This window comes from Crotalus tigris, unplaced genomic scaffold (assembly GCF_016545835.1).
Source record: "Crotalus tigris isolate CLP2741 ecotype Arizona unplaced genomic scaffold, ASM1654583v1 scf7180000024472.5447098, whole genome shotgun sequence".
In the NCBI taxonomy this organism is placed as follows: domain Eukaryota; kingdom Metazoa; phylum Chordata; class Lepidosauria; order Squamata; family Viperidae; genus Crotalus; species Crotalus tigris.
Genome location: NW_024100643.1, coordinates 52,794 through 341,151, shown reverse-complemented (window position 1 = coordinate 341,151; position 288,358 = coordinate 52,794). Strand labels below are relative to the sequence as shown.

Below are 288,358 nucleotides of genomic sequence, written 5' to 3'. Positions count from 1 at the left end.
TTGTTCTCACATAAATTTCAGTAGAGGGCTCATTTAATTTTATAATATTTTTTGTGTGTTTAGGTGTCTATGTCATTGTTTCTTTCCTGGCAATGCATAGGTGCAGTCCAATACATGTACTGTAAACCACATAAGCACCAGTACATATACATTCACAATATTTAGAGTTAGGCTATCCTATACTGTAATCAACTAAAGTTTCTCATAAAGTACTGAAAAACCAATATTGTAATTCTATAGCATGTTTACAGAAAAGTTAGTCCTCTGATTCAGTTAGACTAACTCACCTGTGTTTGCAACGTCAGTATTTTCATTGTTTGAAAATCTATTTTTCCACATTAATTTGCACATACACATACTAAGGTTTTACATCTACTTCTAATATTTGTATTTGTATGGCATACATGGTTCTGCTCGACATGTACAAACAAGTGTGAATACCACTATATGATGTTTGCATGTCTTAAGGGGGCATTTTCATTTTTAAGAATTATGAACTAGCAACTGAGCATTTCAGTACAAAATGGAAGGATCTCTACTGAAATGACTGGGAACAATTCAGCTCCAAATCATTTACTAGAGGTTTGTGTGACAGAACACGCTAGTAGCTTTTACACAGAACAAAATGATTATGGGAAGCTGAATAGGTCGGTTTGACTAAGTAGAGGTGAGGTTATTTTGGCTGAATATACAAAAAAGATTTTTTTTTCCTGCCAATTGTCCTTGCCTCTTTTTTATTTACTACTTTTTAAATATTTTAATATTTTAAGTTTATTTTATGTAAAGAATGAGTGGGGTGAGCAATGTTGCAACTAAATCTTGATCCAGAGAACCAGAAGGGTGTTTATACAACACAGCACTGTCTGGAGAAAAGCAATGCAAGCTTGGTTGTATTGGGGAGGGAACAAGCATGCCTTGCACCATGGGGGTGCAATTTCTCTTTCTGTCTCATACACACTCACACCCACATATCCACACCTCTCTTCAGCATCAATACCCTACAACAGATGGGTCCTTCAGACCTGTTCCTGAATACAGAAACTAGATTATGGTGCAAATGTAAGATTAGAAGCATTCCCCTTTCCCCATTTTAACCAATTCTTTATACATTATTTTAGATCTCTTTTCTTTTTCTCTTCATTTGTGTGCCTCCTATTTGCAAAGCTCAGTAAGAAGTTCAGGAGAGAAACTGAAGGGGTATGTCAATATTTGGCTTCCATCAAATTCCACATTCCTTTGAATAGTCAGCCTGCAACTAATGCTGCATTCTGCTTGGCAAATACAGGACTCCCTCCTTTATCATAAGCAAAATTGAAGTCATATTTTGAACACTAAAATAAAATGACTGGGCTGGGTTAGCTTTGAGTAGGGGGTTCTTTAAAGAAAGTGTAGACAACTGCAAAAATGATCCTTTCTCTTTGCTTTCTTTCACATTCACACACCAAGGGGTCTGTCTGCTTTTCTAACCCATCAGGAAAGAATTCCAAAGATAATGATCTATAATTTTTTTCCTGAAAATTCTATTGTCCTATTTTTGCTTATTTATTCCCAGCTTGGATGAACCAGGATGAAGATTTAACATTAGCAAAGCTAATTCATACCAAATAAATGCCCAAAACCAGGGGAAAGAGGAGGGGGAGGGGAGGGGGAGGGGAGAGAGAGAGCTGACAGTCAGGAAATTCTTAATTCAGTTATTTTACACAAAGCCTTAAGTTATGTAATGCCCCTAGGAATAACCAGGTTTTCTTATTCTTTCTTTGTTGCTTTCAAATATTTGGGACTCACACAATTCAATGGACAACTCTTCTGCATAAACACAATGAATGCGAACTACATTAAGGACACTGCATTGCCCTGATTTTTTGAAAAAAACAGAATATCTCCTTTTCTTCACTGAGAGCTATTTTGACAATAAAACATCTCCCACTTAACAAAAAAGCAGGCTTATAAAGTGAAAATAACTAACCCAGTAATCCTAAGCAGGTTTATTTAGAAATAAGATTCTATTATCAATCCCTCTTACTTTCAAGTAGACAAGAATACAGTATAACCACAACCACAACCTAAAAAAAAAGAAAAGTGTAATTCAGCTGCAAAATTTAAATACTGTACAATTAACCAAGATGGGGAATAGTAGAAATTGTACTGTGGTATTTTTGTTATTGTTTTCTATATGAGTCTTATTTTTTAAAATCATACACATTTTCTATACGTTCCATATTTGGTTTGTTTCATTGTTGCACTTAGTAATCAATTTGTAAAATTCAAAGTGCTGGAATTTCTTTCTAGATAAAATCTGACATTTCAATCAATTCATTTCACCCAGCCATCCCCAATAAGGTTTGTCCCCTTCTTCAGGAAAGCCTATTTTAATAATAGATCCAGACAAATATTGGTATCTGATTCCTAAATATGTTACTGTTTGACTGCACAGTTGGGAATAAGGTCAGTTGATGCATAGCTTACTTACACATAAAATCATGTAGACTTAAGGATTTAAGGTCCAGTAATTCCAGGAGGACTTACCTCCTAATTAAACTGTTTTGCACTTTTAAACAATGTTTTTGCCTGTGGTCTTTACGGATTGTGCAGCAAGATCTATTTATGGGCAACTGAGCTCTTTCTTCCCTGATGTAAGATTTTGAAACTGAAGATAGATAGATAGATAGATAGATAGATAGATAGATAGATAGATAGATAGATAGATAGATAGATAGATAGATAGATAGATAGATAGATACATGCATGCATGCATACATACACACGCACACACACATATCTTACAGTCATAAGAGGTTTTTTACTCTAGAGATGAAGATTTCAATTTGAATTTGAGTTTTGTGACACAGAGCAATCTTGGAAGACAAAGGGGTATATTACATATGAAACAATAAAGAACTATTTGCACGAGGGAAAGAGATCACTGTTTTCTCTGGCAAAGACAAAAGAATTCCTCTTTTCTACATTTCACTTTGGAGATCAAATTGTCCATCTGTGATTCATTCAAATTTACCCCTGGACCCAATTTATTCTTTCCAGCAAATATTTAAATAAACAGAATATTACGTGGGCTACTAATGTCAGGGATCTATTAACCAAAAAATAATTGTTTGAAATGATGCAAAAATTTAAGCAACTTTTTTTTTCTTCATGCAGGAGAGATAAGGACTTTGCTTCTACTTTAGTTTAAAATATTTTTCTTTATTGAAAGAGAAGAAAAAAGTCTACTGTGGAGACCTTTCTTTTTCTCAAAAGTTCTGGTATTGGGGATAAAGTAATCAGATTGGCTTTGCTTAAGTTTTAATCAGGAAGTGAATGGAATGGGGAGGGGAGTGATCCTTTGATGAGTTTAATGTGCTGCAGTTGAAAGGCCATTCCATTTCTCTTCCAAATTAAGGAAGAAAGTTGGGGGCTGGGAGGAGAGCATACTTTTAACTTTGCTAATGGGGGAGGGAGAGGAGAGGAGAGGGTCTTTCACTTGGGAAAGGGGAGGGGAGCCTTGTCCAGAGACTTTCTCATTCCCTACAACACCCCACACGCACACACACAGCTTTTCCAAATTTCACAGCATGGAACAAACCACTGCATGTTAAAAGGAAAGGAGAGACCAGATTTTCTCCAACTGCCTGTATCTTTTTTTTCTTAATTGTTATTGCAGCTCCCTACAATATAAATGTGCAACATAAACAAAAACACTATATCCCCAATTAAAGCATAAAAGTTAAATATCTATACTCAACTTTATTTTCTACTTTCTCTTACTGTCAATAATTTTTTTAACCATTTCTTTTGGCTCCCTATAATTACTGTCAAGTAAGATTTAATTTTTTATATTTTCAAAGGTGTGCAATTTTATTAAGAATTGCTGACTGGATGGGCTGTTTAAAATAAAGCCACTGGTATAAATAAAGGAATTTCATGTGATGGGAGATTTTCAGGATTCTTAAAAAAAAAAAACTCAAGCTATTTGGGAATCAAAAGTCCATTCTTTTTTTGAAAACTTTTAGGCTTCAAACTTACAGCCACTTATACATAATTAAATCCCACAATTCTGTCTGAATAATTATATATTTGATTGCACTTTTTCTATTTTAAAAACATTTTTATCTATTTCAGCCAGTCCTACTTTGGGGCAATTGACTTTAAACATCATCAACTGCTATTATCACCTGACTTGCAATTAAAGGCCACTGAACCCAAAAAGGTTATTTCCAAGTATATATACTTAAGATTGCAAGATCATTTTTTTTCTGTACAGAATATATTCTATTTTCCTTTTCCCATCCACACTGTTCCCTCCATAAACGAAACAAATCGTTGCACATAACTACTTTAAATCTTTCATCTAAAAGTCTTCAAAACCATATCCCTGGAATTTCAGGCTGGGAGGCATGGGGATGGCATTACCCCCCAGCTGCCAGGTCCAAAGTGGGTGCGTTTTGGAGAGGGCACAGGAGTCTTTGACGCACAAGGACGATGCAGGACAGAGATCCCCATCTGAACCCACGACTAATGCGGGTGTACATGGAAAAGTGCCCATCAAAGTAAATGGATTCCTTACAGAGCCGGGACTGGTGCTGAGCAAGCGTTTGCAAGGCGGGGTGCCCCCCTTTGGGGTCTTCTTCCTCGGAATCTTGGGGGCCTTGGCCTGCTCGACTCGACATCTCCTGGAACCCCTTTCCGAGTCGCTGCTCCCCTTCAGCGGTCTGTTGGCCAGACTAAGGAGGCCAGTTTTGGAAGCGGGAGAACACCCTTTGGCCTGATCGGCTCTGCGCAAGCCTTTCCCATCCACGTTGAACCCTTTGGCATAGCACCAGAGTTTCGATTGCCTGATAAGCCTATCGAAATGGGCCCCTCTGCCTAATCCTTCCTCGGAGGTCTGATGAAGCGCGGCTTCCTCAGTTTTATCCTGCTCACCGGCTCGGACACCATCGGAAATGCTCAGGAAATCGGCCTCTTCGCCCTCCTGGACACCCGACTCCGACGCCTCCCTGATGTCTTCGTTCTTTGGCTGAGGGCCGTTCGGACGGGCTGGGGAAACTGAAGAATGCCGAGTCTCAGGTCTGTCTTGCTGAAGCTCCTTGGGCGTACTGTTAGGAATCGGCTTGAAACTTTCCAAACTGGAGGCGCGCAACGTCCTGGCCCAAAAGAGCAAGTTCGGGTCGGGGCGCAGTGCTTTGGCCACACTGGGAAGGGCTTGGGAAGATGCATTTTGGGGAGGGATGCGGGGAAGGGCGGCCTGTCTGTACCGCGTGCTTTGCACTGAGTCGCCACTGCATAGGGAACTGCTTTCTGATCCGGAGGAGCTGCCGTCCTCGCTACTGCAGGAAGATTCGTCCTCCTCGTCGTCATCCTCTTCCTCCTCCTCATCTTCCGAAGAATCGCTGGAACTTGCCGGGCTTGACGCGCCGCTGGAATCCGAATCACTGGAATAGCCAGCCGACGTACCTTGCCTCTTGGAGCCGGTGATAGAGGCTGAGCGACCTTTCTTGGTCAGGCAGCCGCAAATGGAGCGCTTGGGGCGCCCGATCTCGGGCTCGCCAGGCGGTGGACTGGTTCCTTGCGCCCTGACAGCCGAGTGTAAGAATTGCAAATCCCCGGGGTAAGCGTGGAGGACGCCGGCCAGGAGGTGCGCTCTACCGTTCCGGTTGTAGCTTTTGGAAGGCGGTGCAGCTTTCTCGTAGCTCCTAGCAAATGGAGCTCCGAAGAGTGCCTCGCGCTTGGCGCAGCCGGCACCCAAACTGGCACGAAAGGTGTGGTGGTCGGGTTCGTCGTACGCCGGTAGTAACCGGGGCCGATCGAACAGGACCTCGGCTTCCCTCCTTTTGACTTTCCTCTTCCTTTTCCTCTTCCTGGGGGTTAAGGCCTTGCAGGAGGTGCAGAGGGCCTCCAGGTCGGTCTTGGAAATGAGCGAACATTTGACGGCGCGCATTGGCACCGACTGGATGGCTTTGAGAGTGCGCAGCTCCTTCAGGTCGCACCGGCGACTCTGGATCTTGAGGCTTTCCATTTTTTTGCTGACGGCGGCCCGAGGAATGTCCTTAAAAAGGTCGCTGAAGACCTGGGTCAGAGCAAACATCTTCGTGCCGTTAATCTGCAGGTAACCCAAACTGATGCCGTCGATTTCCTGATAACCAGCTTGGAAATCTCCATTGTAATCCACGGACGTGGCAACGGAAGCCGCAGCTGGGGCCATCCCGCAGGTCAGAAACATGTTTAAAATAAAAATAAAAGGTAGGCAGGGAGGCCGCCAGCGGGGAGCTAGTAGAAACGGCTCTTCTTCCAACCCCTTCCCATTTCCCATCTACCCCCCCCCCAATCAACCACTCATCGTTGAGTGAGAAATTTTCCTTTCAAATGCATCTCTTGAGGATCCAAAGCTGCCTTTTCTTCTCCCTTTCTTTCTCCACTCTCTACGGTAAACATCCCCAGAGAAGTCCACAGAAGAAAAATGCCTTCTCTCTGTTATTTTATCTCCTCCTTCTTATCCCCCTCCTCATATCTTTTCTTCTTGGAATCAAATTTGCCCGGGAGGGGCACCGAAGAAATTACCATCTCCATTTCTTAATCAGTCCAGTCTTTAAAAACAAGCAGGCAAGCCTTTGAGCAAAGAATCATCCCTGAACTGCAAAAAGCAGGGTTTTCAATCACCCCAGACACCAACCAAAATCCATGGCATGGCCACCTTTTTTCCCCTGCTTCTTTCTTTAAGAGACTTGAGTACAGTATATTATAGGAAACACCCCACTAAATAATTTTCTCCAGAGTGCAAGCTGATTGGGTACTTTAACCTGGTGATGTCACAAAACCCCCAACATTTAACACACACCCCTGTGTTAAACCCATATATATATATATATATATATATATATATATATATATATATATATATATATATATATATATATACACACACATACATACATATAAACCCGTTTCATTTAAAAGTCAATCTGACACCCTCCGAGTCGGAAAGGAGTTTCATATACTCCATACTGGTACAGAGAAAATGAATGAAAATATTTTTATATGTATCTGAACAGGTGTAATTCCATCTATACATTGGCTTGTATTCCTGAAACTTAATCTTTCTAATTTTACTTTTGAATTCACATCTGGAAGAAAACTGCAGCATTATCTATTTTTATAGAATATATTTATTTATCTTTTCATTTTTCAATGAACTGAAGCATTTTCTCTTTGCAAAATCTATAGGTATGTTTACCTAAAGCTAAAGGTCTAATTTTAAAATAAAATCCTTTTTTGGAAATGATTTTTTGCAATATGGGGTATTGATATTTTGATTAATTTTAGAATTTGCTCCAAAAATTATCTACTCAAGTATGACATGCATTCATGTTTTTCTACAAAAAAGCTCGTGATACAAGCAACAATTAGCCAAATTTTAAAAATCGATCTTCAACAATTACAGCCTTAATGTAATGTTCAAAGATCGGGGAATATTCTTAAGGATCTAGGAATTCTCTGGTAAAATGTACTGATACCCAACTCTCAGAATAATTTTGTTTTTCACCACAGTCATTGCAATTATTATAATTATTATTATTTTCCTAAGAAGATTATTACAGTTTTCGGTTTATAACTTAAGTTGCAATCTTGCATACAATATCCTACAAGTAAGCTGCCTTAAATACAATTGGATAAACTCTTGGATAAATATTCATAGGATTATGTTATATTAAAAAGATATTTAGCACAATAGAGGAGGAAGCTGAGCTATGTTTGTCCTACATGACATGAAATGAATGAAAGATCTGCAAAGACAGAGAATGTGAGTTTTGTAAATATACACACACACACACACACACACACACACACACGATTGATTTTCAGTTCTATAGCCAAAGCCCAGAACTTAGAAATGAAAAGATCAGTGTGAAAATAAATTAATTTGACTCTGAATAAGAAAAACATTGATTTCTGATACTGCTTTAAAGTGCTTTCACACTTTAAACTCTTTTAAAATAGAAGAAAATTAATTAAATATACATCTCCAGATACATATCCTAGAGGGATGGGATTTACTTTATGGGTGGCATGCCTATTTAATATTTAATAAAAAAATAGATTGGGCTTTTAAATCTCATATTTTAAGAATTTCTTTACTTAGGATCTGGAGAAAATATTATAAAAGTGATTTTAAAGTACCATTATGGGCTATACCTTGGCATGCGATAGAAGGAATAAAAAGAGGGGTTAAAATGGATATGGTGACTTATAGACAGTTACTTAAATGGGATGGACAAAACTGGCAATTAAAATCACGGGAAGAATTAGCACAAGAAAATTTTACTTATTCTTGGTTCCAATATAGGCAACTACTAGATAGATGGAAGATGGATTGTAAGGTGGGTTTTCTTAGAGAAGATGAAAATCTTATTAAGCAACTGAAGGATCAAAGACAAACCCACATTAAGAGAATTTATGGGGTTTTAGTTGAATTGGACTCAGAAACGGAACTAATTAAAGATTGTATGATTAGATGGGCGCAGAACTTTGGTGAGCCAGTTTCATTGGACACCTGGGAAATTATTTGGGTGAGAAATGTCAAATTTACTCAAGCACAGAATTTAAGGGAGAATTTTTATAAAATGTTTTATAGATGGCACCTTGATCCACAAAAAATGTCTTACATGTACCCTGACGTGCAACCTAAATGCTGGAGATGTGGTTATAAGGAGGCTTCCTATTATCATATTTGGTGGTCATGCAGAGAGATAAAAGCATTTTGGATCAAAATATGGTGGAATATCCAGAGAATTTTTAGAAGGAGGGTAAAATTTACTCCGCAATTATTTTTGTTAGGTATTGTTACAGATTGTGATACAAAGGAGGTTGTATTGATGTTAAATTTGATCACAGCCGCGAGGCTGTTAGTTGGACAATATTGGAAGAAGGAATCTTTGCCTACATTGCAGGAATGGTTTTTTAAAGTAGCTTATCTGGCGGAAATGGCAAAGATTTCGGCTTTCTTAAAGCAACAAACGCAAGAGAAGTTTTTTGCTATCTGGGACAAATGGATAAAATTTATACAATTTAGATTGGGTATACAAAAATATCATATAGCTTTTTCATAAGTTTTATTTTTATATATATTATAGATATCTTTTTTATATATATAAACATAAAGTTTTTAATTTAATTTTTATTTTTTTTTTATTTCTCAAGCCTATATTCTGCTCTGGGAAGCTCAGGGGGGGGGAAGGGAGGGTTTTTGGGAGGGGTGTGGGGTGGGGTTTTTTTTTTTTTTTTTTTTTATATATGTATTGTTTAACTTTTTTTTTCTTTGTATATGTTGTTTTTTGTTCTGTATTGTTCTTGTTTTTCTTGTAAAATTTATAAAACTTTTAATAAAAAAAAAAAAAAAAAAAAAATTAAAAAAAATAAAAAACAGATACATATCAAATTCCATCCATACATAGAAACTGCCTGATCATAGCTCACATCAGATATTTAACACACATTCACCTAGCTTTTGCCTAAGTTGATTTCTTTGTAGAATTCTTCATAACATTTTCGTTCTTGTAGTTGTCCTGTGCATCTTAAGTGATTTCTTGTGTTGGATAAGTACAAGTTATGCTCGTATAAAACAATTTGCAAAAAAAGAATTTGCCATTGTGTAAAATATATCTTTTTATCATCTAATGATTAATGATGCCTTGAAATTGGAAGTTTTCGCTCTCATAAATATTCTACAAAATCTCTTCTCAGTTCTTCATTTTTAGGGACTTTCCCATCAAATAGGTAAATGTTTGACATTGTTTATGAATATTCTTAGTTCTGATACCTATATGTCTTATAAATCAGGTTCAATATGTAGGGTGACAAGGGCCATTGATACACATTTTTGGCATATGATTGCTATTTGCCTCTATTGAGCCTACAGGTTATTGGAGTTAAGAGAAGAAGAATCATAGCACAATTCTATTTGAAGAAGAACTCTTGGTCATATTTACCTTGATGTAAGTTTTAGGTATTTCATTGAGCTTTACATCTGAATAGTCCTATATCATCCTGAACTTGCTGATTCCAAAGGAATTTATTTTAAGTAAATGTGATTAGAAGCATTAGGATGCTGGAACTGTAGGGATACTGTTTTGTTTCAGTGAAGGAGAATGCATAGGTGATAGATTTAATTCAAGCCAGTGGAATTGCACTGCAGGACTGGCTTTCTAAATATGCATTTCTCACATCAAGGATGAAGAATCCTGCACAAGAATGAACAATGTATTGTATCACAAATGGCTGGAGCAGATGGGTTGTGCCCCTGTAGGAAATTGGGATGTTCAAGCTTGCACACTAGTTGCTCTGTATTCTGGAGTGTGACAGTTCTCTGTTTCTCTTGCCCTTGTTCTAGATTGAAGTGATAGGCCACAATATAATACAGGACTCAACATGCCTTAAACACATTTTACCTGGTTTATCTGGAAGTTAACCTATGTATGTCTGGAAATTCATTGAATGAAAAAGGAGATGTAGATTTTGGTCACACTTCTGTCAATGCACCTATGTCTTCCTTTTGCAATCATTTTTATTCTTGTGTTTAATATCATCTTTTGCTGAAACATATTCTGAAGAAAATTACTTCTCCTTTGTACCATAAGAGAATAAAATAGCAGTTGATCTTAATATTCATTTTTACCTTTAAACTAATGCAAGTTAAGCCACAACCTGGCACAAAGTAATGCTGAACAATCCGATGTATTACAATGTTGGTGCACAACAAAATTCTTTTACTTTTACTCTTTCTTTCTTTCTTTCTTTCTTTTTCTTTCTTTTCTTTTCTTTTTTCATTCACACCTCAGCTTTCTGTTCAAAAGAATTCCACTGATAAAAATTTTAGCAAAACCACAGATCTTTGAAAGGTTTCTAGAACTTTCTGTTGCTATTTTTGGACATTATGAGTATCCTCCTTCCTTACTGTAACAATGCTTACACCAATATCTTCTCTCCATAGGAGGATATTTTTCTTTGGCAAATATTATTCACATGGGATTCTTTTTCTCTTTAAAAATAATTTCATGGAGATTTGGTAAGAAATTTGATTTTAGTAGTAAAAAAACTAAATCATCACAATTGCTCTGACTCAGTACAAAATGGATACAAGCATCAAACAATATTTAAAGAAAATGCAATAATAGATTTTGCACTTTGCAAAATATATTACAATCTAATTCTCTTTTGCAAACAAGATTCAAATATCTATTAAAATATAGTAACATGAAGCCTGACATAGACATCGTTGCTTCTGTCTTTTCTACCGAGTTCACTTAAAATTGTGATCCTGTTAGTGCAATTCTCTCTGTGTCGTCTCAGAAATAATACTGAAATCATTGGAGCATACTCTAGGTAAATGTGCATAAAACTGCAGCCTGAGTTTTCTTAATATGGAGGAATCCCTTTCTTGTAACTATATTTAGAAACTAACCAAATGATGGTGAATAAAAATGCAATCTTAAATATTAAAGCTTTGTATTATGTCACATAATTGAAGCAATTCCTGGTGACAACTTTGTGAATCATGCAAACAAACAAATAGAAGTTTAAAATGACAATCATAGAGTCTAGCATTTGCATGCATTTCTAATCATTTATATAAATAACCTTCCAATTGGTGTTTCCATTGTTTCTAAATACATCGAAAATACGTGGAAATCAGTGAGAAAGCTAAAAAATTTAAACAGTTTTAATTGCCTAAGAAAATTCCCTCTTTCTCTCCCCAAATAAAAATCAAATCCTAAAATTTATAACGATCCTTTCATAGAACAGATAATATACAGATTCAGCTGTGTTACACCCATTGGTTTGAATTGTTGTGGTTCTGGCTGATTAAAATAAGACTCCTCTTGCTTCCCTCCCCCCCTTTTTTTCTTTTCCACACAGAACCAATGCTGGGTGAGGGGAGGGGGGCAAATGAAGGGCCTGTCTTTTTTTCAGAAGTGAGAAGATCCCTCATGTTTTTTGTTTTCCTGGGAAGCTGGAGTTGTAAGCTGCTTTAATTTTGCAAGCTTCCTGAAGAAGGAGGTTTTGGAATGATGCCAATTTGCTTGCTGGGCACAGATCCTTGGGAAAGTCTTCTCCTCAAGGTAACTGGAAATCTTGCATCTTGTGCCTCCATCTCCCATCCACCTTGCTCTGCCTTGCGTAGTGCATCTTCCCAGGGATCGCACCCATTGTCCTTCCCAAGACTGCTTATGCCAACTTTGGGGGCTACATCCTTGATGAAGATGTCCTATAATTTATAGGTGGGAAATATGAAATGTATTTTGGTGGTTGTAAGTTGAACAGAGTTTTAAAAGGAAGCAGAACATATTTCTCTGCAATGATCACTTCCTATCAACGTCCATTTGGCCAAAAAATGTATATGGTTTTTAACAAAAATTTATGAGTATAATTCTGCTGTTCTGATATCAGATACACAATTTAACAATCAACTTTTTGTGCCTTACTTCTTGCAAAGGGTCAGAGAAAGCATGAAATTGGTAGAGCTGTGTGTTTAAGCCTAAATCATATAGAAAACAGAAGATGTTAAGAGCAAGATTGGATTATTAAACTCATATAATAAAAGTAAACTCAGCTGTGCAAAACATGTTTGAAGTTTCATAATACAAGAAAATAAATAGTTGGTAGGTATTCACAAGTCCTTTATTCTTAAAATTAATCTGTTTTTCCTTTTTCTTGAATAAACCAGGGCTTAGGCACACAAATTTATTCATCCAATTTGGCCATTAGATCAAATCATTTGGAGAAAAATCTACACATGTTCTTCCTTAATATTTTCTGTGTGAGAAGTGTCAAATTTTAACTTAACAACGTGACATGGAAGAGCCTGACAAACCCATTCTATACACATCTACTGGGCTGCTGAGGTCAGTTGCATCCTTCTGTTAAATGCATCCTTGTGCCCAGCCTTAGTTTTTCTCTGTGTATTATGTGAAGTAGCCCTTAGGAACCATAGAGATGTATTGTGTGCATTGATAGTTCAGTACCACATTTTTCAGTTTTAGTCCAGATGTGGTCCAAGTGTGTATCATTCCTTATATAACCAATACTTTAAACAATTGCTACAAAATACACTACTCCAAAGTTATTAAAAGTGTGGGAGGATTTAATTAAATTAATTACTAATATTCATCTGTCTCTGAATCCATCCTTTTCAGTTCAGATATATCAGACTACAAACCAAAAAGGAGAATTTTTGTAGCTCAGAGTTGAAATGAGGGGTCCTTGGTGCTCTCTGAGCTTGGTTATTTTCTTGGAGACATTTCATTAACCAAACTAGGTAACATCATTCATGCCTGTTAGTCTAGCTCAGAGAGCACCAGGGACCCTTCAGAATGCAAACCCTATCACCTCTGCATAGCAGTTTAAAAAATTGTACAACCTGAGCTGGATATTAGAACAAATTTTATCATCTTTTGGCATGAGTCAGTTTTTGGCATGGGAGTTAATTTTAGTTTGGGATTTCACCTTGCACAGGGATTTATAGCTCTGTATAAAACCATAATACACTGCTTTAGACCCTTATGGATGGAAACAATCCTAAACTAATCCATTAGAATAGTTACTGCAAATGATTAATTTCCCTAATAAAAGGACCAAACCATTCAACTGTGTAGATATTCCAGCTGTATAGTGTTTCATATAAAAGCAGCTGGCTTACGTATGTTTGAAACAAAGAGCAGAACTTTTGTTGTCACATTTCATTTTATCATATGCATTACAAAAATGTATGAACAGTGACCATTTATTACTTCAGTGTTAATATAATGCAAAGAATAAAAAACCTAATATGGCCAGTTTGGGAATAAAATAGTCTCAAAAAAGGTTTTTACATAAGGTGAAGGAACACAAGCTGTATGCCCTTAAAGGCAACCTTCTCCAACCTCATGCCTTCGAGATGCTTAGTTTGGGATTAAGGATTTATAATCCAAAACATCTGGAGGGTAGCAGGATGGGAAAAGTTGCCCCAAGCTGCTCCTTAACCATGGAAGTTTAAAATTAATTCAAACTGTGAAAGTCTTGCTTTGATGGGTAACTTTAAAGCCACGATATGACTTGAAAGTTAAACAGCTGAAAAAACAGTAAAGTTTATTTGGATTTTTAAGTAGTATTTTCTCAATATTTCACATATATTAATTCTGTATCTCTGTAAACTCACCATGTAATGTAAGTCAGCATTGTTATCCATGTATTATGCTTAGCCCTTAGTGTCTTGCCTGTGGCCATGTAGTCCCTTCTTTGTGAAATGAAGAAGTACTTGCATAATCTTCAACCTATACCTTTATGCTAGATTGGGGTGTCAAACTGGCGGCCCGCAGGCCAGATGCATCACGCACAGGCCATGCCTACCCGGGCTCTGCAAAGGCAAAAAACGTTGCAATATGTCATGATACGTCACGTGACACGATCGAGTTTGACACCTATGTGCTAGATCTTGAAGGGAAAAGAAGAATCAAATTAGAAAAGCAAATTCCATATATGGGAATTGAACTAAGTAGTCTTGTGAGCTATTATTTTGGGTTTTTAAAGATATGGATTCAAAATCTTGACCTGGGAATTGTCCGGATATAGTCAGATGTCTTAGTGTGACTCTCCTGATATATAAATTAGATGAATCAACAATTATCTTTTTAGGATTTGTTTGAGGAAGACAATAGATACAGGGTATAATGAATGTTTGATGTTGTAATCAACATTGTTTAGGCTTTTTGATAAGCTAAGTTTTTCGACATGGATGTTTGGGATACATCCATTTGAAGAACAAATCCATACTTGGCTGTGAAATTCAATGGTGATCTTGTGCTGGTCACCAGCACTCAATCTAACTTATCTCACAGGTTGCTGAGATGATAAAAAGGAAGGAACCAATAATGTCTGCTGCCTTGAACATTCTGGAGTAAAGGTAGGGTATTAATGTAATAAAGGCACACATTGTTTTCAGCTGTAAAATAAAGAACAGCAGCAGTAGCCAGTAAATCAAATTGTTGGAAAAGAAACACTGGAGTTAATTGGGTATTGATGTAGTCAAATGAGCATCTGCATAAAGCTACAGACAGCTACAGTAATTTGTTGTCCAGAAAGTGTGAACAAAGTGCTTCTTCCTCATGGGTGTGCCTGGGAACCTTTCTTCCAATGTGCGGTCTTGTCCAGAAAGGACTTGGGGATTGTTCTCCCCTCAGTCATACTATCTGCCTTCTCTAACAATACCTCTCAGTTATGAGGGATAATTTTTTTCTATTATCTGCTGACGTTCATACCTGGAATCATGAGATTGAAATTATGGGCTACATCTCAGAGCCCAATGAAAGTTATTCCCAAGTAAGTCTGGCTAGACAAAAGGAGGCCTTTTGTCTCTGTAGAAACAGTATTAAAATACAAAATACATGTAACTGAGGGACATGGACTTTATAAAAATCATAGATGAGTAAAATGTCTGGCCAATGTTAAAAAGACCAGGAAGTGATGCTGAGGAACTTTTCTAGGGGACTGTTTTATGGTTAAGTTTCCCCACTAAACGGAATCTTCCCTTGAAAGTCACATCCCTAACTATTTTATGGAAGAAGGTAAGTTGGATAAAGTACATAAGATAGAACATAATATTTGGGGAAGTATGTCTATTAGACTCAACCTTTAGTCTAAATAGACTGAATGTCAGTGCAGAGACAAAACCCAAGTATTTTAACAAGTTACACATTTCTGGTTAACAATCTTGCAAATATTGTAGATCAGCTGCAGTTACAGGGCCCAGCCCCATGTTCAGTTTTTTTATAGTTGTCTAAGCCAGTGTTTCTCAACCTTAGTAATTTTAAAATGGATGGACTTCACCTCCCAGCATTGAACAACATTCACTTTCCACATGTGGCTGAACTATGAACTCTAGGTATGCCTTACCATTGGCCACATTGACTGGGGCTATTGTAATGGAGAGGGCACATGCTTTATTTCTGGCCTCAGCCAAGAAGAAGAATCAGTATCATGCCATTTAGTTGCATATAAGCCTACCTGCTCCAACATGAATCTTAGCTGGGGCCTTTGTAAAGAGGGGAATTACAGCTTCTACTGGCCTTGTAAAAAAGAAATTAGAAAATATTATTTTGAAAAATGGCCTGGATTTTGAAAATCTAACATTTTTCTAACCTTACAGAGTTGGTGTGGAAATAGCAAGAAGAAATTTATTCAGTGAAATAAATAAGACTTTAGCTGGTAATAACTAATTGAATTCTAATAAAGGAGAATATTTGTGACTCGGGGTTGAAATGGGGGGGGGGGGCTTGGTGCTCTCTGAGCTTGGTTGTTTTCTTACAGACATTTCATTACCCAAACTAAGTAACATCATCAGTGTTAGTAAGAGTGGGATGGGCTCTCAGTTAATATTCTAGTGGCTGGCCCCTAGGGGTTCTTTGGTTGGGCTGGATGACACTAAACAGCCCAATCAAATAACCCTAAGACCATCAACAAGTCACTAGAATATAAACTGAGAGCAAACACCCTCCTTACTGCCAAGGATGATGTTACCTAGTTTGGATAACGGAACATCTGCACAAAAAAAACTGAATTCCCACTTTAGTAGATCTAATCTTTAATCTGAGGATCTCAAAAGCGGTTTAAAGCTATTTGATTTCCATGAGAATCAGTTAAATGTTTTATCTCTCTCTCTTTCTCTCTGTGCGTGTGTGCGTGTGTGTGTACACACACATATGTACATACACATATAAATATTAAAGATATTATGCAGCCTTATGTGTGTTAAGAACTATTTTAGTAGAGAAAAAGGACAGCAAAGGACAAACTTAAGGAAATAAGCACATTCCTTCCTTGTATTGGAAATCGAGATAAATAAAAGTACAGTAGCAACTCTCACATCTAGCAATCCAATAATATATAATGAATTTGATAGTCACATGGGCAATACTTGCTGATACTTATTTGTCTGCATGTTTTCTAGTTGTGGTAATAAAAAGTACTCAGAGGGATTGAGATTGGGTGGGTTTTTGTTTTTGTTTTTGCATAGAATGAGTATGCAAAGTTTTTATCTGTTGGACTGGGAATCCCTGATACTAATATCAAAAAAAGATAAACAGGCCATCTAAATAAATATCATTACAATCTTAATGGTAAGAAATTACAAACTAAAAAATAAATAATGGATGGAAACTAACCAAGAGAGAAGCAACCTAGAACTAAGGAGAAATTTCCTGACAGTTAGAAGAATTAATTAAACAACCTGCCTCCAGAGCTGTGAATGCTCCAACACTGGAAGTTTTTAAGAAGAGACTGGACAGCCATTTGTCTGAAATGGTATAGGGTTTCCTGCCTGAGCACGGGGTTGGACTACATGACTAGATGACCTCCAAAGTCCCTTCCAACATTATGATGATGGTGATGTTGCAGGACAATGTGATCAAGCAAAATAGCTTTGAATGCTAGCTTTAAAATGTACTGTAGGATTTGAAGAATTTCAACATGAGGGATGTTCATGTGAATATTATTCACTTTTCAAAGGCTTACCTGGAGGCAAACAACTTCACCAGGCAAACATATTTATAGTATTTTTTAATTCCCTTATGTGGAGACTTTTGTATAAATATCCAGACTGAATCTCCTTCTCTGTCAGACTGAGTGGACTGGACCAAGATAAAACTAAACTTGATTTACTTAATTAAAGTGAAATGGTGAATTAAATGTACTTTATAGCTTTCACCTTCAATGTAAAAAAGTGAAGTTTGGGGCAACTTTTGGAAAATGTTGAGGGCTTGTATAGATGTCTTTTTGTAACTGGAAGCCAAAATATCAGAATGAAATTTTGGGTCTTCTAAAAAATATCCCATCAGGAAGGGAGGGAGGGAGGGAGGGAGGGAGGGAAGAGAAAATTATCTGTTCTCAATAATTCTTAGATTTGTTGTTGTTGTGTGCTAGCCTGCTACCTGGACTACACTGCTAAGCACAGTCTTGCATTACTAAATTACTGAAACAAAACATATGCATTAAAATGGATTGAACTCTGACATTTTGTTTTCAGTGTGGGCACATTTTGTGGGGAGACGTTGTTAAGACACATAGTTAGAAAAACATTAATTGCCTGGCTGCCTACCAAAGATTTAGAAGTTCAGTGCAGGTCTAAGAAGCACTTACTTGATTTTTGTTGTTGTTGTTAAGAAAACAATAATAGTGGCTTTACAGAAGACTTTTCCTCTCTTCTTCAATAATAAAAAAGTTATAAGTTTAAATCTAGTACAAACTTGGGAGCAAGTCCATGAAATTCAATCACGATTATTTCATATAAATAGTTGATCTCAGAACCCAGATTTCAGATGTAATCCTGTGTTAATGATGGGACTTCTGAACAGGTAAGTCTTGAATAAATTTCTTAAGCTAGAACAGATCAATGATACATCCTAATGTTTAATCCTAACATGCATACTCTCTCCTATATTGTTCTTAAGTGAACCAAATGTTCATTTAGATATAATACAGCTTTCTATTGCACTGCAGATAAACTGAACAATACATCATTGGCCATATTCAGAATAGCTCAGTCTTCTAAAACACCAAATCAAGGCTACAGGATTGAAATATACCGCAGCTGATAAAATCAAAGCAACTCACTGCTTTTTTTCCTTTCAGAAAAGATTATATCTTTAGGTATATACAATTGTTTGAAATCAGTACTGAGTGAAACTTTAGAATAATGTTTGATATTTATTTATTTTGTAAGCAGTTATTTTCAGTAGCACACATTTGGCAGAGAAGATGCTAGGTCTTGAATACTGCTCCTTTTTATTTGGGAATGTGATAATTTGCTATAGAAAGAAGGTTTGCTTTCAAGAAAATATGTTTGGGATTACTTTATAAATCTTTATTGCATTTTAATCTTAGATTATTTATGCCCTTTTATACCTGAAAAAGTATTTGGAGAAGAAAGTTAGCCTCTTTTTCAACCTGAAAATTTGCACAAGAGGATATTAATATAACAAGCATAACTTGGCACTGTATGCTATACAACACAGGAAAGGGAAAACAAAGATTTCTACTTTAAACCATTTTCAACATAGCATTTTTACAGTGGGAAAGGATGGAAGGGGTAGGACCAAATTGTTTTCTCTGCCTCAACACCAATCCATTATGCACTTGAGAAATATTCTGTATGGAGTCCCTGAAGAGAATTAAAGGGAAAAACAATAAACAATTGTGCTTCTGTGATATGCCTTATGTCATAACCATATCAGTTTCCTGTTTCAGGGGAGATATGTTTATGGAGGAATCATAACTTACATTAAAAAAAAATATTGTAACCTGCTTCTAATGTCCTTTCTTACATGTTTTTCTGTTAAGTTTGTTTTTATTTTTTTCATTTCTGTGTGTGTGTCCCCCCCCATAGTTGTTTTGAAGGAATAACTTTATTGTCCATCACCAATACTGCCATGATTTTCTCCTTTCAAAATCTTTTTCCTTACAAGGAAAAATATTCATACATCAATCTTCAAGACAGAGGCAGAGGGAATTGTACCATTTTTCTGCCTTCCTATGATATTTTCCATATTATACAGTGATTTGTTTCTCAGCCTTAAAAAACCCCTGACTCTTTCCTAAGAAAAGCAACATTTATTTTTGCAAGAGAAGGTTTGCAAATTTGATGTCAGATGAGAAGGGAACAATTATGGGAGCAATCATCTAAAGCATATTATTTGAAGTGATTAAGAAGTAATTATTGTTCCCTATCTGATTAATAAGAAAATTCTAACATCATTTTACAACTTTTTCCTATCAAAATTGTATTTGCAAGAGTCATTTGGGTTCATTTCAGGGAGAGTAATTTCTGATTAGACTTGTATGAGTTTGCTCAGTTACAGCATAATCTTGTGTTTGTCTCCTCAGATATAAAATTTATTCTTCCAAATAAGTGGCAAGATTAAGACATTTGTTTCTCTATTTTAATATTTCCTATATATCTATCTAGAATTTTACAAAATTGAATAGATATCTGTTCAGTTTCTTAAAAAGTTTCCTATTTTTGTGTAGTTCTTTACACAATTTGTTATTTAAAAGTATTTTACATTAGCAATCTTAACCTAATGCCTCTAAATTCTCCAACTGAAATTCTCAGTCCAAGGACATCTAAAAGATCCCAAGTTGGGGTGATTTTCTTTTAAGAAGTCTTTTTTTTAAAAAAAAAAATCTTTAAATCAAATTTAAATATTTAAAAAAAAACCTTTTGACATTAACCTTATAACCATTTGCTGCTGATTATGCTCTGGTGGAATTGCTATCAGTTCACTAGTTATTATGCACTGCATTATAAAAGATGCAGTGAAAACAAGGGATCTTAAGTTAATTATGATTTGTCCCATTAATTTTAATAGGACTTTTCTATGCATGGCTAAACTTGGTTTTAACCTCATGAGAATGACATCCTTTTTTGTATCTTACTTCTGAACATAATACCTTCACATAAGAGAAGGTATGTTTCTAGCTAATGAATGAACGAACCATGGTACTTGTGAAGGTTGTAATTTTGCAGATCCAAAATAATAAGTTTTTATCTGAAAATATGAAAAAGCAGTAATGTTCTAAATTATAAGTGCTGTTGTCATAAAAAAAATTATTTTCACTCCTTTTCAAATCTTTTCAAAACTGAATCTGCAGCTATTTCTCCCAGTTAAATTCAGCGTTGTGATTTGCTTTCTTTTTAACCTGTTTCTGTTTATCTGCATTTTATGTCACCACTTTTTTTAATGTAATGAAATATATAAATATTTGATTTAATAGATATTTTAAAATGCTGCAGTTTGTTTTCTTAGATCTAATAAAAAATTTTTTAAAAAGAAAGCAATTGTGGTATATTTAGAAAAGAAAATTTTTACCACTTGGTATATTGTTGAATGATTTAAATTATGTATTTTTGTTAACAAAAAGTGTTTTATTTTGCAAAATAGGTCTTGGTTTGTTATATGCTATGGCAAATTTCAGTGATAACTCTGTTTGTTTTTTTTAGTGTCATTGTTTTGTAATTTTTTAAAATAAAATAAAAAATCTTATGTATTTATGTTTTATCAACAAGATATAAAATGCAAATTCTGTATTTTTGTAGTTCTTTGTAGTCCCTTATTTATTGATTATATTAAATTGATATTTTTACATCTCTGCAAATGTGTAACAATTGTAAGCAATAAACATAAATATTGATATTATAGATGTATTATTTCTAAATACTTTATAGATTTAGAGGTACAGAGGTAACACCTCTATAGATTATGAGGGAACTCTTAAGGCACAGAAACTTATACATTATTGGCAAGATATTTTGTGCATTTTCTAAAAGTTTTTAAATGATTATAAGAACTGAAGAGGTACATATGCCGCGATAGAATTTTATCTTCTTTCATTCTACTAAAGGTATGGCTTGCTTCTTTTCTTCTTACTTTCTTCCTTCTTTCATTCTTTCCCTAGTATTTCTCATGCCTTTGTTTTGATTGACAAGGCTGTTAATAGCTTGAATGGATTCTTCTATTTCTCTATTTTCTTTAAGTGCTTGGTATAGAATTTGAGGGGTGATCTGTTGCCTATTGACCTGGGATGGCTATACATTGACCTCATGACCTTTGTAGTGAACTTTGACCCACCCAGAGCACTTGAGCTGAGCTTAGTCCAGCTTCAGTTGGGCAAAGGATGAAGTTACTGGACTTAGAGGAAGCAAAGAAAGAAGCAAAGGGAGAAGAAAAGCAAGAAGTGTCTTTGCAGATGGGTAGGGCAGGGGATGGAGGGAAAATAAACTTTTAATTGATAGTCATGTATGTTTTGGACATCTAAAAAATATCCTGGATCTTCGATTTGGAAAATTTAAAAATCTCTCTCTGGAGTCTGTGACTAGCTTTCTGACAGATAGTTGAAGAATGTGGACAAACTGGGAAAGTATCAATGAAAATCTCCAGAATAGAACAAATATCCAAAAGGTAAGTCGACACAGAAAACAGACTGTGATTCAACTCACTCTAGTTTGTTCAGTTTAACATTGACTGGCAGTAACTAGGTTTCACATGGGAAAAAGAAGATGCTAGCGTATGATTATAAAACAAATATTCCAAGGATTGTGATGCCTATGAAATATTGAGGAAAGGAGGATTTTTTTACTTATTTATTCAAAATGCAGTCAAATATATTTATTAAAGATGAGATAATTCATTGGAAAGCTATAAATTGAACTATAGTGGTACAGAGGGGAAAGAATCTATGCTAAGAATGTTTTAAAGATAGGGCAGGCCACTTGGCAGCATTCTGTGGTCTCCTGTTTCTCTTTGACACTGCTAGAATTTGCTCTTGCATATTTTACTTAATCCTCTCAAATCACACACACAAACACACACAATATATATACACATATATACACATACATACATACATACATACATACCTCCCCTCTCCCCAAGGGGAGGTGGGAATTCTAGGCTTTCTCTTTCTAGTGATGTCAGTTCATTACCACTATACCCATATAGCATTTGGATTGTGTTGTTTCTCTGTGTCATTCATAGAGTATATGTGAGTATGTGGATATATGCAATTTTTGGGTCATATTTATGTAGTGCATATTGGAGGTGATCACCCTTTGAGAGCTGTATGCAATGAAGTTTCATTTAAGCTTTCCCCCACCGCCATCATTTTTAATCAGTATTGTTTTAAACCACAGAGATTGACCAGCTCTCTAGTAAAGCATCTCAATATGAATGCTGAAGGACTTTAACTCTCTGTTAGAACATTTGCTTTACCTGCAGAAAGTCCCAAGCATAATGCTAAATATCTAAAACAGAGCTCTTTTTTTCAAATTTTTGATTGAGTTTTATAGGGTTGGGGATAGAATAGGATTGGGATAAGGATTAAGGTTTAGGGTGGTTGGGATCAGGATTGGTGTTGGGAGGGAGTTGGGATCAACATTGGGGTTATCCCCCAATAATATTTTCAGTCTTTAACAAACAGACTCTTATCTGAGTACACATGTTCAGTTAACAATAGTTGATATAGTAATAAGTAACTGTAGTAAGTGTAATAAACGATAATCATAAACAGTATCAATTAGTTAATGCATATCATTCTTCTTACTAATATATATTCAAAATAACATATCACATTCATTTCTCACTAGTTCGTTTTCCTAACCATTGGTAAAAATTATCCCATGTTCTAAAGTAAACTGAATCTTCTTTCTCTTTAATCTCTAAAGTCAATCTATCCATTTCTGCACATTCTAAGATTTTCTTAATTAAAACCTCTTCAGTTGGTAAGTTTTCATTTTTCCAAAATTGAGCAAATAGTATTCTCGCTGTTGTCAGTATATGCAATATTAGATATTCATTCTCCTTCTCATAGTTAGGTTGAGACAGAGTTCTAAGTGAAATCTTGAGAAAGGCAAAAGTAAAGATTCATCAAATCTCATTAAAATCTTGATAACCACGTGGGCATCCACATATTGTTGTTTTTTTAGCAACAACAGAGAACTGGTTTGCCATTGCAGACTTCCAGAATGCATTTTCAATTTTTCATTCTAGTTTACAGCCCAAGGATCCTCACTGATCTCTCACCTACATAGTAAGCAGATCCAACACGTTTTGAGATCAGCTGGATCCTGCCACCTGCTGTGCTGTGGATAGTAAAGTGACCAACTGTCCTCCTTTAGGGAGGACAGTCCTCCTTTTGTAAGTTCTGTCTTCTCTTGAAAAGTGTCCTCCTACATGTCCTCCTTTTCAATATTTGAAGACTAATCTGCAGGGCTTTTTTTCCCCTCATAGAACGATCAGAACAGCGTTCCAGCACCTTTTTTTGATGTTTTTTTTTTCAACTTTTGCATGAGCCAATAGGAATTGCTGCTGAGCACGCCAAAACACCTGGCCAGCAAATTTTGCACGTGCAAGTTGTCTGCAGCAAAGGCGAATTGGCAGAAACTTTGCATCCCTCTCTGCTACCGAACTACACCATCTCCTAGTTAGTCCCGAAGATACCTGGAGGAGACTGGAGCAGCGACGCCACGGTAAGTTTCTCTTGATCTTCGGCCCTGCTATGACAATAATGGCTGTGGGCGCAAGAGGCAGGGGTGGCAGGGCTGCTACAGGTGGGGGTGTGAGGGGCGGTGGTGGCCAGCTGCCCCCATGCTGTGGGAGCCATGGGGCCCGCTCTACACAGGGCTGCGCAGGGTGGGTGGTGGTGTTGGCGGGGCAGCTGCAGGCGGGGTGTGTTGGCAGCGGGCTGCCTCCCGGGACTGGAGCCAGCGCAGCTGGTGCTTTGGGAGCTGCAGGGCCCGCTGTACACGGTGGGGTAGCAGTGCTGGCGGGGCAGCTGCAGGCGGGGGTACAGCGGGCAGTTGACCTTCCATGGGCCGGGCCAGCTGGTGGTCTACCCAGTGCTGGACCTGCACTGCCACCACCTCACCCTGCATGCCTACATGGCCATCCTGGAGCGCCTGGCCCACAACACCTGCCTCTGCCGCCCACCCCATGCAGTACAGCATTTAAATAATAATTAATAGGCATGTAAGCATAATTACAATATAAAATTTTATTGTTACAAATGTTTTTATTATGCATTTATCATATTATAGCGTATTCTGTATTGTTGCAATGAATAAAATGTTTCTTTTATTTACGATATTTTTTTCTTCAATTTATTTGTGTCCTTTTCATTGTAAAAAAGTTGGTCACCTTATGGATAGCTGTCTCTAATCTGGTAGAGAGCTGAATCAATGATCTAACTCGGTATACAGCAGTTTCTTAATATGACTTTGATGAATAATAACTGGCTGTTAGAGCCTTGCTGTTTACCCCTCTCCCCCCATACTTTGCTAGAGGGCCCTAATGCAAAAGGAGATCTACCAGAGTGGAATACAACTATTACCCAAGATGATCAGTATGGGAGTAAAGTTTGCTAAAGTTTGCAGATACACTTGGGCACAGATAATTTTGTTCTACCATTTTTCCTCTTGCTGCCCTTAAGTAGCTTACAACAATGCAAAAAATGCTGGCAATCTTAAGAACTAACAGCAATATCTAAAATTGCTTTGACTAGCCCAGATACAGTTTTTAAATAATGCACCATTATGAAGCAGTAGAATTGAAAGAGAGGCAGTTTAGCTCATTTGTTTTGTATGAAATACTTTAAAGATAACTTTTGAAGAGACTTTCGGGGGACATATGCATCCATGTGATCTCATGAATATAATTGCTTTAGATATGTTTTTTCTATCTTCAAATTTTCTATTTTTTCAAATTTTATTTCTTTGTGTTTCACATTCTTTGTTTCCCTCTATTGTCTTCCTGCCTACTTCAGTATTTTATCTTATTTTCAGCCATTTTGGATCTCATTCCTCAATACAGATCTGCATTGCTTCTTGCTTTTCCTGTTTTTTCACTCAAATCCTCCCAGTTGATCAAACATTAATTTGCTAATGAAGCCTTTTCACTTTCTGATTGACCTGCTTGCATCTCCATGCATTCTCTCTCACGACCTTTTAAGGTAGAAAGTACTTCCCACAAAATCCTTGACTGACCTGCTCCTTATCTGACACAGGATTATGAACTCAATTTATTTTTTGCATTTCTCAATTCATGTGTCTCTTATTCTCCCTTTTCATTCTGTCTTTAATGCACGCAAAGCATTCTCCTCCCATCCTGATTCTTTCTCCTTTTGTCTCTCATTAGTTATTGCAAATGTAGGCAGAGGCAACTTCAGTTACTTTTTGTATCATGCCTAGCACTGGATCAACACCTCACTGCTCTTGCTTATAGTTCTGGGTATCCAGCATGCCTTCTTATAAAAATTAGCAAAGAGAATAAACTTTTATTGCTTGTGGATCCAATGCTCTCTTGGGGACTAAACAACATCAGAATATGAATCCATCCCTTTCTGAAGTACAGCCTTCTTGCTTTATCCTGAATTATTGTTCCAAGCTCCAATGTATAGACATAAAGAGCTCTGGCCACGAGGAGATAGGATTTCAGGAAAGGGCAGGGGGGAGTTTTGGGGAAGATAGGGATCCTGCAGATGCTTTTTAATGGTGAAACTTATGGGTAGTAGGGCTGCATCTGGCCTGTTCCCTGCCCCTAAGAACAAGGGACTTTGCTATTTTATGATTCTTTTTACATTTTAGATGGTGTCAAATGAAGGACAATTTCTTGCTAAAGCAAAGAATAGATCTCAGGGGAAAATAAGGAAATAAGGAACAAGAATGAGAGTTATAATAGAATGGCTGCAGGAAAAGAATAAGCCCTATATGAAAATGTTTTACAAAAAAAGATTGATCTCCAAAGAAAATAAATCAAAAGAGGATGTAGGGGAAGAGGATATGGAAACAGCTTGGAACAAAGTGAAAAGAATTATGCCAAATAAGAGGGCGGAATTATCAGAGGGGGAAGAATGGAAAAAGATAATTGATGGATGACGAAGTGAAGAAGACTGTAAATGGGAAAAAAAATGCTACTAAAAATGAGAAAAGAAAAATACTGTACAATATGTATATAAAAAAAACAATAATTCCAAAGAATGTCATCAAAGACAGTGAGAAATAGTTAAGAGCACAAGAGTCAGAACTGCAAAGTGATTTGGTGAAAGTGAAAAAAAAAATACTTTGGAAGTACATGAAAGAGACTAAATGAGGACCTCCAGCAGAGTGGATGAAACTAAGAACAAAAACTAATGAAATTAAATGAGATAAAACTGACATGAGAGAATGATGGAAGGAATGTTCCAGGAGTTTATACAAGAATTTTTGTGATTTGCTGTGAAATTGAAACAAATGCTATAAATGTTAGAGTCCAGAGAAACAAATGAATTAAAAGAAAGTTATAAAGTTACAAATACTGTGACAATGTTGAAAGAAATGTAAAGTTAGAGTGTAGAAGATATGTTAAAAATGAATATGGTTTGCTTATGGAATGGCGTATGATCTGTTTCATGTGTATATAAAGACTGCACCTGTGCCTGATCATTAGAAAAATGCTGTCATTGTTCCTATATACAAAAGAAAGGACAGTAGGAGTAAAAGCGGAGGGATTAGCTTGTTAAATGTGCCTGAGAAGATGTTTGGCACAATTCTGATTGAAAGGGTGAGCATAATTTAGGAGGTAAATTAAGTTCCCTGTGAAGGTCAGGTATTTGCTTTTCATCAGATTGCTGAGATATGTATGATTGTGAGGAAGAAACTTTATTATAAATTTGATGACTTAGATAAAGTCAGTAGATTTCAATTAGAGAATTTTTTTCATGAAAGTGGAGTTGAAGGTTGGTTGTTAAATGCAGTAAGAACATTATGTAATGAAAATAACGTAGTAGGAGAATAAATGCTCAACAAATGATTCATCACTGAACAGTCAGTAAGACAGTATATAGCAGATGTATTATTTAATGTATTTATAGGTGCTGATGTTAGATGATGGTTGGGGTTTAGAATGTGTTTACAATTTTGTATACAAACAATGCACGTTGTTAATTGAGAATCTAAATGTTTTGCTGTGAATGTTAGATAGATACTGTGATGCAGTGAGAAATATATATATACATATAAATGAATCTATCAAAAATTAGAAGGAAAAAGATAATGAGAAGATTTGCAGCAAATTAGTCATTTAACAATATAGTCCTTTTCCTCGCAGAGCAGAAATTATGGGGGGATACCAAGTTGGAGAAAGGCTTAATAATAATGTTAACATGAAAATTATTTACTGAAGTATAAAAAACTGGACTAGTCAGGATTTGGGGGGGAGACTAAGAGTTCATTTTACCTTGAATATACAAAAATTTGAGGCTTTTGTGTATTTATTTCTCATTGAGGAATCTCGTATAGAAACTATTTCAATAATAGACGTGTCCATTTTTACTGTTTAGACCTGCAACATGTTTAAATTTTATCAGGGTTTCCAAATTGAAAAGATCTGTAGCCCAATTCAATGGCTCTGAGAGCCAGAGTTCAGAAAATATCTTGCATTGCCTTTTTTATTGTGTTGTTAGTTCTATAGAGATCTTAGAGTTTGTTCATTTATCCTCATATAGTAAAATATCCAGGGCATACTGATCTCATCTACAAACAAATTCTTTGAGCTAATCAGCCAGATTCTGTTTCCTGCTACTAAGTTTTGCTATACAGTTCCACTTTCAAAGCAAGACAGGAGTTAACATCTTCTGATTGTTATTATTCACTGACTGAAATAAAAAATATCAATTAATGGTAATACAGAAATTTATTTGAGGGGACCATACTGTTTAAGTATAGTGCCCAGTTTTGGGTTTTTCAGCAAATTATCTAGCAAGTCTGAACAGCAGTCTGAATAGAAATCTCCCTGATCCACCCTGCCCCCCAAGGATGGAGATCACTTTAAACAAGGATGCTTTCCAAAGGGTGGGAAATACTGATATTTTGCTAAAATAGGCACACACTGGATTGTACCTCTACTTACTTTGGCCCTGTTTTCCTTCACTTTAGGCCCATTTTGGTTTTTCTCCTTGTTCTAGAGCCCTTCAGCAAATCAGGGAGATCTTTAAAAAGGGTCATTGGAAAAAAGAGGCTGCAAGCGTGTAATCCAGTATTTTTCAACGATGACTATTTTAAGATGTGTGGACTTTAACTTCCAGAATTCTCCAGCCAATATGACTGACTGGTGAATTCTGGGAATTGAAGTTTACAATTTTGAAGTTGTTTAGGTTGAGAAACTCTAGTGTAGTCTTTTCTAGTACTCTCAAAGCTTTATATTTCAGAGGCTGACTAAATTCATGGAAGTGTCCCTAACTTATAGCTGGGAAATCCTTCAGTTTTACAATCTCTGCCTGTCTGCTACTAGCAACTCTCAACCATCTCCTTCTCAAAGAAGGAAAAGGCAGTGGGGGGGGGGGAAAGAGAATAAATATGCAGAGAAGAATTATTAAAAGAAATGCAAGCCTGCCTTTAGCTACTTTTACTCAATAAGTGCACTGAGGTTAGTACAACTAGTTTCCATATAGATAATATTAAGGTGACCAACCGTCCTCCTTTAGGGAGGACAGTCCTCCTTTTGTAAGTTCTGTCCTCTCTCGGAAGATGTCCTCCTACATGTCCTCCTTTTCGATATTTGAAGATTAATCTGTAAATCTCCGTATTCGATCAATGCCGAGCTGATCCATTGCGTGTGATGTGACGTATTTGTATTTGACATGACGATGCATCAAGGCTCAGTACAGTGCGGTGAGACATGATTATGAGACGCATGCGCTTCGCACAAGAGAATTGTTTTGAGAGAGGGTGCCGCACGCAAGTGGCTTTGTTCACTTCTTACTGAAACATGACACGGCGCACACGCATGCATTAGATTCACTTTTTTTCTTCAATTTATTTGTGTCCTCCTTTTCATTGTAAAAAAGTTGGTCACCTTAATAATATAACGATTGATAGAGGGAGAAGTGTATCTATTTGGATGGTTCCTGCTGAAGGAGCAGAAAAGGAAACGCTGAAGGAAATTAAATTTATGAAGGCTTGTAGTTCTTATTGCTGACCAGCAGGTGTCATTGTTTCCTGCCACAAATTTCCGCCTCTGGAAACAATTTTTTAAAAAAGGAAACAGGAATTGCCTAGACTGCATTTAATTTTCTTTTTCTTTTTTTCGTCCTGGAATCAAAACATTACAAAATCATGATTCAAACCATTTCTCCTCTGAATTCATCCATTGCAGCAGTGGAAGAACATGATAAAAAAAAAAAAAAAAGGAAATTACAAGTGTGCTTCTTCAAAGTCAGCCAAGCTCTTTTCCAAATCCTGCATTCTACTTTCTTTCAGCCTTCATTTTCCGTACGGTGCTCCCAAATAATACTTCTCTCTCAGTTCTTTTTGGGCTGTTCTGAGGTCTTCACCTTGTTTAGTTTTTGTTTATTTGTGATTTTTTTTGCAAAGAACAGGTATATATGTTTCAGATTTTATCAGGCTAATGAGATTTCACTTTATATGTGGGGAAAATGCTACTTTGGTAAAGTTTGGTTCAAATTGAATGGTTAATGTATCAGGCTAGAAATCAAGAGACTGTAAGTTCTAATCCTACCTCAGACTTGAAGCCAACTGCGTGATCTTGAGTCAGTCACTTTCTCTCAGCCCTAGAAAGGAGGCAATGGCAAACCATTTCTGAAAAGTCTTGCCAAGAAATCAATACGGACCTATCCACATCTCTGAGACTTGGACACTATTGAATGGAAGAAAAAAAAAACAGCTGCTTTAACTGCATGAAGATTGAATAAAGTTGGATATGTACTTGCTAGATGTTCAGAAATACAGCTTTCTTTCTTTCTTTCTTTCTTTCTTTCTTTCTTTCTTTCTTTCTTTCTTTCTTTCTTTCTTCCTTCCTTCCTTCCTCCCTCCCTCCCTCCTCCCTCCTTCTTTCTTTCTTTCTTTCTTTCTTCACCTTTATTATTTTAATAAATAACTCAAGATGACAAACAAACATAATATTCCTCCCCCCTTCTATTTTCTATGAGGTAGATTAGGTAGAGGAGGATGACTGGGTCAAAATTAACCTGCCAGCTTTCATGCCTAAAACAAGATTAGAACTCACAGCATCCTAGTTTCTAGATCAGTCCGAACTGCTCTCATACAGTTCCCATAATTCCAGTCAACACATATAAAGCTATATTAAAATTTAGTTGAAAGGGAATATTTTTGTAGTCTGTGGAGGAAAAAAAATGTTTCTCTTTAAATGTTCATTTAGCATATGAAAATTAGCCAGTTAAACTTATATTTAGCTGTGTCCATTAATGGAATTAAATAAATAGCATTTAGCAGCCATTTAGCATATCTGGAGAACAGTGGAATAGGAAAAACTGCTAAAACAAATGATTGATAGTATTCATGTTTAGAGTCAATGAAGATTTTAACCATCCTGATACATTAGCAATGTTTTTCATCTTTTTTATTGGATTAAATAATGATCAAGTTACTTCCCTCTAAATCAAAGGAATTCAACAGCATATGTATTATCCTATAAGATCCAAGGGTAGATGCCACCCACAGGGTTTTTTTTTTTATCAGTTTGGATTTTTTAAATATGTTTTTGGTCATTGATTTTTGTTTTGCCATTGTTAACATAATTACCTGGTTTGAAAAATATATTTTCACTGGTTGATTTTTTTTTGTATCTTTAATATTTTGAAAACACATTCTTGACTTTTTATCTTTCTTAGTGTAAACAGAGCAGGAACTAAAAAGTGTTAAGGATTTAAACCACCACAACTGAAACTGAAGTAACTACTCACAAAATGTAAGCTCTGAAAGTTCCTAAGAATTAAAATGGTTGCCACCCACCTTCCCTTATCTGAACCAGTCATTTTTTTAAGGAACTTTCCCCTCCTATTACAGCTGTTCAAACTGAGTAGCTACCAAACTCTGGAAACTTACCATCTCCTGGGAGACAGAAAAAATGATTAGTCAGAAATTAGTCACACATTGCTATACCACCGAAAGAAGCATGATGTGACTGTTGAATTTCAGTGAGTCATGGCTCTTCTTTTCTCCCCTTAGCTTCTTGATGGTGGGGTTATCTTGGCTGAGAATAGAAATGTATTTCAGCCCTAACACAGCATGCTTTACCGTGACTTTTTAGTTTTAGAGTTACATTACTCTTTGCTACAACATTTGTTTTTTATTTGACATGAGAGTCCTGCTCAACCATTTATAATTTCAGCCACCATGATCAAGGTAACTATCTAGGAATTATAAAAGGTGAAGTTCAATACATTTAGGGAACATCAGGTAGGCCATCCTGTAAATGGTTTGTTTACTTAGGGGTAAGGAACTTGTAGCTCTCCAGAAACTGTTGAATTAAACCTGCCAGAAGCGTTTAGTAGTTGAGAATTCAGAGTTCAGCAATATTTGGAAAGCCACTAATTTCTAAGCTCTGGTTAAAATAAATACAGGTAAATGTCAACACTGCTAATATTGAATATTCTTGTTTGACAAAATATGGAGAACTGTCTGGTATTTTTAGAGTTAATTCAGATGAGACTGAGAGAAGGAGGGAAAAGTGCACGGAAGGGAACGAAAGTGAATCTTTGCCCTCCAGGTTAATTGGAAGATGTGAATCATGACCCCAAAATAGGGGAGGGGAAATGCCTGGAATGTTATGTGCAAAGGAAGGGAAATTCAGATCTTGGCATCCTCCATGCTGTGCTGACACTCTGTCACACTAATAAAGACTTTTTAGGTTAAACAATGCCTGAAAGTTCTTTGAAGTGTTTCATTAGTCAGACACATGACAGTAAACTTACAACAGTTTGGTTTAGTGATTGTTTGAAATTACAACAGCACTAAAAAAAGTGACTTATGACCTTTTTTCACACTTACGATCATCACAGCACCCCCACATTCATGTGATCAAAATTCAGACACTTGGCAACTCACTCATATTTATGACAGTTGCAGTGTCCTGGGGTCATGCAACCTTATTGAAAGCAAAGTCAAGGGGGAAGCCAGATTCAATTAACAACCAAATTCAACTTAACAACTGCAATAATCCACTTAATAACCATGGCAAGAAAGATTGTAAAATGGCAAAACCCACTTAACAACTGTCTCACTTAGCAACCGAATTTTTGGGCTCAATTATGGCCATAAATTGAGGATTATTTGAAGATAAGTTGTCTTTGGAAGATACAGCTGAAGCTGACTCATAGTTGTCCTAGACCTCCAAACTTGATGACTGGTCATCATTGCCAATGTATTCACTACTGTATATAAAATTCAATTGACAAAATATGGACTGGGGAGGTGGAAAGTCCTGTGTGGTCTTTTGTATAAAGTACCCAAGCAGGCTATCTGTTTCGCAGAGTCATTGCAAACCAAGATCTAATTCATTGGTCAAACAAATGCCTTGGAAAAGCTGATGGGCAAGATAAAGATGCAAGAAAAGGTATCATCAACAATTACTTCCAGATAATTGATATTTGAGAAGCGTGTTGCTTCTGAAACCTGGAGTGTGTGTGGGTCTAGATTTGGCATATTCATTGTTGGGCTGCTAGCACTGTCAGTCAGAGATGCTGGGGTTTTTTAGACTTCTTTAACAAACCAAGGTTTATAAAATGAGGATAGCATTGATTGTGTGGATTTTATAGGGTAACTGTGCAACCAGTGTCATCCACAGACATCCTTAGTTATTAATTTCCTTGCCTTTTTATTGAGATCGACCCCTAGGCGCCTCGATCATGGGGTGCCTCAGGGCTCGGTCCTGTCCCCCCTCCTTTTTAACATCTACATGAAACCGCTGGGTGAGATCATTCGGCGACACAGGGTGAGGTATCATCAATACGCGGATGATACCCAATTATATATCTCCACCCCATGTCCTTTCAGTGAAGCAGTCGACGTGATGTGCCGGTGCCTGGAAGATGTGAGGGTCTGGATGGGGGTGAACAGGCTTAGACTCAACCCTGACAAGACCGAGTGGCTCTGGATCTTGCCTCCCAAAGGTCAACTGGATGGTCCATCATTAGTCCTGGGGGGGCAAATTTACCTCCCTCAGTGCAGGCACGCAACTTGGGTGTCCTCCTGGACTCACAGCTAAATTTGGAACAACATCTATCGGTTGTGGCCAGGGGGACCTTTGCCCAGGTTCGCCTGGTGCACCAGTTGCGGCCTTATTTGGACCAAGAGGCTTTACTCACAGTCACTCATGCCCTTGTCACTTCAAGACTGGATTACTGTAACACGCTCTACATGGGGCTACCCTTGAAGAGCGTTCGGAGGCTGCAGTTAGTTCAGAATGCAGCCGCGAGAGCAATTGTGGGCGCGGCAAGGTACGCCAACGTGTCACCTATCCTCCGCGAGCTGCACTGGCTTCCTGTGGGTCTCCGGACGCAATTCAAGGTGTTGGTTGTCACCTTTAAAGCCCTTCATGGCATAGGGCCAGGTTACTTACAGGACCGCATACTGCCGCACAGTTCCCAGAGACCGGTGAGGTCCCATAGATTGGGCCTCCTTCAGGTCCCGTCGGCCAGACAATGTCGGCTGGCGGGCCCTCGGGGTGGCTCCGACCTGGTGGAATCAACTTCCCCCCGAGGTTCGAACTACTCCCACCCTGCCAGCCTTTAAGAAAGCCGTTAAAACTCTCCTGTTCCAGCAAGCCTGGGGCTGATGTCCCCGGGGGGGAGGCGGGATATGATCGGACTCACGGTATGATTGTATTATTTTATTGTTTTATTGTTGATAATTGTTTTAATTTTGTACGCTGCCCTGAGTCCTTTGGGATTGGGTGGCATATAAATTAAATAAATAAATAAAATATTTAATGAAGTTTTAACTTATATACTGAGTATCTCATTTAGTATTTTGTTGCTGTTTCAGTGGCTTACGGCATATTTTAGTACATTGCACTGAATTAACTGTTGTTAGCCACCTCATCAGTTGTTCCTGATTCCAGTCCATTTATTAACATCTTCCTTGTAATGATGATCTCTGAGGAATCTCATTACTACCAATAAGAAAATGATCTGCTTAATGAGAGAGGGAGAGGGGGAGGGAGAGAAGAAAGAGAAAGAGACAGAGAGATTACTGAACTATAGAGTTTACCAGTCCATGACAACCTTGAGCTCTTTAAGTAACAATGTAGATTATTGTCTTTATGAGGGGGTCATCCTATCCCACATTTAGATGACCCCCTCATGGACTACATTTTTCCAAACTCTCTCTCTCTCTACAACATTGCACATACAGGTAGCACTGCCAGCTCAATACAAATAAGTGGAGAAGAAGTTCCAATAGAGACAACAACTGTAGCAAAGCCAAAACAACTGTTGAGGACACAGATTCTTTGGAAACTATCTGGATAAGGAGAGAATAGGAGATCACCCACATATGTTTCAGAAGGAACAAGCCATCATGCTTGTAGAGCTTTTTAAAGGTTCACTAAACTTAGTTTCTAATCACTTTAAGAAATTATTTATTTACTGTTCTAAGACTAATAGAGATCTTCAGAACCACATGTTTGAAAAGCCACTTGTTGAGTTTAACTTTCTTCATGAATAAAAAAAATAAATTAACTATAAGTTTAAGAAATTAAAGAATTTGAAATAAATTGCAAAAAGCTAAATAAGATTTTAATCTTATAAATTTATAAATAATTAAAGTTCAAGAGAACTTTGGAATACTGAGATTTTTACTATATTATTTTGGAAACAAATAAACACCATTTTATGGGAATCAAAGTGTTTTCTCTGCCTTAGGTTATTACAGAGATTGAGACTTTATGATTTCAGAAATTGGTCATACAAGGAATTAAAGATTCCAGGCAGAAAAGGAAAAGGAAAAACATTTGATTTATGGTTAATATGGAGATTTACAAAATGACAAAAATGCTATCACATTAGAAATGCTTCAGGAGATTTTCAAAGAATGAGTCCAGAGATTAGTAGCTATAATGTCAAAAATGTCAGCAATGATGGCTGACATTTGGATAGAATATGTCCAAAAGATGTAAAATCTGTTACAAAATTCTTGATCTAGAAATACTAGATAATAAAAAAGTGTGGGTTACAAGATACAGAAGGCAGTCAAAGTGGAAATACAAATAACAAGCCAGGAGAAGCTGATAATGATTTTTTTTCCTGGATAATAAAAGGAGCTTGTTAAAGTTTTGAAAATCAAAGTGGAAATACAAATGGCAAACCAAAACAATGACCTGGATAATTTATTTTTTATTGGATGTTTAAAAAGAAGTTTCTAAAACTTCAAAGAAGCTTCTGCAATAAGAAGAAAAATGGAAGAGAATCCAAATCTTACAATATTATCTGAATGAACCAGGACTTGTAGAAGAGGAAGAAATATAAAGTTGGTTTATTTGGTTAAGGATAAAATGAAACATCTTTTTTTAAAGCTCTGGTAACGCCTTGTAGACGTTTTGCTGACATCAGGACTGAAAAGTTGATTGTTTATGGATTTGCGTATAAATAAGAGATGGTTGTGGAAAGAAGAGATTTGTTTGTAACCTTATAGGAGTTGAGGAATTATTAAATTATTATATTAAACTTATTTTTACTTGTTATGATGAATATTGGAAGTCAATTCTTTATGGATTTTCTTTCTTTTTATTTTTTTTTTGCACATTTTAATTGTATTTCCTTTTACTACTATAATTACAATCTTTAATAAAAAGATTGGGTATGTCTCTGGAATTGGGTATGTCTAGTTTAATGAAGAGAAGGACGAGGGGGGACATGATATCAGTGTTCCAATATCTCAGGGGCTGCCACAAAGAAGAGGAAGTCAAGCTATTCTCCAAAGCGTCTGAGGGAAGTTAGCACAAAGAAGGAAATATTAAAAGGCAGAAAAATATATTTTTCCTCAAAAGGATTTTTAAAACCAAGAATCAACCCTGGCCTCATCTCTTTGCCCCAAGCAGTAGCCAGCCCTATACAAATGCAGATGTAAAACCATCAGAAAGTTGGAGCCAGAGAACTCAAGAAGACAAAGAGAAAATCTGCATACCCTACCCAAACTCTAGGAGTCATTAGCCCCATCACCAGGGAAGCAGGATATGATAATAGGATTAAACCACAGATATCTAGAAAAACACTCAGAAATAGCCTCAAAGTTCATGCCAGGAACAGGAAACTATTCCAAACAAAAGGCTAGAGGGGGTATAAAAACCCCTAGCCCATGTGCTCTCCCCTTCTTCTCTCTGCTCTTTCCTGCAAGAATCATCTTTCTGTCTCTTCAATAAACTGTAACCTTCTTCCCAAAGCAGTCGCCATGTTGCTTATTTATTCCCGGCTTGGATGAATCAGGATGAAGACTTTAATCCAACAATTTGGCACCCCAGATGGGACTCCAAGCTAACCTCTCCAATGGACTGAGACTGGTAAGCCCCATCTTGCCGGCAGCAGACCCCCTTGTGTCTGTAGATGGGTTTCCCAGGCCTTGCCCATGTGGAGCCAGGGTAGTAAAGGGAGTTTTGAGAGTTTGAGCTCAAGGGCTGCTTTGGAAAGAAGGTGAAAGTGAGTATTTCTAAATTTTAAGTTTAAAGCCCAGGAGAACAAAGAAAATGTGTGTATGTCTGTGTGTGAGAGTGAGTGAGAAGACCCTTTTCCCCCAATCACAGTTGGATTTTGCTCCTTCTGGTCTTTCCTAGCCGCAGAAAGGATCTGTTTAATTGGCAGAACCTGGAAAGCATGGGGGTTTGGTCAGAGCGCAGAACCTTTTGTTAAGGAAAAAGGAGAGGCTGTGTGAAAATGAAATGGAATGAGTGAATGAGAGAATAGGATTTGGCAATTAGCTGGTAAGGCCCTGTAAGCAAAGCAAAGCAAAGTTAGGAAATTAAGCCCCAGGCTAGGACCGTCCCTTACCTCTGGAAAGCAAACAGAGGTCATCCCAGACATTTGAAGTCTGCAAACAGCGGTGATGAAAAATGAAGGTAAAGCCAGTAAGTGTGTCCCATACCTTCTGCAGGGGAGCAGAAGTGTCCTTGACAGACTCATTTTTTTGGTCTGAAACCAAGGAACGCCACATATTCTGTGAGGGATCCAGAGTTCTCCGTGGGTCCCTTTTTGACCCAAAACCGTGGTGGAAGGCGGAACTCTCACAAGGAGGCTTCAGTGCGCCAGACCTGATAGAACCAAAGTGAACCCCTGCATCAGGAATAAGGGAATCATGGGGTGTTCTAGTTCGAGGGTCGAGATAGGCTCCCCAGTGTAAAGCTTGCTTGAGGCTTGGGACAGGAATCAGCTACCCATTCAGGCAGGTATGAAAAAGAGATAGGTAAAGAAACTATGTAAAAAAATAGACTTTGCTTAGGGCTTTGCTGGGAAACCAATTTGGCTAAATAAAGGTACTTTAAGGGAAAATAAGAAATAGTGATTATCTTTCTTTCTCTCTCCTGTCTATGCAACCACATGGTATGTTTAAAATGTGTGCCTTCCCTAATTTGAGTTATCTGAAATTTATAGTGGGAATGACTAGGATGTATAAAACTAAGACTTTCTGTTTTCTGTTCTCTTGTCTCTGTGTATATATGTTTGTCAAAGTCTTTGTGTGTGAGGTAAATGTGACTGTTAATTGTTTCAAATCCAAACAAAAAAAAGAATTTTAAAATTATGCTAGAAATTCTGCTTAAATTAAGCGACTGAAAGGAAATACCCTCACTCTGTTTGTCTGGCCAACAGAGTAAAGAAAAATGTGTTTGTTTGTTTATTTGTTTGTTTGTTTTCCTCTTTCTCTCTGTGTACTCTTAAGAACAGCCCAAAGTTAGCAGGAGGAGTGTTTTAAGTTCATCTGCTAGAAAGATTTCACTGTTACATTTAATAATATATAATAAAGTTGGAAGGGACCTTGGAGATCATCTAATCCAACCCCTTGCTCAGGCAGGAAACCCTATACGAATTTTATCAAATGCCTTTTCAAACTGCCTGCAAGCTACCCCTCTTCCCTCATGTACTTCTCTTTTTCTTGTCCTTTGTTCTCCATACCTTTTGTCTGCCTCTCCTGGGAGAGTCCACCCAGAAAGGGGGGGAGGGGCAGAATCTTATTCTCATGTCTTTCTGCCCTGCATAAATGATCCCTCCATAACCTTTGGAAATAAGACACACAGACCCAGATGCAGCCTCCATCCATTTGAGCCATGGAATTGGGTTTTGAATACAGCCATCCACTAAAAAGCCACCATGCAACCTGAGTGGAACATCTTCCCAAGTCCTACCATTTCCCCAGATGCCTGTGAGCTGCAGAAGAAGGAGTCCTGGAGCAACTGGTGCCTTGTGAAGCCTCAGAAGAGAAAAATTAGACTGTGGGGGGAGGGTGGAAACTCATTGTAAACTTTTTTTTGTTGCCACATTTGTATTGAAACAAGCCAGTTGAATGTATTCATGGAGAGATGGCATTTGGAAATAGTTGGCACAGCAAGTACTGAACACCTTAGACTTCTATCTGGTGGGAGGGAAAATTTATCCAGAATGTTTGTATTGCCTATTTGTAAAAGTAGCTGCACATACATGCACACACACACACACACACACACACACACACAATTTACACCATTCAGAATCACATTGAGTCTATCCCCTCCACCTACCTTTAGTAAAATTCCCCAGGCTGATTTTTGCTCTATTGCACCAAAGCTTTGTAGGAACAACTTCCAACAGATTCCAAGGGGAGGAACCAGCCCCCGCCCCCTCAGGTGATTTGCAATTCTTATGCCCTGACTAAGGAAGCAACAGGAAAGAGATCCCCAAACCTCAGCCCTGAATATCTTGCACTGGTGGACTCAGATTGGGATTCCTAGAGCTCACTATGTGCAATTTAAGAAAAAAATTAATAGCCTGGCATACTGGTTAACCTTAATTGGACATTACTAACCTGGATGCTCTGAACTTAGAGCTAAGGCAGGACACACCTTGAAAATGGGTAGCTAGTGGTTATGTACTAAGGCAAACCATGGCTGTGAAGAATTTTGGGAGCAATGCGCAAACCTGACCGGAAGCTAAAAGTGACATCCAACATTTGAAAATGATTGGCACAAAATATTGGACACCATAAATTTATTTGACACCTAACAATGTTTGCCTTGACTTTTAGAACTTTATGGGTTGAAGCTCCCCTTTTGGGAGCCACTGAAGGGATCTTTTTCTGCTATCTCCATTAATGTCTTATTTTTTTGGCTTAACAGTTTAAAAGCTTGCCTACCAAGTCTCCCTGACCAGATCAATTTTAATGTTGTGCTAATAAGTGTGACATTCCCATACTTAAGGCACAAAGCAGGGATTGAGGGAAGTTAGCACAGAGAAGGAAATATTAAAAGGGCAGAAAAATATATTTTTCCTCAAAAGGATTTTTAAAACCAAAAACCAACCCTGGCCTCATCTCTTTGTCCCAAGCAGTAGCCAGCCCTATACAAATGCAGATGTAAAAACATCAGAAAGTTGGAGCCAGAGAACTCAAGAAGACAAAGAGGGTGCATACCCCACCCAAACTCTAGGAGTCATTAGCCCCATCACCAGGGAAGCAGGATATGATAATAGGATTAAACCACAGATATCAAGGCCTAGAAAAACACTCAGAAATAGCCTCAAAGTTCATGCCAGGAACAGGAAATAAACAAAAGGCTAGAGGGGGTATAAAAACCCCTAGTTGTTCTCTCCCCCTTCTTCCCTCTGCTCTTTCCTGCAAGAATCATCTTTCTGCCTCTTCAATAAACTGTAACCTTCTTCCCAAAGCAGTCACTATGTTGCTTATTTATTGCCGGCTTGGATGAATCAGGATGAAGACTTCAATCCAACACGTCTGAAGGCAAGACAAGAAGCAACGGGTGGAAACTAATCAAAGAGAGAAGCAACCTAGAACTACGGAGAAACTTCCTGTGAGTGAGAACAATTAGCCAGTGAAACAACCTGCCTCCAGAAGTGGTGAATGCTCCAACACTGGAAGTTTTTAAGAAGAGACTGGACAGCCATTTGTCCGAAATGGTATAGGGTTTCCTGCCTGAGCAGGGGATTGGACTATATGACCTCCAAGGTCTCTTCCAACTTTATTATTATTATTATTATTATTATTATTATTATTATTATTATTATTATTATTAATGATCATCGCAGTCAGCCAGATGTTCAGATGGATTTGGCATTTTGTCTACCTATTGAGTCCTTACTAAGGACTTGGGATAGGCAGATGTGGATGTTTGATGGTATTACAGATATCGTCACAGGATGGAAGAAGTTTCTAGTAAGGCTGCCTTTTGCAATTGACTAATGATGAATTTGTCAATGCCAATGGTGTTCAAGTGGTGCTCCGGTTGTTTTGGGATTGCACCCAAGGGGCCTATTACCATTGGTACTATCCTTGCTCACTTTTGCCACAGTCTTTCTATTTTTGATGATGATGATGATGAAGAGGAAGAATTCAGAGAACCAGCTACAGATAATCCTGACAAAATGATATCCATCAGGTCACAAAGAGACAAGAGCATCAACCACAATTGCTGCACCATTCAAGATGAGCCTATTTCCCCCCCCCTCCCCCAAAGGCATTCAGATCTTCCAGAATAATAGCTGCATAATCCTGTTGCAGCAAAAAGTAAGAAAATACGTTGGCACCTGAAAGACAAATCCATTAACATTAGCTTGCATGAACTGCAGTCCACTTCCTCAGATTAAATAGATTCCAGCCCAGAAACTTTAAGACATAATAAATCTTTTAGCATTTAAAAGTTCCAAGACTGTTGTATAAAAATGTTTCCCAACAATCAACAAATCTAAACAACAAAATAGCCATCACGATTTTTAAAGACCTCTCAAACAATGGTATTTCTTTCCTTATTAATTAATAATTCCCATCTGCCAATCAAAAAGCAACATTCCCCTCTTCTTGTGCCATAGTTGCACCCTTTCCTGGAACCAGGAAGCTCTGCTCATGGTCACTGAAGCCTTAGTTACCTCCCATTTGGATTACTGCAACATGGTCTGTGTGGAGCTGCCCTTGAAGAATATCCAGAAGCTGCAGTTAGTGCAGAATGAGGCAGCATGGGTGGTTAACAGTGCACCTTGTTGTGCACATATATACCTGTGCTCCTTGCTGATTCTCACCTTTAAGCTCTTCATGACATAGGGTCAGATTATTTGCAGGATCATTTCTATCAGTCCAATTACATCCAGCAGAAAAGGCATGCTGTAATACTTGTTGGATTACAAAGAATGGCTGCAAATGTCATCATTTTGCTTGCTGTCCCTCTACACTTTGAGAACAGATTGGCCCTAACCCTGCAGGCCTTTTAGAAGATTCTAAATACATGGTTGTGTTCCTGGCCTTAGAGGAAAGACTATTAGTTGGAGCCTATGATATGCTTTTTTGCTTAGTCTAGAATGGACCTTTCTGCAGCTACTGTATATGTAGGGTTATTTTTTTTACCCGTTGTAGTTGCAAAGTGGCTTGAGTGGCTACATAAATTGAAGAAATAAATAATAATAATCTGGATTCCATGCCTTCTTCTGAGGAAGTGGCTTTCAACAGGAAACATCACGCAGGCATTGACAAAGATCTTGCTGATATGCTGTGATCCGCACTGTATTAGAAATGGTGCCTGCACTTTTTACCAAATCATCCTTTCCATCCAAATGATTTGCTCTTGAAATAGGGTTGGGAGGGGCCTTGGAGGTCTTCTAGTCCAACTCCCTGCTTCCACAAGAGACCATTCCGGACAAATGATTATTCAATCTCTTCTTAAACACCTCTAGTCATGGAGCACCCACAAATTTCTGGAGGCAAACCGTTCCACTGATTACTTGCTCTCATTATGAGGAAATTTCTCTTTATTTCTAGGTTGGATCTCTTTTTAATAATCTTTGACCTGCCCTCAGGTCCTTTAGAGAAAACAGGTCTCTATAATAGCCCCTCAAATATAGGAAGACTGCTATTATGTCACTTGTAGTCTTTCTCTTTGTTAAACTAGACATATCTAGTTTCTTCAACCATTCTTTGTATGGTTTAGCGTCCAGACTACTTATCATCTTTGTTGCTCTTCTCTGCACTCTTTCTAGGTCTCAACATCTTTTTTTATATTGTGGTGACTAAAACTGGACACAATATTCCAAGTGTGATCATACCAGTGCAGTATAAAACAATACTATTGCTTGTTGATGCATTGGCTTTTTTGGTGGCTGCAGCACACTGCTGGTTCATACCTAAGTAGTTATGACTAGGGTGCCTACATTCCTCTCCCTCTCCCTGTTAAGCCAAGTACCACTGTGCATTTGGTTTTCTTGACTAAGTATAAGATCTTATTTTTTTCACCACTGAATTACATTTGAATGAATAAGGCCCAGTGTTCAAGTCTGTCAAGATTCTTTTGCATGTTGACTCTATCTTCTGAAGTTGGCTGTTTCCCCCCAGCTTGTCATGTCCGCTGAAAATTTGATGTGTTCCCCTTCTATCCTCTCATCTAATTCATTTATGAAGGTATTGAAGAGTACTGGGCCTAGAACAAAATCTTGAAATACCTCACGGCATGTTTCCCTCCATTTAAGATGTAGTTCCATTGAGGACTAGACGTTGAGTGCAATTGGTCAGCTAATTGCAAATCCATCTGGTAATGTTATTGTCTATCCCACATTTTTCTATCATACCAAAAAGTAGGCTTTAGTCTACTTTGTCAAATGCCTTACAGAAATCTTAAGAAAATTATGTCTACAAATTTTCTCTGATCCACTAATTTAGTCCCTTTGTCAAAGAAGGCCATAACATTTGTCTGACATGATCTTTTTTTAACAAACCCTCATAGGCTTCTGAAAATAGCTTTGCTCCTTTCTAGTGCTCGCAAATCTTGCTTGATCATTGTTTGATTATTCTGCATGATTATCTTTTCCAGGATTTTGCCAAGTATTGATGTCAGATTGATTAGTCTGTAATTTCCTGGATCCATTTTTGTCCTCCCTGAAGATTGGAACCACATCATCTCTTTTCCAGTCCTCCTGGTATTGCAGAAGTTATCATGTCTGCCAGCTTTTTCAGAACCCAGGGATATAATCCATCTGGTCTGGCAATATGGATTCATCTAAAGTGGATAGGTATTCTCTTACCATTTTCTTGCCTATTTGACTTGTATTTCTATTCTGCCTTCTTCTGAGAATTGAATAGGCTTTCTTCCCAGTCTAACCTGAAAATGTTGACTGAACTTGAGATCTTTTCATGCAAAGCATATTCCGAACTATATTTTTCTCAGACCTAGCTGCAACATTATGTTAATAGGCATTTCTGTTAGTGAAATATAAAAGGTAAAAAACTCTTTGCTGATGTTCCATTAATCAGTCTTCAATAGGCAACTCATAACCACCTGATCACTTTGCCACATCCGCTCTTATTCCCCCATCCCCCATTGTGCAAAACCACACAAGTAGGCAAAATGTTCTTTCTGAGGCTTTAGGATAAATCTCTCTGAATGTTGCGTATGCACAAAAAGAGATGCAAATATAGTTTACTACCCCACCTTCAAACCATCAATCTTTTCCTGTTTCAATTTGTCAGTGAAAACTTTTTCAGGTTGAGTAGATTCTAAGAAATGAAAAGAAGCTGAAAAGCGAGGCTGGTTTTTCTTTGCCTCAGAAAAAATGCATGCCCTGATTCAGTCACTGGTTTGTACAGTTTTATCACCCCACCCTATCCCATCCCATCCATCTTTTTTTTTTTTTTTTTTTGGTAGAAGGAAAAAAGCATAACCAGAACGCTATTTCCTCTCTTGCTTTCACTCACCCACACATATACAAACTAACCACATACAAACAAATGTAGACTATTAGTCACATGTAGGTTGGATAAACATGATTCACCAAATAGAATTTTAATCACTGACTCATATTTTAATTAACGTTTGAGTTTGATGTAAAAGTAGGGTACGAGGCAATGCAGGATCTAGTGCCAGGCCAGGCAGAGATGTTTTGAACTCCCAAAATAAGGCAAATGAGGCTGCAAATGAATGGAGGGGGGGGGGGTGGAAAGGTAATAGGACCTGGAGCAAATGATTGTGAAAAAATAGCAAGAGCACCCCTTTAGTAGGTTTGCCAAAAGGTTGAGGTTTGCATTGTGATGCTTTCTCTGCCATTTTGACACACACACCATGTGAACATTGCTGATCAATCAGCTGATTCTGTATTTAGAAATCTAGTAATGATTGTGGCTAATGGTTAGTTTTGAGATGAAGATCATCAGGTAAAACTAGGGCTATAGTCAAGACTAGAAAGTTGAAAAACATTATTGAAGAAGGTAACACAAATATGTTCTGTACTGGTTTCAAACAAATTGCATGATTATATCCAGTTTTATCCTTATCTTATGTTACATGTCTTTTTATTTATTTACATACTAAATAGTTATATGTAATCTATAATCTGCCTAGTAATCTATCATTTGGTCAAAATGAAATACTTTGGTGTTTTCAACAGCAAGAACCATAATTTAATATCTTTTGAAAAAGTACCACTGTAATGTAAATGAATCAGAGTTAAAGACTTCCAAAGCAATCTTTTGCACTCATTTACTTTCCATTCTTAAGAAAATATACAAAAGGTGATAGGAAGTCCTGTCAAATTTAATGTCTTTCTGAGAAGATATAGAAAAGTTTGAATGTCACAGAAATGATCCTTTGTAAGTCCAGATTCATCTGAATACTAATTAAATTCCAAATAGCTAACCACAGTTAGTGGAAAATATTAAATGAGATGGAATAACACTAAAATATAAGAAGGCTCCTGCTGGACCAGCCAAAATTTCATTTAATCCAGTATTCTGTTTTATACAATGGCTAGTCAGATGCATACAGGAATCTCACAAGCTTGAACAGGAAAACAATAGTTCTTTTCTACAACTTTCCAGCAGTTGGTATTTAAAATGTGCTGCCTATGATTATAGGGGTAGTTTAAAAAATCATTTATCAAAGCATCTAAATATTGATAGCCTGATCCTCTATGACCATTGTTGGATTGTTGAGAAAAGTTCTAGCATGGTGTCCAAGATAACTTATGGAGCTTATACTATAATCATCAACCAATTTCTGGAACTAGGTTAGTTACAAAAGGATTTCTGTGACTTCTGTGACAAGTCATAAAATTTCAGCTTCCCCAAATACAAGTACAAAATGGCTCTGCCTCTGCCCACTTCCATCACCATCCCATTTTCTATCATGTTCTATCATGTTTGTCTCATGTATGTCCTCCTAAGCAGGTGAACATTCATGTCAGTGTCATATGTAGGTTCAGAGACATTCTTATAAATATGATGATTTGCAATACACCATGCCAGTTTCTTCTTAAAAAGAAAAACATTAGAAGTTTGTAGAACAGGAAGCTATTGTTATTTGTACTGTATTATTTTTAAATTGTACCTATTTTTAAAGATATTGCTGATCTGATTTAGTGTTTATGAATCTATGTTTTCAAACCAAATTATTATTAGTACTGTTTTATATTCATAAAACTGTTTAATGACCCATTAAGACTGATGGGTAAAGGAAGAATTAAACATCCAGATTTTTTCCCCATCTCGTATCCTTTCCCATATACATATCTCATGTTTTCCAACTTGAATAATATTTATAGCACAACAGGTCTCCACATGTTCAGATTTGTATTTGAGACTTCATGAACTCAATAAAAGACATTTAGAGGTTCTTTGCATAGTTGTTATCCAGATTTCTGCAACGTGTTGAAAGGATAGGCTGTTGACTGCTATCTCATACATGAGTAGACTACAAAGTCTTCTTCTCCTTCAACATCTTTAAAATGAGACTTTTCTTTGGATTTAATAATAATAATAATAATAATAATAATAATAATAATAATAATAATAATAATAATAATAATAAAGTTGGAAGGGACCTTGGAGGTCATCTAGTCCAACCTCCTGCTCAGGCAGGAAACCCTATACCATTTCGGACAAATGGCTGTCCAGTCTCTTCTTAAAAATGTCTAGTGTTGGAGCATTTACCACTTCTGGAGGCAGATTGTTCCACTGGTTAATTGTTCTAACTGTCAGGAAGTTTCTCTTTAGTTCTAGGTTGCTTCTCTCTTTGCTTAGTTTCCACCTGTTGCTTCTTGTCCTGCCTTCAGGCACCTTGGAAAATAGCTTGACTCCCTCTTCTTTGTGGCAGCCCCTGAGTTATTGGAACACTGCTATCATGTCCCCCCTCGTCCTTCTCTTCATTAAACTAGACATACCCAATTCCAGCAACCGTTCTTTATAGCTTTAGCCTCCAGCCCCTGATCATCTTTGTTGCTCTTCTCTGTACTCTTTCTAGAGTCTCAACATCTTTTTTACATCGTGGTGACCAAAACTGAATGCAGTATTCCAAGTGTGGCCTTACCAAGGCATTGTAAAGTGGTATTAACATCTCACGTGACCTTGATTCTATGCCTCTGTTAATGCAGCCTAGCACTGTGTTGGCTTTTTTGGCAACTGCAGCACACTGCTAGCTCATATTTAAGAGATTGTCCACTAGGACTCCGAGGTCCCTCTCACAGTTACTACTATTGAGCAAAGTACCCCCTATACTATACCTGTGCATTTGGTTTTTCTTGCCTAAATCTAGAACCTTGCTTTTTTCACCATTGAATTTCATTTTGTTAGATAGTGCCCAGTGTTCAAGTCTGTCCAGATCCTTCTGTATCTTAAGCCTGTCTTCTGGAGTGTTGGCTATTCCTGCCAGCTTGGTGTCGTCTGCAAATTTGATGAGTTCCCCATCTATCTCTTTGTAAGAGACTTAACATTGAATTGATTTATTGCTGGATCATTTGGTAACAAACTAAATATTTAAGCAATTAGCATAGTGAGTAAAGTCAAGCACCACCATTTCAGTGTACTTGAACTGAATTAAACACACATTTGCTCTTTTAAAACAGATGCTTAAGAAGGACAAGAATGGATGTTCAAGTGCATTTGTACTAAATGTAGTCTTTGTTTTTATTTTACATTAGATCTATTAAAATTTTCTGAATCTGCTTACTGATGACTAGTTGTCATCTAGATTGTTGCAACATGGTAACTATCTTATACTGTATGTGATTGAATTCCGATTTTGTTCAGAAAAGAAATAAAAACTTTTGACTCCATTTTCTTTCTTTTGAAGAATGGTTTAATTTTTCCTTTGTGTAGATATAAGAATTTAACATGCTGTATTGATTGACCTTGCCATGTGAACATTTAAGATGTTAATTAAAACAAAAATGAACAAAAAGACTAATAATATAATGTATGTACGTATGTATTACTCTTTAAATTAAAAAGAAATGAACTGAAATCCAGAGATGTTGGTTCTCCCCTCCCTAATGCGGAAGAATATAAAACTGAGTATCTCTGAAAGTTTTGGACTTATGCTGTAATTAGTACTTGCCTGAATAACTAATTTCCATAGGACTGTAGGCGTTGTAGTCCAACTTTTAAAGGCCACTAAGCCTGTTTGCTTTGGTGCTAGTGAATACAGCATAACTTTATTGAAACCTGTAATTAATCACATGTAGCAAAAATGCATAAAACAACACAAAATTTTTAAACTTATTTTAAAATCCTGAAGTAAAAACAGTATTTTCTAGGATAAAGCAATGACAGTTTAAGAAATTTTGCCACCCTTCTAGAGATGTTAAAGTTCCAAACATAAAATCATTCTTGGAACAGGTGAAACTTCTAACAAGATCTGGAATTACAAGGTTATGGACATGAGCTACCATAAAAGGGACACTGAAAAACATATGGGCTAGAATTTCAGATTCCTCAAAATCACAAGGGCAAGTTCATTCTGATAAGAGTTACCATTACACCTTCCCTCCAGTATTATGGACAGCAAGACATTAAACTGTGGCAAAGAAAGCTCTGCAATATGTTGGATAGAGAATAACAAATAGGTAATTTTGATGTGAAGAAAGTATCCTTCCAGTATGTTACTAAGGTCAGTCTGATCTACCTGAGCAGCTATTATTGAACATTGATTGTCAGATCGCAGCTCTAGCTCTAATGACTCTTTAGTCATCAGAGTTTGACATAAAGCTGCATTGGTATAAAACATTCTAGATTCTAGTTTTCCAGGAAGAGAAAAATTGTTACTAAGCTTCAAGGTTGGCAGAGAATCATTGAAGAAATAAAGCTTAAGCCTGGAGGTGGTGTTTGTTTGCTTTGTTTTGATGCCTTTGAGTCAGTGTTGATTCCTGTGGACTACCTGGATATGCATTTTCTTTGGCAAGATATTTGGAAATGGGTTACTACTGCCTGCTTGCTTGGGCTGAAGAGGATGACTGGCCCAAGGTATTCCAGCTGGCTTTCTGCCTAAGGCAAGACTAGAACTCATGTCTCTTGGTTTCTAGCCTGATACCTTAACCAATACACCAAATTGGCTTTCTAAACTAGCTGATATATGGTGGTTTGAACTGAAATAGAAGAAGATATCCAGAATAGCATTGTTGGAAATCTAGATTGAATTGCATCTAAGAGCTTTACATTATTATATGCATATAAAGATATGTTGCCAGGTAAGTGATTCTTTAATGGGGAAAGCAACCAGAATGGCCTTGGTACCCTACTGTTTACCTTATCAGGAATAGATTTAATGTATTCATGCCAGATTCTAGAGACTTGACACTCTAGACCAATGGTTCTTAACCTGGGCGATATTGCCTCCCGGGGGCGATTTCATTTTTTAGGGGGGCAATGGAACCAAAAGGGGCGATGCGGGGGCAAAGGAACAAAAAGGGGGCGATATGGGGGCGATGGAGCAAGAAGTTTTGGGGACACTTTTGAGCCTTCCCTGCGGCTCTGAGTCTCCTCCGCCATTTGCAGAAAGAGAGAAAGAGAGAGAGGCACTTCTCTCTCTCTCTCTCTCTCTCTCTCTCTCTTTCTCTCTCTTTCTCTCTCTCATGTGGATTTGCCCCCTCGCAGGGCCCCTGATTGGCCCTGTGCCTGGGTGCCCTGCCCCCTGGGAAAAGTGCGGCTAGGAAGTCTCTTTCCCTGGCTGGCCCCGTCCGAGGTGCACATGGCCGGGGAACCATGCGGGGAAGCCTTGGGATCCCTGCTGGGAGCAGCCTGCCAGAGCCTTAGCTGAGCGGGCCACCCTTCCCGCAAGCTGCGGCCCTGAGGGAGAGCAGCCCCTGCGATCCCCAGCCATGGGATCATTGACCCATCTGGCCGGGAAGGCGTGCCGGAGTCCCGGCTGCTTTGTCGGCGAAGAATGTGAGGTGAGCAGAAGATGGGGGGGAAAGAAAGGGAGGGGGGAGGCATTTTTCAACCAGCAGCAGAAGAGCTCCAGCCAGATCCGCAGGAGCACCTCCTCCTGAGGCCCGGCGCTGACTTCCTTGCCCACCTCCTCCTCCCCTTCTTCCTCCTGCTGCCCTCCCCGGGTGGCAGTCTGGACTGGGGCAGTGGCTGGTGGGGGCATTGCTCCCTGGGCAATGCTGGTGGTTTGCGGATCGCTGGGAGTGCAGTGCAGAGTGGCCCCAACTCCTCCAGCACGACGGAACTACTGCCAGCATGGGAGGCTCCAGCGTTGGTCCTTGTGGTAGGCAGATCATTGCTCCAGTTCCGACTGAGGATGCCGGCGGCATGGGATAAGGTTTGGCGATGCAGCTGAGGGGGCGCGTTCCACGGATGCCTGCAACTTAAGCCTGGGGACGCCGGTGGCATGAGGGGAGGATGCGGCCGACGGGCGGGGCATTCCACAGATGCCCTGTGGCCCTGAATTGAGCCCGGGGATGCCAGTGGCATATGGGACGGCCTGCCAACATGACCGTGAGCCAGGGTCTCCCTGCAGCCCCGGCGGGCAACGGAGCTGGGTGCCTCCAGCTGCAACAGGGTCTTCTGCTGCCTCCTGCCCCCCTCCCCACTTCTTCGGCGCTCTTTGCCTTTCGTTCTCTCTCTCCTCACCTGGAGAAAGAAGGGGGGAGGGAGGGAGGGAGAGGAAAGAGAGAAAGAGAGGGAGAAGAGAAAGAGGAAAAGAGAGAGGAAAGAGAGAGAGGAAGCACAAGTGCCTCTCCCCCCCCCCTCTCTCTCTCACACACACACACACACTGAGTGGAGGAAGAGGACTGGCAGACCAAGGGCAGAAAGAGGGAGAGAGAGGGAGGGAGGGAGAGAGAGAGAAAGAGAGAGAAAGAGAGAGAGACCCTTTTGACATCTAAAATGAAGATAACACAATATATATATAGAGAGAGAATGAAGGTAAAAAAGGATATCTTCAGTGTTATCTTCATTTTAGATGTCAAAAGGGTTTTGCGGCTCCCAGTGTTTTGTATTCAGTGGTCATTACATTTAAATGTCTTGAATAAATAAAATAATAATGAAATACATGTATCACAAAGTTTGGGAATAAAGTGATGGATGGCATTAAACTTTTTCACACAGTTGAGATATGGGAAAAAGACTGGAAATAAATTATTTGCATCGTATGTCCTGATGACAATTTTAAAGAAAACAAAAAAAGGGTTTGCATAAATTGAAGAATTATTTCCTATGTTGTGATTGAGAGGTTATGTTGGGGGAAGGGGCAATGACAACTTCCTCATTGGCTCAAGGGGGCGATTCGTTCAAAAAGGTTAAGAACCACTGCTCTAGACCAGTGATGGCGAACCTTTTAGAATCCAAGTGCCCAAACTGCAACGCAAAATCCACTTATGCATCGTCGGGTGCCGGGTGGGTGTGGCCCATTGGCTGGCTGTGGCCCATTGGGTGGGCGTGGCTGCGGTAGTAACGGCAGACTGGGTGGGACTAAAAAGTTCAATCAATCAATTCCAACTCTGCAAGATCTTTTTTTTCCCCGGGACAAGTTGAAATTGACTGATTGATTGAACTTTTTTTTTTTGCAGACGGCGGCGGAGGTCTAAAGCGAAGAGGTTTTATAAAACCCAGCTGAAGGCCTAGGACTGGGCAACAGCGTGCGTGCCCACAGAGTGGGCTCTGAGTGCCATCTCTGGTACCCGTGCCATAGGTTCGCCACCACTGCTCTAGACAGAGATATTTCACAGATGAAATCTGGTCTATATTGTTATGAGTGAATAATTGAGTATGAAATCCTGAATATGAGGTTCTATATGAGTGAAAATTGACATATGGACAATTTTACACTTTACACTTTTACCCTACACAAAATAATGTTTGTAACTTCAAGTTGATTGAATAAAGATCCCAATAAACTATACATTTTGGAATGTTTCTTCTAGCCACTACAGGGAAATTAGTTAGAGCATGCAAGGATGCTTAGTGAAATATTGCACTTCTTTTGGGCCAAGATGACACTATTCTATCCACTGATCCCACCCAGTGTTATGCGGTATCAATTCTAGAAATCAGTTGGGAGTTTTTCATTATTCTATTATGATTCCTGAAACATATATGAAGACTTAAAGTTACACAACGTGTTGAATTAGTAACCCCATTGCGCTTTTACTGCAAATAGATAGCAATACAGAATTCAGCTTCCTTCTTCTCTTTTACCCACTCCTAACCTTTGAAATGATTCATAGTGAGTAGCTGTTATTGCTTTCTCCTCAACTTTCTGTCCACCTGGGATAGAGAGCTGCAGAGGTCACAGCTATGACCAGGGAACTCCACAGGCATGATGTTAGTAGCAACAGTGCCCTTAATGGCAGTTGTCAACAAAAGACCCCAAACTGATTTATTCTGGAGATAAGACTTAAATTTAAAGTTGCCAGATCCAGAGACTTCAGGATATTTTTCCTTCCAGCTCGTCTAACAAATTTATTTCCTGTTATAACCTGTGTACAATAAAATGCAATAGCCCCAGGAGAATATCACTACCCTTGTTTTCACCTTGTTTCATACTAGGAACAGGAGTGCAACATAGAACTATGTCTCTATACTCCCAGTGTCATCCAAGTTAAATTATTTTGAGTTATTAATAAAATAATAAAGGCAGGATCAAAATCTAATAAATAAATGTCCAGATGAATTCAAATACACACTTACCTGATTGTTAAACATAGTGAAAATGGCCCTTGAACTCTATATAGTTAGCCTAGTAATATCTATATATTTAAATTAATTTATAAACATACCTCACTCCACACATTCAAGGCAGTGTACAAATCAAATACAGGTTGATGAACAATATAATAAAAATAATAGCAAATACTAATGGCATTTAATAGTTCAAATAGTATGCACACGGGGTAAAATAATACTTTCTATCTGAATAATGGGTACAGATTTTTTTTTTAATGACAAATTACTGGTGGTATCTCTTATGCAGGGTTAGTTCATACAAAATTCCAAACTTAACAATATATATTTTTTCCCAGTTGCCCTTTTCTTCCCTGCCTCCATACTTTTTTTTTTGTATGCCCCTCCCTCACCAGAGGAGGGGGGGATGAATTATGTAAATTGGAATTTAATCCCTCAAAAGGCAAACTCACAGTTCAAGTCCAAGTGTCTTTTTGTGCAGCCAGATGGAAAGCTGATCTTCGGAATCCTGTTTTTTTTTCTTCTTCTTTTGTCCAAGAGCTGAATAAAGCTTTAGTCGTATTTTTAAGGTTAGAACAGGGGTAAAAAAAAATTTTTTTAATGTTTTAAAATTTTGCCACTAATGTTGACAAAAAAAAAATTAAAACTGTTTCCTTCCAAATACGCAGTAAAACCAAGAGTATTTCCAGCAATGTGGTAGTCACCAGCCTATATATCATCTGCCTGTGTGACTCAGTAGAGGAGACAGAATCCCAGCAGGAGTTTCTGCCTTCTTGTTCCTTGATGTAACACTTGAACAGGTGCAGCACAAAAGATGCTAAACTTGCAGTTATTGGACCATTTGGAAAAGCCCTTTTTTCTGATATAAAAGGAGGAAGAGTTTTAAAAAGACCAAAGAAAGTGTGCATGTTACGTATATTTAAAAGGTGATTATCTGCCATGTGTGTTGCGTATCTCTTAATGAAAGTGCTGCTGGTACATGGCAGAATCTTATTACAATTGTAAGAATATTTATGGAAATCAGGCTTTCACATCCAATTATTTCTTTCATCATAGGCCTGAGAATTGGTCAGATGATAGCAGTTTTACTTAACTTTGATTTACATGTGTGAATTAAATTAATATACACAATTAAAATATTGCATGCAGAATTTTCTTATCTGAGGCACAGTAGTTTTCGATACGATAGATTCATCATGGCTACTCATCATTAAAAGTTCAATGGGCATTTTGGGGGAGAGGCAAGTGATGCCCCTAGCATCATGATGTCATTACACAAATGATATGAATAATGATATTATTGTGGCTTGTTTCAAACATTTATGGGTGTAATTTAGATTTTTCCTCCTCTTTCTCCTTTCCAGTAAGGGTCTTCTTCTGCTGATTTTTTGTTTGTTTTATGTGCCTCAAGTTCAGTATTGATTTCTGGCCACTGTGTTAATTAGCCCCTGAAGTTTTCAGAATTGGTTGCCCATTGCCTCCTTCCTAGGGCTGAGAAGGTGTGACTGGCCCATAGTCACCCAGCTGGCTTTGGGCTTAATGCAGGGCTAGAACTCCAGGTATCCCAGTTTTCTAGCCTGGTACCTTAACCAGTATACCAAATGGCTTTCCTATATCAAAATTTAGTAATTTTGAAAGTTTTGAACAGGAGCAGGCTCCACTAAAGTATGCAAATATGAGATTTGAGATATTTGTAAATCAGGAATATAAACTCATTGAATATGTACCATAATTAGGTAGATGATTTTTGCTGTTTGTAATGATGTTAATAATAATGACAATGATGATGTCCTTAGTTCAATTATCTCATTTAACACTTGTCTGGCTTAGAGGATCCTACCAGCATAACCCTTAGCTTAATTGAAGACTTACGCTCTGTCACCATAACAAAATGACATCTTCTAATAATGTAGTAGACTTATAAGACTGCTACTCTGGTAACACGAGGGAGTTTACAATTAAAAGTAATCAAATACATCAATTGTAGCATACAACAAATACCGTGTTACAAATGTGAAAAATCATAACTGAAAATCACAAATAATATAATGCATCATTAAAAGATTCCTTCAATAGAAGACTTCATAAAGCAATTAGCAGCTCAGCTTAGAAATCAAAACAATAAAGAGCATTACTAAGTGAATAAAATTGTATAATGTTCACATTCAAAAAAGATGAGTTTTTCTGAGATGCCTTTGCATAATTAGAGTGCTATCATCAAAAATAGTCTCTTTGTAACTACCCAGAAGCTGCCATATAGAACAAAACATCTGAACAAAAGTGTAGACTCTCTAAACAAATGAAATACAATGGAATTCATAAGTGATAAACCAACCTTTTTCTACCATGGCAACATGGGGGGGGGGAGTTGCATACATTCAGTTCACTGTCAAATACCTTAAGAGGTTGCTAAAAAAGTTAAGTATTTCTTTATAATTGGACTGATTGATGGCAAACCTTTTGAACTGTAAGCTGTTGATAAATAGGACATGACAATTGTGAAGCATGCAAGTAATATAAAAACACTAGATTCAATGTAATGTAAGGTCAAAACAGAAAGCTAGTTTTAGAGTGGTGGTTAAGGCCTCTGGTCAGAACCTGAGAGAACATGAGTTCTAGTTCTACCTTAAGCATAAAGCCAACTGAGTGACCAGTCACTCTCTCTCAGCCCTAGGAAGTAGGTAATGGCAAATCACTTCTGAAGAAACTTGCCAGGAAATTGCAGGGTCAAATCCAGGCAGTCACCATGAGTCAATATTGACTTGCAAAGACATGTGCACGCATGCGCATGCACGCACACCCATCCACATACAGAAGTCAAAAGCAGATTTTATACTAAAAATCAAAGAGCTCTATTTAGCAGAATGAAGAAAAAATGAGGCCACTAAATGTAGTAGGAGTGAAACAACATAATTTAAAACACTCATCTAAAAAATATTAGCTCAGCCCCTTTATGACTATTAACTCCAAATCTAAAATTATCTAACAATATCAAGGTGTATTATCTACTTATTTATCCATTATAGTTAGATATTTCCATGAAGTAACTTACACAATTCATCTTATCTTCATCAAAACTTTATGATTCAAGAGAGGAAAGGAAACACCCTATGAGCTTTGTAGCTAATTAGAGATTTGGATCTTTCTAAGTCTATCCCTTATACCTCTTGCACTGTGTTATCTCAAGCCCTTGAATTTATTCAAGGAAACAAAGGCCTTTGTTATCAGGTGCATGAAATAAATTGAAAATATAGCAGGTGTGAAGATACAGAGGACAATGTTGCTATAGATCACTTTAACATTAATTGGGAAAGTGGGGAAAAGGTATCAAAAGACTTCCTGATTAATTTGAGTGCTTCAGCTGTCAGAGATATACTGAGCAGCCCTAGGAAATAAATTAAGTTATATTATGCTTTATTCAAATGTTTTTATTAGTTTATCAAAATATAAGATACAGAAATGCAAGAAAAATGAAGATAATGGGAAAATAAGGGAGGAGAAAGGGAAGAGAAAAAAGTGTAGCGGAAAGGGGAAAAGGAAAAAAAAAAGCATTGACTTCTGACTCTTTTTGGTGCAGTAGAATAAGATAGTAATATAAAATCTCAGCATTTTACTTTTATATAATATATCTTAGTCACTTCTATAAATCTAATCAGTAAATCCAAAATCAAATTTCATTTTTTTTACGTCCAAAAGTGGTTTCCAAGTAGAAACAAATTAATTGTATTCTTTTCTTTCTAGCCATCTCTGCTAATTCCATCAATTTTTGCAGCTACTCATCCATTGTGGGAATCAAAATATCCTTCCATTTTTTGTGCATAAAGTATTCTTGCTGCTGTCAGCATATATAACATCAAAGTTCCAGGCTTTTTTAAAGTTCTTTATGCATTAAGCCTAAAAATAAGGTCTCTGGTTTTATCTTTCTATTCACTTTAAGAATCTTCTGTATTAAGATGTGAAACTTACTCCAATATTTCTTTGCTTTGTCACACGTCCACCATAAATGGTAAAAAGTTCCCTCTTTACATTTATATTTCCAACATTCATATTTGTGATACCTTTATACATTCTTGACCATTTCTCTGGTGTTAGATACCAACAATACATCATCTTATAAAATTTTCTTTTAAGTTATAGTTTAATATGAATTTTAGACCTTTTGTCCACATATTTTCCCATTGTTCAAGCATATGTGCATAATTCTTTGTCCACTTATATATAATGTTTTTACATACTCATTTTCCAAGTTCAATTTCAATAACAATTTATAAACCTTAGCAATAATATGTTCATTGCTATTACGCAATAGGATTTCCAATTCATTCTTCACAAAATCAAATCTACAGCTTTTTAAATCTAATTTAAATCTTTCTTTAAAAGGTAAATATGCAAACCAATGACAAACATGTACTTCTGATTCTAACTCCTCTTTAGATTTGAGGACAGAGTCATCATAATTTAAAGATATTATTTGACCATGAGTCAACCAGTATGGCCTCACCACTATTTCTTTTCCAAACAAAGCTTCTAAGGCAACACCCAAAGGGGCATCTTCGCAGAGAAAAAATATATTGTACTTTGAACAAAAGAAAGAAAGCTTGTATGTTCCACATTTAATTCTCACTCAGACCATCCTCCACTCCGCTCCATTCTCTTTGAAAGTTATTACTCCCAATGTAACAACCTTTAAAAGGGGAGCTTGAAATAGATCCAGAAGGGCTTCTTTAAGGTCTCATGTTTAATCTCCAATTATAGTTTGTTCCTTCAAGCAGGGGACCATTTCAGTCTCCAGATGAATAGCTGTAAGTCCATGGAATAGAAGAGTTTGTCACAAATCATCGAAACTAACAGGGCCTTTCTCCACTTGTTTCTAACTATGACTTTTTTTCTGCTACTAGCTGCTTTATCTTCACTTCATTGTCATGAGCTGTTTCTAGGTGTACCATTGCCCAAAGTAGTATTTCTCCCATTAAACTGACAGTATCCAACAACAGCCAAAAGCTATGAAATATCTTTATGCTTTGTCAGGCATTATGTCAGAATCAGATGATTAGAGAAGCGCTTATTGGCAGTTTCAGCTCATAGTCACATCTTTGGTCCTTGCATTGCCTTCTCAATGTGATGTGCCCAGTTCTTTGAGAAGGCAATGCAAGAATAACAGCATCTGAAGCTGACCAAGGACCAAAGATGTGACTATGAGCTGAAACTGTCAATAAGCACTTCTTTAAACATCTGACTCCACTTCTGACATGATGCCCGATAAAGCACAGAAGATATTTGCTGATTTCTTTTGAATCTGCACAAGAGCAATAGAGCTATATTTTCTAGCACAGCACAGGGATCCGCCTTTATATAATTGCATGTAAAAGCTTCCCTATCAGATACACACATGTGCCATTTCACATCCACTACAGTAGTGATGGCAACAATCAGTAGCTAGTAAATTAAAATAGTGGTATAGCAAAATTGTGCAATAGTTCAATTGACAGGATAGTAAGTACTTTGACCCTATGTCTTTGCTGTTTCAGGACAAGGCAGCATAGCATAATAGTGGGATGATATGACTAACCCCGCACTTCCCAATTGCTTTTTGGACAAAATGTGGAGGTACCTGGAAGTTGGCATTTGTTGCCGAATCCTAAATAAAATGCTGCCTGTGACTCACTATCGTTGCAACTCCAATCATTTTTTTTATTCAATTCAGAACTAAGTATAAGAGCAGTGGCATGGGAAGAAGCATAACAATGATGCACACAACTTACAGTCAGACTTGCTCTATTCTTAGTGCAGCATTATGATTACTGGTGACAAGCTTAGAGAAACAGTAAAACAAGTAATCAATCAATCATTTTGCTTATCATGTGCTACATAAAACAGCACTATTCAACAGTAAACCAGAACTGCTGGCAGACTAACAATCTGCAGTGGAGGCAATGAATTTCATAGCAGTATAGTTTTCTGCAAACCCAATGGATAGTATTTTAATTCACTAGAGGGGAAAAATCCATAACAGTGACCAATAACTCCATCCCTCACAAATTGGATTAGTCTTTTTTTAAAACCATCTAAATGGGTAACTTAATGAAATCTGATCCTGGCAAACTCAATTATTTAACTTTATGTTGCATCAATAAGTACTTCCTTTTACCAGTTCTTAATCTTTCCTTAATTTTAGCAGGCAACCTGAATTCTAGTGTTGTAAGAAATGGAAAACGAACCTGTCTCTTTTCATCATGCAAGATTTTACAAATTGCTTTTATGTCACCTCTTACTTTTCTTCACAAAAATCTCATCATTTTGATTCTATTGCAAGCAAACACATGCTTAAGAAGAATCCACATCCAGGGCAAGATTGAATTAACATTCTCCCTCTTCCATAATTTCATTTTGGAGCAACTGCCCAGATGCCAAGACCTATCCTTTATTTCCTCCAATGCCTGGCCCAACATATGGGCCTAATTTACTTTCCCAAATTTTCAGCCAGCATATAAACCAAAATGAAAGTGAGAGTTTGGCCAAATATTTGTTTATAACAAATTTTCTTTGACATTTTGATTAGTCCTAGTGAAATATATCTCTAATTCCCTTGATTCTTCCTTGTGATTCAACACAACTACCTCAGATTTTGTCTGGTTTGGGATATTTTTATGTTTGTTTCATTTTTGGAATAGCTATATCAGCCAGATGTTATATAATTTTAAATTGTGTTAATTACAGTTTGCTGTTTTACTGCACATTGAATAAGTGTAGAAGTTATACCATATGGATAGCAACAATAAATTATAATTGATTGATATAAACTAGGCAGATTTTTCTATTCCCCTCCCCCGTAAAGATTTGTTTATTCGCTGCTTCAACCAAAAGGTGGCGCTGATGACGTTTTTATCTGTCAATCGTTAGATAATAGGCTTTTAAGCGAACGCAATATTCCTCCTCCTTTTTTCTTTTCTTCTTTTTTCCCTCTCTCCATTGCCCCATATTGGACAATAAACAAGAGAGGAAAAAACGAAAGAGAGAGAAAGAAGGAGAAAAGGAGAAAAGTGTTACCGTACTTTAGATGCTAACTCCGTCTCCCCCTCCTTGAGGGACCCGGAAAAAGAAACAAATAGCACCCCCCTCCCTTCAGTATGGTCACAGAAAAGCGGGTCGCGGTGTGCAAATGAGAGAAAAAGGCAGCAATAAAACCGAATAAAGCTCCCACACGCTCCAGCGCGCTCCGGCTCCCCCGAACCTAAGACTTCTGAGCCATAATTGCTGCGCTGTCGGCTGCAAGCAGCCAGGGCGACGTTGTGTGCGTGTGTGCGCGCGTGAGCGTCGGGTGTCGGTGAGTGTGTCTGTGTGCCTGGGGACCAGCCACCGCGTCTGCCCGAGCTCAGCGCCAGAGATGCCGCCAAGCTCTCTTTTGCAAATAACAATGTGGCATTTTCGTCCGGGGGGGAGGCGTCCGAGCCTTCTGCCTTCTTCCCCGTCATAGCGGATTGTGGGGGGGCATATCTTTTACATATCAAGGCGGGTCGGGGGAGGAGAGAAGGCCCGAGATCAAGAAGAGGAAGAAAAGGACGAGGACTAAATGCGTGCTTGGAAACAGCGGTGCCAGCAGTAACACAACAAGGGGGTGGGGGGGGGGGGAAATCAGCAAAAAAGAAACTTATGGAAGAATGAAGGAGATGGTGGGCGGCTGCTGCGTCTGTTCTGATGAACGCGGCTGGGCAGAAAACCCTCTGGTCTACTGTGATGGGCATGGCTGTAACGTGGCGGTGCATCAAGGTAAGACCCCCCACCTAGCCTTTCCTCCTCGCGGATACCTTGGTCAACACCCCCTCCCGTTCCCCGCCAAACCCGGACTCGCCTTCTAACTCTCCGGGCGCTTGCCAGAAGTGGCTTGGAGATCTGGAAAAAGACCGTGGGGGATTAACCGGGACCACCTCCTCCCGCACTGATTGCCTCCCTAAAACCTTCGCAAGCTTTCAGTAAAATAAAAAAGCGGCGGGATTGGTTTTCGACATGGTGGAAGAAGAGTTGGAGGCGGGCTAAAACGTACATCATCATCGCCGCCACCACCACCACCACCATCATCATCATTGTTATTGTTGTTGTAACCGTGCATTGAAGGAATTCTAGCGCCTTTTGTTTAGTCGGGTACACTTGACAGGGAAGAGGGAGACGGATGCAATGCTGAGAAAAAAAAAAGAAAAAGAAAGAAAGAAAAGAAAGAAAGATTTGACGAAAAGGGTTAAACGTGTGGTAGCCTGTTTATGTTGGCTATGAAAAGCATGATTTTAGCCTTTCCTTCTCCATTGACTATATGAGTCTGTCTATGTAGTTGCACGTAATTGTTGCTTTGTTTCGCTTTCCTATTAATTTTTAATTGCACACCATATAAAGGGGGTGAAGATGAGATACATCTGAATGCCAACAGACTCCAGAAGCAACTGAAACGTCAGTTGTAATGGATGTTGTAAAAAAAAATATATATTATTTGACGTAGATTCAGAATGGCAGTGACCTCTGACTGTCTCCCTCGGCTTCCTTCCGGATTAGCTGAGTTTCTATTATTAGCTGTCCTGTAACATTGGGGATTTTTTATTGTTTATTTTAATGTTGTGGGTGGGGAGGGGGAGGGGAGACTTTTTTGGTCTGCAATTGCAAGGTAAGTGAAGCAAAACAGAAGGTCCCCAGGACCAACTTTGGAATGTTCTTTGCAAAGCCACCCAGTGTAAAGAAAGCTGAAATGTGTGTGTGTGTGTGTGTGAGACAGAGAGAGAGAGAGAGAGAGACAGACAGACAGACAGACAGACAGACAGAAGAACATTCTCTTATTACCACTTTCTAGTTACCTGTAGTAGATCATTAATCTTGGACATATAAAGACTAAGGTGGAAATACCTCAGTTACACCCTGCCTCAGATCTAGGTTTATTGCTGTAGCCTCTCATCTAAGATTAGCTGTTGAAAGGAGAATGAGCAGAGTTTAGAATTCTTTGCTAAGGTGAATAATCATTTCAAAAGAGAAGTTTTCACTTGGTCATGTACTGGACTTTAGTTTTGTGGCACGTCAGCTCTTCTAGAACATTCATTCCCATGGCAGAATAATTGGGGCTTCCTTAGTCCCTAGTCTCCAAACTTTATCAATAATAGCTGAAATTTAACTTCTGTGGATATTCTCCCTGCCCACAGATACTATCTTCACTTGGCAGGACTTGTTTGTTTAGACAGACTTTTGAAGTTTCCTGGAAATTGGAGGAGGTGCCCAAACAGAATTCAATTCTTTTTTCCCCCCTATTATAAATCTTATAATAAATTTATATAACCTGATTTTATAACTGACATCTTTCCTTTTAAAAAGGAAATAGCTGTGACAGGAGTTGGCAGTATCTAATCAACTGGCTGATCTGGAAAAAATTAAAGTGTTGCTAGATGGGAGACCACCAGAACATTCCAGGGCTGAGGGTTAGACAGAATAATTGGGGGGGGGGGAGAATCCCAGAAAAACATAATAGCAAATATTCATACAGGTAGTCCTCAACTTACAACAGTTTATTTAGTGACCATTGGAAGTTACAACTGCACTGAAAAAAGTGACTTATGACCGTTTTCATACCTACGACCTTTGCAGCATCCCTGTGGTTGTGTGATCAAAATTCAGACGTTTGCAACTGACTCATATTTATAATAGTTGCAATGTCCCAGGGTCATGTGATCGACTTTGGCAACCTTGTGACAAGCAAAGTCAATGGGGAAGCTGGATTCACATAACAACCACGTTCCTAACTTAACAACTGCTGTGATTTATTTAACAATTGGCAAGAAAGGTCAAAAATGGGGCAAAGCTCATTTAACAAATGTTTCACTTAGTTTGGCTTTATTGTGGTTGTAAGTCAAGGACTATCTGTATTGTGCAAATACCACAGTATTTATATATGCATGTAATTACATGGAGTCAAGCTTGACTTCAGTGGGCATGTCAACTATTATCTAACTTGATCAATGGTCTGTGGAACACCAGTATCAGTGGAGTTCACCAAGTGGTCCACCACAACCTTATTACATTTGCCACCACTAAAACATTCAGAACCTGTTAAGCAGCTTAATTCTGCTTCTCTGCCTTCTGACCATCAGCTGATTTGCAAAAATGGATCACTGGCCAAAAACTTGTTTATGGTGATGCATATGTGATAATACATACATAGTGAGTACTTCAATTCAGAAAACTGGCAATAGTGAAACAGAAATTGGATATAGTTACTGACTCAAGTCTTACGCAAGTAACATAGCCAAAAAGAATGAATTAGAAACTCAATAGTTAATATCAAACATAGGACTTTAGTAAAGACTTCTTCTTGGTCCTCTAATGCTCAATAGATTTCTGTTGAAGAACATTGTTGACAAGTAAGCATGAGTTGTTACAATGGTATGGAGTACTTAATGCTTAATTTTGAATTAATGTTTAGTACAACGTTTAGTTTAAAAATCCTGAGCTTTAAAGACAAAAATGTAGGGGTATGTGTTTAATTTGGTGTTTCCTGCATTTTCCAAATATTTATCTAGTTCTGAACAGCAGAAAGTTTTGGGTATACTGATCTAGATAAACAATGAATGACACTTTGTTCATATTACCGTATTTTCTGGCGTATAAGATGACTTTCTAAACCATGAAAATCTTCTCAAAAGCTGGAGGTCGTCTCCAGAAAATACCGTATTTTCTGGCGTATAAGACGACTTTCTAAACCAGTGGTTCTCAACTTGTGGGTTGCGACCCTTTTGGGGGGTGTCGAACGACGCTTTCACAGGGGTCACCTAAGACCATCGGAAAACACATATTTCTGATGGTCTTAGAAACCGAGACACCGCTCCTCTATCCAGCCGCCGCTGCCCTCCTTCTCTTCTGCTGGCTCCTCCGCCTCCAGGGCGCCCTTCTCCAACAGTGCCTGCTCCTGCCACTGCAGCGCCATCGCACGCACCCCCGACGCTGCCCTGGGCTGGCTCAGCAGCTGGTCCGAGCCGAGCCAGGTCTTGGCCGCTGCTGGTGCTGCCGCTGAGCTGCTCTGCTGCTGCTGGCTGAGCCGTCTCCACATCTCCTGGTTGCCCAGCTGCGCTCCGCCCCTGGACGTCCTCCGCGCCGCACGGGAGCCTCCCCTCCACTGCCCGGCCAGCCTCCCTTGCCGTCAGAGGCCACCTTGGCCCTCTGGCGCCTGGCGCAGCCGTGGGGGCTGCCGGGCAGGAGTGGCCCCTTCCCGGCTCGCCGGGCTCTGGGCCTTGGAAGCGGCCAGGGGGTGAGGAAGAGGGTGAGGTGTTGGAGGCCAGGGAGGGGAGAAGCGGTGCCTTCCGAGCAGGAGCTGGCGCTCCGACCACGCCTCTCTTGCGTGCGATGGGCTGCGCGGCGTGGAAAAGGGCTCCCATGACCCCCACTGCTGCGATGGTGCTCAGGAGGCTGGAGGGGTGGGCAGGTCCCGGGGAGGCGGCTGAGAGAGGGCAAGAGGTGCCGAGATGAGGATTGGGGGCTCCAGGTTGGCGGGTGTGAGAGGGCAGCCGGCAGCTCTGAGGCGTGCGGATCCTCCGTGCAGCTTCCGAGGCCCTGGATGTTCTCCACCAGGCTCTCCACCAGAGCCTCCCCCCCTCTCTGGGCAATTGTGCAGAGCTGCTTGTGCGTCCTTGGCAGTGCCTCCCCCTTCAATCTCCTTCCTTCTCCATCTCCTTCCTTTCCCCTTCAATCTTCCTTCCTTCCTTCCATCTCCAACTCCATCCCTTCCCCTTCAATCTCCCTCTCCTTCCTTCCTTCCTCCTTCCTTCCTTCCTTCCTTCCTTCCTTCCTTCCTTCCTTCCTTCCTTCCTTCCTTCCCCTTTCAATCTCCTTCCTTCTCCATCTCCTTCCTTTCCCCTTCAATCTTCCTTCCTTCCTTCCTTCCATCTCCATCTCCATCCCTTGGCGGGTGTGAGAGGGCGGCCGGCGGCTCCAAAGCACACGGATCCTCCGTGCAGCTTCTGAGGCCCCGGATGTGCCACCACTTGGCTCTCCACCAGGCTCTCCGCCAGATCCTCCCCCTCCCTCCACGGGCAATTGTGCGGAGCTGCTTGTGCATCCTTGGCAGCGCCTCCCCTTCAATCTCTCTCTCCTTCCTTCCTTCCTTCCTTCCCCCTTCAATCTCCTTCCTTCTCCATCTCCATCCTTTTCCCTTCAATCTTCCTTCCTTCCTTCCTTCCTTCCATCACCATCCCTTCCCCTTCAATCTCTCTCTCCTTCCTTCCCCTTCAATCTTTCTCTCCTTCCTTCCTTCCTTCCTTCCTTCCTTCCTTCCTTCCTTCCTTCCTTCCTTCCTTCCCCTTTCAATCTCCTTCCTTCTCCATCTCCTTTCTTTCCCCTTCAATCTTCCTTCCTTCTTCCATCTCCATTCCTTCCTCTTCAATCTCTCTCTCCTTCCTTCCTTCCTTCCTTCCTTCCTTCCTTCCTTCCTTCCTTCCTTCCTTCTTTCCCCTTTCAATCTCCTTCCTTCTCCATCTCCTTTCTTTCCCCTTCAATCTTCCTTCCTTCTTCCATCTCCATTCCTTCCTCTTCAATCTCTCTCTCCTTCCTTCCTTCCTTCCTTCCTTCCTTCTTTCCCCCTTCAATCTTCCTTCCTTCTTCCATCTCCATTCCTTCCTCTTCAATCTCTCTCTCCTTCCTTCCTTCCTTCCTTCCTTCCTTCCTTCCATCTCCATCTCTTCCCCTTCAATCTCTCTCTCCTTTCTTCCTTCCTTCCCCCTTCAATCTCCTTCCTTCTCCATCTCCTTCCTTTCCCCTTCAATCTTCCTTCCTTCCTTTCCCCTTCAATCTCCTTCCTTTCCCCTCCAATCTTCCTTCCTTCCTTCCATCTCCATCTCCATCCCTTCCCCTTCAATCTCTCTCTCCTTCCTTCCTTCCTTCGTTCCTTCCTTCCTTCCTTCCTTCCTTCCCCCTTCAATCTCCTTCCTTCTCCATCTCCTTCCTTTCCCCTTCAATCTCCCTTCCTTCCTTTCCCCTTCAATCTCCTTCCTTTCCCGTCCAATCTTCCTTCCTTCCTTCCTTCCTTCCTTCCTTCCTTCCTTCCTTCCTTCCTTCCTTCCTTCTCCATCTCCATCCCTTCCCCTTCAATCTCTTTCTCCTTCCTTCTTTCCTTTTCCCTTCAGTCTCCTTCCTTCTCCATCTCCTTCCTTTCCCCTTCAATCTTCCTTCCTTCCCCTTCCCTCCCTCCCAACGTTTTTGAGCAAGGAAGAGTAAGCTTCTCCAGCAAGCATTGCTATATTGTTTTTGTGATTAATCACTATGCTTTAATTATGTTCAATTCTTAACAATGAAAATACACCCTGCATATCAGATATTTACACTACTATTCATAACAGTAGCAAAATTACAGTTATGAAGTAGCAACAAAAATAATTTTATGGTTGGGGGTCACCACAACATGAGGAACTGTATTAAAGGGTTGTGGCATTAGGAAGGTTGAGAACCACTGTTCTAAACCATGAAAATCTTCTCCAAAGTTGGGGGTCCTCTTATACGCCCAGTCGTCTAATACGCTGGAAAATACGGTACATATTATATATTTCATAGTATAGACTTAACTAAGGTTACAGCTGATTATTTTATCTAGTAGTTTCCATAGTAAAGTTTGAAATTAATCCTTATTTGAAAATCAAGTCTATTTAGTAGCTTGGATGCTAGCTCTTAAATACCCAACACATAAAAATAATTAGATATACAAGCAAATGAGGGAGAACATTTGCAAAAAAGAAAACGTGTCAGGTAGAACAGCATCTATAGGGAAGGTTTAAAAAGTTAGTGGTTGCAACAGCCCTTTTTTAATATGTTCATCAATAAAAATGCACCTACAAAAATAATTGGATATCAGTCACACTGCCAGAATCACTAACTTGATCTTTTGACAACACCTACTCCCATGCTGCTGGTTAGCTGACTGTTTACCTGGGTTAGGGAGAGCTGATGCACTTAGATGTAAAGTTAAGTTATAAATACATTCACAGTGATTAACAGTTTGTAAAAAAAAAAAAAATGTTGACTAGCCTCTTAAATGGGTAGCATTTCAGATTTCCTCTTTGAAATATTGGCAATGTAATTTAAAAGCCCAGGATTTTTATTTGACTTATATCAAAGAGATTTACTAGGATGGGAAAGCACATTTTGTTCCTCCAACACCATATTTATTTATTAAAATTTAACAGGATACAGGGTACATTACTGTGCTGGTTTTGCAGGAAAAGTTTACTTTTATCTTGGATGTACAAAACCCAGTTTGGTCAGATAGAACAACTACCTTAAAATTTACATGTAAATTCATCATAGTTACCTTACCTACACTAGTGTTGATTACACCCTCTGGGAGAAATTAAAATGCACTACTATCGATAAACACCTCCTTTTTCTCATACAAAAATTATATGCCAAGTCCACCTTGAAAGTGAGGTGTAATCCTCAAGGGACTTTAACCGGCTTAGTAAGGGTACAAAAAGGGGTATGGCAGGGTTGCATCCTGTCTCCCTCCCTTTTTAACTTCTACATCAACCCCCTGATCGATCTCTTACAGAATCCTGATCTGCATCCGCCTAATCTAGCCCATCACAAAATCCCGATTCTTCTATATTCCAATGATGCGGTTATTATTTCACAAACTCCTGTAGGACTGAAGAGAGCAATTAGGGCAACACTTGGCTATTGCAGACATAACAAGTTGGTCTTAACTTTGATAAATCAAAAATTTTAGTTTTTGCTGAAAGACCCAGCCAATACTCCTGGAAAATAGAAGAACATAGTCTGGAACAGGTTAGAACATTTAGATACCTTGGGGTGGTTTTCCACTCGCAAGGGACATGGAAGGCACACCTGGATCATACATTGCAAGCAGCCAATAGGTTCTCAAATGCAATTAAACATTACTTTTACACAGGCGGAGGTCAATTAGTACCTGCTGCCTTAAAACTTTTTGAGGCCAAAACATTGGCGCAAATTCTATATGGGGCACACAGAGGAATCCTTGCAAAGAAAAACTTTGCAAACCAAATTCCTGTGAGCTATCCTAGCTGCACCCAAAGGAACCCCAAATGCCCAATTAAGAATTGAGACAGGCATGCCCCAAATCCAGGTAAGAGCCTGGAAGATGATGATCATTCACTGGCTTAAAATGCATTTCTTTCCAGAGGGACTGTCCCTGTTAGTGCTGACTGACAACTTCCCCTCCCCCTGGAAGGAGGCTATAGATCATAAACTGGGCTCTTATGGGCTCTCTTCAATATTCTTAATGTCCCTAGGCTTTGACCAAGCAAAGCAAGTAGTATTCAATAGAATGAAGGACATGGAGTTCCAAGAAGAACTATATAGGTTGCCTTGCCACAGTAGGGGTAGAATCAAACAGGGTGTGTGGGAATCGCAAAGATATCTGAATGATCTGACCTTCCCAAAATAAAGAATAGCTTTCTTCAGAGACAGATTTAACATTCTTCCCTTAGCAATCCTCCAGGGCAGGTATAAGAGAACACCAATGGCAGAACGGGTATGTATATATGGTAAAGGAGAAGTTGAAGATATCTCACATGTCCTTTTGTACTGTGAATTATACCAAGTTTATAGGTCAGCATATATTCTCTCTTTGTTAGAGTGATTGCCAGGAGGGCAGACAATTTTTATGTAGGCTTTCTCCTCCAAGACTCAAACCCTTCTATCATGCATGCAGTAGCAAAATACTGTGTTGCTGCAATGTCCACAAGAAAAAAATTGGTTACAGATTTATAGCCATCAACTTGTGCCAATTTTTTGGAGATATCTCTAATAATTTTTGGAACATTATATTTACTCACATACTTAGCTGCTTTTCACTCACATAAACTAGGGAGTGACCCTAACATTCTGAGAACATGTATTTTCTTAACAGGTATGTTGTTATTTACTATTAATGTCAGTACTATTTTTTTAATATATTGTAAAATGTAACGTCTATTGCTGGTCTATGACCGTAATAAAGTTATTATTATTATTATACACAAATAATTAATAAGCGAATAAAGCTGTGTAAAAAGAGATAACCTTTGAATTGTGGTGGCTAACTGGTGGCTTCATGACTATCTGTTGATTTAGGAGACAGGAAACAGATACTTGCAACCAGATTATATAATTTTTGATGGAACTGAAATCTTTCCCTCCCTCCCTCCCTCCCTCCCTCCCCTCGCTATTACAAAGTTAACCCAACATATTCCTAGATGCTGATTCATTTTGAAATAATTCTGTAATTTAAATTTGAAATATTTCATGATAATGAAGAAGTGTGAGAGCTTTGTGTATCCGCTTAGTCTCTAGGCAAGGTGCTTATTTAAGGGCAGCTTCAATTTTTTGCTGCTCTCTTTATCTTTTTAGATTCTGGCTAATTAAACTGGAATTAGACAAAGGATTGCTCTTTATAAAGTAAGACACATGGCCATCCAATCAGAATTCCTGTCCTGTCCTGTGCTTCGTATATCTCCTGTTGTAATGATGGAACTGCTCCTTTCCTTTCTTATGTACAACATTTAGCATCTCAGGGCACATGAGACAGCTTCTTGAGAGAAATGAGTCCAACTCCATATTCTTCTTTCAAGCTCAATCTCCTTAAAGAAGACTATTAACATCATTAGCTTTTAATTGCTGATAGGAAAAAGTCAAACCAGACTGTGTTTAGAAGTGTAAGAGTTTTATGTGCTGGGTGAATGAATATTTTAATACCAATAGAGAAAAATATTTGTACCTCAAACTTCACTCCTTACCAGGACTGATGATGCTATCTGGTATGTGCAAGAAAACAGCCAAGTTCAGAAAGCACTAAGGACCCCTGAATACTTTAGTATTCTGAAAGCAGTAACCTGGTTGTTGACAGGTGTTACTCACCAGTTAGTACTCTTAGATACCAATAGTTTTCTAGTTGCTGTTCAAACTATTGCTTTTGATACTGGCAGAATCAACTTCTTCTCTCTGTATCAGTTATCCAATATACTCTTCCTTACATACCCTAACCTTACACAGAGAAACGTTTTGGGTCATTGCTATCATGAGTTGAACAATTTTAAATTGTTTTATAAACTGAGTTTGTAAAATAAATAATGACATCAGTTTTACTCAGAAGTACAGGTAGTAGATATAATGGCACATTCATGGGCTGCAGTATCTCTCTGGGAATCGTGCTTCATATCCTGTAGGTTCTCTGATCTACTTACTTTTTAATTTTAAAAAAATGGAAAATTGGTACGCAAAAAACTTAAAAGGCCAACTACATATTTATTTAAAGATTGCCTCTTTAGAAAACCAAAATGATAGGAAGATATAATTCAGTATTTTATTTGAAAATGTAAAAAAAATGCCTCCCAAAAAAGATCAAGATATTTTGGTGCTAGAAAACATCAGGAAAGATTAAAAAGGTACTGAGGAACAGCACCATCAGTTTATCTTCTGGTAATTAGTGACTTGTAACTTGCTATGCTCTGTTTTATAAATAAGCAAATCCTCTTCCCATAAACACCATTTTATCGCAACACTAATAACTTACTCTCAAAACTACACATACATCCACTAATCCAGAAAGTTAGCTAAGACTGAAGAAAATCATCTTGAACAGGTATGCCTTGTCTAGTGGAGTTTTAAAAATGACTGTGAGGCCAAACAGGATTCAAAAGAAGGAAAATTAATGAGGCATTTCCATTGAATAGGTGGATAGATTTTCATCCTCGTTCCTTTACCAAACAATCACAGGTACACGTAAAAGGACACAAATTGTGTTTATTAATTATCTATCTTTTAACCAGTGCCTGATTAATGAAAGGTTGATATATTTCCATTTCAGTGTGCAAAGAAAAAAAATAATTCAGACTTCTACAGAAGATATAATTCATTATAATAAAAAACTGTTCTTAATCATTTTTTTAAAATTTTCTTCTCAAGAAATATACTAGATTCAAAGTCACATGTAAGTAAATACATGATCCTAAAGTTTGATTTAATTATCTGCCAAATTAGACAATGAGGCTTCTAATTAGTTAATTTGTTTATTACTTTTCTACCCTTCTACAGCCTTAAAAATACTTTGGGGTTTCAACCCCCCAACCTTCCCAAAATGGAGAATAATCAGCTGCTTCTCCCAGCATAATCAAATGGGTCAGGCAACTTCTGTTGAGACATTGTGGTCTTATAAGTAATTCGAGGCTGAGCTTTGAAGGGCTTTATATGTTAAAATTAGCATTTAAACTACATTCAGGAGTTAAGGGAGCCAATGCAAGGCCTACAACATAGATACAATATGATCCTACCAACTATTCTTGGTGAGGATCTGATCCATTGCCTTTTCCACCAATTTCCCATCATCTTTAATGGAACCCTGTTGAGTGTATGTTGCAGTAGTATCTATGGAGATTCTCAGTCATCCAGGTCATGGTTGTCCCAAAGGGGCTTTTTCAAGAGGCTTTGACCTCCATTCCCCACCATCCAGTCAGAGCTGAAGAAGCTTCTTGGATGAGAAGCAAAACGTCTTCAAAGAAAAAACAAGAAAGTCCAGTTGCCTCTTGAAAGCAGAGATGTTACAGTAGATTAAAACATGATGGGGGTGGTGATGGGGCATGAGCCACTGAATTAAGGTTCTCATATCCCAGGTAAGATCATAACTAGGGTATCTCTAGTACTAGGCAAAGGCCTCCTGGCCATGCCTTTCATTTGCTGATCTAGCAAAAGCCTCAAGTCGGGGTAGTGCAGCTCTGTCTAGAATTACTATTGAGACCATAGGGAGAATCTAGAAGTACAATCTTGCTAGATTTACATTCTAGCCCGTTCTTTCCCATCTAGGCCCTTACAGTCTCCAGGAACCAGGACAAACCTTTGACAGCACCTTCAAGGTAGCGTGAGGCTGCAAATATAAAGCTGGATGTTATGCCCAAAGCACCAGCTGACCTCCCCTAGCGGCTTCACGTAGATATTAAATAACTGGAAAGAACTGACCCATGCAATCCCTCACAAGGGAGCAAACACCCTGCCAATATCTGCTCATCTCCCACATTGACTCCTATTTCTTCTATGCTCTCGTGTAAAAAGCCGATATAATCTAGAAAAAGGATTTCTCCATGAAATTTCACTGAGTGAAATTCTTCTTCTTAGCCTAACTTACTTCATGTGATATTGTGAATAGAAGGTAGAAAGAAGGAAGAAACGTGAATATCCGTATCAACTTTTTTCAAAAAAGAAGAAAGGTTGAGATAAAAATGGGCCAGTCCTATAAATACTCATTCAGAAGTTAAGTTTCACCCTTTTCAATGAAAATATTCACAGATAAATGACAGCCTCAGATACATTACAACTAGCTGATGCTCAGGTTTCTGGAAGTTATAGTCCAAATATATGGAAGGACTTCTTTCTAGAAAACTGATGCATGTGGTTGCAGATTAACTTTTTAGGATCACATCTTTTTGGTATTTGTTCTTAGTAAATTAAAGCTCTTATCCCCCTTTGGAATCCTTATGTTTTTCATGTAGGATGCTGGAATTATTTATATGTTCATATCCTTCTGGGCATATTTATAGTTTTTTTTTACTAGTTTTTCCTTTTATGGTAAAGGAATAGTAAGTGCAAATAGTAACAAAGGGAGGGGTGGAGAAAGGAAGTAAGAAGGGAACATCAAATTTGAAAAAGAGAATATTAGCAACAGATCTTACTGGATGTCAGTTTAAGTGGCACATTTTAAAATAAAGTTCAGCAAAGTTGGGGATCCGGACCTGGGCAATTAAATAGCCAGGATTTTCAAACATGGAAATAAGCATGAGAACTTCAGTCTCCTAATTAGTAGATGAGACTCATCTTTTGGTACAGTACTGTAGTAATGAGTCTGGCAACCATGAGTATTCCCATGAGCCATTTGTTTTCACTATCAAATAGATCTCAAAACTCAGACATAGAATTGATTAATAAGAGTGAATCTGTAAACTCTGAGCTTGCCTTTGAAACAAGGTTGAGAAGATGAGAATCTCAATTTAGAAATAAGGCATCACAGAAAGCGTCACATTATAACGATCAGGATCTCAGTATTTTTCATCCTGTCCTATCAGCATGTTTTTTATTAATTAAATATATCAATCAATATAACAAAATACAAATAAATATTTGTTTTTTGTGTTGATTAGTCTTTTCAATCTAGTGCCCTTCATTATTTTTTTCTGCAATTATACTTATGTTCAGCTTCTCTAGATGCCCAGCCTGGGCGAAATAGAAAATAGAAGATTTAGATCTATATATCTGAGAAGAATACTAATTTGCAGACAACTACCTTAGTACATTGGTATGCCAGCATTTGTGCATAAACTTTTCTGTTTTTTATTTGGATGCAAAATATTGAAGCACATACAAATGAGCGTTAAAAAAGACTACTCAATGCACATGTTCAGCCCATGAAATAGTATTCAGCATAAGAGCTGCACTCAGAATAATATACTCTTGATTTTTCCATACTCTTACATTGTTTCAGTTGTCTAATTTTCTTTTCTTTCTTTTTTCTTTAAAATACTTTTGATTCCCTTGCAAATCACTAGTGGATTGGGGTCTACTGATATCCATAAATACATATGGACTGCTCCAAGATTTGCTATCATCTAATGCAGCGGTTCTCAACCTATGGGTCGCGACCCCATTTGGGGTCGAACGACCATTTTACGGGGGTCGCCAAACAACACGATGTGCCATTTTTCCCCCTCAGGGGCCGCCGCCGCGCATGCGCATGCGCGCTGCGCATGGGCGCTGCGCCCGTGTGACGGGGTTGCCGTCACACAAAGGTTGAGAACCACTGATTAATGGTTATCCAAATTTTTGGACAGTTCTAGATCTTTGCTAATTTAACTTATATGCAGAGCACATCATGAGAAAGGCAGAGCTAGATGAATCAAAAGTTGGAATTAAGATTGCCGGGAGAAATATCAACAACCTAAGATATGCAGATGATACCACTCTAAAGGCAGAAAGTGAAGAGGAACTAAAGAGCCTCTTGATGCGGGTGAAGAAGGAGAGTGCAAAAGTAGGCTTGAAACTCAACATTAAGAAAACCAAAATCATGGCATCCGGCCCTCTCAATTCCTGGCAAATAGATGGGGAAGAAATGGAGGTAGGGACAGATTTTATTTTTCTGGGCTCAAAGATCACCTCAGATGGGGACTGCAGCCAAGAAATTAAAAGACGCTTGCTCCTGGGGAGGAAAGCTATGGCAAATCTAGACAGCATTCTAAAAAGCAGACATCACCCTGCCAACAAAAGTGCGTATAGTCCAGGCCATGGTTTTCCCAGTTGCAATGTATGGCTGTGAAAGTTGGACCATTAGAAAGGCTGAGCGCAAAAGAATTGAGGCATTTGAACTATGGTGCTGGAGAAGACTCCTGCGAGTCCCTTGGACTGCAAGGCGTTCAAACTGGTCAGTCCTAGAGGAGATCAACCCCGACTGCTCTTTAGAAGGCCAGATCCTGAAGTTGAAACTCAAATACTTGGGCCACCTAATGAGAAGGAAGGACTCACTGGAGAAGGGCCTAATGCTGGGAAAGATTGAGGGCAATAGAAGAAGGGGACGACAGAGAATGAGATGGTTGGATGGAGTCACTGAAGCAGTAGGTGTGAATTTAAATGGACTCCAGAAGATGGTAGAGGACAGGAAGACCTGGAGGAATGTTGTCCATGGGGTCGCGATGGGTTGGACACGACTTCGCAATTAACAACAACAACAGATCTTTGCTACCAATTAATGGTTATCCAGATTTTTGCAGCCCAGTTTTGGAAATCTTACATTAAACGACCACCACCACCACCACCACCACCACAACAACAACAACAACAACAATAATAATAATAAAAGTTGGAAGAGACCTTGGAGGTCATCTAGTCCTACCTCCTGCTCAGGCAGGAAACCCTATACAATTTCGGACAAATGGCTGTCCAGTCTCTTCTTAAAAACCTCCAGTGTTGGAGCATTCACTGCTTCTGGAGGCATAGACTTGCCAATGCCATTTTGCATATTGTAGCTATTTGGTAATAGATTATATGATCCTTGTATTTTTCCAGTATATATATATATATTGAAAAGCTATCCCCTTTTTAAAACTAACACAAGGCAAATCTGCAAGGACAAGCTAGGCTACAACACAATACAGCATGGTGCAATGTGTAATAATGATGGATAGAGACCTTGAACAATAATCATTGATATGAAAATAGAAAAGTTATAACTATAGGCTTGGAATATTTTTTTCAGTATGATTTCAGAGAGAATATGAGAGAGTATGATTTTAGAAAATATTATTTGTCACTTAAACACAGCAAGTTAAATGGATTGACCAAGATGACTCATATATCTCCCAGCTGTTTTTCTCTTCACAGCCATGATGGGAGGTTCATCTTTACCTGTAATTACCTGAGCAAAATGGCTCTAAATGGCTCTGAATTTTGATGTTTCATCTCTTTATTCACATACACAAATATACATATACTGCCCACACTCTAACTACCTCTACCATACGCGAGGACTTATGTGTACGTATTCAAACTGTTATACTTCTTTGGGGACATTTTGTCCACAAAGTTGATAAGTGAATCAGCCATCATTAAGCAAAATCAGCTTCCCCCATTAACTTTGCTTGCCAGTAGTCGGCTAGGGAGATTACAAATAGTGATTGCCATGACTCCCAGGATCCTGCAACTTTTGTAAATATGCCTTTTGCCAAGCACCAAAATTTTGTTCATGCAACCATGGGGATGCTGCATTGGTTGTAAGTGCGAGGACACTTTTTTCACAGCCATTGTAACTTTGCACAGTCACTAAACAAATGGTTGTAAGTTGAGGTGTTCCTATATACATTTATTTCTTGGTCCTCTTGAACTTTGATAGAAGTTGCCTTACAGTCAGAGCATTCATAACATTTCTTTATTTAAACATTTCTTTTTTAAACATTTCTTTATTTAACATGGTTTTATTCTATTTCTCATTAATACAGTTTTTGAAGGGATTGAAATACATTTTTGCAATATGAAATACAGACACTAGATAGAAGGAAAAAAGGAAAAACAAAGGTGGAATCCAGACCATATAGACAATACTCATATAGCAAATATGATCCATATATGAGAATGTAACTGAAAAGAGGTTGTCAGAATTCACAAGAAGAGTTTTCTGTGTCATCTTAGCAGTTGACTTCACCTAGGGTCTTCTACATGGTGATAGAGGGGAGAGGAATGTACATTAAAAAAAATGAAGATTGTACCTGTGACCTCATGATCAAAATCTACCTTTGTGCATATAAAAAGGGGCAAGGTTTTGCATGATTACAGCCACCTTCTTGGATTATATATTTATATCATTCCATCTTTAGGACTGTCCATCTTGCATAAGCAACCTTGAGCAGCAAACAATTAAAACATAATATAACGCAAAACAAAAATAAAACTTGAATAAAATAAATAAAGCAGCTGCCTTTGGATGCTCTAATAAAGCATCTGTACTAACAAAGGCAAGATTGTAGGGCAGTGTTTCCCAAACTTGACAATTTTAAGGCATGAGGACTTCAACTCCCAGAATTCCACAGCCAGCAACGCTGGCTGTGGAATTCTGGGAATTGAAGTCCACATGCCTTAAAATTGTCAAGTTTGGGAAACACTGTTGTAGGGTATTGCAGTAAGAGCATTCGATGTTAACGAGCAAAACTATGAATCTGAGTCAGTTGAATTGTTGTGGCTAGAGTATAATGGGCACAGCCAAGTGCTCCACTTTGAAAACTGATCTAAAAAGTTCACTGGTACCAATTTTATTGCCTTAAATTTCTGCCATGTATAACCATTTCTTGCAGTGTTTCAGATCAGTTTGATCTAGTAAGCTCCCACAAAGCACATCTTTTGTGAATGCTTCTGTATTAATTATAACTTTGGGACCATGACTTTGTGGTCATAATCAAGATCCTAATGTCCTCCTTTAACGTGAGAATGATGAGATATTCCCAAAAAATTTTTAAGCAGTGGAACAACCTGCCTCCAGAAGTTGTGAATGTTTTTTTGAAGAGATTGGACAGCCATTTCTCTGAAATGGTATAGGGTTTCCTGCCTGAGCAAGGTTGGACAAGATGACCTCCAAGGTCCCTTCCAACTTTATTATTATTTTTACTCTTTTCAATATTTTTTCAATACAAAGTGGAGATGATTGCACTGTTAAAAGAGTGGGCTGGATTTAGAACCCTGGCAATTGACCAACTTTGCTATCTTTTAGAATTGCTGGCATTTTCAACTGGCCTCTGGACTAGTTTGGCATCTCTTAAATATAAATATGACAGAAATAGAATAGATCCACTGCAGACTTTCGATAAGAAAGCAGCATAGTATTTCTTACACATATAAACTGTTGAAAAGAACTTAGTGAAGCTTCAAATATTGCCTGACCAAATATTAACTTTCTGGTTTGCAAACATGGAATGGGAATAGGAGTGGGGGATTCATGTATTTTTAATTCAGTCAGTATTTCAGAAGAATGCTTTGGAACATTTTTGACAAAAGAAAAGAAACAAAAGTTATTTAAATCACATCAAAAGAGTTGAGGTCCAATATTGTATATATATCTAAAGGAAGTTCAACCTACATTTGAAAAGCTCTTTTATAGCTCAAATGGGCACTGTATGTGAATAATTATATCCCAATTGCCTTCATAGCAACCAAGAACGTTTAGTTGCAAGGGAATTATTTCAGTGTACATCAGAAGTCTCAATGGACAGCTGGGAAGAGAGTATATTCCATTGCTTTTTCTCTTCGGTGATTCTGTTTTGAAATGATGCTTAGAAAGATATCAGTATTCTACATTCTGAGAAAAACTGTGTTGTAAACTCTGCATTAACTTAAAATCAGAGATTTTGTTCTGTAACACAACAAAAGTAAAAGATTTTGTTGTGACTCCAACTTAGTGGAGGGAATTCAGACTAGAATATTCTCAAGATATGACTTTTCAAAGACATCTAACAAGGGAGAATCCATCAACCATTCTAAGCTTACTTTATCAAACTGTTGTACCATCAACTAAAATCCATATTCCTTGCAATGTTAAGTCCATTGAATTTATCTCTTCAGAGGTAGTAGAGAACAAGTTTTGCTGCCCATCAGACATTTGAAGAGTGTTATGATATTCCTGTCTTCAGTTTTCTGGATCTCTTCTTCAAATTAAACAAGACCAGTTACCTTAAAATTTGTTCCTTAGCATACTATCCACTATTGTGATTACCCTTCCTTTAAATTATAAAGGACATAGGTGACTAACCCAGTTCATCTATCTCCTTTATAATTTCTAAGGCCTCAAATTGGACCTAGTAGATAAAATATATGACCAATGCAGAATAATGTGAAGCTGTCATTATGCTGTTCTGAGAACTCATGTTCCATTAAGGCAACCTGAAATTGCATTAACTATGTTTGCACGTACATCACGCTGCTGACTCACTTTTAGCAATAGAGCAAACCAAGCAAATGTACATATTATAGCTTAATCCCAGTACTATTTTTTCTTCAGAGAGGCGGGAAAAAAATAAGTAAATAAGAAAGGTCTTTTATTTGTATCAAGATTTGTTAATTTAATTCAGGCCATATTTTAAGTACATCAAGGCTATTCCTATATACAATAAAATAAATATATGTAGTACAAGGTATGTCAGTTGTCAAAGGCACAGATCACAAAGTAATTTTTGATAGAAGATTATTATTATTTAGAACAAAAAATAACTACATCAGATGTTCTTAAAATAAGCTGCCTGCTACTGATATATAGAATATTAAGTATAATAGATACATAAATTTCCTATTATAGAGTTGCACATCCCATAGAGTGTTCAATTATTTGGACAAGCACAGTTTTAAATAGTAATCAGGAGGAAGATATGGAAGCATTAAAATTATTTTGATTTCCCTTCTCTAATTTGAAAATTGCAGAGTTGATATTTGATATTTTATTGATTGCATGTTTTTCCTTACCATTAGATCCAAATTAAAATAATATGTTAAAAATAATAAGATTCAAATAGATTGACTTAAATTGCACTGATTTGTATGGGCCTTTAATGGTAGCTGCATCTGGATCCAACATAATTAATACACATAACATTTTTAGCTACAGACTTCTCTGATGTACAATATGTGCCTTTTTCTTCAGAAATTGATTGTAGAAATACACTAATTTTTTTCTTCAGAAGGTGATTGTAGAAATACTAAATTTTTTCTGAGTGGTAGAATCCTATAGATTGAGCATCTGCTCTAATAATTTATATCTAGAGATGAAACCTTTCAATTAGTTGGAACAACTCCTATGTGTGTGATAATAGACCAACACATTGTAGTGATAGAGTGATCTCACTGAATGAATGCAGTTGGGATTTCAGCACTTTGAAAGGATTTCTAAAGGGATTTAAATTTATTAAGCCTGTTCAGTGTCTTAACCTTGATTTGGTTAGATCTCTGTATTCTAGAAAATCAGTGGAAAATTAACTCTATGTTCATAGCTTACCACAAATTTTGGCAGAGTGCTTTTTGGGAAAGCTGGCAGTTTAGGAGTTACTCCTGAAAAAAATCATTTTTATTCTCTGTCAGTGTGAAATCATGTCTCTTTAAACAAACATTTTTACTTCTCTTGCTTCATTCTGTTTATTAATTGATATAGTAGTTTGGATCTTTATGTCTTTATCTTCCCTAGGATATTTTAAAGTGATTATTATTTTTATGCCTTTTATATTTTGTAAGTTGCTTTGGTTTCTTTTTTTTTCTTTTTTTCTTTTTGCATGGGAAAAACAGCACCATATTTTCATCAATCAATCAATACATTTTTTTTAGAATAGCACCTTTTGTTCTGTTTCCTCTCTTCTGTTCATGATTTTCCTCACTTTCATCTGTTTCTTTCAACAGGAAGGAATATTAATAACATGTTTAATGAGATCGGGATCTTTTTCCCCTCTCCTTGCTAAAGAGGAATGCAGGACTCTTCTGTTTGCCAAAGCTTTAGTGCTTTTATTCATTTTCTGTTTCCTATAGTTGTTTGCCTGGCTTTCTCTGGGAATCCCTTGCATAATTTCCTTGAGACATATAACCTATGCACTAATGTTAAATTTTTGATAACTATAGAAAGGAAAAGATTACCAGATTTGTTACATTTGCATTTATACGGATTATTAGACTGCTATCTACTCTCTTTTCTATTCCAAACATAGAAAATGCTTGTGTATTTGACCCCCAAAATCATCTCTGCCAGGATTCTGTATATAAGTGTAACCAACTGAATGTTTTTGGGAAGTTCACTGGCAAGACATATAATGAAGATGCTTTATTCTGTTTTCATTTACAGCAACTATTATTTTGCCTATATAACCAGAAGTTGTATGTAGTTATGATTATAATATTAATTTTTATTTAAAAAATTTATATGACTGGCCATGTACCAAAAGGAACTCTAGGCAGCAAACAAGAATAAAAACATAATAATTAAAAACCACTCAAAGTAAAAAAGACAATACTGAATCCCCAATAAATGTCATATCCATAGGTCAAATATACCATGCCTGTCCCATTAACTTTCAGGCTACCCACACCTGTGTGAAAACCAGGTCTTCACTGATTTCCTGCAGGCCAATAGGCCCATTACTAGACTTAATACTTTTCATTCAACAAATCTGGCATCTTGTAAATATTTTGGATTATAGTTTTCAGAACCCATGAGTTTATAGGACAGTGGTGGCGAACCTATGGCATGGGTGCCAGAGGGGCACTCAGAGCCCTCTCTGTGGGCACACACACCGTAGTCGCAGTCCTAGGCCTTCAGCTGGGTTTTATAAAATCTTTTTGCTTTAGGCCTCCGCCACCGTGTGCAAAAAAAAAAGGTTCAATCAATCAGTCAATTTCAATTTCTCACGGGGAAAAAAAAGATCTTGCAAAGTTGGAATTGATTGATTTAACTTTTTAGTCCCACCCAGTCTGCTGTTACCACCGCAACCATGCCCACTCAATGGGCCATATCCACCCGGCACCCGGCAATGCATAAGTGGGTTTTGGGTTGCAGTTTGGGCACTCGGTCTCTAAAAGGTTTGCATCACTGTTATAGGATTTGATGTCCAAAATTTCTAGTAGACTAATCTTTAATATTTAAGCTGCTTTGCTAAATTTTAGTAATAACTTACAGATTTGGGTAGACTTGGTAGTAACTTGCTGATGAATAAAATTTGTTTTTAATGACACAACAGTAAGGATGTTGTAACAAGTTCCGATTCTTGATACTATAGCAACACTTTAAATATAAAGCTACTCAGAAAAAAAGGAGTGATGAGATTTTTTTCAAAGGAGGTTGCAATATGACAGATTTATATCATTAATGATGCTGCAAGCTACATGCAGCCACCAGCATGAATTGTGATCTACCAGATCCTTGATGACCTTTTGTTTTGTGATATTAAGAAAACCACAAAAACAGGAAACTTACTGAGTGAATACTGTACATGGCCAGATGTCTCTATTTAGCTTGGTGGATCACAAATCGTTCAGACTGAAGAACCATGTTTTGACAGTCAAATTGCTAAGAGCTTGAATAATACAGGATTGTATTCCATCTTAGATTTATGGCTGAAATAGGAAACTACCAAGGATACCAAGAAAAATATATAGCAACCCAAATTTCATTCTTTAATTTTCTTGTTTCTTCTCTTAGCATGCTATGGAATTGTTCAAGTTCCCACCGGACCGTGGTTCTGTCGAAAATGTGAATCACAAGAAAGAGCCGCCAGGGTGGTGAGTATACATTGAAACATGTCAGAAGAACAGAATAAAACTTGGTTAGCCTATGCTAGTTATTATATGGTTCAGAATAATAGTTAACCACTTAAATGTGAAAGGTGTAGAAATGGAACATGAAAACAGAAGCCTACAATTCTGCATCTGAAGCATTGGTAGCTTCTGAACATAGAACTTCTGCAACATTTTTATAGCTGATGTTTGTATTATTATATAGTTCACCTGCACTCATGTAAGTCAAATTCTAAATACACTACTTAGAGGGCATAGAAATATCTACCTCCTATCCATGTTCTATACCCCTGAAAAGCCCCTTTATTTTAATTACATCCACATTTCTGTCATATTCACCATCTTACTAATGGAAATGTGCATACCTAATTTGATTTATTTAAAAAGGGAAGCAGTTTCTTTTTCTTAGGAAATAATTTAATTTTTCATATGCCAAAGAATCTTTTCAGTTCTAGACCTGCCAGTTTTTCAGGCCACCTCTGGTCTTGTAGCTATGACAGGCAGGAGTGGAGGAAAGAAATGTTGATTTTTTTTCAGATGAATTTGATTTTTAAAGTCGTAAAGGACATGATTATTCACTTTTACTTATATTATATTGGTACATTGGCAACATTTCCTACAGATGGTTTAAAAAACCCAGCCACTAAGGTAAAGTAAACAAGAATTGGTTTACTCTGTTAAACAAGAGCAAAAGGCCCAGGAAACTCTTGATGATACAGTACTCAAGATACAATTAAATCCATTGCCATCTACTGGCTAAATTAAGAAATTATTCTTCTACAACTTGTTTCTGCTGAAATAGCAACCTCATCTGGTTCCTTTTAGTCTTTTGTTGGCTACTCCAAGTATGCTTGGAGTTGGGGACAAATCTCATACCTAGCCAGAAATCTTCTGATGATATTCCTCTCCTCCCCAGATTTAAAACATGAATGGATTTTGTGTAGAGAATGAAATTGTCATGGTGTGATTGACAAGAATGGTCAAAAGTTGTGCTGGCCTCAAAATGGGGAAGGTGTAATTACATTAGATGCAATCCCTTCATTGACCACAACACCAAACAATGATCTTCTTGGCCACTCAGCGCAGAGAGAATGCAAGACTATGAAAGGAGAGAGGCGTTTCCTGTTCCTGGAGTTATGAAAAATGCGAGTTTTGACAGCTTTTAGACCTAGCCTTGTATAGAAGCAAAAAAGATAGGGCAGTTGCATATATTATACTTATTACACATTTGGAAAAAAGATGTGGAACTTCACAAAACAAAACAAAAAGGGTTTAAGTTTCTATAACATTGGCATATCCTGATTTGTATGTTAAAGGCAAATTTATATAGAATTACTATAATTGAAATACAGAGAAAATTAAATTTTGGGCAGAACGTTGATCACAGGACCTGTATGTGTCTGCTTCTGGCACAGTTGCAGCAGCAACTTCAAAGCTGCTCCTCTCAATCTTCCTGGTTCTGTACTTTTAAATTGGGCATAGATCAGACATTTTAAAGTTGCCATAGGTGAGAAGCACTGGGTCAGATAGTTCTGCCTAAACCAGGATGACCCAGAGAACAGAAGGAAGGAAAGATGGTTCATTGTGAAGTAATCTAGCTGGGACATGACAAAGATTGTTTTGTGGGAGGGCTGCATTTGTTAACTAAAATCTCCTTTGAATCAAACTCGATATCCATAATTTAGTACATGGAGATAATAGTACAGATGTAATGGGACCTTGCCTTCCTACAGAATAATTTCTGAGTTTTCCACTCTATTCTACAGTCTAGTAAACTGATGGTCTCCCATTCAAGTACTAACCAATCCAAATTTTCATGATTTTTCAAGATTATCCAAAATTGATGAGGTCCTGCTATCTAACTGAGGAAGTGGGTTTTGTAATGAAAAAGAGTAAGAGGGTGGAAGTAGTTAAGCCAAGAACTTCAGGATATAAAGAAATATATAGGTAGCCATGCAGCAAGGAGGAGGTGAAGAAAGAACCGATGCTCATCTGCTTTTTTTTGTGTGAGCTCAATAGGAGAGGAGCTTAGATGCTCTGGCTTGTTGTTGTGTTATTATTTTGATTCACTAGATTTCTGCCTGGTAAAATTAAATAATTGAAGAAGCAGTAAATAGAGAAAGGAATGAAGTATCTGGTAATCCTAACTAAGAGAGATAATAGAAGTAAATATGTCATAATTAGAAAGAAATGCAGTGCTCTAGACCAGCATGCAAAATGGATCTAACTCTGAACCTTAGGAACATTTCTTTATTGTTAGCTAGATGAGTGTAATTGTTCCTTACATTTATAAGGATTGAAATGAAATGCTCTAAGTATTATATCTACAATATTTTCCCAGTGGAGTAAGTCTTGCAATGTGGATTCATAAGTTGAATTTGTCCCCAGCTACTCCAGGAGAAACAGCTGAGGGAAAAATCCTGCTATCTGAATTTTTGCTTATTGTAGCTAGTATTTCCCTAATTGATGAGCATGTTCAGAATGGAAGTTTTTTATAAAAATGAGAAGCTGCCTTGGAGTAGACCCATTTCAGGCAATGGAGAGATTACAAGTACAAGAAAGGAGGTTGTTGAGGAGTTCTCCGTGTTTGTATGTTTGGTATAAATTGTTATCTTCCTCCTCAGGAAATAATCTGTATTTATTACCAAGTAAAAAGGAAACATGAGTCAATTTCTCATCAATCTGGTATATTTCAGTTAAGAATAACATGTACGGTATATCAGTATCCTTGCATGATGAATCTGATTTACAGTAATCTTTTAAGAGGTATCATTTCCCCTGTTTGATTGAGGTCAAAGGAAATTCCTCCTAAAAATAAAGAGAAAATAAATATTAAGATTAATTAGAATTAAAACAAACTTTAAAATTTGCCAATTAAAAATGCAACTATCTATACTCAAAGGCAAAAATAGAAACCACAAAAGGCAATATATATTTACAGTCATGAAGAAATAATTCTAAGAGGGAAAAAGATAATGTTTATACTAAATTTTCTACTTGAATGCTCAAATTGCAGTCTCCTAGGTGCAATGAGATACTTCCAAGAGCTCAAATAACAGTAGAAATTAGATAGCAACAAGGGAGACACCACTACTGGTAATGTTCTAAGTGCCAGCTATAAAACCAGTTTTGCTGCTCCAGTAAAGAAATCAAACATCAAACAGCCTTTATTAAATCCACTTACTGAATTGTGGCAATATGCAGAACTAAAGTAAAGTAAGCCAATAATAAAGCATAGTAAAAGGTAGTCAGACATGAAAACATCTGTCATATTTCTTAGGGAACCAAACTATTTAAGTATGAAGAATACATAGAAAGCTATGGCAAAATAATTCATAATATTGGCTCAAGCAATAAGCATTCAGTCTGCTACTTCATGTAAGCTACAACAAAACTTGAAAGGCAAAAATCCTGTACACTTTCTTGTGCAGAAATTGATGCTTCTGATATGGCATCAGCCTTTTTGAAATAACGCAATAGAAATCAATCAGGTTATGTCCTGATCTGAGTGTAGAATTAATTATGTTGAAATACTTTCATTTCCTCTAGAATCATACATATTTTTATGCTCCTCAATGAAAGTTAAAGAAAAAAAAATCATGTTTGTAAATTTTCCATGTATAGTCAGCATTTATATAGTAAAAGCCATTTAGAAGGCAGAAGTTGTCAAAATTGAATGCTGAACTGAAGAGACTTTAAGGCAAGTCTGGATATATGATAAGTCAATAGTTGATTAATATAAATGATAGTATTATATTATTCATGTTTATTGCAAGACAGTTAAGTTGCTCACATTGTTCCAAGTTGGTTTCATATTGCAAGTTTTTGGATTCTCATTTAAAACTATGCCTCTTACTATTTCTGAATTATTCACATGGACTTAAATTTTAAGGAATTTGTTACTTATAAATGCCCATTGGGGGATTTATTAGTTAATTTAGTCTGTGGAGATTCTCAGTCATCCAGGTCATAGTTGTCCCAAAGATGCTTTTTCAAAAGGCAACTGGACTGTTTTTTTTTTCTTTGAGGAGGAAGAAGAAGAAGACGTTTTGTTTCTCATCCAAGAAGTTTCATCAGTTCTGGCAGGATGGTGGGGGAAATGGACGGATTAGTTCTGACATGATAGGGGGGGTTGGGATTGGAAGGATATTTCTTTATAGTCATCTGGTCGTTACCACTCTCCCTAAGAACTTTTTAGGACACTTGGGTTTTAGTTGCGTGCTCAGGGTCACACATATCAGAGTGCAAATGGGGATGGAATCTGAGAGCTGTTCAGTGTTAACATAAGTGGCCTCTTTTACTCCTCCTTCAAACCACAGGTTCTCTATATCCAAAATGTGGACTTTCTGGCTTTGTTTATTTGTTTGTTTATAATAATCGGTATAATTATTGATATAAATTGGTATAAATGTGTACCATTTATAAATGATTTTAAATGCAGCTTTTTTATCTTTTACCAAGCTCAAGTGTTAAATATAAGCTCTTTCAAAGCTAAGGGAAATAACATGTATTATGCAGTTATTTCATCTTTCCTCAATTAATAGAGCTTATGTGGTACAAAGAAGGAAAAAAGAAAAAAAAAGTGAACCTCTACAAGGTTACAAATGGAAACTAGCATTGTTTGGATTTTGTCCCCTCCCCTGGATATGCACACAAATAAAATTCCATGAAATAAGCTGAATGTTTGCACAATGCAAGCTTCAAGAAAAAGAAAATACTCCAAGTGCTAATGAAAATGTGTATATATGTTATGAGCCAGATTACTTTAGATTAAATCCTTTATCAAAGGCATTACAAAACAAACCCATGTAAAACAAAGCCATGGGGAACAACTTAAAAAAAATTAATTTATAAAAATAGTCAGCTAACTAAATAAAAAAAGGTATTTTACTGTTTGTTATATAAGAGAAACATAATTTCAGAATAAATTTAGTGCATTATTTTTAACTTTTTCAGCAATGAAACTTATTAATTAAAAATAAATCCTGGAACCCCTGATTAAGAATAGAACTTTACTGAGAGAAAATTAGCTGTGTTTGAGAGATATTATTTATTTATTTGCCCTTAATCTCTCATGAAATTTCATCCAGGTTCATTCAGCATTCTAGTATTCTTGTGTTGAAAAATTCTGCATTACACCATAGGGTTATAGCAGTGACTTCTGGTTATTAGATTCTATATAAAACAAGCACAGATAGTCCTTGTTTACTGACCACAATTGGATCAGCAACTCAGGGTCAATAAGTGAAACTATGATTATGCTCATGATTTTACCTGACCTCTCCTCTGCTTTACAGACCTGTGAGGATTGGTTGCAATGTTACTTGTTCATCACCATCGTAATTGCAAACTGTTGCTAAATGTGGGAGTCACTAAATAAAGATTATCTGTATTATAAATCACTATGGTATGTTTGTGTGTGTTCCCACTATTTTGTAAAAAATAATATATTATTTTATATAATATTCATTTTCTGCTTTCTTAATTCATTTTTTGCTTTCTGCACAAAACAAACTTTACTTAGAAATACTCTGTGAAATGGTTCTTTATCTCTGTTTTCACAATGTTTTGGGGTTTTTTTTTTTCAGAGAAGGAGCAGGAAAAGAGGGCAGAGTGCATCAGCCCAGACAGTGCAGACTATAGAGTAACTTTGATCCATTTTTGCTAAATCCTATTGAAGCATCACCCACCCTCCTTTTCCAAATCAGCACAATCAATTTGTATCCTACATGCTCAGGCAATACCAACTGTTTCTTAGCCACAGAGAATCTTGAATTAAGTTCAAATGTAGTTTTGCTGAAGAATCACTCCACAGCATCTGTTTTGCCGGCTAAAGCTGAGTAACATAATGTGTGAAGTAAGAATATGAGCATGAATGCTTAGGGAAATGTTACTTACTTCTGAATGTCTATAGCTGTATCATAAATGTCAGAGATCGATAGTTTCCAGATGTGATAAATTCAAGATTAGAGATTAACAGAGTTGGAAGAGACCTTGGAAGTCTTCTAGTCCAACCCCATGCTCAAGCAGGAAACCCTATACCATTTCAGATAAATGGTTGTCTGATCTCTTCATAAAAAACTCCAGAGTGACTCCACTCACAACTTCTTGAGGCAAGTCATTCCACTGATTAATTGTTCTAAATGTCAGGAAATTTCTCCTTAGTTGATTAATTTTCATCCATCACTTCTTGTTTTGCCTTCAGGTACTTCGGAGAATAAGTTGACCTCTTCTTTGTGGCAACCCCTCAAATTTTGGAACACTGCTATCATGTCACTCCTACTTCTTCTTTTTACTAGACTAGACATATCCAATTCCTGAAACTACTCTTTGTATGTTTTAGCCTCCAGTTCTCTAATCATCTTTGTTGCTCTTCTCTGCTCTCTTTCTAGAGCCTCAACAATTTTTTTTATATTATGGCGACCAAAACTGGATTTAATATTCCAAGTATCAAGTGGTATCAGGTGGTACTAACAGGGTGCTACTGCTTTTAAAAATTGTAGGAACTTTTATTCTTCATTGTCTTCCCAAAGCCCATTTGGGAATGATTGGCTCCATTAGACAAAGTAAGCTGTTTGCTTTATAAATGAACTGACTCCTGTCCTTGGGAGCTGGATTGACTGCAAGGCAACTCCTGGGAAAAGTGAGGAGATTTATGGATGAGTTTTATAGTCTTGTTTAAGTAAGGAGTGGATGGGTGAGCTGACTGGCTGGCTGGCTGGCAGAGTGTTTCACCCTTCATGTTTACATTTTTTCCTAATCATCTGGAGCAGAGAGGTTGGAAAGGTTTTTTCAGTTGCAAATTTCTTGATGTGAATCCACCTACCATACACCCTGACTCTTGTTCCTCTTTTTTTTTTCAGCTGCCTCTCAAGACATGCACATCCTTGTGAGAAACAGGCCTAATTTCTTAAATCCAATTCCTCAATAATCATTCAATGAAAGCTTCCCCCCAAAATCTACCTCCCATTTGTTGCTTGGCCTTTCTTTCAATGTTTATACAGGCTGGTTAGGCTCCATCTAAACCTGTCACTTTTTATATAATTTTTTCCCCTTTTGAGGTAAGGATCAAATGATCCATATATGTACAATCTGAGAACCAACCATTGTGGCTAAGATCAAGGCAAAGGATAAGGAAACAGAAATTCTGGAACAACAGTTCAAAGAGTAAATTTATTTGCCTTACATTAATCCTTGCTTAATTAATACTGATCCCTTGTGTTAAACTGAGTCAAATTAAAATATTGCAGAATTAACAAATTAAGAATGTATTTGAGTTTAGATAGATTTAGGGGCACATTGTGATGCAAGTAAGGAGTAGAGTATGGCTAAAAGCAAAAAATTATCCATAATCTTCCTGGTTGAAGATCTACCTGTCACAGTGCTGAAAATAATATTTTTTCAAGCAATATCTTATTCATATTCTTTATTTTTAAATCTGTTTGATTTCTAAGTAGGTATCTAATTTTTATAATCTATTTGAATTTAATTTCCAGCAAAGTTTCTCTAAAACGTGATTTAAAATATACTTTCATCCAATTTTCTTACGTTTATGGAACTAAGAGCTGCACTGAAGAAGAACTGTGGATGTTTTTCTATCTGATCAAGAATAATGAGAATTGTAACTTTCTGGAACTCTGAAAGTTCTGTATCACTGCTAACCTTGGGTCTTTTTGATTTTATTTTTTTTAATGTACAGAGATGCGAGCTGTGTCCTCATAAAGATGGAGCACTGAAACGGACTGATAGTGGAGGTGAGCTTACTTTTGAAGATAGCAGAGCAGTCCAGACACCATTTCTCAGTCTAAACAAGGAACATTTGCTTTTGAGCTACTTTTTACAACTTTTCCTTCTGCCACAAATCAAGAAGGCTGTGGCATGTGAAGTTAAAATCAAAATCAAAATGGTAGCAGAGTAATAAGGGTCACTTTTCTGTGAGACGGATGGTCATATAAATTTGATTACTATAAGTAAAAATAGGCAAAAAAATAAGCAAAGGGAATTCAAATTCAGCAGAATTATTAAGGTCATTGTTAAGAGACATACCATGATTGGATTTCAGTCATTCAGAATAGTTCCACTTCTTTTAGATTTCTGAAACTCATAGGCAAAGTTTCCGTCCAGCTGTCTAAGGCAAAGGTCTTCCAAAGGGTGAATGCGGTTCCTGAAAAACATTTCTCACTCTCTCCAAAATTTCCCAAGGGGAAAGGCCCTCAGCATATCCACATAGGACACACATAAGATAGATGCAGTCTTGAAGTTGACTATCTTGCAGGTACCTGAGAATTAAATTATTTTTGGTCAAAACCTGCGATTTGGATTTGTACCTGGAAGCCTATTGGCAGTCAATGCAATGCCTGTAACAAAAGTTTTATGCTTGTTGCAGCAGTTATTCCAAATGCTTGCCAACTCCATTATTATGAAATGACAATACCAATACTTCCTTACTCCATCCTCAGAACATAAGGAGTTATGTCTCACTTGAGCACCATTACAAATAATAATGAGTATATTTTTGGTTCACCCAATGCCACTTTTTTCCAGGAAGTTTTTAGACTAATCGAGGCTCCCTTAGAACTGTGAACAAATGAAAGTTGGAAGCATGAAAAAGAAATTATGGCTGCTTTGGAATCTCTGAGAGAGGAATCAACAAAGATGTCATTTTCACTGTGACAATAAATCTTTTATATTATCAAAAAAAAGAGGATGTCAATCTTGCATTCAGGTTTTTATATCATCAAGTCAATTGCTTCTTCAGGGCTGGAACTATAGTTCAGGCATTTACAACATCATAGAATTACAATGTAATTCTATAGCTGTGAACGCGTGTTTGAACAGAAATACAGTACTTCTCACAAAGGGGAGAAAATACTACAACCTGGTAAGCTTTATGTTTGTTGAGTCTCCAGGTGTGGACTGCTAATAGTCAAATTCAAAGCCCCGATCATCTCCCTTGATAGGATTATATATATTGAACTAGATTTGGGCTACATCTTTTTCGCCACATAGAAAACAAATAGCCTGTGCACCAATGATTAGCATGTGGGAGAACACTTAAAAGTCTTTAACCCAATCTTGTGTTCCCTCTATAGAGATAATTGGCTCAATTTGGAGGAACAGTGGTTCATTAAAGGTCCCACTTGTGGTCTGGAAAATGTAATTTTATTGCCTCAGTGAAAATCAGGCCATAAAAACTTGATCCCCCACAGAATACCTAAACCAATTACGGTTTGATTGATGCCTTTTTCTGATGTTCCTTATTTTCTCTATATCATTTTTGTCCTTCTGGCATCCAGGCTGGGCCCATGTTGTCTGTGCTCTGTATATCCCTGAGGTGCAGTTCGCGAATGTTCTCACTATGGAGCCTATTGTCCTCCAGTATGTGCCCCATGACCGCTTCAATAAGGTAAAGGAGAGATCTATCACAACTTACCTAACCTACCTCTTTTTGAAGTCTTGGGGCCAGCTCACATATTAAATTAAATACTAGAGCATGCAGTTTCCCTGTAGTTTGTTTATATTACTATCTTTTTTTAAGTGTGGGTGCCCAATCCTGTGTCAGTAAGAATGAATAGAGATTTCCCCTTAAGGTATCAATTATGGAAACATCTATGAATTTTCTCGGTCATAGAACAAACTTGGTTTCTCAATGCTTCCTTCTGGGTTGTTTTTACCAACTTCTCAGTCTCCCAAAATACAAATCTAATAGTTTCTAATAGTTTACCATTCTAGCACTTCATAGGCTCAACTCTGCTTAGCTTCCAAACCCAGACAAGACCAAGTAACTTAACAAAATGTTATGCCTTCCCACTGTATTGCAAGTTTTTTTTAAAAAAATGTGTTTCTTTCTCTTTTATATTTTCATGAAGAAAATATAAGGAAGAACAAATTTGAAAAGTAGAAGTGGAAGTTTTAAGTCTTCCCTTTGCACACGTGGAGATATCAATCAAGATTCCATTCCCATATGCTTAGAATAATATTATTTTCTTTCTCTCTCTCTCTCTCTCTCTCTCTTTCTCTCTCTCTCTCTCTCTCTCTCTCACACACACACACACACACACACACACACACACACCTGCATCTTGCTTATAGAATTATGGAATTGGAACGAACCACAAGGTTCCCACCCCCCAGGCAGAGAAGAAAACCAATTAAATCATCCTTGAGTAGTAGCTATCCTGCCTCTTAAAAATCTCCAGAGATGCAGAACCAAAGCCTCTGTAGACTGTTCCAGCATAATAAATATCTTACTATCTGATAATCATATTATGTGGTATTGTTCTCAGACTCTTTTCAGAGATCATCCTGATTGACTATGAATTCTGTAGCCCCTATATTTGAAGGGCACCAGGCTATTCTACGCTGTCCTAAGTTACTACATATTGCCAAACAATGTCATTCGTAAAATTGCATTTTGGGATCTCCACTGAGAGGCATATTAGAAAAGCAGATGAAATCCTGTTGTTCTTGTTGCAGACTTGTTACATCTGTGAAGAACAGGGCAGGGAGAGCAAAGCAGCTTCTGGAGCCTGCATGACTTGCAATCGTCATGGTTGTCGGCAAGCCTTCCATGTTACCTGGTGAGTCCATAAGTATAAATTTCAAAATCACTTTCTTCCACCCCAGTTTCTGTTCCCCAACCTTTCAGTTTCTTCCATCACTATTATGAATCAATGAAATATTATTAACTAGTAAGGATGAAGAATTCCTCTGATTGATTGTAGCTTCTTCCTGAAACCTAAAAGTTTTATGTATGTTTTCATTTTGGCTTATTTCTCCTCCTCTCATCTTTAAAAGAATACTTCTAACGAAGGAAAAGATTATGCCCATTTCCCATCCATCTTACTCTCCCAACATCCTGTTATTCACCCAATGAAAATCACAAATTTCCTTTTTATTTTAAATCTGAAATTGGGATGGCCACCATTTTGGATATTTAATTTTCAGTCTTTCTTTTTAAATAACACATCCTTTGCCTTTACACCAAATATGAAACACAAATTTTAATTAGTGGGATTTTTTTTTAAAAAAAAAGAATTCTGATGGGGAAAAGGGTAGGAATGGCATTCCTAAGGGAGAGAATAAAGCAGGAGAATATTTAATGCTGCTTGATTGTTTCACTATTGCACTACATTTCTCATCTAGTTGGCCTAAACGTGACTTGGGAAAGTGACCAAGAAGGAGAAAATAATGGAAGGAAAGGGGAAATATGCATTTTACCCTTGCCTTCCATTTCCCTTCCATAAATCTTATCCTGTCCTTGCTTTTTTTATATAATCCAGAGAGGCCCAATTCCTAGCCCAACTTCACTGACAGATTTCTTATTCAACAAAGAAATAGACTGCAGGACAAAAAAGGCATAAATTAATAATCTTTTGATAAAGGACAGGGTCCAACAGAAATGTATATAACCCTTCTAGAGGGTTTTTTTTTTACTTTTTTGTTGTTGAAAAAGTGGATTAGCTCCACTTTAAGAACAAAGGGCAATTTGGGTAATTAAAAAAATGAATCTTTTTTTGTTTGCCATATTCTTTTTTTTTTTTTTTTGCATCAACAATAGAATAGAAAAGGATATTTAACTGTTAACAAATCAAATACATCTCCTTATTGCTAATTAATTTATTTCTGTTAAAACATTAGAACATACTCCACCAACATATACTATAAGATGGCAGTTTGAATAGTTTCTGTCTTCTCTCTGATGTTATTAGTTGTTACACAAAGAATAGTACCACAAGTCTCAGATGTTCATTTACAAATCAGGACATGAGTTGGCAATTACGAAGAGGAGTAAGGAGATCTATGTATTTTTTTTAATAGCTTGCCCTGTAACCATTTCAGGGCTGATGGCTTTGTTATTAGGGTAGGTATGAGAAGGTGTGTGGAGTAAATTATTTCTTTTATTTACATAACTTCTTTAAAGTTATGTAAAGGAAAATTGAATTAGTGAGTTAGGGAAATCAAAACCTGGTTTGACTGAGATGCCCTGGCCTCAGTTTACATCAGTTCACTTCCATATTTCAGTGCTCAAATGGCTGGACTTTTGTGTGAAGAAGAAGTCTTGGAAGTTGATAATGTGAAATACTGTGGCTACTGCAAGTACCATTTCAATAAAATGGTGAGTCATTACTTCTTGTTATAATCGTAAATAAAATGTAGATAGTTACCAAGGTCTAACAGAAGCTATGGATATAAGTCTGGAGATTTTTGCACGTGCTTTATTCCTGGGTTAGGGTCCTTTCCAAATTATTGGTCTCTAAGATCAGAAGCGTAAATCACAGAAAGTTCAAAAGTCAGTTTCAAGAAAGGAAACCAATGTGGGTAAATATGTAGGAGGATACATATTTGTGTCTGTGGGTTTGACAGAGAGATTACAAATATTAAAACAGGTATGTACAATTTCTTCCAAGTCAAGGGCTCCCCTTGATTTTTGAGAGGCATCTTGAAGCCTGCCCTATTAACAAAAAGTGCATGTTAAAGAAATGTGCAGAAACAAACTTTATTTAATCTTTTAATTAAATTTATAAGTACATGAAATACAACTGACATGATTACAGCACATATACTGAATCTTATTCATGTTCTGTTACATTAAAAGCAACAGTTCTATGGCAACTTTTGCATAGGTTCTGAAAAATAAATCTAAGACTGTTGGAAATGGTGTATGGAATTGGACCTTGGATTATACATCTTTATCAGAACGTCTTAACTGAGATAAAATCCTAAAAAACACTGGCTACTGAAGGCAAACAATTGGTTTCAATAAGATGATAGTGATTTAAGAGAGGTTTTGCTTCCAGTGACTACAATTATGCATTCTTTTTACTGATACATTTTTAGTTTTGAAAACCTGCAGTACTGGAAGTATCAGATGAATTTTTTTTTAAAAACAACCTTCACCTACATGAAGGAATTTTCATCGTTCTGCAGCATTAAGGTCTGCTTCTTCCATTGAGCCTCACCTATTAGATTAAATGAAAATGTCATCTTAAATCTAGATAATTGTATAATCTAATTTATAGACAGGAACAGAATGCTGTATCTTTTTTTTTTTTTTGCAAATTATTTGTAGATTTTTCCTCTTCTACATATTTACAAACACTAACATTCTTCTAAATGTTAAAACTATTTTAACATTTAACAGCCATTTTGGAGTAACATTAATCCATTTTTTTTCTGTAGTATGAATCTTCTTCTCTAGGCATTTTATTTTGTTGTTTCTTCTTTTCCTGTTATTTTTAACGTTTTCAATAGCATAGCTTAACTGAAGATTTCCCAAAAAATAGGGACCAAAATAAAACCTAATGATACAGCTATATTAGTTTACTTGTATCTGCCATGTTCATTATTAAAATGGGGATTACATCAGGTAAATTACATTAGAATAGCATTTTAAAGGTAAAACAGCACATTAATAAGAAATTAAATCCTGCTCAGTAACAGCAATTTCTGTCAACTGAAGCTTTAGCTGAACCTTTTCATACCAAGATTTCCAAGTGTTTTTTTTAATAAAAAAAATAGATTAAAACACTACTAAAAAGTCATGAGAAAACAAGGAAGCACAACCTCCCTTTCCCTAATATATGTCCCATCATTTTTGGTTCATTCTTGTATATGAAGAAAGTTGGGATCAAAGTCACTATGTAGAAGTCTGCTTGCTCTTAATCTCAATTTCCTCTCCCCCATTTTTTTTCTTGCCCTGAAATTAGCTTTCCTCTAGAAATAAAATCTGATGTCATGTTATGTTTGCATAATCAGAATTGTAAGCTAAATGGTCTATAAAGCCTATTCCAAATCTGTTCTTATGAGGGATATGATACTACTTTTTGATTCCTCATGAAACTTCCAGACTAGAAAGAAAGGAGAACATGCAGTCCTCTCTGAACATTTGTAAGGGAATTTAATCTGTCCATTATACTTAAAGAAAAATACAGTTGTCTTATCATACCAAAAGTTGAAAGGAATGTCTCCAGTTTATTCAGTCGAGAGCCCAAATATTTTTTTTTAAATTAATGCTGAGTTCTCTACATGATGCTAGTGTCATATCTACATCTAGAAAATTATTAAATCCCTATGTCTATAAAATTAAATGTTTCAAGGATAACGTTTGGCAAGATCTCATTGCCCAAAGAATATTCCATAGCTGACAACAGAAGATTCCTCTGGCTTCTAGTGCAAGTACAAATAAATTGAATGCTTGGTGGGCTTCCTATCCCAAAGGAATGTCTCAACTTTTAGTTCTGCCTTGCATTCTGTATAGACAGGTGCTGACTACCTTTAGGCAGATAAATGAAACATTTATAGACAGATGTAGATTTGATGCTCTGCCGCAGAATCCGTTCAGACAAATGCTGGAATGGCTTTGCTTCTTCGGTTGGTTCACTTACAGGGGTCTCAGGGAGAGACAAATACTCTGGGCTAGCTGGGGAAGATTTAGTCAATATATGGAAATCAAGCATTATTTCCAGATAAAAATGCTGAATAGCCCAAATATCTTCTTTGAAATGAAATATTCTGCCCTTCATTACTCATGATCAAGTACACTATTGTGGATATCCTCTGAAGTAATGTTTCAAATATTACCTTAGAATTTTGTTTGTTTGCATTTGGGTATATTTTTCATTATTAATATTAACAATTTGCTTTTACAGATTTTTTTATCTTGTTTTCAGGACAACCTGAAGGAGAGAGGGAATGAGAGGAAGGCAGGGAGGCAGGGAGGGAGGGAGGCATAGCACTCCAGGGCATAACTGGGGCCTCATCTCAACCTTGGATTAACTTTCCAAGCCATGATGACAGAACCTAAGGAACTTAATAACAAAGGGAAAAATATTGCTGATTCTGAGTAGGTTGCCTCCGTTGTTATCAGGACTTATAAGAAAAGCTTCCATATCATCATATTAAATTACTGTCTTCATAGGCCTGGACAAAGGCTTCATTGGTATAAATTCCTATTAGGGCATCTTCCAGACAGTTTGATTCCTGAGACAGGAAATGCATATGGCACAATCCCTACCACCACCTCCAGCCCTCTGATTAAGGCCCTATTCATTCAGAAGATAGATGTAAGCACTTACTCCTATGTTCTTATGTAGATCCTACTTTGCAATTGAGTTTTCAGCAGATGAATGGCTAGCTCAGCCATCTCCAACCAACATTTTCCATATGTGTTGGTTAGACTATGACCCCATCATTTCCAGTCAATACAGGTTAAGATTGAGAGAGTTATAATCCATCAAATCTGAAAAACACCCTGCTTGGGAAGGTTAAAATTTGTAGATCATGTCCTTGAGGACAAACTTCTCTTTCATTCTGCTTCTCAGAATCTATCTCTGATGGTGTCCATTGCATTCTCCTAATAGATAATTTTCTAAATTTAATTTATCATTTTTTATTATGAAAGCTAGATAGCCCAGTAATAAAGCAGAAAATCCCATGTTCATTAATGGCATCTCTGAAGAGTTTTATACAGTTTTATACCTAAAATTCAAGAATGCTGTTCCCCATTACTGTCAATAGTACACTAGCACAATATTGTCAGCATAGTATTTATAGGATAGTACAGTGTAATTACATGTGCCAATGTTAAGCAGTGAGCTAGGTTTCTAATTAGAATGTTCTTTCAACAAACAATTGAAGTTTAGGATTAGGAAATAGTATTCCTAGAGAAATAAACAGTGTTTAACAACTGTTCTTGACCTAAGTTATGGTTTTCTCCTACATGATAAAAAGACAACAGTAGTAGGAGTAGTTTGATTGTTGATAAAATATGATTAATATTGGACAAGAGGGTATAGGGAAAAAATTAAATATTCCCTCTGAAAACAACACTACTGGTTTTTTAAGCAGTAGCAGATTACTATTAAACAACTGCTTCAGAGATCTTTTGTTTGTCTTTGAACCTGATAAAAAAGGTTGCTATGAGTCATTTCTATTAAGCTTTAGGGCTGACCAGTTTTTACACCAGATACCATAGGCTAGTTTGGATCTTTTTCTTTAAAGATTAAACTATGGTCCCAAAAATGAATTCTGGCAGCATGAAGAATCTCCAGCTTGAAGCTTGCTTGACATAAAATGATAGTGGAAACATCTAGGAGGAAGAGGGTTTTGTAAATTATAAAACCAAACTGCTTGGTTGTAGAAGTCTGTTAGTTCTTCTTGTTTGCTTTCATTTTTCCCTTCTATGTCCATCTGATCCAAAATCCTTTCCCTAATTTCCCACTTGCCTCCAGAAGACTTCACGCCATTTTGGAGGTGGTTCTTTTATTGGAGGAAGGAGGAGTCAGTCAGCATCACCTACGCAAGAGAAGCATGTGTCTCATCATGAGAAACCAAAGAAGGTAAGAAAGAAGAAGACAAATAAAACAGTAAAATACAAAGAGCGCACATCAAAGGTTGAGAGTAAGTGCACATATTGTTTCATGGAATATGTATTTTAGGATTTTGCCTTTCTAATACCAAAGCAGATTAAATCAAATAGATAAACTTTACCTAATTATAGTACACTGTATTCTTGCTGTTCTTCTTTATCTGTCAGAATTAGTATTGGTTGCATAATTCAACATCTGGAAAATATTTGCTGAAATAATTGGATAGTTCCAGGTATCAATGAAGATAACATTTGGGTTAATTTGTATTACTTTTCACAAACTCAATTACACAGTACATTCAGTAACTAGCTAAGGGCAGAAACTTTACAGACTTAGCAAAATTTGATGACTTGCTCTATTGTGATCAAGAAGGAAGTTGTTGATACACAGAAGATTCAGTTAACTACAAACCACAGAAATCCCTCTCTGTCTACATATAAGTATCACCTTCAAGGTTTTAATCCAGGCTTAAATCCACTCTTATAAGTACAAGGAGAATGGAATCAGCCTTGTTAATTTCATGACTATTTTCATTTTGTGCCTCTCTCAGTACCTCTGAACTACTTGAGGAGCCTAGTAAAATAAATAAGTTTTGTCACTTTAATCACTTTTTATAAATTAAATACTATTGTAAATATGCGTAGAAGTTGTCAGTTTTATTGTTTTCCAAAAAAAAAGGTGGATACTAGGATGGAAGATGTTCATATTACAGATGGCACTGTTATCAGTATCACTGATTTTCCATTGTTACAGTTTTTTCCCACCAGTCATCTTCCAGAAATAATGTAATTGAAACCTAGGAATTCTCAGTCAGCATGGCTATTTGCCACATTGTTAGAAATGTTAAGAGATGCAGCCCACATCTGGAAGGCGCTAGTTAAAGGGGCTTAGAGTATTGAACTGTCAGATTACAGCTGAAAGTATTTTGCTGCAAAAGACAATGGAAATTGCTTTTTAAAATAACTTGAAGTAGATGGAACAACATGGGAGCACAGACATTTTGGATGAATGAGTGAATAGAATTATCTATTCCTTTTTTAATGAAATAAGCTCTAAAAAAGAGTTTAACTGAACACATCTACTGCAATATAAGCTCTGTTGAATTCAAGCTGTTTTTAATCCTAGGAGTTGAAATTCAAAAAGAAATATTAAAGACAACCATAGGTAAAGTGCTTTCATAATAGCATTTGTTCTCACCAGTGCACCCTTTCTCCCTCCCTCCCTCAAAAAAGTTGAAATTACAGTTTACAAATAAGTAGATATGGTTCACTGACATGAATTCAGTTCCTTTTTGTAACATTAATATTTATCTGGAACAATAATAGGACCAGTTTGCATGCCTTTGCAACAGAGATTGTGGGGTTCATATTTAATCTTGTCAACATGCTTAATCCATTTTAGAAGTCAAACTCATATGTCTAAAAACAGACTACATTCTGCCAGGGAAAGCAATGGAAACTGGAAAAGAAAAAGAGAGACAAGAGGAAACCTGGCTTGGTAAATGTAGTAATGGAACAAAGTATTTTATATCACACCAGGCAAAAACAAAACAGAAGATGAGCTGGATGGCAGGCAACTTGTGGAAAAAAATAGACAACACCTGATAAGCTATGGAACAGCTATATTTACACTAACTTAGAAGGAAAGACGAGGAGAGTAAAAGCAGTGTCTTCACTTATTTTAATATGTTACTGAGAGATAAAAGATAGTTGTTTTTTGTTCTTCCTGAACTATCCCTTGCTCTATCATCCCCCTACTGCAAAAATAGAGACTACGATTTGATGATGCACAACAAGAAGGACAAAAAGGGTAGAGTGGACAATTGGATTGTAGAAGGAATTGCTAATATTTCATCTTCCATTTCAACAGAAAAATCTGTGTCCGATGTCCTGATTATATTCCCACATCAACAATCCAATCAAATGGGATGATACCAAGACATATCTTATATATTTCTGATAATATCTTTAGGGCTCTGAAAGAATCTGCCATTGCTACATATCTTTGCATATACTACTACTTAACCAGTGGAACGACCTGCCTCCAGAAGCGGTGAATGCTCCAACACTGAAAGTTTTTAAGAAGAGACTGGACAGCCATTTGTCTGAAATGATATAAGGTTTCCTGTCTGAGCAGGGGGTTGGACTAGATGACTTCCAAGGTCCCTTCCAACTTTATTATTATTATTACTGTCTTTGACCAGATTCACCACATAAACAATGTTTTGATTAAACTTGATTTACTAAAAACTACTACAAGTAGTCCTCAACTTACAGCAGTTTATTTAGTGATCGTTCAAAGTTATAACGACATTGAAAAAAGTGACTTAGGACCATTTCTCACACTTACGACCATTGTAACATCATGATCGTCACGTGATCAAAATTCAGGTGCTTGGCAGCTGGTTCATATTTATGATGGTCGCAGTGTCCTGGGGTCATGTGATCAACTTTTGCGACCTTCTGACAAGCGAAGTCAATGGGAAAGCTAGATTCACTTCACAACCATGTGACTAACTTAACAAATGCAATGATTCATTTAACAACTGAGGCAAGGAAAGCTGCAAAATGGGGCAAAACTCACTTAACAAATGTTTCACTTAGCAACATAAATTGTGGCTTAATTATGGTTGTAATTTGAGGACTACCTGAATTTATTGGATTTGCAAAACAAACATGGTTGTAAAACTTTATGTAGAAGCTACGACGCATAGCGAAACCAAACCTTGATGCTGGGAATAATGAAATGTGGATATTGGTTCTCAGAATTCTCAGCATGCCATGCAGACTGGGGATGCTACAGAACATGACCAGATAGACCTCAGCTTTATGTCTTATCTTCAGCAACAATGCATCCTCCTCTTTTCAGGTACAGATAGTCCTCTTTTAGTTGTGGCTACTTGGTTGCTAAGTGATGTGTTCATTAAACGAGACATCAGTTACCATGACAGACAGGATCTCACTTCTTCTGCAGTTGTTAAATGGGATATGATGTGACTGCAGCTTGTGATTTTACTGCCAGCTTCTCCATTGATTTTACTCATCAGGAACCAGTTATAAGGCACACAAATGGCAATCATGCTACAATAGTTGTAAATGCAAGGACCAGTCATAAATGTTACTTTGTCAGCACTGTCGTAACTTCAAATAGTCACTAAACAGGACAATCCTTAAGATAATTATTATTATTATTATTTGCTGCCCACCTCACTATTTGAAGCAAATCTTGTAAGCCCATCATGTTTTTGTTTCCCTTTGAAATAGTATCTTATCTGAACAAACAATTGATGAGCCGGTAAACTGCCTTCTCTGCAAGTATAAACAGCAGCTCTTTCTCCAAAACAACACATGCATCAATTAAATTCACATTTTTGGGGCAAGTCAAGCAATTGTAAAAAAGAACATCCATGCTGAATCTAGTGTAGCATTCCTTTCTCACTATGTTTCTGAGTAACTGATATTCCATATCCGAGCTTCTCTGAAATATTCTTTAATTCTTCTGACTAGTGGCATCCAAATTTTCATTTGGCTTAACTGATAATTTGTTTTAAGTTTCCTACTGCCTTGTTTGTACATTAATTGTCAGTACTGGCCAAGGCAATATTATCCGTAGCTGGGCCAACTTCTGTCACTTTGAAAATACAGAGGTTTTGAAGTTAATATGGAAAAAAAAACCCTGAAAGTATAAAAAGTACAAAAAGCTATTTTTGCAATTTGAAAGAGCGAACAGATACAGGCCCATCTTTTAAAAATGTTTTTTTTAGATGTTATCTTTTTTCTTTCTGCAATATCAGATAGAATTGAAGTGGTTAAAATGTTCAGTATTGTGCTTTTCCTTGATATATCTTGAAAATACCAGAAAGTTATTTTTACATTTCATCCTTGTTTCCCAGAATCAGTAAAGTACAGCAAAATAGAGAATATGAATTTATCATAATCTGCAACTAGAAGTTCAGGGATTGAAGATATAGACTTGACAGCAAATTAGCATATGAAGGAAGAAAGTTCCTAACTAGCTTTCTTTCTGAATTTCCAATTTGTTCAGAAAATGTTATGCCAAGATTTTAATTGTACTAGCATTTATTTTGTTTAGTGGAGTATTAAATTATGTGAGCCATCTTCATTGGTTCCTCACTGTTTCACTAAGGTAACACATTTGCATGTAGTGTTTGTATGTGTATTTTATCAAAAGCTATATATCCCTATAGAAAGCCAATTTGGTGTAATGCAAAGGCACCAGTCTAGAACCAGAGAAACCGAATTCTTATCTTGCCTTGGGCACAAAACCAGTTGCTGATTCTGGGCCAGTCACCGTCTCTCAACCCTAAGAAGGAATCAGTGTGGCAAAATTGCACCCACAAAACTGAGCAGCTACACCAGTTTGCCCGTCAAAACCCTGCCTTAATAAGACTTTTTTATCTGTCAGTAGAGAAAAGAAGTTAGCCTAACTTTCATTCTACGGCCTGGGAGCAGGCATAGAAAAATATTCACACTAAATGATGCTTAGTGAAACTATGCAGCTCCCTCCTATGGATCTTAAAAACCAGGCAGAATCCATAGGAAGAGCCTCAAATTTCCAATGACAATTTAAAGCTGATTGCCCATCCTTTGTATTGTATTTCAGTTGGCTACACATTGGCATCAGTGATGCTACAAACAACTTCATTCATTTTGCACAGAACTTAGGATAACTAAGTTAACTAACCAGTGGGTCTAATGCAAAGGGTATGACAGTCCATCTCTTTTGAACCATATTATTGATGTAGCATCCTGAACAAGAAAATAATCTCTAAGTTTGGAAGTTCTTTGTCCCGGTATCATCTACACTCTGAAATCTTGGTTGGTCTAAGGCATCCCTCACTTTCCTAGACCTAAAAGGCCTCCTACATAAGGTTGTTGTAAGGTTTACAAAATGTCAGAGGCATTTTTCTTTAGGGTCCCCTATCTGTGCCAAGAAAACTGATTTATGGGATGTGATCTTAAATTTAAGATTTAAAAAAGGAATATTTTTGCACACACTAAGAGCTTTTACCATCTTTGACATTATCACTATGTTCCAAAATAATACTTAGCATTGAACCTTAATTAAAGTCATTGTGTTCTAGAACAATATTCCAGCATTGAATCCTAGTTAAAACTCTCCCTGCATGTGATTCAGAGGTGCTCAGTTTGCCCCCCTCCTTGCACAACTTTCACCCACCCCTCGACACACATTTTTCCTGGCTAGGCTATCATGTTTCACCAAAGCTGAGGGTGAGGGAGCCTGCATTCAGATAAAGGCTTGTCCTTGTTTGCAGAAAAGGAAGGGCAGCCCATCAGGCAGGGCACACTAACATATCTGATTGCCCAGCGCTGTCTGCTTTTCCTTCAGTGCCCAGACTTACAAGAAGAGTTGGGGATGGAAGGTGGGGGTAAGCCCTTGCTGGCATCTGAAGAGCTCCTATTTCACTCACCCTGACGTTGGAGAGCTACAAGTTAGTATGTGCAATGTGGGCACCGCCTTCCTGTGCTCAGATGAGAGCTCCCTTTCCTCCTCCCCGTCTCTGCTTTACTTTTTTCCCCTTCTCATTTAACTATCGGCTTTTTTCTGTGCTTGCTCCAATGCCACCCAACCCCCAGCTGCTTGAAACTCCCAGCACTGAGTGTTTAGAGAGACAGACAGACAGACAGAGGGAGAGAGAGAGAGAGAGAGAGAGAGAGAGAGAGAGAGACTTCTTGTTGGTGAACTTTGGGCAGTGAGATGAACTTGGCAGCCCCAATGCGATTTGCAAATCCAGGCATTCCCAGGGCAATTTCTGCTGCAAAGGAGTGTGAAGCGTCGGGAAGGTAGGGGTGGCCTTTTATTTAGTCACATGAAGCATGGCAGCACCCCTTCCTCCTCTCAGATTTTCTAACTAATGACAATATGTGTTGGCGGGGGGGGGGAGAGGAGTTTAGCAAAAAGCAGATGCAAAAACACATTTGTATGGGTACCTGGGTGTCTGCAATGTGTGCTGAAGGGAAGTGAGAGTTCTCAAGGAAGGGAAAACAAGGTACTTGAGAGCCAAAAGGGAAAATGTGAGGTAGGGAATACTGCTGAGTGTATCAGAATGGCTGAGTGAATTTTTCAATTTGATTGTAATATACTGCCACTAACATCCAAAGGGACAAGTCCATAAGTACTTTTGTATTGTCAGAGAAGGAATCCATTCTTTAGGCATGTTTATTTTGTGATTCTTAGTTTACATGACTTCACCTTTCATGCTCTATTTGGCATTTAAGGAGAATTTAATATTGGCAAGAAGTTTATAGATGTGGGCCATGTATACAATAATGATACACAGCAGTGATATCTTTAATATTATTCTTCCACCATTTCCTAGCCTCTGATAGACCACATCCATAGTTCATATATTATATTTTTTGTGGTATATCTTTGATAATTGATCTATATTAAGCTAGGAGATTAAAACTGCATCTAAAAGGACATTAGGACCAATATTGATATGTGTCTTTTAAATCTAAGCTTAAAACACAAAAATAGCAAAAAGACAGTGAAGCCAAGATATTTTATGTTAATATGAATTGTAAATGAAGAACATAAACTTAAAAAATGGCTGGTAAACAAAGAGTCTTTTGTTGATCTAAACAAATCTAATTTGATGTTGCAGGTTTATGAATATTTACTGGGACCAATGTCTACTGCATGTGGTAACAATTCAGTGCATAGATTTGAACTGTGTATGGCTACCTGGAAATACTGGGAACGAGATATGTGACTATACTGTTTATAAAATAATTGTGTGCTTTTTCCCTTTTAAATTTTTCTTGAATTCAAAAACCTGTGGAATCACAGCACCTCTTGGCACCTGCCTGGTTTTTGACCTGCTTGCCTTTGGTTGTTTGTTCCTTTTAAATTCTTTTTCATTCTGCAAAGGAAATACCCATCTCCAACGTACATTTTTTTTCCTGCATTTCTCTACTCATCACATATGCACATTATTTAAAAATAAAAACGGTAAGGGCTATAATCTATACTTTGTTTTGAAATCTGTCCATGTGCCTAAAGCGAAAATAGAAGCCAAAATAAGTTGGGATAACAGGACCCATCACGGGAGGTTAGAGGAACGCACTCAACAGGTGACCTTTTTTGGGGGGGTGGAGAGAACCACAACTTATTCTCAAAATATCAGATCTCATCTCTAATGCAAATGTCACTACCTCAGGTAAGTTTTCAAAAGTAGGTCCAGGTGGAGCAGACTAAGAGGTGACATACTGTAAATCACTAACATCAAAGCCTCCAGGAAAGAGCACAACTGGCACAAAATGTCCATCAAAGTGTCCAGAAGTAGCAATAGCAATAGACTTAGACTTATATACCGCTTCATAGGGCTTTACAGCCCTCTCTAAGCGGTTTACAGTAGCACCTTCCACTGGAGAAACCTTTAGAACAGCCAGGCTCTCATCTTCCTCCATCGTCCACTCAGGAAAAGAGCAGAAAACAAAGGCTGAACCCTGCAGGCAGCCCAGAAGAATAACAAGACTGATGGTCACGTTGAACGCTCCTGGGAAATCCAAGAGAACCAAGAAGGATGTATTTCGTCCAACAGATCACTTTTAAGTTATCTACTAGCGCAACAATGTAGTTTCATGACTGAACAATTCTTAGGCACAGGGCATCAACATAATCTGTCTGTTCTTTCTTCATGTGTGGCCTAAGCTCTACTACTGAGCTTTTTCCAAAAATAAAAATTAGCAATGACATATTATAGAATTGACATATTATAGAAATTGAAATTTACAGCACCAAATCCTTCTTTTAACCGGGGCATAGTTAGAAGGAAAACTGAAAGTCTTCCACAAGTAAAAAATAGAAAATAATTGCTGATTCCCCAAATTGGTTGCCTCACAAATGTAATTTGTCCAAACTTTATTTGGAAGTATCCTACAGTCTTACAAGGAGAATCAGTTCTTTCACACAGACTGGCATGGACAAGTATCTTCATCAAGTAGTTTAACCAATCAATTTGCTGCAACCTCAGCATGTTTAAGAGCATTGTCTGATTTTTGCAAATTGCATTGCCCAAAGGAATGTTTTGGCATAATTTAATTAAGGCTATAAAAAAAGTCACATCTGTAGTCCCTCAGGTGGCAAAGGGTTGTGAGCAGTGATATCTTGCTCATCTTTTTTTTTTTTTTTTTAGCCTACTATTGCTTTGGGTTTTCTGACAGTAAGGCAGACTTTGCTGAAAACTGGAGGGAGGAGAGAGTAATATATATAGATGCTCTAGAGCAGTGTTTCCCAAACTTGACAATTTTAAGGCATGTGGACTTCAACTCCCAGAATTCCACAGCCAGCATTGCTGGCTGTGGAATTCTGGGAGTTGAAGTCCTCATGCCTTAAAATTGTCAAGTTTGGGAAACACTGCTCTAGAGTGAAGATAAGGCTGAAATGGATGGTAAAGGACAAAAACTATTTCTGAGATAATACACTCTTCCGCCTGTATTAGCTTACCCTTATTGTACTTTCTCACCTGTTGCTGGAAAAGGCAAAACTTTAGCTGTGTTTTTGATCTTCTTTTACAGAGTCGAAAAGACAAAGAAAGGCCTAAACAGAAGCACAAGAAGCATTCAGAATCACCCACAAATCTCACACTGTCTTCCACACCCATAGTCACTGAGAAGGTAACGAGAAATATGTGTAAGATATTTATAACAGAGATGAGAGGGTTTTTTTATATATAGCGGCAGCCAGTCTGTGTCCGCTCCAGTCTTTGCCCAAGTATATTCCTACAGTAATTGATGTTAGACGTGCATTCAGTTTTCTCCCAAATGCAGGGTTTTTCATTTGTCTAAAATGGACTGTTTTTCATAGCTCCAAAGATGAATTTATAAATGATGAAATTTGGAAATGAGCATTAATCGCTCAAGTCTTTATACTGTAGGGTTCCCCATATCTATTAAAAATATAGTGCAGCAAGCAAACACATGTTGACTTTTTTAAAAAAAAAATGATTTTCCACATTGGAGAATTCACTCTTCTTTAAATTTAAATGCAGAATGAGAATTTTATACACAGCCTTCTTGAGCACTCTTTTAAGAACAGAAGAAGAGAAAGATAAGAGAAAGGGGAGGGAAAAAATAAGAAAAGAAAATCTTACTCCACATCAATTTGTTTCCGGTTTTAATTGCTTACATTTTCCCTATCTCCACTTCCTCATTGCCTGGTGAACTCCAAGTCACAAGAATTCCATTTTGCAGCTGTTGGCTGCTATGATACAATCACTAAGCTGAGCTCTCCAGTGATTTTAGAAGCATGTCCCAACTTGTTCTTGAAGCACATGTGCCAGTTCAAGCCTCCCATAGCAGTAATAGCTTAATGGCAGAGCTTTGCTTTCTCTTTGTCTTTTTGCAGTCCACTTGTAAACGAGGAGGGAAGTGCAGTCTCTGTTTGCCAGGATCAGATCTCAGATTACCTCTCTATATCAGCCATGACCATAATCAGGCAAAATAAGAACATATAAAACCTTTAGGAGTAATCTTATTTCTACATCCTTTTTTTCAAGAAAGGATTGGCAAGAAATTTTCTGTGTAAAAATTCATCTTTCAGTCTGGTTCTTTGTTCTGCCACTCTGGTATTTAATCTGATTTGAGACAGCTAGATGCTTGCACACAGACATTTTTGCCCTAAAGCATAATGTGGAACTAATGCATTTTGGGGTATTTACAGTAGGTTAGAAATAGGTAATAAGTTTGAAAAGAAATACTTAATAGAAGGTGGCTCTGAGAAGTGTTGCTTTCCATTATCAATGGAGTTTCCTTTGTCCTATGGTCACCTCAGGCCAAATGAGTTTGGCAGGGTTTGGAAGTTATACAAATCTTGCACAATTATTTACAGGAGTTGTATGTACTACAAGCAACAGATCCTCTCAAACTACCTACCTGTTTCTTGAATCTTAAGCTTGCAAACTCATTTTGATTTGAAAACAGCAGCATCCATGGCACACTGCCATAATAGGCTTTGAGATGACAAGATGTACATAAAGACATCACCCAAATGCCCTAATTCTGTATTCATCATCTGATATAAATCAAGTACAGGTGGTGCTCGATTTAAAACCACAATGGAGCCCAAAATTTCCATGATTAAGCAAGAAAGTTGTTAAGTCACTTTTGTCTCATTTTACAACCTTTCTTTTGCCACAATTGTTTAATGAATCACTGCAGTTGTTAAGTTAGTAACATGGTTGTTAAGTGAATCTGGCTTCCCCATTGACTTTGCATGTCAGAGGGTTGCAAAAGAGGCTCACATGATCCAGAGACATTGCAGCTGCCATAAATACATGCCAAGCGTCTGAATTTTGATCACATGATTAAGGATGCTGCAATGGTTGTAAGCGTGAAAAATTACCACATATTCCCTTTTCAATACTGTTGTAACTTTGAATGGTCACTAAACAAATGGTTGTAAGTTGAGCACTACCTGTAAGAATTCCTTGTTTGCCCTCTTCAATAGACACTCTTGCTTGGAAATGTTTAGTTGGTTCTGGAATGGGCTATAATATCACAGGCAGAACACTTTTAGTAATTCTAAGCAGTTGGTTGTTTCCATGCATGACTACTTCACAACAAGGTTTCTCCTATTATTTTAAATTATAGGAGATGGGTTTTTTTAAAGAGTTAATTGGCCATTCTGATTTGGGTTAGAAGGGCTGACTATGTCTGCTGACTTGGAACAAAATGCTTATAATATGCAGAATGCATACAGTTTGAGAACAGAAGATGCTCCAGAGCAGTGGTTCTCAACCTGGGTCTGCAGACCACTGGGGGTCCATAATGTCATCAAAGGGGGTCCATGAAGGCTTGAAGAAATTTTATGATTTAAATCTTGAGTTAAATCTTGGGGGTCGGTGGTCATGGTCTGTAGCCACAAAAGGGGGAGTCCATGGTGAAGAAAGTTTGAGAGCCACTGTTTTAGAGCAAATAGGCCCCAGCCTTTAAAAATTGATGGCAAATCTAATACACTGGTACCAAATTCCGGGATATACTTTAGGCCATTTTAGATGATACTATATATTACATTGCTTACTTCAGAATGTGGTGAGCAGTCCTTCCTACATCCAGGGCTTCTGATATTTTATCCCCAAATCCTGTTACAAGAAACCTGAATACATTCACTGTCGCCCTGAGGTATTAACTTGAAGTTTCAGTCAAATAAAAAGCAAGATATTTTTGCCCTACAGCAAAGGGTTATTTTTAAATTCCTTGCAACACAAGTTTATAATGGATCTTTTAAAAGGAGCACTGAGGCTTTCAAATGAAAATTTAGGATATTTGCCAAATAAGACAATAAAATCATTCAGAAACGAGAGAACATAATCTATGAAACTGGCAAACTGTTTTCTCTTTTCATTTGAATATCATCTTACTAGATGACTGCACAAGACAACCCTCCAACAGACTTGTAGTTTTTCTTTGGTTTTAGTTCTAAAAAGATCTGCTAATAGAGGTTCTCCAGCACAGGAGATGGAGAATCCACCAATGGGTTTTCTCTGTATGCCTGCTCTTGAGACCAAGTTAGCTAAACATGACACGCCCCCTGTTGCTAGGAGTCCCAGTCTTGATTTGGTCTCAAGCTCTTGAAGACATGTCAGGTTTGGCTCTCAGGATTCAAGAGACTATAGTTTGACTTTTGCTTCAGCAGATAGTTTTCCCGTTGCTGAATTCTCCTCTCTTCAACTTCCTTCCTCAGGTCTGTAGGTTATCTTAAAGATTTCTTCCCTTTCCCCTTTACCTACTCTGGGATCAAAGCTGCCTCAGATCGGCTGATCTGAGGCCTGGCTGAGGGGGGGGGTACCATTTTATTTTCCTTTCCCAGCATCTACCCCCCCATCGCAGTCCCCGCGCAGCGCTCTGCACTACCAATTCTTAAATTTAACAAGCCTCAACTGGCCTCTCGAGGATTCAGATGGCCCATTTTAATGGCCAGGGAGTCGCAGACACCATTTTGGGTTGCCACCGAAGGCAACGAAGCCCAGGCAGTGCCGTTTGGAGCCAGAGGAATTCTAATTTCTTGTAAATTCCCTGCACAGCGTCCTGAGACACTGATCTCTCGGCTCTAACAGACATCCCAATATTCTTCCGTGACTCTTCTAATGGGCGCTTTAATGGCCAGAAAGTTGCAGCCGCCATTTTAGTTGCCAAAAAAGAAAGGCAACGAAGGCCAAAAGGGACCGTTCGATTTGCGGGAGCATTTTTCTTCCTTTCTGAACCCAGCCTTTCATACAAAGTCAGCAGATTCAGTAGCAAAGCTCCAGGGTCCACAGCGAGACTTCGGGCCTCTCCAGGGATCCCTCGCGATGGCGCGCGGAGCCTTTTTGGACCACGCAGTTACCCTTTCTCAAGCCAATTAACTGGTACAAGACATAGAATCAGCTCCCGTTGCCTCTCAAGGCTACCAGGCATTTTATCATCATCAGGGGTGCTCAAACGATCCACTACCAAAGCCACCAATTTGAGCTCGTCAGCTACCCTTACCAGGCCTTTCTCCCAGGTCCTCTGCGCCCTTCATTGGGCTTTCTGGTGCACTTTGACTGTCCACCTAAGGCCTCCGGGCGGAGCCCATAGCGGGTCCCAACCGTGCCTTTGGCCTCTTTTCCATAGCCATGACCAGCACCCAGAGAGACTTGTTTACCTGGTCAGGTGGTCAGGGGAGCAGTCCATATTCTCTGCTCCAACTACTCTTCCCGCCAACTGCTTGCCTACCAGAGCTCCCCCTCAGTTTCCCTGAGATAGCTCAACCCAGGATGGAGGATTCAACGGTACCTCAGCCCATGAGCACTGCCTCCCCGTCCTCAAGTTACGCCGGCACAAAACCTCCAAAAGGAGGCAGCAGGCAAACTCAAGAACAAGATTAAGGCCCCCCTGAAAAAGCCTTCCAAGTTGGCGGAGAAGCAAGCCAGCCGTAGGAACCAGGCTCTGAAGAAGGAGTTCTCCAGAGCGCAGAGACAGGCCAGAACAGAGACGAATCATTTGGCGGCCCTGATTTTGACCTCCCTCTAGGCCCCTCAACCTCTGCTCAGGGTGTGTGGTCCTTGGCGGAAGCCCCTACCACACATTGTTCCCCTCCAGTGACAGCTCAGAACACAGCTGCTAGCCCACCCACAGTTCGAGGACTGGAATCCTCGTGCTCGGTCCCTGAGGCCATCTTCACCCCAATGGCGACTGGGTTCAGGGAGCCAGATCTCGGAGACATTTTCTCTGATGGCCGCCTTGAGGCCCTGCTCTCTAAGGTTGTAGATCATGCACTCGCGGCACAGTCTTACCACCCGCCCGGACAAGAGGTTTCCACCTCTGTTATTCTGCCTTATGTACCTCCAGCAGAGGATTCCCTATATCAGGAACTCATGTCTCCCGCCCATTCCTCAATCAGTGGCTACTTGTCCCTGATGGGAGGTGATCAGCCAGATTTCAACTTGTCAGAGGAGGAGGAGCTTCCCCCTGACCCTTCCCCATCAGGAGGCCTTTTCAATCCGGCCTTATTTCTTCCCTTGCTTCGCAAAGCTATCACAATGGCCAACATAGGGTCCAATCAGTTCCCTCAGCCGCAATCCACATCTGAGGCGAGTCTGAACCTGGACTTCTTCGAAACCGTGGAAGCCCAGCACCATGTTCCCTGTCCTTCTATTTTTCTTAAGGAGGTTAAGAAGCAACAGATTTCCCCATCATCTTTCCCCTCCATAGGTGCAACAGACAAAAAGATATTTAGTACCTCTACAGACCTAACTGAGGCCCTGGAGGTACCAAAGATGGATGAAGCCTGGACCTCTCTCGTGTCCCAGACTGCGGTTTCCAGGGACATGGCTGAGGCGTTCAAAGTAGAGGACAGAAAATGGGACTTAACTTTCCAAAAGACCCATCAGTCGGCCGCATGGGCGATTAAAACGGCCACTTGCGCATCCTTTTTTGTCCAAACCACTCTCCTATGGCTTTGTCAGCTTCAGGCCAGGCTCCCTCCTGAGGACATTCGAATCCATCAGGACCTAAGCAAAAGGGTTGTGGCGATGGAGTACGCGTTGGATGCAACTCTACTGTCGGCCAACTTTGCTTCCAGGTCCTTAGCCTCTAACATTACCGCTAGGAGGATGCTATGGCTCAAGCACTGGCAGGCCGACGCCAAAGCCAAGTGGCGTCTCGCAACCACCCCCTACCAAGGCAACCACCTCTTTGGGGAGGCCCTGAATCCGTACCTTGTGGAAAACAAGGACAAGCGGAAAGTCATGGCTCATCTCACCAAATGGTCTGACAAGCGTACCACTTCTTATCCCCGTAGACAGTCCTTTCAGCCAGCTTCGGGCTCAGCAGCCACCCCCTCCTGTACTTTCACGCCCAGACAAGACCGCCCATATGACTGTCCATATGACAGCGCAGGCTTTCGGCCCAGACAGCAGAATCAAAACAAATGGCCATTTCAAGGGGCAGGTTATCCCTTCAGGAAGTCCAAGTGACTCTCATGTCACCCTCCCATAGGGGGCAGGCTGGCCCATTTCTTCCATCAGTGGGAGCTTACAACACAGACAGCTGGGTATTACAGGCCGTCCAATACGGTCTGTCCCTCGAGTTTCTGTCCAGTCCCCCAAGTCACTTCATCACCTGCCCCACATCTTGGGATCCAATCAAGCGAGGGCTTATGCAGGAGGCCATTCATCATCTTTTGGAAATACAGGCCATAGAACCGGTACCGCTGGTTCACAAGGGAAGGGGATTCTACTCCATCCTATTCGTGGTTCCCAAGACCTCAAAGGGATGGAGGGCAATTCTAGACCTCAAGGGTCTGAATTATTACATTGCATACAAAAAATTCAAGATGCAATCACTTCAGTCCATCCTGGGAAGCATCAGACAGGGAGACTTCCTGGTGTCAATAGACCTCACGGAAGCGTATCTCCACATCCCCATCCTTCCAGGTCACTGGCGTTTCCTCAGGTTCTGTTACAGGGGCCATCACTTCCAATACAGGGCCCTCCCATTCGGCCTTTCCTCGGCGCCCAAGGTGTTCACCAAGATCCTGGCTGTTCTGGCTGCCCATCTACAGAAGGTACCGGTGTGCGTCCAGTACTACCTGGATGACATCTTGATCCAAGCGTCCTCCTTCCGGGCAGCCCAGTTGGACCTGGACCTAATGGTTCAGGTCCTCCAACAGCACGGGTTCTCGGTGAACTTCCGGAAAAGCCAGACAGTTCCCTCATCCAGACCTGGGAGCCATCATAGACACCATAAACTGTATGGTCTATCTTTCCCAGGAGCGGTTGGACAGCATCAGGGACCTAGCTCGCCGAGTGTACACAGACCACACCATCCCACTGGTCTTGCTCTCTCAACTACTAGGGATAATGGTCTCCTGCATAGCCATAGTTCCCTGGGCCAGACTCCACTTGCGGGAGCTCCAATGGTTCCTCCTACCATTCCAGCGGTTGAACGCCAGCGCATCCAGCTGGCAGGTGAGGCTCCCGGTCCAAACCCTGAGGTCTCTTCTCTGGTGGTTCTCACAGGCGGTTACCAAGGGGTCACCTTTCAAGGAGCCCAACCGCCTCACAATCGTGACAGACGCCAGCCTGTTCGGCTGGGAAGCCCACCTACAGTCTCAGTTTGCGCAGGGCTGTTGGTCCCACACAGACTTGAGACACAACATCAACTGGCTGGAAGTCAGGGCCATTCACTTAGCTCTTCGCCACTTCCAATACCGGATCAGAGGCCGTCACGTATTGGTCCTTATGGACAACATGGCATCCAAGGCCCACGTGAACCAGCAGGGGGGCACCATGTCCAAGTCCCTCATGTCCAAGGCCCAGTTGCTGGGATCCTGGGCAGAGTCCAACCTGGCCTCCCTCAGGGCTGAGCACATCTCGGGGGAGAAGACCCGGCAGGCAGACTTTCTGAGTCGCTCTACAATAGATCCTCGGAATGGGGACTACATCCGGATCTTTTCTCTGAGATATCCCAAAGGTTCAGCCAACCGATCCTCGATCTATTCGCATCGTCAAGCAATGCCCAACTCCCCAGGTACTTCTCCTGCTATTACTTCCCAGGGGTGGAGGGGACGGATGCCCTGTAGATTCCGTGGCCGGAGGGCCTACTTTACACCTTCCCCCCTCCCACTTATCCCGGCGACCATCCGCAAACTGCAGGCGGAAGTGATCCTCGTGGCCCCGTACTGGCCACGGAGGCCCTCATTTGCCAACCTAATGAATCTCTCCTGTTCTTCGCTGTGGAAGATTCCCCCGCATCGCGTGTCCTTACACCAGGGGGTCCTCCAACACCCAGACCCTCAGTGATTACAGTTAGCCGTCTGGCGCTTGAGCACACAATCATGACTTAAGAGTTGTTCTCGCCACGGACAATCACTATGATTCAGGCCTCTCGTAGACCAGTGACCAATTGTATTTATGATTCCATCTGGAAAAATTTTTGCCATTGGTGCGGAAGGCGGCAACTGGATGTTTACAGATTGACTATTCCTCAGATTGTAGACTACCTTCTTGAGGGTCTGGACAGAGGCCTGGCCCCTGCGACCATTCATAGGTAGGTGGCGGCTCTATCAACGTTGCTCACTAGCGCGAATTCAGTCCCTCTAGTTCACCATCCTAGGATACACGCCTTCATCAAGGGCGCATGCAACACTAGGCCTCCCGTGGTGCACAGTTATCCCTCTTGGGAGCTGCCTGGTGGGCTTTGCGCACTCACGAAACCGCCCTTTGAGCCCATTACTACTATACCGTTACGGGCCTTATCTCACAAGGTCGCATTCCTGGTCGCCATCACGTCAGCCAGACGTATTTCCGAGCTGGCTGCTCTCTCGATCAGGAACGATCTTTGCATCTTCCACCGGGACTGGTTGGTCCTTCGGTTGGATCCCACCTTCGTGCCCAAGGTCAACTCACTTTTCCATAGGGCACAGGAAGTCATTTTGCCTAATTTTTGCCACAATCCTTCCCATGACTTGGACTGGCAGTGGCACACACTGGACGTCCACAGGGCATTGTGGCATTACATCAAGCGCACAGCACCTGTTCACAGGTCTGAGGCCCTCTTTATTTCCTTCCTCCCAGCTTCTCTGGGGCAGAAGGTGTCCGCTTCCACCATAGGCAGGTGGATCAAGGCTTGTATTGCGGAGGCATACCTGTCTTCTTCCCTGTCAGCTCCGAGTCATATCACAGCCCACTCCACTCGCAGCGCTGTGACCTCTGCGGCATGGGCCACTCAGGCGTCCATCGAGGAGATTTGCAGGGCTGTGACATGGTCTTCGCCCTCCTCATTTGTATGTCATTATAGGATTGACCGCTTTGCTTCGGCAGATGCCTCCTTCGGTCGGAGGGTCCTCCAGCAGGTGGTCTCCGGGGAGGTAGAGCCAGCCTTATCTGTTTCCTACCCACTGGGACAATGAGGCTTTGGAATGTCCCATTGGTGGATTCTCCATCTCCTGTGCTGGAGAAGGGGCGTTGTCTTACCTGAACGCCTTTTCTCAGCACGGAGATGGAGAATCCACACCCACCCTTAAGGTCAGTTAGGCTGGTATTAGGGGTTTGAGAGCCAACACCTCGTCCTAGCATCAGCCACTTTCGCCCTCGTCAAGACTGGATCTCCTAGCAACAGGGGGCATGTCAAGTTTGGCTAACTTGGTCTCAAGAGCAGGCAGACAGAGAAAACCCATTGGTGGATTCTCCATCTCCGTGCTGAGAAAAGGCGTTCAGGTAAGACAACGCCCCTTTTCTCTCTTTTTTTATTTTTATTTTATTTATTTTTATTTTTTTATTTCCCATATTTGTTGCTTGGTCTACACTTCCAGATGTTGCTGCTATCCCTCAGCTGAAACAGCCCATTGTTGAGACAAGCTGTTAAGCCAGCATTTCCCCATTGTGGTGACCTCCAAATGCATTGGACTACAGTTCTTATCCCTGGTTATTAGCATGTTGTCAATCCTTTAAGGCAGGACAGACTAGAAACTGACTCTTCAGGTTTGATTGGAACTATATTTGTAGGCTATACCAACAGAACCTTGAAAGCCTGCCATTGTTTTCCTTGCCCTCCCTCTTATATCCCATGAATTATGGCAGAAGCAGTCTGAATATCGTTCACTTGTTTGCTTATTTCTCAAGCTTAAAGCATATTTGTGTACATGTCTCTACATTGTTTCTCCAAGGGCATTTTTCTGGCTCTCTGTAGATGTGTAGACAGAATTCTTGTTCTACACATTTGGAGGCCATTAGATTCACTCATTCATATTAGATTTTTCTTCCAGATTTTCTGCTGGCTTCCAACACAGTTTCGGAAATGTGTTATTTCCCAAGCCATGGAAAGATGGATCTGGCTAGCCCATTCTTAGAAGATAGGGACTGATTAACTTGCAGAAGGAATTCCCCAGTTTTTGAGTGTATGCCTGATTTAGATGGTACTTTTAGTCTAGGACTGGCTCTGTGGCATTTCTTCCTTTTGGCCCAGGTTATTTCAGGCAGCCCATAATTTCTTGTCCTTCCTACCTCTCTGCTGCCTTTCTGTGAACTTTCTTCCAGCCAGTGAGCTAGCAATTGTTTGGATAGTTAGCATAACTTTCTATGTTGTCATATAAACAACAATTAATAGGCAAATGAGCACATATAGATTGGACTTAATCAATGGCCATCTTGTTCCCTTAGCCTATTAATTTATTAGATATGTTACATTGAGGTTTATGTACACTGACCATATTTTCATGAATAATAAATAAAGACCAAACCTGAAAAAAAGTTTGAAAGAAATTCATAAGCCTAAATTTTAATTGTTTATATTTATAATTTTGCTTTACAAAGTGAAACACAAGAAAAACTACAAAAACATTTATTCTAATATAAATATCTAAAGTTAAACAATATATGTAGGTTTATTTTAAAAAGACAATCAGTTTTCATATTTTTCTCAGGAATGTGAAAAACTATGCATTAAATGGTACCATTTGTATGGCTAAAGTTAAATGATGAAAGGTGAACAAAGGTGATTTTTGGAAAAATAAATCTAAAGGACAGTGTTGTAAAATGAAGGGGTTCTTTTGTAATAAAGGACTTGTGGTGATCATTAGGTTTGTGGGCCCACTTATCAGGGTCAGCAGCAAAGTTTCTGCTGGAAGCTATATGCTAACATTTTCTGCAGAATTTGTTTTCTGGTTCTTGAAGCCTCATCTCTGTTTGTATAACATTTAGAATTCACACACACACTCTCCCTTATTATATACATAAACTATTTTACGTCAGGAATCCTACTGCTACTTTTGTTGGAATAATTTCTGGGAAACTGCCATCTGCCTTAGTTAAGCCAGCTTAAATTAATTGGATTTAACCCAATCTGATTTTTGCTAGTTGGTTTAATTTAATTCTGTTGCCAGAGTGTTTGTCCAAAAGAGGCCTAGTCATTTATTTTATTTTTTTTCTCCAACTTGAAAAAGCATTTGATGGGCATGAATTAAAACTGTATTTTTATAAAGATTAAGTTGCTAGCTATATCAATGGGCAATAGATCAACATTTATAGTAACACTGCTATATTTTTTATGGATTAGTCTTAGTAACATTTTCTAGTTTATAATATAAATTATAAATAATCTGGAAATAGATTTTTCACAGATTTTGTTTATGATGATTGCTGGCCCAAAGAATATTGCAGACAATTGATTAGATCTAATAGAAAAGAGCATAAAAAGCTCAGGGATGAATTGTGGAATCCTTAGTGCTCTCTAAACTTGGTTGCTTCCTTGCAGGCATTATTGGTCTGCAAACAAACAACCAAATTGTTTGCTTGCAGAACACCAAGGACTTCACAATTGATTAGATATCATACAGTGGACATTAGAATAGAGGGCGACTGCCTACCACCCACCGAACATTATTAACAGCTTGCTTAGCCAGCAGGCAGGGTTTTTAAGAATTATAAATTTTTAAGAATATTTGGAGGATATATGGTTGCCTATGAAAGCTTTAGATTTGGGCATCTGAAGTTCTGGGGTTCTATTTGACCTCCAGAGATTTCTCATCTGGTTCACAACACAATTAATTTAAATTGCTACTCATTGTGAACCACAGCTGCATTTTACCAAGATGCTTTAATCTCTCCTCCCGTCACCAGCACTAATAAGCAGCAAGGAAAACATTGGTAAGTCAAAGTGCTGGCAAATGAACACAAAGAGCTGCCCTCAACTCCTAATCTTACACTCTTCCAATTAGGCTTCCTGAGTTCAACAGCTTAAGACAGCTGTTCTCCAATAGCCTTACTGATCCTGACATTCCTACTTCAAATCTCCAACCTTCAATTGCCAGGTTTGTGATAAAAAGGCAAAATATTAACTTTGGTCATACTGGAGATGCAAGAGTTGACGAATTGTTTGGTTTGGTCTGGATCTGTATTAATATGGCAAAGTGCCTGTGATCTGAAGCACAGTAAAATATTTCTTGCTCAGAATTACTCAAGGGAATATATTTACATACTGCCTGGTTGTTCGTCCATCGATTTCAATGAGGACCTTGACATCTCGTGGATTATGGGCCATTAACAATGTGTCCGTAGGTGGCTGATAAGACCAATGTTAGCATGGAATATTCTGCCACATACTGAACAAAGAAATGTAGACACTGTTACTTCACCATTTGCAGCTCTGGCTTTGCGGAGTGCTCGCTTCTCTTGTGCCAAGATTGTCCTTCTGTGTTCATATGTCTGGCAATCCTGGTACACCAAGGTGCGCCATGTTGGTTGATCATGCGCCAGAAGTTCCCAAGAGATGGTGTTAATATCCAGGGACTTGAGAGAGGCTTTCAGCGTGTCTTTGTATCGCTTTTTTTGTCCCCCGTGCGATCATTTTCCTTGAGACAGCTCACCATAGAAGAGCTGTTTAGGGCTGCAATGATCTGGCATCCTTACAACATGGCCTGCCCAGCGCATCTGGGCTTTCATCAACAGAGTGTAAACTGATGATAGGCTTGCTCTGGAGAGGACATCTGTGTCTGGTATCTTATCCTGCCACCGGATCCTCAGAATTCTACGAAGGCAAGTCATGTGGAAATAGTTCAGTTGCCTAACGTGCCTCCTGTACACTGTCCAGGTCTCACTAGCATACATCAGGTTAGTTAGCACTGCTACCTGGTAAACTTTAAGCTTAGTAGCAAGACTTATTCCACGGCGGTCCCACACGTTAGTCCGCAATCTGCCAAATGCAGAACTTGCCTTGGCAATTCTACAGTTGACCTCATTGTCAATACTGCCTAATTAAAAACTGCATAGCAACTTGAGTATATATCTATTTGTGTATATACATATTTTTCAAACATTTTATTCTGAAAATAATTTTAAAAAGCGTTCGGGGTGAGATTGAATATTTTTATAGATCAGTATATATATTGTTTATGCTGCCAAATTTCAGAGTATTCTTATTAAAGAAAAAAACAACACACAGCCATGTAACAGCTGTAAATGCTAACCTACTATACTTACTGTGACTTGAAATGATACACCTAGAATAGAAGTCTGATTAAATTTAAGCAGAAATGGCAAATCCCCCCCCCCTCTCTCTCTCACACACATACAAAGCAAACTTAAATACTCAAGAGTATGAATTTTAAAAGGATATATTTGGTGTGAAGATAGTAACCAGTAGCAATTATAAATAATTTGAAGTAATCACCAGCTGGATACATGGGTGCGAATTTATAACAATGTTGTTTTTAGTGATTTTTTTTCCTTTTCATACATTTATTTTAGATCATGATAGTGGTGATATCAATATAAATATTACTGGTTAGAGCTTTGTAGTGATTTATAATTATGTCTCAAGATGATACAATGATTTTAGTTTTATATCATCAGTTAGTTTTTAATCAATGAAATAATTCTAAATTTTATGACAATGGTAAATTCTTAGTTTATTTACTGATATTATATCTTCCATTATGTCTTTTCTTTTTGTTTTTAGTTATTTATTTTATTCTTTAAATATTTTGAAATAAATAAATTAAAAAGGCCGGGAGAGAAATGATAACTTCCTGTAGATTAGTAGATGTATGGTGAATACAGAGAGAAGGCGTAGTAAAGAAGATTTTCCCACTTACACCAAAAGGCCAGCCAATATCAGGAATTCTTATGTAGAGTACCAATGTCATCCAGTCAAAAGAGTAGAGTGAATGTGACCCTTAGTAAACTGCCGGAATTAGCATAGTGAGACATAAGTAACCAGAACCTCCTAAAGAGGAACAATATTTCGTGTTCTACAGTGTGAAACATTTCCTTTCCCTATTAACCAATCTGATAGCAGCAAATCTGAAAGTAATTTCCATCTCAGTAGCTTAATTCAAGATGGTGATTTCCTTTGGAATTTCTTCCTGAAATGCAAAATATTCAAGTCTAGCATATGCTCACTGGACATTTTAAAAGCTTTGGTCATAAAATCATATCATGGTTTGTTCTTAGGTAGGTAGGTAGATAAAATATAGATTTTTTTTTTTAGAACGGAAGATTAAAACTAATACAAACTAATATACAGTAGTGGCCAAAATTGTGGAAACCTTTTGGGAAAAGTATACAGTAGAAATGCCACCTTTGGTTAAGCTTTCTTCTAATATCTTTATAACTGTAGCTTTGTTCACTTAATAATACTATTTTACATTGCTTTCTGGGCAACCAGTCAACTCTTTGCACAATTTAATTTTATTACATTTTACAAGCTCACTAAATGAAAGGAAAAAAAAATCCAACCAACTTGATAGCGATCACATAACACACTGACAAATGTCCTCCTCTCTGCTTCAATATATGACATCAGTAACTGAATCCTACTGTGATCTGATTGGCTCATTGCCAAAACAAGATGACACCTGATTGGCTCTCTAAACACTCATGCTCATTGGCTACAATCAGATGAAGGAAAGCTACCTGATATCAACCTAAGCAAGTTGTGCTTCCTGTACTGGTAATTTGGCTATAACTTCGTAGAATACAGCACAGATAATTGAACAAACTTTGTTGCATTACATTCTTGATTAAATTATCTTTTCATTGATATATAATTTTATGGTAATACTCCCAAAAAAGTGTTATTAGCCATCAAACCTCAAAAATAAACTTTTCCCAAAAGGTTTCCACAATTTTGGCCACTACTGTAAAGCAAGAAAAAGTGAAATTAAAGAGAAAGCTAAAAAGGGAAAAAAGGGAAATAGAAAAGAAAGAAAAAAGATACAAATAAGTAGCTTCTGATATTCTTTATGGCAGTTATAAGTACAATTATAAATTTACCTCTTACTCTGTGGTTACAACATAACTCTCTTCTTTCTATAATATATCTTGTCTAACCATCAAAACCATAAATCAGTCAGTGTTTGTTCTTTGACGATGCTTCATGATCTTTTATGAATAAGTGGAGGCCCGGAAAATGAACTGATGGGAACACCCACCCTTTCATGCTAGTTTCCTAGCATCTGCCTGGTTGAAATAGCCCATCTCTAAGCAAAGAAGTAATAAGAACTACAATAATGAGTTGCTATTCAGGGGATAGACCTGAAATACATTTGTGATGCCTCATATGCTTGTGAGATTGGTGTCCCTACTTCTTCCAGAGGGACACATACTGGTGAAAGCTACTTCATCCATCCCTTATTCTAATCTTTTGCAAGTGACTTGGAAGGAAGGTAATAAGAAAGAGAAAAATATATTTGTTTATTTCATTTATATCCTTCTACAATCAAAACAGATTCTGACAATAAATACTGATATTTTTCTCTTTCATATATGCACTACCACTTTGTAGGATGTGAATTTGTCTGAGTGACCTGAACTTATTAGTTTTGGACACTGAAAAAAAGTAGGTCCTTTCCTTCTAGAGTTGAAGGTAATTTGAAAGCAGGTTCTCTGTTCACTTTCATTTCCTAGAATAGGTGAAAATATGTTTTACAAAATGTATTGTACTTTGCAGAAAAAGCAATGAAATAAGAAATAGGCCTCAAATACTTAAATGAAGTAAAATTTAGTGAATACATATTCAAGCTTAGCATTATCTGTTCAGATCAGACTCTCCTAAGAAGTCCAGCCTGTCTTCAAAATAGGCAGCAAAGAAGAAAGAGAAACAACAAATTTTTGGCTAGAAGCCAAAACATTTTAATTTGTAAAAATGTTAAGAATCAGAGTGGTTTACAGATCTGACTATAATAATATTCAGAAAGAGAAGATGACCAAATCTTACAAATTCAGGAAGCACCTCTCCCCCAATGAAATGTGCTAGAATATATCAAAAGTTAATGAACTAAAATGAATGTGACTACCTATGGATATTCACCAGAAGCAGAAAATAACTGAATACATTAAAGGACAGAAAGAATTAGTCTCTGCAAAACAGAAACAAAGTGAGAGTATTTCTGTGCTATAATCAGTTATATTTTGGGTACTTACATAATAATTGCAAAAAACTAATATTCATTGTTTATTACTCTCATAGGTCAATTGTGTACTTTTCAGCCTTTCTGGAAATGGTTTTGCTCAGAAAGTGAAATAAGCTCTTTCTCTTCCTCCATTCTCCATAATTCGGTTATCCTGTACTATAGTATCCATTATTTAATCTTATGGAGTAGAGTGAGATTCCTTATGTTCCACCATGACTCTAGCTTTAGGAATCTCATCGGGTTAAAACCAGCCATTAAGAAAATTATGCTTTACCATAAGACAACCTGTTAAGGGGCCCAGAGTTAAAACTGCAAACAGCAGGATATCTCTCTAGGTCAGAACAAAGATGAGGCCACAGAGAGGCCTACTGCAACAACAGAGGCAGGGGGCTTGAAACAAGTCAGGATTACATTGTATTAGTGCAATTTCTTCTGGGATCAATCACATGTTCCAATTAAATGCATTCAAGTTTTTTCTAAGCATGTAAAACAATATATCTTTAATCTTAAAATTCTGGAAGGCAAATATGATTTCAAAGAAATATTCATATCCTCACATACATCACATTCATAACAGATTGTTCTTTATTTCCAATTATACTGAACATGATTCTGTATGTGGGTAGTGAGTTACGGAAGTCAGGTAAAGCTGATAGTAAGATATATATTTTTGTGACTGAGACTAGCTGAAAAATGGATTAATTGGTACTATATAGCACCATGGTGGTGCAGTGGTTGGAATGTAGTACTGCAAGCTAGTTCACTGCTCACTCCAGGAGTACGATTCTGAGGTTGACTCAGCCTTCCATTCTTCTGAGGTCAGTAAAATGAGGATCCAGATTGTTGGGGACAATATCCTGACATTTGTAAACCACTTAGAGAGGCCTGTAAAGCACTGTGAAGTGGTATATAAGTAAGTGCTATTGCTATATATGGGTAGTCCCTGATTTACAACCATTTTTAATGGTTATGAGCTCTGAAAAAGTTACTTACAACTGATCCTTGCACTTACAACCATCGTAGTGTTCCAAAATGTGATCAAAATCCAGGGATTTGACAACCAGCATGTATTTACATGACTAATAAGCAAAACTAATGAGGGAATCTAATTCATTGAACAACTATGTCATTTGTTTAATGACTGACAGAAAACCATGAAACCAGGCTGAATTTACTCATCCCAGCCCATAATCCTGAAGTCACTGCTGATGCCAATCTTTGATCATCAAGTACTAACTGCTAGGCAAATATCATAGGAATATTATAAATTATCCTCATTCAGTATGAGCTTGCTGAAATCAAATTACTTACTTACTGACTGAACTCATGTAGGGCATATTGTATCTTTAGTGTAATGACTGAGGTAGAATGAGCAATCCCTTCCCCTTCTAATTCAGAACAGCCTACATATAGACAATTGCTCTTATTTGGTCACATTCCTAAAAGCTAATTTCAAAGGTCTAGTCAATCATGAAATCTATTGTCTTTGAATAAAGTTAGCATTTGGTGTGAGACTATATTGCTGAGCTTCAACTGTTAATGTGGTCTGGAATGGAAGAGACTTAACTGATCAGTTCAAGAGGGATTTTCAAATGAAATTCAGAATAAATGTATTTGTGAAGACATTCCAAAGATTATTGTTATATTAATTCACATTTGCTTGGCCATCAATAAACAATTTTAAGAGTTATGACACAATCTGAGTAAAATGTATCATTATTTTCTTTTTTTCCATTCTCTTCCCCTCCCCTCCTTTTGTACATCTGAGAATCCACTATCTTCTCATGCAGATGCATATGCCTATACTGTGGAGAACCTGACCACTTTGTATATGAGTGTTTTGCTAAGACCTTTTTTAGTGCATAAAAGAGTGTTATACTGTATTTTTGAGGGAAGTGGGCATTTTGCAAGCAGGTATCTTAAATACTCCAATCTGGCCTGAATTAATGCAATTCTAGCCTTCCAGACTTAGAGACAGACACAACCAAAAATGAACCTAGACATGTGAAACTACAAATCATTTTGTCATTACTCTTATCCTACATATCCAGATTGGTCCTGAATTACAACTGTAGGTCATAATGGATTCTGGAATTGTAAGCAATTTCATTATATCATTTATGACACACAAATGTTCCACCCATTCAGTCAGTCAACCCTCCTTTTGGGGTGAAATTATTGATGGTCAATATTTATGGTAAGGGCTGAAAAGATGGAACTAGAACAATTTATCATCAATAATCAGGCTACCTTGAATTTTCTTGGCTTTCCCACTGCATTTCTCAGTTATGTTGTAGATGCTCAGCTTTCATATAGATTGGGACTGAAATAACATTGCCTTTGATTTCCTAGGATGTAAGACTTACAACTACAGGGCCTCAGATCCCCACTACTCATTATTGTTCAGCAAATAAATCTCCTACTTGACCTATTAAATATTCAGACAGTATGTTTATATTGCAAAGATTTCTATGGAGATTCTCATGCAGATTCTATGCACCTTTGGGATGCAAAGAACTTTGTCATCCCTTGGTTTTGTGACTATACAATCAATTTCATTCCTGAAGTCCAAATTCCCATACTTCTGCCCAGAAATGAAATCTAGAGTTGGCCATTTTTTAAATAAAAAGGATACAAATGTATAAGAAGGATTTAACTGTCTTTTTTGTTAAGAAGGATGGTTCCCTACATCTATAATATAATCCACTATGTTAAGGAGCATGCCCCTCCTCCATACTATTAACCTATTATAGGAATCACTGCCTTCTTCAGTTTTGAGCTTTTGGAATAGTTAGAGAAGGCATGTATTTTTTTATCAAAATGCTTCTCAGAGGGCATAAAACGTTGTCACACATCTTTATCTACTTTTGGGAAATTTGAACAGATTGAACAGAATAATCTCTGTTTAGATTATTTCCTGATTTATTCTGCCTGCCTTTATCATAAAGAGAGCTAGGGGAGGTCAAGTATGAGACACTTTCTCAAATTCCGTTCCCTCTTTGACTGTTGCTTTAGTTATAGCTCTTCTCCTGCTCCTCAAAATTATTCTCACAGCCCAACTGTCCATTATACTTTGAGACTTAAAGTCTCCATGCTACTTTAGATAAATATATCTTAGGTCTTTCTATGTTGGACTACTTGGGCTATTGTGTTTCCATAAAAGTAATTCAGATGGATATAGCCAATTATTATTTATTTAGCATATGATGAGAACATGACAGAAGAGAAGTCAACATATACACACAATCCACGTAACTATACACACAACTTCTACGGGGGTACAGCAGTGGCCTCGTAACTAGATATCCAATTCAGCTAGTCAGATGATTGCTTCTGGCATTGTTTCATGCAGATCTTCTAGGGAACCAGAGAATGCATATCACGGGCAATAGTCGCCATGTCTCTAGCATTTCTTAAGCTACTTGGGCTCTCTGGGCGGTGCTAAAGGGTGACCACAACCAAATGCAGCCATAGTGGCCTTTTGGGTCTCACAGCCAGGACAAACAGAAGTGCATAAAATCAAATAGCCAATTAACTTCCATTGTTGGAAAATGGTGGAAATGTTATGTTTTGGGACTGTTTTGCTGCATTAGGCAGCACAATGAAAGAATCTTCTCTAAATTCTTCATTGTACCGGAGGGGGCTTGAGGATAATGTGAGACCATCTGTCAGAATATTAAACCAGAAGTGGACTTTGCAACACAACGACTCTAAACTTTCCAGTAAATCCACCAAACTGTGGTTTGAAAAAAAAAAGAAAGAAAGAAATGGAGCAGTCTGGAATAGCCAAGTCAAAGCTTGGTTGGGGGTGCTGTGGGGTGATTTAGATTTTGCAAGTCTGAGCTTGCAGGAAATCCCTCAAACATTGCACAGTTGAAAAAAATCTGCATGGAGGAATGCTAAAAATAATTCTTCCTAATGGATTCTCTGGTTTTGAAAAGTCAATGAATTCTACTAATTAAAAAGATGACTCAGTGTGTTCTTTTCATGACATTTTGTAATATTAAAGAAGCGTCTTTTTAAAATGTATATTTAGAAACTTTGTCTCTCTCGGTGTATGCGTATGTTTGTGTGTGCATGCGCACGAGCATGTTTGTATATATATGTGTGTGTATACATATATCCCTCCCCCCTTTTTATTTTTGCTAAATTGATTGTGGGTTTTCTTTATTGTTTTCAATTTTTTCCATTTTCCATTTCTATAAAATTTGTTTAAGATAAATAAAGAAGGCACTTTTTACCAAATACTCTATTCCATAGATACTGTAGCAGAAAATGGATTTCAGTTTAACTGTGAAGAATTCAGAGTTTATTTTCAGACTTTTCGCTAGATGTCCATTGTATCTCTGGCCTAATTGATTTCTGGAGAATAGAGTGAAAACTGTTAAACACAATATTATTTAGTTCAATTAAATTATAGGTCAGCCTTTTAGAGAGAGTTTTTCCTCTGCTGTGTGCTTAAACAGAAAATATAAATACCAAGAATAATGTTGGGCAAACAATTGGATAATATAAAGTTTTAAATGTATTGCAAAAAAGAATCTCTTATGATTGGGAGACGAGGGTTTTATTACCACCGTATATAAAGCAATAAGATGATATTATGTTAAAGTAGCAATAGTAACATAGTGAGTTCCTCCACATTCTTTTGAGGTGATGTATGATAAATAAATGCTATACAGAAGAAATCAAAAACACTTGTGCCATCTTCAGCTTCTAAAGTGAATCAAGATGATTTATCAGTTGTGCTCTTCTCCAGTAAACTGGAACAGGAACTAGAAAGATACCAGGAAGCAAAACTCAGAATTGAAGTGGTCTACATGCATCAGAATTGTTAAAGAATTATTGCACAATAATGATGTTTGTTGGTTTGTTATGTCTTTTTTTCTTTATAAAAGAAAAACGTAGCAATTTTATGTTACAGTTATCTGGAGTTATTCCTTATCCATTTCACTCCTCATTCCTTCCCCTTTTCAGTATTCCCCTGACTAATATTTATGCAGTTAGGCTACCTCTTTTATAGCCTATGGAATCATTTGGATCAGGGAGCTTTCTCATCACACCCTAAGTACATTACTCTCAAGAACTTAATGAAACTTAAAACTTGGCTGCTCAATTTCACCCACTGCTTTTTATTAAAAACATTATAGCCCATCTGATCTCAATTGCTATAAAGGAGGGGATGGTTCTTCTGAGAGATGGGGCAGCTGTATTAGCAGGTTGTTAATATGGCTATGTATTCACAATCTTCCAGCAGTTCTGTGTAAGTTTCATTGACATAAGTAGGAGTTGTGCAAGAAGTTTATTTACTGTTACTTAAACTTACTGGATGTTGCTTAATGTTAAGTCATGGTCAATGCAAATTTCAATTTTCTACATTAAGTCTGTTCATCAAGGCTAGTGAGTAAATTGTATTCCATGAAAGCTGAAAAATGTTCATTCTCTGTGCTTTGTGCTAGTTGAAAATCAAGTGAAGAGCATTCTGCAAGTTGATTGTTATGCTTGGCAATAATTCTGTATTTTGTCTCAGTAAGCATAATAATGTGGTAGCATAATGTTCTCCTCAAGTATCCTGCCATAGCAAAAGACAACATCTTGAAGGCTAATATATGCACAGAAGTTTGTATTTTTAAGACATGCCAATATACTCAAAAATCAGTGATGATTCTATAGTACAGTGAGTATTTATGCCTAAAGAGATTCTGTTTCTAGTTTTGTTTGTCAATTTCTGAGAATCAGAGGAAATCCTGAATGAACCTGGATTGGTATCTATGCATTCAGCCTTTCTGTTGCTGAATTCAGTGTTGAAGAAAAGATGGTGGCAATTATGTAGCTCTTGGGATCCAATAAAGCTAAATATCTTTTGGGTTGATTTGACTGGATAAACTCTTAGCAATTGTGCTGTATCCATATGCTGTATTTACCAGTAAGTGATATGACCAGCACTAACCCAAGACCCCCCCCTCCAGAGAAAGATTAGGCAGACAAAAATATAAATACATAATATTTTCTGTGATCCATGTTTTCTCTATAATGAAAAAGTTCTGAAAATGGTGAAGGAAGGAAGGAAGGAAGGAAGGAAGGAAGGAAGGAAGGAAGGAAGGAAGGAAGGAAGGAAGGAAGGGAGCATATACCCTATTGGTTAAAATTAATTGCCTATAAAATAAATGTAACCTGCATGTGTCATTATATCACTTTGGACTCAGAGATTGAACAGGATTGGGCTTGCCACCCAAACTTGTGATTGCTCATCACTGGAGTTCTTCAAGAAAAGATTGGACAGCCATTTCTCTGGGATGCAGTAAGGTTTTCTGCCTTGGGCAGGGGGTTGAAGTCCTCCAAAATCCTTTCCAGCCCTATGATTCTGCAATAAATGATCAAAGGGTTGCTGTATTGCCTGTGAGAGAAGATAAAGTATTTGGAGTTTATTTATTCTGATATCCGACAGATTAGGCAAGAAGATTTAGAAAATTATGAGGAATATGGAGAAAATGCAGGGTTTTTTTTCTAGTCCACCTTCATGCTGTTTCTCAGAATATCATCACCTGACAGGCTATATAGGCTAGAATCTAGCAGTAATATCTTTCACATGCTGTACTGTGAAGTTGTAGAATTCACTGCTGAATTTAAAAACTAATGGATTAAAAAACCACAATTTAATCTATATGGGATTTCAATCAGCATATCATAGAATGTGAATTGCTGAGGCTGATGCTGGTTTGATACTGGATTTTATTTCAGCTTTTGGATTCTTCTTCATAACCAAAGTATTTTTATATAATTATTGTCATGTACCTGTTTCTTCATTACAAACTTGAAACACAAAGAGGGGATAACCACACTAAAGCCTCAAATTACATTCTCACTCCTGTTGGAGTGAGATCAATCCATTACTAGGAGTGATTAGTGGGAAATAGGTGCTACAACTCCAGTTTCCATAGAGAAAGAACAGAGAAGGGTATATCTAACATCCTTTGAATGCTCAGTTAAAGATTCTGAATTGTTGTTGTTGTTAGTTGCGAAGTCGTGTCCGACCCATCGCGACCCCATGGACAACGTTCTTCCAGGTCTTCCTGTCCTCTACCATCTTCTGGAGTCCATTTAAGTTCACACCTACTGCTTCAGTGACTTCTTAATCAACAAGAAATAAGTCAATTATATCATAACTCTCAAGAGAAGAGAGAAATTTCAAATCATAGAAAAAAAGGGTTAAATGACAATGAGCCCTTCCTTGCCAAGTTTGCACGTGGGGCTTTCAGTTCTGACAGGACATTATTGTCAGCTTCCTTTTAGGGATCATAAAAAGAAATTCCGCTACTGCTAATGCAGCCTTTATGTAGCTGTATACAAGAGGGAACTTAAAAGATTGGTAAGAATTAAACATACTTTGGGGAGAGGGGGAGAGGGAAGGGAAACCCAAAAGAGGAAAACCTTCCAAGGGTAACCTAATGAGACATGAACATAATCAGTGGCACAGAATACTGCATGAAGAAACAAAACTACAGGGAGGAGAGGGGAGACCTGGATGCACATCCTGGATTAGGTCATGGCTGGTTTGGCTGGCTGGCTGGCTTAGTGTAGTTGAAAATTTGACAAAAAAATAAATAAATAAAAACCACTTCTTTGCAAAATTTGGTTAATTGTTTCACTTGTAGAAATGTAGCTAAAAATGTAGCTTTCAACACACTTGAAAGCAATATCAGCAATTTGTGATTAGAGAAACAAAAAAATTAGAGAAAAAATAGAAAAAAAAACCAGACGTACAAAAAAACCAACCCCAAAATAAAACAAAAAATCTGTCCTGAGGGAGGGAACATCTTAAAGACCCCCAAGAGAAAGATTAAGCAGACAAAAATATGAATACATAATATCTTCTGTGGTCCATGGCTTCTCTATAATGATATGGTTAGTCCCCCTGGGTTGTAGGATTGTACAAAACTTTTGACTTTTTCAAAGATTGGATCTAAGATTTCAGAAATAAACCATCTAAAATCAGGGATGGTCTGTTCTGGCTCTTTTTCTGTTCTGGACTGCATCTGTTCCTGCTGTGACAAAGTTTCTCTAGAGTTTGTTTATTTTTTTAACAAATACTTCCATGATGACATTTCATTCCCCCCCCCCTCGCTCCTTAATTGTGAAAGCAGATAGGCTCAGGTCCTGCAGCCCCTTTTTTAGCTCTCCTTTTCAAATAACCACACTTTCTCTATAGGAATTCTGCAAAGAAAGGTGTAAGCGCTAGTCTAACAGGAGTTATGATTCACCACAGAGAGAGGTTGAACAGGTTGATCAGCTATATAAGAAAGGAGAGGAAAAATCTTCTCACAAAGCCTTATGTTGATACTTTCCCAATCACCCTTCCTGGAATCTTAATATCCGTACACAAGTTAGTGTCGCTAAAAAAACTGCAAACATTACTCATTGGCATCTCATGCTGTGTTTTTCTTTTTCTTTTCCTTCAACTCCTCTTCCTCCTACCGCCCCTGAAATGTTCTAACCTCTGCAATGTCCCAAAGGCTCTTATTATCCTTTGCAAGCTGTTTGGTTGAGATATATTATTTCTGGTTGAGTTTCTGATTTTTTTTCTGATTAAAACATATTCTTTCTGGTTGATCGAGACAGATTCTTGATCTTCTGATTGGTCCCTATTTTGCTGAGGCATCAGTCTGAATCATAGAAGCCACTGATTTGTGGACAGAACTATTGATCTCTGAAATCAATCTTGGTTTAAAGCAGAATCCCCTTGTAGGAAAGGTGGGTGGCATAAAAATTTAATAAATAAATAAACTTTAACCAAGCAAGTGCCAAAAGATTTTTTTTTTAAATGTCGTCTATTTGGCACTATTATTACTACGTCACCATCTTTGACCACACAGTGGAACTCCAAAATAATAAAAGCTTTGTGGAGGGGGAGGGGTAGAATTACAATATAGCTAGTTAAAGCAATTTCCTGTATCTTGGATTATTAGACATTTTCTCCCAATTGCTCTGTCACCCTTTTGGATTCATGCCTTCTCCTAAATCAAACACCAGCTCTATCACTTAACTCTTTAATTTGTATAGTTGTAAAATGAAATTTTGGTTGATTCAGTTTCCCATTTTAAATGTGTCACAATCCATTGCCACATCAATCTGTGATTTTTTTTAAAAAAAACAGTTACATGTTTGAAGTATTTGTATGCATTTGATCTAGTTTAAATGGAGCTTTACCTCACATATATATTTTGCAAGATATATTATTTAGGGTTTTTTCCATTTTATTTTCATCAGTTTACACATTTCCTCCGAACATGCACATTTTAACACTTTGTTTTAAATATATCATCAAATTTGTCCTGAAAAATACAACTTAATTAAGTTCACATTAAAATGCAAATGAAATATATTTCTGCCCCATCTTCTAGCATGCCTTAAACATGGAGATTCCATTTTATATTTGTTTCTCTTAGCAAAAGTCAGTCCTATCTTTAAAAATTGCCTCATTCATATTATTTAAAAAATATGTAACTCACTATCATTTATAACGCAACCTCAAATCAGGGATAGGAAAAAAAACAGCGTACAGTATAATAAGCCATTTTGTCAAGCACACAGACAACTCTTTTGTTATTGAAACTGTTGAAGACTTTAGTTTTTAAGAGGATATTCAATGTTTAGTCTTGTTCCTCTTTTTATCGTTCAAGTTTAAAATGTTATATTTAAGCATTTTTATTGTTACTTTGTTTTGCTTCTGCTTTATTATTTTTTTCCATGATTTATTTATGTTCTAAGCCACCTAGGACTTGGTAGAGAGAGATATATAAATATTCGAAATGAATATCTTAAAGAAAGTTAAAAACTCATAATGTAATACAGAGTAACCAAAGTTCCAATAGCAAGATACTAAACATAGCACTACAAATTTAACTGAAAGCCTGGGAAAACACTCATGGCGATAAAAACTTGTAAGATGTGACACCAAATATAACTAAAAAATGAGATAATTTCACAACTGGGCACTGTATCAAAAATGGGCTTATAATGAATCTCCAGCAAATGTGGCACTCTCAAGAAGTTTGTTTTTTTAATAGACAGGCTGGTTAATACTGCAAGGGGAGAAAAAAACCACTTGGATACAAAGTTTGTAGGACTTGATATAGGAATCAATTCTTAAGTCTATAAGGCTTGTTTACTGTGTAAACAATTCAATAAATATTAAAGTTTTATCAGAGAACAGATACCATATATGTTTCTTCTCCAATGCATTGTAAAGAAAGACTCAGAAAGTGTCTGCCCTGATGTATACATAATTGTATGTAAGTTTTAAACTGGAAATAGTTCACTTGCTAGAATTTTTGTACTGTGACCATTTTCATCTTAATAAAAGTTGTTAAACAGAACTTCGGGAGAAAAAAAATAGTTTCAGTTCTGGCAGCTACCAGAGATCTAATCATCCCTAAAATTGTACTTAGCTTGGTAGTGAATAGGTGCAATAAATTACTTTAGGAAGTGAACTGCAAAACTTTGCACTGGCTACAGTTTCCAGTATCGTACCTACATCATGTTTTGAAATTATGGATGCATGGGAGTCATTGTGGCTAGGCTTACATGGGGGCATATTCGTTCATCTTCGGTATGCATACTGTACAGTACATGCATGTCTTGAAACAGGAGAACCTAGACACACAACAGATTATTTTTTTTAACTAGATCCTGTACTTTGTTATCATCTGGGTTTTGGTGTAGAATTTCCCATTCAAATATGTCTTTGTTACATTCTCCCTATATAGAATCCCCACATTGCCTGGGGGGTAGAGGATGAAGAAGTTTTATTCCAGAAATATGGACAAATCTTCTGAAGCTCTGTCTCTCTAGACTTTTCATTCTTCTCTAATTCTTGCCTATATGAGTTGTTCTCTTGCATCTCTGTTTGAATGAGATGTCTTATCTGATTTAGATTGTTCATTGTTCCCTCTTCCTCCTCCTGCTCTCAGCAGACCTAATCTTTACCCATGGTGCACAGTTCTGCCTTCAGTGGCTTTTGTGCACTCTCCCCTCCCTACTCTTACTTTCTCCAATTTGGGTCATTCCTTATAGCAATTCCTTTCATAAAAGAAGATCCTCTTGGCTGCAGGACAGGATATGCAGGAATATTGAGAAGAGACTGATTCAGGGTATAATTTTCCCTCAAGTGATAGCTTATGCTGGTCAATATTTATTGACTGTGTGTGGTTGATGTTTTTACATCTGTACTCTTAAGGGTATATTTATTTACTCTGTGAATTTTGCTGATCTTGCAACTTAGAGAGTTGATGATGAAGAGTTCAAAAAGGTCAGAGGGAGAGCAGTTATGTTTCCAAAGGATTGAAGCAAAAAACAAAGCAATAGAAATAGCACTTAGACTTATATACTGCTTCATAGTGCTTTTCAGCCCTCTCTAAGCAGTTTTCAGAGTCAGCATATTTCCCTCAATAATCTGGGTCCCCATTTTATTGATCTTGGAAGGATGGAAGGCTGAGTCAACCTTGAACCTGGTGAGATTTGAACTGCCAAACTACTGGCAGTTGGCAGTCAGCAGAATTAGCCTATAATACTGCATTCTAATCATTGCGTCACCACAGCTCTACTAGTGGCTGGCTGTCTTTTGCTCCACTGAAGTTATTCCAGTTGCTATCATATATCTAGTAGACTGGCCCAAACCCAAATGGCTGGGAAACTGTCTGGAATTGGCAGCTGGAACAGGCTGGTGGAATTAAATCTATGCCACAATATTTTAAGCTAGAGGCAGTGACAGTAGTGTAATAATGTAGGCAAATGCTACAGCTATTGGGGTAGGAGGGGACCTGACAGCAAAAGAAAGAAGCAATGAGAAGAGATGAAGAAAGAAGCATAATCATGACTAAATGAAAAGTGTTTGCCATAAGCACAAAATAATTAATTGAACTGAAAAAGATTTAAATAGAAGAGAAAGAGAAATTTCTAGTCCTCCAGAATTTTCTACAATCCTCACTATTGATTGTGCTTGCTACACTACTGGGAATGGTAGTTTAGTAGCATCTGAAGGGCCACAGACTCCCCACTCCTCCCTCCCAATTTAGAGCACACACTTTGAGCCAATGAGATTGTGAGTTTGGCAGTGAGATTCATGGCAGGAAAAAACCTTGTAACAGCAAAACAGGTTGGAAAACTAAGGCTTCTCATTTAGTTTAAATGGTGAAATTTACAGGCAATTGCAATTGTCAGTCAAGTGACACCCCTGAGAAGAATGGCAAACAGTTTGCTTCCTAAATTGATTGTTATATTTGAACTTTAATTGAAAAGTCTGAGCTTCTCACCAGTAATCTCTGAAAACATCTGGGTCTTTCTCTTTAACTGTTGGCTGTTTGAAAAGTTAATGAATTTTCCATTAAAGGTTCATTTTGGAATCACATTTTGGCCCAGCATTAATGCATTATTGTTATTTCAGTCATCTTTTGGCATTGTGGACTTTAAAAGGTCTTTGATGTGGTTTCTGAGTTACTTCCACCCCCTACATGTGCCTCTCTGCATTCCTATAACTTTGCATGTATTGTGAATAGCTTCTAATGTACATTAGCAGAGAGGTACTGATAAGGAGGAAATCCTCCTTAGTGTTTCTGTCTGAAAGGGAGTAGTTAATGAGGTCGGGTGTTTGAATCAGCCTGATGTATGGATGATGGTGTTTTTTTTCATTTTGCACTTCTTTGAGGAATTACCATCTTTGTCCCATCCTTGCATTTCTTTCCATCTTATTGGCCTCTGCAATGTTTAGCAGATGAGAAAACTGAAAAAAGATGGTTACAAATCCAACTGAATTTATAAATCAGCTCAGTTGATTACAAGTAGTTCTCGATTTACGACCACAAGTTGAAGTCAAAATTTCCATTGCTAAGCAAGACAATTGTTAAGTGAGTCATTTTACAATCATTTTTCCCATGGTTGTTAAACAAATCAGTACTAAATGAATTGTGGTTGTTAAGCAATCTGGGTTTCCCCATTGACTTTGCTTGTCAGAAGCTCCCTAGGAAGGTTGCAGATGACAATCCCCGGGATGCTGCTGTAAATACATGTCAAGTCGCCAAGCACCTGAAATCTGATCAGGTGACTTCGGGAGATGCAACAACTGTCATAAGTGACATAAGAACTAGTCATAGGTTACTTTTGTCAGTGTCATTGTAACCGTGAACAGTCATTAAACAAATGGTTTTAAGTCAAGGACTACGTGTATTCATCCAGAGTTATATTCCTGGACAAAATACAGAACCTCAGGATAATCATCCCCTGATTTTCATGTACTTATCTGGAATGCATGTTGCACAGAACTGGTTGATTGACATAACAGAGTAAATGCAGTAGGTTTTTATTCAACTAATAATATGGTTGTATACAATTTCTGTATTGTGTAGAGAGCAGAAGGAGAGAGATTGTCTCCTCAAAATGATATCAACCAAGTAAAAAATTATCTCTCATTCTAATGTATAATAACAATATATATTGCAGAGCACCTAAGGTGTATTTTTGGCTTCACGATTGGTCTTCCACCTTCCATCTTACTATCATTCATTGCTTCAGTTTCTACTTCTTTTAAAGCTTCTTCTCTGGGTTTTTCCAAACATTTTTGTTTGCTTGGAGGGCTCCAAACCCATCTTTAAATCACCCAATAAATAAGTTTCTCCCAGTTATACATCACAATATGTGTGGGGCTAAAATGATCTGAAAAAAGGTTATTAAGTATGACCCTTATTCAGTTAGGAAACTTGAATAGGAACTACTGAAATAATCCCGAAAGAATAATAAAAACAATATTTACATGGTTTATATTGGTTATAACCTCTGGAACAGTAAAATCCTGGTTATGATTTTCCCTGGCAATTCTTTATCGTATAATTTTACATAAATTTTATGTTTTACACTACATGGATGAGTGAGCAGCAGATCAAAAATAAAATAGGGAGAGGAAAGCTTGACTGTTTGAATTTTTGCTTAAAAGAAATAAAAAAATGTCCCACGATGACATGGGAACATGGACATAGAATATTAAAAATAAAACATTAATTGCATTACTGTATAGGAATAAAATAATTTAGAGGTTTTGCTTGAGGATAATGTATGAGGTACAGGGGAGAACACCTTTATCTTTCAGAGATCAGTTTCAGGAAGGGGGGAAAACAGAAAGGGAAAAAAAAGCATGAGACACCATTAATATATAACATGTTGAAAGCAGATTGGAGAACTTATTCTTCCTCTTTTCAGTTTTCTAACCTGCTGGGTGTATTTATGTCTTTGAAGGCAAATTCTGAAAGTATGCTTGACCTATGCTGCTTCTGTGTAATCTTAGGGTTAATGTTAATGTTATTTTATCTGCAATTGTTATGATTATATTGCCCAGAATCAGTTATTGTGAGATCCGCAGCTATATAAATTTGAGAGAAAGAAAAAGAGATTGTTGTATGAGTGCTTTGTTCTCTTGTAAATGGTTATTATAAGACTATGTATTATTAATCCTGTTTAAATTCATCATCTCCAAACTTCACCATGGCATCCTCCAGATTTTTCGGTATTACAACTGAAAATTCCTAAATATTTCTATGGAACAAATTTTATTTTCATGGGCATGAAATCCATGGGTTCAAATGATAAGATTTATTTTTTAAAACCATTTATGTAACATACACACATCTCATCAAGGTATTTCTTGGCAACATTCAAAATGGATCTGGAATAGGCACTAGGAATATTTTGTTAAAAGTAAGAGTTACATGACAGTGGGATGAAAGGCTTCAGACAGTGATGGACTTATTTTAAGCAAAGGCTAACATGCCTTTTTCTGGCAAGTCCTCATTTGAGTTTTAAAAATACTCATCCATGGAAGAAAACACAATTTATTCAGCCATGATCCAGAATGAGAAACAATTTCTGAGGCTGTCATTTTGGTGATGCAGATCATTGCTGTTTTTTGGACATTCTGAGCAAATATTTCTAAAATATAAAATATGCTATGCAGTACAGATGTGAAAGAAATCTTCAACACACAACCTCTTAATTTCCCTATTTGTTAATTTCAGCAGAGTTCCACCAGCCACCATGAGAGCAGTAAAGAACCCTCAGAGGTCATCAGATCGGAGGTGAAAGGCAAAAGATCTTCAAGCCACGGCACAAGCCACAAAACCAAGAAGTCTGGAAGTGGGAAAAGCTCAATAGGTTTTGCCTCATCCTCATCCAGTGTAACATTTCCACCAGCAGGTGAAGAAAGAAACAGAAAAGATGGGAAGGGGGGGGGGTACTGAATTAGCCAGGCTTTACTGAATGGTAGGTGGACAAGTCTTCTGAATGGTAGATAAGTCTTCACTGTTTTACATGACCCTCGGCTCCTCTTAGGGAGTTATTAATTCTGCTCCTGCTGTACATTGACCAGAAGTCAGTCCAAACATTTTTTCCCCATATGTTCTAACTCTTAGATACAAAGTTAGGCTTCAGGGATTGTTGGCAGTCCTAGTAAATTTTCATATGTTCGAATGGATGAAGTAGAGCTGATCAGCAGATAGTCAGATTTCCATATCTTGCGTAGTTCTTTCCTGTCCCTAAAGGCTAACAGAATCCAGACGGATGATACAAGAAACTGAAACACAACATATATCAATTATGTAATTCAGCTATATTTGATTTTTTCCCATTTCTTTACACAATTAGTCCCTGATTGCCACTCTCCTTTCTTTGACCATTGATAAGTGTGGATCAAGATCCATTACTCTAATTAGTGGTTTTAGGCAAGTGATTATTGCTCTCTCCATATCTACAAAATAAGTATTATATAAGTAGTAGCAGTAATAGTATCTTAGTACTTAATAGTACCTATTAAGTACCTATAGCTAAGACTTTACACAGTACATATCACAATATATCATATCATATTCAACAAAAAATGTAATGGGCACTTAAAGTCCAATTGCTCCTCACGGTAAAGCAAGAATAAGGTAATATTTAACTGACATAGTACGTACACTCAGTTTAGTAAAGCCCACATTAGACATTTCTCACTAATTCCAAACATTTCCTACATCTACTACAAATAGTCCTTGTTTAGGGATCGGCAACTCAGTTGTTAAGTGAAGCAATCACTAAGTGAAACTGTGACTGTGCTTATGATCTTAATTCAGCTTTCCTTTCTTTATAGATCCACAAAGGTCATATAAAACAAAGATCCAGAGATTACTTTTTCATTATTTTTGTAACAGCAAATGGCTACTAAATGAGGACTACCTGTAGGGCCACAAAATAGTAAAATATGGCCCAAATATATGATTAGATCACTTCAGAATAAGAGTTTATTTATTATGCATAATGGAGATAAGGCCCATGAATGCAAATGCATGCAATTACTTCACAAAAGCTAATTTTTAGTTTATAATGGGATGAGGATTTTTGGTAGTTCAAATATTTTAATTGTAGTTTTGAATCGATTTAATTGTGATCAGCAGGCAGGGAGCTGTTTGCCATCTTTTACTTTATAAAGTACAAGATGAGATATATGTGAGAGCCTCAGCTAGAACATCTCCAGTCGGCTTGCTGTAGATTTCAGGATTCTGCTTGATCCTCTTTCAGGTACGTCATGCAGCTCCTTGCCCTTCTCCCAGGACTTTGTAACCTTTCCAAAGCTTGAGCAGCAGCAGCCTGAGGAAGAGAAATACCACAAACCCCTCTCTTCATCCTCGTCTTCCTCCCACTGCTCTCCACTGTCGGAAGGGCAGAAAAGTGATGTCTTTGAGCAGAAGGTGATCTTTTCAGGTTTTGGCTCCATCATGCGTTTCTCTACCTCGGCTGTGAGTCAGCAGAGGGGACGGGATGCTTCCCCTGTGGACTACAAGACCTCCAACTCAGTTGCTGGCACCCCAAGTGGGAGTGGTGGAGTCAGCAGTGGCAGCAGCCATAAGCGCATGCCGTCTCTTAGTGGGGAAGAAGTAGAAGTCCTGAAAGAAAAAAAGCACAAGGCCAATAAGAAAAGTAAGCATGGACCAGGAAGGCCCAAGGGTAGCAAGAACAAAGAAGTGCCAGGTACACAACTGATTGGGACTCCAGGTGTCTCTTCTTTGCCTTTCTCTGGGGGATCCCTCACCAGCTCCAGCATCAGTGGCTCTTCACGTTCATTCAGTCATGGATCCACCCTTCCAAGCCTCAGCCTAGAATCACCACTTCTGGGATCGGGTAGGTAGGCCTCTGGCCGGGATGCTACATGTTTTAGTTGATTGAAGTATAGGATTTGTGATTCTAGGAAAATGAGGTAAGAGATGATACAATGATATATTTACTAGGATTTTTTTCCCTCCAGGTTGACCCTGATTGAGAAACTCTTATTAAAAGCACATACCATAGCAAGATGACTGAGAAATTATATTATGTTAATCCATAATGTGGTTGTTTGGCCTTGGCTCAAGTGTGCCATGTAAACCCAGCTTTTTAATCCTCGATTTGTAGCTTAGATTACTGTATGAACCTAGCAAATAGTGATTTAATCTCAGGGATGCTCTGTTTCTGCTAGCAAAAAATCATCTTAGTTTTTTAATTGGTTTGTAATTTCCTAAGCCAACACTGCTGTGCTTTCAGTATCACTTTCTGTTATTGTAACTCCATCACACCTCTAAAACTGAGAGAAATTATCACTGCTCATTCTAACGATGTTGCAATCATATATCTCTATTGCCATTGAAGGCTGAAAATAATCGAAAAAAGCAAGTTTATACACACATGCACAGAACAAGTGCTGCTTTTCCTTCATCCCTATCTTCAAAATTCCTCAGTTGTATTGGTTATTGTTCGTGTCTATTAATTCATTTATTCTGGACTGTTTGTTTCTAGGCTTATTAATCAGGGCTATCTGCATTTCTTAATGTGAAATGAGTTGTTTGCTAGGCAATCAAAGAATTCTAAGATGAATATGAGCTAATGTCCTCCAAACACAATTACCTTTGTAAAGCAGGTTGAAGGGGAGGAATCTTCTCTGAATGAAGTTTATAGATTCCTTAGATTTTCACATAGTTTGTAGATTCCTCAGTTTCATACAGCTTTTCTTACTTGACAGAGATGTTCAGGAGGAGATGGTAACAGAAGTTAACCAAGTGTACAGTATGCTGTACATTGACATATCTGCAATGTTCTGCTTGACTTTCCAATACCACATCATATTGGAGCCATCCACACAAAAAGCAAACAAAGCATTACCTTAGCCTGTTTTTTATGAAAGTAAGCTAATATCAAACTTGGTCCATCACCATGTTTCACAGGTTGGATAATGTTCTTTTGCCAAACACAATACTTTTCATTCAAACCTAAAAGTTCTTCTTTGATGTCAATGGGGCACAGAACTTTCTTCCAATAGCCCTGATTTACTCAGAAATCTCCTTTACTCAAGCCATAACACACTTCCGCACATCTTATTGTGAGGGCCAAACTTCAGTACTGAATACATTACCCAGAATTTTGTTTTTAAATAAGACAAGACCTCCCACACTCACACTTGATTATCATCCCATTGATTGAAATACCTAACTAATTTCCCATTCAAATGATAATCCTACTTAAAAGGGTTCACAAACTTTTAAGCATCACTGTAGAATAACATCTATTTGTACGTGATGTTATCATTCTTTTAAATATTTTTATTGATTGCTTGATATTAATTTTATTTTATTTTTTAAAAAATTAGCTGAGATTCCCTAGAGCCTCGCTTATGCTCCATTGCCCATTTTCTGTTGCTTTTGTAGAATCTGAGCATACACAACTCATTAGAACAAATGCAGAAGGCAGACAGTAGAATCCAATGCATTCAATTTCTTCTTTTGTCTCAGTAATCTGGCTGCCAATTAGACCTATATAAAGATTGCAGCCCAGGTGATATGACTGCTGTTAATCTTTTTCAAGCAATGCCTGCTGCTTCTCCAACATCCCTACGTAAGTTGAAATTGCGTATTTCCTTGACCCTTGAGAAGCTAAAGAAAGCAACATTAAAAAAATCATTAAGGTAATGAACTCAACTGTTCTTGGGATGATTACTTGTGAACTTTGCAAGAAAGGGTTAAGAGTAAAGAACCCCAAGGCTGAGCACGTTATGGCTCGCTTATTTGGCAGCTGCTTTGTCGTTATCTGGCTTGCTTTCAAACACTTCTATTCAGGTCGCACAGTAAGTAGAAAGAAGAATTAAAAAGGGAAGCTGGAAGAGTTGGACATTAGCATCTCTCTGGTTTCCTAGTGACTGCAGCCTTTTACTTTCTCTACTTCAGGGCAGGGGAGGAGCCAAGGAAGAGAAGGAGAGAGAATTCAGGATGTAATTATTTTCCAGGGTGGAGCTGTTATAAACCACAAGCCTTCTATAATCTCAGCCTCTGGCAATAGATTTCCACCCACCCACCCTTCTTTTCCCTCCCTCTATTGTGTTCAAAGAAAGAGAGGCTTTTTATGTCTGATGGGTCCGCCCAACAACCACAGTCCTGATTTTTGACATACATTATGCTGGACTCTGAGTGCAGAACCTTCAAAGAAGACTAGCTCTCGGATGACGGAATCTGTAGACCAAGGCTTGTTTTTAAATCTATTTTTTGCATGCAGACATTGCATCTGAAGTAGCATCCAAACCTGCACTCTGATTAGACAAATCCTATGAGAATGCCAGGATCCATTTAAATGGAAGTGAAGATAGGAGCTCTTCCGCTGGCCAAATTCGTGTCATCCTCTACTTTTTTTTTTAATGCCCTGTATGGTTTGCTGTGTAGGCAGCAGCCAACTGTAGGGACAGAATATTAGTGGAGAGTTATTTCAAATCTGTATAGACAGAGAAGGAGGTGTGGAAGGTGCTTAAGAAGAAATGTGTCTCAATCTCAGTTAAGATATCTGAACCAATGGGTTATAATATCTGGGACGGTTGATTGAATCTACAGGCATAATGTGCAAGATAATGTAGTAGAGTAATCTCTTTTCTGTTGTGTAAGTAATGTAGTAAGAATGTAGGAAATTGGGTTCCCTTTCAGCTAGAACATTGGTTTTTTTCCTTCATAAAATTGCTGGGGGACTCAGTATATAAAGTCATGGTTCTGTATAACAGGTAAGAGATCTGGCTTGATGTGGTGATTAAGGCATCAAGTTAGAAACAGTGAGACTATAATTTCTAGTCCTGCCTTAGACACAAATTTAATTGGGTGTCCTTGGACTAATGAAGCACATTCTTGTTACACTAATTCACCCTTTTTAGAGACATACTTTTAGTCAGAAACAACAAAAATTTGTACACAAAATGACAAAAGGATTTTCACAGCAGTGTTTTGCATCACAGATCTCCCAGTCTTATCTATTTTGGGTTTTCTGATTGATGCAGTTTTATTTAAAACCATTGGCAAGTTGACATTTTCCTTTTAATTACTGCAGATCAGAAAACTCTTGTGGGTACTCTATACCCTCATGGGTGAATATTCTCATTTTATCCTGGCTCCTAGGCCCAAGAGAGCAATTATTTATCTCTGCCACTCTTGCATAGAGGTTCAGTATCTGTGTTCAAGAGTTTTTGTATGTAGGGTTTCTAGAAACAAAATATAAAAAAGAAAAGAATGGTGGCTGTTTCCCCTTGCTGTTGTCTCCATATGCGTTTCGTCAATAATTCTGAGTGTAAAGTACAGCTACCATAATTGGGCTGTGCAAATTAAGAGGATTGCAATTGTTAGTAATAAAGAATTAGAATTTTCAGTGCATGTGACTTTCAAAAAATCTGGACAATGGCCAGATATTAGTAAAGAGATGCAGAAAACTCTTTGCTTCCATATACTGGTCACATGGAGTTTTGCAGGCCAGAAAGGTAAGCCTAAAAAGGAACTGTCAGATGTCTTTATGTGAATCAGACTTGTTGCTGCTTCCCCAATAGGAAATATGTGGTCATATAACCTTCCTATTCTCCTGCTTTCCCTCACTTGTACACCCTGGAATAGGTTTGGTAAGAACAGCATTTAAAAGGTTTGTTTTATGCTCCTAGTATTCAGAAAGTATCCCCCAGTCTCAACTGTGGATCTGTTTCAAACCATTTTGTGAAGAATTTTGGGTGGAAATGCTCATGGCACAGAAATGGGCTAAGATATTCATCAGGAAGAAGCTCTTGCGATCTCACTGACTTTTGATAAAATGCACAACAGAGTGTGTTTTAATATGTTTTATAACTATCATCAGACTATAAGTTTGATTTTAGTTTTGCTACAGTATATTAACACAGGTTAGCAGTGTTGGGAAATGTAGCTTGAATAGGTTGCAAATTAAAAATTAAGGAAGTGGTGGCCAAATCTACATTTTTCTTCAAGTAATTTGCTGTCTCTCTATCAGACACATAATTTAGTTAGGCCTCAGGGTTTTTAACGGTTTTGCATGTAGATGCCTTACAGTTTCAAATTCCCCCTTTTGTCATCACAGATAGCCATTGCCAAGCCTCATTCCAATGGATCTGGACAAGATCTTTTAACAAATAGGAAAAATTGTCACCAATTGACAAATCTTCTTTTTTGAGAATGTTTCCAAACTTTGTGATTCTTACTTTGTTCCATTAATTGTGTAAGGGTCAGCAGATACCCAAAGAACTTGAGATTCCGACAGGGCAAATCAGGAGACTCAAGCGGAGGCTTCCAAGACATACAGAACTTTACTTGGCCAATTGAAGTTGTTGGGTGGAACACTGTCCTAAACACTGGCAGTTGTGTTCAGAAGTGCCACACAGTGGTCAGGCACTTCTATTTATATACAGATAACAACCAATCACAAGGTGACATTTGTTGTCACACAGAATGTTAATCAATCATCTTTCATTACTTTCCCGCTCTTTCCCCTGCCTCTGGGTCTGTGTACGTGATCTTCCTGCTTTCACAAAATGGCGTTCCTAACACAAGCATAGTGTACAGAAGCAAAATGGCAGTCATTATGCTAATAATAAGAATAACCTTTTGTACAATCCCTATACTTGATACTGCATTTAAACTGGAGGAATTTAATACCAAATAATAATTAGCATATTATGAATAATATATTTTTAATATTCTATCATCTCCAAATTTAACAAGCATTATTTTGCACTTATGCTATTACAACTTTATGAATTAAGTATCACTTCCTTTGTATTGCAGCTGGGAGGCTGAACTTGAGAAGGTAAGATGTCAGTTGTACCTCCACTAGCGACTTGCATTGTTTTGATAGCATTACCCAGTCATCACTAAAATTATTTAAAGCATGATATCACTGCTATCACTTTGGCACCATGATGCTTAGATGACTGTAGAAGATGCTACAAGTCACTAATGGAGAAATGGTTGAGCAGCTTCTATTCACAGCTTATCCGCTTAGGCTCTATTTTAGACCAACTGTATGAATAATTGATAGGTGTATGGAATAAATGTTTGCTGTCCCAATAGTCAAAGTAGGTTTTAGCTTTAGCTAATTTCCAAAGAACATGTATTCCAGTTTGTTGTCTGCAAAAACAAATCTGCACATAACCAATTCTTTATTCAGATGTTACTGTCTTCATTGGAGATCACTCCCAAAGAGTAAAGTGGAAAGCACTGTACAATTAAATCTAAGAAATGTTATTATTGCATCCTCAACCTTCTGCTAGAGAAAAGGAAATCCTATTTTGGAAGGTATGAAATCAAACTTGGAGTTTCCCGTATATGTTTTGAATCTAATTCAATATATACCTCAGCCTTTAGCTCTGTAGATAGGAAATTCTTGGTATGGATGTCTGTAAGATGGAGTAAAGGGATAATTGGTACTCATGAATGAACAATAATATTGGATCCTCAACTTTTATAAACTAAAAAGAGCTAGTCCCTATTCTTTCTGTAAGGTACTATTATGCCCATTTTTAAGATAGGCTACATCCAGGGGGTTTTAGCCAATAAAGAAGTAGTTGTAGATATTTTTCATATATACTCTTTAGTAAAGGGATAACATTTTTTAAAAACTTTATATCTGATTTTAAAAAAAATTAAAGAAAGAAAGAGAGAATATTTTGCTAATATTCTCTTTCCTGGGTTTCTTCCTCTTACTGAACCATCTAAAGCCATCCACAAAAATGACCAGTACAGTAATCTCCTGTTAATTTTTTTACCTCATTTATTTTTATGAGGAGGATTTGGAGCAACTAAGGAGCAGGGGTGGGGGGCAAATATTGCAAGGCCCTCAGAGCATTTTAGCTACAGATGGAGGGGAGGAATTCCAGGAACATAATGAAGGAATCCCTGCCAATGAGCAAATGTTCTCCCTCAGCTCCATAGAAGAGGCTGCAAAATGGTCCTGATCAGATTTCCAAGAGCAGGAATTAAGCCAATATCCATATGTACCTAGGATAAACAAAAAAAAATAAAAATGATTGTGCGTATCTCAAGATACAAAACTCAACTTTTTGTATATAAAGCATATGATCTGGATCACACCATCGCAACGTATCATTCCATTATTTATTCTGCCCCCATAAGTGCTTCTGCCGAGAACTAATAGTTCAGCTTCTCAAGATCTGCAGAAATCGTACAGAATCTTAAGGAGATAGAAGAACTCTATAAATTGCATTCCATGGGGGAAGAAAAGCATGGAAGGTCCAACATTTCCTTGATTTATTATTTGTCTGACCAGGAGAACCTCTGTCTCAGAGCACTAACAACTTTTCTTTTTTTCATTAGCCCATCATTGATATCAAATTGTTTTAAAACCTAGACAGTCTTCTTGGATTTTAGCCATTTAGGCCATAGCTGAGAAGAAATTTTCTTGCTGCTGAAAATTGAAAAAACAAACAAAACAGACCTAAGGTATCATATCTCAAAGTTAGACATATCTATCCGGATAGCCCTGCTATTCATGCTGCTAAGTAACCAGTATTATTGAAATGATAAGTTATTTTTAATTAAAATGCAATCAGATACCGAAAATGCAATTTCAAAGATGAACATGAAATTTCCAGAACATTTGTGAAGTTTACAATTCAAATAATGTAAGAATTGTATTACCTCTACTGATATTATTTTTTTAAAAAACAGCTTATGAGTAATGTGAAAGTAAAGTGCGCTCCAAATGCCAAATATATATAGTTGCTAAAAAAAAGAAAAAGGCAGCCCATATAGATTCCACTGCTATAGAATGTTCACCATTTTTCCAAGATGAAGGGAAAGCCTTTTAACTCAGAGCCACATTGTGTGCTTTTCATGCAAAACATTTATTCCTGGCATCTCCAGGTGGGACTGGGAAAAACTCCAGTTTGAAATCCTGGAGAGTTGCAGATTGATGGAGAGACTGGTTTGACTTTGCTATAAGGCAGCATCCTATGTAGGTAGTTCTCGACTTACGACAATTGAGCCCAAAATTTCTGTTATTAAGTGAGACAGTTGTTAAATGAGTTTTTCCCCATTTATGACCTTTCTTGCCATGGTTGTTAAATCGCTGCAGTTGTTAAGATAGGAACATTGTTGTTAAGTGAATCTGGCTTCCCCATTGACTTTGCTTGTCAAAGGTCCCAAAAGTTGATCGTGTAATCCCAGGACAATGCAGCTGTCATAAATATGAACCAATTTCCAAGCATCCAAATTTTGATCATGGGGATGCTACAATGGTCATAAGTGTCAAAAATGGACATAAGTCACTTTTTTCAGTGCCATTGTAACTTCGAATGGTCACCAAATGAATTGTAAGCCGAGGACTACTTGTATTCTAATTTTAAAACATGGGATCCTCTTGCTGATAAACCGGGTGAAGCCAAAAGGTGAAGTCATCAGAACAGCATTGCTTTGTCATAGAACGGTACTCAGCAACAAAGCCCACACAGGAGAAAATAGGCAGGATTGTGGTGATATGCATTGTGTGTGCAAATAATAATCATATCCTATATTGCAATTTTTCCTTTCTTTGGGAAAACTACCTGGAGATGCTCATCATTCTTAGTGATATCTTGGGTGGTCAATCAGTACTATATGCACCTTGTTTTTGATTCATACTTGCAGAATAATTTTGTTTGGATCTTAATCAAAGAGACAGCTTAGCTCATTAAGAATGGTAAAAGCAAGAGTGCTTCTAATCACCCTCAAGACTATAAACCTTATTTGGTCTTTGATATGGTTAAGAGTTATAATTTGTGGTAATGATGTCATGAGTACTATTCTAAATGTCAGTTTGTTAACTTAAGGAATAAGTGGAGATCATATGACTTTTCCTTCCCATTGCTTCTGATCAATACCATGAGCATGATCACTTTTAGAGTTGCTAATGTTTTTCAGCAATATCTGAAGAAGCAATATGATCCTAAATCCTGGTAATATATATCTACTTTTTATCCAAATAGCTCCCAAAACACTTTATCATTGTAGAGGGTCAATCACGACCCTCAAGCTTATTTGCTAAAAGACATAATACCTACAAAAAATGCGAAGGGACAGTGAAGAAAAGGGTTTGTACATCAAAATCCAAATCACAAAGTTCTTGAGCTAAGAAAGACAGTAGCATATTTTAGAGAAATTTATATAGAGTAATGCTACACAGGGCAATACAATTTTGTTCTCAGGTCCAAAACACACAATAAACCAACTATGGAAGATTGGGGATGGCTGATAGATTAATAACACATCCCACCTCCCCTCCTTCTCATCCAATTCTCTCCTCCCTCCCCATCTTTTTAATTAGAGCTTAGTAATTGGATCTTTATATTATTTTATTTAAATAATGATGATGATGATAAAATTAGAAGGGACCTTGGAGGTCATCTAGTCTAACCCTCTGCTCAGGCAGGAAACCCTATACTATTTCAGAGAAATAGCTTGACTCCCTCTTCTTTGTGGCAACCCCTGAGATATTGGAACACTGCTATCATGTCCCCCTTCGTCCTTCTCTTCATTAAACTAGACATACACAATTCCAGCAACGTTCCTTATATGTTTTAGCCTCCAGTCCCCTAATCATCTTTGATGCTTTTCTCTGTACTCTTTCTAGAGTCTTAACATCTTTTTTACATCATGATGACCAAAACTGGATGCAGTTGGCCCTACCAAGGCATTGTAAAGTGGTATTAACACTTCACATAATCTTGATTCTATCCCTCTGTTAATGCAGCCCAGCACTGTGTTGGCTTTTTTGGCAGCTGCAGCACACTGCTGGCTCATATTTAAGTAATTGTCCACTAGGACTCTGAGATCTAGGTTTTGTACAGTTTTTTTTAAAATATTGTAATCCACCCAGAATTAGCCCATGGTAAGATGGGTGGCAATATATTTTACAAACAAATGAACAAGTAAATAAGGAAATATGAAATAATTATACCTTGAAAGAGTCTAATCTCAACTGATCATATAATATTGGCAGGTCCTGATGGAATTGTTTCACAAAAGTGATGGAGTAAAGCAAAGATGTAGTCCTTCCAGACAGAAAGAGGAAGGAAAATGAAACAATATCTCTTCTTTACAGATAGGGGGGTTGTTTGGTTGTTGTTTTTTCCTTGATGTTTCTTGATGGTTTTATCTCAAGCCCGACATTAATATTTTTCATACAGGGATCTATACCAGTAACAAGGATCCCATTTCTCATGGGGGCGGGATGCTGAGGACTGTGTGCAGCACTCCCCTCTCCTCTAATCTTCTGGCTCACCAAGGCACCTCATCACTCCCCCAGCTCACCCGCTCACCTTTTGCTGGCACCATCCCATCTTCCTCCTCTTCCTCCGTCTCTACTACCCAGGTAAGGTCTTTAAACACAGTCATTAATCATTTATGACATGTCTTAGGACTGAAGAAAGGCTTCATCTTTTTTCAAATTACTCATAATTTGAGAATTACTCATAAGACCACCCTACTTTTTCAGTGATTATCTATTTGTGTATGTTTATTAAAAAATATGAAACAGAAAGTAACCATGCATAACTGATGAACTGTGTTTGTGATTTATTAATAAAAAAATAGATCATGAATGCTTCTCTTAAACTAGGAATGATCAAGCTTTTCAGATTTGAGGGTTGCATCTCTTTCAGTTACGTGAGTCCAGCGGGGGTGACGGAATATTATTATTGAAGGGTATCCATACATATATGCTGAGTTAGTTTGGGGTAATAGTTGTGGTGCTAGGATTAGAAGCTAGAAGATTTTGAGTCCTAATCGTCCCAGAGGCACAGAAGCCAGTTGGAAACTTCAAAGGTAACCCAGCTCACAGGATTGAGATGGAACCCTTATGTACACTTGTAAAAAACAAATATAGGATATAAATCTAGTAATTTAAACAATCAATTATTTACCAAGCATGTCCTCCAGTGTTAACCAGCCCCTATCCCACAAAATTCAAAGACAGTTTTTAAATTATACCACTAAACAAAAATATTATCTTAGCAAGTTTCAAAAAACAGGCTATTCAGGTAGATTGCTTCAGGTGTTTATTATTCTGTTGAATCAACTCTTTGGCCAGTGGCAGGTTTCAATTCCTGCAAATGCACTCCTGTATTAGCCCCCCCCCCTTTAACTGAAAGCATAGGTTCCTAGCATTGTGTCACCTTCTAATGAAACATAAAGCAATATACAGTATGCATGTGATTATTCTTTGAAATGACTATCATCCTCCTCCTTCAGTGGTATAATCCAGACGATCCAGGGTGTGCTAGAGCTATTGCTTTTGGCTTTGCATTTACTAGCATACATTTATTTGTACACATTTACTCCAGACAAAGAAAGATGGGCAGAGCCAAGTGTGGTCCCACATTTTTGGCTGAAAAGAAACCCAAAATCATTTAAATAAACATTCATTTTAAAACAAAGTGAGTTTGTGTCCCTTAAGTAAAATGAAACTAATGTTTTGGATCCTTTCCAGGCAATGTATCAACTGGCTGCTTCTCCACTAAAAGATAATCCTTTCAGCATTATGAAGGACTTTCGGAAAAGCAGGAGAGAAGACACTGTTCTTAAAACAAAATGATTGAGTTTTTCTTCTCTTCTTCGTCTTTTTCCATTTTCACAGGTCTTCTCACTGGCAGGATCCACGTTTAGCCTCCCTTCCTCACACATTTTTGGAAGTCCCCTCACCTCTGGACTATCATTAAATCCTCTGCTCAACCAATCTGAAAACAACAGAACAGGTACAGATTTTATATGCAAGCATGGATCTCTTTAGAAAATGGCCTTCCAAAAATCAGCTCTATTTACATATTTACTTCTCTTTCCTGCTTCTGAGAAGATCCTGAGATCTTTAGGGCTGGTTAGCTTTCCATGTGTCAAAGCAAAGGCAGTTGGGGAGAGAGGGGAAAGACAAATTTATTCTCTATTGAAAAACACATACTTTACAAAGAACAAATTCTCTGGCAACTCAGTGCAGCACACGGCAAACAAACTGATGTCCCCCAGATATATATATTTTTAATATATAGCTCAAAACTACTATGGTAGCCAAGTGTCAGAAACATGACCTGAGGCTCCTAAGAAAGTCAATCCAGCAGGCCATGCTCAAGTGCCAGGAAAATGAGACATGTTGCAGATTGACAGTGGTTGCACACGCCTGCCCTCTGCTGGCACATGAAACCAGCAGCATCCCTTGAAACATTGGTAGAGGCAAGCCTAGAGGTACACAATAAAACTGAGCTTTATAGGAAGAAGATTTCCATTTTAAAGCAGTGTAAGCATAGTAATAGTGTAAAATACTAATTACATAAATATTATATATTCCTATGTAAATAAAGCTTGGAAAGAGGGAGATTTGGGGAAATAAGATTTGTGGAGAGACACTTCCTGGAGCCATAATTTGACATATTCAGGTTATACAATCTTAGATTTTGTGGGATGCAAAGGTAAACACAATCAGGTAGCTCCTAAGGACTGTTCCTTGACATTTGCCAACAGTAGCCAGAGCTAGATGGCCATATTATTCCTCTACCTCATTGCTTGTTCAGCTATCCTTTCTAAGGACATGTGACATAAGATGTCATCAGTCTTGTGTTTTTCCTCTAGCAAGATGTACTGAAGGGTTCAAAAAAAAGGCAGATGAATGATAGGGCACGCTTGACCATGCTGGCTGAAAATTATGGAAGTCGAAGTCCAATACATCTAGAGGGCACTTACAAAAGTATACTTACAAAAATATAAATCTTTTGTAAGAACTGGAAAGGGGGAAGAGGGTACAATTGTCTAAGTTTAAACAAAAAAAAAATCACTCCTTGTCTTTCCACTTCCAGAACCAGATTTGGAAGACTGCAATTTTGCTTGCCGAGGGTCATCACCCCAAGAAAGTCTTTCTTCCATGTAAGTTTATTTTACCAAAAGGTCTGTGGAAGGCAATAATGGAATGTCAAGGATAGGATGAGATCAGAAAGAGGGCTGTTTCACCTAATAGACTAGAGAGCAGAAAAAGCAATATCAGTTTACTTTAAAAAAAAAACTGTTTTCCACATTTCTTCAAACCCCAATTTAGCCATCTGTCCATAAGTGTTGGACTACCAGCCACTTGAATGTTCTTGTTTCTTGCCATAGAAATTTTCCTGATTCTTGTTAGTTTAGAACCTTTCTAAGTTAAATGCTCTCCGCCCAACCCAGAATCAGTAAAAAGCAACGAGGAAGCATAAAGCAAAGCATCTGCTGTTGCCATTTTACCAATTCCTTTCCTGCCTGCATTGTAATTGTTCCAAGTCATTCCTGAATGGTGTTGTCTCAATTTATGCATGTACTACTTGCTTGGTAAGTGAAGCAAGATGTTTCATTTTCTCCTCTGACTTTGGTCACCACCTCCATGCAGTCATGTTCACCAGCCAGTAGGAAGAACATCAATCAATTAGATTCTGGTTTTCCCCCTTGTATCTAAGCATACTACAAATAACAATCTCTTTATTCTTCCACTTCCCCGTGACGTTGCCTTTTTCTTGCCCTCAGCCCGAAAGAGGCTAAAAACGTTTTTTAGCTATTGTAAAGTAATGCTTTTCCTCTTAAACCAGCAGCAATCTATAACAATGGCAAGATGAGTAAAAAAAAAAAAAAAGCTGATGTGTTTCACCAACTATTTTGACAATGGCTTAATCAGAAATATATGACAGTAAAGAGATGTCTTTTTTCCTATAATTCTTAGACTATACTATTTTTTTCCTTCCACATTGGGAGCTTTTTGCAGCCCAACTATTAATTGGCAGCTGGGGGAGCAATATAGTAAAGCAGGGAATTTTACCAGGCAGTCCTTCCATATCACCAAATAGTTCACTTGTTTTGACTGCGGGTTTATTGCTCTTTCAAAACTCCAGAAAGAAACTGCTCTGAAAACAAGCCTGCTTAGACCAGAGATAAGCAGGGTGACTTAACTCTCCAGCCTTACCAAACAATACTCCACCTCACCTCATCTCACCTATCAGCTTTGCAGGAAGGTTTTTTTAAAAAAAATATTTGTATTAGATTTCAGCAAAAGATAAAAGGCAAAAAGATAAAAAAAAAACCAGAGAGATTAGGAAAGAAGAGATGAAAGAAAAAGCAAAATCAGAATTTCAAAGAGGGAAAGCAAAACAGGAAAGAAAAAGGGGGTGGAGAAGAATAATTTCCAACTTTTTCAGTAGATACATATATAAAATACATTAACCTCTTATTCTAAAATCAATAATAGTAAAGTTGGAAGGGACCTTGGTGGTCATCTAGTCCAACCCCCTGCTCAGGCAGGAAACCCTACACCATTTCGGACAAATGGCTGTCCAGTCTCTTCTTAAAAACTTCCAGTGTTGGAGCATTCACCGCTTCTGGAGGCAGGTTGTTCCACTGGTTAATTGTTCTAACTGTCAAGAAGTTTCTCCTTAGTTCCAGGTTGCTTCTCTCCTTGATTAGTTTCCATTTGTTGCTTCTTTCCTGCCTTCAGGCACTTTGGAAAATAGCTGACTCCCTCTTCTTTGTGGCAACCCCTGAGATATTGGAACACTGCTATCATAACATTTCTATAGTCATAAACAGTTCTAATCATCAAATCCCAAAATTAAATTTTCATTTCTTTCAGTTTCTAGCAGGAAGTCCAACAGTAGTTTCCAAGTGCAAATAATGTTCAACCAAGTCTTTTCTTTAATCAGAGTAGTCGGTGAATTAAAATCTCTTATCCGAGCAATACTATGATTGGCTTATGACTTTCCACCAATTCATAACATTCATATACAATAGTGGGAAAATTACCATATCCCAGGTTTTAACTTAAGTACGTAAGCAAAATCAGAACACCATTATCAGAGGCAAAGAAGGAAATTTATACAGTCAGATTATAACCGTATCATTAAGCGCTGGGTTTATCGTAAGGATGTGAGATACTAGTATGCTCAACACTTTTTTGGCTTATTTACCAAGCTATGTTCACATTGCTTTCTGTGTACCCAATAACACCTGAATTGCAAGGATGAGGAGAAGATACATCTGAATATTTAGGGCAACTTTGTATTATTTGCAATAGAACAGGAAATATTTCTGATTCTTAATCATTTGAAATAGTAAGTGTTTGATAAGTGCCCTGCTCTTACCTTAAATTATGCTGGTAGAATGAAGAACATTTGGAGGTAATCAGAGGTGAGTTTCCATTGGGATCTTCAATTCAGTTATGGGTTTCAAATTCTTTGCATATAAAAGTTTGTCTTTAGTACTAAGTTACATGTCATGACTCTGAAAGCTTTAGTTAAATCTAAATGGCTATATGTACTTTTCCTAAAAGATGTTGTGATTTTATTGTCCTTGAATTTTTGGGTGTGATTGTTTCTGTCTTTCCTGTATCACACATGCAAACACACACATACTTTCTTGTGGAAGATGGGAGTGTAAATTTATCTTGGTAGCTGGAATTATCTATATATTTTTTTACTTCTGTAACCAGGAAACTTGCTAATGGAGAAGACTGCAGCATCTGGAGAATCATAGATATCAAATAAAAGAAGAGACCAAATTTATAGGCTGGTAGGCTGAGATAATTGAAATAAAGCAGCCTCAGATAATAATTAAGGATATTCTTGAAAGGAGGAGACCGGTAGCTTTTTCCTATGGCTGATAATAATAAAATACTTTGCAAACCCCATGCAAAATCAGCATTGTATACTTTATTCTCAGAATTTAGCTTTTCTGTGTCTCTGTCTTGACCCCCCAACTTTTGTGGCCTTCCAAACATAAAGCAGCTATTATGAAACGAAGGAGAACATTGATTATTAATGATGCTTTGTCCTGCACCATAACAGGTCTCCCATCAGCAGCCTCCCCACTCTCTTTGACCAGACTGTATCAACTAGCAGTGGACAGCTGGAAAATGTCCCCCAGGCCACACCAAACATTGAGCAGCTCCTGGAGAAACAGGGCAATGGAGAAGCTGGTGTCAATAGTGAGTTATGAAAGGGGTCAATGGGTTAAGGCAAGGATGTGCGATTTTGTTGGTCTTTGGCCACATTTTTTTAAAATTGTCTTTGAGGACTGCAAAAGATGTGGTGGACCAACCTAAGATTGGATGGAGCAGAGACATGTTTTTCTGCCCTTTGGAAGAAACTTTCAGAGGTTTTGCAGGGACTTTTTTCCCAAACTCCACCAAGACAGAAAAATAGGCCCCCTAGTCTGACAGGGGCTAGGGAGTGAATTAGGCAATGTCTATAATGCTGCATAGCTTAAGGCCACAGTTCCATAAACCCATGAAAACAATAAACTAAAAATTCTGATCCTACTTCTTGTAGGGATGCTCTGGGTCTTGCAGGATGGGTAGTGGAAGGCTGCTTTTAGCTTGCACAGCACAACTGTGCCCTTGTGGTGAAGACTGAGGCAACCAAAGAGAGTCAAAGCCTCTGTCAAGTAAGCCTCTATAGTACCCTCCATTAACCTCTGCAGTGGGGCAGCCTTCCCCATGACTGTTCCATCACAAGACAGAGGAAAATGGTAACTTGATGCAATCCAGGAGATTGTCCTTAAAGAAAACAGTTTAAGATCATTCTTCCAAATATTAATGTGAATATTAATGGGTTAAGTCCTTTCTGCCATTTGAGATGTTTTCTACCAGTCATGGGAAGGAAGAGAGTGCTTAGTTTTGCTACAATTCCCATCATGCTTGACCATTATGGATACTAGGTAGACATCTGGGATTTATAATTTAACCTCAATGGGAGATTTGTGGTTGGCAGCTAGTAGATCAAAGTGAGAGACTGGGAAGATGATTTCAAATCTTCTCGCTCCCTTGGAATAAACTTTTCTCTGAATTCTTTTTTGAAACAGTAATTTTAAAGATTGGGGGAAACCCTGTGCTATATTTTTTTCCCAATGGACATTTTTTGATATCGGAATAAAAAAAAATCCAACAGTTGATTATCATACTTTTTTCTAGATGATAGTAGATACACCTTCTGATCACGTGTTCAATCAATATATGGAAGAGGTCTAGAAGTATAACTCCGGGCTTCACCCATGTACTCTCTCTCTCTCTCTCTCTCTCTCTCTCTCTCTCTCTCTCTCTCTCTCTCTCTCGTCATCCTGTCTCTCTGATTTTCTTTTCTTTCTTTCCATCAAAGGGATAGAGATTGCTACCTGTTCAATATGTATGGCTCCACTGTGTCCATAACATGTTGACCAAACTCATAGATGGAATATTAGAAGAAGTTTATACTGTCTTTATCAGCTTAGAGGTTTCTAATTGCATTAAGCTACTCCCTAAATTCTTAATCATTGTAGGCTGTTGAAAGCTGGAATAACCTGTAGAAACTGTGATACACTTAAGGTACAGCTCTTTGGACCCTCCTCAATTAGTATGAATGTAGTTTTTCAGACTTTTCATTTTATTTTACTCCTAAAAATAAACACTGTACAGACAAGTATATGCAGTCAGATTAATTAGACTATAAAATATGTAAGTATGCCATTATAATATAATTTTGTTTAGACTTAACATTACATTTGTTACATTTGCTTAAATTTAACATTCCTGGAACCTGTTATACTTTACTAGGTTTTTTCCCCCTAAATTTTAGCAATGGAAAAATTTTGAGATAATTATATAGCAGGTATAATTAGCATAATTTTGCTTATTAAAAAGAAGCCAAAAAAACATGTTTAGCACATTAGGGTAATTAAAGCCATGTTCCTTTTTACATGTATACAATGTATTTAAAAGGACTGGGAATTTTATTGGCAGGTCATGCTGATCATTTTGAAGCTAATGGCCATTATGATGACTCCCTAATGACTAAATATTCTTGTAAATCCTTTCTCCCCCATTTCATATGTATTTTAATTGTATTAACATTGTTGCCCTTCCCTTTTCCATTCTCAACTTTCTCTTCTTCTTCCCCTTCTACTTCCTGTAGTCGTAGAGATGCTCAAGGCACTTCATTCACTACAGAAAGAAAATCAGCGCCTTCAGGAGCAGATTATGACTTTGGCAGCTAAAAAGGAGCGCCTGCAGCTTCTAAATGTTCAGCTCTCTGTTCCCTTCCAAGTGGTGACCACCAGCAATGGCCCCTCAAGCCAGACCCAATACATCCTAGCTCCTAACAGTAAGCAAACCTAACTGCAGTGGCTTTTGATTCTTGAAAGAGGCGTCACTGACAATATCTGACCAAAACTTCTGAGTCATTAGTACTAGGGATGGTTGATGCTGGTTCCTTTTTTAAATGTACTTTTGCTATGTACTGTTTCTAATGGGTTTGTTTTTAGAGTTATTGTTATGTTGTGAATTTTATCCTCTCTTCTGAACTTCTTTGCAATATAGGAAAACTCAATAGATCATTAGCAAATACATTTTAAAAATGAAAACTAAAATATGGTCCAGACAGAACCCCGGGAACCCCCTGGGAAATAATATAGTTTGACCAAGAGAAAAACCTTTTGAATTAGTGCAGTGCTAACGCGTTACTGAAAAGATGCTCAGGGAAACAACAAAATGTCCTTTTGATTCTTTCTCTTCCCTTCTAGCCTGCAACAGTGATTCACTGAGTATCAGCAAGAGCTCCCCATGCAAGAATAGTTTTGGTATCGAGAATACACTGTCCACTTCCTCTGAGGTAAGAGGCATCCCTTTTCAGGTCTTCGTTATCACTTAGCAGACTATCATGGTTCACGCATTCTGAATGCCACTGGGTGAGACTGTTCTGGGAGAGCCAAAGCACAATGAGAAGAGTGTGCAACCTGTTACTGAAATACATTGGTACTATATTTGCACATAAATTGTCCATTTGAAATATCGGTGCATTATTCTACCAGGTAATGTTCCATTGATTTTGCCCAGCTCAAACACTAGAATATATTGGGCCAATTCTGATGACAGAAGCTTGGTCCCGCCTATCATATTTCTCTTTAGTTTGCATCTGTGTTCTGAGCCTAAATTGCTGAGTCCTGAAGTACTGGGTACAATGTTCAAACGCCTAAGGTTTTTATCTTCTTTGTTTTTTTAAACAAAACTCTTAATTCCTGTGCTATAGTATAATTTGATTTTGGTAAGTTATTGGTGAAATTTGCTCAAATTGGAACTGGGACAAACTTGGCTAAAAAATAAAACTAATTGTGATAGTAAAACATTCAAAATAAATTCTGTAAAACTATGTGTTTCCCATTCCTAGACATATTCCATCCTGTAAAAATACAGAATCCCAGTTTTTTAGTAGACAGTTTAGAATATCTGTTTGTTTTATATATGTGTGTATGCATGTATGTGTGTGTATGTATGTATGTATGTATATGTGTGTGTGTGTGTGTGTGCAGGTCTTGGCGTATTCGGGTCTTTTCCCGTGTGAGATTGAGAGTATCTTGGCGACGTTTCGACGAGGTCCCACTCATCATCTTCAGGCTGGGGTCTTCGGCTTCGTGCTTGTGCAAGCAAAGTATGATCGGAGCTGCCGTCTCTCTATAAATATTGGTGGGGGGTATGGAGTTGCTGTAGGTGGGTTGGTTGGCTGTGTTGGAGTTATTGTTTGCAGATTGGTCGGCTGTTTCGTAACATCCTGAATAGTTGAGGTGCTGGCTGTGTGCCCATTAGTCTTTTGTGTTGTAACGACCTGGGTAATGGGCTGGGTGGTGACATCCTGAGATCTAGTATAGTGATATCCTGAGTTCTGTGTTGCAACATCCTGAGTGGTAGGCTGTATTGTAACATCCTGAGCTTTAGCGTTGTAACCTCCTGAGTTCTGTGATGTGATGTCCAGAGCAGAAGGCTGTGATGTAACATACCGGGCTTTGGTTTGGTTCTGAGTTTGCAGTCTAGCTCTATGTTCATGGCGTGTGTCCATTTGCTTTGTGTGGGGGTCAGAGGGAGGTGCAGCAGCTGGTGATGTCATCATGGTTTGGCTTCTGGATGGTGGTTGCATTTTGTCTGAGGGATGGGTTTGGGCTTGGGTTTGGGTCTGGTGACGGTGAATGGTGGTGGCGTGCTGGATATCACCACACTAGATCTCAGGATGTCACCACGCAGCCCATTACCCAGGTCGTTACAACACAAAAGACTAATGGGCACACAGCCAGCACCTCAACTACTCAGGATGTTACAAAACAGCCGACCAATCTGCAAACAATAACTCCAACACAGCCAGCCAACCAACCCACCTACAGCAACTAAGCCAGCACTCCATACACACACACCAATATTTATAGAGAGACGGCAGCTCCGATCACACTTTGCTCGCACAAGCATGAAGCAGAAGACCTCAGCCTGAAGATGACGAGTGAGACCTTGTTGAAACGTCTCCAAGATACTCTCAATCTTACACGGGAAAAGACTCGAATATGCCAAGACCTGCATATTGCTGGAAATGATTCCTGTTACTTCATATTGATCCTCCCTCTCTCCCTCCCTCCCTCCATCCTCTTTCTTTCTTTCTTTCTTTCTTTCTTTCTTTCTTTCTTTCTTTCTTTCTTTCTTTCTTTCTTTCTTTCTTTCTTTCTTTCTTTCTTTCTTTTTTCCAGGACCTTCATTCAGGATGCCCAAGCAGAAGCAGCTCTTCTCTGTCCTTCCACAGCACACCTCCACCTCTCCCCTTGCTGCAGCAAAGCCCTGCCTCACTTCCTCTAACTACTGTGGTCCAACAGCAGCCACCACCACCACCACCAATGAATGGCCTGAGCAGAGCCATGGGGACTGTTCATGGGGGAAGTGCCACAGCTACTCACAGCCTTGTGGATGGTCTCCTTGGCAGTCTGGCAGGAGGACAACAGATCCCCATCAATGGCATCCTAGGAAGTTTAAATGGCACTTTGGCCACCCAAACCCAGAATCCAATACTGGCACAAACCAGTGGCCCACCCAGTCTGCAGCTGTCCATGAGCCAAAGCAGGTAAGGCTCTGTAAGAAAGAGGGAAGACCATAAGAAAGAAGCCAAGTTTCTAGGAGGCAGATTTTAGGAAAAAATTTTGCCTTAAATTTGGAGACTTATTCCACTTTATTTTTATTTACTCCTGGTATTTTTTCACTGCATAATGACATATTTCTAGGTGGTTTATAACAACAACAAAAAAGGAACAATAAGAACTACACATATTGTAATGACAATCAGAAAGGCAGTAAGTTTAAAATAACCCATGCTGGCAGAATAAGAAAAGTATGAACTTCATACTCAAACACTTGTTGGAAAAACTGTGTTTAAGTCCTTTCCAAACAGCAATTTAAAGAAAGGAGCCAATAATATATCATGAGAAGGTGAAAAGAGCAGAAGAGAGAGAGGCATTGATTCCAGACCTCTGGGATCCCTTTGCCTTCCAAACTGAATAGTCAGGCTGGCCAGATTCAGATTGGAGGGTATGGTCACCTAGATATCTTGAAGCAGCTTTACCCTTTTTGGCTTTATCAGTCAAAGATATTAATACCTGGACAGGCTTGACATTGCAATTAGCTCGCACCCCTTGGCATATGGCCTGCTACATTTTTATCAACTTCAAGACCAGATAGGCTTTAAGAGAGACCCAGTAAACCAATATGGAGATAATGAGAGCAGGAGCATGACGCCAGAGTTTCTTGTTCAAAGAACAAGGGGGGAATCAGCCAGTTGGGCTGATTCCAATTCCATCTGTTCATCTGGGTACAGCTAAGAATCAGTAGCATTTCCAAATTGCATGCCTGCTTCTTCAGGAACAGTGTGACCCTCTCTAATGCTAGGGGGAGCATTCAATCACCATATAGCTACTACTAGACAAACAACTGCTCAGCTACTGGACAAACAACCGCTTGTTGCGATTTATCCACCACTTGTTTTGTTCCATCCAGGCTCTTATAGCCCATCCAGACACTGAGTAAACAGTTCCACAACAGCTTGTACTTGGCTCTGAATGGGAAGTAGAACTGGCGACAGTAGTATATGGATAATACCTCACCCTAGCTCATAGGTGACCTCTCCCTGAAGTTTCATGAATGTGTTAATTAGCAAAGGGATAAGGGTCAAGTCCTATGACATACTATATAAAAGGATACAGGCTTGAATATTGATTCCCCTGCCCATTCATTGACCAGAATTACTCATGTAGGAGGTAGTAGAACTATTGCAAAACCATATTCTATTAGGGTAACATGGTCAATGAGATCAAAAGCAGCTAATCGATCTAACAGGACAAGGGGGATCAGCATTAGCCAATCTGCTTCACTTTTATAAGTGTTGGGTATTTGGGAAAGAGTGTACATATATAAGCAAAAGTATTTTAAATTATTTTTAAAATATAGCCTGAACCCTACTATTCTGGCTTCCAGTATGGCAGAGGTCATTTTAATAATAATAATAATAATAATAGTAATAATGCAGTGCCTGGAGACAGCAGAATAGAAGAGAAAGAGCTGGAGAAGATAACAAAATACAAAGACATAGAAATAGAAAGACTATGGCAAAAGCAAGCAAGGGTAGTACCAATAGTCATAGGCTCCTTGGGTGCAATCCCAAAAAAACTGGAGCACCACTTGAACACCATTGGCATTGACAAATTCGCTATTAGTCAATTGCAAAAGGCGGCCTTACTAGGAACTGCTTCCATCCTGCGACGATATCTGTAATACCATCAAACATCCACATCTGCCTATCCCAGATCCTGGGTAAGGACTAGATAGATAGACAAAATGCCATATCCAGTCTGAACATCTGGCTGACTGTGCGATGGTCAATAATAATAGTAATGGATGTGGCAGTGCTTGGAGACAGCAGAATAGACGAGAAAGCACTGGAGAAGATAACAAAATACAAAGACCTACAAATAGAAATAGAAAGACTGTGGCAAGGGTAGTACCAATAGTAATAGGCGCCTTGGGTGCAGTCCCAAAACAAACGGAGCACCACTTGAACAACATTGGCATTGACAAATTCGCCATTAGTCAATTGCAAAAGGCAGCCTTACTAGGAACTGCTTCTATCCTGCGACGATATTTGTAATACCGTCAAACATCCATATCTGCCTATCCCAGGTCCTGGGTAAGGACTCGATAGGTAGACAAAAATGCCAAATCCAGTCTGAACATCTGGCTGACTGTGTGATGATCGATGATGATGATGATGATGATGATGATGATGATGATGATAGGAGGAGGAGGAGGTATTCTTAAATAAATCAGATTGGGTAGCACAAGAGAAATAAGCAAGCTTTCCAAGCCTCTTCTTCCCCCTCCCCTGCTTAATTCTGAAGTTGTGGAACTCAATTTGTCTTTTGCAGCAGTAGTGCGTCGCACAAACTGACCTATTCTTTTTGTCGTCTTTCTTCCAGTATGCCTAGTGTGACTCACTTTTCAGAGCAGCAGCGCCAGCTGCTCAGCCAGCCTGAGCTTCAACTGCAACAACTGCAGCAGCTCTTAACATCGCAGCCACTCAACTCAGTAAGTAACATTTCATCAGTCAACTGCTGAGGAACAACTACTAACTAAAACAGCAAGGCATCAGCTTGAGGTATAGGGTTTTCAAAAAAAGACAATGTTTTGTCAACATCACAGAACAAATTAGAACAGGACTGCTGTTCTTACTTCCCTTGGTGTCTGGACTTCAGACAAAATCCAATTTCCATGTTCAGTGAAAAAGAATTTTCTTTCAAAGCCAGAGCAGACACTTCCCATCTCCTTGTAGAAGCCAGATAATGATGGGGAGCAGAAGCAGATAATACCCAAGTTGCAAGCGTTCCCTTAGCGAGTGCTTATGAGCAAGTTACGAATATTGCGGCACCACAGCAGTCATTCACCCTTACGAGCAACCGCACTGCAATATTCACCCTGGTTATTCCCTCCTTCCCCACCTCTGGTCTGACTAGATGCTAGGCCTTCAATAATCACCCTGCGAAGAGCGAGATCCTTCACTTTCTTGGCTGCTCCAGGCTTTTGGTGAGTTTGCAGAGAATGGAGGCTTAAAGTAATGCAAGATCATGCGAGATCAGTGAAACGAGATCTCACACTACTGATCTCATGTGAGCTAATGGTACTTTAGGCCTCTGTTCCATGGCCCTCCGGATGCCTGATCCAGGTGCCTGAGGGCTTTTCCAGGCCGCTGCCACATGGATCTCAGGCCAGGGGACACTTCTGTGGCCCTCCAGATGTCCGATCTGGGCACTCGAGGCCTTTTTCAGGCTACTGCCACCCAGATCTAAGGCCAGGGGATGCTTTTGCGGCCCTCTGGATGCCCGATCCGGGCTTCAGAGGTCTTTTCCAGGCGGAAGCGTCCCCCAGCCTCAGATCCAGGTGGCAGCAGCCTGGAAAAGGCCTCCAACTCCGGATCGGGCATCCAGAGGGCTGCAGAAGCATCCCTCGGCCATATGTCCAGGCAGCAGTAGCAGCAGCCTAGAAAAGGCCTCTGATGCCTGGATCTGGCCTCTGGAGGCAAGCAGAAGCATCCCCCAGCCTCAGATCCGAGCGGCAGCAGGAAGCGTGTCAGAGAGGAGACGGATGTTTTCAAGGAAAGTCTGGCGCGGGAGGAAGGAGGGGGAACCATGAAGCATCTTAGTGGGTCGGGGAGGTCTTTGCCTCATGTTTCCTTAACGAGCCGCGTGCATTTTAACAAGCAGGGAGTGATCTCATTCGAGGTACGAGATTCACTCCTATGAGTTTTTGAGTTATGAATGGAATGGGCAGCCTCCATTACATTCGTAACTTGAGGACTACCTGTACTGTGGGCAGTGGTGGGATTCAGCCGGTTCGCACCACTTCGGCAGACCAGTAGCTAATTTTTTGTTGCCCAGGCCCAGAATGGACTTCCGGAAGTAGCATCCATACAGAGAACCGGTTGTTCACATATTTGAATCCCACCACTGATTGTGGATATATATAAAAAGAAACCATGGTTTTCTGATGAACATTAAGGCTACAGGAGTGGATTTGAGCACCTGAAACCTAGACAAACAGTAGAGAGCAGTAGTGAGCTAAAGATTGCTGTAGTGCTAATTCAGAAGTTTGCAGCACAAATCTGTCTTGATTAATTTAATCAAGCAATTGCCTACCTCATTATCAAGACTTTTTTCTTTTTTTAAGACTTGAATATGTTTTTTTTTAATAAACTAGTTAATTAGTTTATTAGAGCTGTGGTGGCACAGTGATTAGAATGTAGTACTGCAGGTTAACTCACTGCTCACTCCAGGAGTTCGATTCTTACCGATTCAAGGTTGACTCAGCCTTCCATCCTTCTGAGATCGGTTAAAATGAGGATCCAGATTGTTGAGGGAGGGGGCAATATGAAAACCACTTAGAGAGGGCTATAAAGCACTGTGAAGCTGTATATAAGTTTAAGTGCTATTGCTATTGCTTACAAATAATGTCTCATTTCAGACTCATCTCTTCTGCTTAGTATCAAAAGCTCCCTCAGTGTTTGGTATGATTAAAAAGAGAAAAAAATATACAGTGCACAAGCAGGCAAAACAGACAAACGCAGTTGTTTTCATAGAAGCACTTTTCAAAAACATTAGGTCAATTTTTCTTTAGATTTTTTTTTCAGTTCTCCTTAAGTAAATAGTATAAGGCACATATCATAAGAACAGCAGTATTTGGCATGGTTTGGTTTTTTTTTCTAACTCTTCTGGTATAGGATATGAGGGAGAGCTGCTACAATCTTTCTGCAGCTGATCATGTTCATTTGGTTCTTAGGAGCAGCAGACATTGATATTCCAGATGATTCAGCAAATTCAGCACAAACGAGAATTGCAGCGGCTCCAGATGACTGGTTCCTCAATGACTGGCCTTGGCCCAGTGACCACCACATCCCTTCTCCACTCCAGCAATAATGCACCATCAGCTGCCAACAGTACTCTCCTGGCCTCCATCTCCCCTCAACAGCTTAATCCTGCCAGCTCATTGATGGCTTCCCCACCGCTCAGCACCCCTGGGAACAGCCTGATGTCAGCAACAGGAGCTGTTATTCCACCTGTCCTTACAGCCCAAACAAACCCTTTCCTCAACCTGCAGGGTGATGGCAGCAGCCAGAAAGGAATGGTGAGCATCTTATAAGAAGGCCAGAAGCAAGGTATTGCCTGCCAACAGCTGAACTACTTTGGTGAAATAGGGTATTCATAAATATTTTAACTTCTGAAAAAGACATTTTCTGGAATTAGGACCTCATCTAGCTCTACTACCGGGTAGAGGTTATTTTCAGGGAAGTCTGGTGGGGAATCTAACATGGCTATGGAACAGATCTGGATGTATGATTTGGGCAAAATTCTAGATACCGAAGTAAATATGGGAAACAGAAAAAAAAGTTTTGAAAATACAGTGGAATGCATTCTATAAAGGAATGGGTTAATGAGTAGAAAGCTGCAATGGGAAAGAGGCTGGACAAGGCTAAATGGAGGAGTCTGGAAATGAAAGAAGAAAAATTATATTTAGAAGGCACCTGAGATTAGAATTGCAGAGGAGTGTTTCATATCTGTTTTTCTTCCTCCCTTTTTTTTTTAAAAAAAGATGTATTGTTTGGCATATCACCAATTTAGACAGTGCTGTTTTTGCCATTTTTCCCCCTCTAGAGCATAAATGAAAAGGGAAGTGCCTCAGTGCAAGACAAAGGCTAACTTTTGATGATTCTGGGCTGCTTTCTCTGCCATAAGAAAACAGTCTCCCTGAGTCTTGGATCCCAAAGCGTAGAGCAACTAATATGAAAGGCTTCCGAGAAAGTCTTCCTTGCCACAGTCACAGTGACACCAAGCGGAGGCATGCCAGAAGTCTACGTTCCTCGGTTCTGAGCCTGTCATTTAGTGCCCTTCTAAAAGAGACTGGTGGGTGAACACCCCTTTGCCTTGCTGGCTTGGTCTATTCTGCTGCACTTAAGTCATAAAATGTTGCACTCTAGATGGAAAGGATGAAACAGTGTTTGACATCCAAGAGTATCCCCTCAAAGATGGGACATATGAGCTGGACACAACCACAATCACCTGGTGATTAATGTTATTTTTGCAGAGCATGATATTTCCAAATCAGGATTAAGAAATCCGTCAATATTCACCGGTAAGAAGATCCAGCTACAGCAAATCAGGATCAGATGTTTTTGAAATTTCCAATAAGTAAGAAGGAAGATTTGGAAAAGTGGTATTTGGAGGTCCATGTACATGAATCCTACACAAAGGATTTAACTCCCATAGGTATTTCAGAGTTCTACATCTTAATTGACTCCTACTGAGGTACAGTTTAGCTGAGAATGAAAAGCTAGTCCAGCATAACAGACCAGTTACCTTGGTTTCCCCAAATCTCTGCCAGCCACATGTCTTAAAAAAAAAACTACCTGAAGGAAATGGCCTCACTTTTTCGTCTTTGAACAAGGGACTCGTCTTTCTGTCCTTCAGAAGTCTTTGCAGGCAGTGTATAGTTACAAATAATCTAGAATCGATGATGAGTTATTTCCAGCCATTCACAAAGAGTCTTTTGTTCTCTGTCAGATCAACCACTCAAAAGCCAACACCAAAGAGGCAGAACAAAGGTTTTGTCTAAAGGCAGGAGCTATTCCAACCATCTTCAAAATCAGCTGGTAAGAACATCTTTCCTGTGAAACAGATCTCAGTCATATCCCATTTAAGGAGAACACAGATCTTCCATTGCTGGAAGGTCCATTTCCATCTCCATTTTGTAACCAGATGGTTTAGCAACAGTATGAATTTCCTTCTCTTTCCAGGGAGAAAAAAAAGTGAAATGGAGATCAAGATCAGATATTCTGAGAAAACCAGCTCTATTTTGTCTTTATTAGATAAATCCAAATCTCTTAAAGAGCAAGATTCTGGGTGATGAAACCAACTAGGGCCTTTCAAAGTTTTCCTGCTTCCATGAATATACAGTCATTTTAGGCTCATTCTTTGCACCTGCTCCAATTTGCACTATTTTCAACCACTGGCGGTGAGCAAGTACTTACAGTCCCATAATAACCACTGTTATATAAAATAATGTTTGGGTTTTTTCCCCCATTGTTTGAACAAGGCAACAGTATCTACAACATAGATAAGTTGGACTCTTAAAAATAAGATACTGAAGCAACTTTTCATGGATTTTTGTTTGATTTGTTTTGTTTTATTCAGAGAGATTTGCTTAACTCCAAGTTTTATTCAGACAGATATGTTTAGCTCCATGCATACTTACACACAGTTTAAGGTTTGTTTGCTTATTTTTATGAAGTTGTTTAATAGCTCCTAGAAACTGTCAAAAACAGTGAATATTTCAAATGACAACTGGGAAGGGTTTTTTCCAGTCATGGCAGCTTTGCCACAGGTTAAGGAGCTGATTGAACACTTTACTCACATTTCAGCTGAGCGTAAACATAGTTTTTAATGAGAAAACTAACCCAACTCAGTGCGCTTACTCTTCAGATAGCCAACTCATCTTTAAAATGCAACCAGACCAGGGCATTCTGCTTTTATTTTGTCCTTCATTAGCATGTTTACAGTATTTCTTTTGTCCTTATTTAGTTGCCCTAAATAAAACGGAATGGCTATGAGTTGTGATGGAAGTAATTTGAAGTGGAGGCTAAATCCAATCTTTGTTCCCCTTTTCAGGCAAATAAAGGGCTGTATCTCCAGAGTTCTTATTGCAACCTGCAACTGCTTTGCAGAGAATTGTTGTTCTATAGCAACACCAGCAAAACTCATAATCTGTCTAGGCCTATGACTTTTGTCTTCTTATCTTGGTGCTGGGGGAAAAGGCTTTTCCAACCACAGCTTCTCTTCTAGAATTGCAAACATGATTTTTTTTAAAAAAAAAATATTGCCATCAATAAATGCTTGATATGTAGACTACATAACAAGGAGTAGTAGAGCAAATTGATTAGTAAAATATTTTGGAAAGAGTTATTTAAATATATAAAAGATGTAAAACATCAGCTGAGAAAAATGATCATTCTGTTTAAAACTTTGAGGAAAAATATTTTTCTCTGCAATGAGAGCAAAACTAGATATTGCAAAAGAAAAGGCTTTACCCCATATTTTCATTGTAATGATATTAGTGGATTGGGAAAAGGCATTTGGAGAAGAGAATTAAAAGATGGGAAGGGGCTGTTCATGTGACATTGCACATTTGCTCATTTAAGAAATGTATTTTAAAATCTGATAGTACTGATTTCTTGCTAGTCCATAAAGCTTTTGCAGGGATATTTTTCTCCTTTAAGCCTTTTTCTGTTTGTATTGTGCTTTGAGCCACAAGATGGATAAAATGTATTCCTCCAAATATTGGTGAACTTTAAGTCTTGGGAACCGTACTCAATATAATCAATTATGGACAATGTGGTTCAGGATCACCTGAAGAATGTTAGGCTGCCCACCTTATTTTGAGGAATGAGACATTCTACAAAATTCTCATTGCAGAAGATCACAACACTGCATTGGCCATGTTTTGTGACTTTAAGTGCTCGGAAAGTGGGCGATATCAAGCCCCAGCTGAGCTACCATACAAAAGTTGAAAAAAGTTTTAACATCAGAAATATAATCATCTTTACATTTATATACCATATTTCCTCTGGAAGCTCAAGGTAAAATACATGAAGATCACCTCTTTCTTTCTTCACATAACAAAAGTATGAGATAGATTGGACTGAGCAATAGTGATCATGGTCTGCTATCGCTATTGGTCTGAGTCTTCCTAGTCCAGTCCAACACCTGAACCATTAATCTACAATGGTTGTATGAACTTAACTGAAAATCAACAGATAATTCTGCATTTGGGGAGCAGGTGATACTAAGACAGAATTCAATTTGTGATCCTATGTATCAAATGTTCCTTGTAGGCAATTCATCTGGATAAAGATATATATTTATGTAGTTTAGTTTGTCCCACCTGATTTCTGTAGACTAATGTAGAGGACATAGAGAAGGGCAGGAGGAAGAATAACAGCCAAGGCAATAATCAGACCGGCATATTTTAAACTCTTTCCAACAAGTTAGTTTGAGTTAACGTCTCAGTCCTTCCCTAGCACGAAGATAAAGGGAGGGGAGAAGCATATACAGACTTGCAGGTTTCTGTAATTATAGCTGTCAGCATAAAAGTAATCCAGTCCTATATGGCATTGGATTCTTACTCTGGTTTACCTTGTAGGGTTGACATCAGTGCAGTATCAATAGTGAGTCCCCAGTGAAGTGTAACTGGCAGAATCCATAAGGTAGAATTACATACATGACTCAGTGATACTATTGCTTCTTGCACTCAAAGCTACACATTCAGCTGAGAAGCACAATGAGGGTATATTTAAGAAATGCCTGCACCCAAAAGATCAACTAGGATGCTTTCTGAAAGCATCCTATCCTAAGAATATTCCATTTGGGGGGGGGGGTGTTCCAAATGTAAGATGCAAAACTCCAGATCACTATTAGATGGGAGAAAAGTGTACATCTTTACTACCATATAGTGGTATCTGGATTTTTGAAGCCTGAATCTGACAGCCCTACTATTTCATGACCAGACAGGTTTCTATCATATTATATGGAAGAAAAAATAAGCAGCTGATGCTTAAAGGTAATCTGAAAGGCTGAAAAGACCTCTCTTGGATAATGTAAGGAATAAGTGCTTTTACATGGCTCCATTTCTCTTCCCATGGATATCAAATAGAGAACTCAATTCCGCAGTTTTCTTCAGCAATAGAAACCTTGTAGAGCTGCATTAGGCATTTTGGCTGTATAGACATTATATTTACATTTGAGAAAAGGTTATACTGTGCATCAAGGAAAAAGCCATCTGGAGACTAGGCTGGTTTGTGGAACTGTCTGGTATACCACATCCTTACCTCTCCAGGAACACTGTATGTAACACATAAAAATCAAGTGCAATTCTGAAAAAGTCCCAAGCAAGCACTAGTTCAGATAAACCTGAAAGTCTTTAAAAGAGGATTGTTGGATGTGAAACAGTGCTTGCCTGAAACAGAATCAGTTACAACACCAGTCACTCAGTTTTCAATTATAGAAATCAGTGTGCTCAGCAAATTTAGAATAAGACATAGAAATATGGTCAGAAGATGACAATGGCAAATTACTTCTGCCATTAAGGAGTTGTGCGCAAAGGAGTATATTTTTGATTGGATAAAACTTGTTCATTAAAAGAGCAAAACATACTAAATTCTTCTTTACAGTCCATTGTCTTCTCAACTATATGAATTGGAGGGACCTTCTAGTTTCCTTTCCTTCCTCCCTCAAAGAGTTTTTGTATCATACTTGTCACTTCATATATTAACCTGAAACTGTGTTTGATCCTAGAATTCTAGCTTTGCTAATCACTTCTTTTAAAGAAACCAGCCTAGGAAGGTATGGAGGTTAAACAGCTAACATGTTATACAGTATTGGCTAAATTTGTGAAGAAATCCCATTGAGTTACTTGGGGCCAATCACTCTCTCTCTCTCAATTTAATCTGAGAAGTATTGCAAAAAAAAAAAAAAAAATTGGAGGAAAGAATTCCATGTTGGCACTCTCTGCTCCTGTAGATAAAGCAGGCTATAAATTTAACAAACAAAGAAATTAAGAAAAGAAAGCACATTCATTGTACTTTGGTATTTCAAAAGCATGCTAAAGTATCAAAACTTTATAAGCATTTTAAAGTATCAAAATCATCCCAATCCATTGTTCCTATTTTACCAGCAATCGTTTCTGCTTCTTTCTGGAATGTTAATTCCAGCCAAGATGTCTAACAAGCCATTGCTGGAAATAGGAATTAGAAGTTTCCCCTTTAGACCTGCCATATTCAATGGCCAATAAGTGGCTTCAAACCTTTATCTCTTTGTTGCCAGCTAATAGTCATCTTGATTTTTACAGCCCTTGTATGATCTGTTTACTCTTGTTTATCTCTTAGCAATTGATATTCAGGATAGCAGCCCTGGGGATCTGCAAATTTGGTTTTGAAAACATTATGGATGTCTCTGGAGAAAGGGTGAAGGGAAGGTATGCCATTGACAAAATGTCTGCTATAGAGTACAAAATCAGTTATAAAGCAGTCAGATTTACAGGAATACACCACAGGTTTTTTTTTTCAGCTGTTCTCTACTTGCAGAATGCTTTTTAAAACAGCACTGGATATTCTTTTGAAAAAATACAAAGTGCATTTAAGTGGTAGAATCATTCAACATGATAATGATAATGGCTGATGCTTTATTTTACTGCGTTTCGAAAGTCAGATGGGACAGGCAGTTAGTATGATAATAGAGATATCTATGGGCAGATTGGAATCCCCACCAAAATTTTATTGAAGACCCTGAGCAATTATGTTTAACTTCTCCCCCCCCCCCCTTTCTCCTTCTCTCCCTACCTCTCTCTCCCTCCCCCCTTGTGTTTGAAGCCTTCTATCCCCTGGGGTTCAATAGAATTTCTGGCAGCTAACTCAACAGGTTCCTAGTGTACTATAGGGCTATACTTCCACTCTGCAAATAGATGACCACTAGATGGCAACAAAGTTACAGAAAATGCTAACTTTTTGCTAGTGGTTGTTGTCTGGCTTTATTTAACCACATAGGCTGATTAATGTGTTGTGGTAAGCACTTTTTTTTTGTTGATTTTTAATCTTGTGACTAATAATCAGTGACCATGCAAGCTTGGAAATTCTAATTTATGTGAGCTTCTCAGAGTCTTGTTATTGGAGTTATAAAAAAGAGTGTGCAAAGTAAACATACAAAACAAACCGTGATCGGAATGAACTGCATGCAACCAGTTTGTAATTGCCAGCTGGAAGGTAGACCAAGCATGGTTAGGTTAGCATGAATTGGAAATTCAGATTTAAACCAGTCTCTGCTGTTGATTTGTTTGCAATATATCATATTCTGAGCATATGTCAAATTAAGCTATCCATACTTGGTTTCTGTGAACAGGTATAATAAACATAGTTTATTATATGAGTGAATGCAGCTAGTATATTGAATTCTAATGCCATGAGAAAAAATACCTTATTCAACTTCTCGATTTACAAACTTCTATTTATCCCAACCAGTAAAACCAGCATATTAAACTAGAGATCTTCTCTAAAACAGAAAAGAGAACTTAAAACTGTACAATTGAAGTATTATAATTTACTCTTTTTATTTCTATTGTTTCTGATCTTTGTCTTGTTACAAAAATAGCATATATGATACATATAGATTTTTCCTAAAAGAACAGGTAGTAATTGGGAAATAATATGAAGGGCAATCTTGTGTAAATTTCAACAGTAATAAATTCTACTGAACTCAATGGGACTTAATTTCAATTTGTGTAGAATTATAACCATAGGTTAAAAAATAAAAATAGAGGGTTAAGCCTCATTTCCATCCCTAGTGCTAGAGGTCCAGTCTAATCTGTTTTAATGAGCAGCAGAGAGATGCTGTGCTTATCCAAGATCAAAAGCACTTCTAAATTATTTTCAATGTGCAAGCCCTACTGGATGACTATTTCTCAAAGAATAGTTGTTATAATCCAAGGGCATGGGGTTTGACCACTTGACCCTTGAGGTTTCTTCTATTTATTTTATTTAAAAAAAAAAACCTTTAGCCCTTCTTCACAGAGATCCTCTGCATATTATGGTTCATTTGATTGCTCATTCTGCAAATTTTCCAGAGGAACCATCTGTCTTTCAAACTTGGTTGCCTGGATTAGTATCCCAGGAATGGAGCTGGGGTTCACCCACCATGCTAAGCCAAATCCATGACTTACGTATTTGCTGCTTAGTGCATTGTGTGAACCCCACCCATGTGATTTATCAGTTACGTTTTATGATTTTAGTGTGTTATGTGAATTCAAGTCAGTCATAATGTATGACTTCAACCCAGCGTGAAAGTTGAAAATTACTTTAAATTTTTAGTGACAGAAAGCTATCATGGGATTTAAGATTCATAGTAAAAAGTTATGTTTAAAGTGACTTGGAATGTGCTTTGAAAGAGCACTAGAGAAGAACACCAGAATCTTTTTTTGGCAGGAAGAGTACAGAAATAATTTTTAAAAAATGACTTAAGTTCCACATTTGGTTGCACTGGGGTATATTTCTTTACCCATCTTTTGATGCTGATGTTTCAATTTTAGTACTTTGCCTGTGTCTAACACTTCCCCCTTCTCCGTTGTTGTAATTTTTAATTAAATAAAGGAAAAGATGTGTATATTTTTGGCAATCAAGTTAATGTAGCTAAGATATATTTTTTCCATGCTGCTTGACTGTTCTTATTGTAATAAATATTAATATCAAAATCAGAAAAATAATAAAACCATCCTGGGTTTTCTTTTAATTATAAACATGAGTGATGTTGAATGGCCTTTTTTCTTCTCTTATGGCAAATATAAGAAAAAAGGCAATTGTGTCTGAAACACTAATGCAATTATCTTCTTCCAATTTTCTCTTACATTATAGCTTGGAGTGAATTTTATTGAACTGTTCTGTAAATCCTCCCATTGTAATTGTTTCTTTAAAATTCTGCATCCATTTTATCATACAATCTTGTTCTGTTTCTGTATCATTTTAATAGGAATTTATATGTACATCCTAACAGGCAATTTTATTTCTATATAAACATTTCAAATTTTGTCGTTTGTCTTAAAAACCCTCCTTCTTTCTCGAGGTCACTTTTTATTCTTCCAACAATCCATAAGTACATCAACTATAGTAAATGTTGGCCTCTTCCAAATAATTCTTGCTATATCTAGCTTGTTTCAGGAGTCTGAATACATGATATCTGTATCCATATCCACAAATATACTTTACACATAATTATATCCAGAATAAATTTTAAGGTAAGGTGAAGCTAGAGGTGAGATTGCTGGGCTTATTGCTGTTTTTAGCAATAGCAAAATAGCAATAGCACTTAAGACTTATATACAGCCCTATAGTGCACTCTCTGGGTGGTATATAAGTCTAGTATGTATGTAGTATATCTATAGTATATAGCAGAGCTCCCCAACCTTTCTGGGAAAGGGAGGAGCAGGGAAATGTGCGCGCACATGCACCCTCGGCACAAATGAGTAGCACCGTGCACATGCCCAAATGGGCCGCTAGTGCCCGTGTGACACTGGTGGCACTAATACTCCATACCTGCACAAATGGGGCCACTAAGATAAGATAAGATAACCTTTATTGTCATTTTTATACTATGGGCACAATGGCACATATCAAAAATGAAATTTAGTTGCCTGCTCTCAAAGTGAAACATGCATAACACACACCTAAACATACTATGTCAACATATGTATAGACCCACATCCCTACATATACATAGCAAATAAATATTAAATATTGTCCATCTTGAATATAAAATGGAGGGAGGAAGCTTGAGAGTTCGCAAGGTTAATGCTGTATGAAATGAAACTCTGGCTGAATCTGGATGTTCTGCTTCAGATACCAAGAAACCTCCTCCCAGAAGGTAACAATGAAAAGAGGTCATGAAGAGGATGTGTAGTATCTCAGATAATCTTACGGACCCTGCTCAAGCAGTGCTTCTGTGCTATGTCCTGGATGGGAGGGAGGGAACTGCCAATGATCTTTTCAGTCATTCTTACCACTCTGCACTGCCTTCCTGTCTGAAGCATTGATGCCTCCAAACCAGACTGTGATGCTATATGACAGGATGCTTTCAATTGTCCCCCTCTAGAAAGTGGTCAGGACAGGGGAAGGAAGATGTGCTTTTCTCATGCGGCGCAGAAAATGCAGGCATTGCTGTGCCCACTTCACCAGTTTCTCATTGTTGAGCGACCAAGTCAGCCTACTCATTAGCTGCACACCCAGGAATTTGATGCTGGTAACCATCTCCACAGGTGAATCATTTATGCACAGAGAAGTGTGGCTGTGCCTGCCTTTTCTGAAATCAGCAATGATCTCTTTGGTTTTTCTGGTATTTAAAACTAGGCTGTTTTCCTTACACCAGTTCACCAACCCTTCAACCTCCTTGCGGTAAGCTTCCACCTTGTCATCCTGAATAAGGCCCACTACTGTTGTATCATCTGCAAACTTCACAATATGGTTGGTGGCAAACCTAGCACAACAGTCATAGGTCAACAGGGTGAACAGCAGCAGACTTAAGACACAGTCCTGAGGAGAACCTGTGCTCAAGAAAATGGTATTAGAGGTATTTGTTCCAACTCGCAGATATTGGGGCCTGTTGGTAAGAAAATCAAGAATCCAGTTGCACAAAGGATTGTTTAAGCCTAAAAGGCCCAGTTTGTCTACTAGATGCTGGGGAATGATTGTGTTAAATGCCGAACTGAAGTTGACAAAACAGCAAATGCACATGAGTATTTCTTTCCTCTAAGTGAGGAACGGAAAAAATAGCATCATCCGTAGAGCAATGTGGTCGGTAGGCAAACTGAAGTGAGTCAAAAGGTGGTGGGAGGCTAGATACAATAGTGTCCTTTATCAGCTTCTCAAAGCATTTCATGATGATGGATGTCAGTGCAACTGGACGGTAATCATTGAGGCCTGTAATTGTGGACTTTTTTGATACTGGCAAGATGATGGCCGTCTTAAAACACGATGGGACCACTGCCTGCTGCAATGAGAGGTTGAAAATATCTGTGAGAACACCAGCCAGCTCCCCTGCGCATTCCCTGAGGACATGTCCAGGGATGTTATCTGGGTCTGCTGCTTTCCGAATGTTAACTAACTGCAGTGTTTTCCGGACAGAGGTAACATCAAAGCTTTGCACTTGCTCATCAGGATGGCACTAGAGCGAGTGGGGAGGGTGTGTGCACATGTGCACGCACTCACCAGCCATTCCTGCGGCTCAGTGGCCAACAGGCCACAGACCAGTACCAGGCCCCAGCCCACAGGTTGGGAGCCCCTGGTATATAGTATAGATAGTATGTTGCACTCTCTGGGCTGTTTACAGAGTCAGCATATTGTTCCCAACAATCGGGTCCTCATTTTACTGACCTCAGAAGGATGGAAGGCTGAGTCAACTTTGAGCTCCGTCTTGTCCTTTTTTTTCTGCTCTGACAATTAGGCATGACCTAATTTTATATGCATTTGTTATACATAAACATAAGCATTTTTTTCTTTTTTGAATTTATCACAAATTTATTTCCATTTTGATCCTAGATATTTTCAATATACTGGAAATATATATATATACTGGTTTCTGATTTAGCCCCAGTTATAAAACCAATATACTGGTTTCTGATTTAGCCCCAGTTGTAAAAGTTTTTACAATTCCCCCTTCAAAAGAAGCTATAATATTGGAAGGCTAGATAGTCAATTTTCTGGAAACTTTGAGAATAAGTTCTCTTCTATATTGTGTACTACAAAGGATTCAAAAGTATAGAGTGTAGGCAAAAATATCTTTCTTCTGCCCTGTTGGCTATTATCAGCCAGGTTTTAGATTCCTTAGATCTCAAGTTGAAAATGTATTGAAGTTATTGTTGGTTCCTGGTAACTGCCTGCACCAATCTTTGCCATAGACAATCCATTTGGAAGCATCCAAGATGTTCAATTTGAAATCTATTGAATAATATCAAAGAAACATCTCACTGAAAAAGATATTGCAAGTGCTAATGAATCTGAGTTGCAAAATTCCCAATAGCCATGACATAGCAGCAAAAAGATGTTTAAGCGTTTTTGAATCTTTTTGCAAACCAGATCTAATCAACCTAACCTCATTCCCTAGAACAGGGCTTTTCAACCAGTGATATGTACCACCTGTGGTACTTTGCCATATGGCAGGTGGTACGTGACTGCTAGCCAAGTGTAGCAGTGAAGGGGAATGAGCCTAAGCGAGCCAAACCTGAGGGAGAGGCAGCTGCAGCTGTCTGGGCTGGCAGAAGCCCCAGGAGTCAGCAGGGATCCAGCTGATTGGCGCTTCCACAAGCAGCTGGAGCTGGAGGTGAAGTAAAGAAAAGGGGGGGAGGAGAGGAGAGGCTATAAAAGGAGGTGATTTGGGTGGGGGAAGAGAAAAAAAAGACAACAGGAAAGGTTTAATCCCTTTAAACAAATGAAATTAGTTTTACCCCCTTTAATTGAGTCTGTCTATGGCTTTTAGAAAGTTTTCTTTGAAGGTAAAGAAGCTTAATTTAAAGCTAAAGCTTTTCACAATTGCTGGAGCCTTTCAGTCTAGGATTGCAACATTGTGACACGTGACACACCTGAGGCAGCTTAAAGAGAAAAAAAAAACAGGCTTATTTTGTGAGCTTTTCTTGCTTTGTATTTGATTCTTGTGCCTTTCAGGGTACAGGGAAGGGATTGGGGGGGGGGTACAGTCTTGCTACACTGTGCAAATGCTCAGAAGGGAGAGAGGAAGAAGGGCTGACCAGCTAGCTCAAGAGCCTACAAATTTAGCAACTTTAAAACCTGTGGACTTCAATTCTCAGAATTCTTCAACCAGCCATGAGGGCTGAGGAATTCTGGGAGTTGAAGTCCACAAGTCTTAAAAGTGCCAAGTTTGAAGACCCCTGAACTAGCTGGTAGTGGTACATATATTAATAAACATGGATAAATTCATCATTCATTTGTCAGTGCAAAGGGAAAGTGATTCAGCAAAGGACAGCCATCGAAAAAATTAAAACTGATACTTTTTTCTTTTTTTTTTACAGTTTGTAATATTTTATTAGATTATAGAATAAAATACAAAAGCAAATAGTAGGACACAGTGGGGAGGAAAAAGGGGGAAAAGTGAGGGGGAGAAGGGAAAAAGAACAGACTTCCTCTGTTGCAGTAGAAGGAAGCATTAACATTGAACCTCAACTTTTTACTTCTCCATAATATTATAAACTAGCCATTTCTATAACAACAAATGAATCTAATCAGTAAAACCCAAAATCCCCTCTTTTTTTTTTTAGTCATCAAGTTTTTGACACCTTGCTAAGCACTGGTGGTACTCAAATATTGTCATGTCCTAAAAGTGGTACAATCAAAAGGTTGAAAAGCCCTGCCCTAGAGGTGTCTTGCCTCAGATTCTGTTGGCAGCAGAGACTTCAAAGGATGCCATTATTATGACATCCCATAAAGAATTTTACATTTTCCCCCAGAGAATACTATCCCAATGTGCAAGAGCAACTAAAGATCCTTTTCTTAATTTCTTTCATCCTAAAATATATACTGTACATCCACAAACACAGAATCATATGTGAGTGACTTCTTTGTGATCAAGAAACTCTTGTGATCAGACACATTCTACAGTATTCATACACACCACAGCCATATGGAATTGTGCCAAGAGGAAGAGATTCCCATATGGCAATGGGTGTGTTAAACAGGCTGGGTCCTCAGTTGAGCATGATTTGATTTTGATGGAAGCAGAGAGGCATCTGCTTCACAGATGCAAATTAAGAGAGGAAGTATCATTCAATTAAGAAAAGATAGGGAAAGAATGCAAAACATGGTTTCTATAATTCTTTGCAATCTCTTTACTCAGTATTGGCTATAGGAGGCATCTGTATTTCCTTGTGGGTAGTGAAGTGACATGTTGCATCTATGTGTCTTCTCTGGTCCCCACTCTTGTATATCTGTTTGTACATATGCATTGGGAAACACAGGCAATGTTGTTACACACCAGTTTTTCAACATGAAGTTTATAAAGAGGTCAGCTGATGGAACAATAAAGCTATGTGGAGGCAACCAACAGGAATTTAAAAATCATGCTCAATTGGGACCAGCAACTTTGTCACTAAGTGGTCACTAAGTGAAACTGATTGGGCTTGTGATCTTACTTCAACTTTCTTTTCCTTTACAGGCCTGCAAAGGTCATAAATGCTAGGACTGGTCACCAAGTTATTTTTTCATTACTGTTGCAACAGCAGATAGTCACTAAATAAGATAGTTACTAAACAAGGACTGCCTGTATATCCCACAGTCTGGATGATTTCATATCCCTTTTGAGAATGCTGATAAAATAATTATTTACCTCTGTGGCATAAACTATAAAGGAAATATTTTTTTAAAAAACCTAATTTCCATCTTTCATCAAATAATATTGACTGCTATCTCTTTGCTTTGGAAACTTCCAATTACAGTAGAAATACATGTATTTATTATTTATTCATTTGATAAATGTATTTGGCCATCATCACACATATGTGACCCTGGGCAACAAAGTTTAAAAACAAGGCACAACAAATAATAAAAACATAACAATAAAAAGCATTAAACTTTTAAAAGCAGTAAAATTATTAAAAGCAGAAAACATAAATGTTGGAAATCAAAATCCAAATTATTTTTTTCCAGAAGCTGAAGTCTATGTAACACATCATGCATCCCCAACCAGGTAGTACTATAAGTTACAAAACTGAGCATCAGAAAAATTCCAAATATTTGGAGAGAAGGATAGTTTTTAATTACACGAGGAAAAAATACCCTCCTGGCAAAACACAAATTAATTAGGTTGAAAATGTGGGAATCTTGGCTAAGTTTTGAATCTGAAATTATGTCAGTATTGAACTTAGATCAGTGGGGAGGGGAATTAAGTAGCTAATGATACTCCATTAAAACCAAGTGTGTGTGTTCCTTTTTAAACAAATACTTAACTATTTCTTAAACATACTTTGAAGACAGCAAGAATCAGACAAATGAGGTTCTCCTCTCTTAGAACATTTTGAGGAACAATATCTTCCAAGATCTTACCTATTTTACATACTATATAAATAAGTGGAAATATACTCAAGAGATGCTCATTTACACCTCGTTTTCACCAGTTCCTCTTCTTTGACATTTTACATTCATATGTACTGTTTCTCTCACGTCCTATACTTAGATATAATGCTTTCAATGACATATCAAAGGGGGTATTTAATATCCTACTTCTGCTATTTATGGGATAGGAGACATTTAGGAATCCGATGTTAAGGTAGGTGTTAAACCGGCCGTTTATTCTTTATTACTTTATTATTAGTAGGTGAAGCGCACAAATATCTAGACCCCTTTAAGGCTATTCATTTTAATGTCATTTTGTTCCTAACGTTAATGAAGTCTTGAGTGGCAAAAGAAGCAAAAGGCTGCAATCAAGCGTTTTAACACCCGAATGCAACCAAACCGCCCAACTCTAATCACCGACGCTTCCCGGATGTCTCAGATTTCAATCCCTATCACTCTCCAGCCGTCACCAGGTTGCAAAAGCTTTCTCAACCGCGGCACTCACTGCCTCGGAACCTTTCTCCACCAATTGTGGGCGGGGCTTGCCATCTCTCCCCCCCCCCCCGCTTCCTGGCGCGCGGCTGCGGCGCGCTACAGAGAAGGTGACCCGGGTGGCGGGAGGAGCTTGTTTGCCAACCATGCCCGGGCTGCACAAAACCGGGGGTCTCGTGGCGTCAGCAGCAGGCTCCTTCTGTCGGCTTTTTTTCTCGCAGGTAAGCACGGAAGCCTGGAAAGCTTGCCGGAGGCCCCTTTCTCCCTCTCTCCTTCCCTACGCCCCGAAATTCAATGACTTCAGTTTGTGTTGCTTTTTCATACAGAGGCCGAAATACAAAATTTTTGAACATTTTCTTGAGATGGCTGTAGAGAAGGATATATGTAGAGTAAGTGAGTCTGCTGCAGAGCTTCATATAGAAAAGCAGTGAACACCAAATGGGATTTATTTTTGACTCGTTAACATTTCAAAAATAAAAATACTATAGTACAGTGTTTACTTCACTGTTCCTGGCATGGTGTAATGTGCAGAATTTTTTTTACTCTAGTGGGGTTCTCAACCTTGGCAACTTTAAGACTTGTGGATTTCAACTCCCAGAATTCTGGGAGTTGAAATCCACAAGTCTTAAAGTTGCCAAGGTTGAGAACCCCTGCGTCTAGTCTATCTCCTGTATTTGAGCATAGATTCTGTCTCACAGGTTTTAAAAGAATAGCTTTTATATAGGTCCAGCCTAAAATGACATCCAAACTCGTGACATCCAAACACTTATTTCCTAGGACTGTACCAGAGCAAACTTTTCCTAGTTTACCAAACAGTTCTTAATGCCATATTCAGAGTGGGCAAGTGATGAAATATATTTTACATTGTCTTAGTACAAACACAGCCTCTTATGTACTTCAGTGTAACATGACGCAAGTATGACAGGTCAGTTTGCATAATATCATGTTGGCCTCGTTAGGAACAGACGCGTATGATGGGGCCAAAGGTTAAAATGTGAAATGATATACCACAAAAGATAGTTCAAAAAATAAACAAGAGCACAGTTGAATGTGCCTTTCCCATACATGCCTTTTCAAACATGATTCTCACTGGCTTCAGTGTGGATTTTCTCACATAAGATGAGAATTAATAAATTCCTGACATAACCGGAGTTAGCGATTCCTAGAGGAATAAGTTGTGTTATGTAAAAAAACACTTTTATATAAAAACACTTGGAGTTTTTGGTTCTATAAAAACACTTTGCCAGGAATGGAAAACATGGGTCTCTGGTAATTGCTGAACTTGAATTTTGATCAACTTCTGACACCATAAGCCAGGGGTGTCAAACTGCCAGCCTGTGGGCCGATTGCATCATACGGAGGCCATGCCCACCCCAGCTCCGACAATGCAAAAAAAAGTTGCAATATGTTGCGACACATCACGGGACACGGCGAGTTTGCCATAAGCCATAAGCAAAGGGGAGGGAGAATGTTGATAGTTAATTGTATTTCAGCAGTATCTAGAAGATCACAAAAATTCCATCTCTCCTTTAACAGAAGTTTTATTATTATTATTATATATGCCTGCAACCACTTCTTAATCCTAAAGGAAATCAATCCTGACTATCCTTTGGAAGAACAGATACTAAAACAAGCTCAAATATTTTGACCACCAACTGAAAAGAAAGGATTCATTGGAAAAAACTGATGTTAGGAAAAATTGAAGGCAAAAAAAGAAGTGAATGGCAGATGATAAGATAGATAGTTTTACTGACACAGTGCGGATGAGTTACGGCAGAATCAGACAGTGGAAGGTAGTGGGTTGCTCTAAGGTCCACGGGGTAGCAAAGAATCAAACATGACTTTAACAACTGAATAACAAGCAGCCACTTCAGCCTTCATGTTGCTCTTTCCAAGTAGAAATTGAGCTGCTTAGCAAGTCAGAACAGAAAAGCCTCGGTCCATATCCCAGCAGCGTTACGACCTTATGAGATAATTAGATGTAGCAGCTAAGATGTTGGACTAGTCCTCTCTTAGGCATGGAAGTCACCCAAGTGAGTTGGGCCAATCGTTTTTTCTCAGCCCAATCCACTCGCAGAGTTGTTATAGGAAAAATGAGAGGAAATAATGTAAACTGCCTTGAGTTACACAAAATAGAGTATAAATCAGGGAATAAAATGATGAGGATATCAAATCATGGGCTACATAAAACAAAACTCAAAATATATCCATTATGGTAGTCTTCAACTTATAACCATTCATTAGTGACCATTTGAAATTACAACGGCACTGAAAAAAGTAACTTATGACCATTTTTTACATGGCTATTGCAGCATCCCCGTGGTCACATGATCAAAATTCAACTGTTTGGTAACTGACAAGTATTTATGACAGTTGCAGTGTCTTGGGGTCATATGATCACCTTTTGTGACCTTCTGACAAAGTGGGGAAACCAGGCTCAGTTAACAACCATGTATGTAACTTAACAACTGCAATGATTCACTTAATCACAACTGGCAAGAAAGGTCATAAAAAGGGGCAAAATGCACTTAACTGTCTTGTTTAACAAAGGAAACCAATTATGATCATAAGAACTTCCTGTATTTAGTTAGACAAATGCAATTGTCAGATGTTAAGTGCACCAGAAGATGACTTTGGAAGTGAACATTCAAGATAGAAAATGGGTAGGTGGATATATTTGTACCTTTGTTCTGCTATATTCAATTTCTGCATTTCCTCGTAGCAGAAAGGAGTGGAAGAGAAAAAAATGTGTACTTCTCCCTATTTTCAATTGCATGCCTTGAACTTTTTAACCTAATAAAGGATGGCATTGGTTAATCAGATGTCTCATTTTTTTTATAAGGCCAATGCTTTCTTGCTTGCCTGATTGCAGATAAGAAGCTGCTCAGCTCTTTCAGCCCCATCAGTCAAACCAGTGATCGCAGCCAAGGAACCTTTTCCAGTGGACTTAATAACAGAGAAACGTTATGCCTGGTGTGCTTGTGGACATAGCCAAAAGCAGGTAGACTTCCAGCATTTCTCCAGGTTTCTTTTATCTTCATTTTGGTTCGAACTTGGAATCCACTGTCTTAACAAATCTGGGTAGAGGGTCAGTCCACTATTGCAATAGTTAGATTGGTTGAGTTTGAAGAAGCCAGTTCTCTTTTTGCTAATACAAAGTTTTAAAAACATACAAGCTAAAAAAAAAGATTGCAAAACAAACTTGCCTCTTCAGGCTTCCCAGGTTAGGATGTTTTTTCAATCTGAGAAAAAATGCAATTATAAAATATAAAATCCATAGACAGTCAATGCTTTCTTTTGTTAGGCTTGTTTACAGTCTTGGTTTTGTATGTATCTAACAGCCCTTCTGTGATGGAACCCATAAGAAAAGTTCCCCAGAAATCTCTCCCCTGAGATTCACAGCTGAAAAATCGAAAAAGGCCTGGTTATGTGGGTGCAAATATACCAAGAATCCGCCCTACTGTGATGGCACCCATAAAGAAGATTTTGTGCAAAAGACTGACCTCCATACTCAGCCACAGATATAATGGGAGTCAGTTGTGGAAATGGAAGAAGAGACAGAAATCATCAGGAAATCAGACTTGGGGGTTAATACTTTGAGACATCCTATTGTGGAAACCTTATTAAAGTGAAGGGGAGCTGGAGGACTCTTGTAAGGTTTTATTCATGTTGGTAAACCCTGGAAAAGAAAATGAGCATTATATCCCTCTTGCCTTGGTGAATCTTCCCAGAGAGTGGGAGTTCTGTGTTTCACTTGCCCTACTCCTTTAAAATTAGCCATCCGCAAGTCTTCTATTTGACAATTTGCTGCTAATAAGATCAGTGCTCAAAAATTGGTTCATTAGAACTGAAATGTTCTACTTTACTACCTAAGGGGCAACGTGCAGCCCCAGAACCACAAGCAGTCTCCTCTTTGTAGCCCTCAGCTCCCACTGACTCTGACTACTGAAACTGATACTAGTTACTTACCCATTGCCACTTTGAGACGGCAAACAGAAAACAATTCGTAGTTAGTGTATGGAATACCAGTTAAAAAGCAGGTAAGTCAGCAAGTTATAGCTGAACTATATTTTTTGGATGATCTGTCCTAAGATAAGATAACCTTTATTGTCACTTTTTTCTGTGAACACACGTGCACACATAATTGTCAAGTACTATTAAGATGTTGCCCATGTTATATTGATAAATATTTACTAACAGGCAGAATAATGGAAGCTTAATGCATATGGCTTTGGATAGTTTGTAATAAACAATTCAGTTTTATCTTTGATTTTGACATATAATGCAAACATGCACAATTATGTTTCATCGAGGAGATACAAATTTGCTCTTAATTTTCCTCCCTAGTTCTGCATTCTACATATTTCTAGGGAACCCTGAGCAAGGATTCCCTCATCTTCCAGGATATCACCACTTGGACTGCCTCAGAATAGGAAATTGCTATTTTTGGCACAAGTGATAGTTTTTCTTCTGTGCTTAAGGAATTACGCCATCTGAGTGGGAGTCAAGAGTCAGCTTGGTGGCGTCATCTCTGCTGCAACTAAACTAAATCTTGTCAGCAATTCCTGTCTTAGGCAATCACCTGCTTCTATCCAGGCAGTTCAGATATAAAATCTCCTTTCAAGAGATCAGAGGTTAGATTGCATCACTGTCTATGTAGCTGCTAGAACTCCTATATGACTAGCCTAGACTAATAATTGCAGTTTTTCAATTACTTAGCATTAGGCTAAATGCTGCTGCTATTCACAAAAGCCTCTACCCAGAAAATTTTGAGTAAAAGAAAGACTGGCTTACAAGAAGCACTTTTTGATCAATTTGCTCATTTAGTAACTTATTGTGAGCTACTAAAGAAAAATTAATTGCCCAGTTTTTTTATTCCATTTTTAAATTAATTTTAGAGTAGTTTGAATTAATCTGAAAGGAAAATAGTTACTCCAAGGAAAGAAACAAAAGATTGATCCCATGGCATCTAGAAGAGAAAAGAGACTTAACAAAAAAAAAAAAGGGGGGGGGAATTCTAGGAATTTACTCTGTGAATGCCACTGAAGGAAAAAAAGTTGTGTTTAGACATAGCTCTATTTTCCTTATATTTCAAGAAATTATTTAGTGAATCAATAAATAGGCCACTTTTGAAAAACTGAAGCATAAAAAAATCCCATGTTCTGTTTCAAACATAATTTAAAATTCTATTATAATATTTGTGGTTTTCAATGATGGTCAGGGATCTCCATTATAACAAACAGTCATTTTATAACAGCATGATTAAATATTCAATAATTTATAATAGATCAAAACATACAATAAAATAGCAGAATCATTTAAATAATGTGCACCTTTCAGAGTTTTTTTTTTTTTTGCAAGGTAAATAGGCATAAATAATGTCATGTCCATGAATAAAACATCCAAGAAGGGATACAGATGTGGGCAAAAAAGAAGAGTTTGCTCTGTGAGATCAGGAAGGTGGACTCAGACTTTAGTATTCCCAAAACCATCATCACGTGCAGTGAATTGCCTGGCGTGGCTGGACTGCAGTTTGAGTGCTGTACAGCTTCTCTGCTCTCTGTTCAAAGGCTGAGACCATTCGCTTGACTACCTCATTAAAGAAAAGATTAGCCAGTTGCGAATGGAAGGTGGATTTGAATTCAAAGGAGACCTGTGAATGAGGTGAAATAAAATAAATTTGCATAAGTAGACACCTAGACACGTATATATAAGTTTTCTCATGTTTGACCACATCTGTGCCTGCTTAAATAAATGTACAATAGTACCAGGACATCAGTACAACAAAAACTGAACATGAAGTGAACTGATCATTTGGTAACAAATTTACAGTGCTGAAATAATTAGAGTATACATGAACCTTTGTACTTGTGATAAAACTGGACTTTGCCAACTTACGAATTCTTGCCCCATATTCTGTTGGTTTTGGAGTCCCTCCCCTTTATCAGGAACTAGTATATGAAAGGCACTTACATAAAACTTGAGCATGCAAGAATCCAGGCGTCCTGTGTGTCCTGGCTTAAATTGCCACAGTGTCTCCAGATGCCGAAATAACCGCCCATCTTTACTCACAGCCTGAAAGATAAGACAAATCAGCAAAATCAACGCCTGCTTGTTTAAACTCATTTAAAAAGAAAAAAAACAGCTTGCACTTTACAACTCTTTTGCTGTAGGATTAATCTGGTGGTCCTTGAACTCAGGCAGAATGGCTATTAAAGCTAGCATCTAAGGAACTATTTTTTTCCATTATTTTCCTTCATAGTGACAAAAGAGAACTTGCTTTAGAAATTATTTAAAGCGACAGAAATTCAAGAAAGTTCTCATGGTTGCATTTATTTAATGATAAAGGAACCAAAAGATGAGCATGAATGTCCTGAATTGTTTTCCTGCAACCTGCAGCTATCTTGGCTATAAAATCCAAAGGAAAATTTCAGGAAGAAATGCCCCTACTGGGGAACATCTTAAAGGATTCCTGTATTTGAGAAACTTGGAGAATTTCCTCTTCCCATGAAGAAAGTCAGAGAAACTCTCCACCTGATTTGTGTCCAGAAACATGATGGATAATTAGAGAATTTTTCAGATATGCAGCCTTCAACACCCAGAATTCCAAGCAAGTATGGTCATTGTTGAGATTTTAGGAGTTCAATTCCATTCAGTTGAGGATGTCATGGCTGGGGAAGGCACACAAGATATCCGCATAACAAAAACTTTTCCTGCAATATATATGAGAAGGGTAGAGGGAAACTGGAATCACTTGACAACTGAATACTCTTGACTTAGGATCCAACTATGACACTATCAATTGCACAAAACAAAATAGATGAACTTTTGAATATGTATGGTACTGTGACTTAATAGAATTTCACATACACATTTTTTTTATTTAATAAATTTATATGGTTTCTCACCTTGTAAACAAAACTCTGGGTAGCAAACAAAATTCAAAAATTACAGACTAAGCAATAAGAAAAGCAAAAATGGACATACCATGGGAACCAAGGAAAGTAGTAACCAACCCATATGGCCTCAACTAATCAAAACCCATGCCTGAAAGAATAATCATGACCTGAAGGCATTCTGAAAGGCCCACAGAATGGGGGTTAACCTAATGTCAGGTGATACACATTTCTTGATAGGAATTAGTATCATATCACCTCTAGGGGAAAAACAATACTGGAATTTGTGTTTTCAGATAAGGGGTTTGGGTAACAATACTTTTTTAAAAAAAAAAATGAATGTGGAGACCAGCATTCTCTAACTTGGTACTCTCCACATAACATTATTAGATTATGGCCTTCAGCATCAGCATATCCTGAAGGTAACGGGTTGTGGTCCACTATAGCAAATCTTCAAGTGGGAACATACTAAAAACCTCAGTATCAATGCATTAAAAAAGGGAATCCAACTTTGGCTTTGATGACTTAGCTGAAGTTTGTCACATATCAGCTGATAAGCTGTTGCAATACCAGTGTTCTTTCTGAAAGGACAATGACATAATATAGTTTCTCCCAGGCTGCTGTTGCTTTGTGTGTGAAGAGAGCAGTGACCAAAAAAGGGGAAATGAATCATAAGCAGCAGCTACAATAGTTGAAACCAGATTCAAGTTGGGTTAACAATATTACCCCTCAGGGACAATCAGGGGAGTAGTAAAAAAAGTCAAGATGACAGCCACACAAATGAAACACACAACTGGTTGATCCACAAAATGGCTGACCACATTTCAGTCTGATAAGAAGTTCTGAATCCAAATAACTCTGTTAGTTTCGGATTCAAAGTGTCATTACAGCCCAGAAAATTGGGTTAACTGAATGAACCATGGATAAATAATTTGGGGATTAGAGCATCTTGCGAATGCAGCCACTTTCTGAAAAAAAACAAGGCACTCAATTTGTAACCAGAACTTTAAACCATCCGAATATCATGAATTACCCGGATTTGACAGTGAGGCACTGAGGAGATCTCTGAGACATAGCGCTCAACCACAGGAGGAAATCCCACTTCCAGTTCAGCCTTGAAGACTTTGTTGTGATGGGAAATTATGCGGGAGCAGTTACACCAGGGAACAAAGAGCTGGTAGCTGCCAACATCAGCTACAATGTTATACATTTGGTCAACAGAGTACCTGCATGAGCAAAAGTAATGGAGATGGTGAGCAAAAAACCAGGGCATTAATCAGGGCATTAAAGACAAGCACAGGAAAGCCTAAACTCTTGGATCAAGTGAAATTACCCTCCAAACATTTATTAGCACTGCTTAGTTTAAACCATGGATAAATGTGAAGTCTATATCTGAAATATTACTCAGTTTTGATCATTGCTTTTCAAACAGATATGAAAAGATCAAGTGTCTGTGAAAACAAGCATTTCAGGTTGAGGAAAATATCCTTTTATTTGGCAGGGAAAATAAATTGATGAAAATAAGGTCTTTCCCACCAAATTTTGGCAGGACAATCTCATGAGACACGAGGACATGAGAAATGTGCTTAACAAGTTATGAAAATCCAACCATCAGTTCTTTTACTTGATTCTTCATAGTTCTTAGATTTTTAAGATATTCCAAGTAATCAATAAAAGGGTGCCTCTGAAGACATACAGTATTTTCACTGTGGATACAGACCTATATCTGGAATGACCTAAGTATATGGTTACATCTTATCAAATGTTCCAAACTAGAGCCAAATTCTAAACCCCTTACATGGAAAAACAATCAATAGATACTACTAGCAGACAACTGGATAACTATGTTTCATTAGGTGAGATCTCAATACCGCTATCCCACCAAGTGAGACCTCAAGCAGGGACTAGCTTACAATCATGGTTACAACTGAGCTACTCACGGGAGTTGACGGATTTCAGTATATTCCACGCGTTTAGCACCAAGTAGAGGAGCTGCAAAATTGAGGAAGGGCCGGACCTGCTTTCTCATAATTGATCTGGAATCCAGGAAAGAACACGAATTCATAATTAGAGAACCAAGGAACTTACTAGAGCTTAAACATCTCCGGTGAAGCATAGTGGGCATAGTGGGGATGATCCTGTAGAAAAGAGAAAAGGAAACATCAAAGATGGCAAAGCTGAGAACAGGGAATGGTGAGCTTCCTTATTTCTCATCTAAAAACAGATAATGCTAATAAGAGCTTCCCTTAGGACAGGAGTAGGCAACCTTGGCTGTTTTATGACTTTTATGGCTGGCTCAGGAATTCTGGGAGTTGAAGTCCATGAGACATAAAAGAGCCAAGGTTGCCTACCTCTGCCTTAGGACTAACATAGTTGGCAGGCAATCCTCAACCTTCTCCAAGTCTTAAGATCATAAGATATCCAAAATTCCCAGATAATGAACAGCTACAACTACAAGTAACAACTACTAGCCACTCTTAAATAATTCCTGGGAAGGGAAAGGAAGGGGAGGGGAGGGGAGGGGAAGGAAGGGAAGGGAAGGAAAGAGGAAAGGGAAGGAGAAAGGGAAAGAAAGGGAAGGGGAAAAAGGAAAGAGGAAAGGGAAGGGGAAAGGGAAGGATAGAATCTGGGAGGAAAATCTTTGAAGAAAGCATGAAAAACCACTCCTATAACACTGCTAGGAGAATTATATGGGCATATTTCTATTGTTCAAACTTGACTGTAACTATTTCTTTTTTATTTGAAACACATTTAAAGGGCATCGGTACTTCTCTAAATAATTGGAGAATTCAGAAAAGTCAATTTTAATCCTTGATGCATTCTTTTCTCCATTTCCAATACTGTTTTTGTATATTTAAGATCTGTTTAGCATATCTGGTTTTATTTTGCATTCACTCTATACTTGTTTTTATTTCTTTAAAGGTTTTATTTATATTCTGCTACAAGTAGAATTAGCTTTATTATGGGAATTACTCAAAGATTTAATTAATTAAATAAATCAAGTTATCTAAAGTCTAGAATCAGTAAATAATTCCCACTGAACTTAGTGCGAGTAGACTGGGAGTAGATTTTCTACTCAGGCATATGATCATTGTCTCACTATGAAGAATGAGGGGTTCAAAATGTTTATTTTTATTAAATTACATCAATTCCAAGTATTAAATATAATTTATTAAATCATATTAAATATTTAACAAACTGGCTATTAAATCCATTATACTGAATGAATGATTCTACTGATTATCATACTAAGCAAATGTATTCCTAAGCCTCAGAAGTTTTTTTTTATTATATTTTATTTTTAAAATTTATAAGCCACCCCACTCCCGAAGGACTCTGGGCAGTTAACAATAAAAAACACATAAAACATAACAAAACAACAATACAAAAACAATCATCCAGGGGTAAGGTTTTATAAACCCCAGGTCTTAAATAATTAAGTGAAACTCACAATGCATTCATTGATTTACATTATTGGAATTATATACTGTGTTCAGTGATTATGGGATTTTAGCCTAACATATTTAGCAATCCCTGAGTTCAAGAAACCTGTGTGTGTACGAATATATTAGTTTTAAGTATATGCTATGGTTATTGTTCAATGTTCACTGAAGTGATAACTAAGAATCTTTTAGAATTGTTACTCTGAAGAAATAAACCCACGGGATTTGGTGGTACTATTCCCAGATGCTCATCTGCTTTAACTTTTTAAGTCTTAAACATCGTTGCAAACAGAAATGATAAGGAAGCCGTCAGAAAAATTGGATTCCCATGTCTTCCTAATGCTTTAGCAAGCGTTAATGCTTTAATAAAAGAGAGATGCGGCTTTCACATAAACTCGCTCTGGCTAAATGAATCACTTTTCTATGGCATTCCCACCAACAAAATATCTAGCCCAGTTTAATATATCATGAGAATCCAGCCAGCCTCCGGCCATGGGACCCGCCTGCTTTCCTGCTCCTGGCAGCGGGTTTCGCCCGCCAGTGGGGACCAGATTCAGTTTGGGGAGAAATGAAACCGGCATCAAGACAAGACAGGATCTCCCGATCATCCGACCCTCCACCCCCAAGCCATCATTTCTTCCTCTAGCGCTCCCTCTTACCGAGGTCCACTTGGAAAGCCCGGACTCAAACTGCTCTCGAAAAGTCCCCGAAAGGCATCCAAACTCTTGCTAAGGTGCCTGGCTCCAGCCATCGCTCAAATGTGCCGCCCGAGAACCAGTGATTCCGAATGAACCGGCGAAAGACCAGAAGTAACTCCGCCCTCCGGCCGCCTCTGCTCCTCCCCTTCACACCCTTCCAGGCGCGCCGGATCCGCCCACCGCGACTAGGCTGGCTTTTTTTTTTTTGAAGAGAATAAGCTCCATTATTCTTTACAAAGATAGGAAGAAGTCCAATTTCCCCATTTCGGATTTTAAAAGACCTTTTAACATCCATGGGTGAGCTAGGATCATATCGGAGGAAATCTGGTTGGCAAGTGTGTGGCCAAGGGTAACTTTATCCGCACCGAGCAATTTTCGTTTGAGTGTTTTAAACTTGATTTTACTGAAGTAGCAAGTTGGCTAAATTCAGACAAGCACTAAATCATAACAAAATGATCGAAGCTGAAATTCCACCTCCCAACAGCGTATTGTGGAAAGGCTGCGTTGTGATGATCGAATCGATATGGTTAATTTAGGGGGGGGGCTTGGTGCTCTCTGAACTTGCTTATTTTTTGCAGATGTTTCATTACCCAAACTAAATAACATCATTAAGAAAACCAAAATCATGGCATCCAGCCCTCTCAATTCCTGGCAAATAGATGGGGAAGAAATGGAGGTAGTGACAGATTTTATTTTTCTGGGCTCAAAGATCACCTCAGATGGGGACTGCAGCCAAGAAATTAAAAGACGCTTGCTCCTGGGGATGAAAGCTATGGCAAATCTAGACAGCATACTAAAAAGCAGAGACATCATCCTGCCAACAAAAGTACGTATAGTCCAGGCCATGGTTTTCCCAGTTGCAATGTATGGCTGTGAAAGTTGGACCATAAGAAAGGCTGAGCGCCAAAGAATTGAGGCTTTGAACTATGGTGCTGGAGAAGACTCCTGTGAGTCCCTTGGACTGCAAGGCGTTCAAACCGGTCAGTCCTAGAAGAGATCAACCCCGACTGCTCTTTAGAAGGCCAGATCCTGAAGTTGAAACTCAAGTACTTTGGCCACCTAATGAGAAGGAAGGATTCACTGGAGAAGAGCCTAATGCTGGGAAAGATTGAGGGCAATAGAAGAAGGGGACGACAGAATGAGATGGCTGGATGGAGTCAGTGAAGCAGTAGGTGTGAATTTAAATGGACTTCAGAAGATGGTAGAGGACAGGAAGACCTGGAGGAACGTTGTCCATGGGGTCGCGATGGGTCGGACACGACTTCGCAATTAACAACAACAATAACAAAAAGTAACATCATCAGTGCTATTAAGGAGTTTGCTGTCAGTTTATATTCTAGTGGCTTGCCTGTTGGTGGGGGTGGTCTTAAGAGATTATTTGGCTGGGCTGTTTGCTGTTGGCTTCATTGGCAGTTTCTTGATTGGGGTATTATTTACTTGATTGCTGGTCTGATTAGATTAACCTTGGAGTTAATCTATGCTGATTTGGGTGCTGATTGGAGAGATGCTTGGGTCTTTTTTTATTCCTTTTTGGGCTGGGTGATAATCTATAGATGTTGTTAATGTCTATGTCTATGTGTCTATGGATGGCTGATTTGTCAGAGTGCCAGGCTTCTAGAAATTCCTGTGCATTTTTGGACTTGACTTGGTAGAATAATAATGATGATGATGATGATGTTGGAAGGGACCTTGGAGGTCATCTAGTTCAACCCCCTGCTCAGACAGAAACCCTATACCATTTCAGACAAATGGCTGTCCAGTCTCTTCTTAAAAACTTCAAGTGTTGGAGCATTCACCGCTTCTGGAGGCAGGTTGTTCCACTGGTTAATTGTTCTAACTGTCAGGAAGTTTCTCCTTAGTTCTAGGTTGCTTCTCTCCTTGATTAGTTTCCATCCGTTGCTTCTTGTCCTGCCTTCAGGTGCTTTGGATAATAGCTTCACTCTCTCTTCTATGTGGCAGCCTATGAGATATTGGAACACTACTATTATGTTCCCCCTCATCCTTCTCTTCATTAAAATAGACATAGCCAATTCCAGCAACCGTTCCTTATATGTTTTAGCCTCCAGAACCCTAATCACCTTTGTTGCTCTTCTCTGTACTCTTTCTAGAGTCTCAACATCTTTTTTACATCGTGGTGACCAAAACTGGATGCAGTATTCCAAATGTGGCCTTACCAAGGCATTGTAAAGTGGTATTAATACTTCACGTGATCTTGATTCTATCCCTCTGTTAATGCAGCCTAGCACTGTGTTGGCTTTTTTGGCAGCTGCAGCACACTGCTGGCTCATATTTAAGTGATTGTCCACTAAGACTGCACGATCCTTCTCACAGTTACTACTATTAAGCAAGGTACCACCTATAGTATACCTGTACATTTGGTTTTTCTTGCCTAAATGTAGAACCTTACTTTTTTCACCATTGAATTTCATTTTGCTAGATAGCACCCAGTGTCCAAGTCTGTCCAGATCCTCCTGTAATGTTAGCTATTCCTGCCAGCTTGGTGTCATCTGCAAATTTGACAAGTTCCTCATCTATCCCCTTGTCCAAATCATTGAGGAAGATGTTGAAGAGCACTGGGCCTAGAACAGAGCCCTGGGGCACCCCACTACACACTTCCCTCCATGTAGATGCAGTTCCATTGAGGACCACATGTTGAGTATGACCGGTCAGCCAGCTATGAATCCATTTGGTGGTGATGCTGTCTAACCCACATTTTTTTATCTTATCAAGTAGTAGGTTGTGATCTACTTTATCAAATGCCTTACTGAAGTCCAAGTAAATTATATCCACAGCATTCCTCTGGTCCACTAATTTTGTCACTTGGTCAAAGAATGCAATAAGATTTGTCTGGCATGATCTGTTTTTGACAAACTCATCTTGGCTCTTAGTAATGACTTTGTTTGCCTCTAGGTGTTCGTTAATTTGTTGTTTGATTATCTTTTCCAGGTATTGAGGTCAGGCTGATAGGTCTGTAATTTCCTGGATCCATTTTTTCCTTTTTCTTCTTTTCCAGTCTTTTGGTAGTTCCCCAGTGCTCCAAGATCTTTGAAAAATATAGTTCAGTGGTTCTGGATCACATCTACCAGTTCCTTGAGAACCTTGGGGTGTAATCCATCTGGTCCTGGTGATTTGAACTCGTCTAGGCTGGTCAGGTGCTCACTTACCATTTTCTTGCCTACCTTGTGTTTCTATTCTGTTTTTTATGGCACTGTTTTTGATAGGTTGGACTATTTTTTCCCTTTGTGTAAAGACAGATGCAAAGGATGGTCTAGGATGGTCACATTTTCTCTATTGAACCTATGGTTAAATCTGTCTATATGTTGTGAAATTAAAGAATTTTCATCATATCTTTGACTGTTAGTTAATGTTTGCAGATGCATTCCATCAGTCTTCTGCCTGTTTGTCCCACATAGTGGTTGTTGCAGTCCTTACATTGTATATTGTAGGTGACTCCTGTTTTTTTTCTGGGATTCCTGGGTCTTTTGATTTGCTTAGGATGTTTTGAAGGGCTTTAGTTGGCTTGTGTGCTATGCTGATTCCATGCGGTTGTAATAGTCTGATTGTGGTTTGTCAGATGTTTTTGATGTATGGCAGTGTAATTCTTGTGTTGGTTGTGCTGTATTGGGTTGAGTCAGGAACCTTTTGATAAAGCTTTGTGACTATCCATTTTTTGGTAGACTTGTATTTCTAGGTTGCCATTGTGGTGGTCTCTGTTGATCAGGAAAGGTAGTAAGTTGTTTTCTTCTTCTCTAGAGAAAAGCACTAAGGACCCCTTCATGTCATCCTTGAACTACAAATATTTTCCTTTATGGCTTAGTTTATGGTTTGGTGAGTCAAGTAAATCTACCAAATTGTAAAATCAGTAAACCATGGTTAGTTCTGAGCAATAAAAAACAAAATTAGTACTATTGTTAGTTGAACAGAAATAACAACAGAAACAACAAAACAAAAATTGCATGATGGGAAAAGAATTATTGAACAAATACTGGAATTATAAAATACTCTTATAATACTACCAAAAACTTTAAGATGCCAAGAACTGCTAATTAGGTAAGAGTAGTAGAATGTGATAGGAAAGTGGATAGTGGATAAATGGGTCTGGTTTCCAGTCAAATAGGTAACAACACAAGTGGACGGCTTGTAGCCTTCCAAATTATGCATAATTCCATAGCTGGAGTCTGAGCAATTATGAAGGATGTCAAGAGCTCAAGTCTAGAATAGTGAAGAGTTTCAGATTTAGATGGAATATGTGAATGGGCTACAGACTTGCAAATGGGGTCTTATTAAGTGCAAGGAGGAGTGGGGAGTTTTAAACTACATTAATACAGGCAAGAAGGAAGCAAGTTTTCCTTTTTCTTGGGGGAACTTAAATAGCTGCAGTTAAAATCAGACTAGTTCCTCTTTCTGAGCAAAATACAAGTGAAGAAAAGAGAGGAGTGAATTAGGCCATCTTTATTTTCAAAAGTTTGGATATTTATTCCAGTAGGCTAAAATGAGTTAATACGAGCAAAACAGGTAGGAATGGGAGGGTGTGAAAGATGCAAGTGGTTCCAAAATGCTTTTAGAAGGAAGGTATCCAGTCACAATCTTCTTCCTCAACCTTCCTCTTTCCTTTGCTAAAAAACTGAATGAATACTTGCACTGTGCTCACTTTTATTGCATTGTCCCATTTATCCTAAAGTAAGGTGACCAACTTTTTTACAATGAAAAGGAGGACACAAATAAATTGAAGAAAAAAATATTGTAAATAAAAGAAACATTTTATTCATTGCAACAATAATACAGAATACACTATAATATGATAAATACATAATAAAAAACATTTGTAACAATAACATTTTATATTGTAATTATGCTTACATGCCGTGCCTGCAGCTGCCCCGCCAGCACTATTGCCCTGCCGTGTAGAGCAGGCCCCGCGGCTCCCAAAGCACCAGCTGTGCTGGCTCTGGCCCCGGGGGGGCAGCCCACCATCGACACACCCTGCCTGCAGCTGCCCCACCAGCACCACCGCCCACCCTGCACAGCCCCGTGTAGAGCAGGCCCCACAGCTCCCACCTCACAGGGGGCAGCCGGCCACTGCTGCCCTTCAAACCCCCGCCTGCAGCAGCCCTGCCACCCCTGCCTCTTGCGCCCGCAGCCATTATTGCCCTAGCAGGGCCGAAGATCAAGAGAAAGTTACCGTGGCGTCACCGCTCCAATCTCTTCCAGGTACCTTTGGGACTAACTAGGAGATGATGTAGTTGGGTAGCAGGGAGGGGTGCAAAGTTCCTGCCAATTCGCCTTCGCTGCAGACAACTTACATATGCAAAGTTTGTGGCCGGGTGTTTTGGTGCGCTCAGCAGCAATTCCTATTGGCTTTCAAAAGCCAATAGGGGGAGTAGCACAGCTCATGCAAAAGTTGAAAAAAAACCATCAAAAAAGGTGCCAGAACGTCGTTCTGAGTGTTCTATGAGGGGAAAAAAAGCCCTGCAGATTAGTCTTCAAATATCGAAAAGGAGGACATGAAGGAGGACACTTTTTGAGGGAGGACAGAACTCACAAAAGGAGGACTGTCCTCCCTAAAGGAGGACGGTTGGTCACCTTACCTAAAGGTGCTTTTTCAAAAGGCAATTGGACTTCTCTTGTTTTTCCTTGGAAGACGTTTCGCTTCTCTTCCAAGAAGCTTCTCAATTCATGAACCGAATCTGGATGGCTAAGAATCTCAATAGATACTACCCAATGGTGGGATTTAGCCGGTTTGCACCACTTCAGCAGAATCAGTAGCTAATATTTTGTTGCCCAGGCCCAGAATGGACTTCCGGAAGCAGTATCCACACAGAGAACCAGTTGTTCACATATTTGAATCCCACCACTGATACTACCCCTTTATTTAGCATCTCCTTTTCACTCCAATTTGATACTCCAATATCAAAGGATCTGTCATCTTTGGGACATCTAATCACATAAATGTGATGTTCTTTCATTGTTTTGGAAATCCTATTGCTTCATAATTATGGTAAAGCAATTGTAAAAGTAGAAGAGTTAAGTTTTGTTGGCTGTTTTGCAATAAAATGCTGGTAGTGTTTTATCTATTGTTCAACTCGATGGAAAAGGAATGGAGAAGATAAATTACTGCAGATCAATGTTTAGCTATAGACCTGGTGTTCACAAGAGTCATTTGATATGGGGTCCTTGGTGATTTTTTGCGGACATTACTAAACTAGGTAACTTCATCAGTGCTGAGAGAGATTTGAGGTCTCGGACTACAAGTCTATTTTATTATATGTCAGAGAGCTAGATTGAGATGATTTCATAAGGATCGGAAAGAATGTGTTTGGCCAAAGCTTGCTGTACTACATCAGAAGGACTTTAATCTGAATCTCTGAATCTTACTAGAGTTGGAGATGGAACTTAGAATTTATTTGTAGGAATTACATATAAAAACCTGTACGCTGCAGAATGTAGAAGGAAATGTGCTAAGTCCTATTGTTATCTCAGTGGAAATAATTAGAAAAAATCGGTTAAAGTTCATTGTCTCCATTTTCTACACACCAGTGCTCAAAGTATGAGAAAGAAGACCATCTTTAACTTTCGGGAACCAAATATTCAAAATAGGCCTTATATAAATTCTGTATTCTCAAGGCTGGAATACATACTGGAAGGATACAGCTTGTTCAGAAGGAATCAGGGGAAGACCCAGAAGGAAAGTCATAGTAATCAACATGGAAATAATGAAGATGTTGAGACAAAATGACTAGTAATGCTGCAATTCTTGACTTTATGAGAAAATAAACCGACGTAGTCAAATGGATTTGATGGATTTCAGGAAAGCAGATTTTAATAAAAATCATAAACTGAATTCCATGGTAGGGGAATCTAAAAGGAAAATGAATTCAAGATGAGTTAGGAATTACTTTGAAAAAGGAAAAAACAGAAATCCAATCACAAACTATTCTAATTATCTAAGAATGATAAAAAAAAGTCACCATGATTACAAAATGCTGAGTGAAAAAGCTGAAAATCAAAAAGGACACTTATAGCAAGTGGAATTGTGATACAAGCCACTAGGGAAGAATATTCTGGATTGTATTGAAGATTGTATCTTCAAATATGTTAAAAATAAGAGACTCGGATGTTTTATGAAGATAGGAAATAGGTAACAAAGAAAAATCAGAACAATTATATTTGTATTTTGCTCAGGCTTGAGAGGATAGATGTTTTACCATATAACTGCAAAGATCTAGCTGAAGAATCGGATTCCACCTTGTGATTCCTAATCAGGATATACCTTATAACTTTGAATGAATTCAGGTAGTCCACCTGATGGATTATGCCTCAGAATATTTAGGAAAATTGTTGGGGGGCTGTCTGAACTAGTCTGAACTCTGAGAAATTCTGAACTAAAAATGAAGCACAAAATGACTAAATGAGAGAAAAGGCATAAGGAACCATAGTCGGTCAGTCAGTCAGTCAAACTTTCAACACCTATAAAGATTCCAGAACAGAACATTAATAACTTCACATCATATCCATTTGGAGCTTTTTGGTAACAGAACAGGAAATATTTGCCACTACCATCTTATGAGATGTTTTCAAATTTAGCATATGACCAGGCTATTTTCTAGTGGGATCCCTGTTTAGCTTCTAAGGTCATTAATCAGGTGCTCTACCTGCTGAGATAGATGTAGTTTTTAGGCTGCAATAATAAAATATAATTTCCAAATAGGGAAGGTTTTTGTTCCCTCATATTCTTCACTGTCCAATCTGCACTGAGTGCTGTGTTGAGTTCTGTGTGGCACATCTTAAAAAAGATTCAAAGGAGTTGGAGAGGGTAAAGAAGACACACAAGGATTATTGTAGATACTATGTCTTATGAGGAGAGACTAAGAAACTAGATATGTTTAGACTTAAAAAAAGATTAGTTATGGGCATGGTAGGCATTTTCAGGTCAGAGAACAATGTTAAAAGAATGGAGATTCTGTCAGAATATTAGGGGAAAAGTTGAAAGACTAGGACCAGTTTGATAGTGGAACACATTACCAGAGGAGGTTATGGGTTCCTTGTCACTGAATGTTTTCAAGCAGTGGCTGGACAGTCATCTGTTGAAAAATCTTTTAGATTTTTTGCACCAACCTCTCTGACAAAAGAAGCTATGGGATAATTATACTTCTGGTAGCCTTTCTGACAGGTAGGCATAACTGGAATTTTGACAGCATGCTGTGGCACTCCCATCAAATTGTTGGCAGGAGAGGGTCTTGTATATCAACAAGAAAACTGTCAGACTAGGTGCAAAAAACTATGATATAATAATTTACCAGAAGGCTAAACTGGTGAGGATTACTCCTGACAAAAATCAGTTTCTCCAAGATGTTCCTTCCTCACAGTTAATCTTCAAATGTTGGTTTGTCCAGCCCACCCACTCACCCCAAGCACAAGTTGACACTTCCATGCAAGACACTGGATGTAGGAATGTCTCTGATGTTCTTGCAAATAAACATGAAAAGCTGGTATTTTGAAGTATATTATTTTCTTCATTTCTCTTTAAAAAAATCAAATAAGCAAGCAGGAAATCTGGGTAGCATTGTGGTAGTGGGAATACTGACTGCAGGAACATATTCTTAATTATAATTAACAAGTGGGTCTCTTGTTTCGTAAAGAGAGTTATATCATGAATATGAGGTTTGCATCAGTATTAAGCAGGGAGAGAAGTGGCAATTTGATGTACCAAATGTCAAAACTATCTGAATCAACTTCAAGCCAGATGCATTCAATGCAAAGAATGCATGAACAAAATTCTGCATTTGTAATTGCAATGGGAAAGTGCCCCTATTCTCTGTATCATGTGGGTCTTCTTCCAGAATCAGACTGAAGTCCCACTGCCTCCAATATAAAATATTCAGCCCTCAGATCTCTGGAACATAAAACTATAAGATTCATATCAAATGCTTATTTGGGAAATAATTAATCTATTATGAAAATTATTCTTCTCCATCTGCATCAGCAGGTTGTACCACTATGGTACAGATATGCCTGGTTCATCATCCTTCCTTTCAATACTTTGCAGGGGGGACATATTTATAAAAACCAATTTAATTCTTAATGGAATCTCCCTGTCACCCATTTGTTAGATGAAGGAAGCTAATAAACTTTGACTCATAGGCCATGAAACCATGCATTTCCAATAACAAAAGCAAGTGAAATTAAATTAGCTTCAAATTAATATAAATAAAATGTCTTGCCTTCACAATATAGGCTCAAATGTAAATATAAATGCATGCCATATCTTCAACTAAAATGATGAGAAATGTAATTGAAATATTTAAATTCAAGTGATTTTAAAAACACCAACATGAATTTTTAAAAAAATATTTCAAATTTTATTTTTGAAGAGATTTTGAAAAACAAAGATACCTTATTTTGCTGCAGTTTTGAGATAAATTATACTGCTTGGTAAAAACTTGCCAACTTTTTCTATTTATCTCTTTTAAAGATCTGAATTAGGCAATAGAATTGAAAGCAAATTCAAATAAGAAAAATTGTTTTAAATTGTATTTGTGAATCTTGATGTGCCAGAGAAGACTGAGTAAGAAACCCACTCACTACTGAATCAGAAAAGTTCCCATTAATAACAGACAATCACACAAAGCCAATATATTTGCTTTCTTTATATGTAACTTTTGCATAAAGGATATCAAATACAAAACAGTGGAGACTAAACAGAGCACTTATGCCATGCCTATGTAACCCTGAATTTTCTTCTTTTGTTATGGTAATAGCATTAATAAAATTGCTCCCAACAAAAACATGTAACATCAGTGGCTTCACATAACAGCGTCTTTTCCTTCCTGCTCAGCAGGTACTCCAACTGAATAAAAAAAAATATCAAATCCTATGACATACAAAAGTTACTTCATGCTTCTCCCTGAACTTTTTTCAAATGGAAAAAAGATCAAAGGGAATATCACCCCCCCACACACCAAGTGTTTGGAACTCTGTTTCCTTTATCTCTCCCTCAACTTCTGCCCTCATTAGAATGGGTACTCCTGATGGGTGCACACTTTTCCATACTGGCAGCACTGAGGGGGCAGAATGAAGAGGTGATCGCATCTCAGTTCATGAGTCTATTTCAGTTTAATGCGTTTCTGAAGCAGAGCCCAAGCTTTTTCCACCTGCAAAAATGGATAGAGGGATTATTCAATAAGCATATCGGGGACGACTCTCCAAAGAAAATCCATTTAACAGATCCATAAGATTTTGCCTTTACTCATTTGCAGCTATTATGTTTTTCTTACCATTTCTTGTGTAATTTCTGGCTCCCACATTGTGCAAAGGACTACATGTGACTGCTTCACACGCTGGCTGTTAGGCATTTGGCTTTGTATCCGCAGTTTGGCAGCATCTGAACTTAGGCCATCTCTCTCCATGATGCGTCTTATGGCCTTGAAAGAAACAGAGACATAGAAGAGGTAGAGCAGGCAGATCCCTTTCTTAAACAACGCCTTCTAGCGTGGCTTAGGAAGCATGCCTGTTCCGTGGCAGCTCCTGCCCTATGGAACATCTTTTCCCTTGATATCCAGGAGGCTCTATCCTCTTAATCTTCTGGAAAGTCATGAACAGCTGGCTTTCCCTCCTGGCGCTGGGATGGTAAGATTGAAGCACCAGAATTGTACAGATGAATGGGTATAATTGATTATGTATATTCCTATTTTTTCTTATTTTTTTTGTAGTGTTGCTATTTGTTTTTTTATTACTGTTGTATGCCACAAGATGGATGACCATATAAATCTTTTAAATACTTTTTTAAAATAAAGTAAATGTGCTTATTTAAAAAAAGGGGCGTTGGTCTTACCTGAACGCCTTTTCTCAGTACGGAGATGGAGAATCCACCAATGGGTTTTCTCTGTCTGCCTGCTCTTGAAACCAAGTAGCCAAACTTGACACGCCCCCTTCTTGCTAGAGATCCACTCTTAACGAGGACAAAAGTGGCCGAAGATGGACGAGGTATTGGCTCTCAATTCCCTAATATCGGCCTAACTGACCCTAGGGTGGGTGTGGATTCTCCATCTCCGTACTGAGAAAAGGCATTCAGGTAAGATCAACGCCCCTTCTCCAGTACAGGAGATGGATAATCCACCAATGGGACATACCAAAGCCTCACTGTCCCGATGGGCGGGGAACAGATAAAGCCGGAATAGAGTCCTCAGAGACCACTTGCTGGAGGACCCTCCTACCAAAGGAGGCGTCCGCCGAAGCAAAACGGTCAATTTTGTAGTGGTGTACAAATGGAGATAGCGAGGACCATGTCGCAGCCCTGCAAATCTCCTCAATGGATGCCTGAGTGGCCCAAGCCGCAGAGGTTGCAGCACTGCGAGTGGAATGGGCCGTAAGACAACTTGGAGTCGGCAGAGAAGCAGACTGGTACGCTTCTCCTATACAATGCCGGATCCACCTGCCAATGGTGCCCGCAGAAACCTTTTGCCCAAAGGAATGATACAAAAAGGGCTTCTGATCTACGGAATGGCTCCGTGCGCTTGAGGTACCGCCTCAAGGCCCTGTGAACATCCAGAGTATGCCACTGCTGCTCCAAGTCATGACTCGGATTTGGGCAAAAATTTGGTAAATTATTTCCTGTGATCTGTGAAAAAGAGAATTTACCTTTGGGACGAACGAAGGATCTATACGTAGGACAACCCTGACACTATGGAAAACACAGAGGTCATTCCTGACCGATAAGGCCGCCATTTCTGATATCCGTCTGGCTGATGTAATGGCTGTCAGGAACGCCACCTTTACGGACACGTGTCTGAAGGAAATGGTTCCCAGAGGCTCAGATGGTGATATTGTGAGGGCACGGAGAATCCTCGGCAACTCCCAAGTTGGGTACCTGTGAACAACAGGAGGTCTGGTGTTGCATGCTCCTTTGATAAAGGCACAAATCCTGGGATGGTGAGCCAAGGGGACAGAATCCTGACATGAAAGAAGAGTGGACAGTGCCGCTACTTGTCTGCGAATAGTTGCAGGGGCAAGGCCTCTGTCCAGTCCATCCAACAGGTATTCCACTATTTGGGGGATGGTTAATTTGGAGATGACAAGTTGTCGCCTCCTACACCAAAGGCAAAAATTCTTCCAAGTGGAATCATAGATGCGATTGGTCGCAGGATGGCGTGCAGCCTGAATCACTATGATGGCTCGAGATGAAAATGATTCTTGTGCCATTATGCTGCACTCAAGCGCCAGGCGGTCAGCTGCAACCATTGGGGATCCGGATGACTGAGGGTCCCCTGATGTAGTGAACCCGATGTGGAGGAATCCTCCATGGGGATGACTGGGACAGGTTCATCAAGTCGGCAAACCACAGTCTCTGTGGCCAGTAAGGGGCCACGAGTATCAGTTCCGCCCGTTCGTGAATTAGTTTGCGGATGGTCGCCGGAATGAGTGGTAGTGGCGGAAAGGCGTAAAGTAAGCCTTGTGGCCACCGGGTCCGTAAGGCGTCCGTCCCCTCTGCCTCCGGAAGGAAATAACGGGAATAGAACCTGGGGAGTTGTGCATTGTTCTGTGAGGCAAACAGGTCGATAACTGGGTGGCCGAACCTGCGAGAGATGTCCGAGAACAGGTCCGGATGTAGGCCCCACTTTGAAGGGTCCACTGTGGTGCGGCTCAGGAAGTCCGCCTGTTTGTTGCTAACCCCTGAAATATGCTCCGCCCTAAGTGATTCTAGGGTGGACTCTGCCCAGGTGAACAGAAACCGTGCCTCGGCCATGAGGGATTTTGACCTGGTGCCCCCCTGCCGGTTGATGTGTGCTTTGGCCGCCACATTGTCTGTGAGGACTAGAACGTGATGATCTTTGATCATGTTTGAAGTGTTTTAACGCTAAGTGGATGGCCCTGAACTCCAACCAATTTATGCTGTTTCTCAGATCCGCGGTGGATCAACGTCCCTGCGTGAAATGAGAGCGTAGATGGGCTCCCCAGCTGTACAGGCTGGCATCTGTTGTGATGGTGACGCGTTCCGGTTCCTTGAAGAGTGATCCTTTGGTCACTGCCTGAGAACACCACCAATGAAGCGTCATTCGAACGTGAACCGGAACCTTGACCAAGTGGCTGGATGCGCTGGTATTCTGACGCTGGTATGGAAGGAGGAACCAATGAAGGTCCCGCAGATGGAGTCTGGCCCAGGGAACTACGGCTATGCAGGAGACCATCTTGCCCAGTAACTGAGAAAGTAAGACCAGTGGAACTGTGTGTTGCCTGTATACCTGACGAGCCAGTTCCTTGATGCTGACCACATGTTCCTGGGAGAGATGCAGTTTGCTGTGTCTATGCTGGCTCCCAGGTGCAGTAATCTGGATGGAGTTATCTGACTCTTTTGGAAGTTGACTGAGAACCCATGTTGTTGCAGAACGTGAATGGTGGTCATCACGTCTGCCCGAGCTGTCTGTAAGGATGCTGCCTGGATTAAAATGTCGTCCAGGTAGCATTGGACTCAAATTGGGATTTTCCTCAGTCTGGCCGCTACCACTGCCAGGATCTTTGTAAACACCCTGGGTGCTGAAGATAGGCCGAAAGGAAGGGCCCTGTACTGGAAGTGGTTACCCCTGTAACAGAAACGCAGGAAACGACGGTGAGCCGGGTGAATTGGAATGTGAAGGTACATTTCCGTGAGGTCTATTGATGCTAGGAAGTCGCCCTGCCTGATGCCTCCCAGGATGGACTGGAGGGATTGCATTTTGAATTTTTTGTATATTATATACCTGTTTAGATTTTTTTAGGTCCAGGATGGCCCTCCAACCTCCTGAGGGTTTGGGAACCACGAAGAGGATGGAGTAAAACCCCTTGCCCTTGTAATTTGTCGGAACCTGTTCTATGGCTTGTATGTCCAGTAAATGCTGGATGGCCTCCTGTATGAGTCTGTGTTTGTTGGGATCTCGAGATACTGAGCAGACTGTGAATCGATCTGGAGGCATTGCACGGAATTCCAGGGACAACCCGAACTGTATGGTCTGTAAGACTCAGTTGTCCGTGGAAGTCTGTTCCCACTGGTGGAAAAAGTGGGCCAACCTTCCTCCTATTGGGAGATTGGAGCAGAAGTCATTTGGTCTTTTGGTAGGAGCGGCCTGCCCCACGAAAAGGCCATTTTGACTGGTTTTGCTGTCTACTCCGAAACCCTTGCCTGTCGTAGGGACGGTCGTAAGATCTGTCCTGCCTAGGAGTATATGTTCTGGCGGGTTGACTGGCTGCTGACGAAAGGGCTCTCTCCAAAAATAAGGCACAGGCCGTTTGTCAGCTTTTTTGTTTAGATGCCCCATTATCTTATGCTTATCCTTATCTTCAACCAGATAAGGTGTGAGAGCCTCCCCAAACAACTTGTTGCCTAGATAAGGAGCGGTTGCTAGGCACCACTCCGCCTGCCAATACTTCAACCACAACATCCTCCTAGAAATTATGTTGGATGCTATGGACCTGGAGGAGAATATGGCTGACTGGAGTGAAGCGTCTGCCGCATATTCTGTGGCTGCTACCATCTTAGCCAGTCCTGATGAGTGCGCATGTCCACAATTGGGACCCTGGCCTGAAGTTGTTGCAACCATAAGAGAGTGGAGCGGACAAAAAAAGAAGCACATGTTGCCGCCTTGATGGCTCATGCTGCAGATTGATGTGTCTTACGAAATGATTGCTCCCACCTCTTGTCATCAGCCTTTAGTGCTTCCAATAAGTCCCCCACCATGGCGGTCTGGGAAACCAAGGGAGTCCAGGCTTCATCCACCTTGGGGACTTCCAGAGCATCCAAGAGATCAGTGGTGAACAGCTTTTTGTTCATTCCACTCACTGAAGGGAAAGAAGATGGAGTGTCCCATTGCTTTTTGATTCCCTTCAGAAACATGGCAGGACAAGGGACATGATGTTCAGCGACCACCCTTTCAACAAAAATCGGCCGTGATGGGGTACCTCTTGTTCCCTGCTGCTGAGGGAACTGGTCGGTCCCCATGTCTGCCGTCAGGGTGGCCTTGCGGAGTATGGTTAGGAATTTGTCCGCATTAAATAGACTCCCTGAAGTAGAAGGCTCCGGGGGAATTTCCTCATCCTCCAAGAGAGTAATTTCCGGATACTCCTCCTCCTGAGGGGATGAGTATCCACTCATGGAGGATTGTCCGGGAGAAACTGGCTCCTGAGGTGCTTGGGGTTCCGTAGGGAGCTTGCAGGGTGGCATGGTTGAGGTAGAGGCCTCCTGCTCGGAGTGACCAGAGCGTTGAGCCAAAGCTCTGTCCACAACCTTGGTCAACAATGCCTCTAAGTGTCCATCGGAGAAAATATCTCCGATATCAGGACCCCTGAGTCCCGCGGCCATGGGCGTGAATGTGGACTCAGGGATGGTATCTGGGACTGGTGTTGCTTGTTGAGCCGATGTAGAGGGTGAGCCCAGTGTTACCGGCATTCCCGGGAATGACCACACCCCTTGATGTGATGTTGATGGGCCCAAGGGAAGTTCCATTTCGGTGGCCGCCATTTGATCCCCTTCCAATTGAGCCTGCCTCTGTGCTCTGGAGAACTCTTTTCCAGAGCCTGGTGCCTACGGCTGGCTTGCTTGTCCGCCAACTTGGATGTCTTCTTTAGCGTGTGTTTGGTCTTGGCTTTGCACTTGCCCGCCGCCTTCTGTTCAGAAGTTTTAGTGCAGCTGTAATTGGGTGATGGAGAGGGTGTGCCCAAGGTTTGAGGCAACGGTGATCCCTCCATCCCACTTGAGCAAACTCAGTAGAAGCACTGAGGTAAAGCTCAGGCGGGCAAGTAGTTGGCGGCAGCGAGATTGGAGCAAATACCAGGACTGCTCCCCTGACCACCCGACCCAAAAAAAAAAAACAAAAAACCTCTCTCTGGACTATGGTCACGGTAAGAGAGGCAGGTACCGAAGGCACGTTTGGAACCACTCTCTGGGCTCTGCCCGGAGGCCTTAGGTGGCCAGGCAGTGTGCACCAGTAATAAAAAAGAAAGAAAAAATTTGTAAGCAACCTCAATCAAGATACAAAAATAATTGAGCAATTGGAATTAATTTCAATTGGCGGCTAACCGATATAGGAAAGACCTGTGATGAAGGCTTATTTACCAATGTAGCTGCCTATAACCAGGCCTGTTAGGCCTGAACAGGCCTCCACGTGGGGCCTAAAATGGCCGCCGCTATAACAATGAGGCCTGTGCACTTGATGGATATTAATCAGTAACGAGGGGAAGAAGAACTGCTTCCTGTGTTGCTGCTGAAGCCGGGAAGCTGAATTCCACAGCCAAAAATTCGGCTGAGAAAATGGTGTCAGCTAGGGCTTTGGGCTGCTTTTACAGCCTCCGCAGATCGGATTCAGGCCGAATCCGAGGCAGGAGCCTGTAATCCTTTCCCTAACTGGGGAAGGAAAGCAGGGAGGGCAGGAGAAAAGGCGCAGCAATTTGTCTCTGCAATTGCCTTCTCACCCCCCCCCCAGGGCCCTGGGAAAGAAAGAGTGAAAGGCAAAGAGGATAATATGGAAAATTTCTCTCCCCACATGCTATGAGATTTACCAGTGTTTCATGTGGTATTGATATCTATGGTCAGGCCTGTTAGGCCTGAATAGGCCTCCACGTGGAGCTAAAATGGCCGCCACTGTTAGAATGAGGCCTAGTCAGTCGAGGGATGCAAAAACGACCAGGAGGGAAGAAAACAAGATTTGAGGAATCCTGCTGCCAAAACTGGGGAATTTTCTCCCCCTTGGCTGTGGATTCCTCCCCCCCGCTTATGGGAAATTTCCCCCCCCCCACATGCACCTCCTCCCTATCTAACTTGCAATTGATTGAGAGCCAAGTCACAGAAGTCTTGCAAGAGCGGAGACCAAGTTAAGACTGGATCTCCTGGCAAGAGGGGGCGTGGCTTGTTTGGCTACTTGGTCTCAAGAGCAGGCAGACAGAAAACCCATTGGTGGATTATCCATCTCCTGTATTGGGGAAAGTAATGTTTATTGGGATCATATAAGGTCACCTAGACTTAAAAACTAGCAATAAGGAGAGAACTAGTTACAATTCTTAAAGTATAAAGTTGGACAATTTAGAATACTGTTCAGTATTCATAAATCTGCCATCATAACTATACCTCTGAGGGTAGCAAAAGCAGAGCAAGGATTCTAATGAATGTAGATAGGCTCATGTGGGAGAAGCTGATCCTTCAAATTTATTAGTTACAATCTACAAAACCCTCATCGCATTTGCTCCTCTTTCTCTTCAACTGAGAAAATATTTTTAACTGCCTTATCTGTATCCTTAGCAGGTAGCAAATAAATGTGTACTTGAAAACAGAGGCAGAAGGAAGCTTAGCTACTCCTGCATAAGGAAAACACAGCTAAGACTGCTCCACTCTTCTCTTCCTGCAATTACTAAAGAAATATTAATGGTAAATTATATAAGCAAGACATGAAAATCATAGCATCCTATTCACTTCCCATACAACAGTTAAAACAGAGGTGTCTTCCACATTATTTAAATGTTAAACCTTCAAGAACCAATATTTTTGCCTCATTGGAAATGCTTGTGCCAGAGAATTCTGGAATAGCCTTGAATTTGAATTTTTTTTTATTATAGTGAGCCTTTGTGAAAAGGTAGAACAGAAATGCAATTAAATAAATGAAAACCAAACTATGATATGAAAAATTGTGTCTTTGGATGCTATTGCCAAATGTAGAATACCCTTCCTCACAGTAGCTCTTAGGTATATATATGGTATTAATTTTTTTGTTTTTTTAAAAGGGTTTTTTGCTAAGAAATCATTACCTTTCAGATGATGAGAATTAACTATAGTAATATTAATTTCTTAATGTGATACTGTTATTTGAGCTGTTTATATTACTCTTACTTTATCGTTTTTTAATCCTGGTATTTTCCTCATTATTGTGGTTTATTAATTTTGTGATACAAGCCGGTTTGTATTTTTAAAAATCTGGATATAAATTATTCTTATCTATTTAGCTACCTTACCTTTCATTGCACATACTATCACTGAAAGCTAAATTACAGTTTTCAGAATAACAGAATTACAGAGTTGGAAGGGACCTTGGAGGTCATCTAGTCCAACCCCCTGCTCAGGCAGGAAACCTATACCATTTCAGACAAATGGTTGTCCAATCTCTTCTTAAAAACATCCAGTGTTTTCCAGTATGTATGTGTCAAATATCCATACACAGAATACAAATGTCATGTATGATCATTATTTAGAATGACTATCATATAATTTGCCCCATAGCTGTAACAGCACAGCATTGGATTCTTTTTAAACAACTACTGTATTGCTTTATGATGGCTGAAATAAAATCTAAAATACCAGCATGCTCCAATTTAAATCTAACTACTTTGCACTAGCTATTCTTTTGGGTAAACATGACAAGTGCCATCTACTGAACAGGAAGAGAGAGATTTTATTTGCAAGAATTGTACAACCCAGCAATACTTACCTCATTTTCAGGAATGGTGACTGTCCAGACCTCATGCACCATTTCTGACCAGCCTGCCTCCAGCAACATAGCTGCATCCAGCACACACACTGCCTTTCCTGCAGACCAGTTTATAGAAATTTGAGTGGTAAAAGAAGCATCAAGAGGGGATTGCAGCATGTTTTAATTTCTATCATAGCTTATTATGAACAAATACTGTGATGGCACAGTCAACCCTTCTCTCATACTGGAGAATAAACAAATGTATTGATAATTTATAAAATTATCCAAATGTAAAATTCTGATTTGTTACTTTCAAGCAAGCCGTGATGGCAAAGCAACAACATCATATTATTCTGCAAGTTGTCTGGAAATCTTTGAAACTGAGAGAGCAGGGGCACAAATGACTATATAAATAATAACTGCTGCATCATGGGCTAACCCTAACTTTAATGTAACTAAACTCAGATAAAACACGTATTGCTGTCAATGTTAGGGATGGAATTAGATGGCCTGTAAATTAAATAAAATGATACTTATCTCAGTTTTCATAGGCTATACAGCTGAACAACCCTCATGCTGGGACCATACGATAGTCCATCATAAGGGAAGTCACAATGACTCTGCTAGGAAAGCTCCTTTGGCATAGCTCTTACAGATTACCCACTCATCTTTCTGAAAAAAGGAGATCCTGCACCTATGTAACTTATTCACAAGTTTTGCCAAGATCCCAAGAACTCACCCTGGTTGGCTGCCTCTTTTATCTTCTCTTTTGCCATTTGAGCCATTACTGGCCACATGATATTGTTCAGTTGCTTCATCTGTTCCTGTAAGAGGAAACAAAGAAAGCCAACATGAGAAATTTAAGATGACCTGCTGCTACAGATGAAAACCAAACCAAACCCTGGGGATTTCCAAGGTGCACTACCAATCCCAAAGGTATGGTATGCAAATCAGAACTGGGTCAAGACATGCTCTGGTATACAAACAGGTATCCCAGCATCACCAGTTCTAAGAGTTTAATTTCCCAGTCTCAGGACCACACTGTATTTAGTACACAGGGAGAGGTTCTTCCGGTGTGCACTGTGCTCAAGTAATACCTTTCACCCACAAATGGGGGGAAAAACAACCCCTTGCTGTGAAAGGAGGTGAAAGGGCAGAGTTAATGGGGTGGAACAGAGAGGCATTCTGATGTCAGTGAATCAAAGGTAAACCAAATATGCTCAATTGGAAAGGAAGGAATGTCAATACTGAAATTCAGTTTTTTACCCCAAACTGAGGCAGCTTTTACCTGGTCTCCAAATACTTTGGCTCCCAACAATTTTCTGTTGATGGTTCCATCTTCTTTCAAAATATCTGTAAAGAGGAGTTGGATTCGCCAAACACACACCAGAAGGAAATCTTGTGCAGCTTCCCCTTATTTGTGCTAAGAGACCCTCAAAAGTCAAATCCCTTTCAGAATTCACAGGTGACTTCCCATCTCCATTCCTAATTCTCAGGGTAATTAACTGGTTTTCACTGCCATTTTTGAAACACAAGATTTGCCAAACTGATAATTTCATTTATGATTCAAAACATTGGACAAATGTACAAAAAGGATACTAATGTAACATTTTCCCCAGAAAAAAAATTAAGAGTACTTCAAAACCTTATGGTAGTTTCCTGCAGTTTTTCCCAATCTGGTAATACAAAAACTGGTGCTATAGGAATCACTTAGATGAGTGAACAGTGTAGAAATGGAATGAATAAGTAAATGAATAAATAAATCCTAGAATTTCAAACTTCTCTAGACAGCAGTAGATTTGGAAAGTCACCTTATTGGATGGCTGCATATGATTGCAGATAAAAATAACCTCTGCTGAGTTGTGGAGAAATGGGTATACTATAAGAACCAACTATAGTAGTAAATAATAATGTTATTTTTCCTGGAGTCTAGCATCCAAGGTCACTTGACCATAACCTTCCAAGAGTGACTGACTTTACCAAATATTTTCACCTAGATTAAGTGGCAATTCAATATACACGGTATGTTATACAATACAGCTTCACCTTTGGCCTGCTTGTTACCTCAGTTTTTCTCCTTCCATATTTATTTTTCCAGTGATGGGCCAAACTACTATGACATCAATGCACGTTTATAAACTTCGCCTGGTGAGGACAAATGCAATTTTGGCAAGAAAACAAGGAGAATAAATTTGGAAATGGGAAGAATACATGGCTTTAAGTAATAAAAGCTGATTGGCTGAGGATAAGAGAGAAGGAAAAAACTGAGGCAGAACCCTTGCTATCCCTCCCCTAGCAGTTTTTTGGATGAACTGAATTAAAATATGGCTTCCCCAAAGTCAGCCGTACCTGGTCCAAATGCTTCTATCACCTGCTCGTATACAGGACCACCTGGTATGTAAATGTTGTGTCCCAGACTGTCCATATCCAAATGGAAGGCACCAAGCCGAAGCAAATACTGGGCCACAGAACTTTTGCCACTACCAGATCCACCTGTCAGCCCTATTATGTAGGGTGTGGAAGAAAGTAATGGATTTTTCTGAAAAGAAAAGTAATTGATTTTAAGGGAATAATGTATATTCACTTTCACGTTTACTGTTGTTTGACATTACAGAAGTATCACGGCTATCATTTTTCCATTGCTTCTTTTCATAGCAGCACTGTTCTGGTGAATAAATATCCACCACATACAGCCCTGTTACATTTCTGTAGAGCTACATTCATAGTCCTGCACACTATTCCCTGTAGAGTGTGCTTTCCATTCAGAGAGCTTGGCTGTTCATAGTGGGTTTGCATCCTCTATAAGCATCCTTCTCCCCTCACTCCAGTTTTTGATGAAGGGAAAACATTAGTCTCTTCTGAATAAGCCACAGCTCCTGACTGTATCTGAAAATTCAGTGCTTGCTAATAGCAAAGATTGCTTTGAAGAAGCAGTGAAGCAGGGAGTGTGAAGAGAAGGTGAAGGGACGTGGTAGGTACCAGAGGAAGGTAGATACCAAAGAGTAGCCTGAGGAGGAAGTGCCTGCTGGAATTATCCTTATCAGGCTGTATTAGCAGATGTCCCTGTCCCTCTACATTGCCTAGCCGGGACTCAGATCATTTTCCAGTATGGAACCGAGCTAGCTCCTCATGGAACAACCTGTGTCCAGAAATTGTGAGCGCTCCAGAATGGCATAGGGTCTCTTGCTCGAGCAGAGGGTTGCACTAGAAGACCTCCAAGGTACCTTCCAATTTTATTATTCTATGTTTCTCCTATTGGAAAGCCTTTACTTAGAAGAAAGGAAGAGGCCAGAGACAATCCAAGTAAGAACTTGCTCACAGTGAAGACTGGAAGGCATGTTCAGACTGTTCCTTAACCTATGACTCATCTTTTATCTCTTAGAAAATCTAGCAGCAAAGATGGCAATCCATAGGAATAGGTCCCTTTCCACTCAAAAGGCCTTACTACCAAATGAACACAGAATTGCAGTTCATCCACCCATACAACTCAAAAGCTAAAACAAATATTACTTACCTGAGGCACATACAACAACGTTCCAAGAAGTCTGTACCTCAGGCTAGAAGAGCTGATTTTTTCTTCCTCATTTCTGGCATGTTGAGGGTCAACAGCCAGACTGATTTTGTGGAGAGCTAGTTCAGAAAGGTTCTGTAAGACATTTGTTAGGAAACAGATGAGTTGCCTTTCCATATTATACCACATAATATGGCAACCAATATCTATTATTCTACCACTACAGCTAGTCCTCACAATGACTGGTCTCTTAGTGACTGAAATTATGACAAATCCTCCCCTCCAAAATGTGCTTATGGACATATGCTTCAGGAATTCCTACAGCCACACTGCTCCCCCTATAGTCACATGATTGCATTTTAGGTGATTGGCAACCAGTTGGCATTTATGATCAGTTGTAGCATCCCACTATCCTGTGACATCAATATCTGGCATTTTTGCCAGTTTCTGTTATTTACTTTTAGTTTCCGGCAAAAAATGCCCGTTAGATAAAAATTGATTTGTTTAATGATACCATGTTCACTTTACAACACCTGCAAAAAAGGTTGTAAAATCTCATAAAAGTAAATTGCCACTTAATAATCACCAAGACTGTAATTCTCAACTCAATTATGATTATAAATAGAGGACTACTTGTAAAACCCTTTCCCTCTACATCTGAAATTAATGTCATTTAATCAATTTGTTGCAGACTGTTATTTAACCACCTGGTACTAGAAGAGCCAAAAAGGTGGAAATAGGGCTTCTGTTGCTATTTAGTAACAGGCTCCAAAAAGATGTAAAAAGCATCTATTTTAATATGCTGTTACTACATTTACACTCCGTATTTTCTCCAATGATCTAAGGCAGTATATATATTTTTATCAGTTTTATTACTTCAACCACCTTGTAAGTGCAGGAGATAAGACTAAATAGAGATTCAAGGCCCCTGAAGCTGTATGGCTTCATAACTAGCCTCACCAGTCCTAGGGCAGCCTTTATATACTACTCTAGTTCTCTTGAGTGACCAGACACCAGCTTCTCTACCCTGGTATGGAAGTGAAATAGATCAACAAACTGGCTTATGTTCCATGTTTAAGGGAATATAAAGCAAAGCATATTTAATAAAAATGTAAATATAATAAACATGCTTTTGTTTATCTAATGAACATGTTTAATAAAAACATCTCAGGCATGTGCAATCTTTTTCATTAATCTTTGGTATGCAATTCCAGAGGAAAGACCATAAGCCCTAGAACTAGCTGCCACAGTGGTTGCTGGAACTGATGGATTTTAAACAAATTTTAAAAAGTGGTTTATGGATGATTACAGTAGGGACAGAGATTACCATCAAGCCCTTTGTTATGTCTCCTACACTCACAAAAGCTTGCAGAAGAAGTCTTGTCTGGTGGGAGGGGGGCAGGTTTAGTAAGCAAGTGAGTGGATGGAAATGAGCCATGCTCTATATTTCTCTACCTGTTTTATGCTGGGAATAAAATTCTAAACACAGCAGTATAAGTAAATAATGGGCCATGCAAATTTTTTCAGGCTATTTAGCTTCTACAGAGGTCCAAATAAAGCAATCCCTTCAAGTTATTTGAGGAAGCAATATGAGCCTTTACAATTCCTGGCTTTTCTGCCAATGAATGACCTCAGAATAACAATCAAAATAAACACCATTAAGGTGATCACCATTAAATCTGAATATACCTCATTTGAATTAGTTTGCTATTTATATAATTATATAAACAGCATACTGTAATCTGCAGTAAAACTTTAACAAATATCTGAATGCCCCCAAACCCTCTAATTAGCATATACTAGTCTTATTATATAGGAGTGGAATCCAAATGAAAAAACTGTTACTGTAACTAGCTAAAGTGAGGTTTCACTTTACTATATAACTGAAACATTTTCTAAAAGAAAGCTGGGATTTCCAAATGTAGAGCCAAGCTCTATTTAGTTATTAAAGTTTCCTCTAAACAATATATTTTTCCCTCCAGGCAGAACAACACAGCCTGTTCTCTTGGTAGAAAATTCCAGAATCTGGGAGCAGTGCCCAAGTACTTCTGCTAGTGATGCAATTGAGGAAGAACGGTGTTCTGAAGACTTTAAGTTTTGGCAGATCCTAGATGATCTTTCAGTTACTTTGAACCCAATAGTAGCAAAAAGGTTCCCACATACTTACATTTTCTGCCCTCCTTCTGTTGACAGAAAGACCACCCTTGAATGTCTCCTCACTGACTACAATGCACTTCAGGTTAGCATCAGTAATTGATGGACCAAAGGGATCACATAGAGGAGCAATATCAAATTGCACGGAAGGCTTGACATCTACTAGAAATTCAGTAAGTTGAGCCACACGTTCTTCAAATGGTAGGATCAGCTCTTTTAATAACTTATCTGTTGATGAAAAAAAATAAGAGGAAATTGTAGTAAAGCACAGCCCATCCTTCCTCAGTGTCTTGAGATGATGCCCCAGTATAAGGAGAAAAGTTCATAGTGCTACAAAGTTGTGATTTCCTTAGGTTACAATTAAGAGAGTCATATTGAGGAAAGGCAACAGATCTGGATATATAATTCTCACGAGTTTGTGATAAGCATAGTTGCTTAAAGTGCAAGTCAAAGCTAACGATTTACTTACTGAATTTAGAGTTCTCTCATCACAATTGCTCAGGGTTAATAATAAATTCGTGTACATTTTCCTTAAAAAACAAAAGGTAGTATTTGAAGTGGTATAAAGTTATGGTGGAATTAAGGAAGGGTGCAAGGATAAAAAGCTATCAATAAGAGCAGTGTAATAAATAATGCTGATGTAAACCATTTTTAGCTGTACTTCCTATTCTATTATATCTTTATTTGACTTGCTACTTCTTATACCTTTTCTAAACTTTGCATAACATTGCTTAGTTCAAAAAAGGCAAAAACAAAGTGTGTGTGTGTGTATGTGTGTGTGTGTGTGTCTATGCACAAATACACACACCCAAGGATGGAAAAAAGTACAAAGACAAATCCATTTAAGTTAGCTACCACTACCAAACCTAGATGTTATATCATATTTAAGATGATATCATATTTAACAAGGCAAACTGCCATAATGCAGAACAATACATTTTTAAATTCTGCAAATATACTTAGCTAATATTTCCAGTAAAGTACAGAAAATTATATGAAATTCTAAATATCAGCATCACATGTCTAATTTATCCTCTAGACTGTCAGTCCTGATTCCAGTAACAGCATTAAATAGTTTTGTACAAAAAATCTGGACTAAAAGTTCCCAAATACTTCTAATTTCTCTAAATGGTATTGCAGGAGAAAGGCATATATGCTTCAAAGAGACCCACTTTCCAAAAGTTCTTTATCAGAGACACCAATGAGGAGCCGATTTTCTGCCAGCAGACAGCTTACACTCAGAAGGATCTTGTGACCATTGTGAAGTCTATCAAAAGTGCCTCCAACAACTACATCAGAGAAACTTTGCAATGGCTCATTTGTTTTCTCAGTCTCCTCTTGTGGGGACAGTTCTCCATTATCATCTTGTAACTCATAGTCAGGATACAGTAAAACAGACCTCAGTTTAGGGCAACAGCTGTAACAACTGGTGGCATAATATTCTAGGCGTTGTTTGATTGGATTTGATTGCATCCCATCTGCACTTTCATAGTCTGTGAGCACCACCTCAGGTGGCTTGGAAAGATTCTGTACAGATTCTAGTTCTGGAGGGTTAGCTCCTTGGTTGAGAAGGTTGGTGAGTAATATCCGGACATCAAGATGACGATGGATGTCAGCATCAGTGTATAGCTTGCTGATAAGGTTGTGTACTTCAGAAGTGGCAGGAATGTAGGCGAAACGGGGCTGTGTAGCACCCGACAAGCTGAGTCCTGGCTGCAATTGAATATATAAGGTTTCTTGTACCAACCGGGCAGCTGAAGCAAGGATGGGCATTAAGCGCAGAGAAAGTGCCGACAGTGGGGATGTCAGAACAAGTAGACCAGATCGGAAAATCGACATGCTGTCCGGGGAGGAACCATTCGGGAAGATATATACAAAAAAAGAAAAGTCAAAATAATGACCAAAGATTTTATGTCATTAGCACCTAGTTTAAAATGACAAACCCCACTGTAAACTCCAGAAAAAAATTCCTTTTATTGGAAAGTAGAAAATTTCTATTTAATTGACTGTATTATACACTAGCATTGGATATTATCTTGCAGCCTAACCTTCATAAGATTGCTATGAAATTGCAGTATGTTTGAACTTGCTGGAGGAAGTAACAATTGAGAACGTGTCCATAAGCAGCAATGCTGCCTATTTCCTTTTTGCTTATTTTTAACTTCTATTTGACATTAGTTAATATGCAATATTTAATAAGCATATTTTTAGCTCAATAGCTCCCCTCCCCTTCTTGAGACTTCATGTAATTGTGTACAAAAGTTAAAATATTAAATTGCTATAGTATAAATATCAATAGAATTGGCTACTGAAAATAAACTATGTAGATATAATACAATGGGATATTCCACATTAGTATAGCTAATGTTCTATGACAGTGACTTCTAAATAGATAACTGCCATGAATGCCTGCGATTTAATTTTGCATATAGTTATATATACATTTGTATTTCTTGGGAAAAAGTAGGCTTCAACACAAAGTAGCTAAATCTACTTTGGATTTCCAGAAAAAAACAACATACACTTCTAGTAGTAAAGTTAATACTGCATAGGAATTATATTTTTACATGTATTTCTATTTTTGTTACTCTTTTAACCTGCTCTTTAAGAAGTCAAACAACTTTTCCTTCTTGCCAATTTTTTCTCACATAAAGGATACGTAGCACCTAAAGTTCAGAAACAGCAGTTGACCCTAAATTACTCAAAAGATTATATAATACAGGAGACTGGAGATTTGAACCACCATTTTTATTTTTATCTATTTTTATCCTGTATTTGTTTTAACAAATAATTCAGTGCTTAAACATATCAAACACATCTTCCTATGTTCCCCATAACAACAACCCTGTGAGAATTGGGTGAGAGTGATTGGCCCAAGGTCACCCAGCTGATTTTCATGAACAAGGCAGGATTAGAACTCACTAGACCAAAGTGGTTCTCAAAAAAAGGGGAAGGCAAGGAGGGAGAGAAAGGGGGAGGGAAAGAGAGGGAGGAAGAGGGAGACTCATTCCAGCGTTTATCCGAAATTGGCTCGGCGTTCTGCAGCTGTAAACCAAACATACAGAATTTGGAAGGCTGATTTGATTATTAGAGCACGGAGGTTGCTTAGCCATACATGACCCATTTTCTTTAGCCTCCCATCTTCTCCTGTTATACTACCATAGCTGTTCTTACTTTTGATATTTGACCAACTACCTTTCCTGCTTTTTTTTTTTTTTTAGTGCAACAAACAGCTCCAGGCTTGGGAAAGGAGAGTTAGGAGAATAAGCTACATTTGCTCATTCGCGGACCTGCAGTAAGAGAAAACCTGCGGACAAAGTGTCAATTAACCCAGGTTCCGTCGCTGGAAAAGAGCACGCGAAATTATAGCTCTCCTCCCCTCAACCATGCCTCTCTCCCGCTGCCCTGCAACCCCACGGGACTGGTGGCATGTCTTCCTCCACCTTCTAAGTAGTATAACCCCCCCTCCCCAAGAAGGAAAAGAAAGAGCACCTCCCGCCTACTCACCTGATAGGCAACCTCAGCGAAGTCAACACCGACCCGGAAGTGTCTCTGCATAAACTGGAAGCGATCCTCGTCGCTAGAAGGAAAATATTTATAGCCCCCGAGTGGAAAGTTAATCTCGAGGGGGAGGGATTTAAAGGACGCGGATCCCTTTGGCTGATGTTGATGATGATAGAAGGAAGAAGTGTGTGTTGCTAATACTTCGATCCTGTGGGTTCGTCCAGACTAGAGAATGCCAAAATTTGAGCCCAATTCCAGTTCTCACAACTGTTTTGGCAAGGGATCGTAGTATTTGAAGGAAGCCCTCTTCCTGTCTTCTCCTGGATCAGAATTCCATGCTCATGGTCACCTCCCGTGACCACAATATTGCCAGGCATTCTATATGAGACCACCCGTGAAAACCATTCAGAAATCTTTCTCAACCTTAGCCGCTTGAAGATGTATGGACTTCATCTTCCAGAATTCCTCGCGAGCAAGCTAAGGGGGAGGATTCTGGGAGATAGTCCATGCATTTTAGAGTTGCCGAAATTGAGAGATTCAGAAGCTTCAATTGGTTCATAAGATAGCAGAACAGCAGGTAATTATGGGGTTTGCCCTGATACACCTGTTAAGATCTAGGTCAGTGATGGTGAACCTTTTAGAGACTGAATGCCCAAATTGCAAGCCAAAACCCACTTTTGCATCTTCGAGTGCCCATTGGGTGGGCATGGCCCATAGGGTAGGCATGGCTACGGTGGTAACAGACGACTGGATGGGACTCAAAAGTTCAATCAACTCCAACTTTGCAAGATTTTTTTTCCCGCGAGAAGTTGAAATTGACTGAACCTTTTTTTTTTTTTTGCACATGGTGGTGGAGGCCTAAAGCGAAAAGGTTTTATAAAACCCAGCTGAAGGCCTAGGACTAGGGTGACGGCACGTGTGCCCAGAGAGCACTCTGAGTGCCACCTCTGGCACCCATGTCATAGGTTCACCACCATTGATCTAGGTCTTCTCCCATGCATTAGGCGTCAGTTGAGAGGAGTCCCACTTGAGAACCTTTTGTTGCGTTCTCGGTTGCCTTTTTATATACATTGTTTGTTGTATGGTTTTGTTTTTTTATTGTGTTTGTGCTGTATGCTTTTCGGAGTCATACATTTTGCACTGGGCAGCCTTAGTGTAAATCTTTAATAAATAAATGTTGCTATATGTAGTTATCACTACAGCAACTCTTGAACACATCATTTTCAATCTGTTGCTTCCATTGAAGGCCATGTGCTTTTTAGAGTGCCAAAAAAGCATTTAAGTAAACAAGAATATTGTATGTGTACAAAGTGAGATTCTACGAGGGCTGTGTGTAATTGCTCTTTGAGTGCTTCCTAATGTTTAATATAAGCCTATCTTCCTGAATTCTACTGTATTGTTTCTTGTCAAAGCTAGACAGATCCTTTATCCTCCCTGCTGAGAGAGAGAGAGAGAGAGAGAGAGAGAGAGAGAGAGAGAGAGAGAGAGAGAGAGAGAGAGAGAGAGAGAGAGAGAGATTTCAACATTTACATAGCTCACGTTTATGCTTTTTAGGCACATTGAATGGACTTAAACCTAGGTGACATTTCCCAGGGATCATTTTGAGATAATAGAAACAACAACAGATCAAAACCCATCCTGCTCCAAAGATCTATAGCTATGGAGAAAAAGTTCCTTTTATTTACATTCCTTTTTTCTTGGTATCTGCAGTCCCCCAGAGAAACTCTACTTGAGCCAAAGAACTCAGTTCCTTATATTCAAAACCAAATGTTTTATTTATTACAGATATTCCTTGTTACCCATCTGACATTTAAAGTAACTAGCAATAAAATAAAAGAATACAATCAAATGCAAAACATAATCAGTAACTAGTTGTTTGGAATTCTCCATTAACTCCCTAGCGGCCTAGCCTTACTCACTCCCTAGCCTTAAAAACAGTACTTATCACCACTTCTACATTCGGAATATTGTGTGCTCCATACTTCATATATTTGCTAGAAGGTATTGATGCTATGGCTTTTTGCACCTTGTTTTTTAGTTGTGGCAGATGCTATGGGTACTTTATTACAGGACCTATATGAAAATGATTTATCTCCAGCTTTGCCTCATTATTGAAACAACTTAAGAGCCTCTCTTAAGAAAGCTTGCATGTCTTTGGAAACTTTCTTAGCAGCTACAGAGGTGCTAGTGATAACCTGTCCCAGCGTTCTCCATTATTGAAACCAATCTGGCAATTTATGTAGGTTGTGAATGAAGACAGAAAACAGTACTTATCAAAAATCTATTTTTAAAAGCTGAGGAACATTGTAAATTACAAAACTGTACTTATATAGGAAACTACCTATTAAAGTAGAGTATTAAACAATGTATATTCTAATTACTGGTGCTCTTTGGATTTTTGACAAATTCATATTTGAAGTACCAGAGATTGATATGAAAAATTTAGCATGAAAAGTATATGTTTTATGACTAAGCTATAGCCCTTATAATCCAAAAGTCTTGGATTAAGATGCTGATTATGCTTATTTAAACTAGATATGTTCCTAATTTTTTGAAGCCAGAAAAACGCTTTAAGGTTCATTGTTATGTGTCTGCAGCTTCTTAAACCAAACATTTCTTTTTCTGAGATTGTACTTACAGAAGAAAAGGACAGCTAAGTGATTACAGAAAAAGATGTATTGCATCTTTTTGCCTTCAGATAGAAGGGTTCGACAGCCTTACTACCGTACATATCCTCTGAAATGCATTTTTCACTTTGCTCCTCTTTGACCACAAGAGGGCACATCTGTACAGTAATGAAACCCAAAAATCATTAGAGATTAGACTTTATGATGTATATGAATCTAGATGGGTATAAATATAATTTTGTAACTCAAGAAGAGCAAGGCACTGTGAAAGATTATAGTCTTTTCCAATAGATCAATTAGACCATGTAATTATCATATGCTTCATAATGAGAAGATAATGGGAATTGTGGACCTATATGCCTAGAAGGCAGCTAGTGGAAACAGTTTGAGTTATTTCGAAATCCACGAAGAGGCAACATTGGTTCATCTCAAAGTTCTCTATAAGCCAATCACATGCGTGTGAAATGAGAACATTAGTTGAATCCCTTACTCTGCATTCCAAGCTGTTCTTTTTTGGAAGGGCATTTGGAAGGATAATCCTAGCAGGGTTAGGATTATCCTACGGTTAGGATTATCCTACAAACCAACATATGAATGATCAGCAAACACTGGAATCAGTATGCATCTTTCCTTTTATTATTATACCTATAATATAAAGATAAAAAAACACATTTCTGTATAGTTTTTTTTAGTTTGGTGACTTTTCATTACACTGACTTTTCAACCAAACTAATATGATTTTGCCTAAAGAGGTCCTGCAGAAATCAAGACCAATTTCCTCTATAGACACTTTCTCAGAAGAGCAAAATTGCACTGGTATCAGTTGTATAGAATGATCTACAGCAGTGTTTCCCAAACTTGACAATTTTAAGGCATGTGGACTTCAACTCCCAGAATTCCACAGCCAGCGTTGCTGGCTGTGGAATTCTGAGAGTTGAAGTCCTCATGCCTTAAAATTGTCAAGTTTGGGAAACACTGATCTACAGAAAGGAAGAAGGCTGAATAGGGATATAGAGGAGCCAAACACGGCTTTGTGATCATCTATACAAATCAATAGCACTCATTTTTGCTAATACAGTCAATGCATTTTTCAACTTAATTGGAACCATGCTGGAGTATTTGAATAACAAAGGCAGGTACCTCTAAGATGGCTCAGCAGTTAAAGACACTGAGTTTTGTCAGCTGAAAAGCTCACTGCCCGGATTCAAGACCCAAATGTCACACAACAGGATTAGCTCCTATTACATGCCGCAGCTCCTGCCCATCTAGCCATTCAAAAGCATGCAAATGCAGATAGATAAATAGGTACCACTTTGGTGGGAAGGTAACAGCATTCTGTGCACTTTGGCGTATAGTCATGCCACCACATGACCATGGAAATGTCTTTGGACCATGCTGGCTCCCTCGGCTAAGAAACAAATATGAGCACCACCCCTAGAGTCTGACATGACTGGACAGTAGAAACCTTTATCTTTATCTTTACTCTAAGATAATATGCTGAATTTTTGCCAATAATTACAAATCTTATTCAGTTATTACCCAATAGAAGTATTACTTCCATGATTTTGCGCATAGCCTGATGTATCTTTTTCTAAAAACTAGGCCTTTTCTCTCATATAGTTCCAATTCTATTTGGACATTGGGGCATCTATTAAAAAAAACAGAGTGAACTTTAACTCAGTAAACCAATACAAGTACAAAGCTGGAATCGATGATCCAAAAAGTTATACCAAGAAAGGAGTGTCTCCGTCACACTGGCATCAAGTGACTGTACTTCATGGCAGAGGGGTAATATTTAAGATATATCTTTGTAGCTATCTCAAGTGTATTGCCAATAGGTTTTGATGGATACTGTTTTTCACTGTAGATAAATCTCTTTTCTACTTTGATGACAGCTTGGTTAAATTGATCCTGGTGAAAAGGTGTTCCAGAATTGAGGCATTTCACCAAAGTGATAATGAAAAACTTCCAACGCATTCTGTAATAGTCTAGCATCAGCCCTGCTAGTTGTTTGTTGGCATAGTCCAAAATGTTGCCGTCAGGTCCCCAAAGAGTTAATTGGTTGCGTGCATTGAAGTCATACAACTGTTCCTCCTTTTTGCTGGTGGCCATTTTGTGGGCAGCTTCCAGCCATCCTCCCAGCAAAAAACGTCTGTCACTGGAGAGAAGAGTGTCCAGTTCAGGAAGAAGGTCATAGATTAGAACACCACCAGTAACCAGGAGTTGTGACAGCACACGTTTCTGAAAAGCCTGTTTGATTTCCAAGTAGTAATCACTCACTAGCTGTTGCAGAACCTGACGAACAACATCCACAAGGTCATAGCAGAAGGTGCTGCTGTTGCCCAGTTCACCAGAAGTATTTTGAAACAGCTGCCAGGCTTCATAGACATCACTTTTATTGTACCAGACCTCTGTGTTCATCCGAAAAGAAGGACGGTGGACAAGGGGGCTGTGGTTGTGATTTACACAAGGCCCTGAACAATTATAGACACTCTGGAATAGCAATTGCCAGGCCTTTATCACTTGCATGTTCTTGACACCATAGCGCTCTGTACTGTATGTGGCAACCCACTGTTGTAGATTTATTGGCTCCTTGAGCCAACCTAAATCTGTTATGAGTTCATATATCACATCATTTTGTTCAATACCTTCAGGGGTGAGGCCTATGCCAATCATAGTAGAGTTGAGAAAATGTCTGGCTTCAAAGGGGCCTTGGTTAATGCTCTCCACCATGCCAAAAAGGCCATGGTTCCCACCAAAGTTGTGAAGCATGCACCAGATAAAAGGCTGCCCATAGAAGGACTCAGTCCAGAGGTAGACAGGCTTAGATTCAGCAAAGAGGTCCAGCACCAGCATCCTGCCTATAGGTACACCTCGAAGAAGGGCTTTAACTTGAGCAGGTTGCCAGAAGTCTCTCTGGTGTTGGAAAAGCCAACCTTGCATCAGCCATATGGCATGGGAGTCAACTATGAGGACAGGCACAATCAAAGAAAGGAAAAATACAAATTCAGAACCATTACTTTTATTCTGCAGTCTATTTCTTATTTATTTCTTGATAATAATAATATAGGTTCAGTTTCTTTCTGTTTACAAGTGTGTAATACTGTTAGCATACTGTATGCTTTTCATTTATTTACCTAAAATTATTTATATTTTCTGCCCTGGATTTCTCTTGGAAGAAAACATTTCTGGTTCTAAGTTTTTTGTTACAGATCCGGCAATCACAGCAATAAAATTAATCATAACCTGAAAACCTATAGGTATAAATCTATTAGGTGTAAACAAAATATGCAAGTTAGTGTGGTGCAATGGATGGATTGAAGCTAATGAAACCTTGATTGAAATCTCTATTCAGCCAGATTACTGGATGACCTTGGACAAATCATATCTCTTTGTTAACTTTCTGAGATAGATATTAAAAAGAATAAAAATATGAAATTCAATGACTACCCTAAATTCCATGATAGAAGAACAGGACTTTAAATTTATATTTTAAAAAAGTATCCTAAATAAACTCTAAATTCCTTTGATCAGAGTTGGTATGTTTTTTCATGCTATACTTCATTTCTGACTCAAAGTCATGCAGAGTAATATCTCTGAGCAATATGTGAACATGTGAAGCTATCTTATTCTAAGGCAACAAAGTAGCAATTCTATATATACATAATTTAAAGAAAAGTTCATAAAATCTCAGCAACAAGAAACAGAATAATGTCCACTTTTGAATAAATAATTGTAAATCCCTACATATGATTCATATTATAGATAGCGGGACAAAAACATTCACATGATGTATGTGTTTATTTGCCATTCAGCAAGGAAAGGACCATCTTACCCCACATGGAAATTACAGAAAAGTTGCAATTAATCACCAAGGAAGGTATATCTGCTGCTAATGTGAGACAGGACCTTCTTTATAGCAGCACCCCAGGAATGGAAAAAGCTTATAACTTTTAAGGAAACTGTTTTTATTTCATCAGATTTTTAATAGTTTATTTGCAAACTTGGTTGGTAACTGCTTTAATGATTGGGATATTTCTTCTTATTATGAACTGCAAGTGAGCTCCTTATGGGAGAAAAGGTTATTTATAAATGTTTAAGTACATTATTAAAAAAAACCTCTGACTTTCCACAGCTTTTATGGATATTAATTCAGCATCTGAAATTTTGAAAAGGCTCTACTATTATCCTTGCAATATAAATTCCCTTTTTATGATTCTGTAATCCCATAATTTGGTGGAGTTGGGGCAACTGGATGAAGCTGAGCGCTCTTCCTGACGCCATGCAGAAGTCACAGCAGATATTTTTTCTTTGCACCCTAGGAGAGAAACATCTGCCACTACCTAGGATTGAACTCTCAACCTTCTGAGTGGGAGGCGAAAGTGCCACTCTTACTATTATTTTTGCAATACATATGGCTAAATGAGCTAAAGATAATGTGTTGAAGGGCTAAAGATGAGCAGAGATAAAGAAAAAAAATAGGACTAAAGATGAGAAGAGATAAATAGGGAGGAAAAAGAGGGAGAAAAAGAGGCTCTGTCACTTCATACCTCCATTCATGGAGCGGAAGACAGCGGCGCTGACCTTGGAGAGGTAGGTGGTATTCGATGAAAGTGGGTGCATCTCATTGAAGGTGTCAGCACTGTATACATGATCTGTACCAAATTCTTTGATAAGCTCCTTTAAAAAGAGGGTCCCTATAACCTGAAACATGGGGTCTTCAGGTGATAAGAGGTAAGCACATGAATAGGTGCAATCAAAATGGCTCCAGTTCCCCAGTTGTGTGGCATTGACCTGTGGAAATACCCTAACATGGAAAAAAAAATCATTCTGAAGCAGATTACAAAGTCAACTCTAAATTCATTGGGTGTGTGCTAAGTACTATGAGTTTCTACAGGAAGATTTAGACTCAAGCAAAGAGAATACTCAATGATTATTATGGCAGGAATCCAGAATATTAAAAAAAATTCAAAGCAAGAAATACATTCAAGATCACATGTCCCTCTTGTGTCTTCTCCATTGACCTTTGGACCCAGATGTTAAGAGGTCTGATTAATAATAGAAAATATATGCTGCTTGGGTTCAAAGCACTTCTCAGAATTATTACTTAAACACATTCTGAATTTTGCTCCAAGGTGTTTTGTCTTATTTTAGCACTGGCCTTCACATGAATACTCCCCAAAATCCAACATCCTCATCCCCTTGGAGAAAGACCAGTGTAACCACTGCTTGGTGGATAAGTACATCCTTTCCATAAAAAAAAGCCCTAAGTTTCCTTTCCAGGAAGTCTGAAAATCTTGGGGTCTGCTGCCAGTGAGTTTAGGCCAGGCTTTCCAAATGTATGCCTTCCAGCTTTATAAGGCCAATGTCCACACTGGCTAGGGACTGATGTAATTGTTAAAAAAAAAGACCATAGATCAGCATTTGTTAACTTTGGCAACTTTAAAAAGTATGGACTTGCAAAATTCTGGAGCTGAAGTCCATACATCTTAAAATTGCCAAGGTTGAGAAGCACTGATGTTGACAACACTTGGTCAGATGGAAAACAGTCTATCCTGGTATGAGGCAGTTTCTTATATGCTCAACTCAACTCATTTTGTTCATTTACCTTAGAATGCCTCGAGGGATATGCCCAGAGAAGGCAGGAAGCACTGTCAACATACCCAGAGACCTCATTCTCTCTAGAATTCTGTACTGGGAAAGTAAAAGAGTCAGGATGGAGCAATGAAGCAAAGCCACAGAATAATCCACACTGTGCCCCACAACATCCATAAAATTGGTCCAGAAAAAGGCCCATTTCTGGAAAGAGCTGTGCATTCTGTGGGCCAATATGATATGAGATTTAAGACCTAATTTTCTGATAATTCCTGTTTTACTCAGAATTGTAGTGTGTAATAAAGGTGAGATACAAATAAATAAACAAACAAAATAAATGAAAGAGAGCTAAAAGACTATTTAATTCACTCTATTCTTCATTTCCAGAATTTTCAATCTTGGCCTGCAATTCATTATAAAAGCTCCCATAACATCCTCAAAAAAGAGAAATAAACTGCAAATAACACTGATTTATTAAATCAGCTGATAAACCTAGCATGCTGGTTGGGAACACAGTTTTGATCAATTGTGATGCTTGATCATCAGAGACAAGTCATTATTTTCTATAATAACTGTGATGATACAATGCAAGACTTAATCCCCATGTAAGCCAATGTGAGTTTAGAGGAGAAAGAGTACAAGTGCTATATTATAAGTATCAAAAATGCTCATGAATCTAATGGGGGTTTGTCAGAGGTTTTCACAATAGAAAAAGGGACTAGACAGGGATGTCCATTGTCACCATTGCTGTTTGTTTTAACTTTGGAAATATTGCTGATTAAAATTCGAGAATCACAGCAAATAAAAGGAATAGAAGTCAATAAAAAAGAATATAAATTAAGAGCTTTTGCAGATGATTTGGTGGTTACCTTATCACAACCTATTCATTCTGTAGTAGAGTTACTACAATTGATACATCAATATGGACGGGTTTCAGGTTTTAAAATTAACAACAATAAGACTAAAATATGATCCAAAAATATGACTAATCTTGATAAGCAGACCTTGGTTAATCTGACAGATTTCGAGGTTGTTGATAAGGTAAAATATTTGGGGGTTATTTTATCTGTCTCTAATGCAAAACTGTATAAAAATAATTATGAAAAGCTGTGGGTCAAGACACAAAGAGAATTGAAAAATAGGGAGAAGTTGCAATTATCCCTTTTGGGAAGAATTGCGGCGATTAAAATGAATGTTCTGCCAAAGTTTCTTTTTTTATTTCAAATGATACCTATTTTAAAGAATGAGGTTAACTTAAATGAATGGCAGAAAGGTATCAACAAATTTATCTGGGCAGGGAAAAAACCAAGAGTAACACTTAAAATTATGCAAGATACTCGTGAGAGAGGTGGACTCAAGGTACCGAACTTGAAATTGTATTATGATGCTGTGGTTTTAACATTAATTAGTGATTGGATTAACTTAACAAATGTAGAAATACTCCTCTTGGAGGGGTGGGATTTACTTTTTGGATGGCATGCCTATTTAATTTTTAATAAAAAGGTTGACAGGGTTTTTAAATCTCATATTATAAGGATTTCTTTACTTCGGGTCTGGAGGAAATATTATAGAACTGATTCTAAAATTCCATTATAGGCCATACCATGGCATGCGATAGAGGGGATAAGGAGAGGAGTTAAGATGGATAGTGTTTCTTATGCACAATTACTTAGATGGGATGGTAAAAATTGGCAGTTAAAACCTTTGGAAGATTTAGCACAAGAAAATATTATATATTCATGGTTTCAGTACAGACAAATTGTGGATAGATGGAAGGTAGATTGTAATGTGGGTTTGCTTAGAGAAGATGAGAATTTTTTTAAACAAGTAAAAGATCAAAGACGAACTCACATTAAGAGAATTTATGGGGTGTTAGTAGAATTGGACTCAGAAGCAGAATTAGTTAAAGAATGTATGATTAAATGGGCACAAAATTTTGGTGAACCAGTTTTATTAGATACTTGGGAAACTATTTGGGTGAGAAATGTTAAATTTACACAAGCTCAGAATTTAAGGGAGAATTTTTACAAAATGTTTTACAGATGGCACCTTGATCCACAAAAAATGTCTCGTATGTATCCTGACTTACAGCCTAAATGTTGGAGATGTGGATGTCTGGATGCTACTTATTATCATATTTGGTGGTCGTGTAAAAATATAAAAGCTTTTTGGATTAAGATATGGTGGAATATCCAAAGAATTTTTAGAAGGAGGGTAAAATTTACCCCACAATTTTTTTTGTTAGGTATTGTTATTGATTGTGATATTAAGGAGATTACATTGATGTTAAATTTAATTACAGCCGCAAGGTTGTTAGTAGGGCAATGTTGGAAGAAGGAATCTTTGCCTACTCTGCAAGAGTGGTTTCTCAAAGTTTCTTACTTAGTGGAAATGGCAAAGATTTCGGCTTTCTTGAAGGATCAATCGCAAGAGAAGTATGTTGCGGTATGGAAAAAATGGATAGATTTTATACAACATAAGTTGGATATAAAAAAATATTATTTAGTTTTTTAATAATTTATACTTTTTCTCTTCCTCTATTCTTTTCCTTGTTAAACATTTATTTTTTGTTTTTTTTATATATATATATACTATTGTTAATTATTTTATAATTTTTCTAATTAATGTATTTAGATTTTTAACTAATGCTAGATTCATTTATGGTTTATATTTTTTTTTAAGATTTTTTGGTTAAATTTTAATTAAGCCTATATTCAGCTCTGGGAAGATCGGGGGTGGGAATGGGAGGGTTGGGGAGGTGGGGGGGAAGATTGTTTTGTTTTGGTTTTTGAAAAATTTTAAAAATTTAATAAAAATTATCTTTGGAAAAAAAATGCTCATGAATCTATTTCACAAACTATAAGATTGATTACACTCAGTTTACCAGGATAATATTACTGCTAATTTTAGTATCTTTAATAAAAAGAATGGACATCCTTGTGCCTTTTAAAATAACACTAGGAAGGGCTCTTGCCAGACAAATGCAGGATTGTAATTTTCAGAAAGTCTAGGTGCTGTGCACCACCACATTTTCCCCTGCATTATATCACTATGAACATCTCCTCTAATCTTTTCCTGAAACATAAGACTAAAAAACACAGGGTTAAATTACCTGATTCATTTATTACTTTAAAACTCGACGCGGCAGATATAAAACTAAGCTCAAATTTATCTACTATAGTTTACCACAAAAGGTATGAAGGAAAATATGACAGGAAGACAGAAGGCACCTACTGCCAAAAACCAAAACTATACTTTCCATATCAGCCAGACTAAGTACCTGCAAATTTAGCTTTTTCTGATGCCAGGAGAAGGGCAACGGTCCCGCCCAAGTGTGCAAATTCCCCATCCGGTTCCAAGCTAAGAAAGCAGGGCCAGTGAAGTACTCATCGATTTCTGATTGCTTTAGACCCAGTGACAAATACACCTATAAAAACAATAGTAGAGCTTAATAGTTGCTCTGGAGAAGATCCTGGGTTTAAATATTGTTAAAGCCACAATAATATGCTTAATAACACATACTCGTTGCCATATGGCTTCCTGCCCAGTGAATGCCAGTGCCATGTTAATTCCATGGAGAGCCATCCAGTCAATCTCCTGTTCCCAGCGGTCCCAGTTCCACCACACAAAGGAATAGCTGTAAGTGCAGACATTTTGATAGAACCGGAACCTAAGGAGAAAAATAAAATAAATGCATAAACAATAAATTCAATGTACTTAATGAAATTATTCTTCATACATTTTTAATCTTTAATTATAAAATTTCTATTCTATGTATCACACTTGCATGACTGTCATCATAATAACAATAGCACTTAGACATATATACCGCTTCACAATGTTTTACAGCCGTCTCTAAGCGGTTTACAGAATCAGCATATTGCCCCCAACAATTTGGGTACTCATTTACCGACCTCAGAAGGATGGAAGGCTCAGTCAACTTTGAGCCGGTGAGAACTGAACTGCTAGCAGTCAGCAGAATTAGCCTGCAATCTGCATTCTAACCATTGCGCCACCACGGAATAATAAAATTCTCTCTTCTATCACATTAAAAATTATAATTTGGGAAGAATTGACTACATAATAATTGACTAAATAATACCTAGCCAATCTTGATTGTGAAAAGTTTTCATAGCATCAAACATGGTTAGTATTTTGGCTTGAACTCACCAGGAAATCACAGGATTCTGAGCTACACTGAGTTGTTTGGGGACAAAAACCTTGGAAGAATACATTGACCAACCATTTATGTAGTTTTGGCAACAAAAAAAAAAATACACATGCATATAATCAAGAGGAGTCAAAATGAACTGACTCTTGGGAAAGTCAATGTGTAGCTGGATCATATGAACCCTGGGGCTTCAGGGCTGCCAATGATGGGAAAGGATGACTCAATGGATGGAAATCAGCCTGTACTCTAGCCACATTTGATTTGCATGGTTTGGTAAGCCTAGCATTATCCGTGACAGTCTCTCTCAGCCAGCCAATTAGGGGCATCATGAACGAGGAGTGAACTGTTAGCTATTTCATGTTTTACAGGTAATCCTCGACTTACAACAGTTCATTTAATGACTGTTGGAAGTTACAATGGCACTGAAAAAAGTGACATGACCATTTTTCACTGACTGTTGCAGCATCCTCATGGTCATGTGATTTACATTCAGATGCTTGACAATTAGTTCATATTTATGACCACTGCAGTGTCCCAAGGTCATGTGACCATCTTTTATGATCTTCTGAAAGCAGATTGGCAGATGGGCAAGTCAGATTCACTTAACAATCTTGCTACGAATTTAACAACTGCAATGATTCACTTAACAAATTTTTCAAGAACATTCATAAAATGGGACAAAACTCAAACAAAATTTTCACTTAGCAACATAAATTATGAGTTCAATTGTGATCTTAAGTCCTCATAAGTCAAGGACTATCTGCATTATACTTTGATCATCATAAAATGGAGGGCACCTTGAGATCTCTGAAATTAGTAAAGGAGAGTTAAGTGGCAATTTAACACATTCACACAAAGCTTATCTCATGGACTCCTATCTGGCTCGGGACCGTTCACGCTTTGGTCACTTCCAATTGGATTACTGCAACATGCTCTACATAGGGCTGCCCTTGAAGACCACCCTAAGTTACAACCGGTGCAACTTGTTGCAGCTCTCACAACACTGGGCATATCTCGGTTTCCTCATGGGCTATACTGGCTACCAGTTTCTTTCGGAGATAATTCATGGTGCTACTCACTACCTTTACAGCCAGGCTATTAGCAAGACCACCCCTCCCTAAGGATATTTGCCCATTCCACTAGATTAGATAAAGGGAGCGCTCTCTAAGTCCTTTCTCTTGAATGCTGCCACCCAGTAGACCTAGGAGCCATGGCTTTTCCATAGTAAAATAAAAATGATGATAGTCCTCAACTTACAGCCACAAGTGACTCCCAAATTTCCACTGCTAAGCAAAGCAGTTGTTAAGTGACTTCAGCCCCATTTTATGACCTTTTTTTGCCAGAGTTAAGCAAATCACTTCAGTTGTTAAGTGAATCATGTGGTGGTTAAGTGAATTTGGCTTTCCCCATTTACTTTGCTTGTCAGAAAGTAGCTGGAAAGGTTACAAGTGATGATCATATAACCTGGGGACAATGCCCAAATTTGGGTCACATGACTACGGGGATGCTGCAACAGTCATAAGTGTAAAAACTGGTCAAAAGTCACTTTTTTCAGTGCCATTGTACCTTTGAATGGTCATAAATGAATGGCTGTAATTGAGGACTACCTGTATCATTAAGTTCATTGGGAGATAACATTTCATACTGTACTTGAAAAATTATTTCAGCTCACTCTCAACTGGAAAAGGGCTTAACTCAGGGCTGTCAAACTGCCAGCCCGCAGGTGGATGGGTCACGCCAAAACCGTGCCCACCCCATTGCCGGCAATGGGAAAAAAGTCACGATACATTGCAATATGTCAAGTGATGTCGCAAGTTTACCCTAACTGAATTACATACATACATACGAGTGGTCATTAATTGTGTGTGCTAAGGTAGTGCCTTCTATACTACAGGTAGTCCTCGATTTATGACAATTGAGCTCAAAATTTCTATTGCTAAGCAAGATAATTGTTAAATGAATTTTGCCCTATTTTATGACCTTTCTTGCCACAGTTAGTTGAATCACTGCAGTTATTAAGTTAGTAACAAGGTTGTTAAGTGAATCTGCCTTCTCCAATGATTTTGCTTATCAGGTTGCAAAAGATGGTGACATAATCTTGGAACACTGCAACAGTCAGAAATACATGCCAGTTGCCAAGCGTCCAAATTTTAATCACATGATCGTGGAGCAGTCAAAAGGGTGGAAAACAGTCATTACATCACTTTTTTCAGTGTTGTTGTAACTTCGGAACAGTCACTAAATATAGGGTTTGTAAGTCAAGCACTATGTAAGTCAAGGACTACCTGTACAGGCTTGAGCCTTGAAGAGAAAAACTTTGCCTTAAACAACTATTGGGCAATAAAGCTGGGACAGACACAACTTTGATGTCAAACATTCTGCGAATTTCATTTCAGCATCTAATGATTCAGGCTCAAAAGTTTCGGTCAATTGGCAGATTGATGAATTTATCTGAAGCGGAACTCGGCTTTCCGGGCCCGCCTTTAAAGACGCCTTCCCATATTTTCAAGAGGAAGCCGGATATAACTCCTGCTTCGCATATAGAGGTTAGGGGATCCTTTGCCTTCCTTCTCTTCCAATGTCGATTCACCTGTTGGGGCTGGTAACGATAATCTCTGCGGAGACAGGGGGCAAACTCTCCGGTAGTCGGAGCTGCGTCCCAGACCAGGACACGTGGCAGCCGCAGAAGTCCTTCAAGTAATGGTAGATTCCCGAGGCGGCGGCTACTCCGCTAGAACCAGAGACATTTATCGTGCCTGGCGCCTCCGAGCTCAGCCGGTAGGTGTCAAGACCGTCAGGTTCGGCCAAAGACCGGTTCACGGATACATCGAAGGCAGAAGCTGCCTTCGAGCCCAGAAGCCGCTTCAAGAGTTCCTGCACCGCTGTTGCCTGACGAGCTTCTGCCGCCTCCGGCTGCAAACGAGCAATCGCCTCCCATTGCCACAAAGGCCGGGAATTAGCAGCGGACGATATAGCCTCTACGGCCGACCAAAGCAACAGCAACCGCAGGTGAGCCATAGAAAGGGACTCTGACCGGAAGCTACAATGCAGAGAAGTTCCGGGGTACGATATCTCTCTTTCTCTCGTGCGTGCGCGCCACGCCTCTACGAGGATCACGGGGACGCTGCTGACTGGGAAAATCCCAGCCCTCTTTGGTTCGCGCGCGTTCTGCAATTCTCTCTGGTTAAACCCGATTCTGGGATGTATTACGTGGAAGTAGAGAGAGGAGAGCACAATTTTCAATGGGAGCCATAGAAACGTAAAATCAAAAGGTATCCCAAAGTTAATTTAATTCTGCCCGCTACAGAAGGACAGAAAAGCCGATTAAACCATCCACGAGAAGTGGCTCTAGCCTGTTTTTTAAAAACTTCCTAAAATCGAAAATACGAAGTCTGAATTTAAATCAAGTTCTTGCTTCTGAATAACCAGTCTCGCTATCACATAGGCATCTAAGAATAAAGTATTATATAACCTATGTTTATTCAATATTTATACCCGGACGGTAGTTTGCTTGTTAAAGCATGGGATTATTGTTGGGGGTTACTCCATTATTGTACCTACCTTTACCTTACCTGAATCCCTCATTCCCACCCCTTCCCATACCCGTACTGACCCTATCCTTTCCCTACCGGCATAAAATTTAATAAAATATTTATTTTAAAAAAACTGTTTATAAATCAAGAGAATGACTCCTAAATATTCTTAGAATTATTTTTCTTCAGTCATGAAAAATCTTGACAAAATGAGATGGTACATTAAGATGGCAAGTTTCGCACAAGCTCAGTGTTCCACTTACCCCACTTCTCCCTTTTTTTCCTTCTGATTATTTTATTAGACAACTCCATAGCAATTTTTGCTTGAGACCTAAGCAAATATTCTGAAATTGCTGAAAGATGATGAAAAGATACATTCATAGAAAAGATTCCATTCCACAAGATGAAAAAGCTGATATGAACAACTCACAAGAATGCTTTGCCCTATACCACTTTCTGGTTGCATTGGGATGTATCTCTAGTAGTCTTTTCACCACCCAGTTATTTGAGTTCCTTTTCTCTCCCCATGGGTTAACTATTGTAGAATTTTAAGCTCCAGGGTCATGCAATGATAACAAAAGAACTAAAAAAGCTATTTATAAAAATAACAATACTGTAGAACATGTGAGAGAACTGTTCTTGTGAAGAGGCTGTTTCAACTGATAACTGGTTGTTCCATGAAGAGCTCAGGGTCATCCCTCTCCTTTAGGGTCAGGTGCTGCTAAATGTTTTTCAAACGTAAGAAGTGAGAAACATCAAACAAGCATCTGAATAATCCATAGCACCACCTGTTTCTAGTAATGGCAGTAGGTTCGGTGGTAAAAATTGCTTGACTGTGAAGCTTTAGATGTTGTTACTTCTGGTCTTTAGGAATTAATCTTAGTGTTATGTCTTTATCATGTACTCATGCACATAGGTATTGTTACATTCCATGTGCAAGGAACATAATGTTCTATATCACTCAACTAAAACAGTCTCCACCTATGGATATTCTTAGTGTAGAACATACTATAACCTATTGGTGTTCAATTTAAAACAAAAAATGAACACTTTAATCACAAGTTCTATTTTTATCAAAAAAGAAAGATTCATTTCTAATTCTATTTCAGATACACTTTAAAAACTCTATGTGGATAACACCATATAGGGTTTTTTAAAGCTTAAAGGGGGTAAACTACCAAAACAGACAAACTAACATCTCCAGTAATTAAGGACATAATTATTAGTGTGAAAGTATACATAATAATCGTAAACACCTCATCTAAGCAGATAACAGAATCATGTTTTCTTCATATAAATGCAAATAATTCTAAGGACTTTTTGAATACTATATCCTATAATATATGAAAGGCAGAACAGGAAAAGCAGAACATAAGATGTTGGTTTAGAAAAATCCTTAACCATGAAAGCTCAATAGGTGTCAACCCAACAAGGTGACCAGACTATGAAACCAAAATAATAATAGAATAACAAAATTGAAAGGGCCCTTGGAGGTCTTCTATTCCATCCCCCTGCTCAAGCAGGAGACTCATTTCAAACAAACAGCTGTCCAGTCTTTTTAAGTCTCCAGTGATGGAGCATCCACAACTTCTGAAGGCAAGCTGTTCCACTGATTTATTGTTCTCATTGACAGGAAATTTCTCCTTAGTTCTAGGTTCCTTTTCTACTTGGTTAGTTTCCAACCATTCTTGTTTTACTTTCTGTGCTTTGGAAAATAGGTTGACTCCTTCTTCTCTGTGGCAGCCCATCAACATTGGAACACTGATATTATATCACCCCAAGTCCTTCTTTTCACTAGACAAACCCAATTCCTGCAGCCATTCGTCGTATGTTTTAGCCTCCATCCCCTAATCTCATTGCTCTTCTCTGCACTCTTTCTAGTATCTCAATGTCTTTCTATTATGGTGATCAAAACTGGATGCGGTATTCCAAGAGGTCAGGACTTTTATTGTAACAATTATCCTATCCTATCCTGTCCATCTCGCAAATCTGAATATGTTTTCCCCTCCCTCTCTTTATCTTTGTGTGAACTAGGGAGGAGGGTGTCTGAGATTTTTCTCCAGTTATTTTCTTGACTAATTTTAGGCTCTGTTTATCTGACCGTTGCCTTCTTTGGGGCTTTTCCTCCTGTCTCTTAAGACCATTCCCTATGCATTTTACATTAGGTACCATGGGCCAGTCATTATCTTTGTACCAATTGTCTCCCAGGGTTGAGGAAAATTGGAGAGTGTTGTGCATGCAGCCATGGGATCTTGGAAGAAAAACTGGATATAAATCTAAAAAGTAAATAAACAGTAGTATCTTATGAAATATAAAAAGGGTAAAATGTCTTTGAAGAAGTGGGGAGGTGATTTAATTTTGCTTACGATGAGAAGGTCCTGCTTCATAGACAAAATGGGAAATTCCCTGTTTATGGACCAATGTTTGTCCTGAAGTAGAACGTGCATCAGGATAAATCACAAATCCTGCTACCTAAAATCAAAGAGCTACTAAAAGCATTTAAACCAGTTACTAAGCCACATAATAGTAGTAATAATAACAGAAGTATTTCTTAAAATTTGAACGAGAATAAAAGAAAAGAACACACCATCTCTGCTTAGACATGTCCTATATTTTTATTTCATGTATTAAAAATGGAATGGCAATACTATGGAAGGCCAGAATGGCAGAATCAGGTCCTGCAATTGTACAACTCAAGCACAAAAGTGATGGATATAAGGCAACATGAGAGAAGGTGGATAGATAACCACTGAAAAGCTTTCCTCTCTTCTCCCCTCCCCCCATGATTCTTGAAAAAGCACACAAAGCAATTCTTTTTCTTATGAAAGGAAGGAGAAGGGAGTGCATGTGCTGAAGATGGAATAGAAGAAAGCATTTGATTTAATCTCCATGGCAACTTCTTTAGTGTCTGGCTGAAACAAAATGTTCAACATTGACAGAAGCACCTGGATAATTGTGAACAAGATATTATGTATTGTGCTGCTCTTACCAAATTACGACTTTTAGAGCAGGTATTTAGTGATTTCCAGCTGCAAAGGCAATTCACCAAACAGGAAACAAAGTAAGTGGTAATTGAATGAGAGTCATTTGTACACTAACTTTGCTCACCATTTTTTGCCCCTCTGTTCCCTCGCTTTAGGAAGTTTTGAAAACAGCAGACACTGATTGTAGACAATCTGTACCTCCCATTTAATACTAACTACTTAAAACCTTTATTACCCTCTAAGGCAATCTTTTAAATCCTAACACGGCCCCATATGTGACAGATGGTAATTCTTGAATAGTAAATGTTCTCGTCAATTTACTCACTCCTTGTAAAAGAAGAATAACCAGAAATAATAGGTTTTTTTAGTTGAGAAATAATTAGGTGGGGGGGGGGTGTTAGCTTTGTTCCATAACAAAGTAGTACATATATTAATATGATGTATGTGTCTATCAGTGTGGAAGTTAATCATAATTGATCCAACAATGTGGGAGTTCAAAAATATCTCATTAGCAGCAAAACTGGCTGCCGTATATGAAACATCTCTCCTAGTATCTTTCAAAATAATATAGATGGCCAATACTCACAGAATTATGTGCAGCAAAGTGCATAATGGGAATGTGTGTGAGAGAAAAATACAATCACCATTGTTGCTGACATAATCAGAAAAGCACCAGAGATGGAGAGGCTTGAAAAGTCACAACCAATGAAGGCAGAGTTCAAAACTACTAGAGTTATAACCCTTAGACTTAGCTTCCACAGACTAGAGATGTGATGACCAGTTAAGTACAGAAGAAATATAATAAGGAATGGATCATATTTAGTGGCTACAGTATAACAGCACAGAAGGGACACAAATTTACTTATTTTGATTTGGTATATGAGGAAGTAATCTTAAATGTAACACTATTCTCTAGGAGAGAATGAAGTTTCATTCAGATATTTGGACAATTCTGCAAGGGTAAAGATCAGTGACCTGGAATCCATTAGACTAAACGAGAGGACAAAGTAAAAGAAAAAAAAATGGCAAAGAGCTATTCTCCTTTTAATTCCATATTTTTTTCCCCTTGAAGTCAGATTTGATTCAACTTAAGATACAAAAGTTCTTTTCCTATAAACAGCATTCAAGCATTAGTCACTTGTAAACTGGCTAAAGGAATGAATGGGCTTCAAACATGGTCCCAATCAAAGGCTCTTTTAAAAACTCTATACTTGAAATCTCCACAAGTTTTCATCTTCCAGGTTTCATTTAACTACTCCTTTCCTACATTCACATGTCGAAAAGTAATGGCTGAACCTCAAAAAAAGTGCAACAAACAAAATGAATCCTCTGAATTAACTTTAGAGAATTTCCCCAAACTTCTGGTGCTCTATAGATGTTCTTCAACTCACTCTAGCTGAGGGGAGAATGAGAACTTAAGCACAATACACATGGAAAAGACCAATTTGGGGGAAAGGGACAAAGAACGGGAAAACTGGAAGAACTTGCAGCAAATCCCTCATAGCTTCTATGACAATCCAGACTCCTTCCGTGATAAAAAGAGTTATGTCCTTCTGGAAAGGCAGGCGCAACGGATAGAGAGATCAGGCTCAGAAATTAAGAGGCTGATGGCAGATCTCAGTCTATTCAGGAAGAGAGATACCTGTGCACATTGTCTCTTCCTTCCCCCAATATCAAGCAAATTTCTGATGTCCAACCAGTCACATCTACCTGTGCGTGAAGTGTGACAAAAGGCAGCAAGAAAAAAGTCCAGTTGTTCATAAGCTGGAGAGGGGCTGATAAAATGGACATGAAACCCCAGGTAGCCAGCAACTGTCCTTACTTGTCAATGAGTCCTCCTTCCTTCAGCTTGAAATAAAAAAACTTTTCCAGGGTGTTGGCACACTTACAGTAATCACTCTCAGGAGGGTTATACTCACGACAGTTGGTAATGACACGTTGCAAGTCAGCAATAAAGAGCTTCTTGGTAATGTAATAACGATTCTTGAGCCTCTCCGTCATTGTCTTTAGGTCTGCAGAAGGAGTAGGTGGAAGGGAGAGACATAATCAACTGTACAGGAGACAAGGCAAAAATGCATCCTTTCTGACTTTATTATTCATTATAAGCTTGTCACTCACAACTCTCCTGAAAAATAATGAAAAGAGGGAAGAAACATGGGACGAAACATGTAAGTGCAAGCTACAAACTCTTCTGGAATTATGTATAGTTCTCTTCATTAGTTTGTGTAAATGTAATTAGAAGTATCAAAATGGCTGAAGGTAAACTCATCTCAGCTTTCAGAAAATTAGTAGAAATATATTTGCTCTGTCAGTAAAACATTTCCAAAAAGGCAACTCTGTTAGCTTGTGAAAAACAAAAAGCCAGTAGCTGTTTGAGGATGAACTTATTTATAATGACATCAGCTTGAAGTGGAGTATAAATGCTCACCAAGTAATTAGCAATCTGTGCTTCCCACTGATCGCCTCAACCAATTTCAGTGGCACACTTGCCAAAAATCAGTAACTTGGCTTCTACTACTACTCCAATTCCCAAAATTTACAAAAATCATTGCATAAATCCTAAAGTAGACTGAACATAGTTAAAAAAGATCCATCCATTTCAAAAAAAAATCCCATCCAGAAAATCAGAATATTTCAGCCTTTTTCAAACACACATAACACAGGCTTTCCACCTCCTGATGTCCTCAATGCCTTTCATTTGGCTCCAATATGTTTTCCCACTCCTGGTTTGTGCTGTAATAGTGCTAAACCTAAGAATACTGCTAATCTTTTTGGCTGACTATGAAAAGGAAGGTAATGTATGTTCTAATTGCCAAATGGAAGAAAATCTCCTCCAGTTCTATAACATTATTATAATCCAATGAGAAATTACTCTCCAACCATCTAAATAAGAATTTTTCACATCAGCTACATATATTAACTGTACCCATATTTTTTATTACTCTACAGAGCTGATTACTTTTTCAAGCAAAATCCATATCTAGCTACCTACCAATGGGAAAGCGGATAATCTCATAGTAGTCAGGAGCTTCAGATTTCTTCACTGGTTCCATAAATGGCCATGCACTAGGATGAGTCTAATAGGCAACAGGCAGAGAACAACTTGAATAATAAATATTTTTTTTCAAACAGAAACTAAAGCCATGCCTTATTAAGATCAATCAAGATTCACAATGTAGCATATAGGTATTTGAGATATGGAAGTAGACTTCTATTGGACAGGCAAAGGAAAAACAGAAAGGGAAGGTATTTCTGGCAGAAAGAAAGTTTTCTGCCAGAAATATACTTTTCACATTCTAAACACTTTAGTTTAACTTCTTGTTAAATGAAGAACTGTGTTTCCTTCAAAATCCCACCCAAGATTACTTTTAAAAATATTGTTTTGTTACCGCTGTTTAGCTGTTTTGTTTTTCCTAACATATATTGGCCTTTTATCTATTTGTACTGTCACCAATTAATATTTATTCAGCTTGTACGTAAAAAAAATTAAAACAGGTACACGTAGTCCTTGGTTAAGGACTAACTGGGACTGGGATTTCCATAATTAAGCAATATGGTTGTAATGCAAGATATTATGTGACTTCACTACTTAGCAATGTCAGTCCTAGCAATTCCTGTTACTGTTGTTAAATAATGATCACAGGTAATTAAGCAAGGACCTTCTTGCAATTTCCTGCCAGCTGGCACACAATACTAGTGCAACAGGACTGAGGCTGGATGCTGCCAGGTGAGGGAAACTTACAAAGCCAACTTGTGACTTTTCCTGCCGGCTTCCCCCTTTACTTGTGGGAAGCCATGGGACTGCTGTGACAGCTGAAACTTTGAGGATCAGTCATAAGTACCACTCATTCAGCGCTGATATTAACTTCCAACAATCTCTGAAAAAGTGATCATTAACTAAGGACTATCTGAATTCAAAATTTAGTTCTATCTATACTATTCACAGATCAGGGCAAAAATTTCAGGAAAGGTTTGGCTAGTTTTACTTGTCTGGATACCACATCATTGAAAAATCAGATAATCTCTGGTTTATGACTATTGTTCTTCTATTTTAGTTAGAGAAAAGATCCTATTTACACCCCAAGTGATCTTGGAGTCCAGATTACCTTGATTTGGGCAAGGAGATTTTTCAAAGTAGTATACAACTGGTCTGGATCCTTGAGCTCCTTTCTGGAAGGAAAAAATTTAAAAAAGAGTGGTGGTGCTTTTGGTGATGAAAATATTAGAAATTACAAGAGCTACAGAGTATTACAGAGACATCTGCATGATCTAAAAAGGACCAACTCCACCTGGGTTCTCTCTAGAAAAGTCAAGAGTATACCAACTGTCATGAGATCATCATAGATCATCTGGATGAAACTATGGTTTAATGTAGCAATACATTTAGAGAGCTTCAGTTTGGGGAAAGTTTGCCTACACACTTTTGAAATGCTAAAAAAAGCTTTCCAAGATCAGCAGACTTTTCAAGCAACATGCAGTTAATTCTGACAAATTTGTTGGTGCCAGAAGCAAACAAATGGCCAAATTTTGTATGCTATTATAGTCTAGCATAATGGTTGAAATGTTGACCTAGAAACCAGGCAATTGAGTTCTAGGCCTGAAAGCCAGCTGAGTGACTTTAGGCCAGGGGTCCCCAACTTATGGTCTGCGGCCACCAGGCCCTGGGAATAGCTGGCGAGCCCCATCCCATTTGCAGTAGCATCGCTGTGCAGGCACTCACAATTCTATTTGCGCATGCCTGGAAACACTAGCACCGCCACCAGAGTCACACGGGCACCGGTGGCCCGTTTGCGCATGCATACAGGCATCAGCACGTGTGCCATGGGTGTGTGCAGTCCATTTGCGCATGCACATGCATGTTAGTGCCACTGTTGTGCGCATGACTGCGCATGTGCACGTGGGCCGTGCACACACACATTTCCCTGCTGCTCCCTTTCCTTCTAGGCTGCCAAGTTGGAAAGGTTGGGGAACTCTGCTTTAGGCCAATCACACTCTCACTTCAATCCATTTCCCAGGATTGTTGTGGTGAAGAAAATAGAGGAAGAGTATGTGTGTGTGAGAGAGAAAGAGGGAGAGAGGGAGGGAGGGAAGGAGAGAGAGAGAGGGAGCATAAAAGTAATTGTAATAATAAACCCAGGTTTTTGAGGACTGGATAGGTGGATAAATGTCAAATCAGGCTAAATCAGGCTAAACATCTAGCTGACTTTGTGACCAATCATCATCATCATGGATACTCTACCTTGAAAGCATCAAGCAGTAAGCATTAAATCATTAGCTGCATTTTGACACAGATTTGAAAATGCTAGTCCAGTCCATCTTGTTCTATCATTCTACAGTGGAATGAAGTTTTAAGAGAATTTAAGAACCTTTGCCTGTTCTATATTAATTATCCTCTACCAAACTCATTAAGGAAGGCCAACATGTTAAAACAAGCAGAAACATTTCGGGGATATGGGTGAGAAAAGAACATGAAATGCCATATTGCTTACCCCTTTTCTTTATTCAGAGGCTTCCATCCTGTTTCCCCTAGAAAAGAAAGAAAGAGAGAGAGAGAGAGAGAGAGAGAGAGAGAGAGAGAGAGAGAGAGAGAGAGAGAGAGAGAGAGACGAAGAGATAGAGACAAATTATTATTGTAAACATAGACCAGAACTAACTTATTTTTTTAAGGCAGTTCATTTAGTACTAGGGCTAATTGGGACAAGAAAAATACAGAAACAAAAGCAAGCAAGAGAAAAGTTTTGGATAAACACCCGTTCTTTGTATCAGATACGTAGATCTGAATCTGGACCGAATTCTCCCACTGCCATAAACCATATCAACAGAGTTTCCTTCCTCTGCTGCCTCAGAGGGTAGGAGCAAGCACAGCAGAAGGATCAAAGGTGGGAAGAGGACACAGCTAAAATCATGTCAGTTTTTTCTAGCTTTATCAATGTTCACTAAATGCATCGTCACACCTGTTCTAGTACTATCCAGGTATAGGCCCTGCTCAACTCACGGATGCCTGGGATGCTTTCAATCGGAATATGTCGAACTCCCTCTTTGAAGCAAGTGAGGCCAGGGTAGACTTTACGGATCTGTGCTTGCTTTCTCTCTATCAATTTCTTGATGATCTGTGGGAAGAACCAGAAACTCCCATGACTTGCATTGTCATTCCTGGATGCTTCTGCAAGATCAAGGAGATGAGGCAGGCTAAATGTCTCTTAGAGACAGCAGGCTGATGTGTGCAGCTAGGAAACTACTTCCTGGCCAATTCCTAGCTCAGTCTTCAAGCCAAGCACTGTCAAGGTGTTAGGAAAAAGTTGAAGGATGGCAGGCAAAGAGGGAGAAGCTGAATCTGAGAGGAAGAATAAAGAGAATTATTGTGCAGAATCAACCATATATGGTTACTGGCTATGTTGGCTAAAATTATGAAAAATAGAATTCAACTACCCCTACAAAAACATGAAAGGACTGTCATAGGCAGGAAGGCCTCCCCTATGGGAAAATTCAAAGAGAGCAGTTATGCAGTGGAACATGTGCAAATTGGAACACAGAAACCTTTCCTTCACTGAGGAAGGAGAGCCACATTCTTACCACAAATCTGTTTCTGGAATACGTCGCTTAACTCTGCAGAATGTGTTTTTCATATAAGAAAAATACATAGTTTTGAAAAATCCAACCACAGGAATTAGCAGATAGTGTGTGTGTGTGTGTGTGTGTGTGTGATGTGACATAAAAGGGAAATGCAGATAGGGCAAAGAAAGGAATATGATTGATTATATCCCTAAAAGATTAATCAAGGAAAAAACAGATGAGACTATTTAGGAACACACAGAGGGAAAGGCAATAATTTAAGCATATTCTGTACCCAAAGCCAAATTTGCATATGTCCATGAGGGGGAGGAGATGGGGGGAGAGGGAGGGAGGGAGAGAGACGTATTCAGCAGTATGAACTAGTAACAGTAATAAAGATGGTCCACACAAGAATCAGAGATGGATCAAGCACTGTGCTCTATTGTCCACTTCTTCCACCCCAGCCCCTCACCTCCTTCTGCTTCTTGATAATATGTGAAAGCTCCGTATAGGGGATCCGAGGGTTTAGTTCACATTCCATCAGGGTGGCTCCTTCGTAGTCTTTGATGTAGCCAAGGTAGCGGCTCTTGGGGACCTTGATATCTTTTGAAAACCCCTGAATGCCAGAGATAAGAAACCCCATTCATTCTCCGGAATAAGCCAAATGTCATTCAGCAGTAAGAAATATTAACTGACCTATTCTGAAATGTTGCTTCATGTCTTTCTTGCTGCCTAAAGTATGGATCCAACTCATTTTCCTCATCACATTCAGGAATTTATTAAGGAGGGGGGAGAGCAAGGGGTTCATAGAAGCTACACTTAAATTACAGAATTGTAGAATAGTGGACTGTATCTTTTAGACATGCAGTCCCCAAGCTTTGTGTTCTGCAGACTGGTAGTAGCAGGGAGAAGAGAGGATGGTTTCGCACGCTCACCCATCACTTGTGCAAATGGGAGCTCCACGTGCTTACCCGCTGCTTGGCAAGCCCAGTTTCCAATGGGCCATGACCCAGAGATTGGGGACCCCTGTTTTAGACACATTTATAAAGATCTTTTAAAAAATATTAGACGTATTTGACTTATCCCATTTAATGCTTCTTAGAAATATTATAATGTTAATTCCGTAATTCCTAACCAAAGTGATTGGGGATTATAGGGACTATAGGCCAAAATAACGGAAGAATACTAGATTGGGGAATAAACCATTTAATGTTTAATGTGACCTAATATATTTAATGTGATATGTGAATGCAGCTAGACTACCAACTATGTCCATAGATTCAGAAGGAGAACCAGGCCCTTTTTAACAATTGTACCCCCTAGAGTTAAACCAAAAGCCAGTTCCAAATAGAGTTCAGCAACAATGGTGTAGTACCTGCTTTTTGAAATAGCCAATGGCATATTCATCGGCATACGTGAGAAAGTAAAGGATGCTATGTTTGATGTGGTACTCCTTCAGGTGATTCATAAGGTGAGTTCCATAGCCCTTCAAGGAAGTAAAAAAGAAATGAGAAAAAATGATCAGGACACAACCTGGGAACGATCCTCTTTCTGTCATTACATTAATATTCCATCTTTCCTTCTAGAGCTCAAGACAGCCTACACGATTTTCCCAATCATCACGTTTTTGTCTCACAACTACTCTATGAAGCAAATTGGTTTCTTAGTTGAGTAAATATTTAAAACTAGCCCCAAACTTAGATCCTCTACCTCACTAGCTGAAAATTCATATAGGAAGCTAATTTATGTGATGTGATTTGCAATCAAATAGAAATTAATTCTGAGATGAATAATATCCTGTACAGAAATCTGAGGCAATCAATAAAGATAGTTAGCAATAACAACAATTACACAAGATTTTAATATGGAAAACGTGAGGCATAGATGTTCACTTCTCAAAAGGGATTGCCAAAATTGTCAAAGGTTGCTACAGTTAAACCCTCCTCCAAGTTTAACAAAAAACAACTAACCTGTTCAAATAATATGCCAGGTTCCACAGCCTCATATTATGCTTAACATGATGATAGCCTGGTTCGCCCAATGCTCTTAAGAGAATGCCTGCATTCCTAACATATAAAGATAAACTACCCAACCCTGTCTAAGCCTAGTTTAAGTCTATGAGCTACTCTGCATTATTGAAGATAACTAGTATGGATCCATGCCAGTATGTTTTATTTGATCCTTTTAAGAAGCATAGGAGAGGCATTGCCTCTCAGAGTTAAATGTGATTTATTCCAGACAGTGCAAAAGTGTCCTTGAATGGATCCTTTTTCTGCCTTGGATATTAATTGTAAAAGGAAACTCATATTGTTTCCCACGCAGCATTTTAAACTCTACATCAGCTTCTAACTGCTTTTTATACTTTCAAATATTTTTATGCTCTTGCTCTCCATTCATTTGCTACCTCTTAATGTTGCCTCCCATTCCTCAATTACATCCTCTATGACTTTCCACTTCCTATAACTTGAACATCCTGCTTCTTCTAGTTCTTTCTTATTGCACAATTTTCAAGTCTGGTTTGAAGTCCAAGGCACACTAAAAAAGTTAATCCACTGAGAATGAACCCTGAGTCTCTGTTGCAATGTCCAAAGACAGCACAAATGGACTGAAAAGCCTATGAAGATTTTATCACGTCCCATAAGCCAATTTGGGCAAATAAGGATGCTGCTATGTTTAAAAACAACTAATAAATGTTCTCTCTTCCTACATTGGTCTTTTGACATCAGAAAACAAAATCTAAGCTGGCTTTCTATGCTCTGTTCCGATACAGCAAGATCTGGGAAACATCACTGATTATAAGCAGTGAGAGTTCCCTGTATAATTAGTTGGAAGTATCCCAGATGATACTAGCAGACCACTCAATTACTAGATTAGAACCTGTTTTAATCCCCAGCGAATGTTACACATATCTCAAAACAACCCTACCTTGACTTGCTCGTTAGATGTGACAGCACAGAAGACAATCTCAGTGAATCCTTGAGTTGGAAACATCCGAAAACAGATCCCACCAATCACTCGACCATCCTTGATTAATGCCAGAGTCTTGTGCTTGCTGCCAAGAAAATAAGTAGCAGAAAGAGGAGCTTGAACTGGAAGGAGAGGTAAGCCCTACTGAGAATATTCCTGCTTCAGCCTTCATCTTTTTGAGATGTAAGAGGGGAATAAAGCAATGCCAACCATTAACCCTGAATTATAAACCTGAATTAGTTTCATTAACAATTCTAGCTGACATAGAACTTACTTCAACCCTTTCTTGCTGGGAGTCTTTATGTCACCTTGGATTACCATTATTTCCACAGATCTCTTACTGAGCTGCCATGCTTCCTTCTCTACCTCACTTCTTACATTTAAAACAAAAAAGGCTTTCAAAACCAGGAAGTTGGAGTTTTGCATAGAGCCACTTTCAGCACTGTTTCTTTCAAAAATACCTTTAAACCTCAAGTGGGCTCCTTAAATTTTGCTAGAAAATAAACAACATCTCTCCAAAGACACAGACATCTCTCTTCTGGTGTTCTGCAGAGCACACAAGACCTGCTTTTGATCTCAAGCCTGAGATTGATGTGGTTGTAGGGCCTCTGCTGTGATCTGCTGTTTTAGTCCGGGGTGCCTGTAGTGTTGTATGTTTTTAAAAACTTTTATTATTTGGTATTTTTATTAGTCAGCCACCCACAGTCCATGGGAGTGGGCAGTTAGAATGTTAACAACAACAACAGAGAAAAATCACAAAATACAAAGACCTGCAAAGAAAAATGCCTATGCCAATAGGAATAAGCAGTTGGGTGCAATCCCAAAACACCAAGAACATCTTTGATACTGACAAAATCGCCATCAGTCAGCTACAAAATGCAGCTTTACTTGGAACAGCTTACATACCTTTAACACGATCAAACAACACCTGTCTACACCAGGTCCTTGAGAAGGACTCAACAGACAAATATAAAATCCAAGCTAAACCAATCATAATAATAATGTCTCCTGGTGAAACACTTTCTTGATATGGTTGTGGTCTTGTGTGCTCTGAAGACGACAATTATGTCAGAGGTTGAACCATACTTAACAGGTCTCATCAGAGGAGTCAGACAAAAAGTGCCTCTCCCATAAAAATATGTTGAGATGTAAATTACAGAAATCCATACTTGGTTGGTTGCCACAAGAACTGCACTAGGTGTTGGAGTACCTGGATATCTGGTAAAAAATCGGTTAGCGGACTCAGGACTATTGGCTGAGTAACCAGGGACAAACTATCAATGCAAACTACTGGAAGGAAAGGTGTTTACCCATCACAAATACACAGTGATTGAAAAGAAATAAGGATCTTTTATCACAGATCAAATCCAATAAAAATAGGATATTTGAAACAAATGCACCAGTTCTGGAAAAACAACATCCAGAATCAGAAATAACAGAATAGAGATTAATGTCCATTTATAATATGAAATAAAATATTCACAGAAGCAGAATTGGAAGAACTGCAAAAGGTAAAGAAATCAAAACACTGTCAGATGTAACTCAGACAAAGAGGCAAACCAGGGGAAATTGGTAGTAGAGGAAGCCAGCAGAGCCATATAATTATTTTTATTCAGAAACAAAGCACCCTATTATCTGCCTCAGAAAGAGCAAAGTCCTCTAACTGAAGAAGTAGAAGAATTGAACAAAGAATAATTAAGCATCTAGAATAGCACAAAAACAACCAAATAAGGTTGCCTGGACTGAAGCTTGTTCCAAAGAAACAGCTAGTACAAACATTAAAAGATGGCGATACTGATTGCAATATCAAAAATAAGCACTAGCTCGCTGTAACAATAAACCAACTAATGTACAAAACAGCTGTAGTTATAACTGAATACCTGGAATGCAAAATCAACAAAGAAGAAAAAAAGTACACCATCAAAATGGAAGATCAGACTGGAAAATAAGATTAGCAAGCTGAGATCAAATGCAAGTAAGCTAGAAGGGAAGAAAAGAAACTGAAGAACAAGACCAAAAAATGCCTAATCAGAAATACCAGTTAGAAACAAGGAAGATTAAGGAGGTACTGGAAATAATAAAATAGTAAATCAGCTATAGCTAAGAAGATTAGCAGATACGAAACTCAAATTGCAGATTATGGGCAGAATCTCTGATTTCGATCCCAATTAGAAACATTTTACCAATTCATCAATAGAAAAGTTGTAGTGAATCAGTTAGCACCCAACAAGGAAGAAATAGTAGTTTTAGGTGAAGATATGGGATAATCCAAAGAAATATAACAAGAACACAATTTGATTAAGGAGGTAGATAAGAATAAAAAAAGATGAAAGAACTTGTAATAACAGCAGAAATGGTGGAGAAAGGGGCAAGAGAGATCACAAATTGATGAAGATGAATTGCATGGATTTTGGTTGAAACATCTGACTAGTCTATATCTACTTGTTGCCAAGCGGTTTATCAATCTGCTGCAGGGGGATGAAATTGAAGAGTGGCTAAGATGGGGCAAAACCTACCTGATAATGAAAAATCCAGCAAAAGAAGCAGCATCAGGGAACTACAGACCAATTACCTGCTTACAACAACTTTCAAATTGCTAATAGGTATGGTGGCTGATGCAGTCCAACAGCATCTAGTTGAAAACAGCTCTTTCCACTTGAGCAGAAAGAAAACTGCTCAAGTTTTGCAGAGGAACAAAAGACTTTATCTTAATTGTCAAGATGATTTTAGAAAAGTGCAAGACAAGGAAGATCAATTTGAATTAGCATGGATTGATTACAAGAAGGCATTTCATTCCCTGCCACGATTAGATAATCAACCGCCTAGAAATAACACGAGTCAGTAGACACATCAGAAGCTTTGTGCAAAGATAGATGGCATAATGGAAGATGTGGTTGCTAGACAACGCGGAGAGATTGGGAGAGATTAATATCAAGAGAGGGCTCTTCCATGGAAACTCACTACCGCCACTACTGTTCGTCATTTCACTGATTCCTTTGTCAAGAATACTGAATAACTCAGTTCATGGCTATCAAACATCAAAGAATCTGCCAAGTTATCCTGCCTCCTTTACATGAAAGATTTGAAGCTGTATGGAAAAACAACATCTGAAACAGAATCGCTGCTCAACACCATCCATATATATAATCAAAATATTGCAATGGAATTTGGATTGGACAAATGTGCCAAACTCATCATCAAACAGTGAGTATGGCACATCAAACACTATAAAAGAGTGAAAATTGAAGGAATCAAGATGGAAATAACATCAAGAGTGTGGATGAAAATAATCATTACAAATAGCTGGGCATCTTTCAGGCTGACAATATCAAGTACACAGAAGTCAAGAAAAAAGTTAGAAATGAATATCATGAGAATAAAGATGATCTTATATGTCCAAACTCAGTGGAGGAAATACTATCAAGGCAATTATCACCTGGGCAATTCCAGGCACTGGAACAGCAGACTGCACTTAAGCAGAACTAAAAGCTCTGGATAGGAAGACTAGAAAAATAATGAAAATGAATCATGCTTTTCAAACTCCAAATAACATTGACAGAGTGTACTTTACCAAGGAAAATGGGTGGGCATAGAATGCTGCAAATACATCAGACAGTTTAAAAATAAAAAAGGACATTAGAAGAATATCTGAAGGACAGGGAAGAGGACGCATTAAAGCTAGTATACCAGGACGGCTTAGTAAATATGGCCTACAAGAAGTACTAAATGAAGAACAGAAAAGAGAGATGGGAAGACGAAGCAGGCATAGCCAATACATTAAAAAAATAGAAGGCTAAACAGATCATAACAAGACTTGGCAACAGCTAAGAGCAGAAAAGCTGAAAAAAAGGATAGGGGGGCTATTTCTGACTGCACAAAACAACTCCTTAAGAATAAATACATACAAAGCCAGAATTGAGACAGTGACAGATACAATAGTAATAGGCATTCTGGTGCAATCCCAAAACAATTGGAGCACCACTTGAACGCTATCGGCATTGACAAATTCACCATTAGCCAATTGCAAAAGGCAGCTTTACTTGGAACAGCTTACATCCCGGACAACATCTGTATAACCATCAAACATCCACATCTGCCTATCCCAGATCCTTGGGAAGGACTCAATAGGTAGACAAAAAATATCAGATCCAGTCTAAACATCTGGTTGACTGAAATGAAACAATAATGTCAGATGGCTGGAGTCCAAAACTTCATTTGGAAGTATGCCCATTTGGTCAGGGGGAAAAAAATCTGTAAGAATACAGATAGTCCTCAGTTTATGACCACCAAGGAGCCCCAAATTTATGTTGCTAAGTGAGACATTTGTTAAGTGAGTTTTGCCCCATTTTACCTTTCTTCCCACAGTTATTAAATGAATCACTGCAGTTGTTAAGTTAGTAACACGGTTAAGTGAATATGGCTTTCCCATTGACTTTGCTTGCTATAAGGTCATAAAAATGGATCACATGATCCCTGGGACACTGCCACTGCCATAAATATGAGTCATTTGCCAAGCGGCTGAATTTTGATCATATGACAACAGGAACACTGCACTGGCCATAAGGGTGAAAAACAGTCATAAGTCACTTTTTTCAGTGCTGTTATAACTTCGAAGTCACTAAATAAAATGTCGTTAAGTTGTGGACTACTTCTATGTGCAATGAAGCATTTATGATGGAACTAAAATTGGGGCAAACAGAATTAGGATTTGATTAGGACAGTTGGGTTCCTCACTGCAACCATTTTATAAAAGAACCAATGCCTTCCCAACAGATATTATTGGGAGTCCAGCTCATGAAGCTGTAATTCACAGAACTTTTTGCGGAGAATAAGTAGCTAAATCTCAAGCTCTACTGTATATCCTGTTTACTAAAAGATTAATGTAATTACAGAAGATAGGGTTCAGAACATGGCAGAGGGATAGAGACATAAAGCAAAGTTGTATATTTTGGAAAGAGAAACATTTCATATACTAATATTAGTAGGGAAAACATGTTATGCACTAAAAGGGTCCCCTTGATTATTTTATTCAAACGACCAATCTCATTCACATTTATAAGCCTTTATCCTAACTTATTAGAACTAATTTATAATCAGCCCAACTTCAGGGACTCAAGATTTGATGGTTGCCATGTATGTGGATTTATGATACACAAGGTGTAACTTTCACTTTCTAATATCATTCCCAAACCTACGGGTCAAAAACCAAGCGGGTGATGTATTCCTTGGGCATTCGAGGCAGCTGATGTGAAAAAACATTCTGTAGCCCAACCAGCCACATGAGGATCTCCTTGTTCGATTTTTGAGAAAGTGAGTTGCCAATGACATGAAATTCTATGATTCCACGCCGTTCCTCTAGACGGGCTGTCTCATCTCGGGCTGCATTTGCTGACAAGAGACTGGTCTGCAAGTAAAAGAAACATTCTGATTTTAAAAAAAAAGAATTAAAGACAATATGTAAAATATATAGTCAAAGGTAGATTAAGACATTTATTGGTGTAGGGGAGGTTTCATCCTCTATATAGATTACTTTCATCCTTCTAAATCTATACAGATAACTTAAATTTGAAAAATTGTTAAAATCTTTAAAATTAAAAGCTTCATTTAGCAGACTTAATTATGATATTTGAGCTCATCATAAAAAAGCAAAAAACATTTTTAATAAGATCCTAGCATAGAGGCTGGAAAAAATATGGATCAGGCAATACATTCTGTAATTTGCACAATACAATATACGGGACAGCTATTAAAACTAATTTTGCAGTGTTTTATGATGCAAATAAAAATGGGGACAATCAGCTGACTATACCTCAGGCCCCAACATGGCTGCTGGATCAGTAATAGTAAGCATCACTTCATTAACAAGCTCCATTGGAATATCACCTAAGACACGAATTCTCTTTGCATCCTCAAGGGTCAAACTTTCTGGAAGTTTCCTTTTCTCACCTGTGTGGAAGGAAAAAAAAAACTATAGTACACAAAAATATCAAAACTAAATGTAATGCATATGAGAGGTGAAGCCATAATTTATAGAAATCACCCTTAGATACTAGCCTGGGTTTGGCCTCATATTTTTAAGTCTTCGGACTTTAATGTTTTGCTCTTTTAAAATAAAAAAAAAATAATAAAAATTTATTCCAAGTTTAACAGAACATTTTAAGAAAAAGGGAACTTTAATAAAATTCATTCAAATGATGAGGGTTTTTATACTAAGCTTTTCTTTCAGACATTTTGATTTTTGCTTTACATTCCCTTGCTGCTCATAAAGATTTTACCTGGCACAGAATCCAGTGAGCTCCCATCCAGATTAATAGATGCCAAAGATGAGCTGCAACTTAGAGATCTGTTGAACAAAGGAGTGCTAGCTGCAGGAACAGTACTGATAGCTACACAAGAAAAAGGAACAGCAATAGTATATGCATTAAAATATGAAGGCTTTATGACTTAGGGATGCTGATGAGATTGTTCAGCTCCTTAAACTTCTGCACACAAAAGCTTATTTCATTTTTATCCCATCCCTTCTGCAAGAAACTCAGGATAGCACACATGAATTTATCCCATGAGGTGCTTGCAACAATCTTATTGTGAATTGATGAAGATCCTGGGATCAAGCTTATTTTATTTGTATAAATAAACCCATCTCACCTAAGTGACTGGATAGCTCACAACAGTCAAAACACCAATGTAATAAAAACAAGTTAAACATCAATCTAATAAAAACAAGTTAACACACAACATATAAAACACTGATAACTACTTTAAAACTAATTATGGTCAGTGGGCTAAGTCCAGTCTTGTACAAGCTCAAGAAAGCCATTATAAAACCTCCCCACCATTCCAGACTCCCAAACATGGTGACAGAGCCCTATCTTCAGGCTCAATTTAACTTTTGATTGGAAATTTCATCAAAATCTCCCTTCCCCAACTTGGCGATCCACCCTACAACTCTAAATTTTTCCAGTGATAAAATCACTATCTACTACCAAAGGAAGCAACCTTTGAAAAAAATGTGTTAACTATAATAATGAATTTCTACCAGGGAACTTGTCTACTCTCCTATCTCAATTGATTGATCTTTTTTAGGAATGGCAGGGTTTCTCCAGGCTTGAATTCAAAATGGCTAAAAGCAGTTTCCTGGATGGTGAGATGTTTTCCTGCACTCTAAACAACCTGATTTGCAGTGATTTGGTTTTTTTAAAATGCCTGCTCTCTATGCAAAAGAAGACTAGTGAAACTGAAGCATTCTTGAAATCTCATTCGCAAAACTGTCTAACTTTGCTTTAGTAAGAAGGAAACTTGCAGGAATTGAACCATTGCCATAAATATGATTACTGTTCCTGTATGTTAAACCTCATCGGAGGAGAAGGGACATAAAACAATGTAGCTCAACAACCAAATACTTCGGGGTAGAGGCTGTTTTACATGCAAAAGACTCTACTTCAAACTTCCATATCACCAGAGCTGAGGAGTATCTCTGGCTGTCATATCAGACAATGCCTGTCAATCAGAGCAGGCTTTACTAAGGCAGACAAACGAGCATTTCAATTTACTATACGGTAGTTTGAAACCCTTTACAGCTATACCAACAAGAACCACATTAGTTAAAAGGAATATTACATACCTGATCGGGGTACAAGTGGAGCCCCTTCAGTTGCAGGCACAGTGAAGTCAGCTTCCCAGATTGGGGAGCTCTCCCCATAGATTTCTTCCTCCAGCATTGACAAAAATCTGGAGATAAATTGGAAAGAAATTGGATCAGAAATCCAATCTAATTAATGTCAACTTATTGGCGTTCAAATCCCACTTTATTATTAAAAACAAGTCAGTACTTATTCATACAGTAAACAGAACTGAACCCAACTGAATGGTGCTTAATTCACTATCTCAAATCTTACTTTAGAAACCAGCAGTAGGTAGGTTTTGTAAGCTACAATGCCTCTTCTTTCTCTCCACTAAAAAGTGCAGGTAAGCATACTCTATTTTATATAGCTGGCTTGCAAAAAAAAAAAAAAAAAGACTAAAATGCACATTGCAATCTTGGGCTCTTATATGACAGGAACATGATATTTGAAGTATTTCAGATGATGTTGAATCACAATTCCCAGTAGCCATAATTAAAATGACCAATGATGAGAAATGCTGGGAGCTTTAGTTCAGCAAGAGCTGTAAGGTCACTGGTTTCTCACCTGTTACATATACAGACAGAACACACATACACACACACAAAACCAATCTTTGCTTTATGGAAGCCCTTCAAAGCTAATCTAATTGAATAAAAGCTAGCTAATAGAGATAATAAAATAAAACAAAATGGATCCATAAAGATGATTAACTCTACGACTACTGCATATACTTTCCCCGCCAACCTAAAATAACACAGCCTTGACACAAGTTTACCATCTCAAAAAGAACTAGGCTTCACCATTTAAAAAAATCCTTTTTTATATTCCCTTTCTACTCAGTCTCTTATCATTTTCTGAATGTTTGCCTTACTTGGGGAAGTGAGTGAGAATGAGGGTTCTTTTCTCTGGCACCAGCTTATCTTTCTCCACTCGGAATTTCTCAAGCAGCTGCCTGCGAGTAACCGTGAAAGTGGACTTGAGGAGATTGCGCCCAAAGACCTGGGTGGTCTCATAACGTGGAAGACTGTCACAGCTCTGGGGAACATGGCAATAACACAACCACCTGGAAAAGTATGAGGTGTGAGTAGTAAGAGAGAAAAGCAAGCAGGAATCTAAGGCACCGAGGAGTGTGTTTAGGATTCCAGAAAGCCTTTAGCTGACTTGTACTTGATACAAAACAAAGACTAGTTTGAGGTAAGAAAGCTGAGGGCAGAGATCCAGAAGAGTATAATATGACTGCATAACTGATAATATCCACTGGGGACTGTTGGGAGTAGATTTAAACAGCAAGTAGTCCTCAATTTACAACCACAATTGAGCCCAAAATTTCTGCTGCTAAGTCAGACAGTTGTTAAGTGAATTTTGCCCCCTTTTACTTTTCTTGCCACACTTGCCAAGTGAATCACTGCAATTGTTAAGTTTGTAACACGGTTGTTGTGACTTTGGCTTTCCCCATTGACTTTGCTTGAAATTAAGTCATAAAAGGTGGTCACCTGACATTGGGACATTGCAACCATCATAAATATGAGTCAGTTGCCAAGTGTCTGAATTTTGAAAACATGACCATGGGGATGCTGCAATGGTTATAAGTGTGAAAATGTTCATGTCACTTTTTTCAAGCGATCATAGACGCTTGGCAACTGACTCATATTTATGATGACTGCAATAGTCCAAGGTTATATGACCACTTTTTGCAAAGTCAGTGGGGGACTATTGTTACGTAACTTTCTAGGTTTTCCTGAACCACAACTCCCAATAAATTCTTGTGCTTGAACAAAATCAGAATGTTCCTTGCCTCTATATTACACAAAGAAAATAGTTTCTAAAGTTTGAAGATTTTTTTTCCTCCTAGGGAAAAAATAACTGTGTTCTGTATTTGCTAAAAGCCGTCTCTCTAATCACCATTATATATATGTTGGACAAAAACTAGATCCGTAAAAGAAATGGTGGAAAGAAATATAACAACTCCCTTTGTTCTCCCCTCTGCCTTGTTTGCTAGGCTCACCGTGTGTAGTTGACTTTGTATGTTGCCACATCATCATTTTGGGAGCGTTGGCGGAACTGGGATGGCGTTTCTAACTTCCAATAGTTTAGGCAAAGAAGAAACATTTTAGAAAGCTCAAACATGGTCTGTCGCTCCTTAGGGGGCAAATGGCTGAACTTGTATTGTACAAAGTTTAAGACACCCTGGGAAGAGAAATCAGAAATAGCAGATATTTTTAGCAGTAGGAAAAAATTATTACAGCTCATCAATTTGCATTTATCTTCTATTTTTATTGATTATGTTTTTTAAGAGTCTGGGTTTTTCATTCATGTCAACTGAGATTGAAAGGCTAGATGCTTTCCTCATGATGCCTGTTTTTCTGCCCAAGGCAACAGGAATCAGACTTGACTTGAATATTAGGATAACATCTTACATCTGCAAAAATACAGCATCTTACCTGCTCAATGTTTGGCTTCTCAAAGGGGGGGCTTCCAAGAGAGCCCTCGACAACTGGACGGCTCATCTGTAGAATGCATTTTCTTAGAAGCTTCAGAGAAAGAAAAGCAAATCCAATCTCAATATCACATTTTATTTCCAGAGGCTGTTTTATAATCTGATTCATCTGAAATGTCTAAGGCAGTGGCTTAGAAAGAAGTGATATGCCTACCAAACTCCAATTATCATGTGAGTAGTTTAAAGCCAACCATTGCCTGCATCAATGAAACAAGCAAAAAGGGAGTAAAATTTTAAAAAGTCAAGGGGGAGAACCCAGGGGAAAGTAAATAAAAAAAAACTTAAGGAAATATAAAGCTCATTCTAATATAGTTCTATGGGAAGGCCAAAAATTCCAGAAAAAAATCCAGTGCCTTATTTTTCTATAGAAAAAAATTACATCCCTCCTTACTGTCTATAGAGTTGAGTTCCTTGACTTTCAAAAATGTGTTTAAGTATCAATAGATTTTAATACCTTTTTTGCTTATGTAATATAAGATGGATGTTATTGCTATTAAATGGTAAAAAGTTCTATATAATAGAACATACTTAAAACACACAGTGAGTGTGCTCTCCCCCCCCTCAAATATTTCAGGTCAATTCTTGATATGTTCTATATTATTATTATTACTACTACTACTACTACTACTACTACTACTACTACTACTACTACTACTACTATTACTATTCTCAGTCATCCAGGTCATAGTTATCCCAAAGGTGCTTTTTCACAAGGCAACAGGACTTTCTTGCTTTTCTTTGAAGATGTTTTGCTTCTTATCCAGGAAGCTTCTTCAGCTGAAGAAGCTTTTTGGATGAGAAGTGAAACATCTTCAAGGAAAAACAAGAAAGTCTTCACAAGTTGCCTTGTGAAAAAACACCTTTGGAAAAATTAGACCAAAAATAAATCAAAATGAGTTGTCCACAATCAAGTCAGGTCAAAGGTAGGCATAGAAACTACTATTAAAAAAATAATCATCTGGCCCAAATTCAAAGTACCTCCAGCACACTAGACAAGCAGATCACATTAGCAAGGCACTTCATAATACTGATCTGCATAATAATGGCATAACAATGAAAAACAGCTGATTTAGGATAAGTTGACCTCAGATAGGCTTCTATCCCAAAGATGCACTCTAGAATCCTATCTCACCTTGAACAAGTAGAAATAAACTTGTTTGGTATCTGTGTCTTCCTCTTTATGCACAGACATGAAGAGGTTCTCCACATCTACCACCATCCCCAGAAGACGGTTGATCTCTTCCTCAGAGACATTCTCCAGATGAGAGACATGGTCAGCTAAAAGCAGGTAAGAAAATCAGATCAAGCTTTGAATTTCATATCTTTAAACTAGGAACCTTGTTGGAATACAAATGAGGTTCACTGTCCATGAATATTTCTCTTTGTCTAGAGACAGTGATATAACTGTCTTTGTCTAGAGACAGTGATAGAAAACGGACAAAAAACAACAACAGTTGATTGCCCTGGTGACTGTGGTCAATCATAAAATGGCTACATAAATATTGCTCATGATATTACAGGTTATCTTTTTTTTCTTCGTGGAAAAGTGCATACAATTTTATCTAAAGCAATAAACTGCACCTATCCACCATTTCTATTTTTAAGAATGCTTACTGGAATTTTATGTGAAGCACAAAGGTATTTTTGAAAATAAAGACACTGGTGTTTTATAGCTTCCCAATTTCCCATTACAGTCAGGAGTCTTGTTCTCTTAATTAATCAGAATTTTATGTCAAAATCAGTTCTTAGCTTATGATTCTGGCTTAGGCTAATCACCTCCTTTTTTTATCCAACTTGGAAGATTATTGAAAGGAGAAAAAAATTGAGAGTAAATATGTGTGTGTGTGTGTGTGTGTGTGTGTGTGTGTGTGTGTGTGTGTGTGTATTGGCTCAATTGTTGATGAAGATTGTTATAAAAAGCATTTAAATTATTCTTAAAAAGCCTCCCCCCCAAAAAATTAACATGACAAGACCATCTGATGTCACACACAAGGTAAGGAGGCTTTAATTTTACTTAAAAGAAAATAATGAGTGATCTAAACTGCTTCTTCTCTAAAATAGGTATAAAAACAAAATCAGACATATGTAGAATTCCACTGTCCCCAAAAGCCCCGTGCTATTGTCTACTATGAATTCTCTTTCTCATTTTTTTACCCTTGTGTTTAGTCCTCAGTGACCACCAATTGATTTTCCACTGCTCCTAAAGTAGTATTTTTCAAGAAATAAACAGTATAGGAGGGCAAACAATTTTTTAAAAAAAAAACTATAGCTAGAAAGTCATAAAAAATGACTTAACACAATCCAATCAATTCAAGTTTATCGCTACAAACTTTTCAAAATTACAGCCTAAAGTTTATGTAGCTGGAGAACAGTAAACTAATATTTTACTGCATAGGAAGATCTAATAGCCAACTAGAACTGCTGCCACCAGTGTCAAGGGAACTGACAAGAGAACACTGCTTGTGAAAGAAGCAATCCATTCAAAGACATCTTTGGAAGTCCCTATCAGGCCCAACCCTGAACGAAATATATGGGAATAGCCAATGTCAAATTAAGATTTTGCAATCTGGAAAAAAGTTTCCTACTCCTTTCACTTCCCTGCTAATAGCTCTGTATTATGGTTCTAGCAGAGAATCTTTCATCTGGCTAGCAATGTTTTACAGCAGTGCTTCTCAACTGGCTGTAAACTGTCAGATGCCTGGATTTCAAATCCTAGATTTCTCTAGTCAGTATGATGCACATCTGTGCTAATGGTAGTAGACCCAATTTTGAAATCCTCCTGCTAACCGTATATTTCAGTCTCAGTGAGAGAAGACTGTGGTGGAGGTGGTAAGTAACTCTGTAGTTACCTAGTGTGTGTCCACAACTACGGCAGGGTTCACTGAGATTGGTGACTGTTTGTTGCAAATCCATGCGGGGAGCTGTGGGAGGATTTGGGTTCTTCCAGCCATTGCACTTGCAAGAGTCATTAGCCTGCAGAGATAGGAGAAAAAACAGAGACAGAATTTAAACTACTGAACATATAAAGCAAAGACAAAGGTTAATATTTTCATTGTCCAAGCCACCCGTGGCTTTTGGAGGTGTATTCTAAAAATTAGGAGATTTGTGGGTTTTAATCAAATGAAATTTTATCTTTCTAACAGTCAGTGACCAACAAAAACTAATAATAGTATTAGAGTTATTCTCATTTAGCAACCACAATTAGAACCAACAATTTAATCATTAAGCAAAGCAGTTGCTAAGTGAGACTATAAATATGCTTATGATCTTACTTCAAGTTTCCTTTCCTTTAGACACCAGGAAACACAATAAATGTAAGTTTAGTTGCAAATTTACTTTTTCATTGCTGTCTTAACAGTGAATGATGACTAAATGAGGTAGTCACTAAACAAGGACTGCCTCTATGAACAATTTAGCTTCCCAACTATGCAAAATATCTAAAAATTATATAAAATTATATATAGGAGATTTATATATACATGTATGTATAAATATTATAAAATTTGGATTGCTAACAAAGAATTAAGGGAGAATGGGATAGCTATTTCGAGTTTCTTAACTCTCTTCAGCCACACTTACCCTTCTGAGATTCGAGCCTGGGCTGTGTGCATGTTATTAAGACTACAAAACTGTAATACAGCACTGGTTCTCAATCTTTTTGAATCCATGAGAAAAATACTGAATATAGCCCTATTTCTATAGTATATTAGAAAATTATTAATTTTATATAGAACATGTGATACAAGGAAGGTTTGAGGGGAAATTATACAATTTTTAAAATAACTGCATTGTATCAAATTATATAGAATATACATAATACAATAAAAATATTTTTAAAAGTAACGTGACAAAAGTCTTGTGGCACAATAGTAACAAGCCCATGGCACACCTATGTGCTACTTAAGAACCACTATAGTACAGTATAACACACGTGTGATACAAAACATCAATATATAAAAAACTATAGAATATTAGAATTAGTAACCCAAACTACAAAATTCCTGTACAAGTAATCCTCAACTTACGACCACTATTGAGCGGCAAACTTCTGTTATCAAGTGAGACATTTTGCCACTTTTCTTGCCACAGTTGTTATGTGAAGCACTGCATTTGTTAAGTTAATAACACAGTTGTTAAGTTAATCTGGTTTCCCCATTGATTTTGCTTGTCAAAAGGTTTCAAAAAGTGATCATATGACCTTGGGACACAGCAATGGTCCTAAGTATGAACCAATTATCAAGCATGTGAATTTTGATCACATGATCATGGTAATGCTACAAAGATCATAAGAGTGAAAAACAGCCATACGTTAGTGCCACTGTAACTTTGAATAGTCACTGAATGAACTATTGTATGTCAAGGACTACCTGTATTACTAAAATCTGTGTGAACTCTGAAACTAATATTAGATCTTAAACCTTAAAATATTCATACTACAGGATTAAATGATGTGATATAAATATCACAAAAGCAATAGCAGTAAAAATTAAAATGTATGATAACTAAAATAATCAACACTGATAGGAGTACAGTTAGTTAGTCCTCCTTACAACCACTGCATTTAGTGACCATTCAAAGTTACAACTGCACTGAAGAAAGTGACTTATGACCCTTTTTCACACTTTTGACAGTTGCAGTACCTCCATGGTCACGTAATCAAAATTCAGATGCTCAACTGGCATGTATTTATGATAGCTGCAATTCCTGAGAGCATGTGATCACTTTCTGCAATCCTCTGACAGGCAAATTCAATGGGGAAGCCAGATTCACTTAACAACCATGTTACTAACTAAACAACTGCACTGATTCACTTAACAATTGTGGCAAGAAAGATAGTACAATGGGGCAAAACATACTTAACAACTGTCTTGCTTAGCACAAAACCTTTGGCTCAATTGTCGTTGCAAGTTAAGAACTATTTGCATACCGATATTGCCTTTATCTGACTTCCTGACAGTGAATTCTGGGGGTTTAGTTTTTTGAACTATACAAAACATGGAAGCATTATATATGGAGGAAATATAATTTAAGAATAGTAAGAAAACAAACGTGAACCCAACAGCATTGTAAGTACAGTTGGTACATAAGACACTTAACAAATCTCTATGAATGACGGCTACAGCAGAACATATTTAACTTTTATAGAATTACATAGATATTTATATTCCATGCATGGGCTTAAACTGATGTAATTAATATAGTTAAATAAAAATACATTAAAATAGATATGTTCCTTCCCTATATATAATTTCTCATTTCTAATACTTCTAAAAATCACACTTGTTTTAATAATTCTGACTTAAGTCCCCATCAGCCCCAGCTATCTAAGACAATGATTTGAAAGAGTTGTCTTCCAATAATATATGGAGAGATCACAATTTTTCTCCCTTAGTATATCTTTATGTGCTGCCTCATGAAGCTACTTTATAAAGTAAATCTATGTTGAATGTTCATTATTCCAGCATGATAGCAGGAAACGTTTCTCAAAGGTCTTTGATTGTTTTATTTTTCATTTTATTAAAAAAAATAATAAATTGCTTTCAACATAAAAAGACTATAGAGAAATACTTAAACAATAATCCTATAAAAACTAAATTAAAAACAGAATACAATTAAGACACATCAGAGAATAAAACAAATTGCAATCAAAGCCACTAAAAGCCAAACACAACAAAAATGTTTCAAGAATTTGCTTAATATTAAAAAAAGAGGGGTCTAATCTGAACATCATACTGAGTAAATTTTGTACCCAGAATGCAGTCCTAGAAAAAAATTGTCCCATATTCCCATTAGCTTTGCTTGGTGATGAAGCTTATAATAAGATCTCTGAAGAAAAATATAAACTCTATGCAAGTTCATACTGAAAGAGGAACAGGCACTTTTCCTGGCTCCTATCTTGGGGCTTTTTTAAAAGCAAAAGTTACTGAGGGTTACTTAGGACTAAAAAGCAATCAAATGTTCTTATAAATCTGTATTAAAATATGGCAGGAACAGGTATAAAGTGGCCTACTCAACATGCACAATACTGCAATATTATATGCAACAAGTGACTGAAGTAAAGATGACTATCGCTTACATTTACTTTTTCTCCTTCCTTTTCCAAGCTTAAACATTCAGAATTCTCAGCCAAGGACTTCCTTCTCTGGCATTGTCAGGATTTGAATTCCAGGCACAGGACCTAACCCCATTTGGCTACGATGAGATCAGTGAAGGCACCCAGTGTTGCTCTGAATACTGAAACCCTATGGTTCTAATCCATCATATGCACTTTGGGATGTTATTATAAGCATACAGGTGAATTGCCATTTAATAACTGACTCATTTAACAACTGTTTGCAGTTACACACAACAATGATGAAAAAATAATTTTATAACCAAACCTCACATTTATAACCTTTGCAAGTCTGTAAAAATTGAAGTAAGACAATAAGCCCAGTTGTTTCATTTAGCAATTTGCTTGACAGTTGAGTTGCAAGTCTCAATTATGCTTGCTAAACAAGGATTATCTCTACACTACACTGTTAGCACAACAGTAAAAACATCCACATCTGGGGGCATACAATTGTATTATTACAAGGGCTACTTTGCAGCAATAAATTGTCCCAGCACAAAGGATTTATGTCTCACTTCTGATAAAACAGAAATTGATTTCTATTTCATTTCCCACATATACTCTTGCTCTCATAATACTATCATTGATAAAATGGTTGAATGTGATATTTCTTGAGGTGGAAAAAATGCATGCAATTTCATATCCTGTTAACATCCTATTTGACTCTGCTAATGGTTGTTCCTACTGTATACATTCAGTCACCCTCTCTGTGTATTGTTATATATACAACAGAGATGCACAACGCTACTGTGCAAATCAGAAAAAGCTGCAGCTTCTTTAAGGGGATGGTGAGAGGTGTGTATGTCCAGCCATGCCCCCTCCAAGGCACCACACTCTGCAAATTGCCTTATAATCTACCCTGATAAAAGTTTTTTCCTAATCACACAGAAGTGATTTTTAAAAAATGCATTTTAAAAATGCACTTAATATATTTGGGGCAAATAAGGTAATAATATGGTCTAAAACTTAGGATATCAGGTTGCAAACCCTGTGGCAATTAATATCATGATAACTCTAAACTCTATGAAGAATAGATTTTCTCTCTTTTAGACAAATAAATGTATTTTCATAAAGTAGATGTTTCCCAGGAAGCATTTGATGGATGTGATTAAAATCAATATGTTGATTTAAATTTTAAATTGATGAGGTATAGCTAAATAAAAGATTATATGCCTTGCATGTAAAAATTTGCATGCTTTTAACTTCTACCACTGTTGGTCGTTAGAATAGGTGCAAAAGACCTGTCTAGATTTTGGAGAGCCACCTAGTGCCCATCACAGTAGCCGAACAGGCCAAAAGAATCACCAATTTGTAGAGCAACTCCTTGTAATCCCAAAGCCGCCTACTGAGATGGGCCCAGAGCATAGGATAGTTCCCCAAATAAAATCCTGAACCCATGAACTGGCAGACAATGCGGTATGGTTTTTAAGTTTACAGCATCTTGTCCGGGAGAATATCCAACGATAGCTGGTCCACACACCCGAAGGAACTCCCAAACTCTTTTGTCTCCTCCAGGCCCCCGTACCTTGCATGCTGAAAATACTCCCAGCTTTTCCAGCTTTTTTGCCCGCGGGAAGCTCCGCGCGTGCGCCTTGCGCTGGCTCGCGCGCTGCTGCTGACTTAATCCTGGACGGACCGGGTCGCTGGTGCTTCCTCCAGCTCCGCTTCCACCTACTACCGGCGGTGCTGTAACGGTAGAGGAGGTAGCGGAGGAAGGAGCGTTAGTCTGCGGGATCCGGGTAGCTTGCGAGACCTCTATCTCCGCCATGATGCCTAAGACCCTGCAAGACGGCGTGGGCGCGTGGCTACCACTGAGCATGTTCAGAAATTGGGAGGGGGCCTTTGTCCATTGTGTTGAGCGCTGTTGCGCATGCTCCCTGATATCAGTTGCATGCTGGGGAATGTATTTCTAGATTGTTAATGGAGAGAAGGCTGCTGTCCATTCGGAAAGCTAATATTGTATTTTTTTAAAAAAAGGCAAATGCAATTTTCTAGCCATGAATATAGATACAGCGAAGAGTGAAAAATATGTAAAAAATATTTGATTTCTGTCATAATTTGCAAATTTTAGAAAATCTGTTTCAAATGAACGTCTCACCCATTCGTAAAACGAAATGAATGCTAGCAAGGATAGACCTTTGTAGGATATGAGTATTTAAAGTTTATATAATGCACTATCAGTAATTTTCATGTGCATTTCAGTTTTGCTTTAAATTAGCATTATTTGTACATTGTACCTCAGATTTCCAAACAGTAAAGCATGAGTTCTCTTAACTTTGGGTCATGACCCTCAAGCAATTTGGGAGGGGTGTATTTGTGGAGTTGTAGGGTTGTTGTTTTTTTAATATAAAAACTGATCAAATTTTTCCTGGGAAAGTAAAGGCATAGGAAGCCTTAACAAAGCAGAGGTATTTCTGAGAAATGACCAGTTTGTGTTATGTGGGTAATTTTCAACAAAGTATTTGTTGAATGCTATGACAAAGCTAAAGATGATCAATCTATTGGTTAAACTAAAATGTGTGTCAGAAAATATGGTGCAAGTTACCAATCTTTTATTTTTATTTTTCTCTCCAGTCTTAACTTTCATTGAATCAGATAAATTCATGAGGAAATGATTGCAAAAGCGTTTAATCGTTTTAAGGAGTCATGGTAAACAAAGTTACAAAACCCCTGCAAAACCAAATGTTAAATTTAGAAAGTTACCAGTATTTATGTAAGCTGATATGTGCAATAACAATGATTCAATTATGTTCAACACTTGATTTATAAAAATTTATTTTTAGCTCATACACAACTGAAGCTTTGTATTGAAGAGATTGATGTAGAGTTTTAAATACAAATATGCATAAGACAAAAATTGCCTTGGACACTAGCTCAGAAACAAAACCCCTTTTGCATTACCAATATTGGTAATGTTGTATATATGAAAATATTTATCATTGCTCCCCTCCCCAGTTTGAATACAGTCTACCAACCTGTTTTGCTGATACATCCAATATCCTGATAGGGTTACAATAGCATAATATTACTCATAAAAATGGTCATTTTATATATTTAACAGGCTGAATTAATGCATTACATCTAACATGTAAATAATAGGTTAATGTAGATTTGGCATACCAAAAGCCCAATGCAACCTAGGAATGATAAAGGACTAATTGGTATGTTATTAAAAAGATACTGATTTGTTAAATGCTAGAAACTAGAATACAAAAGAGGAAAATCAAGTTTCTATTGTTCTTCAAAAACATTCATAATTACAAATTTGGTTAAGACAAAGCTTAAAGGCTATGGGTTTCTCTCAATCTATCATTAATACTACAGCTTCAATTCACGGTTGCCTGTAGGTTTCCGTAACATAGTCTTTTACCGGCTTGTATGTCATTTCTGAACCAAACTTTAAATAAAAAATGTTGTGCATAATAATTCTGCAACTCATTCCTATTTTATGTAACCTCCCCTGGCTACAGCTTCTACTTTTCTTAGGGCAGAACACTATCAGCTGAAGGAGCGTGGAATAACCAAGGAGCTTGAAATCACCCAGCAGATGTTATGGAAGACATATTTTGTCTTGGAAACGGATGTCCTTCTTCCAGGGAGCTCTGAGCAAATGCAAGAGTATAAATCCTGAAGATAAAAGCCAGAATGGAAGAGGGACCAAGGTTTTGAAAGCACACATTGTCCACCTACAAAGATGTAGAAGAGTGCCATTGTTCATCTGTATTAAAAAGACTTCTTTAAAAAAAACAAATCTATTGTTTGTTCAGAAGAGAAATGGCCTCTGCTGTGTTCCCCTCCCCCACTCTATGAGGGGAAAAAAATGGGGGGGGGGGGGAGAAAGATCCTGGCAGCTGGTCTTGTAAGTGCAATTGATTCAGACACATTCCAACTGGAGCTGCCAGACAAGAATCCTTAGTGGCTGCAACATTGCCCCTTGCTAGATTGGGTACTCTCCTGAAGGCTGATGTTTAGATTCTTGCCTGCTGTTCCTGTTGTATTCTGTGGTTCATTTCTGGGAAGTTTCTTTGCTGAAGGGAAAGAGGAGGGTATATTTAGGAGCTTGGTTCTTAAATTCATTCCACAGGAAAAATTAAAAGCACAAAAGGGGGAGGAGAGATTTATTGAGATCACTAGTTCTTTCCTGGCTAATCCTGCCCAATATACCTGTTGTAATTCAATGGAAGATGAACATTCACAAAATACACTTTAGGTAGATGTGCTCCTACGCCAATCATTCTCCCCCAGCCTCTGGACCTTCTTATTCCATAGTTCACAAGCTTCTCGTGTTTCCCTTTTACCTTGACTCAGTCTGTCATTGAACCCATTCTTTTTACCCCCACCTTTCTATTCATTTCTGTTCTCTGCCTTATCTCTATTTCCCTCTTGCAAGTTTCTGTGTGCATTTGTAGAGCCTATGCTCTTACCCAGCACCAGAAAGGTCCTCTTTTGCTTAGGCCTGCAACTTATCACAAATTTATTTTGTTAAAATTCTGCAGAGTGTTTGGGAACTTAGATTACTATCCTTGAAAAAGTTTGCTTGGTGTAGCCCAGGGATTCTCAACCTTGGCAACTTTAAGACTTGCTTTGCTGGCTGAGGAATTCTGGGAGTTGAAGTCCACAAGTCTTAAAGTTGCCAAGGTTGAGAACCCCTGGTGTAGCCCATGACAGCAATTGGAGAAGATACCCTCCTCAAGCTGCCTTTCTCCTCCCCTTGACTAACCTATTGCCACAAAAGCCTCATTCACATTCATTGCTGTCTTCGCTGATGTTTCCATAAACAGCAAGCTGTTGTCATCTGCATAGATCTGGGCTTCCTGTAAGCAATCATGTCAGCAATGTCAGAATTTTCAAAGCGATGCATTTAACCTTTGTAAGCTTGGTACACTTCTAGTTAGACCATATCAATGCCATTAAAAAAATATGATGAAAAACTCTAGCCATACTCTAGGCACTACAAGACAGATAAAATATAGAACTATTGACCACGCATGTTAATGTGTTATGATATAATATGCTTGATTATTCCTGGAATTAGGTTGACTGAGATAATTACTGAACACGAGACAAACAAATGGTTCCATTTCATTTTTCAACAGTCTTTACAACAAATACAAGCCAAGATGGGCCAATGTTGTTCTTTGCTTGATCTACAGTTCTTTGCTATTTTTCAATAGTGTGTCTTATTTTATTGGTTGGAATTAAGGAAATCAGGTTTAAACCCACTTCAGCTGAAAACCTGGAAGAAGGGTGCCATTGTAAGCTTATAATCTTTCCAAATTGAAGGGAGGAGAAGAAAATGATCAGTTATACTCAAGTGATTCCAGGGACAACAAAGGGGGTTCAAGCTAAAAGATGTTCATGCCTAATTTAATAAATTTATGATTACATACACCAACTGAGGAATAAAATATATAAAATAAGTAAAGGATATATTGCTAAATCTAGCAGCTTTACACATGTTAGCTGCAGTAGTCCAAAGTACGTTACTATTACCCTCGGACTGTAAATATGTAAATATGACAACAAATAAACTGTTTAAAAAAGACCATTTCTTTCAGATTAGTGGATTAACACTTTTCATAATGTTATCTTTTTTGGTATTTTGAAATGCTTTGTTGATTGCTGAAAACACATTTAAGAATCATGGCTAAAAACAGCACATCAAATTTTATCAATAAACCTGTTCAGGAAAGAGTAGCAAATTCATAGCAAAAATGAAATATAACTAAGGGCTTTCCTGATTCATAGCTTAGATCATTTTCTAATTAAAACATTTTGTTGAGGAATTATCCTGATAAGGCACCTCTTATAGTCCTTATGCAAAGAGTGAAATTTGAAAAGGATACAATTGGTCTGGACAGAAGCAGAACCATCTTATGATTCTTAAGGTATTTATTATTCATGTAGAAAAAGCATCAAAAACACTACAGAAGGAAAAACTACTATTTCCCAATAGAAAAAAACCTCACTTACCTGGAAGTCAACAGCTCGTTTGCTGGTCAGGTCAGCCTTGTTCCCTGCCAGGGCAATGACAATGCTAGCACTAGCTTGCCTTTGCAGTTCCTTCACCCAATTCTTGGCACGCACAAAGGTGTCCTATGAAGAGCAAGCACAGCTCCATAATTCTCACCTCCTGGAATTCTAACATATATATGCCTCCTGCTCCGAGGTAGGTGATACCTCATACAATGTATTTTCCAGTGGTGGGGCTCCTCCTTACTTGGACTTGGGGACATCTTTAAGCAGTATACCAGGTATGAGAAAGTAAAGTAGGCCTCACAGAATGGATTTCCTCCCCCCATTTATCCAGGAGCAAAACTTACTGAAGTACAATGGTAAGAGAAACTAGGAACTGCAGGTCAGCATCTGAAGGGCTGCAGATTTCCTATACCAGTAGTGAACCATGATTCTTAGTTCATGTATATTAATATAAACACTGAATTCTGGTTTACCCTTCTAGTCACAAGAGAGGAGACAGGGTATGTGTACAGAAGTAATTCAAGATTTAGTACATGTGGATGATTTCAATGCTTGGGATTTTGTTTATGAAAAATATCAAATTACTAGATTTTAACTTCAAATATGTAGCAAAGCTTAGAAGTTCTGAGACTTATATCCACAGGAGAGAAGGAAGTTGAGAATATCAAAAATCCAACAGCTCAAACTGACCTAGGTATATTTTCCAATATGGAATGCTTAAAACTTTTAAAATTAAAAATGGCCAAACTCATGTGAAAATACTGATATCTTTTCAGATATGGCAGTTTTGTGAAATTTGGACTATTTTCATTTTTAACAGAAATTCTGTATGTCAACAGATGACCAGTCAATAGATTTATAGACATTAAGACATCTGTGGCTATTTTATTTAAAGTACCTAGTTACAGCAGTTTTAACTGAGGCTTAGTTCTTACTGAGGTCATTAAGTGATGTCAATGCTACATCACTTCATGCTGCAGTTTAGAGCTCTAGCCTGCCTTCTCCTTCACTGTATCTTTAAATATTGTACAGAGAGAATCTGTACAATAAGCTGTCTGAAATTGTACTGCTCTGAAATGTAACACTGTGCAAACTAGGCCCAATATTACAATGAAATGGCAAGAAATTCAAACTATTCTGCATCAGCGGTTCCCTCCTAAAATGCCATTCATTCAGTGGATACATTCATATATGCCAGAGATATCATATCCTCAAGGAGAATAAAGCCAGAAAAGAAACACTATTGACCATGTGGGATAATTTTGGACCCAATCTATAAAAGCCTTACCATATTAGTGATGTCATAAACAACTATGGCAGCTTGTGCCCCTCGATAATACATGGGGGCCAGGCTGTGGTAGCGCTCCTGTCCAGCTGTATCCCAGATTTCAAACTTGACTGTGGTATCATCTAAGCAAATGGTCTGGGTGAGGAAAGCAGCTGGAATACAGAAGGATTAAAGCATAGTCAGAACAGAAATTCAGGGGTGGCTATATTTTACATAGAAGCAAGAGCTTTTTTCACCTGTAAAGCATCCAATTCTCCACTAGAGTTTGTATTGACCCAATAATTATCCACCCGCTGCATTACTTGAAAGTTTCTTCCCAGTGACATAGATGGAAGACATTTTCTCTCACTGACATAGTTGAAACATAACTGTGCTAATGGAGAACAGTGGGTACACCTTTTGAATTTTCAATATTTCTGCCTAAATATGACCTAAAATATATTTGACTCTCCACAGAAATCCTAAAACTAAAGAAAACCCAGTTAAACAAATGACTCAAAAACCATCATGCAGTATTTGCTTATTGAGAAAAATGATCCAAAGAACACTGATCCCAGTGTAAAGTTAAAATAAATTAACCTACAACAAACTGAAATAACAAATTGTGATTAGAGAGAAGTGGCCTAATTGTAAAATATTTTGGGATTTCACTGTGAAGATTATAATGTTAGCTGAGTGGGAGAGCAGCTTAGTGTGGGGGACCTTTTCCTGCAGACAGAGATTTGGATTGAGTATCAATTCATACGTGAGTTTTGATTATGTAGCTGGCTTACACCAACGATGTAAAAGACCACATGAAGTCCATCATATATACTTTCCAAATAAAACTGACAAATTAAACATATCAACTTGACAATGGAAGGTGTGTTCTGGTGGCTACCTCCAAAGCTTTTAATTCTTTTTCTAAGACCAAACAGATCCATAATATAAGTATTTATCTGAAAAGTTGCAACATTTGGCAGTCCAGAATTACCAAACCAATGTGAAGTGATTAACTAAATACTGTTTGAGGTGCTTGCTAAGTGCTTTATTACTCCCATTTTTTTTCTCATTTATCTCTCTCATTCAAATCATGAGGTGGGGAAGAAAGCAGACTAACTTAGCATGTTAGTGTGTCTGAAGCTAAATTAATCACATTTTTCTTGCAGCATCAGGCAAGTGGGATTTACAAACGTAATGTTTGAGACACAAATTTTAGATCAATTCCATCATCTCAGTATGTACAGAATGCAGATTCCTAGCCGTATGAAAATAGGTTCTTAGGCAACCATTACTCTCTTAAGATTCTTCACTTCTACGTAGTCAAACAGACCTTACTGAAAGGCTGGATAAACTTGCTCTGTTAAACTTGTGTACAGAATTGTTAAGGTATACAATGTGCCTGGCACTTGTCACAGGAACATTTTAAAAAAGAACAGAAATGATGTAGCTATTGGCCTCAAGCCAGATATGATACTTTAACAAAGCAAGGTTTCTGCATGGCCATGTATTTGTAATGTCTTTTTTATTTTTATTCTTCCCATTTGAATTGGAACCACAGCTAAAAAAAATCTCAGAGACTTAGGAAATCACGCCTAACATGTTATTAACTTATATTTATTTTTATTTTATTACATTGTACTGGTATTTGTTGTAAACCATCCAGAATTTCTTCAATTACGCCAGGGGTAAATTCAATAAATAAATAATCCTAATCTCAGCATTTCCTGGAGATAACTCTATCATCCTCCAATTTGCTCCATTCAGAAAATATATTAATAAGGAAACTCTTCTGAAAAATCATTTGGACCCAGGCTTTCAATCTTACCAACATTTCATACTAAGTATCATAAGAAAATTTATCTAACATCTGTCCACTATTGTGTAGTCACAATGGATTGCTGTAGGCATAATCCACTGAATAATAATTTACCAACTAGATTTGTCTCCCAACTTCCAGAATTCCCAGCAATCACAACTTTCTGTTAGAGAATTCTGGGAGTTGTAGTCCAATGCTAGATGATTTAAAGACAGATGGAAGATATCAGCAGGAATTAACAATGGTGTCCATCCCCAAGAATTATCTATACAGGTTAGTTTAGAAAGAATTCCTTAATGACAAATACTTGTTAACTATCATACTACACTAATTTTTGAATTTTCTGAACTGCTTTATGCATGATTGTGACTCTTACCTCCAATTGTGCTCTCCTGATACTCGTGAAACTGTCCTTTTACAAAGCGCAAGACAAGGCTTGATTTCCCAACAGCTGACTCTCCCAGGAGCACCAATTTGAACTGACAGATCTTATTGCCTAGAGTTGGCCCATTAGGACGTCGAGCTGCCATGGCCTACAACAATGGCACAAGTTCCAGTAGAAAAAATGGGACTGTCAGCAAACAATGCTGCAATTGAAAGAAAAATATTTCAGCCAGAGGAAGAGACAGGTTTCTTTTTTTACAGCACCTGAAGTATTCAATTCAAACAGCCAGTTTGAATCATCATCTGTTTAAAAATCCTTGAGCAAATAAGTTGGTTATTAAAATGGAAAGAATATTGTAGTTTTTTGCTTCAGAAGAGACTTGCAGCAACAAACAGAAAATGAAAAGGATTTTGCAAGTTAGAGAAGTATAAAAATTAAATGACTGTTAAATAGTTTGCCATTTTAGTACACCTTCAGCATTACACAAATACTAATTTGGGGTTATAGCCAAGTTAAATGAACTACAAATCAAGAAGCTTCGTCATTATTTTTACCATAAGGTCAGGAATTGGCCATAATCAAGCTAATTCCTTAACTCCTTTCAGCTGTTTGAAGCAGCCTCACAGGGCTAATATTGATTAACCATGCAGAATTGAAGTAAGGTTTGAAAAAAATTGTGTTACAAGCTTTGACCAGTATGACACTATGATATTGAACTGGTTTTTAGATTAAAAGTTTAACATTTTACAGTTTATAGCAAGGGGCCTTCAAACTTGGCCCTTTTATGACTTGTGGATTTCAACTCCCAGAATTCCTCAGCCAGCATGCCCAAGTCATAAAAGGGGCAAGTTTGAAGACCCCTGGTTTATAGCATTTTTCAAGATAATAGTTCAGAATTGAAATGGTAATGGTCAGTGCAATTAGCACAAATAAAGAAACCCGAGTATCAGGAAAATGGCTTAATTACTATGTTTGAAAGAATCAAGTTTTCAGCAAGAAGCATTAAGCTTTAAGATACAGTATAATTAAATAACTCTAATAAGTTGATTATGTATGAAAAGAACTGCATAAACACTTAATGAATAAATGTTACCTGAGGAAAATATGTAACACAGGGTTCTTGAAATAACCAACTTTAATGTGTTTAAACAATAGGTTGCAGACTTGACATAATGGAACAGGTATATAACTAATAAAATGAAGTTATTTTATTTTGCTGATATATACTAAGGTCATTTCTTGCAGGAGCTTTTCCAACCTTATATCCCTAGCTATTGAATTACAGTCCTCATCATCCATAACCATTTTGGCCAAACTACATTTTGAGGAGTTCTGGTTGAGGAAAGCCATTTTGTAAGAACTCTATTAGATACTATCAGAAACAAGACTATGATTTTTCACACTATCCCAAGCTTTCTTATGAACTTCTGGCATAACTCAAATATTTTATAAAGCAACTATTACTAGCCAATTGCCAGGAATCAATAATCACTAGAAGGCACCTATACATACATACATACACACACACACACACACACATTCATATATACATATACATACATACATACATACATACATACATACATATATATGTTAAAGATAGAAAGCATATACCAACCTCCTTAAGATGGAGTACACACACAGTTCAAGATCAGAATGAAACACTGTAAGAGCCAGAGAATGCTATACAAAATTGGCACCTTTATTATGTGGCATAAAACCTATCAAAATGATTGCATGCATGAATGCTGTATCTAAATTACAGATGCTAACATTAAATATAAATAAGTCCTGTTAAAAGGAAAAAGGAAGCACTCCCAGTAAGGAATGTCACACCCACCATAATCAGCACCATCCCTTGTTATCACCATAGCTTTGTTTAAATATCAGCGATTATATTGTTTAGTTCTCAGGTCAAGGACTCGTTCCAGTTCGTAATATTCTTCAAAGCAAAGCACCAGGACCTTGTCAACAAGTCCTAAACTCAGCGCAGCCTTTCGTAACCAAAGCAGACGCCACTCTAATTCCAACAGTGTGATTTAATCGCCTCCAGGAAGCCAAGAATTTCTCACGTCCTCGTCTACCAGCAACAGGTAGTGAAGGATATACTGCCTCAGATCATGGAAGTTTAATTTGGCTTGCCAGGCTAAGAAACCCCATTTCCAAGCTACTCTTATGTGTGACGGAGGGGAAATTAAAGGGCTTCCTCAAGAATTTAAAACTGAAAGGAAAGCGTTAGGGATTGATTTCCGTCTTTCCCGAGCAAAACCGTACGCTTACCCGCTCCCGCCTGCGGGACCGCCGCGGAAAACAGCCTACCGCCTTCCAGAATCCCGTTTTGCCCAATTCCAAATCTCAAACGCCGCCACTTCCGCCCTCGGCTTCTTTTCAGCTTCTTCCGCTTCCTCAGAAGTTGCCTATTTCTACTTCCTCTCCATGACAGGCCGTCTCATTGGCAAATCAACAAAAAAGCATTCGAAGCTCTGCCTTTTCACTCCGAGCAGGTGATGTCATTTGAGAGGGAGAGAAAAATGATCGCAAAGCGGGCGCGGCCATGAGTAAGGGGCATTAAACAGCGGGGCATTATCGCCGATTTGAAACTTATGCCTGTGGCGGAAGCGCAGGAAACCTCCAGAAACGGCGTTAAAAAACTCCTATTACATTCGACTTTAATGGCTGGAGATCATAGAAGTCGTACTATATCCAAATATAATGCTACAGAATAGAGCCCCTGGTTGGAGAGAGTGGCCAATGTGGAAACTATTATTCCCTTATCTTCTTGTATTGCATATCGGGGGAAGGTGGAAGAGAATTTAAAGCAAAAATTAATAACAGTAAATATTTTGTGTCTGACATTTCCTAATTAAGATATGTTGATGTTTGTTATTATCTTAAACTTGTTTAAGGAGAGTACATCTCCTATCCTGGCCACTTTTTACAGAGGCACGATTGAGAACATTTTAACAAACTGCATCACTATTTGGTTTGGTGGTAGCAGTGCCTCATATAGAAGGTCCATATAGAGACTGATAAGGACAGCTGAGAAGATCATAGGAAGCTTTCCTGGTATTCAGGATGCTGCTTATAAGTGCTATGTGCTTAAAGCTCAAAGCATTATTAGAGACCCCATACACCTATTTTACAGTCTGTTTCTGTTGCTCCCCTCTAGGAGGAGGATTCGAAGTATTTCTAGCAGGACTACCCGCTTTTGTAATACCTTAGTTCCCTATGCCATCTGTCTGGTACACAAGCAAGATTCATTTTTCTTGCCATGCACATATGTACATAATGCGAACTAGACTATGTTGTTTCTCTGTGACATATATGTGGATATATGCATAACTCTGTATTTATTTTTGTCATATTTATGTAGTGTATATTGAAGGTGGTGGCCCTTTGAGAGCTGTATGCAACGAAATTTCATTTTATGTTATGCTGATTAGTATAAATTCAAAGTGACAATAAAGTTATTATTCTATTCTATTCTATTTATTTAAATTGCAATCTCTGCCTACCTAGCATCACTCTATGTGTGTGTGTGTGTGTGTGTGTGTGTGTGTGTGTGAGAGAGAGAGAGATAAACAATTTCCTCCCTGAATTCAGGGAGGGAAGTTCTACACTTAGAAGACCTCATATGCCACTCTTCTTATTTAGAGATATTGTTGCCCATCACAGTTACATATAGAGATTTTATATATGTTTGTATGCGTGTGCACACTGCACACATGTAAAGATACAGTTATGTGAAAAACCTGGGTTCTATGGTTTTACATATCAGGACATAGTAAAAGCAGTTTTTAAAAATAGGTATGGATATCATATGACATATTGCATATTGCACTCATTGGCACAGCAATCGTGGACCATCATGAGGAACAGTAGCAAACTCAGGACATAGCCCTGTGGAGAACCTGTACTCAAGGAGATGGAATTGGAAACTTTCTTTCCAGCTTGCACAATCTGGGGCCTATCAAAAAGGAAATCAAGTATCAGATGGACATCACATGACATCTTGCAGCATGACATTATTTATTTTCCAAAAGGAAGCCAAAATGAAGAAGCCATGTGTGAAAAACTAAGTACATCCTTACTGCTTTCATAGGTATGAAGAGGCTAAGTAGCAGCCAGATGCTGTTAATCAAGTGCCCTTGATCAATTGACTATCAGCAAGTGTCACTATAAAAGCCAAAGTTTTAGGAGTTTACTTGTCCCTAGCATTGAGGTGCCTATTAATACAACGCTGAAGGGTAAAGATGTCAGCCATGATCTTAAGCAATTGTTGCTGTCCATCAGTCTGGGAAAGGTTATAAGACGCTTTCCAAACAATTTAAAGTCCATTATTGTACAATGAAGAAGATTATTGACAAGTTTAAAACATTCAAGACAGTTGCCAATCTTTCCAGGACTGGACATCCCAGCAAATTTTACCCCAAGGTCATACAGTGCAACACTCAAATAAATTGCAAAAGAGCTACATATCAGACCCTATAGGTCTCAGTTGGCATGTTAAATGTTGAAGTTTATGACAGTACAATTAAAAAAAGACTGTACAAGTATAGCTTGTTAGGAAGGGTTGCCAGGAGAAAACCTTTCTAAAAAGAACATGGTAGCACAGTTTAAGTTTGTAAAGTTGCATGCAAATGAATCACAAGACTTCTGAAACACTGTCCTTTGGACAGATGAGACCAAAATGGAAATGTTTGGCCGTAATGCACAGTGCCACATTTGGCAAAAACCAGACATAGCATATCAGCATAAACATACCAATTTCATACAAATTGTCAAACACAGTGGAGAAAGGATGATGATTTGGGCTTTTTTTTTTTTTTTTTTGCACCTACAGGATCTGAGCATCTTGAGTCGATGGTGAACTCCTCTGTATATGAAACTATTCTGGAGTAAAGCTTGGCCAACACTGAGTCATGCAACAGGACAATTATTCCAAACACACCAGCAAATCGACAACGAAGTAGCTGAAAAAGAAATGAAGGTGTTTCAATGGCTCATTCAAACTCCAGACCTCAGCCAGATTGAAACGCTATGGCAGGACTTCAAGAGAGTCATGCATAAACTATGTACAGGTATAGTATAGGAGGTACCTTGCTCAATAGTAGTAACTGTGAGAGGGACCTCGGAGTCCTAGTGGACAATCACCTAAATATGAGCCAGCAGTGTGCTGCAGCTGCCAAAAAAGCTAACACAGTGCTAGGCTGCATTAACAGAGGGATAGAATCAAGATCACGTGAAGTATTAATACCACTTTATAATGTCTTGGTAAGGTCACACTTGGAATACTGCATCCAGTTTTGGTCACCATGATGTAAAAAAGATGTTGAGACTCTAGAAAGAGTACAGAGAAGACCAACAAAGATGATTAGGGACTGGAGGCTAAAACATATAAGGAACAGTTGCTGGAATTGGGTATGTCTAAGGAAGAGAAGGACGAGGGGGGACATGATAGCAGTGTTCCAATATCTCAGGGGCTGCCACAAAGAAGAGGGAGTCAAGCTATTCTCCAAAGTGCCTGAAGGCAGGACAAGAAACAATGGGTGGAAACTAACCAAAGAGAGAAGCAACCTAGAACTAAGGAGAAACTTCCTGACAGTTAGAACAATTAACCAGGGGAACAACCTGCCTCCAGAAGCGGTGAATGCTCCAACACTGGAAGTTTTTAAGAAGATACTGGACAGCCATTTGTCTGAAGTGGTATAGGTTACCTGCCTGAGCAGGGAGTTGGACTAGATGACCTCCAAGATCCCTTTCAACTTTATTATTATTATGGATCATCACACAGTCAGCCAGATGTTCAGACTGGATTTGGCATTTTGTCTACCTATCGAGTCCTTACCCAGGACCTGGGATAGGCAGATGTGGATGTTTGATGGTATTATAGATATCGTTGTTGTTGTTGTTGTTATTATTATTATTATTATTATTATTACTATCTCCACAAATTATCTCCACATAATGAAGCAATGTTATAAACAAAAGTAGGCTAAAATTCTCCCACAACAATATGACAGACTGATAAAATCATACATATACTTCAAGTTATTGCTGCTAAAGATGGTTCTACAAGCTATTGAATCATGAGGTATACTTAGATTTTCATACATGACTTTTCCATTTTGGCTTTCTTTTTCTAAAATAAATAATGAAAGGAGACTGGATTTAATCCATTTTATTTCTATATAGTTCATGAATGTTTTTCAGATATATATTTGATTTTGTAATCAAATCTAAAAATAAAGTTTATTTATATAAAAAATGTATAAATATTTTTAGTATGAATTCTCCCATCTTTTAGAATAATATAAAATTGGGCTGGTGACTTATTATTTAAAGTAATGAAAGTAATTTAGACTATAGACCATATTTGGTTTATACCAGTGGTTATTTGAACAGTGGTCTATTCAATTAATTCAGTGTTTTTGCTTTGCATAACACATGGCATCACATAAATTTTTTAATCTAATGTGTTAGACTAAAATATGGTTGAGTCCTCCTGGTTTAGTGTAAGAAGACATGCTAGCTAGCCTGTGAAGAAAATACATTGTATATATTCCCTATCTTATGAGCTTGGCTGAAGTTTGGAAACTGTATGTAGGAACTAGGATCAGAGGCCTTGCTATGCTAAAAAAAACAGTATTAACCAGAATTTGCTGATATGATAACTTCTCCAGAACAACCACTAGGAACTAGTAGACATAAAAATAATTTGTAAATAAGGGCAGGGAGCAATAGAATTTGAGGAATGGGAGATGTACTTAGAAGTGGGGATAATGTATTCATTGGCGCTTTGGTTAGGTTGCGACAGCCTGAGTACTAAGCCAATGAGGAAAAGGTGGGAGGTAAATTTGTGACGGCAATAGAGAATATAAAGAAAGAATATTAATGATTTAAGGTGTGTCCACTGTACTTGCATGTACATGATATACCCTCTGCAAAGTAGTACAAATAAATTGCCATTGTTTTCTCTTGGGAGCTTTGGCTGGTGATTGTTTATTCAAAACTAGAAAATGAATCCCACAACTTGGGGGCTCTCCCAGGATTCTCCAGACAGTGGCAGGAGTCATTGAGCAGACACTGACCAGGAAGATATGTCCCATTGAGTTCAATGGTCCTATGTCATGAACGGTTGGTGTGCCTGTGGAATCCGGTATGGATGTTAAGAGAAAACAACTCCAAGGGAAAGTCCTGGGGATTATAACAATGGGCACTGAAGCGCTGCAACTGGGCAACTCTATGCATAGTCCAAGGTAAGAAAATTGGACTTAAATATTGCTTTGGCAGTTGAGTAGGCTCTGTATGTGTGAGGCCAGGTTGACGGGATGTGAGATACACTTGGAGTACGAAGCAAGTGTGGAGCCTGGATTCGCAGTTTCATTTTTCCAAGAGGGGAGCAGCTGGAGAAGGGTGAAGCAGGTGGTTTGGTTAAACATTGAAGAGATTGTGGTCTCTAACATGGGAAACAGGACAAGTAAGAAGTGCCATGGGGAAACAATGAAATTTCCCAAACATTCCACCAGATAATCCATTGGGCGCAATGTTGAAGAATTGTAAGCATAATAGTAAAACCAGGATGAAGAATAAAGAAAGAATGTTCAATATTATTATTTTGAGTGGCCAGGAAATCCTACTAAGGGCACTATTGTCTTTTGGCCAAAATATGGAAGTTTTGAAGATTGGCTATGTCAAGCATTAAACACATATGTTAACGATAGAAGTCATATAACTGAAGAATCAAAGTGTGCTGCCTGCTGAATCCCAGGCAGTATATTTATAGTTAAGGAAACTTAACTATAAGGAGGTAGTGTATGTGTGTCTATGTTCTGTCATTTCCAAGTCTTGGGAAAGGGGCAAAACCCTCTAATAATAATAGAACGGCCATATTTAAAAACAAACAAAAAGGAGCTCATTGGCTTGTGAAAAGCTCCCTGAAATAATAATAATAATAATAATAATAATAATAATAATAATAATAATAATAATAATGAGGCACTACCTTGACATGGTTGTGGGGCTTGTGTACTCTGAGGAAGATGAGAGCTATGCCAGAGGTTCAACCATACTGGACAGGTCTCATCAGAGGAGTCAGACAAAGAGTGTCTCTCCCATAAAAATATGGTGAGACGTAAATTGCAGAATGCCATACCGGCTCGGACGTCACCCGGGTTAACAAGGTCCGCGCTAGATATTGGAGTTCCTGGATATCTGGTGAAAAATGGGTTACAGGACTCAGGACTGTTGGCTGAGCAACCAGGGCCAGCAGCTGCAGAACTACTGAAAGAAAAGGTGTTTACCCGTCGCAGATACACAGTGATGGAAAACAAAGAAATAATGATCTGTTACTACAGATCAAGTCCAACAAGACGAGGATATCTAAAACGAATGCACCAATTCTGGAAAGAAAAACATCCAGAATCAGAAATAACAGAACAGAGACTAGCAGATCAACGCCGATTTATAACACGAAACAAAATATTCACAGAAACAGAATTGGACGAACTGCAAAGGTTTACCCAGGGCAAAGAAATCAAAGCCTTACCAGAAGTAATTCAGAATGTAGAGGCTAACCAGGGGGAGTTGGCAGTGAAGGAATCTAGCAGAAATATACAACTTTTCTCATTTGGAAACCAGGCACCTCTACCTCAGGAAGAACAAAACCCTCTAACTAAAGAAATAAAAGAATTGAAACAAAGAATAACTGAGCATCTAGAACAGCACAAAAACAACAGAATAAGGCTGCCTGCATTGAAGCTTGTTCCAAAGAAACAGCTAGCACAAGCATTAAAAGATGCAAATACTGCAATATCAAGTATAAGCACCAATTCACTGCAAGAAACAAACCAACTAATGTACAGCACAGCTGCAGTTATAACAGAATACCTGGGATGCAAAATCAACAAAAAAGAAAAACAAACAAACAGTGCACCAGAAAAATGGAAGGTTAGACTAGAAAATAAGATCAGCAAGTTAAGATCACATGCAAGCAAGCTAGAACAGATGAAAGAAAAGAAGCTGAAGAACAAGAAGACCAAAGAATACCTAATCAAGAAATACCACTTAGAAACAAGGAAGATCAAGGAAGCACTGGAAATAATAAAGCAACAAATAACAGCTATAGCCAGGAAAATCAGTAGATATGAAGCTCGAATTGCAAACTATAGGCAGAACCTCCAATTTCAATCCAATCAGAAACGTTTCTACCAATCCATCAATGGAGAAACTGCAAGGAATCAGTCAGTACCTGACAAGGAAGAAACAGTGCAGTTCTGGAAGCAGATATGGGATAACCCAAAGAAATACAACAAGGATGCGGCTTGGTTAAAAGAGGTGGATGCAAATAAAACAGAAGTTGAAATGAAAGAACTAGTAATAACAACAAAAATGGTAGAAAAAAGAGCAAAGAAAATCAAAAATTGGTCAGCACCAGGTGAAGATGAACTGCATGGGTTTTGGTTGAAACATCTAACTGTTATACACCCACTCATTGCCAAGCAGTTCAACAATATACTACAAGGAGGAGAAATTGAAAAGTGGCTAACAACTGGGAAAACCTACCTAATAATGAAAAATCCAGCAAAAGGGGCAACACCAGGTAACTACAGGCCAATTACCTGCTTACCAACAACTTTCAAATTACTAACTGGTGTGGTAGCTGATGCAGTACAACAGCATCTAGTTGAAAACAATCTCTTTCCACCTGAGCAGAAAGGAAACCGCCCCAATAGCAGAGGAACAAAAGATCAACTCCTAATAGACAAAATGATCTTGGAAAACTGCAAGAGAAGGAAGACCAACCTGAATGTGGCATGGATTGACTACAAAAAGGCATTTGACTCTCTGCCACATGATTGGATAATAAAGTGCCTAGAAATAACAGGAGTCAGTAGAAACATCAGAAAATTTGTGCAAAGATCGATGGCACAATGGAAGACACAGTTGCAGATCAATGGTGAGAGCTGGGAGAGGTTAATATCAAGAGAGGAATATTTCAAGGAGATTCATTATCACCATTACTATTTGTTATTGCACTGTTTCCTCTGTCAACAATACTGAATAACTCAGGACATGGCTATCAAACATCAAAAACATCTGCTAGACTATCCCACCTCCTTTACATGGATGATCTGAAGCTGTATGGAAAAACATCATCTGAAATAGAATCGCTGCTCAACACTGTCCGTATATATAGCCAAGATATTGTAATGGAGTTTGGCTTGGACAAATGTGCCACACTTACTATCAAACAAGGAAAAATAGTGAAAACTGAAGGAATCAAGATGCCCCACGAAAATAACATTAAGAGTCTGGATGAGGAAGAGTACTACAAATACTTGGGTATCCTTCAAGCTGACAACATCAAGCACACTGAAGTCAAGAAAAAGATTAGAGGTGAATACATCAAGAGAGTGAAGAAGATCTTAAAATCCAAACTCAATGGAGGAAATACCATAAAGGCAATCAACACCTGGGCAATCCCAGTCATTAGGTACACAGCTGGAATAGTGGACTGGACTCAAGCAGAACTAAAAGCAATGGATAGGCAGACCAGAAAAATAATGACAATGAATCATGCCCTTCATCCACGCAGTGACATTGATAGACTTTATCTACCAAGGCAAATAGGTGGGCGTGGAATGCTACAAGTACATCAGATGGTTGAAGAAGAAAAAATGGCTTTGGAAGAATATCTGAAGAACAATGATGAAGATGCACTGAAATTAGTATATCAGGAAGGCTTACTAACTACTGGAGAGACCAAACTGGCCTACAAGAAAGACCAAATGAAGAACAGAATAGAGGCATGGGAAGACAAAGCACTACATGGCCAATACATGAAAAAAATAGCTGGGAAAGCAGATAATAATAAAACCTGGCAATGGCTAAGAGCAGGAAAATTGAAGAAAGAGACCGAGGGACTAATTCTGGCTGCACAAGACCAAGCCTTAAGGACAAATGCATACAAAGTCAAAATTGAGAAGACAGCAACAGACAGTAAGTGCCGCCTATGCAAAGAAGCTGAAGAAACAGTGGACCACTGGTAAGCTGTTGCAAGAAGATTGCACAGACTGATTACAAGCAGCGGCATGACAAAGTAGCAACAATGGTGCATTGGAAGATCTGCAAAAAATATCATTTGCCTGTAAGCAAAAACTGGTGGGATCATAAAATAGAGACAGTCATAGAAAATGATAAAATTAAACTGCTCTGGGACTTCAGAATTCAAACAGACAAGCACCTGCAACATAACACCCCAGACTTAACAATTGTCGATAAGAAAGACAAAAAAGTCTGGATAGTGGACGTGGCAGTGCCTGGAGACAGCAGAATAGAAGAGAAAGAACTGGAGAAGATAACAAAATACAAAGACCTACAAATAGAAATAGAAAGACTGTGGCAAAAGCAAGCAAGGGTAGTACCAATAGTCATAGGCTCCTTGGGTGCAATCCCAAAACAACTGGAGCACCACTTGAACACCATTGGCATTGACAAATTCGCTATTAGTCAATTGCAAAAGGCGGCCTTATTAGGAACTGCTTCCATCCTGCGACGATACCTGTAATACCATCAAACATCCACATCTGCCTATCCCAGGTCCTGGGTAAGGACTCGATAGGTAGACAAAATGCCAAATCCAGTCTGAACATCTGGCTGACTGTGCGATGATCCATAATAATGATAATCTCTTTCCACCTGAGCAGAAAGGAAACCGCCCCAATAGCAGAGGAACAAAAGATCAACTCCTAATAGACAAAATGATCTTGGAAAACTGCAAGAGAAGGAAGACCAACCTGAATGTGGCATGGATTGACTACAAAAAGGCATTTGACTCTCTGCCACATGATTGGATAATAAAGTGCCTAGAAATAACAGGAGTCAGCAGAAACATCAGAAAATTTGTGCAAAGATCGATGGCACAATGGAAGACACAGTTGCAGATCAATGGTGAGAGGCTGGGAGAGGTTAATATCAAGAGAGGAATATTTCAAGGAGATTCATTATCACCATTACTATTTGTTATTGCACTGTTTCCTCTGTCAACAATACTGAATAACTCAGGACATGGCTATCAAACATCAAAAACATCTGCCAGACTATCCCACCTCCTTTACATGGATGATCTGAAGCTGTATGGAAAAACATCATCTGAAATAGAATCGCTGCTCAACACTGTCCGTATATATAGCCAAGATATTGTAATGGAGTTTGGCTTGGACAAATGTGCCACACTTACTATCAAACAAGGAAAAATAGTGAAAACTGAAGGAATCAAGATGCCCCACGAAAATAACATTAAGAGTCTGGATGAGGAAGAGTACTACAAATACTTGGGTATCCTTCAAGCTGACAACATCAAGCACACTGAAGTCAAGAAAAAGATTAGAGGTGAATACATCAAGAGAGTGAAGAAGATCTTAAAGTCCAAACTCAATGGAGGAAATACCATAAAGGCAATCAACACCTGGGCAATCCCAGTCATTAGGTACACAGCTGGAATAGTGGACTGGACTCAAGCAGAACTAAAAGCAATGGATAGGCAGACCAGAAAAATAATGACAATGAATCATGCCCTTCATCCACGCAGTGACATTGATAGACTTTATCTACCAAGGCAAATAGGTGGGCGTGGAATGCTACAAGTACATCAGATGGTTGAAGAAGAAAAAATGGCTTTGGAAGAATATCTGAAGAACAATGATGAAGATGCACTGAAATTAGTATATCAGGAAGGCTTACTGACTACTGGAGAGACCAAACTGGCCTACAAGAAAGACCAAATGAAGAACAGAATAGAGGCATGGGAAGACAAAGCACTACATGGCCAATACATGAAAAAAATAGCTGGGAAAGCAGATAATAATAAAACCTGGCAATGGCTAAGAGCAGGAAAATTGAAGAAAGAGACCGAGGGACTAATTCTGGCTGCACAAGACCAAGCCTTAAGGACAAATGCATACAAAGTCAAAATTGAGAAGACAGCAACAGACAGTAAGTGCCGCCTATGCAAAGAAGCTGAAGAAACAGTGGACCACTTGGTAAGCTGTTGCAAGAAGATTGCACAGACTGATTACAAGCAGCGGCATGACAAAGTAGCAACAATGGTGCATTGGAAGATCTGCAAAAAATATCATTTGCCTGTAAGCAAAAACTGGTGGGATCATAAAATAGAGACAGTCATAGAAAATGATAAAATTAAACTGCTCTGGGACTTCAGAATTCAAACAGACAAGCACCTGCAACATAACACCCCAGACTTAACAATTGTCGATAAGAAAGACAAAAAAGTCTGGATAGTGGACGTGGCAGTGCCTGGAGATAGCAGAATAGAAGAGAAAGAACTGGAGAAGATAACAAAATACAAAGACCTACAAATAGAAATAGAAAGACTGTGGCAAAAGCAAGCAAGGGTAGTACCAATAGTAATAGGCTCCTTGGGTGCAATCCCAAAACAACTGGAGCACCACTTGAACACAATTGGCATTGACAAAATTCGCTATTAGTCAATTGCAAAAGGCGGCCTTATTAGGAACTGCTTCCATCCTGCGACGATATCTGTAATACCATCAAACATCCACATCTGCCTATCCCAGGTCCTGGGTAAGGACTCGATAGGTAGACAAAATGCCAAATCCAGTCTGAACATCTGGCTGACTGTGCGATGATCGATAATAATAATAATAATAATCATAATAATAATAATAATAATAATAAAAAAGAAGAAGAAGAAGAAGAAGAAGAAGAAGAAGAAGAAGAAGAAGAAGAAGAAGAAGAAGAAGAAGAAGAAGAAGAAGAAGAAGAAGAAGAAGAAGAAGGATTGGTTTGCCTGGAGAAAGCATGAAATGAATTTTTTGTATGTGAAATTGCTTACACAAGCAGTCTGATTGGAAGACAAATGTGTGAGTATGTTGATGGTAAAAAAATTAGTGTGAATGCCTGTGTTGACCCATCCCCCACCCCAAGACTGAATTTGATTCTCTTTCTTACAAAGAAACAGTAAGTTGCAGGTTTTTTTTTTGTTGTTGTTGTTGTTGTGAAGTAAGTGGAAGGCAATAGCAAGTATTTACAAGAAAATGGGAAAAAGAAATGAGAAGAGTCCCATGAAAAAATTCTTTTGGGAGAGAAATTTATGGTGAAATGCAGTGATTTACTGAAGAGAGAAACAGAGAAATCTATTTTGTTAGAACAGACATGTCAAACACAAGGCCCGGGGGCCGGATGAGGCCTACGAAGTGGTTTCATGTGGCCCACGAAGCCATCCTGGAAACAATGAGGGAACGGCCCCTGCTGCCTTGGCCCTGGCCCAGGCTGGCTGGGAGCCAATGTACAATTTTTGTGGTGGCCATCTCTGCTGAAACGCATTCAGTCTTAGCTCCACAAGGCCGTCTAGAAACAACGAGGAACCAGCCCCTGCCGCATCGACTCTGTCCCCTGGGTGCCTGCTGGGGAAGTATCACCCTTTGTGAGGAATGAAGAAATGGATTATGCCTTGGCGCTTGCCCTGGTCCCACCCCCTTCTGCCAGAGACCCTCAGATTTGTCCCACTCCTGCCCAGGCCCCCAAAGGCACCCTTGACGCAAATGATGTAGAGCTGGCCATGCCCACCCAGTAGGCCACACCCACTCCATCCACCCCCACCCAGTAAGCTGCACCCACCCTGGCCACCACCTCCGCCCCCCCCCTGAAGGCAACAGCAATGCTGATGCGGCCCTCAATGAAATTGAGTTTGACACTCCTGTGTTAGAAGAATGCTAGAAGAAAAAAAAGGGGGTGAAATTTATATGTAATCCTTTAAACATTTCCCCCCTAGTTTGTTACTTTTCTTCTAATCAGGGACGTGTCTTGGAAGAGCAAGAGATGTAGGAAGGGGGGGGGGTTCTATTCCTGTTAACCATTTTGTTCCTGCTTAGTTAAAACATGCAGTGCTTGCCTGAGAAAGGCAGGGTAAATGTGCCATCTGATACCTGCTTTTGCAGTTTCAGTTTGCACTGCTTTTGGTCTGCTATGTCTGTTCTGATCATTACAATAGAAGCTAGGAAATCAGTGGGGATGTCCCTCTCCCAGTGAGTGGAATTTAGTTACAAAAAATTTAAAGGAAGTTAATTTTGCAACAAGGCAGTTGGAAGAAGTAGGTAAGTATTCTGTATTCAGTTCGGAAGAGGGGGGCAAGGAGGCAGTATTGAGCAAGAAGTAATGTTATTTGCAAACAAATGAGTCGTGAGAAAAAAATTTGACATTGGAATATAATTTTGATTTTGTTTTTCTGGAAATCTTTGAGGTTTAAAATTGTTAGTTAAAACCTATATATTCATCAACCAAAAAAAAGAGTCTGTTTTGTTTTGTTTTGTAAATGTTTTTCACCTATTTAATGAGAATTTGCTGAATGGAATCTGACATAATTTTTATTAAAAGTTTGATACATAGTTTTAGCCTGTGCAATAACCCAGTGGCTTACTTGCATGTCCATGTATATTTCAGTGAATTAACTCGGAACACCTCATTAAGCTTGTTTTTTTTTTTTTTTGAAGTTGCTATTTTTATTTTACTTTCTCTTTTATGTCTTTATATCTTTGTGAGGGACACACTGATTTTCAATATTTAGGAGTTAAGGTGCTCCATCCTATGTTACTTTTCTTCTTCTTTTTTTCAGCAGCACAAATTGCTGTCCTTTTAGGTATTGTTACAGTGATGAGTTTTTGCACATAGTTTTTTGTTGTTGTTATTTTGTAGATGTGAGGTATTCACATTAAAATGTTTTACAATATAGTTCCTGTATTAGTTGCCTAAACTGATTCCCGTTGGTCTCAGGTTTTAATAAAGTTTTAACTTCTGGGTCCATTAGCATAGCTATTACATATTTTTAACACAGATTTATTGCTGTAATTTATTTTAAGAAGTTCACACTCGCTGTAATCTGAATATATAAACCAAGATCTACCTTCTGAAGTTTATGCTACAAGCAGTAATGTATACTTGAAAATAATAAAGGGATAGTAATTAAGAAATCATGGGAAAAGTCCATTAATTAGAGTTAACAGCCACATTTGATTCTATTGCATATCTACTTGTATATATTCCTATCACTATCTCTGGACATTGAATATACTACCTCTGCTGAAAACTATATACAGTATATAAAAAACCACTGGCTCTAGAAGGGAGTGGGAAAGTTGCTAGTGTTGAAGCTGGTTCAATACTGCTGTTCTGTGCTTTAGGTTTTTTTCTGGAAGAA

At 38.4% G+C, this 288,358-nt stretch overlaps 8 protein-coding genes and 2 long non-coding RNA genes across 26 annotated transcripts in view; 4 read left to right on the top strand and 6 right to left on the bottom strand.

Annotated features, from left to right (window-relative positions):
* LOC120303523 (elongin BC and polycomb repressive complex 2 associated protein) overlaps nt 1-6,798 on the bottom strand; it is a 9,891-nt gene extending 3,093 nt beyond the window's left edge. Inside the window, exon 1 of one of the 2 annotated variants that reach the window (XM_039333170.1) lies at nt 4,562-6,798. In XM_039333170.1, the coding sequence (XP_039189104.1) occupies nt 4,562-6,304 (1,743 nt within the window). In that variant the 5' untranslated portion in view covers nt 6,305-6,798. The other variant, XM_039333168.1, reaches the window with a different exon arrangement.
* Nucleotides 6,799-23,836: 17,038 nt separating this feature from the next.
* Nucleotides 23,837-26,625, top strand: LOC120303524. Its single transcript, XR_005555490.1, has 2 exons — nt 23,837-24,040; nt 26,153-26,625. It is a non-coding gene; the product is annotated as an uncharacterized LOC120303524 (long non-coding RNA).
* Nucleotides 26,626-60,045: 33,420 nt separating this feature from the next.
* Nucleotides 60,046-172,866, top strand: MLLT6 (MLLT6, PHD finger containing). Of its 11 annotated transcripts, XR_005555491.1 has the most exons (22): nt 60,046-60,196; nt 81,144-81,223; nt 88,938-88,992; nt 90,535-90,644; nt 91,715-91,818; nt 93,263-93,356; nt 97,471-97,578; nt 106,173-106,271; nt 137,088-137,265; nt 138,625-139,224; nt 148,562-148,746; nt 150,010-150,127; nt 151,217-151,283; nt 154,214-154,353; nt 156,314-156,502; nt 156,921-157,009; nt 158,904-159,271; nt 161,673-161,781; nt 164,026-164,370; nt 165,804-165,892; nt 166,037-166,254; nt 166,908-172,866. XR_005555491.1 is itself a non-coding variant. In XM_039333178.1 (21 exons), the coding sequence occupies exons 1-21, from the start codon at nt 60,088-60,090 to the stop codon at nt 166,050-166,052; spliced, it is 3,249 nt and encodes a 1,082-aa protein (XP_039189112.1). In that variant the 5' UTR covers nt 60,046-60,087; the 3' UTR covers nt 166,053-172,866. The 11 variants fall into 11 exon arrangements, 8 of the variants coding, with proteins under 8 accessions (XP_039189112.1, XP_039189113.1, XP_039189110.1 ...); XR_005555492.1 differs by having other exon boundaries at nt 164,898-165,892; nt 166,037-172,866; XR_005555493.1 differs by having other exon boundaries at nt 164,026-164,401; nt 166,037-172,866.
* A 6,595-nt stretch (nt 172,867-179,461) lies between these two features.
* On the top strand, nt 179,462-183,027 carry CISD3 (CDGSH iron sulfur domain 3). The gene is made up of 3 exons (XM_039333214.1): nt 179,462-179,604; nt 182,256-182,384; nt 182,725-183,027. Exons 1-3 carry the CDS (start codon nt 179,530-179,532, stop codon nt 182,908-182,910), a joined length of 390 nt encoding a protein of 129 aa, XP_039189148.1. The 5' UTR covers nt 179,462-179,529; the 3' UTR covers nt 182,911-183,027.
* Nucleotides 183,028-183,170: 143 nt separating this feature from the next.
* On the bottom strand, nt 183,171-190,499 carry LOC120303537 (coenzyme Q-binding protein COQ10 homolog B, mitochondrial-like). The gene is made up of 5 exons (XM_039333213.1): nt 190,382-190,499; nt 188,220-188,417; nt 187,313-187,505; nt 185,357-185,458; nt 183,171-185,036 (listed from the first exon to the last, which is right to left on the bottom strand). Exons 1-5 carry the CDS (start codon nt 190,471-190,473, stop codon nt 184,878-184,880), a joined length of 744 nt encoding a protein of 247 aa, XP_039189147.1. The 5' UTR covers nt 190,474-190,499; the 3' UTR covers nt 183,171-184,877.
* Nucleotides 190,500-200,052: 9,553 nt separating this feature from the next.
* COASY (Coenzyme A synthase) lies at nt 200,053-218,143 on the bottom strand. Of its 3 annotated transcripts, none has more exons than XM_039333105.1 (10): nt 218,015-218,143; nt 215,680-216,347; nt 214,521-214,735; nt 212,357-212,488; nt 211,192-211,381; nt 210,131-210,195; nt 209,582-209,666; nt 208,861-208,958; nt 200,695-200,841; nt 200,053-200,571 (listed from the first exon to the last, which is right to left on the bottom strand). In XM_039333105.1, the coding sequence occupies exons 2-10, from the start codon at nt 216,344-216,346 to the stop codon at nt 200,524-200,526; spliced, it is 1,647 nt and encodes a 548-aa protein (XP_039189039.1). In that variant the 5' UTR covers nt 216,347; nt 218,015-218,143; the 3' UTR covers nt 200,053-200,523. The 3 variants fall into 3 exon arrangements, with proteins under 3 accessions (XP_039189039.1, XP_039189040.1, XP_039189041.1); XM_039333106.1 differs by lacking the exon at nt 218,015-218,143 and adding an exon at nt 217,798-217,963; XM_039333107.1 differs by lacking the exon at nt 218,015-218,143 and adding an exon at nt 217,682-217,703.
* A 3,109-nt stretch (nt 218,144-221,252) lies between these two features.
* NAGLU (N-acetyl-alpha-glucosaminidase) lies at nt 221,253-234,028 on the bottom strand. Of its 2 annotated transcripts, none has more exons than XM_039333313.1 (6): nt 232,995-234,028; nt 229,756-229,903; nt 229,514-229,660; nt 226,247-226,332; nt 225,189-225,445; nt 221,253-223,604 (listed from the first exon to the last, which is right to left on the bottom strand). In XM_039333313.1, the coding sequence occupies exons 1-6, from the start codon at nt 233,420-233,422 to the stop codon at nt 222,388-222,390; spliced, it is 2,283 nt and encodes a 760-aa protein (XP_039189247.1). In that variant the 5' UTR covers nt 233,423-234,028; the 3' UTR covers nt 221,253-222,387. The 2 variants fall into 2 exon arrangements, with proteins under 2 accessions (XP_039189247.1, XP_039189249.1); XM_039333315.1 differs by having other exon boundaries at nt 225,189-225,432; nt 226,247-226,327.
* Nucleotides 233,284-262,756, top strand: LOC120303564. Its single transcript, XR_005555502.1, has 4 exons — nt 233,284-233,413; nt 256,645-256,730; nt 257,748-257,847; nt 262,664-262,756. It is a non-coding gene; the product is annotated as an uncharacterized LOC120303564 (long non-coding RNA).
* KAT2A (lysine acetyltransferase 2A) lies at nt 236,529-265,142 on the bottom strand. Of its 2 annotated transcripts, none has more exons than XM_039333311.1 (18): nt 264,197-265,142; nt 259,409-259,532; nt 257,692-257,837; nt 256,504-256,593; nt 256,068-256,249; nt 254,934-255,125; nt 254,062-254,168; nt 252,716-252,826; nt 252,250-252,386; nt 251,636-251,844; nt 246,399-246,525; nt 244,849-244,959; nt 243,946-244,089; nt 242,917-243,031; nt 242,411-242,447; nt 241,028-241,091; nt 239,914-239,998; nt 236,529-238,933 (listed from the first exon to the last, which is right to left on the bottom strand). In XM_039333311.1, the coding sequence occupies exons 1-18, from the start codon at nt 264,488-264,490 to the stop codon at nt 238,740-238,742; spliced, it is 2,469 nt and encodes an 822-aa protein (XP_039189245.1). In that variant the 5' UTR covers nt 264,491-265,142; the 3' UTR covers nt 236,529-238,739. The 2 variants fall into 2 exon arrangements, with proteins under 2 accessions (XP_039189245.1, XP_039189246.1); XM_039333312.1 differs by lacking the exon at nt 264,197-265,142 and adding an exon at nt 262,636-262,764.
* A 282-nt stretch (nt 265,143-265,424) lies between these two features.
* Nucleotides 265,425-274,538, bottom strand: LOC120303563 (ras-related protein Rab-5C). Of its 2 annotated transcripts, none has more exons than XM_039333316.1 (6): nt 274,402-274,538; nt 272,113-272,323; nt 269,939-270,090; nt 268,645-268,767; nt 267,392-267,485; nt 265,425-266,699 (listed from the first exon to the last, which is right to left on the bottom strand). In XM_039333316.1, the coding sequence occupies exons 2-6, from the start codon at nt 272,264-272,266 to the stop codon at nt 266,584-266,586; spliced, it is 639 nt and encodes a 212-aa protein (XP_039189250.1). In that variant the 5' UTR covers nt 272,267-272,323; nt 274,402-274,538; the 3' UTR covers nt 265,425-266,583. The 2 variants fall into 2 exon arrangements, with proteins under 2 accessions (XP_039189250.1, XP_039189251.1); XM_039333317.1 differs by lacking the exon at nt 274,402-274,538 and adding an exon at nt 273,962-274,389.
* Between the last annotated feature and the right edge of the window lie 13,820 nt (nt 274,539-288,358).

Bases quoted from the DNA above. Each gene is read 5' to 3' on its own strand.
- MLLT6 (XM_039333176.1), top strand. From the start codon at position 60,088: ATGAAGGAGATGGTGGGCGGCTGCTGCGTCTGTTCTGATGAACGCGGC. The intron at 97,579-106,172 runs GTAAGAAAGAAG...CTTCTTTTACAG, and splicing joins ATCATGAGAAACCAAAGAAG to AGTCGAAAAGACAAAGAAAG. The intron at 151,284-154,213 runs GTAAGTTTATTT...GCACCATAACAG, and splicing joins CAAGAAAGTCTTTCTTCCAT to GTCTCCCATCAGCAGCCTCC.
- COASY (XM_039333105.1), bottom strand. From the start codon at position 216,346: ATGTCGATTTTCCGATCTGGTCTACTTGTTCTGACATCCCCACTGTCG. The intron at 214,736-215,679 runs GTGGGTCTCTTT...TTTCATCAACAG, and splicing joins TGATAAAGAACTTTTGGAAA to ATAAGTTATTAAAAGAGCTG. The intron at 209,667-210,130 runs GTAAAAGCTGCC...TTCCTCTTACAG, and splicing joins CCAAAGTATTTGGAGACCAG to GAACAGATGAAGCAACTGAA.
- LOC120303537 (XM_039333213.1), bottom strand. From the start codon at position 190,473: ATGGCTGGAGCCAGGCACCTTAGCAAGAGTTTGGATGCCTTTCGGGGA. The intron at 185,459-187,312 runs GTAATTCATGAT...CTTATCTTTCAG, and splicing joins TGCCTCACTGTCAAATCCGG to GCTGTGAGTAAAGATGGGCG. The intron at 185,037-185,356 runs GTAAGTGCCTTT...CCTCATTCACAG, and splicing joins CTTGCATGCTCAAGTTTTAT to GTCTCCTTTGAATTCAAATC.
- LOC120303563 (XM_039333316.1), bottom strand. From the start codon at position 272,266: ATGGCAGCTCGACGTCCTAATGGGCCAACTCTAGGCAATAAGATCTGT. The intron at 270,091-272,112 runs GTAAGAGTCACA...TCTGTATTCCAG, and splicing joins TCAGGAGAGCACAATTGGAG to CTGCTTTCCTCACCCAGACC. The intron at 267,486-268,644 runs GTAAGTGAGGTT...GATTGCTTACAG, and splicing joins AACGAGCTGTTGACTTCCAG to GAAGCCCAGATCTATGCAGA.
- CISD3 (XM_039333214.1), top strand. From the start codon at position 179,530: ATGCCCGGGCTGCACAAAACCGGGGGTCTCGTGGCGTCAGCAGCAGGC. The intron at 179,605-182,255 runs GTAAGCACGGAA...GCCTGATTGCAG, and splicing joins GTCGGCTTTTTTTCTCGCAG to ATAAGAAGCTGCTCAGCTCT. The intron at 182,385-182,724 runs GTAGACTTCCAG...TGTATCTAACAG, and splicing joins GTGGACATAGCCAAAAGCAG to CCCTTCTGTGATGGAACCCA.
- NAGLU (XM_039333313.1), bottom strand. From the start codon at position 233,422: ATGGCTCACCTGCGGTTGCTGTTGCTTTGGTCGGCCGTAGAGGCTATA. The intron at 226,333-229,513 runs GTACTTAGTCTG...TTACTTTCCCAG, and splicing joins AGAAAAAGCTAAATTTGCAG to TACAGAATTCTAGAGAGAAT. The intron at 225,446-226,246 runs GTAAATGAACAA...TTTCCATGTTAG, and splicing joins ATCCCTCGAGGCATTCTAAG to GGTATTTCCACAGGTCAATG.
- KAT2A (XM_039333311.1), bottom strand. From the start codon at position 264,490: ATGCTCAGTGGTAGCCACGCGCCCACGCCGTCTTGCAGGGTCTTAGGC. The intron at 252,387-252,715 runs GTAAAATCTTTA...CCTTCCACACAG, and splicing joins CTCACTGGATTCTGTGCCAG to GTGAGAAAAGGAAACTTCCA. The intron at 239,999-241,027 runs GTAATCTGGACT...GTTGCCTATTAG, and splicing joins ATCTCCTTGCCCAAATCAAG to ACTCATCCTAGTGCATGGCC.